The sequence below is a fragment of the Erpetoichthys calabaricus genome, chromosome 2 (assembly GCF_900747795.2).
Source record: "Erpetoichthys calabaricus chromosome 2, fErpCal1.3, whole genome shotgun sequence".
NCBI lineage: Eukaryota > Metazoa > Chordata > Cladistia > Polypteriformes > Polypteridae > Erpetoichthys > Erpetoichthys calabaricus.
In genome coordinates this window covers 278413294-278692126 of record NC_041395.2, presented here as the reverse complement: position 1 = coordinate 278692126, position 278833 = coordinate 278413294, and the positions used below count along the sequence as shown (strand labels likewise).

At 37.1% G+C, this 278833-nt stretch overlaps 3 protein-coding genes, 2 long non-coding RNA genes and 1 pseudogene across 5 annotated transcripts; 4 read left to right on the top strand and 2 right to left on the bottom strand.

The window, feature by feature from the left end:
* Positions 1-55707: 55707 nt before the first annotated feature.
* fuom (fucose mutarotase) lies at positions 55708-76652 on the top strand. The gene is made up of 4 exons (XM_051923863.1): positions 55708-55823; positions 69644-69711; positions 72739-72810; positions 76452-76652. Exons 1-4 carry the CDS (start codon positions 55742-55744, stop codon positions 76560-76562), a joined length of 333 nt encoding a protein of 110 aa, XP_051779823.1. The 5' UTR covers positions 55708-55741; the 3' UTR covers positions 76563-76652.
* Positions 76653-81491: 4839 nt separating this feature from the next.
* LOC127526842 (uncharacterized) lies at positions 81492-85189 on the top strand. Its single transcript, XR_007934282.1, has 2 exons — positions 81492-82046; positions 85100-85189. It is a non-coding gene; the product is annotated as an uncharacterized LOC127526842 (long non-coding RNA).
* Positions 85190-86077: 888 nt separating this feature from the next.
* On the bottom strand, positions 86078-114690 carry si:ch211-217g15.3 (uncharacterized protein LOC368914 homolog). Its single transcript, XM_028793434.2, has 2 exons — positions 114630-114690; positions 86078-86952 (listed from the first exon to the last, which is right to left on the bottom strand). The coding sequence occupies exons 1-2, from the start codon at positions 114632-114634 to the stop codon at positions 86409-86411; spliced, it is 549 nt and encodes a 182-aa protein (XP_028649267.2). The 5' UTR covers positions 114635-114690; the 3' UTR covers positions 86078-86408.
* A 1325-nt stretch (positions 114691-116015) lies between these two features.
* LOC127526843 (uncharacterized) lies at positions 116016-121720 on the bottom strand. The gene is made up of 2 exons (XR_007934283.1): positions 121623-121720; positions 116016-116082 (listed from the first exon to the last, which is right to left on the bottom strand). It is a non-coding gene; the product is annotated as an uncharacterized LOC127526843 (long non-coding RNA).
* A 26281-nt stretch (positions 121721-148001) lies between these two features.
* Positions 148002-268327, top strand: caly (calcyon neuron-specific vesicular protein). Its single transcript, XM_028795600.2, has 5 exons — positions 148002-148119; positions 221339-221482; positions 224559-224675; positions 224912-225025; positions 268033-268327. Exons 2-5 carry the CDS (start codon positions 221354-221356, stop codon positions 268231-268233), a joined length of 561 nt encoding a protein of 186 aa, XP_028651433.2. The 5' UTR covers positions 148002-148119; positions 221339-221353; the 3' UTR covers positions 268234-268327.
* LOC114645599 (sodium/potassium-transporting ATPase subunit beta-2-like) lies at positions 199454-200342 on the top strand (annotated as a pseudogene).
* Positions 268328-278833: the final 10506 nt, after the last annotated feature.

Genomic DNA, 278833 nt, shown 5'->3' with positions numbered 1-278833 from the left:
TTGACCCAATAAAAAAGAAAAAATCCTGCACAAATACTGAGTTTTTCTGGAAAAATTCACCCTATAGCTGTAATGGGAACATAATAACTTTCAAAAGAGTAAGCAACTAGCAGTGTTGATTAATTTGTTAAACTGTTTAATTATAGCAAATATATATTAATATGATATAAAGGTAATCTTACATTGGATTATGTTCCTGAAAAAAAAGCTGTTCTGGTATTTACAATCTTTTACTTTTTCAACTGCTGTTTATATGAAGATTTAATTATTTTGCTCAAACGATCCAGGATGAACTGAATTTACAGGACTCTGTGGCATTGCAAGCATCCTCTAATATTGTACTAATAATTTATGCATTTGTTCCAGTCGGTTTCCTTTTCAATCACTTTATTACCTAGGAATGGGAAATAAGTACATACCACAGAACCTGGTTTAATTAATTTATAACCCTGTGACCAAATGGATGCCGTAGGACCCTGACTTACCGAATCAGTTTATAGCATGGGGAAGGAGGGAGTATGGAGGAAGGTACTTAAATGATCAAATACTTTGATCAGAGTCATTCGTAATTGGGACAAGTTAGCCAATCAAACGTGTGTAATGTCACATGTCCTGAAACCCCATGTGTGCATTTCAACTTGAATATACTGTAGCTTGTCAGATGAATAAAAAGGGAGAAGAGGAGGAAAAACAGTGACAGAAGGGCAATACGGGAGATCAAAAGACATGGATGAAAAATGCAGATCCCTAAATCAAAAGCCACCAGAACATCCACTCCTTGACATTTCTGATTTTCAGTAAGAGTGATATCCAGACTTAGCCATCTATTTTATTTTCTTCTGTTTGGTATTGTTCTACATTAATAAATACCATGTTGCTTTTATAATTTCCAAACTTTGTCGTTTATGTAGAGTGATTGAAATAATAAATGCGTACCAAGTGTGAGTCTGATGACTGCTGTCATATTCACGGCGTTTATCAAGGCTGTTGAGGTCGCTCCTCAATAAATAGAACAACTATGGTAAAAGCAAAGCATAGTTTAGTTAAGTTAATAAGTAGCATATAAACAAAAGAGTTGCACTTTTCTATGTGTTGCAGTGAAACCCTTGTGTTTATTGAAGCTTTACATTTCAGCCAACTCTTTAAATGCTTTGTTAACTGAACATAGAAATGTAGTAAGTAATACTAAATAACTTTGATGATGAAATGCTTCATTTGTCGCAAAGGTAAGTATATCTAGAATCTGCCCCTTCATAGATCTTGTCCACATGTCTTGTTTGACTGGTGCCATTTTTGGAAAGACTTTACATTACATCACCTGGCTGCCATCTCCCTTGAGTGTCTAATGCTGGAATACCACGCACCGTCTGCTGCTAACCTGCTGTAGATTACTGCCTTCTCAGACAAACTGATAAACAGTGGTGGGTTGGATATGTCACAGGTCTCAATTTGGCACCTATGAAATGTTTCTGAAACTACTCAAAGGCACCTGCCACCCAAATTTTATACTACATGTCTCTAAATTGCCCAATCCTCTGACAACTTGCTCAGTTCCCCATTCTGTTAAAACTCACACCATAATGTCCTCACCACCACCTCTGTAATCTTCAAATAATGTGCACTTCCGTCTGTCCTATAACAAATCCATAGCATAAATCCAATCCAAATCTTATTCTGACTCTGGTAATAAGAGTGCCCAGTCCTTGGTCATTTCCATTCTATTCCATAAAACCATATCATACAATCACTCGTCCTCTGATTTTTCTCAAATCTTGCATCCCAGTTTAGCATTTACCACACCCACAGAGTCATCCCCACCCTAATTATATTCTGCACTTGCTGCCAGTCTGCCCAGTCCTAGGCAAATAAGATCCACAGACCCCCACATCTTAGAACATTACTCGCCCCCCCCAACTTGTCTTGTACTACACCCACAAGACAAGTCTAACCTAAATCTTATTCTGCCTTCACGGACACCTATATTTCCTTGAACATAAATTTTCCCCTCCTTTCCTTTAGGCCTGAAAATTTCTCAATTACTTTCTGATTGAGTCATTTCACTAAGCATGATGAAAAAATTTAGCCTCAGGCCATTGTCAGTGTTTCCCAACCTTTTTTCTTTGGTGGCACACTTTTTGTAACCATAAACATCCCAAGACACACCACTGTCTTACCAACCACAAACACACTATTATCTTGTAGATGTGCTCAACCGCTCAAAGGGGCAGGACCACCGGAGAAGCCGGTAACAAAAAGAGGTCTGAGATCAGCGTTCACAGACATGGCACGTAGTGAGCACTTTGCTGGCATTTCCTAGCTGCGTTGTCAATTTGCCTGCCCTCTGAACCTCAGAGGAAACTCGTATGCCCACTATCCACCAGTCCTGTGAGGTTCGCTGGTGACCACACACCCAGGGCAGATAGGCTCTAGCAGCCAGGAGACACATCCAAAGTGCTCTAAGTGCTAAGTCTGTAATATGTTGATCACAAGTTGCTTTTAGGCCAACTTCTCCAGGTGGTCCTGTCCACCTCAGACAGGTCCTGGCCACCCGAGGAGGTTTTCCCTCTCAGATTCAGACCCAAGTGCCCTACACTTATTATTTCCTCGGTGCACCACTGTGCCGCGGCACACTGCTTGAAACACACTGGTCTAGATAACTGCAGCTACTTTCATGTTGCTTGAATTTTTCAGAAATATTTTTTAGGTCCCATATCCCCATCGTTGTCTACAATGCTAACAGTATTGACACTTTGAAACCATGAACAGGGAAATTATTGTAAAAAAAAGGCATCATCAAGTTAGCCAGCTCTGTTTGTCATAACAAGTGGTTAAAAGTCTGTGTGTAAGCTCATCCTCGCCCACTTGTCTGCGGTTGAATTCTTAAGTCTGGTTGGTCCACTCCAAGCTCCTTCGTCTTCTTTTTTTTTTTTTCTTTTCTTCAACTGACCGATTTGTGAAGGGGTGTTTAATTAAAGAAATAACTACATTTTCTTTGATTTCTGAAGTTCCACTTGAAGTTGAATCCCTAAAATTGCACTCCCTCAGCTGTAGTTATGTTAATGGCACTGTGTAAACTGTGAATCATTGACATGAACATGAAACAGTGTGTCGATGATTGTCCAATCACATTAAATTAAAAAAACCTAAAACAATACGAATTCGCTGCCAATAAATGTGGAAGTGTCCAGGGTGTGGAGAGAGCTTCGTCCCTGGATAAATCTGAAAGCTACCAATGAAAGGGCAGCCTCGCGTCACCTACTTGCCAAAAGATCAGTGACTTACATACACTTTCTTTTGGCAGGTGCCCTTCACTCAGGAAATAAACAGATAGATACTTGAATTTCCCTTGCAATCAATAAAGTAACAATAGCTAAGAATTAATTATACCAAGTTAAATACAATCATTTAATTACACTAACTATACAAATAACAAATACTCTACAAATAATGCAAACACAGTAGACTAGATGGCACATACAATAATGCCAGTGCAATGAGAATTGTCCAAATAATTTTACTACCAAAGTGACAGATACTTAGGTGACTTAATGTCAAAGTAAAATAAAATTAAGTGACATAGTTTATGCTGATAGGATAATAATGAACAAAAAAAAGGGTTATATGGTAATGACCAATGAGAATGCAGATGTATATAGTGCATAACTAACACAGCTTATGAACAGAAAAGGAGTATCACGTGCAAAGCTCAACCAACCGCCATCCCTCTTGTAGAGAGTTGAAGAGTCTAAGAGCTCTAGAGACAAAAGATCTCTTGTATCTGTCCGTATTACAGTTCTGTGATAGCAGCCCACCACTAAACCAACACTTCTGCCTAATTACAGTCATGTACAGTCCTGCTGCTAGGTTATTTTGTACCATAGGCCAAGTTTATTAAGGTGCCAACTGACTGCTGGTAGCTAACCCATGCATCTGGGTCCTCCAAACCCCCCAACACCTTATGATCTGCACCCTAGGTGAATGCCTGATGGTGTATGGTGGGTGATGCTCATTGTCCATAATAGATAGTCGCTTGCATAGTGTCCTCCTCTCTGCCACTGACTCTAGTCGCTTGCATAGTGTCCTCCTCTCTGCCACTGTCACCACAGAGTCCATTTCCATTCCAACCACAGATCCTGCTTGCCTGATCATCCTGTTAGTACACTCAGCATCTCTCTTCTTCAAGCTACAACCCACCCCCCAGCACACCACAGCATAGTAGAGTACAGGCAACCATGGACTGATATAACATCTGCAGGAGTTTCTTGCATATGTTAAAGGAACCCAGCCTCCTCTGAAAACAGAGCCGGCTTTGGCCCAACCTAAATAGAGCCATTGCGTTCTCTAACCAATCCAGCCTTTCATCCAACTGCACGCCAAGGTATTTATAGGTCTTAACTCACTTGACATTAACCCTGAGCTCTAGACCTACGGTAGTCCATGACCATCACATTGGTTTTGGAAGTGTTCAACAGCAGTTGGTTTGACTAACACCATCCCACAAGGTCATTCACCAGACACCTGTACACCTCCTGACACACCCTATAATACCAGTGTCATCTGAGAACTTCTGCATGTGCCTTTCCCTGAGTTGTAGCTAAAGTCTGATGTGTGTAGGGTAAAGAGGAAAGAAGAGTCCCCTGTGGAGCTCCTGTGCTACTGATTACAGTCTGTGATGTGCAAGTCCCCAGTCTGACAAACTGAGGTCTACCAGTGAGGTCATCTGTAATCCACTTCACCAGGTGCGAGTTCACACCCATCCTGGACAGCTTGTCCCTCATAGAAGGGGCTGGATGGTGTTGAAGGCACAGGAAAAGTCAAAGAACATGATCCTCATAGCACTACAGCCTTTGTCCAGATACGACCGTGTCTGGTGGAGAAGGTAGAGAATGGCATCATCTGCACCCACCTTCTGTCGACAGGCAAACTGCAGGCGATCTAGTGGGTGATTCACCTGTGTCCTGAGGAGATGAACAAGTAGGTATTTACATATACAGTAGATATTTATACAGAAATTGAACAAATACAAGTCAGAACCAAATTTTAATGAATGCTGACATGTGCTGACACCAGGCTCCTTGTGCAAATAAATACAATTATTTCATAATTATTTTGCATTACCTAATTAATTTAAGTAGAGTTTTAAAATATTTGGGGGCGGTGGTCGACCCAGCGCCCCGCATTACAGACTGCCACTTATAAAGAAATATTTTGGGTGAAGTATTCTTTTAAAATTGAAAATCACAAAATATGTATTAAAACAATATAGATGTGTAAATTCTTCGCTGCTTCTCTTGTCCCCATATATATATATATATATATATATATATATATATATATATATATATATATATATATATATATATATATATATATGAAGCTGGAGATCCACAAAGAGAGGAAATGAATCACGTATCATGAAGTAGTTTTTATTCCTGAGCTTTCAGCTCCTGTCAGGGACCTTCAACAGATAATAATGCTTAGACTTACAAGAATCAAAAGGTAAAATATTGAAAAAATTACGGGTAAGTCAGTGTGATCAGTTAGCTATTCTTTTTATTGAGTTTTGCAATTGTGAAACTGAAAGCTAATTCCAACTCGGTTGTTCCACTTACCATGCATACTTCTCTAAATGAACTGACACTTTCAAGAACTACTGCAACCACGTTTGCTCTTTCTAAACACACACACTGCAAACTTACGAGACCTTTATCAGACATTATACATATGACTGACACCTTAACAGCATTCCAGAAATTAACAAAATGATAATCAATATACTGCGGTGGGCTGGCGCCCTGCCCGGGGATTTGTTCCTGCCTTGCGCCCTGTGCTGGCAGGGATTGGCTCCAGCAGACCCCCGTGACCTTGTGTTAGGATATAGTGGGATGGAAAATGACTGACTGACTGATAATCAATATGCAAACAAACGATAAGTGAAAAAGCAGGAAAATGAATGCCAATATCCGTTACTCACTGTAGCTTCGAAATTCGCATTTGCCGTTTAGATGCTTGGACGAATCCAGCGCGGCGACGCAGTGCGAATTAAAGTTCGGAGATAATAGTAACTAAAAAAAAGGTTTTTAAAAAATCTGTTTATACATTAGAAACTTAGTATGTTTTGTTACCCTTACATGACCAAAACTGTAATTTTTTGTATTATTATTTTGTAATGTAAAAAATCCTTCTCTATGAAAATGCCCCCCTGACCAAAGTGCTGCCTGCGGCGATCGCCTTGTTGTCTTACTCCAGGTAGAGTAATTTAAAAAGTATAATCAAAGTGTTAATAAAACCGTTGATTTCAACAGTAAAACATTTAAAAACACAAATATGAGTTACTCCACTAATTCAATATTTCGTTCCAGTCTGCGCAGTTTAACTAAATAAAGAAAACGTTTGATTTGAATCAATTTTTTCTATTCCAGTTAAACATTTTCTTGTTGCATTACCCAAGACAAAATTTATATCTTTCGCCATATTTTACCTATAGTAATAGTTTTAAAGCTACAATATAAAAACGAAGTGTTTCACGCTTTGCATTTAAGACGCATTTCAGAATGGCACAAAATATGTTTGGACTGAAGGCGGAGTTGATGCTATTTTTTTTTTATATTATGGTATGATATTTAATCATTTACATCGAGTGTTTTATTATTAACTGATAATTCCTAGATGTAAATTTTTATATTGTCCAGAAGATGGCAGTATTATCTTCTAAAACCGTGTGAATCTGGTAAAGACTGTCGTGCATTGAACATGCATGGAAAGGAAGAGCCAACTTGAATTTGATGATTTAATTACTTCTATATTTTATATGTATTCATATGCATATTTCTGATTAGAAGCAAACTCGAAGGAAATTTAAAAGCTTTGCAGTTTGCTAGTTAAATTAACGTATTGAGATATATCCATCTAGCTCGGGCACGCAAGTTCTGGACCATATCCGGACATTCAGGGCTGTTTCTGGGCAAAGGCGGTCTAGGCAAGCGCCTATGCTGCCCTCTAGTGTTCAGGGCGCATTACTGCAGCCCAATGTAACAATTCTCATCTTTATATTGTTTAGAAAAATTTGTCCGGACCGGACCGAAGCACAAAGAAATGTTCATGTTGTGCGCCTAAGCAGCGCAAGCACTGCCTGCACTCTGCACAGCACAATCTGTTGCCCAGAAACGGCCCTGGGCGACGCGACATTTTCTTAAACAATTCAGACCTACGAACACTCGGACTCAAAGCGGATATCCGATTATATTGTTTTGTTTATTTTAAAATAATAAAATAATTAGTAAATAGCGATGTTCGGTCTTAACGTCTGAGGACCTACACAGTCCAACAATAACACAATAACAACGATGATGCTGCCAATAATAATAACCCTCAAACTCGTCCTCACAGGAGGCGCAGTGGTAGTGCTGCTGCTTTGCAGTAAGGAGACTGTGGAAGATTGTGGGTTCGCTTCCCAGTTCCCCCCTGTGTGGATAGCGCTTTGAGTACTGAGAAAAGCGCTATATAAATGTAATGAATTATTAAACTGTAGACACACTTGGCGAGATAAAATTAAACGATCAAAACGGCAACATGTTTAATTCAGATATCTGGAAAAAAAAAACTTTGAATTCTGTGCAAATTCAAACAGTTCCATTCTATTTTCATGTTAGAGTGTCAACTAAATTAAGAAAGTAAAGATATAAAGGTACAACACTATTCATTTTCAAAATATATTCTTATATAACAATGGACGATGACATTAATCATCTCTTAAAAATGCATATTTGTCGTGGTTAAATTCCCTTACTTACTTTGATGGGTACGTCTTCATTAATGGACACTTCAGTAGTTTCCTTCTACTTCCAGGACGTTAGTGACCAACAGTCTTTTCTGCTTTGCTTTAGTAATGGTGTGTCTTGCTTTTTAACTACCACACACTGGCGTAGCAATGGATTGTGCAGATTGTGCCATGCACAAGGGCCTACGAGTTTAGATTAAAAAAAATAATATTAACTTAACTAAAACAGCGGTTTCACAGTCTCGATGCTGTGGCTTCAACGTTCAATGTCTTGTTACCATCTACTCTGACCTAGATGGCTGACGACGAATTGTATGCTGCTGCCGATCTTCTCGTTGAAAGCTATAGTACCGACATTTCACCGCCGTTTTGCGCTCAATTGTTGTCGTTTCGTGCATGTTCTCAGTCCTTCCTGTCAACCAAGTCGACTGTTTTCGAAGTAGCTGAACTGTTGCTGATAGATCGCTCTGCACCGTTGTCTACTTTCAATGACGTTTGCACGGCTTACATGTTATTGGCACAAATTATGCCCATACCAGTGACTGTTGCTGCGAGTGAACGATCGTTCTCCAAGTTAAAACCCATTAAAAATTACCTCAGAAGCACCACTTGGCAAGACAGACTTAATGGCTTGGCTGCACACGCAATCGAAAACGAGCGTGTTGGACAACCTGATGTGTCAAAACATTGTTGAGACTTTTGCGTAACAGGAGGCACGCAAGCGAGTTTCTTAAGGTGCTAGTGATATTAGAGGTAATATGATTTGTGACTTGTCAGTCAGTTCCACTTTTGTAAGCTTTAACGGTTTAACAAATCTGTAATCTGTTTTATTGTCTACCTTAGTATGGCTTACTGTGCATTAGTGTCACTACTGTGAGGATTTGTGAGCTGTGACCACTTTATGATGTCCATTTTCTCAGAACTGGTGTAAAACAGGCCGATTATGTAGTAATATCCTGTCAGCCGGTGTTGTCATTTTAATTTGTTACAAATTGAAATTGCTTGATTATATAGCACAGAACTGATTCTGCCTTGTACCGTACATTATATTTTAATCATCTTCTTTCACAAAGTTGTCTTGGAAAAGTAAGCGGGTTCACATTTTACACAGATGTATGTACTAGTGTCTTTTTGCATGATTTTTGGAGGTCAAAGTGCATGGTCAGCCATTGCACAGCAACCAAGTTTTGAGAATGACTGCGTCCTGCCAATAAGTATGCAAAATGGCGGCAATCCTGAAGCATACAAAAAAAATCTACTGTACCACTTTTAAAGTAGACAGGGAAATAAAAAAATGGGAGTCAGAATTGACTTTTACAAAAAAATGAGTACCAGAGCAGCAATTAAATTTCAATAATATGTCTATTTATGCTTCCATGTATAAATTACAGGTATGAAGTCGTACCCTCATTTTTGTACAGTAAAGAGCAAGGTGAGACCAAGGTGTGAAATGAAGGGGACACTGGATCCACAAAAGCCTAAAAATCAAAATTGTGAGCAGCCATTGGAAATACATTATGATGTTATAAATCACAAATTATTGGATTTGTGAAAGAACGTTGAAGCAGCCATCAGACTTCTGTTCTCACACAAGGTGGGAAGGCAGCAGTCTGCAAGCTCTTCACAGGCTGCTCTGATCAAAGTAACCCATCCAGCAGGCAAGAGGAGCACATCCTGGGATGAGATAAGGAGGGTATGAGAAAGAGTTTGGGATCTTTCATAGGAATTGAATCAATTTAGAAACCCCAAGGAGCCATTTGTCCTTTCCTTTGTCTCAGTGATTCTTAAGAATGTGACAAGGGACAGCAGAAAGTGACATTGATTACTTGGTACCCTGAAACTGTTGGTCTTCACATTTCAGGGAACACTTCTTTACCTTGAAAATAACCACCACCTGCCTTCCTTACTCTTAACTAACTTGAGCTGCAGCCACCACTGGGGTATTTTACACACTGCTATGGGTTCAAAAGTGGGTGAATAGATAAAGTTAGCACGCTTAAATGGCCAAACGTAGCCTAGAAATTCTGGACGTATTCATTTTTATTAGGCTTATGGCAACAAGGAAACATGGGGGCCAGAGTCTGTCCTAGCAGCTGTGAACCCAATGGTGAGCTCCAGCCTATTGCGAGGAGTGTATAGGGATGGCACACACACACACACACACTGGGAGAATTTGGAATTGCCAACTAACCTAACCTGAACATCTTTGGGGATATGAGAGTAAAACCCCTAGAGGCTGGGGGCTAACATACAAATTCCACACAGGAAACCTTCAGCTGCAGGGTTCAAATCTAGGATGCTGGATCTGTGAGGTGGCAGTACTATCCACTACACTGCCATGTCACTAGTGCTGTGGTGGTAATCTAAATGATGATGTTCTTCAATCTGAGAGAAATAGCAATGTATCGTTTTAGAATATTCTAACGCCAAATTGGATAGATTAATGTGCAGTAAAGTGCAATACAATATTAAACGTGATGTTGTGTAATGCAATATTGAAATAATAAAACAGAAAAAGGCATATGTACTGTTTTAAATGTTAATACATGTAGTATTTCTGTTAACGTTTATTAATACTGATATGCTGACATTATAAAAAGATATAGATATTTTTTGTGACAAATGTAAATGTCCTTATTTCAGAAAATAATTAACTGTATTGAGCAGCACGGTGGCGCAGTGGTAGCGCTGCTGCCTCGCAGTAAGAGAGACCCGGGTCCTCCCTGCGTGGAGTTTGCATGTTCTCCCCGGGTCTGCGTGGGTTTCCTCCCACAGTCCAAAGACATGCAGGTTAGGTGCATTGGCGATCTGAAATTGTGCTTGGTGTGTGTGGGCCGGGGTTTGTTCGTGTGTTGGCTGCGATTGGCTCCAGCAGACCCCCGTTGGATAATGGATGGATTAACTGTATTGATGTTCAAATTTTTAAATCTGTAAATCGCGTAATTTTTAATAATAATAATAGCATCAGAATCATAACAGATTTTGTATTCTCCATGACTAGGTAAACATTCAATGTTTTAGCTGCATTTTTTAAGTTCCTCAGAGCGATGTCGTAGAGGAAACCTTTTGGGTTCTCAAAAGACCCGCCCAGGAAGGTTCAATGTATTTACATCCTTAAGAAGCTCCATGCTGTATATAATAATAATAATAATAATAATAATAATAATAATAATAATAATAATAATACATTTTATTTATATAGCGCCATAAACAAGTGATAACAGGTTTGTGATATCCCAGTGAGTCCAGGCATATAATAACGCAGGCTAGGTTCAGGTTTTCCTGCTAGGTAGCCTATATACTACACATTAGAAATTTCTAATTTTTTCACATATTGGGAACCTTTTCAAAGCTCAAAGAACCAACTCCATGTGCTAAAAACGCGCCCCGGAATGAAGAGGTTCTTTGTCAAGCAAAAGCATTGTTAAGTGCCATAGTTAAGTGCCTTGTTAGAACCATTATTTTTAAGAGTGTATGTTTTGACATACTCAATGCATTTTTAATAATGTATTTAGTTCCTCGAATATATTGAATCCTACCATAAATTGTCTTTGAAATAAACGTTGCGGCGCGTGTTCTCCCAAGTCCGCATGACTATTTCGGTCACTAGATGGCGATGTTACAGAGAAAATGAACAGATGAACAAGGTTGTCCTTTTGGAGTGATCAAGTTGTGTAAATAAATAAATATGAGAAGCGTTTCTTAACTTTTTATCCCAGAAACCGGAACATGAAAAATCATTTTGAATGTGAACGCAATGCCCTTCTGTTTGATCGGGACAAACTTAATTCCATTCGTATTGGTAAACCCGAATAATATTGGGAGCTTCTGGTGATAACGGACGCTGTATTCTCATCTGTTAAATTAGACTAGCTTTTGATTTGTTTGTTTATTTCTTTAAGATAATTTACATATGGCTTCTTCACATCTCGGTTGTTAAGATTACTGATACTCATAGAAACAACACATCTGCACTTTAATATTATATACATTTATGGCGTCATTATTACGAGTGTTCTTCAGGTGTAAAAATGGTGAAGTGTCCAGCCAGACTGCAGATCGAGAGGGTCTCAGTACTGTAATCAGTACAAAAGAACAATCGCACGAGATCACTATTGTCCATACCTTTACAGTAAGAACGTGCATTAGACAATATCACTTTTAATGAAAATAAAACTCGGCACGCATAGGTATTTCTTTTGTAGAAATGAATGAAGTGGAAGTCTGAACTGCTTGTGCTATTTTATTCGATGGACAGGCAAGTTACCGACTTCGCGTCAACTGTGTTCGTCTTATAGATACTCTTCAAGAACAAACAAATAAACAAATAATTAAATACACAAAGGGACTGGTATCACTAAATCTCTGTAAAACTGCGAAATCACCAATCATTAAAAGAAATCCGAATAGCTCAGCTTATTTCAAGTTCATTGACAGACTGCAGTTTGAGACTCTTTAAAACTGCCGTAAATCAAATCAGATTAATAATTGCATTGCACGATTTGAAAGTTCGAGCCTGAAATGGATGTCGATATCCTGGTCAGATGTACAGTATAAAGCACGTATAAAAATCATTTATAGCGATGGCATTTTTAGCATTATATAAATTAATTCCTATTTATGTTCGCTTTAATTTCAGACGTATACACTCTTATAAATAAAGATGCCACAAGAGAACTATTTTGGTTGCAAAACGGCCCATCCACAAGAAGGTTGCAGAAAGAGTCCTTATTACTTAGATCCATAACATACTACATACAGTTATGAGTAAGATGGCAACAGATGTGTGAAATGCCAATGGATTTCTGATTTTAAAGACTCCCGCTGCATACTTTACCACTGGCTAAGTCCGGGTTTTTGTAACTGTTGGTGCCCTGCTAAGTAGTCTATCATACATTAAAGATTTCAGATTTTTTTTTAATTAGAAAGTTTATCAAAGCACAAAGAATCATCATCATATTCAAAGAACTCAAAATGGAATGGTGCTTATCAAGCAATAGTTCTATGAGGAACCACACAGCCCAATAAAGCGCCATTAAATTCCATTATAGAAACAATATTTTAAAGAATGTAGGCTAGTTGTTTCTCTTCTCCATACAGTCATAATAATTATATCAACGCATTCTAAATGCATTCACATTCCGTTTTTTTTTTTTTTTTATTGTGCACGATTTTCTTAAACACCAAACCGCTTTCTTTTCTAGCTTACTAATAACAGTTTATTGTGTCACGGCACCATTTTAAACGGAATCCGCTTAATTCCATGTAGGGGTCGCGTGATGCAGAAGCCCCTCGCAGCAGAAGTTCGAACGAACTCTGGCCGGGATGCCAGCCCCTCGCAGGGCTCAGTGAGGCACACAGCAATTTAAAGTTTCCTATTAACATAACATAGGCATTCAGGAACTCTCTTGAACGGTGAGACAAAAATGCCACCCATTTTTCTATATTAAAGATTTGCAGCATATTGCTTTAATGAGTCAGTTATTTTATATGTTATACTGAATATGGACAGTACACGTTTATAAACCAGTTATTCCACACGTGTTTGCAGGAATAAATATCCATATAATAACTCTGCATAAAGATGTTCTGACAAAAATGCGTTTATTGCCAGTGGCGTTTTGTAGTCTATGGGTCGTTCTTTTTAGTTGATTAAACTTCTATCGTCTGTTTTAAATTTCATGATTGATATACACGCTGTTTTATTCTAATGCTGTTTTATTTCAGATCTTATCACATTTAAAAATATGACTTTAAAATCTTGATAGAGGTGCTCTCCCAGCTTTGTTTACTTCTCTCATGTATAAATCACACATAGAACTGAAATGGACCGATTTTTAAAAATAAAGTTTATCCACAAGACTCGTCAAATGTGTCCGCAGTCCTAATCTACAGCGATGGTGTCGAGAGTGTCTTCATCGAAGCGTTTGAAACTCGCTCCCGTCCTGAAGGTGGTGCTTGTTCTTTGTAAGTCGGCTTCTCACAGAGTGAGTGGGGATCTTTGAGGCGCCGCTCAGATTTGAACTCGGGTTCACTTTAGGGTGAAAGGATACATGGCCGCTATCGGTTCATCATCCGACACACGAATCCAAATATTATTACGTATAATTGCAACAAGAGTCCATAGGGGGTACGGCAAGCGAACCGTCGGGGGTCGTTTTTCATTTACTCGCGAGGTTTTGTTCAGACACGGCTTTCCTAGCAATTAACTTCACAACAACAAAGTAACCTTGCACAGCAGACACAAAAGCACAACATCTAACCCGCACAAGCGCTTTACATGTATTAGCCGCAATTAAACTCGTGGAGAGAAAATGATATTGGTTATTGTCTTCCATATTTTAATACAGAGTAAGTTTCGGGAGATTATTTTTAAACGATCTTATAAATTTATTGGCGATTGTAAGCATTTTTGACTGAACGCAGCGGACTCCCTCAGAGCTAAATGTCAACTTTTGTTAACGTATTGTGATGATTGCTCAGTAGAAGTCCAAACCCCCGCTAGTGAGTATTTCACATTTAAATAAACACACTATAAATGTTGTTTTTGGTGTCGCTGATCATCTACCGTTTACCATTGGCTGTTGGTACACATTCAAGTTAACTAGCGCATTGAATATGATCATAAAAAAACGGCGTATAATATGCAGATATAATATGTGAGTTTTTCTTGTTCACTACCAGAATTTCTAGTACTAAACTCGATTTTATATTTCGAGCTCCAATATAAATAGTGTTATTTAGTGCAATTCACACAAACGAAGAGCAAAGCTACAAATTATGCCGCGCCTGAAGAATCCAAAAGTCAGATTAACAATACCTGCTGTTTTCACAAAAAAGGTTTGTTTCTTTGGAAGCTGAAATTTTCACTTTTTAAGTGTACCATAACAGATTTAATTATGGGAGGAGAAGGGGGAAAAAAACCCTTTTTCCCCCTAAAACTCTAAAGACAGTTTTTTTTTTCTTCTGTGATCTCAATGTTTTTTGTCACACTGCTTCAGCCTATCTTCACAAACCCATAGACTAATTGATTTTTATTTTCATTCAATATTCCCCCAGAGTTCGCTTTCTTCTCAGCTCCTGGAACAAAACTTCTTAAAGAAGAGGAAAAAAAAATCCTTCTCTCACACAAAGGTTTCTCTTAAAGGGAAAACCCCAAAGGTTCCACTTTGAAGTCTCTCCCCTGCTAACTAAAGGTCAAAATAATAAATGTAGACCCAAATTGAAGCGTTCAAGGGGGACAAAGGAGGCAAAACGTTACATTTTGGCAGAGGCCGTCCTTCATAGCACGATAAACTCATTTAAAAAAAGCAGAACCAAAGGGAGATCAGCATGGGTCCCCGAAAAAGAATAGAGCTTTCAGCCGATGAGACAGGACTTGGCTCCGCCGGCCCTCTCCTCTTTTCGCCCCCATCTTTCCCTCTCACTTTTTTGCATTTCTTCATATTCTGCAGCTGCAGCGCCTCCACACTTCAATTGAATACAGCAAAAGAAAAATTTCCTCTAAATTACAACCTCATCAAGAAGAGAAAAAGTCCGTTTGCATTAGCAGCAGCTGCACGTTTTCGGGTATTATTCTATGGCTAAAGCGCAAGCTTTATTTATGTAACTCGATTTGGTTTCCTGAACCTTTTTCATGCAGATCCAGCGCTTGCTGAATAAAAAGAAGTCCCACAGGTTTTAATGTTGTTGGATATATCAGGAACCTCTTGACTTTTTTTTTTCTTTAGAGCTATTGCTGAGTTTCAAATGAAAAATTAAGACATGGAATTGTGCTTGAACGCCCTTTTTTCACTGAAACACAACCTAGCCGTCCGGATTCGCGTTTTGCTTGACAATATGCCAGTTCCTGGGGTTACATGCGCACTTTTTACCTGCGCCACTAAAGCGGGTAGCTCTTAACTAACGGGATATTAAATTGGAGCGGCCGCCGTTTATACCTCACTTAACAGGTGGGGACTAAAGCGCCGAAGCGCACGCGATGATTTTCTTGCACATATCGACATTTTCTTCCCTCTTTTTTAATTTTATGCTTCATTGTTAAATCTGAATTTCATACCAACAGACAAATGGCAACTGAACGGAAATCTTGATTGGAATAAGAAACTAAACCCAGCGCGTCATTCGCTAAAATCAAAGTAAAGTGTGAATCAATTTTCCTTTGTCCGTCTTTTCAGTCGAGCAAGTCAGGCGTGTGATTGCAAAACGAAAATGTCACATCTGCCAGACAAAGTTTTGAAAAACACGCTATTGATTGATAACCAAGAATTTAACCTCTCTTTATCAATTATTGACTTCAAAGAAATAATGAAGAAGAAAAAAAAATCAAAAAACAAAACTAAGCCTTCATGCGCTCTGAACCTTCTTCCCGACAGAAGGATCCCGTGGTATAGGAGAAAGGGTACTTTTAATAACAAATTGGGCGGATAATTGTTGAAATAATTTTCAAGCAGAGGCATTAAACGGCGAGCGGCTTTAAAGATGCCGCTCTATACTTTGAGAAAGCGACGTCTACCTAAATTACCAATCAACGTACACCGCTGAGAAGAAGCGCAGCCGACACTTATTAACTCTTTGAAGTGTTGGGAGCCTGGATACTGGGGTAGGGCGCTATAAAACACTATTTAGCGAAGTGATTACGAATTGGATCTTGAAATGCTCTTTTCATAACTGGAAAGTGTCACAGCAATGCAGATGTGAATGTCACATCTCTAAGATTTGTATTGTTAAATGAATCCTCAGCGAGAAGAAATTAAGCATGCACGTTTCCGGTAACATTTGACCCTGTCTTATAAGGTTTTAACAGAATTAGCAATGTTCCTTATCTAGCGTGATTTTTATTTACCTTTCTATCATATTTTTGAACTATACATAAACAGTTTAATGCACAAATCACTACAGAATTGGAAGGCTGAGTATAATACACGCACATCACTGATTTCATTTTTGTTGATTTACTTTCGATTGTCAATATATGTCTGCTTTTTTCTGCAAAGGTAAATTAACTCCTCAAATATCACAATAATAATATTAACTCTTTGAGAATGCTGTGTTTCTAGTAATTTATTTATGTGAAATACATATAATAACTCATTTATTAATCCAAGCATGTTTGATACCACTTTTTACATCACAGGTTCTCTGGGATTAGTATACATAAATCGGTTTATTTACGTTGTGTTTTAAAATACAGGCTATTTTATTAATGTTACTGCGTATGAAGAGTAATTGTCACTTAGCTAAAGTTAAAGTTCTCGAACGCTTACTCTAATTGAAGGTCGCGTGGGTCCAGGGATGCCTATCCCAGCACTGGGTTCCATTTCATCGTACACTTTAAAAAATAAATTTGCCAAAGTGGTTCTTCAAAGCAATTCCATTTTTTGGTTCACAAAAGAACAATCCACACAAAGGTTCCCACCTTTATTTATTCAGATCCACAAATAGCTTCCATAAATAACCATTGTTGATAAAATATTTGTGAAATACCAATGGATTCGCATGATTTAGAAAGGATTTGTATAGAATCATATAGGCTAAATTCAGAGTTCCTTTATCTTCCAGTTTTCTGCCAGGTAGCCCACTTTGTATTTGTCCACATAACAGGAACCTTTTCAAAGCCCAAATAATCCATTTCATATGCAAGTTACCCTTCCCAGAATGAAATGGTCCTGAGTGGAACCACACAACCCAGTAAAGTGCCATTTTAGAAGCGTTATTTTTTGAGAGTGCAGCGACCTTACACGGACATATATAAATAACTCATCGCATGCAATTAATGTCTTCGCTATCCTTCAGTTCCCAGAAGGTATGATTACACACAAAGGGCACCTTTTGGTTCTCGTTTATGTTCCTTTCATATGAAAATAAAAACACGTCTGAAAATACAAGGTTGTTGCTGGCAATATGACACTTACTAACTAGATAGCATTTTGGGCCCTATCAGCTAATGAAACATTCAATATTTTATATAAGAAGATCACAGCTGGATAAGTCAACGAAATCTGTCTGCAACGTTTGTCTGAATTCATCACAAAATACTAGAGATTTAATTGCAGATATAAGTCATTACTCCATGGATCGTGGATAATAGCTGCATCGCATGCAAGACATGAAACAGACTAATCTAATTTAGTATTATTGGGGACAAATTAATCCAACAAAACAAGAAGAGACGTTTTAAATGTCTTGGAGTCTGTAGAAAACAGTTCCCTCTGATCCTACCCCTGCAAGTTATTTGAGCGACATTTGCAGGGAACAAGACACCGGCCTAATTTGGAACGAAAATGTATACGATATCTGCAAAACGAACTGTCATTTCAGCAATACGAAACATGTGAAACTAATTACTGGCGTCGTCTTTTGGTTTAATGGAAACCTGCGGACGCCTTTTCGCGCAATATACGTTGGGGGGCAGAAATAAATTACTTTAAGAAGCGTACTAAATATTTGATCTTGTAGACATCGAGACAACATGAGAAATAGTGCTGGATTACTCGGAAGAACCGTGAGCCATTATATTTTAGGAAAACAGTCTGAAATGTTTTGAGTAGGATTAGTAACCGAATTATACCATTTTTATTCAACGAAAAATAGCCTCAAACACTGAATTTGGACGGTGATACAATACAGCCACTAAAATGTAGCAGTTTAATACGAATATGCTGTACAGCAACATTGATGCCTAATTACACGTTTAATACAAATTATTACAGCGATGTAACTTTTAGAACTCTTATATTTCCAATGATTGATAAAATGAGGATTTTCGTTTAAAATACGTAATAAACTACTTCGGGTTCTTAGCTAACTGTGCTCTCCGTGAGACGAGTTCCATAATAAACGCGGATTGATGCGAGTTGTCTTGACGCGTTTTTGGACTTTGGCCACTCCGCTGGTTACCTGCGCCCAGCGCGTCTCCGAACTCCGAGCCCCCGGCCTTCATCCGTAAGCGGGGGTCCATATGGCTCGATTCTGAGGGAAAACATTTTTTAAATCTGGATAAAATTGTACACCCATTTTAGTTTTACTGCCATATTTCACGAAGATGTTCATAGTATATCATTCTATATTAGTAATTAGGGAAAACAAGAAATCGGCAATTATTTGTTCACTTTAATACTGCTATGATGTTTGACAAACAGTATTTTTAGGAATTGGTTTGCCAGTCACTGAACTGTACAGTAAAGGTAATATCAATTTATTGAAAGCGGCTTTTTAGAACAAAGGCGCTACATATAAAAACTTTTGACCCTGTACTTAATTATAATTGTGTTTTCTTTCTTGACGATCGCGCTTCAACTGCTAATAGCAACACTCTGACCAGGAAAGGCAGCGATCGCCTTTTGTCTCAGACCTTCCCCGAGGAGAGCCATTTGACACACTGACATTTGAAGTGTTTGAATTATAGAAAGGCTGTAGGCGCGAGAATGTACATAAATAAATAAAATTCCACACTGAGAAAAAAAATGTCTCGAAAGTGTTTTCATTGGTGCTGTTTCTTGTTACTACTTCGACACATTTTAGTCTAAAGTAAAGCCTAAAAAAGCTAAAAAGCAGTGTCTGTGGAAGTTGTCAAGAGAATTAAAACCGGTCAGTACTCTTTGAGATTTACAACATGAACATGGTAATCAAATGTGCTACTGTCGAAACAGCGCCACCAAAATAAAACTTGAAGAGAGAGCAAACCGCGTAAAAGTAGCTCATCCTACTGTTGCAGCCCACAAGAGAAGTGGGGCGTCGGGTCACGCCTGCGCACACAAGTCCATCGCGCGTTTGATTCTGTTGGCTTAAAAAAATAAATAAATAAATAACGCGGAGACACTTGGAACACCGGAGCCCTCGATTTAATTGGTTGCATTTACGAGGAGACTGGAATCAGAATTTACTGAATCTTAATGAACGTTTGGGTTTATACCTTAAATGTCAAATTAAGGGCCGGTTTATCGGATGAGATGACTTGCGAGAATCTCCCTGGCTTTCTCGAAAAGGGTGACACACGGGGTCAGTACGTGAGAATCGGTGTACCTTGGTGGTGAGAAGCTTTCGGGTACACTTTGAGCAACATTATTTGTATGATAATGTGCTATATAAATAAATGTTGTTGCTGTTACAGGAATCTATACGGTTCTCCTTGAGCCGGCACTCCAAAAATTGCAGTTTTAAGAAGTACTGAAAATAAGTAAGGATAAGATAATAAAGCGTATTCTTAAAAAAAAAAGGATGTTTACATCTCAACATACCTGTAAAGGGCAAAGAAGTTCGCAGTGCGCCCCGACCTCAGAAGTACAAGTCTCCAACATGCCAGCAGTTCCTTCTGCAGTATTAGGGAAGGTGAATAAGGACTTCTCAGTAAGCACTTCAATTATAATTTACACTGCCCTGCCAGAAATTGCACCATAGTGCAGAGTTATATTTTATAGATAAATTGTTCATTTTAATAATTTTTCAGTTATTACAAACTATCAGTTGTTTTTTGAGTTTGCACTTAGATTACCTTAACATTGGAGTTTTTAATATGGTGATTGGCTGAATAAGGTGTGCGGAAGAATAAAGGAGAAGGGAAAGGAAAAAAGAGCCTTTGGTGGCGTAGTAAGCAGGACTGAAGGCTGTTTTATGTCCCTCTAACCAGAATGTAACGATTCCAACTTTCTACAAAAGTATATACGGCGCTGCAGAAGTCAAGGAAGGTTGTAGGTTTCCAAATACATTAGTTTTATTGACGGCACACCTATTAAGATGAAATCTCCCACCGACTAGGCTCGAATTTATGTTTGTAGAAAGGATTTCCTTCCTTGAATGTGCAAATCATCTATGACAGCAAGCTTATAATATGCAACGTTGTTGGGTGGTGGCCAGGGGCTACACAAGAAGTATTAGAGCTTTGCGTCAGTCAAATGAGTCCTACTGTTTGCGAAAAGATGCTGTATTCTGACTTTTTTTATTTTTGCCTGATGCCAAACTAATCGGTCTACCAATTCGTTTTTAACCCCTGCTGCCGTCTTTTATATTGCTTTAATTCCTTCGCCACACATCAAGGTATATCGGGGCTTTTTTGACTTCTCTCTCTAGCACCAGCATTGTACATTTCATGTACAGATACCTTTGCAACATCTTTCTTCTCTGGCACCGTCATTTATTTATACAATAAAAAAACTGTTGCAAAAGCCAACAATTTAGATTTCATGTTTATTTTTCATTTATTAGTTTTTTTTCTATATTTATTATATTTCAAATGCCCTCGATATCTTCCATTACTTTCATCCAAACTTTACACCGCCACGCCTATTAAAGGGAGGGTTTTGGGGGCGTGGCTTCGTTTCACCGGTGTGAAGTTTGACTTTTCACCAACCTTGCAAGCCGTCGAGAAGCCGATGAGAGAGCTCGGTGGAAAACTCGTGAGAATGGCGCGAGGGAAACTCTCACTGTTCGGGATTATTATTTTACATATTTCAGCACTGCGGTTGTGCTATGCTCGTCTCGAGCAGTGAATACTGATATAAGTAAATACTTTTCCGATGTGCATTACTCCTTCAAACTAATCTGATAATGGCCGATCTGTAAACCTTTAATTTATCGTGCGCCGTGCATTAAAATCTGGATACATATACATGCTCAGTTTAATACTTCTGTTACAGTTCAAAAACAGCACTTCTAGGAGTACTATTTTGATGTCAATACCAAATTCTTTGATAGCGCTTTTGAATTAGCACGTCGCTACACATGAAATTGTTAAGACTTTTTTTTCGTCATCATGGGCATTTCCACTATTGTGTGTGTATTAATCTAACGGTTTATCAATCATCACCCAGGTCATTTTTATTTCCTCACCTTGTAATTTCAAGTCATTTCGCTTAATCTGATCACGCGATGCGAATATTTACTTTCAGGTGAAGATATTTGTGTAGCTATCTTCAGAATTAAAGACAACAGACGCAAAGGCCATCAGAGATGCTTACATAAAAAGATAATTTCTTTTTACAAAATATGTTACTAAATGTTTTTCTGTAAATAATAATATCAAACTACATCTTTTATGACCATTTGCTTTGCTATTGAAGCAAGTATAGCATTTTTAATTGTAATTCTTGGATTTTGTTAAATTTAGTGCAATATTTTGCCATAAATTTTTTATTTGATATTCTTGATCCACTTTCCGTGTTAAATCACCTAAATCTTGAACAAATTCCATGCAGCGTAAAGTCCTTTAATTTTTCATATTTGTATGTATTAATAATTATCCATCCATCCATTTCCCAACCCGCTGAATCCGAACACAGGGTCACGGGGGTCTGCTGGAGCCAATCCCAGCCAACACAGGGCACAAGGCAGGGAACCAATCCCGGGCAGGGTGCCAACCCACCGCAGGTATTAATAATTATTATCTCTTTATTTATCCTTAAGCGCTTGAAAATGTATATGGATAATAACTGTTTACATACACTGTATGCACACATTTTGGGGCTCAGGCAGGTTAGGTGACTCTCTCTGGGACACACAGTAAGTTAGAGGCAGGAAGAAGAGACCATCTTGAGGTTAGCTGCTTGTCCACTTCACTACTTGTCAACTCTATCTATCTATCTATCTATCTATCTATCTATCTATCTATCTATCTATCTATCTATCTATCTATCTATCTATCTATCTATCTAAATACACATGTAGCGATTCCAGGTTTATAGGATCATTATTATGACATGTGCAGAGTACAGTGAGATTAACAGCCATAATCAAGAACAGTTTTATAACATTACATTCACAAATCCATCCAAGTCAGGCCTGCATCAGGCTGGGAAACACCATCAGCACCAGCCCATAAGGATTTCATGAGAACAAATTACAGCAGCAGTTTTAAGCATATACAGTATGCACATCTTTATATATAATACATACTGTGGCTGTTCGTTTGTCTGTCCAGGATTTTAAATCACCTGTCGCTCGCAAACCGTTTCACTAATTGACCTGAAATTTGGTACACACATACTATGTGATGTCTACTATCCGCTTTCGAGGTAATGATTGACCTCCAAGGTTATTGTTTCTTTTATTTTTTATTTTATTTTATTATAGAAGCAACTCTCGGCAGCGGCCAGCAGGGCTGCCATGCTGTGTACGGGTGCCGTTCTCATTCCCTACCACCTTCGCCATCATTTTCCCTGCCTCTTCATATCTTAAATCATTCTTGAAGCAGATTGAAGACTTAAGTGCCAAGTGAAACATTAAGGAAAACATACTAAGTAATTGCAACACAAACACTGACTTAATCAGTTTTAAAACGAAAAGATGCCAACGAAAGAAGAGAAGAAGCAGGCTGCTAGGGTGGAGAAAAGCAGAGCTGCTCAGGAAGCAGCAATCACATCAACCTCTGAGCAAATGAATGCTAAACGTACAGAGAAAGAGGATGAAAACCATGAATGCTCAAGTAAAGTGTATTCACTGCATGTTATCGTGCTGTGCCCTGTTACTGGTAACAAATAAATTATAATTTCTGCAGTCTTTAGAATTTTAACAATTTGTAGGCTTTACATTTAATATTTCGTTGTTCTTTGAGCATAATATCAAGAGAGTTTCATTGGTTGTTTTTGAATAACAGTCTCTACAAATATCATAATTAATTTCTTGCCAATAAAGTGTTTTGCCAGTTGACAAGAATTAAAATAGCAATAGCATGTAATCATCTGTTCTAATTTATAAACCTTTTAATTAAGTAGGCTAATTAGAAACTAGCTTGTTGAATTATATAAGGAACCAAGTGGAGACTTGACAGTAGTCTACAAAAAGGGCACCCTAGCACAATTTTGTGATGGGGCAGAAATGAAAGTACCAGGAAACCCACATGCATATGGGGAGAATGTACAAACTCCAAACAGGCAGGGACTTGGCAGCAATTTGAATCCAGTTTGTAGAGCTCTGATGCAGCACTGCTAACCACTGTGCCATAATGATGCTCTGTAATAGTATCATCTTCACTATATTACTCTTATTCTACAATTCTACAGATGCCTTTTTGTTTGTTGCACTGTACAGAATCATGGGATGAAACAGTCTATTAAAAAGAAAGCATATATTATACAGCCTTTAACATGAAAAAATATGAGTTCTGTTTTACATCTGAATAGAAAAGTAAAATTATATTTTTCAAAACAATATGCATAAGAGAGATGACATCTAAACATTTTTCAGAGATTATCTTTGTTGCCCAGTAATTGAAATCAATTAGCACTTCATGTTTTCATGCCAGAAAAGTGCAAGTTAAAAGTTTGCTTATGTGAAGCAGGCTGATTCTACATCAAAGCATATTGAAGTAATTAACAGTTATGAAGCAGTGCACAAATCTCAAAACCAAGTACACATTCAACAAATCCAAACTGTTAAGGCAGAAAATGATTTAAGCCAGCAGCCAAATAAATAAATAACAACATCTGTGGGGGCTGATCAGGTGCTGTTCTCTCTTCATCTCTCTTGTCTGCTCTTCTACTGTTCCCTGTATTTCAACACGGTACGGTAGATATCCACTCCTGTTTGTCCAGTTTTCAGTCGTATCTAGTCTAGTTCACTACACTCTTCTAAAGGTCTATATTATAGCGCTTACCTTGAAAGACAAACTTGAAAACAGATTGAGTCACGTTAAACCCACTCTGACACAATCTAAACTGAGTAAAGCTACAGTTACATGAAGTGGGGCTGAGTAATCACCCACCAAATTAGACCAAACCAAGATGGTGTGATAGCTCAAATGTCCTACTGCTCCAGATGTAATCTCAAGGTTAAATAAGAGTCAGTTAGTCCAAGGTAGTAGTAGTGATGCTGTTCTTATCTCAAATACTGTAGCGGCAATGTTTAGTAAATTTGACTAGTGACGTGTGATAGGTGTGTCATGAAGTTGTGCAGCCATTGTGAGGTAGCAAGGCTCAAGTGAAGAAAGCACTCACAGGACAGAGACTGAATAACCACTTGAGCTGTAAGAATGTTCTTTCAACACAACTAGAGGAAGGAGAGGTCTGGAGTTCAAATCCCTCACGAAAGCTGGAGTCTCATACACTGCAATACATTGCACTCAAGTTAGATACTTTGTAAAGTACTATTGAGAGCTTGTATTCAGTATTGCATGGTGTTTGTTTTATAATACTACCATTGCTGAGAGACCTTTACAAATAGAATACGTCAGAAAAAAGGTTTGAAAAATATCTAAATATTAAAATGGTGTGATAAGCTTTTGAGAATGTGAGACATGAGTTTTGTAAGAAGCATTAACATGCTAGCGAAAGAGAAAAAGACTGCTGCAGAAGGCTTGGTGCTACACTGGACAGAAAGGAGTATAAGTGCAAGTTTATCCAGATGCAAAAGAGGCCATTCAGGAGAAATAACATGTTCATTTTTCCTAGCAGAAAATTGAGAGTGGAGACAAGATTTTCCCACTGTTTTACTTCATCTCACATCTCCCAATATTGTGTAACCCTAAATTTGCTATAGGGCGACATTGTGGTGCAATGGCCTGGGTTCACATCCTATGTCCTTCCTGCATGGGTGTTCTCCAGGTGTTTAGGTTTCCTCCAACAGTCCAAAGAAATGCAGTTTAGGTGGACTGGTGATGCTAAATTGTCCCTTGTGTATGTATGTTTGTATGTATGTGTGTGTGTGTACATGTTTGTGTTCACCCTGCGATGGCTGGTGCCCTGTCCATGGATTGTTTCTGTCTTGCCCTACGCTTGGTGGGATAAGCTCCAGGTTTCCCATGACTCTATTAAGGATAAAATATTTGCAAGATGGATGGATAGTTAGTATGCAGAGCTACAATCATTTTTCCAGGTAAGAACTAAGAAGAGAACTCTTGATGGTCTTGTGAAATACACAATAGCCTGCTGATCCTATACTTAAGAATACTAGTAATGGCTTGAATTAATTCATATCAAATGTGCAGTTTCTGTGTAAATGAATTCCTATTTTATAATTAACATCTACTGATACATCACAGTGGATCTACAGCCTAATTGCTTGCCACACTGCAGAGAGAGATTTTACCAAATGATATTAGATGCAGCAAAAAATGCTATACTTTAATCATTATTCAAGGTAAAATACAAGGTGATGGTCAAAAGAAAGAAATGATTTTGAATTGTTAGTGGAACTGTTTGTATTTTGTATTTTTCTTAATTCAACTCCATTTGATGATCTCCTGTGAGGTTACTTGAAGAATTCAGCGTAGAAAACCAGACCAGCAGCATGCCCAGAAGTAGGGCATATACTAAACAGACATTTGTGGCTGTGACATTGGATACCTCAGCTGTTCACCACCATCAGCAGGCTCTTGAAATTCATGGTGGTCATCAATAAAGGCTCACTGTGTGTCCCAAATGGTTTCCTCTGCTCACACTACACTCTGGGTATCTTTTATTATTAAATTGGTACTCCATTATTTCAGTATTACTCTGGGTAAATCAGTCAAGATCGATTCTTTTTGCAACTTACAGTTTACACTGCCTCACATTTTCCATTTTTACTTTATTTGCCATACTTCTTGCTATCATAACTAAGTGTTTAAGGTCAGCAATAAGCCACGTGGTTATCCTTCATTCTTATCTCTGCTAAAATTAGGCTGTATTATGTAGAACTGAGCCAAGTATTATTGTGTGTATGAAGAGTAGAATGACCAGTTTTGGATCCTGAGAAAGGACTGCATGTCAATAAAAAAAAATGGAACATTGCATTAGTGTGAATAACCAGCCAGACTTGGACATGTGCCCTGCAACAGCCAGAACAACTGCAGAGCAATCTTCCCTTTTCCACGATTTAGTGGTTTGGCAAATTTTGCAGCTTAGGCTTGCCAATGGCCAGCAGTGCACTTAGAGGACAGGCACAAGCTATCTGTATTACTGGCATGGAAGTTAGAGGCAGCAACACATTTTAAATAATCTGTTTTATGGTGTATTTTAATTTGGCTAAAGACGTATTAGCTATGACATTTTGCTTAGTTTTATTGGTATTTGTTAATGTTTTTTTAAATGCAGTAAGCACTAACATGGGCACTTCAGGTAATCCTGTATGAATCTGAGATCCTGCCAACAACAATAATTCCATTATCCTTTATGAACAGCTTGGACAGAAGCCTGAAATCTGAATCTCAGTGTGGCTGCACTGAAAACTTCAATCTGATCCCAATGCTTCATCATGGATTATGAAGTCTTCGATCTTTTTTTTGGATGTATTGCAGCATTTTTCAAAAATCTTACTTCACGGAGAATTAGCCAGCTGCGAGTAGATCAAAATGCTACTGCTAAAACACTGACTTTGAATAAATTCAGTCCACCAGTCAATCATTTGTTGGTTGCAGGTTTAGTCCATAGTTTTAATTTATCCTAATCTATTTGAACTTCATTTGCAAATAATAGGTGCAAGCAATTACGCTATAGCTCCCAAAGCACTTTACTTACAAATACTTTTAAAAATTAATGGGTAGGTAAGCACAGTGGTAGAGCTGCTGGCTCGCAGTAAGGAGACTTGGATTCACTTCCCGGGCCCTCCATACGTGGAGTTTGCATGTTCTCCCTGTGTCTGCGTGGGTTTCCTCCGGGTGCTCCGGTTTCCTCCCACAGTCCAAAGACATGCAGGTTAGGTGCATTGGCGATCCGAAATTGTCCCTAGTGTGTACTTTGTGTGTGGGTGTGTGCCCTGCCCGGGGTTTGTTTCCTGCCTTGCGCCCTGTGTTGGCTGGGATTGGCTCCAGCAGACCCCCGTGACCCGTAGGATATAGCGGGTTGGATAATGGATGGATGGATGGGTAGGTAATGGATTTGTTGAAGAAAGCAAAGTAATTCTGAAGCGGGTAATCCAGCAGCTTGGTCACACTGCCAGGCTATTTATTACGTGTGTTGATTTAGCTTGTATTGTAAATTCTTTAATTTTTTTGCAGTGGTGCTCATTAGGCAAAGGCCATGTCACATTCTATGACTTTTCCAACGATTTTCAGTTGTAGACCATATTTACAGAACCTCAATGAGTCAGAAGCAGCCTGTGGCACACTCCAATGAAGCCAGTCATGTAATGTGACGTGCCCAGCGATTCACTCCAACTAGTCCATGACTTGCATAGGTGCGGGCTCTATGTGCATGGCAGCTGATATCCAATGAATGCTCATCCAGAATAACAATGCATGTGACGTGCTCCCTTGAACTCAGTTGTGTAATGTGACATGCCTAGTGACTCGCTCCAACTAGTCTGTGACTTGCTCCGATAAAGTCAAACTGGTTTGATTTTCACTATAGTCGTAGGCTTTGTGTACATGAGAGCTGACAACCAACAAATGCTCAGCAGGAAGTACAATGCATATAAGGCAGCAATGTGGAATAAGGAACTCTGGTATTTTGGACCTTACACAAAATGTAGAAGCTCATCTGTCCAATGTCTCATGGTTTATGTAACAACATAATTAAAAAAGTGTAAAATAAAAAAGGTTAGAGACTGTGGCTGAACTCATTGCACCTGTCAACCCTTCGAACAGCACTGTGTCCTGCCTTGGCAAGAAACACGTAGCTAGTTATTTGAGTCAAACCAGGAGATGCGTGCAAAAGGTAAAACAAAACAAAATGTAAACAAAGTGACTAAAATCCTGATGAGAGGCAAGAGACGCAGTCAGCAATCAGGCAAGAAGTCAAAAATAGGCAAAACAAAAATATCAGTAACAAAGACAGAGTTTGTTTTAAAGTTTAAAGCATTTATCCGCAGATCAGATAAAGCCTGGTGCAAATACTGACCTTTTATCCCGTCGTGCTGAGGTCACAAACTTGGAGACCATACACCTAGAAACACTGGATGCGACCCTAATGATGTTTTACGCAAAATTCTCTCTAATAGAGAAAAAGGCCCTAAAATTCAGCCCTGATCATGATACACTGACACTGTCAGGCAGCACGTTATTGGCCGTCAGGAGAAGGGGCGAGTACAAATGTGCTGAAAAGTCAGCACGCAAGCGCTAAATGTGACATGCCCAATGATTTTCAGTCATTTCAAAGTAACATGGTCAGCAAATGCAGTTGGCAAGTCTGGCATACCCCATGGCTAGAAGTTCCATAATGTGACATCCACTTAAGGTGTATACCTAAAAAAAAAAACAATAGTAATTGATAGTCTTATTTTATTAAATTAAAAAATCAATAAAAATGTTTGTGATAATCAAATGGTTTGAATTGCCATGTGTACTCCTTGTGGTTGAGTCACAAATCATTATATGTTAAACAAAAATCTTTCTTGATGTTTACGTTTACAGCAAAAAAGAAAGCATAACCCAAGTCTAACATCTGCAGATCTTTTTAACAACTTGAAGTCACAGAGACTGAAGCTAACCTTGTCAGCATCTGGTGCAACTTAGGAATGGGCCTGGACAAGGACACCTGTCCATTGCAGACTTACAACAGCCAAACAACCTGTCTGCAAAAAGCAAGGATGAAATGAATGTTACCCAGTGACGGAATGCTTTTAATTTACAAACACTTCCAAGTGTTACTTTTAAACTATTTTGACCGTTCAAAATGAATAATACAATATATTGTTCTATACATCTGGAGATATATATTTTTTATATAAAGTGAACAATTTGTTGTTGGACTTTCATCACCACCATGTAATGTTGCACTGATGTTTTATCCAGGGTTTGCTCCTGCCTGGCACCCAGTAATGGTAGAATAGGCTTTAAAATTTATGTAGCAATGAATAGGACCAAGAGGAATTAAGAATTAATTGATTTTCATTTGTATTGCTCATTTTTTTTAATAATTTTGTTTTGTTTTTTTTTCCCCATATACGTTTACTGTAGCACTTCCTCAGGGAGCTGCCTGCCTGCCCACTGTTAACATTTTATTCCATTTCTCCAATACACCTTTTGTTTTCCACCCAGTGTACATTAAGACATCACATCCTAACTAATCTACTTTTTCTGCACATGGATATTATTTAAGAAGTGGAGGCAAGCCTGTCATTCTCTACATACTTTATAATGTGATTTGGACCTCAGTGGAGATTTGTTATGAAGCGATCACCTGCTATTACCAACTTTTGCCAAATGAGGGCGGTATAAACACCTTTTATAAAAATTCTTGCAAGAATTCCAAACTTCCTATCCTTTCATTTAACAATTACGTTCAATAGAAGGACAATAAAAATCTACGGAATCAGTGTCTGTATCAGTATTTTAAATTGTGAATGCTCTTCCATGAAATGCAATAACTTTCCTTGAAAAAATCTTTCATGTGGTGTCTTTCTGGACATTATTCAGACTCACCTAACCCTTTTAAAAACAACTTAAAACTCATCTATTTAGGAAGGCTTTTAACTTAACTTAACATTCTGCCCTTTCTTTCAGTTTAACTCTCTGTCCAGGTGCTCAGGATAATTTATGTGTCTGTTATATCACAAATTAGGTTATTTGTTAGGTTTTTCTTTTAGTATTGAATTTAGTATTTTACTCTGGTTTATTGTCCTTTATTCTATTTAATGCTTTGTTATCTGTTTCATTGTTCTGTTCAGGAAAACATTTGTATCCAATGTTACATATACCTTGCTGTTTTTTTCGAAGACTGTGAAGCGCCTTGAGCATGGGAAAGGCGCTATATAAATAAAATGTATTATTATTATTATGAATTATGAATAGTGGAAAATTCACAGTTTTATCCTTTCAGCTTAAATTATTTACTTTTTAATTTTATTTAATTTTAATTTATTTTTTTATTTACTTTTTAGTGTTAATTATGTATTCTAAACATTATTCCATTAGGCATTTTAAGTAAATGACTGGATGGATGCTTTCCATTTCACATCTGTATTTTCTGAAATTCTTTTTTCTTTAATTACCCAGCCACTCTGCACTTGAAAATCACATTCAGAAAAACAGAAAATGGATCTGTTTAATTTCCATGAATAGTAAAATGCATTTCTGACATGCAGGTGAATCTGTGTTTTTTATTATTTCTAATGCAAGGTATTGGTTGTAAAAATTTCCTTTTTTAATGTAGTTACTTTCAATGAAAATTGTATTAACGTCTTAATTGAAATGTAATAACCCATTCTTTTGATATATTTAAGCAAACTGCTATATGTTTCTGTAAATGCCTACAAATGGTAAGTAAACAGAAGTATAACATTTTCTAACTCTTTTAAATAATTGGTGACCAGAGCTCATCCTGGCAGGACTGGACAAAAGGCAGAAAAGTACCTCTGCTAATGGTGCCAACCTTTTTTTGCAGGGCACAAACATGGTGCAGAGCTAACCACTGAGCCATCCTGAAAAAAAAGCAAATTTAATGAAATGTATGATAGTAACAGGTAAAGAGACTGGCATACTACTAATTTTTTTCATCCTTCCATCTGTCGTTTCTTTGGTTTTTATAAGTGAAAAAGGATTTAAAAATGGATGGTCCTGTCACTGTAGTTTATTTGTGCTTGAAACATTTTTGATGGTAATCTTCAAGAATTCTGTGCTGATCAGAATCCTCCTATGTATTTGACAGTGCGCTTTTATAAGTTATATGCAGGAGAAATTCCTTTAATGCTTAAATTTACTTTGTTACTTTTGGGCTTGTACTAAGGGCATTCATGCTGCACTGAAAGACAGCATGACCTGACTTTGCAAAAACTGATCTTCAGCATCTCTACATTGATATACTGTAGTTTGTATGTATGTCCCAGTACAGACTATTTTCTCTTGCCTTTGACCAGTTGCTCCATGAGCAACCCAAAATTCTAAAATGAAAAATGCTGAGCTAGGAATTGTATGGTCCTGTTATACTTGTCCAGTTTATTTGTGTTTGAAACATTTACAGTAGTGCATCTGAAGATCTGCTTTACATTTATAGTTTGATATATTTCTGCATATATATGTTTAGCAAGAAACCAAATACAGTATGCTTAGTGTTAATTTGTCATGAAAGGTCACATTAATACAAGTTATCTTAGATATTACATTTCCAGGTATAGTCTTGAAGTACTTTAGATGCTGGTCCTTCCATTATATGTAATCGTTTATCCTGTCTGAGTGTTAAGGATGGTTTTGGTAAGACTGAGTGCCAGGTAAGAGCCTCAGTGGGTTACCAGTGCATTGCAGGGTGCAGTGAACAGGACAGCTAATCTAACATGCAAGTCTTTGTGTGTACATGTAGGAGGAAAACCAGAGTACCTGCAGCTAAGGGAGAATGTGACAGGGTTTAAACTATATTCACTTGGAACAAACCACATTTTCTAATATGTCCTCCTACTGAAAGACTACAATAGAATAATTGTCTAATTTTCATATTGTAGACACCATAGAATCATAATGTGAAAAAAGAACATGTAAACAACTTTATAATATTGTGCCATTGATGCCATTGATTGATGCCATTGATTCCCATACTCTCATTTATTCTGATCTTGTGCTATGGGCAGACAGAGCTGGTTCGTAAAGATGGCCACCTCTGTTGTTGCATTTGTAGGTGTGTATTTGGCTTCTTTTCTTTTTGACTTTTTAAATGAAAAAGATTATGCAAATCATTTCAATTGAATTTCACATTGTAAAACACCACTTGATAAAAAAAACAACCTTATTGAATTACCAGCCACACTGATATCCTTGACAATAGCTAGCAATGATGACAACAGTGTGTCTGGCTTCAGTTCATAAAGATCTATTTCATTCTATTGATTTGTATTTTCATCTAGTCCCCCTAACAAAATGTATTATTTGTAATCTTTAAAGTATCCTGCTTTTTCAGAATTATTCAGAACAATAGATGCATTGAAGTTAGCACCTTCATTATTTTCTGTTTCAGCAGAACAGCCAGCATAAGGCAAGATGCAGCCCTAGAAGAATGCCAGTCTGCTGCAAGGCACGCATCTATGCCAGCTCAGTTTACAGCTGCCACTTAACCTAAAAACATTTCTGTGGTCTGTGAAAGAAATCCTAAGTTTCTAGAAGAAACATTCATTAACATAAGTCATAAAAATGCTCCTGCCTTGCTCCCATCACCATGACTTTAAATTGGATTAAGAACGTTTTATGATGGTTGGATGGAAGGATTAAGACACCTTTCCCATTCTGGTTCTGTTTCTACTATAAGCTGTGAACCTCAGCCGCAGTTCTTTTAAATGGGGTAAATACTAAGTCCCAGATACCCCTAATATAGTTTCATGGAAAGTGAAAAATATTGTATAATGTAAAGTTGAACTCTTTAATATTATTTTAAAGTGTTTTATAAGCATGTTCTCATAGATAATGGTTTATTGGAACTAAGTTTATAATCTAGTGATGTGCAAAACAATTATTTGCAAAATGTAATTCATAGTGAAACTCAGTGTTTTATTTAAATAAAAAATGACATAACAAATTTCATTTAATTGACACAATAAGTAAAGTGATTAGTTCCTGTTTGGAAGTGTTTTGATGGGTTAATTCCTGATGTGTCTTCCTGTCATGTAATATTTATATAAAGATCTCTAGTAGAGGGAAAAAAAATCACCAAAATCATTTTCATTCACATGCAGACATCTTGGTGTGTGATGTGTTTGTTCTGTTGAGGTGATGCCTACTTTGCCAATTCAGATAAAAATCTAGGCGACTGCAATCCCAAAGATGCATCATGCAGAGTCAGACATGAAAGTTGGGGCAACACACCACATGAGGCATGCCAAGCTGCAAAATAAGAAAGATGATTACTTCGTAAAGGGTCAAGGTGAGTATTCCTATAAAGAAAACATACAAATGTAAACTAGAGTGGATTTTGCTCTGTCATGTTCCAGAAAACATGTTGCATGTGACATTTTGTACAAAATGCACCGCATCTCCACAAAAATGGATTGGTTTTACTAGTGTACATGTGGATTAACTTAATTACACAGTTGTCGTAAAAACACAGGTAAACATGGAAGAATCTTTTAGTATTTAATATACCTTACTTTATAAAAACTCTTTTTAGTGATCCAGTGAAACTAATTTTAATGTCAATTTCTTGAGATTCGGTGCAAATCGAAATTTCCTAATTACGCTCATCAGTATCAAGATTTAATTCCGATTAATCACATAGGTTATTTAGCACAAATAATACAATTAATAGTTTGACTGCCACTTTGGCAGTGTGGTAAATATATATTATTTGATTTTTTACAAATTATTGAATGGCCATTATTGATTACAGTGATCCCTCGCTATATCGCGCTTTGCCTTTCGCGGCTTCACTCTATCGCGGATTTTATATGTAAGCATATTTAAATATATATCGCGGATTTTTTGCTGGTTCGCGGATTTCTGCGGACAATGGGTCTTTTAATTTCTGGTACATGCTTCCTCAGTTGGTTTGCCCAGTTGATTTCATACAAGGGACGCTATTGGCAGATGGCTGAGAAGCTACCCAGCTTACTTTTCTCTCTCTCTCTCTCTCTCTCTCTTGCGCTGACTTTTTCTGATCCTGACGTAGGGGGATTGAGCAGGGGGGCTGTTCGCACACCTAGACGATAAGGACGCTCGTCTAAAAATGCTGAAAGATTATCTTCACGTTGGCTATCTTCTGTGCAGCTGCTTCGTGAAGGACATGCTGCACGGAGCTTCGCATACTTAAAAGCACGAAGGGCACGTATTGATTTTTTTATCTGTCTCTCTCTCTGTCTGCTCCTGACGGAGGGGGTGTGAGCTGCCACCTTCAACAGCTTTGTGCCGCGGTGCTTCGCATACTTAAAAAGCCAAACAGCCCTATTGATTTGTTTGCTCCTTTGAAGAGGAAGATATGTTTGCATTCTTTTAATTGTGAGACTGAACTGTCATCTCTGTCTTGTCATGGAGCACAGTTTAAACTTTTGAAAAAGAGACAAATGTTTGTTTGCAGTGTTTGAATAACATTCCTGTCTCTCTACAACCTCCTGTGTTTCTGCGCAAATCTGTGACCCAAGCATGACAATATAAAAATAACCATATAAACATATGGTTTCTACTTCGCGGATTTTCTTATTTCGCGGGTGGCTCTGGAACGCAACCCCCGTGATGGAGGAGGGATTACTGTAGTTAGGTTGTGAGAAGAAATGCTATACAAATACAGTGATGATGATTTTTGACTTACACTGTTTTTCCTCATTAAGACCATCAGAAAATAAAAGAATTGACAGTAAAGAGGAGTCCATTCAGGCCATCAAGCTCATTTGATTAATATATCATCCTGACACTTTTTAAAAGTTTTCAAGGCTTCCACTCCACTCCATCCACTCCATAGTTTATTCCAAACTCCCATAAGCCTTTTGCTTCCATTTTAAATGTGTAGTTGTGTATTTAACTGTTGAACTGAGTGAATATTGCTGGATTAATTTTATCAATGCGTTTGAGAATTTTGAAGCTCTGAATTTGGTCCCCACACAGATCTCTCTGCTCAGAGTTAAAGACATTTATTTCCCCTAGCTCATCAAAGGTGGGCATGCTTTTTATTCATAGGGTGTACTTGATTGAATGCATCTGCACTGCTTCTAGTGCTGATACTGTATATTTTTTAGTATGGTGGCCAGAACTGTACACAGTCTCTTTTAGCATATTATGCAGTCTAAGCAGAGTGCTCATTCACCGATATTTAACAATTATTACATTACAACCCAACATTTCATGTACCTGCGAAATTGTTTGTGCCCACTGCTGAGACAATAACAGTATTGTAAAAACCTAAACCTTTGCCAGTTTTGGGTCTGCAGCTCTACTCTAGCTCAGCATTACCGACCTCATATATTTAACTAATGCTCCTGTCTGACCAGCATGTCAACTAATTCCACCCATCCAGTTAAACTGGGTGTAGTTATTTAACAAGATTAGGTAAAAATAATTTAAGCAGCAGTGTTTGAGCTAGTCTAAAGATGTTTTAAAAACCAGTGCATTCATATATAAAACTGTTTTTGGTTGACAAATATTTCTGTCTGTCATTGACTGAATGGCAATCACTTCTTTCTATCTCAAAGGCATGGCTTGTACACTCTTAAAAATAACAGTTCTTTAATTGCATGTTAGCGTTCTTTACTGAGTTGTCTGGTTCATCATAGAGCTATTGCTTGACAAAGAACCATTTCATTCTTAGAAGGGTTCTTTGCATATGAAACATGTTCTTTGTGCTTTGAAAAACATTCTAATATGTAGAAAAAATCCTGAAATCTTTAATGTCTGGTAGGCTACCTTGCAGGACACAAACAATTTAAGAAAAGCTTCACTTAAACCGTATTATTGTATGCAGCAAGAGTCTTTTTAAAATCTTTACTCACTGATATTTCACAGATTTGTTATCATCTAGTCATGGTTATTTACTGTATAGAGCCTGTGACAGATCTAAATAAATAACAGTTCTTTGTGGACGGCTCATGTGGACATGTCTTTTGGGAACCAAAAATGGTTCCCTAATGGCATTGCTCAGAAGAACCACTGTGGCATCTTTATTTTTAAGAGTGTAGTTTCTGACCATATTGCTTTATAGTAATATCAGAAGTCTTATGGTTAATGGCATCTCAGCCGAACTCCTGTAAGCCTTTTACCTTTATTTATAGTTATAAAAAAATCAAAGAGCCCTATATCAGAATATCTCAAGTCCTTTGACAGTTAAAGAAAGAAGTATTGTTCAGAGGGTCTTCATGTTTGCCTCTACTTCAACTTTTGTCATGGTTTCTGTTTGCACAGAGTTTGTCTGCTCTCCCCATGTCTGCAGGGGTTTTTCTCTGGGTAGTCCCATTTCCCTTATTAGTCAAAGTTTTATGTGTCGGATTGATTGGTGACTTTGTGTGGTGTGACCGAGAGTGGCTCTGTGAATGAGTGTGCCCTGTGATGGAATGGCAAACAAACCATTTAACATTTTTGAAAGTACAAATATAGTATTGCATCAGATGGTGGTGGAGACAATATAGCAATCAATCTACATCTCTGTCCTCACATACAGTATTAGTTATAAACTTTGGGTAGAAACAATGCACTTGTGGATGCAAGTATTTAAAAAGGGGCCTCTTCACAGATGTATTGGATTCCACAACACCCAAAACAACCAGTACTAAATAACACTCTGAGAGCAAGAGCAACGCATCTATGTTTTGCTCTACTTTATATTTAAAAGACCCTATCTCCAATATGATTTCCCCATTACTGCTGAGAATGAGGCCCACCTGGGAAAGGACTAGTGCTATAGGTCTAAGGCTGCATTCATGTGCTCTCAGACAAATTTCCGAGTCAGAAATTCCATGTGAACACACTACAAATTTGGAGCAACAAATTGGACAAAAGCCCATCTACATGGATTGCCTGAGTTGTGATGTAGCACTGATCTTTCACTTTAGTCAATTGTTTAAAATGAAACAAATAACCTGTTCAAAAACAAATGCAATTTTTGTTTGAATTACATTTGGAGTGAAGAGATATACATTTAATACTTTTATTTTGCTCTTTATTTCCAATAAAAAATGTTGTTTATCTTTTATTGCTTTTTTGCAGAAAAAGTAACAAATAAACAGTGACCTTGTTTTTCTCTGAATAGTCCGACAAGAAACCCACATGAATGCACTGAAGTGGGAATGTGAAACATCCTTCACATCTACTACAACTCTATGATGGCCAGGGCAATTTTCTACTCTATGGTCTGCTGGAATTGATAACATCACTTCACCAGAGGCCCACCAAATCAACAACCGAATTAAAAGGGCAGGTTCAGTTATGGGACACACTCTGGAGCCAATGGAGGTAGTAGGAAAGGTGAGAATGAAAACAAAACTTAGTGCTATTAAGAGCACTGCTGCATGTCCTCTCTCTGACACACTAATACTGAGGATTTTCAGCCAACGAATTAGTCAGCAGAAGTACAGTACAGTTTATTTTTGTATAGCCCAAAATCACACAGGAAGTGCCGCAATGGGCTTTAACAGGCCCTGCCTCTTGACAGCCCCCCAGCCTTGACTCTCTAAGAAGACAAGGAAAAACTCCCAAAAAAAACCTAGTAGGGAAAAAATGGAAGAAACCTTGGGAAAGGCAGTTCAAAGAGAGACCCCTTTCCAGGTAGGTTGGGCGTGCAGTGGGTGTCAAAAGAAGGGGGTCAGTACAATACAATGCAGTACACAGAACAGAACAATTCCTCAATATAGTAAGAAATAAAAAATATAAATTTTAGAAGTACAAAGTAGAATTTAACAGTAGATGATATATCCCATAATAAGATTTGGATTTGTGTAGAGTCCTGGAGACCTCATCCTTCAAGCTGCCTCCCCCATTTGGCCATTCCACGGCTGAAACTGTGCTGGGCCAGCCAATCTGATGAAAGGACCCCTCTTTCCCACGATTCCTGCGATCCTCCATCTGGGATGACTTTTCCTGAGGCAGGCAAAACAACTTGGCAGGTGGACTGTGGCACCTAGTGCCACATTTGAGTACCAAGAAGAAAAACAGAATAAGTGAGGGTTCGTATACAATTATAACTGTCATGTTACTTATGTTTAAGTGCTAATGACTAACAACAGAGATGCAGTCTGTACAGTTAATCAGCAGCTCTAGACAGGATATGCTAAACTGAAGTAGTGAGTCTTCAGCCGGGATTTAAAAGCTGAGACCGAAAGGGCATCTCTTATAGATAGATGGATAGATAGATAGATAGATAGATAGATAGATAGATAGATAGATAGATAGATAGATAGATAGATAGATAGATAGATAGATAGATAGATAGATACTTTATTAATCCCAATGGGAAATTCACATTCTTCAGCAGCAGCATACTGATACAATAAATAATATTAAAGAATGATAATAATGCAGGTGAAAAACAGACAATAACTATGTATAATGTTAAATGTTAACGTTTACCCCCCCGGATGGAATTAAACAGTCGCATAGTTTGGGGGAGGAACGATCTCCTCAATCTGTCAGTGGAGCATATAGATATATATATATATATATATATATATATATATATATATATATATATATATATATATATATATATATATATATATATATATATACTGTATATATATATATATATATAGAGAGAGAGAGAGAGAGAGAGAGAGAGAGAGAGCTTATAGTAGCAGGCAGACCATTCCACAGTTTAGGGGCCCTGTAACTAAAAGCTCGACCTCCCACTGTTATCTTATTAATCTTTGGAATCATAAGCAGACCGGCATCTTGAGATCTTAATGTGCGCTCAGGTTTGTAAGTCATGATAAGTTCAGACAAGTAAGCCGGACCTCGACCATTTAATGCTTTATATGTTAAAAGAAGGATTTTGAAATCTGCCCTAAACTTAACCGGGAGCCAGTGTAAGGATTTCAGAACTGGAGTTATGTGTTCGTATTTTCTTGTTCTTGTAAAGAAGTGTGTCAAGAAATGCCACGGGGGGTTCCTGTATACCAGGGATGCCCACAATTTTTCAGTTTGTGAGCTACTTTTAAAATGACCAGGTCGAAATGATCTACCTACATTAAAAATGATATATATATATATACTGAGTATACTTTATACATAAAATATATGTTGCCGTACCTTGCTTAACTGAATAATCTTTATGGCACAATAAAAATTCAATACATTTATGGTCACTACAGTATTTGGATTTAATAATCTTCATGTGGGAAAAGGCTGACTCGCATAAATAAGTAGAGCCGAATAATGCAGTCAAGGAGGTAGCACATTTCCTCATGTTTGGGTACTTTTCCTCTGTGAGTAAGTTCCAAAGCTGTCCAAGAGCCCCAGACTTCAGCTGAATGTCATCCTGTAGTGTCAAAATCTCATCCTCCACTGTAGAGGAGTTTTAGGTGAAACAGTGTTGCAATTTTTGATGCAGGTGAATCACCCTCAACATCTTCCCTAAATGGATAGCACTTAAATGTAGTGATTGGCTCAAGTAAAGCTGAGTCTTGAAACCGTCTGTCAGAGTCTGACAGGCAATTTTCAATCTGCTCTGTGTAGCGTATGCTGTCAAGTTGTGTACATGCCTTCCATTGTGTCTCCAGCTCTGACGCGAGGCTTTGGATGTTCCCCAAATCAAGGTGCTGCAGCTTTGAGTACAGATGTTGCATTTTTCATTGTAAAGCATTAACTGAGCTAATCATATTGACCATGGAGTTCTCTTTTCCTTGCAGCTGTAAATTAAGCTCATTCAACATGTTGGTCAGATCGAAAAAAAATGCCAAGTCTAGCAGCCATTGATTGTTTTTAAGTTGCTTGTATTCTGTATGTTTAATGACAAGGAGAAACTACTTTTTCTCCGGCCAGGGGTCTTGAAATCTCAGCAGGAATTTCTCCCTAGCCATCTGTCTCAACGAAGGCCTCTTTTTATCATCTCTCCATCTTGGAAGGACTTTTTATGCTTAATGATCGAGTGACTCACCCGGAACAAAGCTTCGGTGTGTCTGCCTTTGCTTTTGAATTCAGCTGAGTGAAAAATGACGGCTGTCCGATTAACTGCGATTTTAGTTCCCTCTCCTTTCTCTTTCTCAGATCGCTTTTCGGAAGGAAGTCAGTTTCGTAGTTTTTATGAACAGTTCGAAAGTGCCTTTCCACATTTTCCTTGTTTGGAATAGCAATGATAGATTGACAGATCAGACAAACGCACTTTGATTGTGACATTGTGAGAAAAGAAATCCTCTTCCAATTCCACATCCAGCCCATACCCTCTCCAAATAAATTTTTTTTTAAATCCCTTCTTTAGTTGATATAAATTGGAAGGCTAACTAGATTACAGCCAGAGTTTTGCAGTAGCTCACGCATTTGATCATGCGTGCGGGATGACCAGTGTGTTAGAAGAAAAAAAAAAAAAGAAAAGACTGGCCGTCCTGTATGTCAATCAAGTGGTAAATGCCATAGGGAGGATATATAGACTAACGTTTAAAAAAAAATTTTTTTGAATGTAACACGATCTACCTGCACTACCTTTGCGATCTACCAGTCGATTGCGATCGACGCATTGGGCACCCCCACTACACTGGGGTAAAGTGATTACCAATAGCAATACACCTGCACAATACCTCACTGTGACTGTGACTTTTTAGTCATTCTGCCATATGTTTAGACTACAGTCTATGTAAATACCTATACATCCATCTTTTTAAAGTGGTTCCGTAATAAGCCAAATTTCCCACTGGAGACAAATAAAATTCTATCAAACTCAGAGTTCTGAATAGTCCGAGAGCAAATGAACAAAGCATACTGTAATTATCACTAAAAGTCTTGATCCAAATAATTTAATTACAGTGACCAGGGCAGATCCCCAGATAATTACTAATCAAAAGCAGGTGATGGAAAATCAAATAAAGAGCATTTGACCTCAGACCAAACAGCAATAGTGCCAGGATAACAGCCTAGAAGTAGAGCTGCAGCTGCTGCTCTGAATCAAAAGAACCTGAATAACAAACATAGATGACAGGCCCCCTGGTTTGTGGCAGCACCACGGTTTCCACAGGGCACTATGGGCATTGGAGTTCTTTGACTCAGCCCTGTTAGGTGCTGTGGGTGCCACCAGGTGGTGCTATAGGGACTGGGGAGCCCAACTTCGTGGGGCGCCAGCTTTACCTGAGGATGCTCCTAGGTGAAGCATACGGGACACCGGAAATACTTCCAGGGATTACTTAAAAGGAGCTGCCTTCCAGTGCTCAGGAGGAACAGGGAACAGTGCTCAGGAGGAAGTCAGGAGGAACAGGGATGAAGCTTGCTGGAGGAAGAGTGGAGGCAGAAGGAGAGACAGAGACAGAGAGAAGAGGAAGAAGAAAAAGCATTGTTGTGTGCTATATTGGTGCTTTATACTGTGCTTAATGTGTCAGAAATGAATGGGAAGAGTTTCCCATAAGAAATAAAAGCCTGTGTGTTGTGTCTGTATCTGCTTGTGTCATGTTGGTGAGCTGGAGTGTCCCCTACAGGCCACTATATGTTAATATACTCACACACAAGGACACATGCGGTATTTCTTATGACTAGTTGCTAGGTAACATTATGACCTGTTGAAACTATTCCTGGTGTGAATAGGAAAGATGCTCTAGAAGGAATGAGTGAGAAAAATGAATGTGAAGGATGGGTAAGGTCTTTAATAATTCTGTTTACCTTCCTAAGACAGCATGTGTTATGTACACTCACCGGTCACTTTATTAAATACACCTGTTCAACTTCTTATTAACACAAGCATCTAATCAGCCCATCTCATGGCAAGAACTCAATGCATTTAGGCATGTAGACATTGTCAAGATGACCTGCTGTAGTTCAAACCGAGCATCAGAATGGGGAAGAAAGGTGATTTAAGTGACTTTGAATGTGGCATGGTTGTTGGTGCCAGACGGCCTGGTCTGAATATTTCAGAAACAGTTGATCTACTAGGATTTTCAGGCACAACCATCTCTAGGGTTTACAGAGAATGGTCCAAAAAGGGAAAATATTTAGTGAACAGCAGTTCTATGGGCAAAAGTGCCTGTTTGATGCCAAGGGTCAGAGGAGAATAGCCAGATTTGTTTGAGAATATAAGAAGGCAATAATAACTAAAATAACCACTTCTTACAACTGAGGTATGCAGAAGAGCATCGCTGAATGCACAACATGTTGAACCTTGAAGCAGATGGGCTACAGCAGCAGTAGATCACTCCTGTCAGCTAAGAACAAGCAACTGAGGCTACAATTCGCATGGGATCACCAAAATTGGACAATAGAAAATTGAAAAATGTTGTCTGGTCTGATGAGTCTTGACTTCTGCTGTAGCATTCTGATGGTAGGGTCAGAATTTGGTGTCAACAACATGAAAACATGGATCTATCCTGCCTTGTATCAACAGTTCAGGCTGCTGGTGTTGATGTAATGGTATAGTGGATAATATTTTTGCACATTTTGTGCCCCTTAGTGCCAACTGAGCATCGTTTAAATGCCACAGCTCACCTGAGTATTGTTGCTGACCATGTCCATCCCTTCATGACTGCAGTGTACCCATCTTCTGTTGGCTACTTCCAACCATGTTATAATGCTCAAATCATCTGAAACTGGTTTCTTGAACATGACAATTAGTTCACAGTACTCAAATAGCCTCCACAGTCACCAGATCTAAATCCAATAGAGCACCTTTGGGATGTGGTCGAACGGGAGATTTGTATCATGATTTCAAGATTTGAATGCTGTGAGGGAGCCTGTTGTACACATTTAAGGGAGAGTAAAATGAGAATTTAAAGGTGAGTGCTGAGAATTACTCAACCATGAGTTTAGAAACCTCTTATGCTTGATTTACTGTATTTATACTGTAGGAAAAGGGAGGTTGAGAGGTTTACTTACCTTGTCAGTGACATTCATGTCTCTGGTTACTCTTCCTGTGAAGTCAGTAGATGGATTGGGAGAACACTGGGGGTCATGAGGTCACTGGAAAGGGGTGTGTGGCACTCCCAATATCTATGCAAAAGGACGAAGGTCCAAGTCTTTAGATTCCTGGTGCTTCCTGTTTTAATATATGGTTGTGATACATGTTAGCTATCCAGAGACCTGAGATGAAGACTGGACTCCTTTGGTACTGTGTCTCTCTAGAAAATCCTTGGGTACCATTGGTTTGACTTTGTGTTGCTCATGGAGTCCCGAATGAGGCACATTACCTGCATTGTGAGGGAGCGTCAGTTACGGCACTTTTCTCTGAGGGTGATCCAGCTCATAAGATCCTCATTGTTGGGGACCCAAGTGGCTGGACCAGGCTAAGGGGTTGCCCATGTAACACCTGGCTGTGGCAGATAGAGGGTCATTTTCAGAGGGTAGGACTGGACCGCGTGTCTGCCTGAGGGGCTGCCAAATGGGATCCCGAGCTGTTTTGACATGTAGTGGGTGCGGCAATGCACTGTACCAGTGCATGCTCCCCAACTTGACTTGACTTGACTTGTAGAAAAAGGGGAATAATTATTACATTAGTACAGAAGTACAGCTTTGTAAGAGTTTTGAAGATGGCTTATTTATTGTATTGTAATGTATGACTGAGGAATTCACAGCAGGTATACTGTATGAAATAAACCTGTTAAAAAAAAAATATATGTGATTCCTCTTAAACCTGGAAGAGAGGTTATACTGGTCATGGGCTCTCAGGAATTCATTAATTTTTTATGTTTTCTGAACAGATTACTAGTACCTAGTACTCAGTGGTCTGGGACTTGAGTGGTCATTCCTGGACAAAGCTGTATGACCCAGATGACCCCCCGTTGCCTTTATTTCTTACATTCTAATTATTTAACAGTGTTTCAGTTCAAGAGCTGTCAATACATCCTCTCTAAGTAATGGAAGCCCATTGAAAGTATAACTTCTTAACTTACTCGAGTACTATTGTGACAGATCTCTAGTGTTGGAGGCTAATGTTTCAGTGATGCTTAGTTTAATTAGATGAAGTTGCCTTTGCACCAGATTCAATAAATGATTAAGCAATTAATGGGAGATGGGCTTCTTCATGCGTTCAAAGTGAAAACTGAACACGACAAAATATAAGATCTACGGAAATACAAGAAGAGAAAGAAGTCCATCTAGACTTGTCAAGAGTAAAATGTGTACAGTTAATATGTATGTGCAACACATCAATCTTACATAGATGTTGGAAAAGATGAAGAAGAAGAAGAAGAGTGACAAAAAATTTGGAAACAGTGGGCAATTTAGCTGAACAAATATTTTATAGAACAGTTGCCTCTTGAGTAAAAATTATTCCCAAATCAGAGCTAAGGAATGTTTGTTAGTTCTCAGTGGAACTTTGCATGGGATCATTGGTATCTGGTGGAACATCCCGAGTGGGAAGTATAGATAGATACACATTATTGCATGTGAATCATACAGCTGCCACATGAACTAAAACATCATTTAGCTACTACTCCAGGGAGCTAATAAATGGTGAAGGGCACAGAGCAGACTGTAATAAATGTCCCAGAATATCTTACACTTGCACTGATGTAATTTAACCAATTATGTGTGGTATGAGATTGCACAAAAAAACATAGTGTGAGATCCCTTTGAAGGATTATGTCAAGGTCAAACATTTTATGACAAATACTTTAAATGGCCTTATATAAAAGGCAATAGACCTCACAACAAGACACACTTTGGTTCTGGATTGTGCTATTAAAATAATTGTACAGATAGTGTTTTTATTCATGTGGCTACTACAAGGACAGGGAGAAATGAGGTTTGTTTTCAAGGATCTGATGAGTATCCATTGCAGTTTGGGATGCTCACGTCTGATGTCAGTCCAGCATTAACTGATTATGGTAAACCATCGATAGCTGACTTCATTGAACACACCAAGAAAGGAGGGCATCCTCTGCAAGTTAGTGGCCCATGGTTATAAGCATTATTTTGTGAATTGGAGTGGAGGGCATTACATCTTTGTGAATAGTGGAAAGTGTTGGAATAGGTTCTGTAATTGCCTCTTATACACTGAAGGAATACTCCACATAAAAATGATATTGTTTTTTATATGTTATTTACCCCATGTACTTTGTAGTGGTGACTGAGAAACAAATTTAGCCTCATGGGGAGAAAAAGTAAATAACTTACAGTAGAAGCATAAGTGATCAATGTTGTATAATGACAAAGTGAATAATATTCATGAAAAAAAGAAAAAAAAATCTCATGTTACTCACGTCACATAATCCACATATCTGTTATTGAGCCATATGCTCAAAATGTGCAAAACACACCCTATTTTGCTAAAATATTGTTAAATAATTACTTCCAGAATAATCAACAACAGCAATATTTATTTATATAGCACATTTTCATACAAATAATGTAGCTCAAAGTGCTTTACATGATGAAGAAAAGAAAAATAAAAGACAAAGTAAGAATTAAAATAAAACAACATTAATTAACATAGAATAAGCGTAAGATCCGATGGCCAGGGTGGACAGAAAAACAAAAAAAAACTCCAGACGGCTGGAGAGAAAAAAATAAAATCTTCAGGGGTTCCAGACCACGAGACCGCCCAGTCCCCTCTGGGCATTCTACCTAACATAAATGAAACAGTCCTCTTTGTATTTAGGGTTCTCATGGAAGGACTTGATGATGATGGTCATGCAGACTTCTGGCTTTTAATCAGTGCACATCAAAAACACAAAACTAAAGCCTCATGGGATTGACCTTTTGAACTGAAGATATGAAGACAGTACAGTATTATACAGTATATACTGTATGTAGCGTCCTTTATTCCACATTAAGGCCAGTGTTTGAATAAAAGGCGCTCCTGATTTTTCTTTTGTTCATAACAAAATTAAATCAATATATTAAATATTTATTTCTGTTTACCTTGCCAAACAGATTTGCTGTTTATTTTGCTATCGTTGAGAATTTGTAAAAAAAAAAAAAAAGTAATGTACATGCATACAATCCATTAATGAGAATAATCATACACTTAATTAAACTAGGTAAAAACACTGAAATGCAAAACTTCTTACCCAGAGGAAAATGTTACTGCTTAAAGGTTGATCTGTTATGGCTCATGAGACTTAAAAGAGATTCTCATTTAGGTTTCATTTAGGAATCAACTCTGTCACAGAAGCTTCTCCTAAAATTCCTTCAGAGAAATAGCTTTAGAGAAAAAGGAGATATGAGATGCAACTGAGGTAAAAGGAGTGAAAATTGAGAATTTGCTTTGAAAGGCATCTTATATTTTATGAGATCTCTTACTGGTCTTGTTTTAATCTCTTTCACAACTTAATCTTTTTTCTTATTATTGGATAGATACCTTTATCTAAGGTGATTTACATCTGAGATACAATTGGTTACATTTGTTTTGTTTTTCTTATTGTAGCACAAGCAGATGAAATGACTTGCTCATCGTTACATGGTGTCAGCAGTGGGATTTAAACACTTAATTTTGGGGCGTGAAGTCTAATGTCATATTGCTTGCCTTTTTTCCAGAATGACTATTATCTAACTGGAGCACAGCAATATACATTAGACCAACTAATAGTATTATTCAGAAACAAGGACTAGAGTTTTGTAATCATAGTAACGTATTTTATTACCACAAACAGCTGTGTATACATTTTACCATATATTACTGCACATACGAGGCAAATACTTTCAAATTGCAAAAAATGTCAAGAAATTACTTGGAAAATCTGAGCTTCTTGTGTGACTTTGCTAAGATCTCTGCTGAAACTCAAGAGGAGTTACTTGTGAGATGTCTGGGGTAACTTTTACATGAAGAGAAAAATCTGAGAGTCATGAGACAAAAGAACATGTCTCCATGTTATTCCTTTCCGATCTCGTTGTTGTTTAGGAGAAATCAAAAAGATTTGATTTTTGATTCCTATGGATACTTACAGTCTGGAGCCCTATACTAAACTAGAGTCATCAATTTAAACAAGTTACCTGTTTACCATTGTGGGTTAAATCCTCCTAGGGAACATGATGGCAAAAATTAAAGGTTTCAGGCTTGTTGATTATTGGTGTTAAATGGTCCAAAAAGCTTTAAAATAATAAGCTGTATATTTCTATGTGTTTTCTCCTCTGAATTAGTATCTATAAAACAAAGATTTACTCTCACCTTTAGTTTTGCTTCCTTTTTAAGTTGGCCTTCACAGTGTATTTTTGCTGGTTTTTTTTTTCTTTGTTTCTCCCATAGTTTGGGATCCCGACTATGCCTTTCAGCTCTGAGCATCAATTTCTCTCTCACCTGTGTTGTCTTCTATACATTCAGCAGTATAATCCCGCACTTATTTAATGAAGAAATAAGATATTTTTTTTTTGCTCATGACGCTTTACTGGCTCCATACTTTGGCTATATGTACTGTTTTTAAGGAATAAAACGTACTATAATGGCACTGACAAATTGCATCAGCCTGATGGTAACATCAGAGCTGAGTCAGCAGCAGTATGAACTGGTATGAAACATTTTTAAGAATAGCTTCAGTGCCAGCTACAGGGGAGATTATAAAAATGGCGAGCCTGCCCCAGTCACACAATCTCCATTCTAGTGTGGTTAAGTGAACAGTCTTTCTAAGCATAGCAAGCTACCTATAAGAAATAAAATGAACAATAATCTATTGTTTCAGTGTTGGTAAGCCCTGCACATTGGTATAAAACTTTCTGAAGCTCCTTCGCTTTCTAGAGAAACAAATGAGTCTGCGGATCTTCCATCTAAATAAATATAAACCAGAATTGCTTTTTAGCAGTTGAAATGTTAACAGGGAAAGAGCAAATGGCAAGAAGCAACATAATAACAGCCTAAGGTTAATAGAAGAGCAAACTTAACTGCCATGTGAATGGTGCAGATGCTGCTGTTTTACAAGAAATATGAGCTTTTCTTTACTAACTTGTGCTGCGACAGGTTAAGGGTATTACTTATTATGCTAATTAATTGTTTATTAATTAATTGCTTATTAATGCTTTGAAATCACTTTGGTATACTGTTCGACACTTCTTAATATCTAGTTATGCAAGACATCAATCTTTTTGAGAATTCTCACTATATTTGGCCCTGTAGACCCTTAAACCTTCATTTATAGACCATATTTGGCACAGGAAATTTCACCCTTATGATAAAGAATAAATGAATAGGTATCTTCAGCAAATAAGCAAAAGGAGTTAAAGTAGTACATCAACTGACACCAGGGGCCTCATGTATAAACGGTGTGTACACACAAAAATGTTGTGCCAACTCAATCCCAGACGTACACAACCTTTATTAGCTTAAGGCATCTGATTGTAATTAACCCATAACAATATACGGAATGGCCAAACTATTCCAAATATAATAGCTGCTTTAGCATTATTACTCTTAGTGCACCACTATTTTTCCCACTGTATTTTAACATATAATGATGTTAAAACTTTATCTGTATAATGTAAAAAACATATTTTGCTGCATTTCATTTTAAAAATGATATTGTCATCATATGTAAATACTGCTTTATAAAGTGTCTCAGGTTGTGTAATATTATAACTGTATCACAAGTTTACAGTGAGTACAAACAGTTCTACCAGGAGCACTTGCTGGACTGATTGAGTGTGTTTATAGTTCTTGGGATGAAACTGTTTCTGAACTGCAAGGTCCCTACAGGAAAGGCTTTGAAGCATTTGCTGTATGAGAGCAGTTCAAACAGACTGTGCACATGGCTGAGGTAGCGTGTGCTTGATGCTGTATACTGATAATTCTCTTTCTGATCTGCTGCTGTAGAGCTGTGATTCCACACTCAGATACAGTGAGATAAATACTCTGAGTAGTACAGTGAGAGTAACAACACTAAAGCAGCTGTAGTATTTGAAATAGTTTGGTCATTCCGTGGACTATTATATTGTTACAGGTTAATTACAATCAGATGCCTTAGAATAATAAACGATATGTGGTTAATTTCAGTGTATATGATAAAGTCGCGTCAGGGATGTGGCTCTAAAAAAGAAAGTGAAACCACACTGGAACAGTAGTACTGCTTTGACACTGGGTGCTGACAGTTTGCAAAACCGAGTGGAGAACTTGCGTACGCAAGGGATTGAGCTGGCGTGAAAATGTGTTTAGTTTTTATACATTGCGATGTGAGTATGGAAACAGGTGTACGCAACATTTTTGTACCTACACACCATTTATACATGAGGCCCCTGGCCATCTCACAGTAACTAATGGGTGTCTCTATGTATCCTTAACAGTTATTAGTACTACAAGATGAAGTACATGCTCTAAAAAATGCACTAGTATTAGATGACTAAAAAATGAAAAGTACTATGGAAAAAACCAAAAAGAACTGTCTGGGACAGGTCAAGGTTCATTTGCCAAATAAGATCATAAAAAAATGATCACCAAAATTTCAAATCACATGACCAAAAATCAAATATCAGAAAAAACAAGGTATTTTTCCTTTTTCTTTTGTTGTAATGTGATTTTTAATGTTTCAGTATAAAAACTGGCTCATGTTCTAAATAATATGATCAATGACCAAAGTTTTCAAGTTAATATAGGCAAAACGATGAACAAGTAAACAAAGAAGTTAAAGAATGGGCTCTATCAATGCTCAGTACTCACCCCAGTCCTTTTTAATTTATATACAGCTGACTTAACAGCAACAACATCTAAAAATGTTTGTGTAGATGATTTAACAACTGCAGCCAGATGCAAACCTGAAAATACCACAGATGAAAGTTTAGAACCAGATCTGCAAATGGAAGTTGATTCCAGGCATTAGCAAAACTGACTGTCCATGTTTTCACCTAAACAACAACATGGCTAGTTGAGAACTTATATTTGATTGGACTTTGTCTTATAAAAGCATTTAAACAACAATGCTGCTAAAATTCATTCATTGAACAACATAATAGAAAAGCTATGCAGTGCTACGTTGGATGTGTCTGGCTCAACATTCTGCTACTCAGAAATTGTTCTTGTTTTTAGTGCAGCAGAACGCGGAACACCAGTAAGGCTGAATAGTCACCTTGTTACTTACATTGACATCCAGCTGAACACAACCATGTGCATTATTAGTGGGTGCATTAAATTCCTTTTTCCTTACCATATAATAAATGTCAGTGTTGATGTGAAAGGCTGAATTTACCATATACATTTGTTTTAATCATTGAATGTTCTGAATTTTCTGTTCAGTATTTAGTAAGGAATTTAGTTTAATTCAGTAAGTAGTTTGTTCTTGTTAATTTTCTGGTCAATAATACCTGCCTAATTATACAATATGCAAATATTAAAAGGCAATATAATGCTAGTAATACAATATTACATCATATCAATGATCAAGAAACAGCAGTGTTGTAATTCACTCCGCTCTTTTCTCTATCTACTTATGCTATCATGTATTATAAGAAAGCCAGGGCATATCACGATGGCAACAGAATGGCACCCTTTTCAATTTTTGCCTTGCTAGTCACACATTATTTTTATCCAGTGTACTTACTTGAAGTTATATGCTATCCTAGGGAAAAAAAAGAGCTGAACTTCCATTTTTGGAACCAAGCAATAAATATGCTGCTTTGTCAGCAAGTACAGCTGCACTTTCAGAATATTTCCAATTTCAGGAGTAGGGATGTCACCTCATTCACTTGACATTATCAGTTCTTTTATTTAACTCTTTGAATACTTCAAATAAACAATATCTATTCAGTTCTTTCATTCATTCTTTTTCAACATGTATTCAACCAGAGCATTAGAAAATGTTTGCAAGTCGTACTCTCCACCATACTACTCCGGAATTTATTCCATGTGTCTATGGTTCTTTATATGAGGGAAAACAATCTAGCATTTGTGCAAAATTCACCCTTGTTCTTCTTGAACTCATTTCAAAGTAACAGCTTTTGTCCACTGCATTAATTCCTTTCATAATTTCAAAAATTTCAATCTTGTCACCTCAAAATCTCAACCACCATTTCCTTAAAGTAAGTAATGAATGATACAAGAACTTGAATTACAGATAACCAGTAATACTGAATCTGCAGTACAAAATGTGTAGTAATACATGTGCCATTATAATGGCGTTATTGGCAGAGATCAAGGTAGGGATTGTATGATAGTTAAGAGTTTAATGGCCAGGGAGAAAAACTGTTTGTGAGTTAATAGGTGCAACATTGAATGCTATGATATCATTTGCTGGATGGCAAGTAGGCAAAAAGATTTACTTCCAGATGATGTTTCTGGGGTTTGTGTGGTGTGAGGCAAAAGAATGTGCTTTTTTCAAACATATCTTGTCATACTATCTATATATATATGTATGTATATATTGTGGCATGCAGCTGGGGTGGTACCCAGCCAGGACGCCCAGGAGGACCGGAGGAGGGCTTGTGCCTCCGCCAGACCACGAGGGGGCGATCGCCCTGGTTGCTTTGGGGACCACGGGTAGAGAGCTTTGAAGCTCAGCCCTGTAGGGGCCAATGGTCACCACCAGGGGGCGCCCCGATGCCTACAGAGCCCTGGACCTCAGCACTTCCGCCACACCCGGAAGTGCTGGGGGGAAGAGGATTGGCGACACCCGGAGTGCTTCCGGGTATGCAGTCGGCACTTCCACCACACTGGGGAGTGCCGGCGGAAGATTGTCGGGAGGCACCTGGAGCACATCTGGGTGGCTATAAAAGGGGCCACCTCCCTCCATTCGATGGCTGGAGTTGGGAGAGGAGCAAGACTAGGTCTTGAGGAGAGGCAAGGAGGAGGCCTGAAGAGAGTGAGGCAGAGTGAGAGAGGCCTGGACTTAGGGGGAGTCTGTGGGTTTGTGTGCACTTATTCCTGTAAATATAGTTGTAAATAAACGTGTGGTGGTGCTTAAACATGTCTACCTGTCTGTGTCCGGGGCTCGTTCCACAATATGTAAACATATCTTGTAATATTGTATTTGTGGATGTAAAGGTCTGTAATGTGGTTTGCATATTTGTAGCTAGTAATCCGAAAAGGGAGAAAATTAATCACGTATCTTAAAAAAGTTTTCAATTCCTAAGCTTTCGACAACCTCCCAGGTGTCATCATTGGAGGAAAATGATTAGAGGATTTGATTATACAGGAATCAAAGGCAATATATAGCAAATGACAGGTGGTGGTGCAAAGGGGTGGATCAATAAAGTGTGGTTGGGAGTATGCTGGTCATAAAGTCTTTTTATTATTTAGATGTCCTTCTTTTTAAGCCTGCAAAGCTAGGTTCATGTCCAAATGTTTGTTAATAGCGTTTTCATTTTATAGCCGCGATTCAGCCACCTCTGGCACTTTTAGTATTAGCCTTGAATTTTACTTGCACCATGTCCCAGTTAAGCATGTGCCTGTTCAAACTTGTATGTGTATATCAAAGGTCCTGGGTCCATTGTGATGTTATTGCGTGTTGCGACCATTTTAGATGTTTCTCCTACACATACAGCTGGGCATGCACTGCATGGTATACTCTGTACTGCATTCTGTGTCTCTGATGCAGATTTCTTGCTTTTGGCATATAAAAGAATAGTCCACAGAGTGTTAGCAGATTTATGGGATGTTTTGATGCCTGATTTGGAGAGGATGTACGCTGTACTGGCGGAGTGGTGGCTCTGAGGCTAGGGATCTGCACTGGCAATCGGAAGGTTGCCGGTTCGAATCCCGTAAATGCCAATATGGACTCTGCTCTGTTGGGCCCTTAAGCAAGGCCCTTAACCTGCAATTGCTAAGCGCTTTGAGTAGTGAGAAAAGCGCTATATAAATGCAAAAAATTATTATTATTATTATTATTACTTTCCAATATACCACTGTGTGATAGGGAAGGGTGTGCCAAGTAGGACGTGAAATTAGGTTAGAGTCAATTGTTTGCTGAGGTCTGTCCGTGTATCCATCGCTGATGATGAAATCATGATCTCGCTTGATGTTATGTTGCTATATACTATAATTCCAATTTATCTGGTGTGAGGGATGGCCGGCCATTTACCCCGGCCAATACCCCCAGGCCGCTAGATGGAGCCCTCCCTGTAGCATGGAAGTGCCCCGAAGACCAGCAGGGAATTATGGCCAATGGAGTTTTTATTCCCAACCCTGCTGGACACCGTGGGGCCCACTAGAGGACGCTGCAGGGAGGCTCAAGGACTTATACGTGCCCTATAACCCGGAAGCACGTCATAATCATATGACCAGAGGGAACGTCGTGTTTCCGGGTTGAAAAGAAGGACTTTTTATCTGACCCGGAAGTAAGATGGGAAACACTTCCGGGTCAGGGAATATAAAAGGACGATGGGAAATCCCAGACGTTGAGCTGAGCTGGGTGGAAGGGTGGCAACGCATCTGGGAGTGGAGGATTGGTTATTGTTTATTGGAATTATTATTATTATTTGAGTATTGTGGAGTGGAGGGTGCTTTGTGCACATTTATTATTATTATTATTAATAATAAACTATTATTTAGACTTTTATCTGGTGTCTGACGTCTAGTCTGAGGGTTCAAGGGGTCACGGAGTCCTTAATCTGTCACACTGGCCACAGAGACTTTACTTTAAAAACTAAATAACAACCGCACCATAACGACAAGAATGAAGCTGACCACAAAGGACACTCACTTCTATTTTAATGGAAAATGCTACAAGCAGAAAGAAGGCATACCAATGGGATCTCGATTATCAGGACTCCTAGTTGAACTGGTTTTGCAACGATACCTATGTATTTTATGTTAACAGGACAATCCAGTTCTTTAATAATTATACATTGATTTGCATCATTAAAACTGATCAATAATTTTAAAAAGAAATATTCCACATTTTGGTTGCATGTGTGTTTTACCCAGCCGGTCCCAGTACACTTATCAAATTCACTGACGCCTTGACAATAAATTTGACTGACATATCTGCATTGGGATGAGAAAAATTCACAAGCAATTCAACACTGGTGTGCCTGTCAGGATAAAAGTGTTCCAACATGAATTATCTCTTGTAGAAGATTACTCCAGCTACAGACAGACACACAGACCAACAATGTTCAGAACACACACGTTTATTGTTCTTTGGCACAGCACAATGCACAAACCCCAATAAAGCTCTGTCCTTTATTCTTTTCTCCGACCGCCTCTACTCCTCTCCCACAAGCTCTGCCTTCTTCCTCCCGACTCTGGCTTGCTTGCTGGAGTGAGGCAGCCTCTTTTACACCGCATCCATAAGTGCTCCAGGTGCTCCTCGATCAAGTTCTGGCAGCACTTCCGGGTGTGGCGGAAGTGCTGCATGGGAATACGGTTTCTCTTCTGGCAGCACTTCTGGAACTGTCCAAGCACCCCGTGGTGGTGGCCACGGGCCCACGCAGGGTTGAGCTTCTAAGCTCCAGTCCCGTGGCCTAAACCAATTGGGCTGCCCTCTTGTGTCCCGGGGCGGTACTGCTGGTGATATGTCCATTCCCCCAGTCTTCTCCTCAAAAGGGTGTCCCGGCCAGGCAAAGTCCCGGGCCGTCTGTCACACTCTTTACAATATCACTTAAAGCATGATTGCTCTTTCCATCCTCTGCTTCAGATGTGGGTGTGTGCCATGGCTGCCAGTGAATTTTATTAGATGGAAATTTTGCCAGGTCCAATACTGGAACACTAAGTAAATTCATTGTCAGGTTTGGCACACCTTCATGTCTTCAGCACAAAGCAAATTATGATGTTTAATAGGCACACTAAAAGGATTAAATTGCTAAGGGTTGCTTTATGTGTCTCAGGTGCAAGAAGAACAATTTCTGTGCTAATTTGCAATTGAGTCTTGTGAAATGGTCAGGTTCTTTGGTAAACTCAACAGCACTGGACTATGGAAAGTAATGAGCACTCTAAAGGGTTAAATTGTGCATGGACACTTTACTTTTCGCAGTTTCGTTATAAAAAAGATTAATTTATAACACTTTAGTTCAGTTTGCTCAGCCCAGTATACTCACTGGCAAACCTGGCACACCCACATATCTAATACATTGGACTAAAAATGATATTTGATTGAAACTTTAAAGGCTTAAATAGCTTGGGGCCTCCTTAATTTTCAGTTTTGTAACAGGACAGGTTCATTTTTTAACTTTCAGTTTAAATTGTACCCAATCTGTCAAATTCACTGCCAAACTTGGCACACTCCCATATCTAAAGAACTGAACTTTTATTTCATGGAGCACAGTTCACAACTACTAAAGTTTGTTCCTACCTCTGCTGCAGATGTGGGGTTCTGCCAAATTGTCAGTGAATCTGATTAGTGTACGAAGATCCACATGCAACATTTTAAAATATCGTACCTTTAAATTAATATTAATATAGGTAGCTGAATTGCATAAGCTCTGGAAATAAATGAAGATTCAAATAATTTGCTTCCTTAAGCCTTTAAATAAATTATTAGATTAACAAATATTGATATCTGTCATTTGTATGTTGATACTCGGGAAACTAAAACCGAAAGTAAATGCTGGTAAACGGGGATTTGGTTAATTTAATTCGGATATATTCATGTATGCATTTGTAAGACTTCTTGATAGGCTGAAATGTGGGGCAGGACGCTCCATGGTGCATCATCATCATCAAGAGGAAAGTTAGCAGCTAATCAGGAAGAAGGCGCAGTTTCCTATACTGGGCCATTTTAGAGAAAACAATTTGGAAGATGGTTGTTCTAAAGGGTATTCCTGCCATTATTTCCCCAGAATTGTATACTTTGGCGAAGATGGGTCACGGAGACGAGCTGAGTAAGGCAGCACACTGATCACCAACTGTGGTAAAGCTAATCGACCGTTAGTTTCATTAACATTTAGTTTTTTTAATAAAAGCACTACATTTATAGTGTAAAACTCCGATGATGCATGTATGTTCAGCACAACCGAATTTGTTAATGCAGTGTGGGCGGCTTGACAACAGTATCGGTTGAGATGTTTTGACTGTAAATTAAAACAACTGCTAAGTACTGCGTGGTGTAGACATGCTTCCCAGTGTATAAGCTAAGGCAGCGTTAGGTTACAGTGATCAGCAGGGCGCTGCATCTGGGGGAAGCAAAATCTTTTAGCTTGAGGCCTATCAGAAGGTTCATTGGATGATCCGTATTTGTACAAAGAATCTACTGTAATTCATTGCTATCACTGGACTGCTTTGTCATTGCTCAACTTAAAGACCTTCGCAGAGGAGTAGTATGTACAGTACCCACTCAATCCATGCGTATTCAGTTTACCCATCCAACCAAGCACTGGCTGAACTTACTGTGTAGTACAGAGGTCAGCACTTCATGGGGAGACAATCCCAAGGAGATTAGAGAGCTATGTGCAGACCTACAGCCACTAATATAATATTACTTTACATCTATGCAGAGCCGGTTCTAGGATTTTTGCTGCTCTACGCAAAATTGTAAATGGCGCCCCGCCACCCTCTTTGCTTTGAGAGGAATCATCGTTGCCAGACCTGAACATTGAGACTTGGAGACAGGAGTGGGAACGTCGAAGTATTTAGGACCTCAAATTCACGATTTGAGAACGTCGAGTTATAGCAACGGCTATTTACCACACTCACTCTCTGCTATTGAGGGGTGTCATTTCAGAAAATTAGTAGGTATTGACCTGTAGTAGTTTTTATTTATTGCTTTTAACATTATTCTAAAGAAAGTTAAGAAAAATACTCTTTAAATATTGCTATAACCGTGTATTAATTACTATAGTTATTTATTTAAATTTCCATTTAAATGTGTGCCTTCTGATGATGGTGACATTCTACATATATATATATATATGTATATATATATATATATTGTAGCGACTAGGGAGGGTGAGACACAAAACAAGTGCTGGAAAACGTGGTGCTCCAAAAATGCTGAGTTTATTAAACAAGACTGGACAGAACAGCCATAAAAAACCTTCCGCTCCTTTCTTTTTTTTTTTTAGGGTCCTACACACACCCCCACCACACCCCCTCCTTCCTGTCTCCACCTTCCCCCTGCGCATGCACCTTCTATCTTTCTATGTAGTTATAAAAAAACACGAAGCCTTCCCTAAACAGAGTAAACAGAAAACATTAATTACAGTACGTCACAATATATATATATATATATATATATATATATATATATATATATATATATATATATGTATGTGTGTGTGTGTGTGTGTGTGTGTGTGTGTATTAAGACATTACCGTAATATTACATATCATTACATTCAGTGAAATTGAGAAAAAAACGATTATCTTTAAATAGGAATTTTTACCCACAATTCCTATTTACCGTATGCTCGCGTATGCAAATAATGCAATCTGTTGGATTTATGTATGCATTATATCGATTACTTGTGAGTCTTTATGCGGAGGCTGTACCGGTCCGTGCCAACTATTTTGGTTGTTCACGTGATCTTCAGTGGCAATGGGAGGGAGGGGCATGAAAAAGGAACTCAAGGCAGGTAGTCATTTCAAGAGCGTGAAGAGGATTTCAGCATTTTCTTTTCTCATAAAAATAAATTTATGAAATAGCGTGGATGTAATTTTTACTGTTTAATAGCATTTGCCCTTAACTCTGAAATGAACATGAATCTGAAGGTAGGTGCGTATTCGGCAGGCACCTTATTCGTGTCTATTCACTTGCAGCCAGCTACTTACTCGGAAAGGTTTTGCAAACCAGTTACTTATTCAACATTCACAACAAAGCAAATATATTACAAAATGTGTATTAATTATTATCATTACAAACCGATCCATTATTTGAAAAAATTAATATTCCACGAGTGAGTCACATCATATTGGACCACCTTAATATTCGTGGTTTTGTTGCAAGACAGATTTCTTTGTTAACTTAACGTTGAGATAACACGCAGGTGTATATGTCATATTAAACATGTTATACTAATAGATGGTATGTACTGTGACGTAAAAACATTAGTACATGCTTTTTCAGTTGTATATTTTTATTTTAAAAAAAAGACACAATTGACTAGTCTTCATCAGTTTTGGTAAACTATTGGTAGGTTACTTGCCTGAATCACCATATGTTTTAACATGCAGAAACTTTATGTGAAAAAAGAAGTTTATATTAATTAAGAAGCTAATTAAAGCCAAATTCCTCCAATCAAGTTTGTTAAATGCTGCCACATCTACAGCTTAGAATCTTTAACTGTTGAGTTTAAAATATTTTAAAATATATATTAAAATAGGATGGAGTGGTGTCTCTGAGGCTAGGGATATGCACTGGCTATCGGAAGGTTGCCTGTTTGAATCCCGTAAATACCAAAAGCGACTCTGCTCTGTTGGGCCCTTCAGCAAGGCCCTTAACCAGCAATTGCTGAGCGCTTTGAGTAGTGAGAAAAGTGCTATATAAATGCAAAGAATTATTATTATTTAGGATTGTACAATTTTACATAGGCATCTGCTATGTTCTTTGAGACGTAAATTTAGTTACTTATCAGGGAAGCAAGGATTTATAAGCATTATTCTAAAATGAGTATTATTTACAAAGAGAACATATTCAGGACAGAAGTGTGCCCAGTAATGTCACTGAAATTGCAGCCATGGTGGTTGTCAGTGATAATGTAAAGTCCCTAAAAGTATGTCCATTGCATGTTAATTCACACAGTCATGTGCCAAGTGTTCCAGTAAATTTGACCCATGCACCCCATGTTAAACCAGGGAAAAACTCAGCTTTAATTTAAAAAAGAAGTATGTCTTGTCAGGGCGGCACGGTGGCGCAGTGGGTAGCGCTGCTACCTCGCAGTTGGGAGATCTGGGGACCTGGGTTCGCTTCCCAGGTCCGCCCTGCGTGGAGTTTGCATGTTCTCCCCGTGTCTGCGTGGGTTTCCTCCGGGCGCTCTGGTTTCCTCCCACAGTCCAAAGACATGCAGGTTAGGTGGATTGGCGATTCTAAATTGGCCCTAGTGTGTGCTTGGTGTGTGGGTGTGTTTGTGTGTGTCCTGCGGTGGGTTGGCACCCTGCCCAGGATTGGTTCCCTGCCTTGTGCCCTGTGTTGGCTGGGATTGGCTCCAGCAGACCCCCGTGACCCTGTGTTCGGATTCAGCGGGTTGGAAAATGGATGGATGGATGTCTTGTCAAGAAACTGTTAAAATTAAAATTGCCTAAACTTGATTTTACCCATTACATTACCCATTGAACATCACAGTAAATCCCATCCATTAGATACTGGAGTGTGAATACTTTGTCAGTCTGACCCAGATAACCACATTGGGCTAGGAAAAACAGCACTGCATTTTAACAAAGGCATCAATCTTGTAACAAAAGTGAAAATTAAGGTGACCCAATTATGATGTAACTCACCTTTGCAGGTGCAAAATGTGGAGCATTTAATTCTTCAAATTATAGACCATTTTGTAATGATGGTAATTTATATACATATTATAGAATATTTTGCCTTTTTGTTAACATAGAATAAGTAACTGGTTTGCAGAAAGCTGTGTGAGTACCTGGCTACATCCAAATATGTAGCCAGGAGCAAATAAGGTGCCAGCTGAATATATGCCTAACCTTCTGCCTCGTGTTCATATCAGACTTAGGGGTAAATGCTGTTAAACAGTAATGATTACCACCAAGCCCCTTCACAAACAATATTTTTACAAAGCAAATAAAAAGTATTTCTGTGTGATATTTTTTTAAACTACACAAAACCCACAAACAGTGTTCCTTGCTGATGGAAAAAGTTCCAAAATGTCTGAAATGAACCTCTTTCCATCAAATTAGTATTTTGTAAATATGAGACATTAATCTAATGATCACTAAATTTTATGAAGCTGGGTAGTGTGTATCTCTTTTGACTGATCTGGTATACAGGATCTTTGCCCATAGTTGCTTCAGTCAGAAATCATTCAGGTGTCGATAGCTTAAAATGCAAGATACACAATACTGAAAGTACAAGCATCACATAAAATATGCATTATTGCAGACATGTGGCACTAAAAACTTGTTAATCTTGGCATGTATTAAGCATTGTAGGAAATATTTTGCTGCATTGAAATTAAACAGATTCAGCAAATGCAAAGCCAACATGGTTCCTTTGGAATTATCCACTTACTTTTGATAATACCAAACACTCTTTAATCAGAAATTGTTTAATTTCAGTATGTTAGACATATACTGGTCATACCATACAACATACGTAGACCTCTCTGACTTGGCATTGAGTTATTGTTTATCACCATGGTAAGAAGTAGACATACTCTAACATCTTCCTTTTTTGTTAAAAATGCTGATATGCAGTCAGGTCTATTTGGACAGTAACACAATTTTCATAATTTTGACTCTGAACACCACCACAATGGATTTGAAATAAAGCAATCAAGATGCATATATAAATTATAGATAAAGACTGTAAAATATGACTAAACAAAATAACAAGCTTAGCTCATATTGTTTTTGTCTGTCTTATTTCAGACATTAGTGATCCTCCATTTTAGTGTAACTAAAGTTTATACAGTATATGGTATTAAGAGCCAAATATTACTTTGGAAAAAATGTAAAAACAAATAAATACATAAATAAAAAATAAACAAAATTCAGAAATAGAAAAAGAGGGTACTTCAGTTACAGTGCATGGCCCTGAAAAAACATTCATCCTGTATTCTCGATTTCCCAAAAGGTTAGTTGTATTATGCTAGTTTCTGTATTGTTTATGCATTTTGTGTAAGTTGTTGTTTTTAATGTCTTTAAATGTTCAAGTGCTGACAGTATGTGAGCAACTTCCTGTTTGATCATACATGTTCATTTATTATGAAATTAGAAATTGGGAGATTTGCAGGTCATTTTTGCCTTTCTTTGTTATTTTTCCAAAAATTTTAATAATGTTATGGTGTTTACTGTTGTAACCAAAGTGGGAAATGGTGCCTCAAGTGAGAAATGATATAATAATTAAATAATAGGCACTGAAGAGCCTTTAAGGGGAAATCAAGTGAACACGAGTCAAAAGCCTAAGAAACTGACAATGGCAAAAAAGCAAACAAAAATGCGTTCCAAAATTTTAAGTCAAAAATGTATACCAGGCAGCCCTAACAAACCAGAAGTCATTTTACTAAAAAAGGCTAATAAAGGTCATAGTTTTATTTATCTATTTTGAAATCCAAACAAGTGTGGGTGATGTGAACCACCATTTTAATTAGGCTTTGCAGGATGACATCACAATGAACATATAAATATAGAATTGGACAGTACAGAAAGAAAGTAAATGTTCTCACAACATATTCAGAACATTTACAAAGTCATCAATTTCCATGTCACTTTTATAGAATCATATCACATCTACATTAACACTGATGTGATTTTTATGTATTTTATGGAAACTAACTGTGCTACTTCGCTTTGCCCAGAAAATGTTCTATGTTAATGTATGTTTTTTTTTTTTTTTTTTTACTGGGGTTTATATTATTAGTTCTTTGTAGCAGCTTACTGTTGAACATGCTACATACAGTCCTTGGCGGTCTTGGTATGTAAGAGATTGCAGTAGAATCATGTATTAAAGGACGTATCTAAATTGGAGCATTCAGTAATGTTGCAACAGTGATTTAAAGTTGATTTATTAAAGCTGGAAACTGCTAAAAATATCAAATCTCTATTAGCACCAATGCCTAATATTAGTACTGCCTCAGTATATAGTATGTGTAAATGAATGTCAACCAACAAAAAAGCAGAAGTTATGACTTTTACTCAGTCAGAATCACTACCTTGTTCTCTTCTTCTCATATTCCGAAAAGCAGCATCAGATATAGAAAAAAATTGAGCTTCATTCTGTTCAATCGTGACTTGGCTGCATTGGTTATTTTCTTTGTTTTTTGTGTTTTTTTTTTCTTTTATTTATTTATTTACTTATTTAACTTCAAAATGCTCTGATCCTTAATTGGTATTTTGGAATTGGAAACTTAATGATGGTCAGCATGTGAACAACAGTGTTGTCTTTTCCAAAAATGCAAAGCACACATCACAATATGTAACATTACAAAATGTAATTATCAAAACAGCTGAATTTCCTTTGATTTCATTATATTTCAAGTGCAAGTTTGCAATAGTGAAACTTACTTAAAGTTTTTTGGGGGCATGTAGGTTTAGAAAGAAAGATGTTTAAGAGTTTGGTAAAACTGCATACACTGGTTTTGGCAACACAATTTTTAGTAAAGGGTTTAGGGTTTGGATCAAAATAAACGGGACAAACAGATATACTCCAAGGTAAACACTGTAATCCAACAAGACATTAAAATTGTTATTCCAAAGTGCAGTTGCTACATTTGATGACATGTTACTTTTATCAGTGCTCTTATTTAAACTTTGTGAGTGCTGATGAAATTGTCTGGAGCAGTACACTGGCTAATGGGAATTATAGTCCCCACGTTGGCATTTTCCACAGGGTTGCAGATAAGATGAAAGGTGGGTAAATATATATTAAATTCCTTTCTTACTGAATCAGCTGTGCAAAATTGACTATGTTCACTGCCACAGCACCTGGCATGCACTAGAGCTTTATAGTGCCTACTAAATGCGTCTTATTTAAGCTTCCCTGAACTTTGCCCCTTTCACTTCACTTCTGCAGACAGCCTTCATTTAAATAGATTGACACAACACATTTCTCTGTGTGATCGCTGTCAGTTCTGGGGCGAAATGAGGGATATGGTGCATTAATAATGCTCTAGCAAATGAGACATTCCACCGATAAATACCAACAAATGAAAACCACATATGGGGTACCTTTCTGTTTTCAGATATGTCACTACATTTCAATCAAATCTGTCAAGGTATGTTTGAGATTTTGGGATTTTTATTTTTTCTATAGTACAGAAGTTCATCCATTACCCAACCCTCTATATCCTAACTACAGGGTCACGGGGGTCTGCTGGAGCCAATCCCAGCCAACACAGGGCACAAGGCAGGAAACAAACCCCAGGCAGGGTGCCAGCCCACCGCAGGGTGCGCACACGCACAGGCACACACACCCACTCACCAAGCACACACTAGGGACAATTTAGAATCAGCAATGTACCTAACCTGCATGTCTTTGGACTGTGGGAGGAAACTGGAGCACCCAGAGGAAACCCACACAGACACTTGGAGAACATGCAAACTCCACACAGGGAGGACCCGGGAAGCAAACCCAGGTCTCCTAACTGCGAGGCAGCAGTGCCACCCACTGAGTACAGAAGTTTTCACTGTTAAATACTGATATATCAAAATGTCCTTTCTTAGTGGATACCTACTGCCCTAGATGTACTATCCTGTCAAATTTCAGCTTTTACCTAAACAAGAAGAGTTTTTGTTGATGAGTGAGTGAGTGAGTGAGTGAGTGAGTGAGTGAGTGAGTGAGTGAGTGAGTGAGTGAGTCAGTCAGTCAGTCAGTCAGTCAGTCAGTCAGTCAGTCAGCTTTGCATTATGTATATATATTTCAGTCATCTTTATGTATGTATTGTATGAATAACAGTCATTTATTTATCTATTTCTTACTTTTTCTTCAAAATATTGTGTGAAAAAATTATTTAAACATGACCCAAGATTTAAAGGACAATGTACATGCTAACATATATTGTGCAATGTTTACTCTTAACTCATCACATTTTCAGTATAAAGAAGCAATGGTGCTTCTCTTAGTCTGGTAGAATAATTTCATCATAGTAGTTGTCTCCTTGAGAACCTGGCTAAAATAAAACATAAAAATCATTGTTATATTTCCAGAAATTAAATTTTAGTCCAATGATGTATAAACGTATTTACAGTATGTATCACTACTTGATTAGGTTGATTAAACACAGTAAGTCAGGAAAGGTCAGCTAAGCACTGTGATGCACTAAATAATTAAGAAAAGTACTCTATATTTTTAAACCTCAAATATTTTTCTTGGAATTTTTTTCTTTTTCTTTTCAAGGGTTCACTTTCAGAGTGTAACACACATTCAATTTATACTTAAAATCATAGTGACGTTCTCATTGTAATTTCATTGTAATTCTCATTGTAATTTTTGAATTATGAAGTTTGCATTGATATACTGTATACTTTAAGAAGCATTTGATATATAGTGTGTAGTATGGCTTTAATAAAAATACTTTATAATCTAAATGTTGTAATCAGCTTTTCAGATTCTATTTATACAATTCTGTTGAATTCCTCAACTTTTAAAGCCTGTTGCAAGAATTTTCATTTAGATAGCAACTACAGTAAAAGGATTTTTGATAGTTCATTGATATGCACAGTTTAAATTTAAAGCTCTGTGGGAGACAGGGGTTTACTCCAGATGTGTCCACATTCTCCCCGTGTTTATATTTTTCTCCTGATGCTTAAAGTTTCATTATATTTCATGTTTGCTATGGTAATTGTTTCTCCTACGTTTAATTATGTGCTATGATGAAGTGGTACCCTGTGTAGGGTTGATATCTACCTTGTACCTGATGCTTAAGGGATTGATGGTGTTTGACAATAGACAGATAAATGTATGACAGATAAAATACATTGGCATCATGTTTGGGGTTGGTTCCTGCCTTCCACTCTCAGGAAAGAAAGTAGCCTTCCTGCCCATTCATTGCAATTAGTGTTTTCAGAAAATGAATATATGTGTGAATGAATACAATGGTTTGAATGAAGTATGGTGCTGCTGGGATTTGTTCTGGTGACCCATGACCCTGTAATGAAAAGCATGTTCAGCAAATTTTATGGAGTGCTTGGATAATAATACATTGAAATGATAATATTGACATAAAATCAAGCAGAATCAATTAACCCACTTACTAAATTTGTGATTCAGAATGACAATGAGCAATTTAAATCTATTGACTTTTTAATTTAACCAATACTCCCATGGATTCACTTATTTGAAACTTTAACATTTGCATATTGTTGATATAGAATTATCTGAGACTGAAATTTTTATCATTTTACTGGGGTATAATATTTATAAATGAAATATATCAAAATCAAGATAGCAGCTTAAACAATAAATGTATATTTTACTAGATGTTAGCTGATACATTAAACAGTAAAATCCTCGTAAGGCTAGAAACATTGTTGGATCAATAAGATTATTGCAGTGCTAACCTCAATTCTGCTTTGACTATAATTTTTCTAGGTGATTTTTTTTGTTTATTTTTTCAAAATGAAGCTTCATGAGTTGATCTTTCCTGAACAGAAAATGGCATGTGCATGATTACACCCAGAGATACCATGGGATGGCCGTCTTTCATATTAGTATTTTCTTTTAGGTTATATTATATATACTTTATAAATAAATTGGGGTTGTGTTAAATTCACTGTCTGCCTAAGGCGTTTCAACAAGAATAGCTGCAATATGACCACTAAATTTGGCCTGTTTGGTCTTTGGGCTCACAATGCCAATCACACATCCTGAAGTCATTTCTGGCTGCACAGAGTTCCACTCAGTCACCCAATGCTTCTCCATCTTGACAACAACAACATTTGTATTTCTATAGCATGTTTTCATACAAAGAATATAGCTCAAACTGTTTTACAAGAAAACAAAGAAAAAAAACTTTCTAAGCTTTTGAATTACTATTTTTTTACATTTGTATGTATTTTCTGTTATGGTTATAATTATGTACTGTCTTTTTGAATGTGATTCCATTCTATGAGCTTTGTGTGTGGTTCCCCAAGACTTAAACTTTGTTATTTCCTTTCTGCAAGAAAACATGCAATTAAAGATTTTTTTGGCCATCACTACAAACCACATGGGGTAAATAGCATAAAAAATATAATGGATTGAGTATTCCTTTAAGCCCATAATAAAGAAGATCAGGCAGCTTTTCACTGAAGTTTATTTGGAGTTATCTTGTGAGTATTACCTTTGCTTTTTTTTTTTTTTTACTGTTTTCTGTATTAGTATTTTGGGATTTGTCTGCTTTAGGATGGTCTTTTTAGACAACAACTTTTTTTTGCTCTTTTCAGCTTTTCTTGTTATTTCTTTTTATTTAATATAAGTAAGGGGTATTCATTTATAACTTATTCTTGTTGCCTTTCAGATCACAAGCAGGAGTTTTTGCTTGATTTGCCTCTCTTGTGAGGCATTTTAGAATATTAAGTTTATTTTTTTAACTTTTCTCCAGTTTTCCCTTTTTGGGGCCTAGTCAGGCCAAAGCCTTCTGGTGGTAGTTGGGAGTAAGCTGGACTGCCTCTTCTGGGCTGGCAAGTTAAGGTCCTGGTCTGTCTTTATGATATGTTTGGTAGGCCTAATTTCCCTTGTTGTTGTGTATGAGATTCCATTTTATAACATACACATGCACACTTGAATGTATTGGTAACTTGCAGGGTGGAGGGCATGCAATATCAAAGCTGACTCAAGAATCTTGGGAAAGTCAATCCTAGCAATTTTAAAAGTGAACTGATTGTATTATCTCTGGTGAAGGTTGGTATATGTGTGAACAAAGCAAAAAGTACTGGGTAAAACATCAGGGTATGCAAAGTGCTGATGTTAACTCAAGTTAAGAAACCACAAGTGATTCAGATGATAAAAAATTTAAATCTAACTTGTTTGTATAATGCAAGTTGTAAGTCTTTTCTAAGGTTAGCAATAGGAAAGTGCGTGAAAATTGGAGAGATTTTGAAATGAGGAAGCTAGCCAAATTGGCCAAGGGGTGTTTTGTTAAGTCCAAGATCCCAGCAGATGCAGCCATATGCCGTCTGTTTCACAGACAGCATTATCTACCAGCAAATAGATTGCCACACTCTTGCAGGACTTGACACAACAGTGAAGCTTGTGGAGGCATAAGGTTGAAACTGAGCCTGTACTTTTTTATTACAGAATAAGGCAATAACGTGCTCTTGGGACCTTCCTACTTTATGCAGTATTTGTCCCTTTTTCTACTCCCCATGCATAGTGATGTTTGACGTGTCTTTGATGTGATGTGTCTTTGTTCAATTTAGGTTTGTTTACAATACAATTGTATTCTTATCTGCATGTCTCCTTGGGACAGTGGTTCAATACCAAAATGAGACTTGCACACACAAAAAAAGTATATAGCATGCAGGAAATTTTATAATGTAAAAAAGAACAGAAACAAATACAGGATTGGAGTACCACTGATAACTCTGTTTATTGTCCACTGTAGAAAAAAAAAATGAAAAAGTATAGATGATGTAGCCACTAGTGACATGGTGTCTCTTTGTTTGGGTATTTTTTAGACGTTCTTCTTAAAAAGCTCTGCTCTAGTTGGAGGTCTGGTCACAAAAGACAGAGTTCTTCCAGTGGCACCAGTATTGGAAATGGAGGAAGGCAGAAGAGATGGAGTTGTAGTTGAGAGGCAGGAAGTGATGTCAATTATCCTTTGGTGAGACAACCTCCACTCAAGGAAAAATGGAAATTGTGTTACCATCCTTTTTGGATGTAACATACCCCAAGCTCATGTGTCATACAGTATATTTGTTAGCATTGTTTAAATATATTCTGGAAAACATTTACACATATTGAAATTAGCAAAAAAATAAAATAAATCTGTCTTTTCAGACAGAAGTCCATCCATCAGACTGGTTGTTTCAGGAAATGGTGCCAACTATATGTGTTCTACCCCAAAAGGGGAAGTGTTTGGGTGAAAGTGGGCTTCAGTCTTCAGTTATCCTCAACTCTTTGATTCTCTGGTCTGCTGATGAAAAAGGAGATGTATATATCAATGTCAATGTCAACTTTATTTATATAGCACATTTAAAACAACATCGGAACACTGTATATGTTGTGGTGGATTGCCGGCATTTTACTCCGGCCCTCACCCCCAGGCCGCCAGGAGGAGCTCTCATGGCCTCATGGACTTTGTAGTTTCTACACACAGCCCTGCTGGATACCTTGGTGGCCACCAGGCATCGCTGTAGGAGGGCTCGTGGGCTCTTATGTGCCCTATAACCCGGGAGTACGTCATGGTCACGTGACAGGAAGAAACGATGTGCTCCCGGGTTGAAGAAAAGGACTGTTTACCCTGACCCGGAAGGAATAAGGAACTGTGGACTGTTGGACAGGAACACCTCTGGGTCAGGGTGTATAAAAGGACTCTGGGAAGCCCAGTACATTGAGCTGAGCTGGGAGGTAGGAGGGCGAAGTGTCTGGGCGAGGAGGAGAGAATTGTATTGGTGATTTATTGTTTATGAATAGTGTGGAGTGGAGGGTGCTTGGTGCACTGGGTTATAACAAAATAAATAGTCTTGTGCTTTTACTTCATGTTTGGAGTGGTACCTGAGGGTCCGAGAGGTGGATCAAGGGCATATCTGCTACAATGTATATACACACAATCACTGGCAACTTTATTAGATACACCTGTTCTACTGGTTGTTAACACAAATATCTTATCAGTCAATCACAAAACAGCAACTCTATGCATTTAGCCATGTAGACATTGTCTAGACAACCTTTCTGAAGTTCAAACTGAGCATGAGAATGCGGAAAAAGGTGTTTCAAGTGACTTTGAACGTGGCATGGATGTTGGTGCCAGACGGGCTGGCTTGAGTATTTCAGAAACTGCTGATCTGCTGGCATTTTCATGCACAAACATCACTAAGGTTTACAGAGAATGGTCTGATAAAGGGAAAATATACAGTAGTGGCAGTTGTCTGGGTGAATATTCCAGACTGGTTTGAGCTGATAGAAAGGAAACAGTAACCCAAATAACCATTCATTACAGCCAAGGTGTGCAGAAGAGCATCTCTAAATGCACAACACATTGAATCTTGAAGCAGATGGATTACAACAGCCGTAGACCTCACAGGGTGCCAATCCTGTCAGCTAAGAACAGGCAACCAAGGCTACATTTATCACAGGCTCACCAAAATGTTGCCTGGTCTGATGAGACTTTTTCTGCTGCAACATTCAGATGGTAGGGTCAGAATTTGGTGTCAACAATATGAAAGCATGGATCCATTTTGCCTTGTACCAACAGTTCAAGCTGGTGGTGGTGGTGTAATGGCACACTTTGGGCCCCTTAGTACCCTTTAGCATTGTTTAAATGCAATAGCCTACCTGAGTATTGTTGCTGATCATGTCTGTCCCTATATGACCACAGTGTACCCATCTTCTGATGGCTACTTCCAGTAAGATAATGCGCCATGTCAAAAAGTTCAAATCATTTCAAACTGGTTTGTTGAACATGACAATAAGTTCTCTGTACTCAAATGGCCTCCACAGTGCCAATGTTCCTGTACTGTTTGCCAAACTAAAAAGTGTTAAGTAGGACTTTTAGCACACCTAATCCTACACCCTTACCTAGGATAACACTTGATGAATGCTATTGGCCAAGGAAGTTATGAAGTCACACAATGTTATTTTTGAAGAAGCAAATCCCAGTAAATTCTTGAGATAGCTAACTGGGGAATTTCCTAATTTGTAATGTTGAACAAGGTTATTGTTTTCTACTTGCCAAGACATCTAAATTAAATCTGAGTCTAAATATCAAAAAGAATGAGCTTGTCCTTTGATTTTTCACAACCATGACTGTCGGAAGGCAGGAGCAGAGTTGGTCTTTCTTGGGCTGTTCAATGCATGCTGCAGCTAATATCATGTATGGATTAATCATTCTAATTTATATGTGAAATGATGCTAGGCTGAACATTAATTTGGCCTTCCTTTTGTCTCTAGTTCTTGCTGATGTAAACTTTCCAGTTTCTTCAATTTGCCGATTTGGTCCAACTGAAATAAGAGCAGATGGTAAGTGAAATACAATATTAAATCAGTTCTGTCCTAGATGAGCTTCTGTATATGTTGGTTTCAACAATTAAGAAACTTTAGTTATGATTTTTGCAAAGTACTTAACAAGAGTTTTTTCTCTTGTATTGGTTTCTTTACTATTGATAGTTGAATTTAAAGCTTATACTCCACCAATTAACAATTTACAGTTATATACTAATATTTCACACTTCTCATTCCTCAAACACCAGTGAAGTTTGTATTCCTGTAGTAACACAAAGAAATCCACACAAGATGAGGTTCTCATGTTGCTACAACTGACAAACTACAGTAATTATATTGTGGCAACAAGGAGATGAAGTGTAACTCAGTGTTGTGCCTTCCATTAAAAAAGACAAACAGAATAAAAGAAAATGATCAGGAGAGAAAATATTAAACAAGCCAAATAGCCAAATCTAAGAGTCAAGCTTGTCTTACATCTAATCAAAATCATAAGGCAAGAATCAAAACAAGAAACAGAAATCCAGAGTCAGGAACCAGGAAATCTAAATAACACCAGTACTTACATGTGCACATGATAGATTTTTTATTTAGTCTTAAGTAGAGGCAGAGAATTGCTGCTGTTGTTATTTAAATTCTGCAAGCTCAGATAGAGATTAATCTGTTATTCTGGTGTATTTCAAGCATCGACTTTGGGCATAAGCTGCCTAGCAATCCAATGTCTGGTCTAGGCAACAAAGTCTCAGGATGGTGGTGATGTCCAGGGAAAAGACATAAAACAAAATCAACATACTTAACTGTTATTTGAATAAAATTAAGATGGACAGAAACTAATTCTACATAAAACAAAACTCACAAAACCAGGAGTAAAGAACATAAAAGAAGAAAACTAAAGACAGGAAAAATTTATAACGCAAGTAAATCATAACAAGGGTGAGATCTTACCATGCTTTGGTTTAATGAATGGGTTTTCATGTCACCTTTTGAAGTACTGGTGTGCCAGAGTAGTGACTCTCTGAGAATCTGTTCAGTGGTTACAAATGAACTGAAAAATATTGACTTGAATCCCTGAACAACTTCAAGAGACAGGTTGAAAGGAAGGTTGGACTTTACATGGAAATATTAAAATAAAAGACTCTGAGCAGAAGACTTTACCAAGTGAACAATATCAAGATTACACGTTCATCATATCTAATATGCAGATTCTAGAATAGTTCATTTTATTTTCAGCATTTCACATATGATGCTTGAGATATGCACAAAAGATTGCAGAGAAATCTTTCAATCTCTCCTCCTAGGTCATGTCTCTAGTCGCCCTTCCCTGAACTTTCTCTAGTACTGCTGGCATTCTTAATGGGCAAAGAATCTTAAACTATTTTGAGTGATCTTTACATATTTTGTGAGGTTCCTCCAAAGGTGAATGTATATTCATGAGTGAGTATGTCTTGTGATGTACAGACTCCATGTCATGCTGTTGTTTTTGAAGAGATCTTTTTTTAATTATTGATCAAAAAATGTTTTTAGCAAGAACTATGTCACTTTTATGTTACTTTAAAAACTATGTCTCTTATACTGGCCATTTTTGCAGCTTGCTAGATGTCAGTTTTTTCTCCTTTAAAAAATTGAAGTGCAGCAGTATTTTGTTGCTATTTTGACTTTTGCTGTCATTTCACATATAGGTATTCTTACAACCTTTATTATGTTTCACAATAAGGACTTATAAAATTTCCAGCTTATTTTCATCCTTGGCTGAAAATGATAAAACAGGTCACAGTGGGTCTCCTGCCCCATCATCGAGTGAAGGATAATTGAAGTAAATGACTTGAACATGCAGTAGTGATACTGGGTACACCACGCATATTCCACAAAATACACCTGTCTGAGTTTTTACTTCATCACAAGCAATTCAGAAGTGAGAGTGAAACATTCATTTTTACATATCCTATTTTCCATGTAATGGAGGTCAATTTGTGAGCTCTGTGAAAAATAGACTATGTGTGACAAATGTTGTGTCAGAAGCTAATGCTGTTTCCTTCTGGTGTGGAGGACAGTGACGTTTCTGCAGTCAGGAATGTCACATTATGAACACTGGCACATTGTCACTTCTGGATAGAAGAAGATGTATAAGCCTGAGTGGAATAAAAACTCAAGATTTTAAGAAAACAGTAGGCGTGATGTAGTGAGTACGTGAAAATTGCATAGTTAAAAGGTGCATTCTTCTTTCCAAATCATAGTATGAAAGAAAAACGGATTCTTCCTGTTTAGCAAATAAAGTATTCTTTGACTTACAGACATGGATATTTTACTGAATTACTCTTTACACACTTACATTATAAACCCTTTGCTTAGACCATAAGGAAAAACCTGCAAATTTGTGGTTTTTCTGCAGAATAATCATTTAGCTCCATATTGCTTCATAATTTGTATAAACATGAAAGGAATGGCCAATTACTACATAAATGCTTACAATTCGCCTCTTTGCTTGCAGTGAATTAGCAGCAGCTGCACTATGTACCAAAAGAAAGATGGCAGGTTAAAGTTCCTCATGTGCTTACTATTATTAGAGGAAAAGCAATACAGACTGTTCATGTAGAATGAGAAAGGAGTCAGCTTGACTTTATTGCACAAACAAAGAAGCATAATGAGATCATATATGAACAGCACTACATTTAATTAAGTTAAAACATTTCAACAATTCTCTACTTAGTTTAAACTGTTAATAATAAAGGGAACATAACAGTGTTTTACTGTATCCATCCATCCATTATCCAACCCGCTATATCCTAACTACAGGGTCACGGGGGGTCTGCTGGAGCCAATCCCAACCAACACAGGGCGCAAGGCAGGAAACAAACCCTGGGCATGGTGCCAGCCCACCACTGGTTTTACTGTATGTGTGTTGTATTTTTAAAAGAGTATTAGAAAGTGAAATAATGCTTAAACTGAATATCTTAATCAGCATTTTAAAGCTGATTTGACTCTCTTTCTCATCTAATGGTCATGAATGTTACACTGCAGAAATTACACTGTGGTTTCTTTCTATTTCGGGGTTAGGTGGTCCACAGCTCTTGGAGGCCATTTTAAAGTTGTTTCCAATTGATACATATGTCACTAATGCAGTAAGTACTGTTGAATAATATTCCCGATAATAAAAATGTTTTCAGTTTTAAATTATTACAGATATATGTTACTTTCTAATTAATGCTCATGAAACAATTATAGACATGTTTTGTTGTATACAGGTCTATTTTTGGCTTTTATTTCCTACATATTCATATACTTTCTAACATAAACATTGCCTTACTTATCCATCTCTTTAGCTAATGACTAGTGAAATAAGTTAGTCCACGCATCTTTCATGTCATAAAAACAATTAATCAAACAATACAATGTTGGTCCCTGGTCTGTCTTCACTGGCATCAGATCATTGTGTTACTCTTTATCATCATCTTCATCAGACAAAATACAGCCATATAGATTTAAAAGCTAAGTAAACTGAAAGCTTTGCAACCACTCATTGCTCAGGAAAATAGATTGGCTATGAACTGTGTAAATTAAAACGTCAGTGCCTCATGTTTAGAATCAAATGGCTTAGAGCTGGAAAAGTTCAAGCCACAATAATATGGAACGCTCTTTCAGACTCTGCATGTTGCATGATTTGAAATGCACCATTCCATATTCAGTAGCAGCACTAACTACAATGAGAAAAGTGCTTGCTGGTCAGGGTGAGTCCAACAAACAATAAACAAAAAAACATTTTCTACATAGATACCTGTTCTTTCAACACCAAGATTTTACAATTTCATTTTGCTGTTAGGATCTCTGACTTTTACAAATTTATTGTAAATTTCCTACTTACATAGTGGCACAGTGGTAGCACTGCTGCTTCATAGTAAAGAGTTAAAGTTTCACATCCCAAGTCCTCCTTGCGTGCAGTTTGCATTTTCTCTGTGTCTGCATGGGTTTCCTCCAAGTGCTTTAGTTTCCTCACACAGTCCAAAGATATGCAGGTTAGGTGGATTAGCTGTGCTAATTTAGCCCTAGTATGTGTGTCTGTGCGTGTGTTCAACCTGTTATGGACTGGTGCACTGTCCAGGGATTGTCCCTGCCTTGCACTCTACACACCCCACAACCCTGTTCAGGATTAAGTGGGGTTTGAAAATGCTATGGTATTTCCTTGTTACAATCGTTACCAACCATACTGCTCTGTCTAGAAGACATTTAGGGTTTTTTTGATGTAAAGGACCAGGAGAAAGCTGAAAATCAGAGACCTTCAAGAATCAAAAACCAGGAATCAAACCAATCTTTTGTTAGAACAATGGTGAAACAAGAATCAAAGTTGAGAGTTCAGAAAAAATACACCTTAAACCAGAAAAGCATTAAAACATGATTGCAAGTATTTTTCAAAAGTTTATCCAATTTCCGATACAGCATAAAGGCCACCCTGGTATTTACATTGATGTGTCAATGAACTCACATGTACCACAATCTGGAGGATTCTGGGACCCATCACCCTGGCAACCCTTGCCGTGTGATATCCACAAGAAAACCAAAATGGCATTGCAACATAGTGTATTAATTTCCTATGTGAATCTGATTTTATGGACTACAATATGTACAGTATATACTGTAGTATTAGATATACTTGCATGCTGCTGGTCAGTTGTAGAATTACAAGCTACAAGACTGTTGAACCTGACCATAATGGTGAAGGAGGCACTAAGACAAATAACTGTCAATTTATTGGTCAGTTTACATCCCCATCCTTATTGCCATGAACCCCTGGCTAGAAACAAAATGAATTAAGCTACAATTTCATGAAAATTAGAAGGGTAACTAGAATAGGGTAGGAGAAGCTTGGCCATAAGGGAGGACCTCAGTGTAGAACATCTGCTTCTTCAGTTTGCAAGGAGACAGTTGAGGAGGTGCCCCAGGCACAGTTCACTGGGTGAAGGCTTTTGGGTAAAACCAGAACACGCTGGAGAAATTATCTCTCAATTGGCTTGGAAGCATCTGAGTGTCCCCTTGGAACATCTGCAGTAAGTTGCTGGGAATAGAATGACTGTGTCGCCCCAGGACAGTTTGTTGTTTCTGCAGTTCTCACCAGGATAAGCATAAAGCAAATGATGAAGGTGACAATCATGATGGCATTAAACATTTCATCTTCAGTCCGGCATTTCATCTTCAGTCTGTAGACAAATGTGGGTAACTTCTTAAAATGTTCTCAATTAAAAATATTGCCTGCTTTCAGATGTGTTTTATTATTGATTTGTTCCTTAACAATTTAGTGGTGCTTCCATGCCTCCACATTTTTACTTGCGCATGGACAGCAGAAAACGAGTGCATGAGATTGTTATTATGGCTTTTCAAATTTCTGGAATGCTATAACTTTAAAGACATACAGTTTTTTTTTAATTTTCATTGTAATGTGAAATTGCTACTTCTTTTTATTGTTGCTGTCAGATCTGCAGGCATAGAGTTAATCCTTAAACACAATTTTACTGTAAATGAACTGCCTAATGACACAAATGTCATTTTGACCTACTACATTTCTCTGTGGAGAGAATTAAAATCAGAAAATGTTTGCCATTCCCTGATGAAACACTGCTCTAGCATTTACAAAGTAAATCTTTTTGTTTTCTTTTAATTTTGAGTAATGTGGTACTATTCAAAAAAAGTAACTCAATTTAAAAACATTTTAATTTTACTTAATTTTACAAAGAAGGATGGTTTCATAAGCATGATGCAGCACTCTCCTTCTGCCTTGCTTAAAACCTGGGTGTTTGGATCTGTTATGTTGACTAGTGCAGTTCTCTGCTGGCAGGAGTACCGTCATGTGTGACCCAGCCCCTGCAGATGATTCAAAGTGCCGTGGCACTTCTGGTGCTCAACTAATCGAGGCTGGCATGTGTCACTCCTCTTTTCAAATCACTACATAGACTTTAGACGTATTCCGTTCAAATCCTTGATGCTTGCTTATTGAGCAGTCAATGGGCTGACACCTGTATATATGGAGACACTTGTGAGCTGGTAACTTGTGGCTTGTGGCTTGAGGGTGGTAAGTAAGGCTGTGAAAGGTTGGCAGGGAAATACAAATCCTCCTGACTGACAAAGAGGTGAGACCATGCTACTCTTATGGAGTAGAGGACAGTTGTTCTACTCCACCATATGGTCCTTTGAAGTAATAAACAAAGGTATATATAGGAAATCGGGCCTTTAACTACTCCACAAGGCTGAAGGAGTTGTCACATGCAGTGATCTTATGGGGAATACTCAAAAAACAGAGCTAGATCTAAAGCAAAAATGCTTTTGACTATAATTTGCAGTGTATCAAGTTGGAGCTGTTTGAAGACCAGTAAAGTAAGCCTCACAGAAGTTTTTTTTCTTGTTTTTTTTACTCTTCACCTCTCTCTTTACGCTTTATTTATCATTCTAAGTGATTTATTCTAAGTGCAGAGGCCTGCCACTAAGGCCCATCATATCAAAACGTGATATTTTGCTTTATGCTGAAATATAATAATTACTAGAGGCATTTTGAAAAGTGGTTTACTGAGAAGGATATCTTAAAAATGGGCCCATTGATGAGTTAATTGGATAAATGTCATTGTTTTTAGACAGATTCATGATGTCTGTGGGAAGATTTTAAGGAGTGGTAAGGACTATTTCCTTGTGTCTGATAGGAAATGACTAAAGATATATGAACTAATGCCTGTGCTGATACAATGTGTCATAAATACAACTTTCAAATCTTTCACTTCAGGCTGCTGTGATGAATTTGGATGAAGCTGACCAAAGAAGACAACTTTCTATACCCGTGTGGTATAAATATGAGAATTTACTGAAGAGAGCTGGATTAGATGTATGTTTTTAAGCTATTGTAAGCATTGCTTTTCTATGTAAAATAATAGAAATGACCATTGATATGCACTTATTTTCTTCATAAAACATACCTTTTTAGTAATCCACCATTTCAGTGCAATCAAATTATTTTAATCAATTCATCTGAATGAATTCACACTTACTTTATATACCACCATTTAATTGTGAGCACTATCTTGAAAGCAATAAAACAAGCAATAATCTATTATATTATATTAAAAAATTATAATTATAATGTGAAACAGACAATCACCATAGGACAAAGGCATGAATTATAATGTCATTAGTAGTAAACAGAGCTTATGGGGTTTCAAAATGGCCCTTTAGAAGCATGTACTGTATCTATGCCTGGAAGCACAGGAGTCTCAGTACTCGAACAACCTCAAGTGTTGTATGGTTGCTGCATTTAGTTTGGAGCTGATTGAAAGGGGATCTTGACAACATTAACAAAATATATGCAGTAGCTCTTTCTTTGCACTGCCATATCTTGAGTAATTTACACAATCACTCATGTAATTATTAGCCATATTTTTAGGGCTCACAGTAGTTTTCATTTATCAATTCACTAGATTCAATTTTGGAGCCTAATCTGGCAGAGTTATTTACAAGTCTGGAACCAGTCCCAGATGTGGCACCTGTCCATTGCTGAGCGTAGTCAAGCATTTACTCTTTCAGTGATACAGGCCCAATAGGTTTTCATATACAATTGGGTTTGAAGTAACTTTAGCAATATTTGAGAAAAGCTTGTCATGAATTTGTCTTTCTTGGAAAACATGTAAATTCCCCTTCTGCGCAAAAGATATCTGTGAGGTCTGTATCTTTAAAAATCTCAGTCCATCTTCAATTACTCCTGTTTCCTGAAAATATGTCAGGTGACATAGTGGCACATTGGTTTGTGCTGCTACTTCATAGATACAGAGTTTGCTCAATGTGTGGGATTGTGTGTTCCCCTGTGTCTGCATGAGTTTTCCTACCACACCCCAAAATCAACATATTACATTAATTAGTGCTTTTAAACTGGCTTTATGTAAGTGTGGGTGGGGGGTGCATCTGAGTGGCCCCTTTCCAGATTTGGATCCTATCACGTGTCCAACGCTGTAGGATAGATTCTGGCCCTTCACAACCCTGAACTGAGGCAAGAGATTTGGGAATATTTTGTTATGTTAAGGAAAGATATCCTGATCATTTTACACTTTCCCCTCTAGCAGTTGTTGCATATTTGAGCCCTCAATATACAGTACGTGACTGAAATGTGTTTAAATGCATCACTGAAATTGCCGAGGGGATGAAAAATATTAAAACATATAAATCTGGTGACACTTGTACTCATTACTCAGGATTGAGAACTATTAAATGATTAATGCAAAGAATCCAATCAGCACATTTACATCTGAGACAGTGAAATTGTAGACTTACAGTATTTTCTATTACATATGCATTTTTATTTAGTTCCAATGACTACTTTATAACAAAAATCATTGTGCAAGAAGACTGTTGTCTTTTTCCAGTTTCTTAACAGAAACAGCACAGAAGTAAATATGCTAATGATTTGGCACATCCTGCTATGTGAAAGCTTGAATAAAATAGCAAGTTTGTAACTAGCATGCATGATGGAAGTACTATTACTTCATTGTAAATTGTGGCGGAAGGCGGCCGGTGCCATTACCAGACAGGGTCACCTCCATAACGGAAGGACAGGGGGAGATGACTTATAAAAGGCGCCATCTCCCCAAAACTGCTATTTGGCAGTCCCCCTGGGGTGTAACGGCCCCTCTGAGTCCCACAGGGCTATATGTGACTTGGTATTGGTCGGTTCAGTCCTGTTGGGGTTCCAGGGGGAGCTGCAGAGCCCTATTTTGGGCTTCTGCCACACCTGGGAGTAATTCCAGACCTCCCTAACGAGCCACATGGAGTTCTCCCGGGTGCAGCTTAAAAGGAGCCAACTACCTCACAGAAGAGAGCCTGAATTGGGAGGCGGTGGATGAAGCTCACCTATGAGGTGTGGAGAAAGAAGGGGGCTACAAGGCTCTGGAAGAAAGGGACAGTGTTATTATAGCATTTGTAACTGTGGGTATCAATTCTTGGAGACTGCTCTGGATTCTTTTCCCTAAATTAAAAACCTTTGGTTGAATGGAACTGGTGTCTCTGCCTGTTTGTGTCAGGACAGGTGAGCTCTTAATTACCACAAGATATATACAGTAATGACCAGCAATCTTTCCAGAATATTTAGAAAAAATGAGGAATGAGCACGTACAGATCACCAGTCCATTTAATGGCATCTAGTATAATTACATTTTTATATTCCATTAAACTGTTTGGATCTCTGGTCAAAGTTGCAGTTTTCTGATTGGATAGGTTTTCAATTTGACTAAATAAAAATCAGTTTAATAAATGAGAAGATGTATTTTTCATTTAAAATTACAATTACCTTCAAGGTTAGTTATTAAGAGCAGGCTGTATTCTGAATTCTTTTGACTTGATAAATATGAATATTAAAATTGTTTCAGGTATTCTCAGATACTTTCAGGTGTGATGACCAATGCAGGCCATTAAGCAGACAACTTGGTGTATTGCAGGAGTGGCCTTTAAACAATTCAATTCCCACCTTTGAATCACTGCATACATACAAATATGTTTTTCCATTTTTTTAGTTTGCTTTTTATTTGTGTTGTTTTCCTTATATTTTGGGATCCAGGAAGGCAACAATGATTTTTTTTAAGCACAAGCACAGGGAGCAAAGCCATTTGTGTCATCTTGTGATGGCATTGTGATCACTTATGACCTATAAAGGGTGTGAATTAATTGGAATTCATCATGCAGAGTTTTTTGTGAATTTGCCATGCCGTTTTTTATATTCAACACTCTGAAATTTTGAGGTCTTTTTTTCCTTCTAGGCTTGTGTATTGCATCCATTTTGCTTCTTGTTCCTGAGCACTTTTATGGGCTCTGGTTTGTTCTCTTTACGTCTTTTTTTACTTTATCTTGGTCTTTTTTATTTCTTTCACAATTAATTTGTAGTTTATTGACTAGCTTACTGAATGAAACAGGGAGATATGCATTCAAATCTGTCCTTATAAGCACTGTAGAGCGGCTTTTGAAATAAGCTCCTTTTTTCAGGCCATCAATAGTGATTTTCATTCTCTCCACTTCGCTGCTTAAACTAGCTTTGTGCAGGTCACAGTAATGTAAGACTGTAGCCTATCCAAGCAGCACTTGACGCAAAACAAGAAGCAGCCTTGGGGCAGATTTCCAGTCCATCGTAGGGCCTACTCACATACACAGTCATGCTCACATGGGGCCAGTTTGGAACTGCTAGTTAATCTAACCAGCGTGTCTTTGGACATATATGAGGAGATCTAGAGAACCTGCAGGAAAACCAATCTGACATGGGGAGAACCTACAAGCTCACCACAACATCAACCAGGTGGAGAATTCAAACCTAAAATGCTAAATCTGTGAGGTGCCAGCATTATTCATTTAGCCCACCACTATGTTATTTATTCTATTTTTCGATGACAAAAGCCAGGAAAATATTTAAAGGAGAACCAAGAAATGAAAAAGAGGCCAAAGGCCAAAAGAAACAGAATGGCTGTTATGCAGGCTTGGGTTCTGAATACCAAAAACGGCAGGCAATACCAATTTAAAAAAACAAAACCCTAAGCCAAAATTTGTAGAAATAAAATGAGAAGCAAATACTGACACTGATCTAACTGCACTCAAAAATCTTTTTGTAATAACAAAAATACTAAATTTGGATGTCTGTGATTGTGCTATGCTATCTTTAATGGTGGTGCCACTAATTGTTATATGGTGGTGACATGACATTGTCACTAATAACCACATGACCACTTGAAAAAGAACAAAGTGGCAACATAAAATAGTGCTGCAATGACGTCACTAAAACCTAGCTGTAAAAATTAAAAACAAGTTAAAAAACATACGTAACAAAACCACATGTGATGGGCAAGTAAACACAAAAATCATAACACTGTAACAATGACAGAGTAAAATACAGCTTAATCATATATAGCAGTGCTTGTTTAAATACAAAACTTAATTGTCACAAATTAAGTCTGTAAAACATCCTTAAATTACTGGTTCTTATTGTTATGACAGTTTTGTTCTTTCTACACAAGCAAGACAGTCAACATGGTTTTAAGCTGTAAGTGGTAGAGATTACTTGTAAAGGAAAAAAGACATTAAGAGAATTCTAGAGTGGGTTCATTAGAATGACAGAATAAGTATGATTAAATGGTCAATCCAAACTTAGTTAGAAAAATTGTATGAAAGATTAAAACCAGTAACTTCCTTAAAAATAGAAGAGTAAATAGATATTGTTTTGGCTATGAATAAGTAAGTGTAAGTTTAGACAGCCTTCTTTCAAGGTATCTCTCTGTTATACAGATGGCTGACGTGTCATCAAAAGCTTCATTGCATACACATGTGGATCTGGAAATAACTCTGTATCATTGCAATGGTAACACTAAAAAGAGAAAACCGTGATGATGAATGTATGTAACATTTAATTACAAAATGTAAATAAATCGCATTAGAATTTTTCTATTCAAAAAAATTCAGATCTTTCTGTTTATAACACCCATATTATTTGTGAAGAGGGGGGCTGAATGCACCCCTAGAATACACGGTCGCTCCTCCAAAACCCCCTTTTAAATGGTGATACAATGGGAACAAATACAGTTTTTTACCTCCTCTTTGCTCCATTAGCTGCTGGCTTGTTGCTGTTGCTGTGTCACGTAATCTGCATCTTGCGCAGTGCTTTGAACATTTAAAAGCCTGTACAGCAGCTGTCCTTTTATCTTACTGCCTTGTCTCCCTTCTCCCCCAGACATCCTCTGCTCTTGTTGGGGGTCCCGCTCCCAAGGTGCACCCCAATTAAGAGGAAGATTTTCTGTTCTTTAATTGAGGGACGGAACGGTCCCCTCCGACTACACATGGAGTTCAAATTACTCCTGAAAGAGATTTACGTTTGTTTGAAGTATTTGAATAAAGTTCCTGTCTCTACAATCTCCTGTGTGTTTCTGTGCAACTCTGTGACCCAAGCGTGACAATTTATTAATTATGTTTGCTCCTCCCAATGACTTGCATATCAAATTAAATTGGCAATTCTAACGATTCCATATTGGTCTAGTGTGTATACATGCGTGCACCATGTGACTGATTTTCCAAGGCCAGTTGCTGATGTTCATTTCTTGTTCTTGTTCCTGAAAAAGGTTTTGGCTCCCTATGACCCTCTTCATGGTCAGTTCAAACAATTAATAAATGGGTAGATGAGTAACACTGTAATGTGAACTTTTTGAGTAGCTAAAATATATCTTTAAAAGAAAAATCACATAGCTAGATGTTTATAACAATGTCAAAAATGTTTTCTCTTCATTTTTTAGGGAAATATGGATTATATAAAAAGGTCTGCATTTTACGAGCGAGCAAAAAAAGCAGCTGCTGTTGTAGCCACTGGGTAAGCTGACTGTTACACTACATAATTACAGAATTTCCATGTTGGCAGTATTTGTAACTTATTTTTTAATAGTATGTAATACACTTTGAACAGTGTTTTTTTTTCTTAGAATACCTTTGCCCTGCCAAAGAGAACATAGAGTTTGAGCTCTATTTTGGCCAGATGAAGACTGGTACAGGCCCCTGGGTGACTTAACAGAGAGCTGATCATACTTTTTACAATGAAGCACATAAACATTGTGTTGTTCAATGCAGCATGATATTTCTCACTTTTGATTTTGGTGCAAGACTTGATCACTTCATTGCACCTAGGGGAGGTGGGGGCCCCCCATTTTGACTCCAAGATACTCCATCATTTCATTGAGCGTCTTGGTGAAAAGGCCCCTTGCCGTCATGGCCTCTGGGCATGTACTTGGAATGCCCTAATGGCAGATCCGTTGCTGCTGCTGGATTACCTGTTTTCTGTATTCCGTGTTGTCTTCCACTGGTCATGTAGCCTTTTTGCCACAGTCCAGATTTATGCTGATGGATTGATTGGGTACTGTAATTGCATGATGTGATTATAAGTGTGTGGTTGAGTGTGTGCTGTGTAGTGACAGTTACCACTTTGAGGGATAGGTCCTCCTCACAATCACCAATTGCCATCAGTATAGTCCTAGCTCCCTATAACATCTCTCTTAGTAATTTCTCAAGAAAATAACAACAAAACCAAAGAGTACTTTACCTAAAACAGACATTTCATTACAGAAAATTACAAGTGTGGAGAAAAACAAATTTTGTAGGGCACAAATCATTAAATAGAGTATTGAATATTTTATCTCTATATTCTAAAAATCAATTAAACAATGACAAATATGTGGCAGGAGTGTGATCAAATGAAACCACTCTGTAGGTAATGCTCAAAAGATGTGAGTCCCTGGTTGAGAAGCTTTATTGCATGATGATAGAAGTGCTCCCTGAGCCTCTCTGTTTTTGCCTTTGCCCGATTTCAGCAGGTTGATCAGTCAGTTACTGGAATGAGTCCTAGATGATTTTGGTTGATGTAAGCAAGCTGCAGAGAGAGGAAAAGCAGTTCTTATGGTGCCCTTTGCTGCTTGCACCACCCTTTGCAGGACTTTTCAGCCTTGGGCAGAGAAGTTGCCAAACTAGGAAGTGATTTTCATTGTTAGGATAGTTTCTAAAGTGCCTATGTGGAAAGTTTTTAGAATCACTTGGGACACTCTAAAATTCCCCAGTTGTCTCAGATGGTACTGCCTTGCCTATTTGACCTGCGCTTGTATTTATTAAGTCCATGCAAGGTCCTCAGAGATATGAACTCGAAGGCACTCACCCTTTCCACTGTAGCCCTTTTAATGTTGGCTGGTGAGAAGGACTGATGCTGCTTGCCGCTTAAATCCACAACCTCATCCTTAGTTTTGTTGACATTCATTTGAAGTCTATTTACCTACCACAGTTACACCATGTTCTCCACCTCATCCACATAGGCCATCTCATCACTGTTGGAGATGAAACCAAACACTATTGTTTCATCAGCAAATGTACAGTAACAATGAAGTTGGAGTTATGTGTGGCCGTGCCACTCATAGGTGTAAAGAGAATGCATCAGGAGGCACAGAACACATCCTTGAGGGACTCCTGGGATCTGCCTGTAAGAAAATTTAACACCCACTCACAGAGATGTGTTTTCAGCCCCAAACGAGTTTGGTGAACAGTCTGTGGGGAACTCTTGCACTGAAAGCTGAGTTAAAGTATAATCTCTGATAAATAATATTACACAGTTCCCGTTGATGCTGTCCACATGGGTGAAGGTGCTGTGTACAATGTGGGAGACTGTATCTTCAGTTGACCTATTAGGGCAGAAGGCAAACTGCAGCTGGTTGATGGTGATGAAGATGGAGGAGCAAATAGAGTTTTTACCTCAACCTTTCAAACACCTTCGTGTCTAAAGATGTTAGAGCAATAGTTATTCAGGCAGAGGGGTTTGTTATTCTTTGGTATCTGGACCATAATAGATTTTTAAAAATATGTTGGGGCCATGGACTGAGCCAGGGTCGATTAAGGATTGCAATAAAAACCCTAGTCAGCTGATTAGCACATCAGTGAAGCATGCACCCACAGATGTCATCTGGACCAGCTGCTTTCATGATGGTCATGCGTAGAGTACACACATGCTGATACTACACTGCCAAAGTCACATTCAAACCCAATTAAATCTTCACTCTTCCCTATGCTCCCTATGAAATGTACTCACCCCTGCATGTTGGCTTCCAGTATCAGTCTCTGCATATATGATGTTGTTGCTGGTTCATGAGTCAGTTGTATGGGAAAGGTAAGTATACAGTAGGTAACAGGATAACCACAAAATACATTATATCGTATACATTGAAATGTTTTCTCCATTAATGGAATAACTATACTGTGTCACTTACTACAATTAGAAAGAAGAATACCTGTTCTCGGTTCAGCTTTTCAATAGGGTGAATGATTAAAGAAATGTAGAAATTCACCAGAGACAGCAAAGAGGATATGCTTCCTGCCATGAATACTGCTAAAATGTGTTGATGTCTTGAAAAACAGCAGTTTTATTTATTAAGAATGTCTTTCTACTTGATGCGCATGCATGCTCTGTTTTGCATAATATAGGTAGCATTTTCAGCCCTGCATAATCAATTTCAGTGCTGTGGGGGGTTGTAGGCTATCTTAGTAGCAGATTAGTGCAAGGGAGGAAATAGCCTTGGATAGGCAACAATCCATAGCAGGGCCCAGTCACCTACACTCTCCACACACACATTCACACATTTTTGGGAAAGTTGCAAAAAAAAAAAACCCACACAGACATGGTGAGAATGAACAAAGTCTACAGGTTTGGGACTCATCTTCTGCACCAGCCTGCTGCCTGAGTTCTGTATTGCTGATGTGTTCTTTTTAATAAAATAAAATTCAGGTAGTTTTTACTTACTCTTTTATATGACCTTCTGTTTTCAGATACTCCTATTAAAAGCTCTTGACAAGTTGTTTTGTTTATTTTTTAACATTGCACTTTTTTATTTTTAGAGAGATGTCGCTGTACGGCAGCCTGATTATAAGGAAAGGTGTGATTGCTGTTGAAGACCAGAAGTGATAAAGAGGCAAAGGAATTCTAATGGCTGCAAGTTTAAAAAAAAATCTTCTTTCAAGAATAAATATGCATTTAAAAAACATTATAAGGTGTATGTTTGTTAACTGTATGTGCCATTCTAAAACCAGTGAAGATGCAGTTTCAAATATAAATACTCACATTAAACAAGTGTCCAATCCAGGACATCTCAGATTAATAAAGGCTTTACATGTGGAAACTGTTGAGCAGTACTTGCAAAGATGAATCTCTGCTTCCTGTTACTATCTACCAATAGAACAGACAACCAAGAACATATAAACAAATATATATTTAATGACAATGTCCTGAAACCAATCTCACTTTTTTATTATTTTATTTATTCTAGAGCTGATTTAGCTCTGAACTAGCAAGAACAGCTTCAATCAGTGTACCCAATTAAACAGTAAACTGTTCAAATTGTGCAATTTATAGAACTGATCGAGTACTTGGTCATTAATAAGAGGGCTTTTTATCCCAATAGCTGTGCTTACATTATAGATATATTAAGTGGGTTTTAAAAATTGATGGCTGGTTATAACATATATAATTTTCACTTTTTTGATAAAGTGAACATTACAAAATCTTGTCTTTAATTGTATAATTTGCAGAATACTAGTAGCAAGAATATGGTCTGCCAACGAATGACACTAGTGAAGGTTCATGCTTCTATTCTATGAAATTGAGTTATTTAATGATAAATTGCCTTCAATACATCTGTCCACTAATGTGTGGAAGCCATACAAATTCACTTACTGTAGTTTCTTTTGTAATCAGTTTGAATACTTTATTAATGCAAAATTTGATTATAAGCCATCTCTTTAGTCATATCCATGTATAATATAACAACATTTATCAAACCAGGGTTTTTGGATTTCCTATTATAATATTAATTTCATTATTTATAATTTTTCTTTTTCTCCTGCAATTGTGGACAGTAAATTTTTTGTTATATAGCTATAGTATGTTTCCACAAGAAGTAATTCTTCATTTCAGGTTGCAAAATGCAACATACATTTGAAAATAAGATCAGTATTTTTTCTATACATTTTTTTAAAAATATAATTAAAGAAATCATTCAGCAAAAACGAAATTAAAATTCTTGAAATGTGTATGTCTGTGGGGAAATATTATTGTGTACCCATTGGGTGAAAACCTGGGAAATAATGACTTTTTCATATGCTAAGTTATTTTTTTTTGTTCTAAGAAAATAATAACTATCAAGTCATTTTAGAACTGATGGTAAATATGATCCCTGTCTTCCTCTGGGCCCTCCATAATTTCATACTGGGGTTCTACCATCCGGGAAGGAGGATTCATTTTGGCATCGTCAATGGATGAGTGGTACAAATAATCCTGGTCCTCCTCTGGTTCCATCATTGCCTTGGCAAACAGTCTTTCAAATTGCTGTGGAATCAAGCGTTCAGACTGCTCAGAGATGATGGCAGAGATCACTTGAATTGCTTTAGGGCTATTGGGAAAGGAGTGATATATCTGGTCTTGGTCTTCCTCTGCCTTGGTATCTCTCATTTGGTTTCTGTTTTTAGTGATGATGAATTCTTCAGTAATTTGCAGTTCTTCCTCTTGCTGTTCGTTGGGAAAATTATGAAAAATACCATCTCTGTCCATTTCGGCAGCCTGATACTTTCTTGGTTTTGATATTTTAGAAGGGCCCCAGTTTCTCAGGTCAGAGTCAATGCTGTTTCTGTCTGTTTCTTCTGGTGGTTCGATTTCAATTGACTCTAGAGGGGTTTTTGCATTAAATCCATGTAATCTATGAAAATATAAAACAAAAGTAAAAAATACAGATTGCATTCATAGAATTTATATTCTGGCAGAAGTTGTTGTTATTATAGCAAAACTTCTTCTAGATTTCTACACGGGATTCTCAATGGCTTCATCTATTTAAGAAATTAACTGAAACAATTGCTGGGCAGTAATAGTGAGGTTCCTAATTTAAGCAAAAGGGTTCACTAAATTTTGTTGTTAACTCCTGATACTACAGTGGTTATCATTGCTAAGTCACAGCCCTAGGCACTTCGATTTGATTCCCAGAACAGCCAGCCAGTGGCTGTTAATCATGTCTGGGTGCTCTGGTAATTTCCCGCATCCCAAAGACATTTGTCATATTCTGAACATCAGTAGTATTGTTTTGGTATTATTTTTGTCTTTTTTGTTTGGAAGATATTGATTTTGTTTTGATTATTACATTCATTTTTCTTTTGGTCAAAAATTCTTACATCTCATTCTTTCGGATTTTTTTTTTTTTTTTTAATATTTTTATTTTATTAATTTTCATTGTAATCATTTCATACAAACAGATCAATTTATAACCCAACAAATTTGAAAACAAATCAAACCCCACCCCTGAGAAGGAGAGCTTAGCTAAAGGAAAATTTCTTTAAGCTTTTTAATAAGGCAACATTAGACAAAAGAAGGGGAGAAGTAAATATCTATATAAATAAGAGATGGAGAAGGGAGTTAAATGCAATAATAGTTAATTCTCTTATTCTAAAATAATATTGATTAAATCCTGCCAAGTTTTGAAAAAATTTTGTACAGATCCTCTAACTGAAAATTTGATTTTTTCCAATTTCAAATAATATAAAACATCAGTTTCCCACTGACTTATAAGAGGAGAATTAGGATTCTTCCAATTTAACAAAATAAGTCTGCATGCCAAGAGTGTAGATAATGCAATCACCGTTTGTTTGTCCTTCTCCAATTCAAGTCCATCTGGAAGGACACCAAACACAGCTGTTAGTGGGTTAGGAGGGATTGTGATACTAAGGCTGTCTGAGAAGCACTTAAAAATTTTTGTCCAAAATGATGTTAGTTTGGTGCAGGCCCAGAACATGTGACCCAGTGAGGCAGGAGCTTGGTTGCAGCGCTCGCAGGTTGGATTCTGGCCTGGAAACATTTTGGACAGTTTTAAGCGAGACAGATGAGCTCGATATATAATTTTTAGTTGAATAAGTCTATGCTTTGCGCATATAGAACTCGAGTGAATTCTCTGCTTTGCTACCTTCCACTCCTTTTCTGATATATTGATTAAGAGATCTTCTTCCCAATGTCCTCTTGGATCTTTGAAAGGTAGGGACTCTAATAAGATTTTATATATTGCGGAAATAGTGTTTGTTTCCTCGGAATCGAACAGTATTTTTTCCAGCATTGTGGAGGGTGCAAGGTGGGGGAAATCGGGCAATTTCTGTTTAACAAAATTTCTAATTTGAAGATAGTAAAAGAAATGTGTAGCTGGGAGGTTAAATTTTGAACATAATTGTTCAAAAGATGTAAATATGTTGTCTATATAAAGATCTCTGAGCATTTTAATCCCAAAACTTTTCCAGGTATTAAAAACTGGATATACTTGCGAAGGTTGAAAGAGGTGGTTCCCTTGCAGAGGTGCCACTGATAAAAGATTTTCCATCTTAAAATGCTTCCTAATTTGGTTCCATATTCTGAGTGAGTAAAGCACAATTGGGTTATTAGTATATTTGCGATAACTTTCATTTATTGGAGAGCAGAGCAGGGAATATAAAGAAGTACTACAGGATTTTACTTCTATTGCAGACCAAGCCTGTGTATGTGCATTTATTTGTGTCCAGGTTTTTATGGCTTGTATGTTTGCTGCCCAGTAATAAAACTGAAAATTAGGTAAAGCCATGCCACCTTCTGCCTGAGGTCTTTGTAGGGTCGCTCTTCGGATACATGGGTGTTTTGAGTTCCAAATGAATGAGGTTATTATTGAATCTAACTGTTTAAAAAACGATTTATTGATATATATTGAAATATTTTGAAATAAAAAGAGAAGTTTAGGAAGGATATTCATCTTAACAATGTTAATTCTTCCGGCTAGAGTGAGATGAAGGGTTGACCATCTATGCAAGTCTTGCTTAATTTTTTCCATACAGACGCCAAAATTTTGTTGATAAAGAGCTTTATGTTTACTTGTGATATTTACCCCTAGGTATTTAAACTGATCTGCTATGGTAAAAGGTAGGGTGTCTAATTTAATATTATATGCTTGTGAGTTCACTGGAAAGAGTATACTTTTATTCAGATTAATTCTAAGACCAGATATCTTTTGAAATTCTGTTAGTGCTGTTAAAACAGCAGGGACAGTGTTTTCTGGGTCCGATATATATAAGACCATATCATCTGCATATAGAGAAATTTTCTGTTCCAGGCCTTCTCTGACAATCCCCTTTATCTGATGAGAATTTCGGCAGTGAACCGCCAGTGGTTCAATAGCGATTGCAAACAACAGTGGCGACAAGGGACATCCTTGTCTGGTACCACGTTCTAGTTTAAAGTAGTATGAGCAAATTTTATTAATACAAACTGAAGCTTCTGGACTGGTATACAGTAGTTTAATCCAAGCACAAATATTCGGGCCAAACCCAAATTTCTCCAATGCAGTGAAAAGGTAATTCCATTCGATCATGTCAAATGCCTTTTCTGCGTCTAATGATAGTAATATCTCTGGGGTGTTTGATTTTGCTGGTGAATATATAACATTAAACAAGCGTCGGAGATTTGAAGATAGATGTCGGCCTTTAATAAATCCAGTTTGATCTTGTGATATTACCGAGGGCAGCACTTTCTCCATCCTTCTAGCTAGGATTTTTGAGAGTATCTTAACATCATTATTCAGGAGTGAAATTGGTCTATATGATGCACATTGTAACAAGTCCTTATTTTGTTTAGGAAAGACGGTGATTAATGCTTGTCGAAATGTTTGAGGTAGTATTTGGTGGTCTTTAGCTTCTGTAAATGTTACCAATAAGAGTGGAGCTAGCTGAGTGGAGAATTTCTTATAAAAACTCTACGGGGTAACCATCAGGGCCTGATGATTTCCCGCTTTGTAGTGACTTTATAGCGTCTAGTAATTCTGTTAGCGTTAGAGGTTTATCTAGTTCCTCAGCACTTAAAGCATCTATTTGTGGTATTTGTGAATTATCCAGAAATGCATTAGATTGCGTGTTGTCTTCTTTGGGCTCAGTGGAATATAAAGACTTATAGTAATCTCTAAATGTGTGCATTATTTTATTATGGTCGATGATTTCTTCTCCATTCTTGTTGATGATTACTGGTATTGCATTGTGAACTTCTTGTTTATGAATTTGTTGAGCTAAAAGCTTATTAGCTTTTTCTCCGTGTTCATAGTAATGCTGTCTAGACTTATAAATAAGTTGTTCAGTTTCTTTAGTTGTTAAGATGTTAAGTTCTGTATGCAGGGCCTGCCTTTTCCTGTGAAGAGCTTCACTTGGACGCCTGGCTTGTTCTTCATCTATTCTAGTAATTTCATTTTTTAGCTCTGACACTTTCTTGGTTTCTAATTTATTTCTATGGGAAAGATATGAAATAATCTGGCCTCTTAAGAAGGCCTTTAGAGTTTCCCAGAGTGTTCCTGCAGAAACCTCTGTAGACGTGTTTGTCTCTAGGAAGAAGCTGATTTGTTTGGATATAAATTCTGTGCAGTTCTCGTCTGCCAATAAAAGAGGGTTAAGACGCCATCTGCGAGGTGAGTACGAGGGGCTTATTGATTTTAGCTCCAAGACTAGAGGGGCATGGTCAGAGATAACAATTGTGTCATATTTGCATGATTTAATTGTAGGCAGGAAATTATTATCTATAAAAAAATAATCAATTCTTGAGTAGCTATAATGCACTGGTGAGTAGAACGAATATGTTCTTGAGTTTGGGTTAAGAAACCTCCAGGGGTCTGATAAGTTGTGATCATTTAAAAACTGTGTAATTATCTTTGCAGTATTAGATGTCGTCCCCCCCTGTCACAGGAGTCCTATCTAAGAGTGGATTTAAAACACAATTAAAGTCCCCAGCCATTATAATTTTATGAGTGTTCACATTGGGAATGGATGCAAATAGATTTTGCATGAATTACTTATCATCAACATTGGGTGCATAAACATTTATCAAAATCATTTTACTGTTATATAAGTTGCCCATGACCATCACATATCTCCCTTCAGGGTCCGACACTACCTCTGATGCTACAAATGGAACTGTTCTATGTATAAGAATTCCCACCCCTCTAGTTTTCTTTATAAAGCTAGAATGGAACATTTGGCCAGTCCAGTCTTTTTGTAATCTGAACTGATCCTTGGTTAGTAAGTGGGTCTCCTGTAAAAATACTATTTTAGCGTTTAAGCCTGTTAGGTGAGAGCATACTTTCTTTCTCTTTAATTCATGATTCACGCCTTTAACATTCCAGCTCACAAAGTTAACTGTCCCATCATGGAGACATTGATTCTGAGTTTTTAATGTCATTTTATAGTTTTAATTGGTAATATGGCAGTTTTAATCTTAGTTTCAAGATTCCCCAGGAGTTGTTGCATGTTAGCCTGTTGCTGCATTGATATTTATAATTATAAGGATTATAAGAATAGATTAGATATAACCTGCTCTCCTTCTCTTCCCCCTTTATCCCCCCACCCCCCCATTTTTCCTCCCCACATGAGGCTAGACCCCACTTCGCGATGTTCCAGTCCTCTGACATACGAAGAGACAGAGCACGTCCAAAACAAAACAAACCCCACCCTGCAGCGGCGTTACAGAATTAAAACAGAGATATCTTTTACAGTTAAATCCTTAATACTATCTGCCGAAAATGTTCTCATTAACAATATTTAAGCTTGAAATAATCTTCAGCGCTTTTAAGTTAAGATATTAAGATTAAAAAAAAAAAAAAAAAAAACAACCCTGGGAGTGATTTTAAAAACTAGTCTAGGATAAACCTGGTAATTCATACTGTAATAGTATAATGGTAATTGTATAAATAGTAGAACAAGCATTAAACCAAGGGTATGAAGTTAAACAGTCTACTTTAAGGTATAGTAAAATAAAAAAAATAAATAAATAAATTAAAAAAAAAAAAGAAAGAAAGAAATAAAAAAATAAATAAATAAAACGAATCCTACTTTAATCACTTCCACATTTTCACACTCACGTCTATAACTCTATAACTCTGATTAAAACGTAAACATATAACATATAAAGTCCAGATAAAAACAAAAAAAAAAAAAACAAAAAAAAAAAAAAAAAGAAAATAAGAGATGTATAATTATAATACCAGTCTCTTTAAACATGGATCCAGCGATCAGATCATAGGTCTTTCCCGTGCCTTGATAGAATACGGCTCTTTAATTTTAATTAACTTTCAAAAAAGTGTCGGAAACAGCTTCTTTAATTTTTTTTCAGCTTCTTCTTTGCTGAAGAAAATATAATGTCCATCTTGAACTTCCACTTTCAGTTTGGCAGGATACAAGAGGCTGTATTTGATATCGGCTTCCCGTAGCATCCTTTTAATGTCGTTGTAGGATCTGCGTTTTGCAGCTGTTGATGGTGAGAAGTCGGGAAAAATACGAATAAGATTATTTTCGAATATAATCTCTTGCTTGTGTCTGAGAAGTGCCATCACATCAAGCTTACATCTTAGTCGTTCGAAGCGGACAATAAAAGACCTAGATTTAAAGGCGCTTGGTATCTTTGTGCGATAAGCCGTGGCTATCTCATTGTCGAGTTTAAAGTCATCTCCAATTATTTTAGACAGTAATTCTACTGCAAATTTCACTGGGCTTGAGCTTTCTCGTTTCTCAGGTATACCCTCAATTCTTATATTATTTCTTCTGCACCCATCCTCCAGGGCTGCAAGTCTGTCTCCAAGTTTTTTGTATTCCGAGTTCGCAGCTGTGGCTTTTTCATCGGCATTAGATGCCATTTGTTCAGCTGTTTCCACTCGAGCCGTGAGTCCCTGCTTAACGTCTTCCAGCTGATCTGAAACGTCATTAATATGATCATCAAGCCTTTTCAGTTTGGAGTTAGTTTCTTCAATGTGTTCCACTAATTTCTCCAACATGCCTTTAAAGTTCACGTCGAAACGTTCAAATAGACGCGTTTCCTTATCTTTGTTATCCTTCTTGAGCTCAGTGGCCACCTTCTTAAGATCATTTGTGTTATCTTTCTTAAGCTCATTCATGGCCGTAACCATGGCAGTGGCCAGTGTAGTGTTCATCTCTTTCTGTGTAGCTATCTGTGTAGCGATCATCTCTTTCAGTTCGGACAGTTCGCTTCTGCTTTCGTGCTCTGCAAGTGAAAATGCAGCTCCTGTTACAGGCTCGCGATGAGTAGATGAGAGCACGTCCTGCAGAGCCCTTTCTAGTCTCGAATGATCCTCAGAAATCGGCGATCCCTCGCGACCTGTATCACTTGCGCCTTCGCTCCCATTTTCACTCTCGACTGGAGACGATACAATGGAGCGGGGCCCCAGGAATTCTGCGCACTCTTCTGCCTGTTCCAGGTCAGTCTCCGTGATGCCATACCTTACACTTGCACTCAGGCCGGAAGTCTGACCGGACTTCGATGCAGCTTTAAGTTTCTTTTCCGGTTCTTTCTGACTTTTCTTCTTGTTACTCATGCTTGCATATTGTAGTGGAAGTTCCTTGGTCGGGTTAAATACAGGATACCTCTAAATAATATGAAATACGTGGGAAAATAAAGCCGCTGCTAGCGGAGCTCTGCTTCAGACGTCCATCTCCTATAAACGGACGAAACCAATTCTCATTCTTTCGGATTTTGTACTGGTTATTATGATTGCTATTGTCATTGCTTAGGGATGCTGCACATGTGATAGCTTGTTATGATGTCTTATAAAATAATAGGGCTGATTTATGAACTTACCTGCACTATGATATAAAAAAAGATAGACCTTTCACTTCATTTCTAGTTTTTAAAAATTATTCCAGCTTTATCTGCTTTGCAAATTTGAGTTTTGCTTTGACCCTTTTCATAATTTACATAAATGCCTATCGCTTGACCATTGCCTGCTTTCTCTATTTTAGCCCTGTCCACACTACTACATTTTTATTTTAAAAAAGCATTCATTTATCCATTTTTGCATTTTTTGTCCACACAACCCCATTGTTTTAGACCTCTGAAAATGAAGATTTTTAAAAAGGCTGTCCAAAGCCGGATACTTTCTTAAACACATCATCAGCATTGCGGTATGGACAAGCAAAAACAGAGTTTTCAGAAAACAAGGCTCTAATCATGGTTCATACTTACTTCATGACCCTTCCCTAATTGAATTCTGTGCCTTTCAACATCTCATGCACTGATAGGTAACCCTTCACAGAAGAAAACATTTTCCAGCATAGCAGGCATAGAAGAGTTGCTTTCCATGGCCCTTGTTATGCTGTTTACCTGTGTGGATCTAAAATACGCTCCGTACAGTTTGAATTCTGAAAGGCAAATTATTTATGTAAATCCCATGGCTGGCAGCGTTACTTTTATAGTGAAAAAATTCAGAGTCCTATGAAAATCATATTGTAAATAACTTAGTTGACAGCCTCTAGTCAGCGTTTATTACTTAAACCTAATCTGTTCAGTAAGGAAAAGCACATGTCATATCAAAAGTAATAACAAGGCAATGCAGCCGAGCTCACAAAATTACAGAACAGAGACAGACACGAAAGCACAATGGAATAAAGCAGCAATATAGACACATGCACACATTCATTTGTGTATTTTCTCAGTTGAGTTTGTTTTACTAATGTTTGGTACAAGATGCACTCCAATTGCTAATAACTGCTGATAATCCAACCTCTCTCGATTGAACATAGAGGTAAACGCATTTTTTTAAGTGCCACTTTAGCATTTGCTATGTTATTATTTAATGACAAAATGACCATCACTAATCCTGAAGACTGGTACTTTCAACTGTAATCAGCACATGATTGTGACATGGGGTAATTCAATGTGTCTCCTTAAGGAATTTTTTTTGTTTTTCCCTTGCTGTGAATGTTCTATCAGAATTTTGCTTGCTCTGATAGTTGTGAAAGCACACAAAGCACATGGGAATATGACTTTTACGGGTCTCTGAATTTTTCACTACCCAGTCCCTTCATGGAGTTTGCTGCTGATGCATACATGCACAATGTAGGTGAAGGTCAACATGATATGAATTTTCCGGTGTTTCAGTATGGACAGGGATACTTTTGTAAAAAACTCCAGTGTATCCAGAGATTGTTTTTAAATGAAAATGTGGTAGTGTGCACATAGCGTTTGATTCATATCTCATCTAAGGTAAGATAAGACAAGAAAACTTTATGTCAATGTATCACTGAAGGACAGCAAACAACAATATTACAATGGTATTCCCAGAGATTTCCATAAATATTGGTGCAGCATTAGTAGTTTAATAGCTCTCTGATAGAAGCTGTTTTTCAGTCTGGTACTGTGTTCATGGATAGTCCTGTATCATAACCCAGAGGAAACAGTTTAAAGAAATGATGTGCAGGATGGGAAATTTCTCCAGTGATGTTGGAGGACTTTCTTTGACACTTGGACAAGTAAATGTCCTTGACTGCCAGCAACTGTGTGATAATGATGCTTTGTGCAGCCCAGTTGACCCATTTCAGGGACTTCTGTTTTTCCCTCATGCAATAGGGAATTGCATACTATGAGGTGATGCAGTACATCAAAACACTTTCCACTCTGCAGTGATAGGAGTTCAAAAGAAGGTCTTGGAGCAGACACATTCTTTTCCGTCTTCTCAGGACGAAGAAGCGTTGTTCTGCATTCTTGGTGATATCTGAGGCATGGGTGGCCCAAAAGAAGTCTCCTTTCATTTTCACCCCTAAGAGTTTGAAACTGAAATACACTCTCCACAGGTTCAACATTTACAATCAATGGACTAAGGAAGGCTTTCCATTTCTGCTTGAAGTCCACCACAATCTCTCTGGATTTCCCTAGTGTTAAGACACTAAGTATTAGGATTTACCTTCACCACACGGATTACTTCTTTTTTTTTTTTACCAAACATAACTTAAATGATAGATGTATTTTGTGAATACAATATGCATGTCAGGTTAATCTTCAGCCCTGAATTGATCCAGAAATAATGAGTGTGAGTATGTGTTTGATCTTATGCTGTGATCAACTTCCATCCTATCTATGGTTGACTCCTGCCTTGCTCTGCTAACAAAAAAAGGTTTTAAGCAAATTTAAAGGAATTCTTTACTGAAAAAGTATATTTTAAATATGAAACTTACCCAAGTAATTTGTAGTGATAACCAAGATAAAAGTAAAATGTCATGTTTTCATGCAGAAAAGAGGTAACAAAGTTTTAGATATACAGTAGTAACCATCTATTGTCACCAACTTCAGGCAACTTCAAACAGCCTATGAAAAAATTTTCTCATTACTGGCATCACATAATCCACACATCAAGTTGTACACAACAACATTGTTAACTAGAGTGTTTTCCTGAAGTGGCTTATTTAGCAATGTTTTAGTGAAAATACATGTGTTTGGTGCATTGTGACGACTTAACAGTGGAGTATTCCTTAGAAACAGCACAAAATCAAGTAATATTTTTAAAACAGATCCTTGTTGATCTTTGCTCTTGTAATTTGTACTTTACAGTCCCTCCTCCCATTTGACTCTTTTGAATGAATTCTTCAGTAATAAAAACAGTGTATGTAATGCTGAGGATATAGGTATTTCTTCGTAGTGGGTCAGAAAGCTGTGCTGCTTCTTTTTTGCCATTTTCCCTCAGTCCCCTTCTTGTCCATCCCTAGCTAATGTCTGCATAAGCTAAACTTTACCATTTTTTCCTTCTTACTCAGCTAAACATTTTTTTAAATTTGACTGGTCAACATTATTTTTGTCTGTGTTATGGACTGACAACCAAAGAAACTGTAACCTGCTAAAAATGCTTTTAAATATGGAAACTATTTCTTTAGAAATCAGATCAAAAGCATACATTTTTTTAAATAAAACTTTCTTTTGCTAGAGGCATTTTATAGCTTTTACAGTATGTCAGTATAATCCTAAAATTTAAAATTTTCAAAGAATATACCTCCCTGACTTATAATATATTCCCATAATTAAGTCAGTAATTTCAAAGTTCGAAACAAAAGAATTCAATTCATTTTTTGTGGTAAGTAGTCTTGGGTTACTGCTTAATACCAAATACGGAATTGCTTTATTGTTTCAGTGCAAAGAGAGAGATCATGACGCAAACATGTGTAATTGCTGTCTGTAAAACCATATATTCTTAGACCATGTGATGGATGGCCGGGGCCCATGCCAGGCCAGGACGCCCGTACAGCATATGTACCAGGGGAGCATGCATGGGAAACACAACATCTCCCCCTGGACGTTAGATGGCAGCCTCCCTGGGTTGCAGCAGTGCCTCGGACTCTCCCAGGGCTTCATGGGGGTTGGAGTTTTGTGCAGCCCTGTTGGGTTCCACAGGAACCGCCAGGGGGTGCTGTAGCAGGAGCTGCTGGACCCTTCTGGGCACTAGTTTCACCACACCCGGAAGTGCAGCCGGATGTCGGCAATCAAACACCTGGAGCACTTCCGGGTGCCCAATAAAAGGGGCCAGCAACCACCACTCAGCGGCCAGAGTTGGGTGGAGGAGGACGAGGTTGCCTGGGAGGAGTGGTGGTGCAGGAGAAGAAAGTGTGTTGTGTGTTGGTGTTTTGGGACTGTGTTGTAGCTGGGGGACATGGGGAAGATGTGCCCTCCAGCTGAAGAAAAATAAAAGTCTTTTTAATTTTATATGTGCCTCCGTGTCCATCTGTGCCAGGTCAGGCGCCTATATAGCGCCTTTTGTTACAATCAACAGGGGTTAAATTGTGATTATGCTGAAATCTCAATACAGTCTATAAGTATAATATATTTTACCATCTGCTCCTAATAATTCGAAGTAGAAACAATTAGTGAGCACTACTTTGGACTAGCTTTATATTTCTGCTGGACCGACCTGTTGACTAATAATTTTTTAAATGTTTAGACCATATTAATTACTTTATATGAAAGTCACTTCCTTGACATGGTTAAACAAATTTTAGGTCAGGATTTGATTTTTGTTTTTGAGTACATGTTCTGCATGTCTCATATTTGAAAAGTTTACACAGTTGTGTATGCATATATATACAGTATATATGCATAAGCTAAAAAAAGTGTAGTAATATGCTGTTTATTTTGTGACATTATGGTAGTATAAAGTTTCAATCTATTTATTTTCATGTAATTACTTGCATAAAATCAATATTTTTTTTTTATGGGAATACCTTTTCTATCCAAGAATTGTAACAAAGATGGGCTTCTCACGCTTGAAGAAGCAGCTGCTTCTATAAGTGAATTGGTACTTCTGCTTAATCAGGCAAATTTACAACAACCGAAGCAATGTCTTTAATCATAATGTCCATAAATTTAATAGATCAAAATTTAACGTTAAATGCTCAATATCTAAACCAATTTTATGGACACAAAACAGAATCAAAAAGTTGCGAGAGATAAAAAAGTTTCCACAAATAAGAACCTATATTAAGAGCGCATATTATATGACACACCAATACACTTCTCTCTTTCACATGAAGACCTTTTGAGGTTTGTGAGGCACTTGGACTTTTTCATTGTCCCTTTGAAAAGTGTATAGGTCAACTGGCACCATTTTATGAATTCATGATATGTCGAGTATGCATAGATACTTATAGATGCACTATTTCCGTGTTAAATTCTTGTACCTTGTTTCAGTACATCCACATTCAAAACATTATGCAGTTTGAAGAAAGCAGTTATTAATCACATATCACTCATCTAAGAAATGCCTTAATATTGTATTATTATGTATTATTATGTGTTATGTACTGTATTAAATTTATGATCTTCTCTGAAATATAAACAGCATAACATTTTCTAATTACAAGTATTAAGGTAATCATATTAGCAAAAAGGAGACAAGTAAAAGAACTTCAGTACTTACAGTATGTTGATCTAATGTTGTGAAAATCTCAATAATGCCTAGCAATGTTTATGCCTTCTTTCTTCACGTTCTCATCTAATAGTTGGACTAGGACTAATACAATATATACTGTATGTGCCTACAGATCAGGGTTTTGCCAGAATGGCTGCCCTACTAACTATGAGTTTATGTGAGTTTCATTTTGTTAGTGTTAACTGTCTAGAACAAAAATTTGATTGTGCTTAGATCTGCCATCAGAATACATGATTGACTGTCAAATAATTCACCAGTCATTTACATTTTACATTTGGTACAGTATGATGAATATATATGTTGTCCTTTACCATGGCTGAGTCACCTGGATTGCCCAGAATGGCTAAGAATCAAAGATATTTATGGTTAAAATCTTTTGATGTCCAGTTATCTAGATAGCAATTATTCAAACTTGGGATGTCTGGAAAGCTCATAGGTGAATTCTTTCATAGTTGAGTTTAAAGTGACCCAATTACTTTTTCTTATGCCCACTCCTCGCAACTGCTATTTGTTTAGAAATAAGGCTATCCAAAAAAATCTCATATTAAACATAAGTATATATTAAAATGTATTCAAATATAGGTTAAATGGATTTGTTTCATTATTATTGTTGATATTTTCCTTTTTTGATTAAAAGTGTACCAGCAGAGAGTGAAGTTTATATGACTCATGCACAGCTGCATATATAAGGTGGATAAAAACTCAACTGCAGCTTTTCAAATGAGTGTGACACTTAGAAAACACAGCATTTCACAAAAAACAGAATCCTCTGGATGCGCAAAATGACATGATAAAAATGCAGAATGAGGTATTGTTATGATTTGTATTTTTTATTCATTCGTTCAGGTGTTTCCTGAAAATATTTATACATAGTTGAGGTTTTTTTAACTTAAGGATTCTGAATTTAACCTTAGTTCGCATTTGCAAGGTGTTGTTTGAAATTTTACTGATTTTATCATCCTTTCCAAAATGCTGTTTTGCTTATTGCAAAAAATTACACTACTATTTTGTGGAGTTGTTGTTGTCGTGTTGCTAGGGAGATGCTCTGGCATCACAAGGTTGTGGGGATAAAGGTCACAACAAGTGCTTCCTGTTTATCTGAGTTTGTGAAGGAAAAACAAAGAATGTGTGAATTTATTTTGTGAGAGCTTTCATGGTCAACAAATTCTGTGCTATGACTTTTTGACTTTGAATAGCATTTTGTTTTGGTTTTGATGATTGTTTTGCTGATTTCCTCAATAGGAATCTCATCTGTCTCTCAGTTTACATCTTATCTCCCAGTCATTTTGTAAAACAATAGCTGCCTTTCTTGTTAAAAAAAAAAAAAAAAAACGAAAAATGCAAACCAGAACAGGGATGTCCTGGACTGCAGCCCATTAATGAAAATAAAAAAGCAGATAAAATCTCTGTTGATAGCTCAAACACATTAAACACAATCATTTTTTTATTTTTAATAGCTATTTTAAAAACATGCAGCCAGTGGACAATCCTTAAAGTGCTCAGTGACTGACTTCATTTTTGGCAGCATAGGATTAAATATACCATTATAAGACTTAACATTTTTTTTAATCCCTGCTGTCTGTCCCTAGGGTTTTTGAACATACTTTTCATTGGTGGTGCAGCTTACTTTCTTCATTTTCTTCTAGTATTGTTGTCTTTCATGAGAACTTTGTATCTGTATTTGATTTCTCATTTGCACTTGAGGCTGTCTGGTTAGACTCTGGTTAGACAATTTAAATAATGAACGAGTAAATGAATGAATGAATGGATGGATGGATGGATGGATGGAAAACATAATTTGTAAAAATTAAAGCAAAAATAATTTGTTTCTGACTGGAAATCCATTTTGCAAGTCCAGAATGTGATGAGGCAGGCAGTTCTGCTTTTGGACACAGATGCCCATGCAAAGTTGTAACTTTTAACAATCCTGAATCAACTTTAAATTAATTAGTAATAATTTATTTTATGCAATGCGCTATTTATATAAAGTTACCCATGCATTTTTTAAACCATGAACAACATACACCATATCTCTTCACCTTCATGAAGGAATTAATTCATTCATTCATTATTTGCATAGTTATGTAAACATATCCTTAATATGTTACAATAAAAAAATATAAAAATAATATATTTGTTAAAGTGTTTTCTGTAATTCAAAAAATTACGAGATATGAAGAGGTACGTAGTTATGTTGCATGATATTAAGTAGTTCTCACAGTAATGTATTTGAAAATTTTTGCTCATGTCAACCTGATCCACAGAGGAAAGGTTGCCAACAGTTTTTTATGCCAGTCTCATCTGCCAGCTCCCTGTCCTCATCAAAAGTATCTGTAAAGGCCACTCAGAATCAACTTTTCTAGAGGTGCCTCTGGATCTGACACAGCCCTGGAAGGCTGGTTGACATCTTAGCCTAACTATGATGTTTATTATTATAGAAGGAAGAACATCTCCGGATTTGGAATCTTTTGGTCTTTCTCCCCAAGTTGATTCCTTTTGTTATCAGTTAGCTCTACATTATGGATTTGACTTTTTAAAATGGAGTGATCTGCAAAGGGCAACAGCCACATTTATTTGGGTGTACATTGTGTAGGTAAGATGGGCAGCCTGTGGACAAGATATACACAGTCAGTTGAGCTGAGGAAAATATGCTTTCCTGTCAAAAAAATGGAAACAAGAGAGCAGGAAAACACATGTGAGGGCTTAACAAAGTGAAAATGAACAGCCTGTATAGTAAGTGGCTCAAACATGATATCATTTGAATGTTTTTTTGTTTTGATTGTATTAGTTTATCTTTATTTAGTGGTCTGTTTGTGTTATAATCATAGCTTTGATTACTATGACACCACCCCTGACTAGGGTATATGTCCAAGACCTTTCTGCTTAGCTCGAGAAAGTTAGTTTGTTTGAGAGCTTTGAATTTTGCTTCTGACTCTTTATTTGTTTTGACCATATATGTAGTAGTGCAAATATATATGTCAATAAATTAATTGAATGATATGTTGCAAGTCACTGTGCAAAATACCTCAGAAAAGGTTCTAGATTATATTGACAATTATGTATTCATCTTTTTCCATTCATTTGGTGAGTGATTTCTAAGATTACTGTGCATGGACCTGAGGTGTTGCCCTTTTGGTTCTTCACCTCGCTTAAATTATACACATCTTCCTTAGATTTATACTTCTTTTGAATAATTAAAATGATCACAACTGGAATGTGGTATATAAACCAAATAAAGCACAAGGTACACAAGAACTTTGTGACATCTAAATAGCCAAATGAAATAGGTTGGCTAAATAAAATGAATGGTAAAATAATGTATTCCTTCAGGGAACAGTAAACAAGAGGTGTGATCAGAAACAAAAATGACATTAAAAGGGAAATTAAGGAAAGGTGATGGGTTAACACCATTTGGAGAGCTTACCCAAAAGCACACAGCCACTAAATAGCCTGTATGTCATCAGAGAGAAGCAGATACCAAGGAAGGATGGATGAGAGAGAACAAAGAAATTCTACAATAGTGCAAAACTTAAATTGAAAGAGAGATGCATTAGATATTTTAGGACTGAAGCACAACTATATTCATTTAAATAAAAGTAGACTCACCAAAATGAAAAGTAAAGGTGCTGTGATGTCTGGACTAACTTGTCTATCATCTCCCTTGTGGTCACATTTGTACAGTATATGTATATGTATATGTATATTTAAGCTTAGAAAGTTTTGATTTGATCCAGTCCATCGAAAAGAGCACCATGGGTGATTACACTAAATCATATATGTGTATGTGGGTGAGAATGAGCTACCTTAGTTTTTAAAATCACATCTTAATGATTGTCAGTAATCTATTTTTATCTGTACCTGACTTGCACAAAAATGCCTTAAAAATTTTTATAAGAAAATAAAGGAAATTTCATGCAGTTATGAATCTTAACCAAAGAAAAACAGTGTTAAGAGAAAATCCCACAAATATAACAGTGCAAAAATATGTCAGTAAATCAATTAAATGAGATGTTATAAGTTACTGTGCAAAATACCTCAGATAATGTTACAGACTTTGTTGACAATAATGTCCCTTTTCTTCTGACATTTCCACTTTCAATTTAAATAACTGAGAAAAAAAATTTGAGGGCAATGACTGAAACACTAAGATGACTCTTATTTATTTTGTCATATATTTGACTCTGAATCATAGGTCTAATTATATAAAGTATGAATGAAACATTAAATATGCCCAATCTACCTGTATACAGTACATAAAGTTAAGAAGGTCTGTGTGGGCATCACTCACTTCATAAGCACCCAGAGAAAGTAGTGTGCTGGGGCCCCTGTTTTGATAGCAAAACAGAAACATACATAGGCATCAGAAACAACGTGGGCCCCTATGCTCCTGGGGCCCCTGACCAGTGCCCATACGTTAAGACAGCCTTGGGCTCAACCGATTTACATGAAATTCAGTATGTATATTCGTCTTGGTCCCTGTAACAGTATAGGCTACTTTTGCCTGCCCCCAGTCTACTGGGGGTTGGCCTGAGGGCAAAAAATGAGAAAACTTGCTACGTGACACATTATTTTTTTACACTTTCAGGCTCAAGTTAAGGATGTATGTACACAGATTATCTTGAAAGTTTAGAGATAAATTAAAGGTAGACCTGCAGTTCACACATTACCTTGGTGCTGTGGAATAGTCAGTGTGTTCTTCTACTTCTATTTCCTCTTTTAATATTATTTTTCAAATAATATGGCTTCTAGAATGAGAATGATTTAAATACAAGATCTGCCAATGCCAATAAGAAAGTGTCTGACATGAGATTCTCAAAGCCAAGAATAGCAAAACAACCATTTGAAACACTGAAAGTTATAGTAGCTATTCACAGCCACATAATACAGACTGAAATATTGACAGGTGACAGAGCATGTTAAATTATTTTCATCCCAAGAATTCCTGCGATTCCCAATTATTTTTTGTTTTCTTTTAAACATCTATAACTTCCTATCTGTACCTGCTTTGCTATGACGGTAAACGAATCCCAAGGTCTGGAACTGAAAATTGCAGGCATAGATTTAAGATCAGATTGTTTCTCTGTGCATCTTTATGTTGTTTGCTCATGAGTGGCTCCAGCCAGGCCTTTGCTTACAGTATATACAGTACATTCCATGAAATACACAAGAAAAAATGTTATTTCTAAAAAACCAATCGCTTGATATCTGACTTTTATTCACATATAACTTTTACGTAAGTAACAGTATATTTGTTATTTCAATTTAACTGCAATATTTATGTAAATATAATATTGATTTTCCATATAAAATCTAGTATTTATTTATTTATTTAACATAATAAAATCAAATTCTGTTTATTTGTCTACAGTTTTGAAGTAAACTCAGCTAGTATTAAAATATATTTAATGATTTTATCCAAAGCAATTTATGAATTATGCAAACATTAATAAAGTCATTTTGATATTTCTACAGTGGGAGTACTAACAGCATAAATGAATCAAGCTCTCAAACCAAGAAGACTGTGGTTGAGGTCTGGTGTCTTAAGCACTAGGCCATACATTCTGTCATTTATTTATTTTTTGATCCTGCTTTCTCCATTTCAATGGGCCAGCAGAAATAAACCTCAGAACTAATGTCAGTGATCAATTCAGAGTACTTGAAGAAAGACCATATGAATTCATGAAGAATATGCCACAATCTCAGTTTCTTTTAGTTGTGAAGTACGTATAAAGTCACACCATAACAAAAATAACTATGGTAATATGTTAGCTGTATCGGAATAAATTCTGGAACAGCTGAGCATTCCTTATAAGAACAAGGTTTCTCCAAATCACCTTACTTTAAGATGTTTATATGCCATTAGTGTAATTTGCAGTAAACTGATTAATTAAGAAGCTGGCGCAGCATATGCAGTACATTTATAAGGCTGAATGTTAAGTGTCTAGAAGACTTAAAAGATGGAGGTCACAAAAATGTAAACTGTATAGAAGAGAGCTCAGCTTGTCTATGGACTGTTGGCTTGGAGTTTAGTTAACCTGTTGTGCCAGCTGCAGATGTTAGCAGAGTTGAGATATTAATAAGCCCCACAGGAGATGCAGAGAGCTCCTGTTCCATCAAAGACGTGTCTCACGTTCTGTGTCTCATTCTGTTGCTTTGTATATTTTAGTAAGTCTTTGAAGCATTAAAAGAATGGCAGTTAATTTTTAAATTACTTTAATAATATAAAGTTTGGTTCTCAGATTAAATTTAAAATTAGAACTTTATTTGATTACAAGTAACCATTTTTTAAATTACTAGTATATTCCCCACATTGAAGTGCAATTTCTCAAAATTTTCTTGAAAATGTTTAAGTGAATAATCTGAATTGAAGATTTATTTATTTCTTAATTTTTCAAGTCTTCCAGGTCCAATACTGGAACATGGAGAACTAGAGCCTATATTGGCAGTATTGCTGAGAGCATCATGAATTGATCACAAAGCACACTCACTATCTCAATCACACATCAGTTGCCAGTGTGTCCAAACAAACCCTCTTTGGAATGTTAGAGGAAACGCGAAAACCAAGAAAAAGCTGAAGAAAATACTGGGAGATTCTGCTATTTCATAGGGACCTTTCCAGAATTTGAACCCAGTGTTCTGGAAATGTCAGGCAGTATTATTGACTACTGCCTCACAGTACCTGCCTCAATATGAATGACTAGCTGTGTAAGCCCGGCTCCTCGAAACTATTGAAATCATCAGAAAAAAAATTGAAATGCAGAGTTGGCAGTTACATTTTGCGGACATGCTTGTCTATCAGTGGCTGAGCGAGTTTCTCTCTCTACTGATGTTTCATTTTGCCAATGTGCTCGCCTCGCTTGTGTATTAGTAGCTAAGCGAGTTTGTCTTTCTTCGGCGGTTTCACTTTGGCGATGGAGTCGCTTTCTTTCAGCTTAATGCTGTAGCCTCATACTTCTTTCTTCTTCTGACTTGTTAACTTGGGGCTGCTTTGCCAGCTCTTTGAGCTTCATGCCGTAGCCTCGCACTTCCGGGCCAGACAGGCAGTTTATAGACATAGACATTTATATATAAGATTCTATATAAAATAGAACTTTATGGACTGGACCAAATACAGTTTAAAAAATAAACGGCTTCATACACATTCAGCAAAAATATACCTGAGAATTCATGAAGTGGGTTAATATTTTGGAACTACAAAGGCAGACCAAAAACAGAGAGAAAACAGTTTGCAAGCCAAAGAAGGGATGTTGGAGACTGGCACATGGCCGAAGGTCAGTAGCCTTTTAATATATTGTGAAACTGCAGTAGACACTTTAAAATTGAAAATTACAAGGACTTTGATCCTATATTTAATAGAAGAGGATGCCCTTATAATCATGCAATTGGTCGGGTCCATTTGTAAGCATACTGATAAGCAGTAAGACTGTCAGGAGGTTTTTTACCCCTGAAAAAGGTGGAAAAGTGTTTATGTCATGCTTCTTGACAAAAGGGAGCCTGTTATGATATCTGTATAAAATGAAGGGCGGCCTGGAAGTCTCTTTGGATGTCTGTGTGTTAGTGTAAATTTTGAACAGTGGGGGATGTACTCAAGGTGGAGATGACAGTTATGGCAGTTTAGAGATGACATATGACCACAGATATTATTCTGGCCTTGTCTAAGATGTGACTCATGAGTGAGGTTTACAGTAAATGATTCTTTAAATACTGCAGTTTCCTGCCGCATCCCAAATATGTGCATGTTAGGTTAATTTACAACTAAATTTATCCACTATGGGTGTGTGCATGAGGGTATTTTACAGCAGACTAACATCTCATTCAGGGTAAATTTCAAGTTATTCCTTTTACTGATAGGAAAGGCTCTGGCTTAAAACCCTGTAATGGTAAAAGCATGTTTTGAAAAATGCCTAGGCAGCACTTATAGCACCATTAGCAACAATGGTTTCCTATTTCTTCTATTATATTCTTTCCTTTATTGAGCACTGTAGTGCCCTTGTCCCCTTGTGTCCTTCTGAGGGCCATATATAGATAGACACACATACTGTACACACAGGGCTTATGCCAAAATAGTATAACATTTTGGAGTTACTATGAAATGCCTTGAAATGCTGAAATGCCAGTAACTAGTAGTTACATTTATATCCTCATCCCTTCATGAAAGCTTATGTCTCTAGTCTTATTTATGTATTTATAGTTCAGTGCAATAAGATGTCTCATAATTGAATTTTATTTCGGAATTGTGCAATGAGTGAATTCTTTGTGATGAAGTAAATTGCAGTTGTAAACATTCATGCACTTAGACTTTATCAAATTTCCCTCATATTGGTCACTTACAATCTGCCCCTACTGTGAAGAGCACAGTAAAAAATCATTGAGCTAATAGGAATAATCAACTTGCAAAAATCATAGAAGTTCGATTGACCGGGTAGCAGTGTGCCGGTGTTTATGCTTGGCTGGAACAGTGTTCCACCAGAAGAGGATCTTTGGAATTCTGTAATAGTGACAAAAATGTATAGATTGGAATGGTTATTTTGTAGAGAAGTACAGAACAATGCGCAAATTTGTTTGGGAAATGATATTTGTTTTATATCATTTAAAAATAACAAGTTATTAGTTTTGAAAGGCCATTGTCTTTGTGTACACATTTATATTTTTTACAGTTAGTTAATATCCCCTGATTGACAGGCTGTAGAAAGATTAGATACTTAGAAATGCAGAAAACCTAGATCCTAAATTCCAGGTCAGATTTGCAGGACACAAATAAGGAGAAATCAGAATAGGTCAAGGAACCTCTTTCTTATTAACACTCTACTGAACTGACAAAAGTCTATAGCTGATAAAATGACAGGTGGCTGAGAGGAAGTAAGAGGAGTCTCAGTTCCTAAGCATGAGAAACATTAACATTCTCTGAATCTGTCACCATGGTTGTGCTATTTTTTCCTCACAATAAAGGTCAATTTATATTTGTTTATTATGATACTAACATTACACAAGAGAACATGGAATGTGGAAAGAACCTCCAGAAAGAAGGCATGGTGGTTCCAGAGAGGTTTGGTGGGTTGTGTGTGACTTGGCTCCATTGCATTATTTCCACTTTTTTGTTTAATTTTCCTCATCATCCATACACACACAACACAATACGTCCCAAAATTCATTAACACCAACTGCTGATTTACCTTGCAAAACTTAGTATCCATATGCAGGTGGACAATAGCATTGGCATTCAAAAATAAAGGGGTTTCCTTTGATAAAAAAAGTAACCAGTTCATTGTCACGTGTACACAATTTAATAACATTCCTTTTTGCAGGCTTGACCAACATGCAATGCATTCCCCCTGTCCTTGTCTGACAGCCTGAATCTCAGTCTACAGGTTATATAAAATCTGGCATCAAATTCGGCAAAATTGAATTGGTAGTGATGAGGGAAACAGTTTCCTTTGGCATACAGTTTCACAATAGCTAAACTCACTAAAATGATTTTTTTTTTTCATTTTTCTGAGCTGTTTTGGTTATTCTTCAAGGGTTTGGTAACACATTTCCTTTCTTTTGGACTGGCAACAAAAATATTCAGATGAAAATAAATGGAAAATTGGTCTCTTATAGAAATACATGGCTAAACATAACCCATACATGAGACAAAAAAATATACTCTTCGACAAGAACTGTAATCCAGTGATGTAATGAAAGTATTATTCAAAGTGGCAGAGAAAAAACACACTGTAGTTGCAGTCATCCATATTACTAACCGAGAATGCTAAACCGGATGATGGACGCAGGCACATCCGGCAATGGGCCGTAGCTGCAAAAAGACGTACTGTGCAGGCGCAAAAAGAGTCCGCGAGAGTCGGCTGAGGAGCCGAGAAAGGCGGACAAAAGAGGGCGAGAGAGGCGGATGGGACAAAAGAGGGCGAGAGAGGCGGATGAGGAGAAAGGCGGACAAAAGAGGGCGAGAGAGGCGGTTGAGGGTCCGCGAGAGGCGCAGGCGCAAAAAGAGTCCACGAGAGTCGGAGAAAGGCGGACAAAAGAGGGCGACAAAGGCAGATGAGGGGCCGCGAGAGGCGGACAAGACCACAGAAAAAAGGAGTGAGCACATACAAAAAGGAGTCACAGAAATGAGGCGCAACAAGCACCGAAAAAAGGAAAAGGCACATAAAAAAGTAGTCAAACGCGGGCAAAGCACGAAACACATTGCACACGAAACTAAACACACCAAAAAAAAAAGAACAGACGAGCGCCCAACAGCAAGGCACGACCACACCCCCCCCCCCCCACCCTACAGGCACGGGACGGGACGGGACGGGACACACACCAAGAGGGGGATTCAACAAGCCCATGGAAGACAAAAAAAAAGAACACAAAACCGCCCCACAGACCCTACAAGCAAGGGACGGGACACACACAAAGAGGGGGATTCAAACAAGACAGAGGAACACAAAAGAAAGAAGACGCTCGCGCAACAACAATCCCCCCCACACATCCATAAGAAGTGACACCCAAAGCCACATATTCTAAAGTGAACGTCGACACCTTCACACTAGGCAGCATAGGTGTCGGCATAGGTGTCAGCATAGGTGGATGTCCTTTCAATAAAGCACTATTAACCGTTCAACTGCAGAAAAGGATACATATTAACAGTGAGTGCGATCCTCCTTATTACTTATCCATATTTCGCATGGTAAGAAAGAAACAAGTCATGAATACACGGTCACGGGTACAAAACGATTCGGAAAGGATAACGGGAACAAACACACGAACACGAAAGAAACAAGAAAATAGACGGCGGCGCATAAAACGCGCTTCTGAAACACCGGGAGAAAAAATGTCTCGGATCAAAAAACGCAAAGCACAAGTGACACCGTTACAGAGACGTGCCCAAATGGACAGACACAATGAATGTTGACGCATTCAGCGCGCGTGTCAAAGTGCTGCATCGAAAGAAGCACGATTTCAAACCGAAAGAGCTCGCGTATCAGACATACAAAAAAGGGAGCGAAGAGACAGAATAAATGAACGGAGACGTGAACAACGCGCAAATGAACTGACAGAAAAAAAAAAAGCAAGACGCGAAAAGCACGAAGCTCAAATGACCGACATACAAAAACGGACAAGGCTCGATACAAACAATGCACGGCGTAGACTGAAACGGACTTTGCGCAAAGCGGAGGCGAATAAAAAAAAAGAAAAAAATAGCGCGTCACAAATAATGGACATGCAACAAAAAAGCAATCAAACGCAAAAAGCGAAACATGCCCGTCGCGGACATCAACGCCACACACCTGTTAAACGCTTACGCAAAATGGCTGAAAACGCCTTCAATAAGGAATCCACTATTGAGGAAAATTCATTGGGATTACTGAATGTCATTTGCAATCATTGTCATTCACTTAACTTCACAGAAGAAACAACTGGCAATACAAATAATGAATTTACACGTTGTTGTCAAAAAGGTCAGATTAGACTGCCTCCTTTACATTCATATCCTGAATATCTAAAGAAGCTTCTAACTAACGATGTGCCTGAAAGTAAAAACTTTATGAACTGCATTAGATCCTACAATAGTTCATTTGCTTTTGCATCTACCGGAGTACATATCAGGCCACCAAAAGGCAATGGCCCATACTGCTTTCGCATATGTGGACAAATATTGCATCACATTGGAACAGTGCACCCTGAAACAAATCAACAACGCAAATATGCACAAATCTACATCTTAGATCCAGATGAGGCAATCTATCAACGCATGAACCTTCCTGAAAACAAACAATGCACAGAGCTTATAATGAGAAACGTCACTCATGTCATAAACAATCACCCATTAGCTAAGTCTATAAAAATGCTACATGAAGTTGAAAAGGAGGCAAATACAAAAGCAAATGCAGAAGGTATAGCGGCAACTACAATTGCTTTGGTCTTGATAAAGGACAAAGAACAAGATCCAAGACGATACAATCTGCCCGTGGTTAATGAAGTGGCAATTGTCTTTCAAAGTAAAGATGGTGAGCCTCCATTTCACAGAGATATTTTTCTACATTTACGTCCTGATAAAAACAACACACCTACATTCCAACGCATAGACATTTGCTTTCCGCTTCTTGATACTTTATTTGTTATTTCTATGCGCATCATCCAAAGCTGCACACTATTCTATATCTAATTCATACATCTCACTCTTTGTCATGTCCCAACGCCAGGGGTTGGCGAGCGAAGCGAGCAGGGGGCGGAGCCCCCTAGTAGATGAGATCCTGCTATTTAAACTTTGTGCGTGTTAATGAAGGCATCGCTCCATCAGCCACAGCAAACTTCTTCAGGCCTGATAGGAATTGTAGTCCCTGCACTGGCATTGTTGCAGGGTTTCAGATGAGATGAAAGTATGGCAGTAAAAATTTATGGGAGGCATGGGAGGCAGCTACAAGGATCAAAAGAAGGTAATTCCACGCCAGGCCAGGGGGTGGCAGGGTGCAATAAACCTTTCTCTTCTATCTTTGTAGACCAGACACGGGAAATTCTGCCTGATTCAAATGGTGTCACTTGTGGTTCCAAGAACATCTCTTGCAGTTCTGGCTCCAAGAACGTTAGTTCCAGTTCCTGCTCCAGATGATGTCGCTTCCAGTTACTTGTTTTAAAAGCCAGTCATCTTCCATTGTTACTCAGTTTCTGTTTGGAACTGTATTATTACAGCCTTAGTATAGAGGTGGCTGCCCCAAACCTCTTTTTGGTGTCAAGGTCTATGCATTTTACAATATATATATATACAGTCATATGAAAAAGTATGGGAACCCCTCTCAGCCTGCATAATAATTTACTCTACTTTCAACAAAAAAGATAACAGTGGTATGTCTTTCATTTCCTAGGAACATCTGAGTACTGGGGTGTTTTCTGAACAAAGATTTTTAGTGAAGCAGTATCTAGTTGTATGAAATTAAATCAAATGTGAAAAACTGGCTGTGCAAAAATTTGGGTACCCTTGTAATTTTGCTGATTTGAATGCATGTATCTGCTCAATACTGATTACTGTACTTGCAACACCAAATTGGTTGGATTAGCTCGTTAAGCCTTGAACTTCATAGACAGGTGTGTCCAATCATGAGAAAAGGTATTTAAGATGGTCAATTGCAAGTTGTGCTTCCCTTTGATTCTCCTCTGAAGAATGATGGCATGGGATCCTCAAAGCAACTCTCAAAAGATCTGAAAACAAAGATTGTTCAGTATCATGGTTTAGGGGAAGGCTACAAAAAGCTATCTCAGAGGTTTAAACTGTCAGTTTCAACTGTAAGGAATGTAATTTAGGAAATGGTAGGCCACAGGCACAGTTGCTGTTAAACCCAGCAGGTCTGGCAGTCCAAGAAAAATACAGGAGCGGCATATGCGCAGGATTGTGAGAATGGTTACAGACAACCCACAGATCACCTCCAAAGACCTGCAAGAACATCTTGCTGCAGATGCCATATCTGTACATCGTTCTACAATTCAGCGCAATTTGCACAAAGAACGTCTGTATGGCAGGGTGATGAGAAAGAAGCCCTTTCTGCACTCACACCAGAAACAGAGTCGCTTGTTGTATGTAAATGCTCATTTAGACAAGCCAGATTCATTTTTGAACAAAGTGGTTTGGACTGATTGGACAAAAATTGAGTTATTTGCTCATAACAAAAAGTGCTTTACATGGCGGAAGAAGAACACCGCATTCCAAGAAAAACACCTGCTATCTACTGTCAAATTTGGTGGAGGTTCCATCATGCTGTGGGGCTGTGTGGCTAGTTCAGGGACTGGGGCCCTTGTTAAAGTCGAGGGTCAGATGAATTCAACCCAATATCAACAAATTCTTCAGGATAATGTTCAAGCATCAGTCACAAAGTTGAAGTTACGCAGGGGTTGGATATTCCAACAAGACAATGACCAAAACACAGTTCGAAATCTACAAAGGCATTCATGCAGAGGGAGAAGTACAATGTTCTGGAATGGCCGTCACAGTTCCCCGACTTGAATATCATTGAAAATCTATGGGATGATTTGAAGCAGGCTGTCCATGCTCGGCAGCCATCAAATTTAACTGAACTGGAGAGATTTTGTATGGAAGAATGGTCAAAAATACCTCCATCCAGAATCTATACACTCATCAAAGGCTATAGGAGGCGTCTAGAGGCTGTTATAATTGCAAAAGGAGGCTCAACTAAGTATTGATGTAAAATCTCTGTTGGGGTGCCCAAATTTATGCACCTGTCTAATTTTGTTATGATGCATATTGCATATTTTCTGTTAATCCAATAAACTTAATGTCACTGCTGAAATACTACTGTTTCCATAAGGCATGTCATATATTAAAAGGAAGTTGCTACTTTGAAATCTAAGTCAATGATAAACAAAAATCCAAAGAATTAAAAGGAGTTCCCAAACTTTTTCATATGACTGTGTATATATATATATTTTTATATATATATTGTGAGAGATGGCCAGCAGTTTTTCCCGGCCAGCACCCCCAGACTGCTAGATGGAGTCCTCCCTGCAGCATGGCGGTGCCCTGGATTCCCGCAGGGCATCGTGGGAGATGGAGTTCTACTTCACAGCCCTCCTGCGTGCCGTGGGTGCCATCGGGTGACGCTGCAGGAAGACACAGGGATTTCTATTTTCCCAATAGCCCGGAAGTACTCCCAAGTCACAGGGATGGAATAACCGAAGTAATTCCGGGCTGAAGAAAAAATAAAAGTTTTCATCTGACCCGAAAGTGCTATGGAATCACATGGACAGAAGGACAGAAGCACTTCCGGGTCACGGACTATATAAAGGACTATGGGAAACCCAGCAAGCTGAGCCAGAGTTGGGAGGTAGTGTGATGGAGCTGCTGGGAGTGGAGGATTGATTTATTGTATTATTATTACTGAATTATTGTTTATTGAGTGGTTTATGGTGGTGATTGTGGTGTCTACTGTGGCACAATATCAGGAAGAAGAAATTAAAATTATTTCTGCTACTTTTACCTGGTGTCTGGACCTGTTGTCTGTGGGTTACACGGGGCAACAGCGACCCCTAGTGTCACTATATATATATATATATATATCCATCCATCCATCCATTTTCCAACCCGCTGAATCCGAACACAGGGTTACGGGGGTCCGCTGGAGCCAATCCCAGCCAACACAGGGCACAAGGCAGGGAACCAATCCTGGGCAGGGTGCCAACCCACCACAGGACACACACAAACACACCCACACACCAAGCACACACTAGGGCCAATTTAGAATCACCAATCCACCTAACCTGCATGTCTTTGGACTGTGGGAGGAAACCGGAGCACCCGGAGGAAACCCACGCAGACACGGGGAGAACATGCAAACTCCACGCAGGGTGGACCCGGGAAGCGAACCCGGGTCTCCTAACTGCGAGGCAGCAGCGCTACCACTGCGTCACCGTGCCGCCATATATATATATATATATATATATATATAAAACACCTTTCTTTTTGTGTCAAAGGAGCAAATGTCACCAGTCATGAAACTGCATAGTTTCCCAATTCTTTCTGCAAAGCAGGACTCTAAGTTTTGCTGCAAATTCAATTTCACAAATGATAGGCTAAATGTAGCCATAGCCTTGGTGGCCTCCACAATTTAGTAATCTATGTATGAGATATAAATTTCAATACTTACTTCATCACTTCTTGCTCTAAATAAAGCTGCACATCTTTGATGGATGAGACTTTATTGTTTTTTCTAGTCAACAAAAAAAAAAGATTCATGGTTATTCACACATGTTGTATTATTCGTTAACAAAAACCAGAACTTTTTTTGTGGCTATCACATAAGCAGACAAGTTCTTTTGTGCAAAAAACAGTAATAATGATTCAATGAATTGGATTATTCTTTGCACCTGTCCTTCTATCCATTTATGAATCTGTTAAGTCTATAAATTGGGTTTTAACTCCAACCTTCATTTTTGAATCCATTTAATTCATACGTTGGACTAATGTATTTATATTCATTTACATATATGTAAATCAAACTTTCAGAAAGTTAGCCAAATTTTAATATATCACATAACTTTCTGTTTTGGGGGTTTCACAGCTTTCTTCATTTTCTGTTTATTTGAAATTCAATTAATCTTTGATGCAGAGCTCACTATGCTGCATGTCATATAAATTAAAATCTCACTGGTGAATTCACAATATTCTCTAACAGAGACCACTATGCCTTTTTCTGCATTTTCTCTTGCTCAAATCTGACTGTCCAATGTAACCACCAAACACCAGTGTGTTTTCTATGTTTTCCTGTACTGCATACTTATATGTTGGCTTTATTTGAAACCACCCAATCTCTTTCTACACTTAAAACTCATCTTTTAAATACATTTCCTTATTTTCTTATCATTTTACTCTAAATGTGGGACATTTGTGGCTAATCCTGTCTGAACAGCAAAAAAGCACAAAATGGGGCAGCAGTGTGCAGTGAGGCTAACTAGTAGGCAGGTATGCACAAACACTTAACCATGTTCACACAAAAAACCTTTATTTTATATATTAATTTTGTACTGTAAGCACAATCTGAAGTTTTACAATTGGTACACTGGCAGATGAAGCAACTTGCTCAGGGCCATCCAGTGTGTCATTGGCAATCTTGAGTTTTCAGGTACAAGGTCTTAGCTACCAGACCACACTGAATGAAAACTAATGTTCTGTGTCAATGATTCAGAATTGACATTTTTATTGCCATTGCTAATCAGCCATGGTAGTCACTGCAAGGTGTGAAGAAACACCAGTCCAGGATTTAAATTCAGGAGCCAGAGGACATCTACCTCCCAATCCTGCCCTACACTAGTCATATTATCCTTTAAAATGTTATCTATAACTAATAAAATGAATTATTTTCATTAATTTACATATATCTTAGGGCACAAAATTTACAAATTGTATCATTATTTGTTTTAAATTCCTCTTAAAAGGTCACCAGGGGCCAGAAGCTATTCCTGTGGAATTGGGCATTAGACATTTTATAACTTTAATTACTAATTCTTAATTATGTTATCAGCATTCTACATACCCAAGGGATGAAAGGCTTCCCATTTGTGTCCTTAATCAGAATTATAGCAGCCACAAAGACCAAGAACCTGAAAAGCATGTAAAAGTGCATTCATTCACATATCATATACTGTATATTTGGAATCAGAAACACACCACCAGACTGCTTTTTTGCTTTATATTCTGTAATTTTGTATAAGCTGCTAAAGTAATTAAACTAAGAAATATGTTGCTTATTTTACAATCAAAAATATTCCAAAAATTTATTCAGTGGCTTCTGTGTGAATAATATATTAGCAGCTGTCGTAAGTGTAATAGATATAAATGAGCTCACACAGAGGAGGTGAAAACCATTTGTGTCAGCTTTTAAAAGCCTTGCATAAAGGAGATGTTTAGGCACTACTGATATCTATTTAAAGTAATCACCTACTGTACACACCAAATCAATTTTTGGGGGTGATATCATTGTTCTGTTTCTCCAGTAAAAAAATGTGTTTAGAAGACATGATAAACAACATTTAGATTATCTAAGTGAATAGCCTACTGAAAAAAATAGGAAAATAAAAAGTGTTGCAGATGTGCACACTATTCAGCCCATCAAGCTCATTGAGTTAGGTGGAAGATAGGTTGTCTCAGTATCTCACCAAGATACTTTTTAAAAGATGCCAAGGTTTTTGATTCAACTAAATGGCTAGTAAGTCTGTTTCTAAGACTTTGTGTAAAGAAGTACTTCATAGCTTCTTAAATACATTTATCCTTAATTTCATCAAGTGTGTAATTTATTATTTGACTAAAAAAATTCTGCCGGATCAACTTTATTGATGCTTTTGAGAATTATGATGCCCTGGATTAAGTCCTGCAAGCAGCCTTCTCCTAATTCCCCTAGTCTATTGAGTAGACGGTACCCTTTGGTTAGGGAATATACTTGGTTGCTCTTTTCTGCACAGCTTCAAGTGCTGCTTTGTCTTTCTTCTATCATGGGGACCAGAACTGCACACAGTACTCCAGATGTGGTCTCACTAGGGCATAATATATTTTGAGAATAATGTCTCTTGATTTATGTTCAACAGTTTTTACAATAAAACCTAACATTTTATTTGTCTTTTATTAATTGCTTCTGCATATTGCCTAGGCAATGGGAATATTGCATCAATATAGATCCATTTCAGAAGTTGCTGTATAGTTCAGTGTTGTCCCTGTTTTACAATTAATATTCTTTTTGCCTGCATGTATCACCTCAGGATCCCAAATTAGGACCAGCTGGTGCACCTCAGAAGTGACTCTACTGCTTTGGGCCCTTGAGCAATGTCCTGAACCTGCAATTGCTTCGTCCCAGGTATGACGTTAATCTGCATCCAGTCCTGCAAGCAGCCACCATAAAAACAAAACCTTACACCATTCCATGGTGGTGCTGAGGTGTCACCCATTGCACTTGGGTCTCAATCTGGGTGGTTCGTTGTGCTGCAACCCACTGTATCAGCGCATGCTCCCAACCTCCTCCTCCTGCATGTAGTATGCTGCACTTGTCATAATTATACTGAATTTTTCAAGAGTTTGCTCAGTTTTGGAGATTGCCACCTAAGTATTTGATATCACTCCAATTTTTTAGTCATCTAAGAATTTTACAAGTTTACTAACTATAGAAGAATCTGTGCTACTAATGTAAATTACAAAAATTAATAGTCTATGCACTTATTCTAGAGGAACTTCATTGATGACCTTCCCCATGTGGTGCATTGTCCTTTTTTCTGTAGGTTTTCTCCAGCCAATTACCTAAATTGAAATCCAGGGTTGTAAGGTACTTCTGATGCCAGTGGCTTTTAGATTCAAAATTAGTTTGAACAGACAAGAAAGGAGCAGGCAGACTTCTAAAGATGGCACCCTAAATCAGGGATACTCAGTTGCAATCCTGGAGTCCGTAGTGGGAGCAGCTTTTACTTCCAACCATTAGAAGTTAGGTCTAACAGATAACGAAACTTGGTATTTAATCATATGGCTTGTTAGTGCTTTCATTCTTCCAAGACAAAAAATATATATTTTTTGTTTTCTGAGAACTTTATTCATATGTTTTCTGGTCCTCTTCTCTCTCATTTATTTCAGAACATTGCATTAACACATATACTTCATGATGCATGTACACAGGGTTAAATGGAAGCATGTTAGCTGGAGAGCAGGGGCCTTATGCATAACGCCATGTGTAGAATTCACACTGTAACATGACGTAAGCACAAAAGCGGAAATGTGCTTACGCACAAAAAAATCCAGATGCATAAATCTGTGTGAACAAAAGCTTCCACGTTCTTCTGCTACATAAATCCCGGTCAGCGTGAAAAGTAACGCACGTGCATGCACCTGCTGCCCCACCCCAACTCTTCCCAGAATTACGCTTCTTTAAATATGCAAATCAATATCAATATAAATAGTGTGTTGAAGAAACTCAAAGCTCAAGTTCACAAAGTCGCACAGTGCCCGAAATAAAAAGAAGTTGTCAGATATCAAAGTCGCCGTGAAAAGGCGAGTTGTAGCCCACCGTCTGAGTGTCATATGAAAGCCTATTAGGGTACAGAGAAAAAAAAGGCACACAGTGGGAAAAAAGCACGAAATGTCAACTTTAATCTCAAAATTTCCACTTTAATCACTTAGTTTATTTTGTCATTAAAGTAGAACATCATAAACTTCATCTTAAAATCGTTTCATTTACTAGTTTCTTAAATCCCATCGTAACTAAAGTAGCACATTAAATGCTTTGTTTTGTATTTGATCTTCTATGTGCTCTATGTGTGTGAAGCACTACGTGCTTCCGGGCTTTCTCTTCCTCCGACAGGACACAGAATCCATTGCATTCGTAATATTACAGCTCTCTGAATAATTAAAATACTGACATGTATATGTGATATCATTTTTATGATGATAGGAGTTAAAGCATGTTATTAAACTTGGGAACACGGTGGTACAGTGATTGTTCATGTCTCACGCAAGATGCTTGCTGCGCCATGCATGACCTTCGATGAAATACTTTATTGTAGCAGTACTGTCTCTTTCAAATGTACTAACCTCCAATTCCTGTCCTTACTTTTCTTTCTCCAAATACCCTATCGCCATACAATCAGCTCTGTAATAGACGTTAAGCCATCTGTAAGCTTAGTATGCCGATTCTTCAAAAATTTAAGGAACATTGAAATATCTTCGTGTACGTGTTTAATTATTCTATCCATCTATCCTTCCAGTGTCATGTCAGCACCAGCAAGAATACAGCGTGAGGCAGGAACAATCCATGAACGGAGCGCCAGCGGCTTGCTAGCGCTGCAGCACCGTGTCCTCACATGTTTAATTATTATTAAAAGTTAAAGTTTTATCTGTATAATATAATACACATATTTTGCTGCATTTCATCTTAAAAATGATATTGTCATCATATGTAAATACGCGCTTTATACAGTGGCTCAGGTTATGCAATATTATAACTGTAGTGCAGTTTACAGTGAGGTAATTGTACTTATAAGTACAAACAGTTCTACAAGGAGCACTTGATGGACTGATTGAGTGCGTTTAGAGTTCTTGGGATGAAATTGTTTCTGAAAGGCAAGTAAAGGCTCTGAAGCATTTGCCATATGAGAGCAGTTCAATAGACCGCATGGCTGAGGCAGCGTGTGCTTGATGCTGTATTATTCATTACTTCACTCCACAGCAGTGCCACTGACAATATGGCGGCGACGTTGACGTACGATTCTGCTAGTCATGAGGCGTCTAGTTATTCTATGTCTATGTTTAAATATATCACCATGGCAACTTGTTGGCGTGCACGCTTTACCTCAAGTTTAGTTTACAGGTTGTGTTGTGTTGTTTGGGCGCCACTTACTGACTTTGGGAAGCCGCTGGGTTTGACTCTTGGGTGCTGTGCGAGTGCACGTGCGCTTTTGGCACGGGTTGCGTCTGGCATCCGTGTATATATACAATCTTCGTAAACATTAGTAAACGAAGGTTTTATATGCGGTGGTTTGCGCGTTCGGGCGGTGGTTGTATTGTGACCTGAAGTTTAGATTACAGGTTGTGTTGTGCTGTTTGGGCACTACCTACTGAGTCTGGGAAGCTGCTGGGTTTGACTCTGAGGCGTTGAGTCGCAGTGCGCGTGCGCTTTGGTGCATCTGGCGTCTGGCATCCGGCGTCCTGTATCCGTGCATATATACAACCTTTGTTTAGTAATATAGATTATTTAGGCATTGTAGCAACACAGCATGTCACATAAGTACTTGCTTACACTTGAGCCAAATTTGATTTCTGACTGGAATTTGGTGTGTGTCACCAAGGACTATAGAATCTCCTAGCAGTTCATAATTATACTGTTAGGTTGATTTACTTTCATATTTTCTTAGTATAAATGATAGTCTTTGTTTTTCTTTTTGCCATGACATGAAATGACATCCCATCAAAGGCTAATAACGGTAATGCCTGCTTAGTTTGTTATGATTGCAATGACATCCAGAAATCAATAAGCTGTCATGAAAGCATGGAGTGGACTGAGGAAATATGAAGTAAAATGTAGAATGCTTGTAAGACTCAGTTTCACTAATACCTTTCTTTTAACTGTCAGACAATGTGCGTTATTATTCATGTTCAGATTACCTTCTTTTATTTTATTAAGAAAAAAAAAAACTGAACACTTTTAGGTGCCTACAGTCAGGATTTTGGACAATAATCCTGACTTGACTTGAGCTTTTTTCTTTCACGATAAACTTGTCCACGTACAGATACTGTATGACAGTAGCGGCCTACTCAAAAGCAATACGTTGACAAAATGTTTAGGGTTTATATTGAGACGAATTATGCAGAGACAGAAGGTGAGAAGAAAAACAACTTTATGGGATCACACATTTCATGAAGCAGTCTACTGTAACAAGCTCCTCTGGCAGATGTCCAGCCTTCTTATACAGAAGACACCATAATGGTATTTCAGAGCTATTTCAGTATATTTTTACATGGCAGCTTCCCAAGAAATGGGGGATGTGTAGCAGAGTAGAATGGAAGTAACAAGTGCACACATTGAAATGTAAGAAACAAGACAGAATGCCAGTGATGTGCCTTTCTACCTGCACTACTACATAATCAAGTCACATGACTGAGTGTGGTCAAAGAACTCACTGACTCATTGTATGGCTTATCTGCATTTCACAATGATCAGATTTTGTTTACAAGTAGAGCTCACATCCCCCAAGCTCACATTTTGTTACTAGGCTGAGATTTTTTCTTCTTCCCCCCTCCAAAATGAACCCTAAATACCTCAATTGGAGTTTAATGTTTGTCAAGGATATTGCCTCTTTCATACATCTTCTGACTTTAGAGCTCTCAAAGTGATCTTTGTTTAGACTAATTTTATTTTTTTTATATACTACATAGACTGACAAGCAAAAGGCTGACTTTCAGATTTGTATATATGAATATATTTTATCATCATTCATTCGTTCATTCATTATTCACCATAATTCAAATCAGTATTTTAGCAACAAATAAAATCAATTTTCTAATCTACAATCTTCTATCATAAAGGAATTTTTTAACTCTACTAAACAAGAAGTAAACAATCAAAAATCATCACATTTCATGGAAAAGTATGTTTCTAATACAATCTTACCTGTTCATGGTTCTTTTGTAGATTATTTAAATCACCAGTGACGGCAGGGTGGACTAATTGTGAAGTAGCTGTCTTGTGGCATAAGTGTTATAAATAAGAGTAAAGTTCATATGCAATATAACTTCTGGGACTTTAACACCTGATAACCCAGATGTACCGCCTACCATTTTATGGATTTAACAGGGAAGTTGTACTTCAAATTACTTTTAAAGTTTCCACCCTAGAATGTTTTTGAGAGGTCTAACTGTATGAGAATAACAATTACCAGTTTTATTTCAGCGAGTGTTTGGTTGTGTTTCTGTATTACATGTGATGAATTGGAGATTCCTACCTTGAGTTTGTTGCTAATGGATTTGGATTTAATTTCCCATGACACGTAATTGAATTGCATGGGCAGTAAGTGCTTGCTGGTATCAATCTATCCAAAACACTGATATATGTCCTTTGATGAAACTTGGTTAATATTTTACTGAATATTTTTAGTACAGTGACATGATGGCATAAAAAGTAGCATTACTGCTTTCCTATTCACGGATTGACTGCATTTGTGAGTGAATTACCCTAGTCTACTGTATGTAGAGGATGCTTTTTCTTCCCATATTCGTATGGATGTCCTCTAGAGAATTTGTTGTTCACCTGACACATGCTGATGGATTCATTCATTATCCTGTACAGGCTTTGTGTCAGTAAATTTCATGTGACTGTGGTTTAAGAGAGACTTGTAGTTTGTCCAGAGTTTATTTCCGCCAGGTCCTATTGTGTTGAAAAAGGATTGAGGTCCTCACTGACGTTTCTATAAACTTAAGAAAATTTAAACACCAAAGCATTTTACTAAGCAAGATATGAGATCTTGAGAAATTGTGGTGGACACCCACATTAATCTATTCAATTTAACTGAAGGAAATTTTTCTTGAACATATAAAAGAAAAATGTAAAATGCAAACAAGATCAGACTGGAGTATTTGATGATTAATAAACTCTGAGTAAGGAAAGTCTGCTATTTTCCACATGTAAGCCTTTTTTGGGATTGTTTCAGACATCCTTTGAGCATGAAATTTGGCAAAACCTCTCTTGGAAGGAAAAAGGTAAAAAAGAGAACAAATGGAGAATTTACATTCTTCTGAACTTCTTTCCATTCCTCAACCTCATCCAATAGGTTTGGTACTGTAGACATGACTATTATTTCAAAATAGTTAAAACTGCTAATGTAGTGTTGTCTTACTTCTGAACCTTTCTTTAAAACAAAATGATTGTATTCTGCATCATGATCCGAGGAAAGAAACATTTCCCTGTGCTATTTGTTCAAGAAAAGTAGTCAGAAGTATAAAAGTCAGTGATAATATGCTTAGTCCAAATATCTAAAAATAGGGAAAGAGTTGTATGGCGATAGAAAGCTTTCTGGCAGTATCAGGTGCTTGCAGCTCATCTTAGAGTACATTACAATATTAGTGCCCAACGAATCAGACACTGGCTTTATTCCCACATCCTTAACATATGGATGTTAAGTTAACTGACAGTTCAAAATTGTTTCACTCATACGCACACACCATTCCTATTCAGAATTAATAATTAACCTAACACCTACATATTTGTGATGTGAAAGAAAAACTAAAGTACATGAATTAAAGCTCACACAGACACTGGGAGACTGAGAATGATGGAACCAGGATTTAAACCCAGGGTCCTGAAACTGTCAATCAGTAGCCCTACCTAAGGTGGTATTACTTTACCTTGGATAGATTGCCAAGTTGCCAAAGAAAGAACAGGTTGGTGACAAGTAATGGACCCAGAAACGTTCATACTTCAAATAGAGTAGCTCACACTCTTTCCAGGAGACCCTTTCCAACTGCCAGTTTGGCTAAACAGCCAGTGGGGTAGATGTCATACTTGTTTAAGTGGGACAGCAAATATACATGAAAGACTGTGAACAGCTGTATTACAGAAGAACTCCCTCAGAACATTAAAAAGGCAACAGAGGATTCCTACATGGAACAGATAAGTTCATGCTTTTATATTAGGTTGAGCAGGTAGTATTTGAGCCACTAAAGTCTTGCATTTTAATTGTGTTTTGGGTTTAGGGAATGCAGGGATACCTGTGCGTCATCAGGAGATAATCAAGCAAAAACAATCATTGGTTGCCATTTCAAAATGAAAGTTTATCAGAAGGGCGGAGCTCCAATCTCTTCAAAGACAGGTGGAGTCTGAATGCTAACTTCGGGTTGTCGTTTGGTTTAAATATTTCCACTACAGGAACAGGTGGGGCTTAGTGGGTAACAGATGTGTTCTCAGTAGTCCACTGGGCTTTTCTCTTCCTTCAATTTAAGGAAACAGATGGAACAGACTTATAGATGAAAAGTAATTTTTTCTTGTATTTGTCCAGCACAAACCCATAAAATGCTCCTGATGCTAACATGTCTGACATTGGGTTTTAAAGGTTTTTGAATCTTATTTTAATTACAGGATTTACCAAAAACGTTATTCAAAGACATTCAGTATTGGCTTTCCATGAAGCCATTTTGTTTTTCATGGGATCCACCATTTTAGGCTTAATTTGTGTACTGTTTCAAGCCATGTTGCTATGCATGACAAGCAGAGGTCAAGACTTTTGATGTCATGGGTTAGGTGGCATATAGGTCAGCTCAAAGACTTCCTGGTATCCTTGTTTGTGGACTTAAACCTTGACTGTTACAAGTGCATTTATTGGTCCCTGTGCTTTGGTCATGACATTGATTTTTGGAATTACTTTTAGGATTGAAAACAGATTGGTTCTGATTTTTGGTTAACATACTTTGCATGACTTTTGACAATGTTTCCTCTTCTTCTTTTCATAAAAATCTATCTTAATTCTCTTTGTGGCAGAACAGTAATCTACTATTGTAATGATTTACAGTTCCAAACATGGCAAAAGGAAGTGGATGGCCTGCAAAAGACCCATAAAGCTGTCCAGGATTCTCACTGGTATTCCCCGGATGAGCCTTATCTTAAACCAGCTAAGCCCTAAATGCTACCTGCTGGTTTCAACTAGAGCAGGCCCAACAATGGGGAGTTTGGGAGTTTTACAAAAAACAGCAAAATCCCCACAAGAGAAAGGGTTAATGTCAACCCTCGGATTGAATTAATACGGCAAACAAAGAATCTTTATAATTTTAAGATTTATTTTGCAAAAATTTGCAAAAAACAAAGAAAGGCTCAAAAGAGCAAGCAGTAGCACACAGGAACTGCCAAAAAGGCAATCCTACACAAAGAAAGTCTCAAAACAAAATTAGAAATCAGAATTATTAACACAAAACAAAAAATAATCATAAAACCAATAAATTCAAACTGTAAAAATACTTGCAAACTCCAACAATAAAACAAATGCTCGACTTCTGAATCCTTTTTCTGGCTGGAATATAAAGCCAGATGGAAAACCCAACAGCTGTGACTTCAGGGTGGCCTCACCTCCTGTGGCTCCACTCACAAAGAACAAGGAACATAAGCACATTTAAAAGGACAATATATAATAATAGACATAATAGAAAATACATCAAAATATGACACATAATAACTCAAACATAACAATAACATACATTCATTTAGACAGATACATAATAACTAAACAGTTAAAGATGAGAATCTTTTTTAGTCAGACATGGTGGGGAAAATATGGTTTGCTTTCTGTTTATTATTGTTTTTGTAATCTTCTTCCTGTGACCACCACTCCCTTGTGGTTTACTTGGTGTAATAAATGATTTTTAATATACCTTTGTGTTTTGTTTGATAGGGGTTTGGGTGGTACACAGAGGTGCTACCCATCACATGCTGAAATTTCATTTCTATTATTTCTATTTATAGTGAGTCCAGTTTAGTTCAATCTGTTGTAAATATACTTGAGTAGAGTATAATGAAATGTTTTTGTTTTGATACAAAAACATTACACATGTCTTAACAATACAAATGCACCAAAACAGACACAAATCAGTAAATATAAGAATAGCAAAAAAGTACAAAAATCAATCTATCCATTTTCCAACCTGTTGAAACCGAACACAGGGTCACGGTGGTCTGCTGGAGCCAATCCCAGCCAACACAGGGCGCAAGGCAGGAACCAGTCCCGGGCAGGGCGCCAGCCCACTGCAAGGCACACACACCCACATACCAAGCACACACTTGGGACAATTTAGGATCATCAATGCACCTAACCTGCATGTCTTTGGACTGTGGGAGGAAACCAGAGCTCCCGAAGGAAACCCACGCAGACCCGGGTCTCTTTACTGTGAGGTAGCAGCACTACCACTGTGCCACCGTGCCGCCCAAGTACACACAAAAAAAAAAATCCAACAATAAATATCCTATTACCGAATATATTTGAACCAAACACTTCAAGCAACTTAGCTACAGAATGATGAATCAGAGCAGGCAACTACGCTGGAAACTGAAACTTTATGAAAAAATTTAAATAAAATAATAAAAATAAATTAATGTTGTAATATAAAAATACTAGTGGGAACTAGAGTTTCTCACCATAACCATCTCTTCACTATCACAATGCCAAACCACAGCTGGTGTTTGGTTTGTTGCAATGCAATTCTGCGCATTACATTCTGTTTTTAATAATCTGTTGCTTATGCACCCCTCAGGCATATTTGTTGTGAATCAAAAATAATGTGGGCATTGTATACAGTATATTGTAATAATGTATCTGCCCTTCCCCTACATGAAAATCCAGAGCCTCCATGCTAACTTTGTCCTGGTATGCACCTTGCCCTTATTTAACTGTCAAGTTTTTTAAATATTTGTAATTTTCACATTCACCTATAGATGGAGTGTGGATATCAAAAGAGTCCTGTTTTTTATTTTATTAATTAACTAAATGATGTTAACCTAATTCAAATTTTTATACTTTTCTGCATGATTTTAGAAAAAAAAGGTTTTTAAAATAACATAGTATCTTGAACCCTGATTGAGTATAAGTAGGCAAACTAAACATTGAAATTACACTCCTTATCATTTTCATATATAGATAAAAATTCTGTACTGAACAAGAGGAGAGTGCTTGGTGCATCCTGCTACCACTAAAACACAACAGGGCCTCTGCTTGAACTTCATCATTTTCATATTCATTGTTTTTCAATTCATTCAGTTGGTATTAAACCCATCTAATCTATTTCAGGCAGGGTTGTGGGCAGGTGACATCTATCTCAGCAGCACTGGGCACAAGGCCAGAAACAACCCTGGGCAGGGCAAGCAGACTGAACACATGCATACTCTCTTACACGCCTCTTTTTCCTTAGATGGACTGCAGTGGATCGGGTGTGTTTTCAGACATGATTGATCTATTTGCAGATGCCTTCTATCCAAATTAAACTGTTGCAATTTGCCTTCAGAATTATCCTTTTAAGAATGTGGTTGACCTAAGACAGAAATTGATCTCAAAAACCTTGTGTGTATTATGTGTATCTTTGAATATGTTGCATGATGTACCTGTGCTTATATTTCAGCATTATATTTTGTGTTTATGTTTGTCTTTTTAATTAAAATTCTAATATAGCATGCACTGCTCACAAGTGGAACTGAGTCTAATAAGAATGAACTGAATTGACTGGAATGCTCATTCGTCCAGGACCAATTTAGAGTTGCTAATTAACTTCATCAACGTTCACCTCTGTCATCAAAAACTTGAGTCATTTGAATAGTTCATTATGGTATGCAAATCTTTGACATTCAAGTAAGTGGACATATTTAAACAAATAGCACCAAACTATCATTTTTACTGTACCTGTGGATAGAAAACACCACACAATAGCATGATACACAACAGTTAAATCCCTGATACTATTTATTGTACAGTAGGAGTAATGGCAGGTGAGGTGACTCATTAGGATTCATTTAGTGAATTAGATGTCGGGATTGAACCTGCAACTTTGGGATTTATAGTTAGTCACTGCCTGTCACTGAGACAAGCAGGGCAAGCTGTCTAGCATGTTAAACGACAATTGTTGTGAATGACTTGGGCACAACATGGCCACTGTATAGGGTATAACGCTGTGGCTATAGCTATGGACATTGTGTGTTTGATGAACTCTGACTTATACTATGTCTCTTTGTGGCATTTTGCCTTTTTTTCTTCCTTTAAGGCAGTATTTTTTCCACCCACCACTTGAATTAAATAAATCCCATGCCTCTGGGGCTTATTTCTCAAGTGTCTGCAGCTGGCAGTTTAAAAGCAGTCTTAACCACTTTCATTTGTTCAATTGTACTGTTCAGTGTCATTCTTTAGTGCACTTCTCAAATGGGTCATCCTGTATTTTATGGCAGGTGTCATTGTGACCAGTGGTTTATAATATTCACAACTGCTTCAGAATGACATTGAAATCTGTAGAAAATAATATGCTGTCTTCATTTTTGTTTTCATCCTCTCTTAGTCTATAACGTGAAAACTTTTAATATTATCTCTATCTGATCGTTCTCAAAACCTCCCTGGTATATGATTTAAATCCCAACTATTTAATGTTGCAGTTTTACCTGATGCACAAAATCTAATCTTCATAAATCCTAAGGATATATCTGCAAAAATCTGTTTTATTTTTTTTACATTTGGGAGCAATGGTTGTTAGTAGTGCTGTTGGTAAGGCACTGGGTTCAATTGCCAGGTAAGTCACTTTCTCTATACAGTTAGCATGTTCTCCTCATGTCATGTAAATTTTCTTGGGTTAGTCTATTTTAGACCTATATGACAAAGACATGCATTTTCATGGATTCTGGAAATTACAGACCAATAAATCCTATTTCTATCCCAGGCAAAATTAATGAAACTATAATAAGAAATCAACCAAAAAAGCATCTATAAGAAAAATATATATACAATTACAGCCAGTATGGCTTTATGGGAGGAAGATCTTGCCAAAGCAATCTTTCATATTTTTTGAGCAGGCGACTGCAATCGTTAAGAAAAGCAAAGCATACAACATAATTTACTTTCAAAAGACCCACACCAAAGATTAATTCTAAAAGTAGAAGTTGCATGGATCAGAGGTAACCTAAAAAACTGTATCTGAAATTGGTTAACTGGCAGGAGACAAAGTGTATAGATAAGAGGAGAACGCTCTGTGTGGAGTAAGGTCATCGGTGTTTGTTTTGGGTCCATTACTTTTTCTGATTTAAATCAATGATATACACTTCAGGAAAATTAGAAAACCATAAAAAGCACACAGTAGTTTCTTTTCTTTTCTTTTCCTTTCTTTTTTTTCTCTTTCTTCATCCACTCCTCCCCTCCTTCACTATCAAGCTTCATCTCTCTTCCTCTCAACTCTGGCTCTCTGAGTGAAGTGAAGCAGCTCCCTTTATGCTAAACCTGGGAGAACTTCAGGTGGCTCATCAGCGTTATGTGGAAGTACTCCCAGTTGTGATGGAAACCCAAAGTAGAGCTCTGCAGCGGCCACCACGGAACCCAACAGGCTGTAGCGAACTCCAACTCCCAGCATGCCCTGCAAGCCTCTGTGGAGCCACAGAAACCCAGGAGGATGCACTCTAGTACTCCGGGGAGACAGTGTCCTGTGCACATCTGCTCCCCCAGCCCTTCTTTGCCATATATTGGCCTCCTAGCTGGGAAATTTCTGTGGCCTTCCGTCACAATATAATTATATACATACTGTATGATGGTGCACTCATCAGCTTGAGTGTGGAGAGGATACGGACGTAACTTCCTGTACATATAGAAACACTATCTTCCATTGTCCTCTTTAAACTGGTCCCCATAAAAGTATCTGACTGATCATGTTTTATATACATAAATATAAAAATAATGACACTATAAAGAGTTGCATTAATAGCAACTAATCCTGTTTATTATCCAAGGTGAAATTTTCAAATAGACAAGAAGGAATATGTCAATATTGCCATGCTTGCAAAAATTGATAGAGCTCTTCAGAAAACCAAATTCCTTGAAGGCTAGGTTCAGAATGACCAGGTCTATCTGTAGTTAGAGGCTTTAATTAGGGGAGTGAATATTGAATATGGAAGGGTCAGATTGAAATGGTAGAACTATTGTGAGTGATACTCCCGATTGCCTTCCTCCACTCTAGGGCTAACGGTGACCAGTAGGGAGCATTGCAGCACCGCAAAACCCAGATGCAACCACACAGACACAAGTCCCAGGTGCAAATGCAAGGTTTATTATTATAAATTACCTTACAAAAGGCTTCTTCAATTAACACAACCATCCAATCCAAATTATTTTCTCTCTCTCTCTCTCTTTCACTCTCTTTTTCTTCTTCACTGCTCCCAGGCGAGCATTGTCCATCATCCACTCCTGACTCCAACTCGCCTGGATGTGGGTGAGTGGGTCCTTTTATGTTAAACCCAGGAGTACTTCCGGTGCCAGGGCATAGCCTGTTGGAAGAACTTCCAAGTCAAAAGTTCTGGAAAATATGCATTATGTGTCCCTGCAGCACCCCCCATAGCACCCATGGAACCCGAAAAGGTTGCCCTATCAGACTCCAGTTCCCAGCATGCCTTGCAGGCATCCACATAGGTAGCATTTCCCAGGTAGACAGCCACTTAGCTTGTTGGCTGAGTAAGTACCCTTGCAAGGCCGTCTCCCCCTGTCCTTCCAGCCTACTAGCTTCCTGGCCAAGTAAGGGTCTTCAGTCCATCCCTGCCTGGAAGCCAATATGCCCACATGCAAATTGGCAAGCTTTATCAGTCTTCTGGCTAGGGCAGGAAACATCTTGCCCTGCTTTAAGCCCACTCAATGCCACAGCCTCGTGGCCATGTAAGGGATTGGAACCCATTCAAGCAGGGTTGCCAACACATACATGCTCCTCATCATATATAACCTTCCAGTGATCCCTGTATAATTGAAAACAAAAAAACAAAATGATTTACTGAAAAAAAAACACAATAATGTCTTTCCAGACATGAGTCCTAAGCTAGACTAACTCGATGATAGAGGCAGCTCCAGTTATGATCCAGGTGCGTGGTTAATGGAAGTGACATTACTTAGCAGCACATCACCAATTGCTGGATCTGCAATTAAAAGTAGAGGAGAGGAATTAGGTGATAGCGCCAACCCTCAACATGGAGCGGTATTAGCAGTTGACAAACCCTGAAGTTGTCTCCCAAATGTACTTGTGTGACAATGTACAGTATACTTTATATAGGACTAGCCATGTGTGCCCAACTACGTTGCGCGTGTTAAAGTTGTCTGTGAAGGGCTCCCTGTTTAAACGCGGCTGCCAGTCGTGAACTGGGCCCTTCGTCGCACAGCATTATGATTTTTTATAAGGGAAACAAAATTACAAAACAAAACCCTTGGACATTGATTCGATAGGAACGGCCTACTCAGACTCACTGTCTGAATAGTAATTATTTGGTGGTGGAGGAGCATTTCTGCTTCTCTCCGTTCACAGTCCGTCTCGTTTTCATGATGCTGTCGTTTCCTGTCACAATCTCTTCTCAACTTTTCTCCAATTTTGCAGGTTGCTTTGTGGCAATCCAAAGAGTAAGGAAGAACCAATGCTTCTTTCTTGAACTCCAAACGCCGACTGATGGAAAATCACAGAAGTGTGCCTGACTTACATACTCTAACTGCCGACTCCAAGAAGTGGGTGAACATTCGATTTGGACGAAGTGCTGCCAACGACGATCGATAGAAACACAAAAAACCACAGTCTCGACAACGAAGCAGGTGTCGACGCCAGATCTAAACACAAAGCACGGTGTCGACGCCAGATCTAAACACAAAGAGTGCTAACGACAGTGTTTGTAAACAAAAGTAACAACCAAGGTGTGTATTCAGCCAGTACAGACAGCACGTAGTCTCCTTTAGTTCAATCCTCTTTAATCACCACACTCCAACCTCATCCAACGATCCTCCCCCTCACTTCCTCTCCTCCTCCATCTCTACTGCCCTCTACTGAACACAGCAGGAACACCACACAAGGTAGTGAATTCGCGGACAAACAAAGATCAAGATCCAAATGAAGATTATATATAAAGATGATAGGTTGAAGGTCATTCTGACAACTGTATATCATAAGGTAAAGTATATTGCAATCACAGGAATATAACTGTATTTAAACACAGAGGTGTTATCTATGTAAAAGCCACAGTTGAACTGCCCAGGACTGTTGGTCACTTTCTTTTAAATTTGTGTTCCCAGAAGAGGTGGATGGAGAGAGGCAGAGTACTCTCTGAAAAATCCGGAAATTCATATGAAAAATATTGTGTATGACTTCTAGTGTCACAGCCAACTAAATCACTTCAAAATCTGCTGCTGTCAGCTCTTCACAAAGGCCACACTTAGGACCACACATATGCATTAGTTTAGTAGCCAAAGTCTTCACACCTTGGTGTTCTAATCAATTAATCAGCACTTATAGCAACATGTATAGTGAGCACCACATCAAGGTGCTTCATAAATCATAGATGTCAGTACACGATAACAACATAAATTACCAAATCTTTTAAATATTTCAGATTTATTTCCATGTCTTTGTCTTTTTTTGCTGTTTAATTGCTGAAGGATTTAATTACTACACTTTGCCAGCATTTACACTTTCTCTTCTTGTGCAGTTCCCTTCCTCCCCTACTGCATCAGTTTCATTCCATTTAAAAATGTTATTAGCACACTCTGCTGCTATTACAGAGCCAGCCGTCTCCTTTTTTAATATTCAGTTGAGTAATGAATGTTTTCATTATAAGATGGATGAAGGAACATTCTGTTTCCTGGATGAACCTTTCATCTGCAGTACAAATGCAATGTGTGTGACATTTCCTTGTTGGTTGTGTTCAAGGTCTCTAAGAAATAATGATCAAGTATATTTATTTTTAAATGGAAGACAGTGACAGAAAGTGGTCGGGGGGAGGGGTGGGGGGAATATAGAACATGTCTTTTCCCCTAAACTCTCTAAAATGGACTCTGCAATGCTTTACAGTCTTGTTATTGGTTTTATTCAGTCACAGTACATCTTAATTTTCAAACGATTTCTCTTTTCCATGGTGCGGAGTGTTCATTAATGCAATTTTTTTTCAAGTTCTAGTAAAAATATTTAAAAATTGTGTCCCACTTAAGAGAGTCAGTCTGAAATTGTAGGCTAATCTGTAAAGTACCTTGTATTGGTATATGTTAATTCCTCATAAAGGAGAAAGATAAAGAATTCTCATCAACAGATGAAGAACTCTTCTGCAGTTAACAAGATTCATAAATTTTTCCCATTATTTTTTTTTGCTTGTATCCACATTGCAGCCGTACATTTCCAGGGACTTATTTTGACTCTTGAGCCTGGAACTGCAGGCACATCTTCTCAGTATTAGCACTGTGCTTTCTCCTGATGCTTTGAGTTCAGGTGTGAAGGTTAGGTTAGCTGACAACTGTGAATCAGCCCAGTGTGAGTGTGCCCTGTGATTAGGGTTGCCAGATTAGAAAATTAGAAATACGGCACACTCTTCAAATCTTTCTCTATATTACTATATATATAAATTTATACATGCCCCCTACACACCCAGACCAATATATTATATAAAAGTAGAGACATAAGTTAAAAACATAAAGCAAGGATTTTAATGGATTATGAGGAACACAAAGTAAAATCATTTGAAAATTATTTAATACAAGCTAAAAAAAAATTCTGTAAAAGTGAAATCATTTGAAAATATTTATTTAATACAGACAACAGAGAAATATTATTATTATTTAATACAGGCAGTTAAAGTAGTAACAACACACTTTGTTGACACTGTATGTTTCAATGCTGATACAGAACTGCACAACAGAACGCCTGGAGAGCAAAACGGTAACAGTGTCGCTGCCTTCAGCCAACCATAGCAACTAAACAAGTTGCAAACAGGCAACAAAAATTAATTTCCTCGTTGCATTTGGGTTATTTTCATCAAGAGAATCTGAGAAAAGAAAGTATAATTACTTATAAAGTTACAACTAAGTACCGTAAGAAGATAGTAAAAATATATTTTTATTACAAAATTTGAAAATGAACTAAATACGGGACATTTGGGTGTCCCTGAAAGGTCAGTACGGGACAGGCGACAAAATTATCAAATATGGGACATGTCCCGTATATAAGGGACGTCTGGCAACCCTACCTGTGACTGACACCCTATCTACTACTGCTTAATGACTTGAACCCAGTGTTGGGTCATGTTCTGGTTTCTTACAACCCAGTTATGGTTCTTATAATGGATAAATTGATTCTTTGTTTAGTGAATACATAATCAATAAGGAAAAAGAGCAGAGCTAATAAAGATCTGCTCGATTTATTTTATTAGATTGAAATAGTTACATTGAAATGGAACAAATGGGTTCGGTTCAGGTATGATCTCCAATGACAATTCAAAGAAAGATTCAAAAATCAATCCAACAGAAATTATTATTTCAAAATGTGGCTATTATAAGGAAATTCTAGAACAGTATGATCTAGGCGTGTCCTACAAAAGTGGATTCCAGACACATTAACAAGTTCTTTTTAACCACCTTCATGTCCATCTGACTGTTCTTAAGAACATACATGTGTTTAATGCTGTCTTTAATGCGGTCTTCCCTGTTCCACCCTGTGCACTTTTGCCATTTTGCTTTACAGCCTTGGCAGTACACAATAAACGGTCACAACACATTAAATTTTTTAATGATGTGTGAGATCATTCATAATAGATCTTTGCTTTGCATTTTTTTCAAGAGGACAATTTACAAGAACACTGACCACTGCCTGACACCTTGCTTAGTGTTATATAAATCCAGCCTGTCCTGATTTTTTCCAGTTGCCTAACAGTTGAATTTACAGCTTCTGCAATCCTGGGTAAGCTACTGTGAGATGAGTGCATTCATTTCACTCCCCGTATTGATGTGAGCTCCTAACAGATTGCAGCCTGGTGCAGGCAGCCATGACATATCAATATGCAAAGCACAACATGCACTGGCGGTAATCCCACTCTAGGATCAAGAAAGCTCTTTATGTTTTGCTCAAAACTGTTGCATAAAATTCAGCGTATGTTGCACCATGCGAGGACTAAGCTAAATAATCATTCTGGCTAAAATCTGCTGTAAATACAGAGCTGCAGAAAATTCAAAATGAAAAGGCAATTGGGTGCTGGAGTCATTTGGTTTGGATTCACCAAGTACCCAGCAGGAAATGTGAAAACAATCCCAGCCTGAAGGTCAATAAGGATTTAAACTCTTTAGTTAAAGGATTTAGATCAAGGTTGGGCTAGTAAATCTGACAAAAATTCTTATTAACTTTTCAAAAGCAAAATCTTTGTCATATAGATAAAAACTATTTTTCTAATTGCTTTCTTTGAAACGTATCAGGAGTTACAGCTTGACTTTCCTTAACATCCCTTATTGCATCCCTGTATCTCATTATGAACACCTCCACCGCCATCCTTACATCCCTTACTTAGATTTATGCGAGTTAAATGTTTTACACACCCTTTCCAGAGTTGGCTCCTGGCCTCAGTCTCATTATTGTTACAATGTTTTGTTAGGTTTGCCTGTACTTACTACCATTTCTACTTTTGGTAATTAATTTAGTTTGATTTTTCTTTGGTCTTCTCACATAATCACAGTCTGATAGTGTTGTCTCTCAATGGGTGGTTAGGGTTGCCTTTTCATAAACTAGAGGATGTGGCACACATGTCAATTTGTGACATAGATGGGATTTATTTTATTTAATGGTGACTGATTCCCATTCTTTTTAACCCAAACTGTACACTAAATAAAGGAAATAATATTTTACTCTTGGTACATAATTATTGGTCCATTTTTATTGTTATTTTTTAATTTTCTTGTAATAACTCTGTTTTGTTTTACCGTTAAAGACAGAGTACTCTAGTATATTTTTGCTTATGATTTTATGATTCTTGGTTTACTGTCCCTTAACCATTTGCCCACAGAATCTTTCTTCAATTTATGGACAGATGTTTTTTCTGGTTATATAATTAGAATTTCTAGAAGACTGAGAATTATTTATTATTACTCTTGTGAAAATATAACCTCATGAAAAACTCTTACATGTCTATGACGACCATCACAAATAAACAGCTGTCCAGCTTGCTCCTCTGGGACATTCACTTCTTGTCTTTATTTGAACAATAATGGCTTATGTGGCATGAAAGAAGGAAGGCATCATAGATTTTGATATATTAAAAAGTGATATTTGTGGAATCCCGCAGTCAACAACATTACAGAGAAAAATTGAGTGCAGAAAATGTTGAAGAACACAGAGACATGATCAATTGGCAAAATATCAGTACATCCATCATAGGAAGTAGTTGAAGAAGACATACTATATATAAGGCAAAAGTAAAAATGTGGCCAAAAGAACACAATGGAATTGTCATGAAAAAATCTGAATCACAAAGTCTAAACCTCGACAAGGTTTCAGGGAGAGAAGGAACTATAGATTTTGACAATAAGAAAGGCAAAATATGCTCAACACAGAAAGGAGTATATACTCTACATCACGAACATTTCAAAGCACAAATGGGCAAAAACTGAAAGAAAACAATCTGTTAAAATTATTGTTGAAAATCAAAAATCAAAAACCATGAGGAAAAAATGCAAAATATCCAGAAGACAAATAATTGCAGATTTTAACATAAAAACTGATTACAAAGTACCTGATAAAATATATTAGTGATTAACACTTAGATAGGCCTCAGGTGACAGCAAAAGTATTATGAATAAATAAATGGATCAGAACAAATATAAGAAATAACAATCTGCCTCTTACCACTTATTCAGTTGAGGGTGAGTGTCTGCCTATTCCAGCACCATTGGGCACAAGTCAGGAAGCAACTCTAGATGGGACATCAACCCATTGTGGAGTCCTGAGACACACAATTTAGTAGACCATTAACATACTCAGCAAGTCTTTTGAATGTCTGAGAAAAACAGAATACTGGGAGGAAAACCATCACAGACACTGGGAGAACGTTGCATTATTGCAATTTATTTCTATCGTTTTCTGTAATATCTGTTTTTCATTGTATAGCATCATAACTCTCTTTCTTCAGCATAACTAATCTAACCATCACATCCTGATCATTTTTTCTTTCCGTGATTGTACATACTTCATGAAAAATATTTTTCCTGCGAAAGAAATGCCTGAATTAGACACCATGCTTTATGTAATGTTCTCCCTTAATTTGATCTTACACTCCACCATAAAAACATCTAAAACATTAAGTGTAATTTATATTAGTGAGGAAATCTTTTTCAGTGAAGAAGAACTTTTATCTGATACCGGGTGTCATAAATTTAATATGTTTCTCTTTCTTTCAAACTGCAAAATGTGCCAAATTAAAAACCAGGTAGTAATATAGTGTACAGGCAATTAAAGAAATCATGGCTGAGAAATGGAAGCTATCAGTACCATCAGCTGCAGGCATGAAATAGCCACAGACAGAGCACCAGTGTCCTCATTTAATTCAGTCTGCTTTGTTTCCTCAGAATCAATATACTTCTACAAGATCTCTCTGGATAAACTCAGATGATTCCTTAAATTCCTTTATCTCAGTTTATTCCCTTGACCTTGACTTACTTCGTGCTTATTCTGTTCACCTCTTTAATAACATGCCTCCCTTTCCTGTCCATGTAATTCTTACACTGCAGGGTGTGGATGGGTTAGGAGGCTCAGAAGTGTTGAACAAGTAGGCCTAAAACCCAAAGGGGTGAGTAGTACCAAAACTATTATGCTATTTTATAACAGAACTAGAACATTTTTCCAAAAAAAACAATAATAACAATCTTTAGAAAGCTGTCACTACTAAGCATATTCAAAAATTATAACGCAGTGTCACACACGTGCAAGTAGGAGGCAGCTAAAGGGCTCAAGTAATTGTAATACCACATCAGACCAGGGGGCGGTAGGGTGCACTGACTGTCTTTCTCAGTTCTTTGTATACCATTCCTGGGAAATCCTGCCGAATTCCGGCGCCTTTGATGACTTCACTGCCGGTCCCGATGACGTCACTTCCGGTTCCGGCATAATAGATAATGTCACATCCGGTTCCGGCGCATTAGATGACGTCACTTCTGGTTCCGAAGACATAACTTCTGGTTCTGACCCTATGATGATGTCACTTCTGGTCCCAGCCCCCAGGATGATATCACTTCCTATACGGGACTTTAAAGCTGCCATCTTGCCTTTGTTTAATCAGTTCTGTTTTGGACTCAGTCTTGTAAACAACTCTCTTTGAGAATTCATCCTGTTTGCAGTCAGGACATATTATACAGATGGTTGCCCAAAACCTTTATTATGTCTGGTGTCTTATTGTGTCACAGTAGTTATTAGTTTTTCAAACCCATTTTTTAAATACAGGGTCAAAGAGGTGAACGCTAACCCAGCAACATCAGGGTCCAAGCAGGTACCCCCCTTTAACAGAGCACAGTTCATTATATGGCACACTCCTACATCTACACTCAGGTAAAATATAACGAGACAGGCAAGACCCAAAACCACAAGACTGCTGGTTCAGTGTGTGCCTCCAACCCACCGTGTGACATTAAGAGTTTCATTTAACCTGTCCTCATTCAAACCAGAAAAAGATTATTTGTAAAGTGCAGAATGATATAGTGTATGTATACATTGGGATTAATAAAGTATCTATCTATCTATCTATCTATCTATCTATCTATCTATCTATCTATCTATCTATCTATCTATCTATCTATCTATCTATCTATCTATCTATCTATCTATCTATCTATCTATCTATCTATAAATACACATATATGTGTGTGTGTGTGTGATATAGTACCTGCCAAACAATAAAAAGAGTACACAACACACGTTTTCCCTTAATGGGGGCTTATCAGGTGTACACCTCTTTGCTTCCCCTTATGGGGATCGAACCTCAGATGTCAGTGCCTGAGGCGTAGCCTCTTACATTACGCCACACCAGTTGGCTCGCTTACTTAACAGGGTGCATTACCTGGTAGGTAACCATCCAAATAATCAGATTGCGATTCAGACAAATGAATGTAATACTCTGATCTTCCCCCTGTTAATTAAGTGAACCAGCTGCCATGGGGCAACATCAGAAACTTCGTTCAATGATCCCCAATTAATGTGAAACATGTCTTGTGCAGTCTTTGTATTCTTTTGCAGGTACTATATCACATATCTATGATCTGCTTCTCACCAGCCACTTTATAAAGTACACCTTGCTAGTACCAGGTTGAACCCCCTTTTGCCTTCAGAACTGGCATAGATTCAACAAGGTGCTGGAAACATTCCTCAGGGATTTTAGTCCATATTGACATGATAGCATCACACACTTGTTGCACATCCGTGATGCAAATCTCCCATTCCACCAGATCCCAAAGGTGCTCTTTTGGATTGAGATCTGGTGACTGTGGAGGTCATCTGAGTACAGTGAACTGATTGTCATCTTCAAGAAACCAGTTTGAGATGATCTGAGCTTTGTGACATGGTGTGTTATCCTGTTGGAAGTAGCCCTCAGTCATTAAGGGCTGGACATTGTCAGCAACAATACTCAGGTAGGCTGTGGCATGTTCAATTGGTAGTAAGGGGCCCAAAATGTGCCAAGAAAATATCCCCCACACCATTACACCACCAGCCTAAACCATTGATACAAGGCAGGATTGATCCATGCTTTCATGTTATTGATGCCAAATTCTGACCCTACCATCCGAATGTCGCAGCAGAAATCGAGACTCATCAGACCAGGTAACGATTTTCCAATCTTCTGTTGTCCAAATTAGGAGAGCCTGTGTGAATTGTAGCCTCAGCTGCTTGCTCTTAGCTGGCAGGAGTGGTATCCGGTATGGTGTCCATCTGCTTCAAGGTTCGACATTGTCTGCATTCAGAGATGCTCTTCTGCATACTTTGGTTGTAATGAGTGGTTATATGACTTACTGTTGCCTTTCTATAAGCTCAAACCAGTCTGGCTATTCTCCTCTGACTTCTGGCATCAACGAGGCATTTTCACCCAAAGAACTGCCCCTTACAGGGTATTTTCCCTTTTTTGGACCATTCTCTGAAAACCCTAGCGATTGTTGTGTGTGAAAATCCTAGTAGATCAACAGCTTGGGTACCAACAACCATGCCACATTCAAAATCACTTAAAATCACCTTTATTGCCTATTATGATGCTCAGTTTGAACTTCAGCAGGTCATCTTGACAATGTCTACATGTCTAAATGCATTGAGTTGCTGCCATGTGATTAGCTGATTAGACATTTGCAATAACAGTTGAACAGGTGTACCTAATAAAGTGGACGTTGGTTTATATATAAGAAGAGTAAAAGATTGAAAGCATCTTACAGCAGTTTAATGCATTGCTAGCTGAGCCAAAAAAAGCAAATAAATAAATAAAACAATGTTAATGAATTAAAAATAAAGGTTGCTGGTGTTTAGTGCTTCTGATGAGAAACTCCCAGGCACGGGTCCAAGTCTGAATGCTGGCTACCAGTTCTGTTGGATGTTGTGTAATGTGTGAAGCAGAAGTGACATCAGTTTCCTTGCCAAACGTTCTCATTTCTATGGTCAAAAGAGGAAAAAAAATTTACCGAAAGCACACCCTCACATATCGAGTTGTATAGAATCATCCCTAAGAAACCTTACTATTCTCATGTGTCTGATATTCCACGTGCCCTGAGCTGCTTCATCCCTGTGCCTGTGGATAAATGTCACCAGCCTCATCTTGCTCACCTGGCATCATAGGCAACCCATATGTCACACTTTCCTCCACCCCTGTGTGCTAACCAAAGGTCAAGGTGTGCACCTCAGGCTCTCTGGCAGACATGCACTTAGGCTGATGGGCTTTAGCAGCAAGGACATGTGGTTAAAGTGCTTTCTAAGTGGAGTGTCTTTGCCCATCATCTGTGCCACTCACAAAGCTGCTTTTATGACTTGCTTCTCCAGGTAGTCCTGCCCCTTCTAGTCCTTCACAAGTCTAGACCCAAGGTGCTAGCAACAGCATTAAAACACACCTACCTAATACTGTATAGGTCCATCTCATGCTGCCAAAACTGGTCTGAGGCATAAACTTCACAAGACCTCTGAAAGGGTATATGCGAGTATAGAGGTGTAACTGGGGAGGAATTTGGGTTTGACCCCCTTCACCATTTCAAAATATATTTTATGACAGTTTCAACTGATCGATCATAGACAGAATCATGATTCGTGTACTTTCATGTACCTGGAATTAATTCCTAACTATGCCATAAATCTTCCCTGCCCACCCAGACTACAAAAGATGCAAGCATTCATTGTTGGGTAGCAACTCACAGATATTGGAGTGATTCAGGGATTAGCAGAGGTTCAATATGCTTAATTATATATAAGCAACATTGATAAAACCTGCTATATTCAGAGGAGGTTTTAGTTCCTCATAAGGGAATTCAATTTTTTTAAATTTTAGGTAAAATTAGATATCCTTTTTTCACTGATATATTGTTACTCTTAAATGTGCTGTGCACAGAGCTGTAACTGAATAAATAAGCCCTTAGGCTAAGATCTGCTACAAATAAACAGCTGCAGAAGGCTTAAAATAATAATTGCAATTGGGTGCTGGAGCCAGTCCATTTGGATTCACCAAGTTCTGGGCAGCAAATCAGAAAGCTATACCAGCCTGAAGGTCAAGAGCATTTGTAATAGGATTTCTGCTCTGTAGCTAAAGGATTTGAATGAAGGTCAGACTTGCAAGTTTGACAACTAAAGTCCTATTAACACCTCTAAAACAGTTATATTAATTTTAAAATACCTTGTGGAATGCTAAAATAAAATTGTATTTTGAAGAGGGCACATACTCCCCACAAAATTGGTTCTTATACAGTATCTCAAGCCTAATGCTAGTTCAAAAATACTCATGCACATCTCACAACAGCCAACAGAGTACAAAATACTGTAATGTTCAAGAAAACTAGTTACCTTAGCTTTTAATGCCACTTTAACTTTAAAACACAATCAGCCATAAGGGTACCACATCAGCTTCATTAAACAAGAGTGTCAATACTGTAGGAAGAAACTCAGGTTTTATCCCTCCAGTTTGGTTCAAGGAAAATGTTCAGAGGCTAAAAGGTGCTATATTGCGCCCGACCCGACACAGATTCACACTAAGGCATGTGTAAAACACAAGAAAGACGTTATTTTTCTTCAGCTGGAGGGCATGTCTTCCCTGTGAACCTCCCAGCCACAACACAGTCCAAATAAGCACACAACACAGTCCTTTTCTCCTGGCACCACCATTCCTCCAGTCTAACTTCGTCCTCTCCTTCCAACTCTGGCCACTGAGTGGTGGTGGCTGGTCCTTTTTATAGCCCACATGGAAGTGCCTCTATTGTTGAGGCAGCTGACCGGAGCTGTGGCCGTAAGGTGGTCGGTGCCTGTCGTGGCGGCAATCCCCGAACCCGTTGGTGGACACCGGCGGTGAAGGATGCCGTCAAGCTGAAGAAGGAGTCCTACAGGACCCTTTTGTCCTGTGGGACCCCGGAGGCAGCTGATAGGTACCAGCAGGCCAAGCGGAATGACGGCTTTGGTGGTTGCTGAGGCAAAAACCCGGGCATGGGAGGAGTTTGGGGAGGCCATGGAGAACGACTTTCGGACAGCTTCGAGGAGATTCTGGTCCACCATCCAGTGTCTCAGGAAGGGGAAGCAGTGCAGTGTCAACATTGTATATGGTGGGGATGGTGCGCTGCTGACCTCGACTCGGGACGTTGTGGGTCGGTGGGGGGAATACTTCGAAGACCTCCTCAATCCCATTAACATGCCTTCCAATGAGGAAGCAGGGCCTGGGGACTCAGAGGTGGGCTCCCCCATCTCTGGGACTGAGGTCACCGAGGTGGTCAAAAAACTCCTTGGTGGCAGGGCCCCGGGGGTGGATGAGATACGCCCGGAGTTCCTCAAGGCTCTGGATGTTGTAGGACTGTCTTGGCTGACACGCCTCTGCAACATCGCATGGACATCAGGGACAGTGCCTCTGGATTGGCAGACCGGGGTGGTGGTCCCCCTCTTTAAGAAGGGGGATCGGAGGGTGTGTTCCAACTACAGAGGGATCACACTCCTCAGCCTCCCTGGAAAAGTCTATTCAGGGGTCCTGGAGAGGAGGTTCCGTCGGATAGTCGAGCCTCGGATTCAGGAGGAACAGTGTGGTTTTCGTCCTGGTCGCGGAACAGTGGACCAGCTCTATACCCTTAGCAGGGTCCTGGAGGGAGCATGGGAGTTTGCCCAACCAGTCTACATGTGTTTTGTGGACTTGGAAAAGGCATTCGACCGTGTCCCTCGGGGAATCCTGTGGGGGGTACTCCGAGAGTATGGGGTACCGGCCCCCCTGATAAGGGCTGTTCAGTCCCTGTACGATCGGTGCCAGAGCATGGTCCACATTGCCGGCAGTAAGTCGAACCCGTTTCCAGTGAGAGTTGGACTCCGCCAGGGCTGCCCTTTGTCACCGATTCTGTTCATAACTTTTATGGACAGAATTTCTAGGCGTAGCCAGGGCGTTGAGGGGGTCCGGTTTGGTGGGCTCAGGATTGGGTCACTGCTTTTTGCAGATGATGTTGTCCTGTTTGCTTCATCAGGCCGTGATCTTCAGCTCTCTCTGGATCGGTTCGCAGCCGAGTGTGAAGCGGCTGGGATGAGAATCAGCACCTCCAAATCCGAGACCATGGTCCTCAGCTGGAAAAGGGTGGAGTGCCCTCTCAGGGTTGGTAGCGAGATCCTGCCCCAAGTGGAGGAGTTCAAGTATCTCGGGGTCTTGTTCACGAGTGAGGGAAGAATGGAGCGTGAGATCGACAGGCGGATCAGTGCGGCATCCGCAGTAATGCGGGCGCTGCATCGGTCTGTCGTGGTGAAAAAGGAGCTGAGCCACAAGGCGAAGCTCTCAATTTACCAGTCGATCTATGTTCCTACAATCACCTATGGTCATGAGCTATGGGTAGTGACCGAAAGAACGAGATCGCGAATACAAGCGGCTGAAATGAGTTTCCTCCGCAGGGTGTCTGGGCTTTCCCTTAAAGATAGGGTGAAAAGCTCAGTCATCCGGGAGGGGCTCAGAGTACAGCCGCTGCTCCTCCGCATCGAGAGGAGTCAGATGAGGCGGCTCGGGCATCTGATCAGGATGCTCCCTGGACGCCTCCCTGGTGAGGTGTTCCGGGCACGTCTAACCGGGAGGAGGCCCCGGGGAAGACCCAGGACACGCTAGAGGGACTATGTCTCTCGACTGGCCTGGGAACGCCTTGGGATTCTTCCGGAAGAGCTAGAAGAAGTGGCCGGGGAGAGGGAAGTCTGGGCATCTCTGCTCAAGCTGCTGCCCCCGCGACCCGACCTCGGATAAGCGGGAGACAATGGATGGATGGATGGATGGAAGTGCTCCAGGTGTTTGATCACCTGTTTCTGATTGCAATTCCAGTCGGGGCTGTATAGTTGTCCAGGCTGGCTCAGGGACCCATGCACCACCCCCTGGCGGCCACCCCAGATCCCAATAGGGCTGTGGAGAACTCCATCTCCCATGGAGCCCTGCGGAAAACTGAGGCACCATTGTCAGCCAGGGAGGCTGCCACCAAGCGTCCTGGGGGAGGTACTGAGACGCCCATGGTTGCTCCTCCAGAACATATGTAGAAGGGGCGTCCTGGCCCTCCACAATGGAAATAATGACTTTCCAACAGGACAGAACACAGATGTCACATGATGAGAAATTTTAAAAAAATCAATAGCATACATTAAATGATCCAATTATTATCTTATTCAATTATGATTTCTAACATTTTTCCAAAAAGTAATAAAATTTAAAAAATGTCTCTTCTTCTCACCATAACCACTTTCTAGGTATGCAGTTGTAATCTTGTTTTCAACAGTAGTTACTTCTTGGATGTTTATATGTCAAAAGAGACCTTGTCCTGCAGGCCATATGATATCTGATATTCTCACTTTAAGTTTAAATGCTTTTATAAGTGCATTTTACTGCAAGTCAAATCAATTAGTGAAACATGGAAATATGGCACTTATGTCTGTCTGTGATTTAAAGCATAAATTAAAGTGATGTACTTATTATTGATTACATTTTCTGCATGCCAAATAATACTCGTTGAATATGCTTGGTTAAAATCTTGTCACTGAGTAGTACTTACAGCTCTACATTCCTTTAACATCCCACGTCACCTTAATATATCTAATTTTAATCCATGATTTGAATTTTGGCATAGAATTGCAGGTATCCCATCTACTCAGGGCCGTCTTAATGCATGGGCATGCTGGGCAGTTGCCTCGGGGCCCCACAAGCATAGGGGCCCCATGCTAATCTATAAATGTTGTGACTTGCTGAGTGGTTGGGTAGGTAGGGGTCCAAGTACACTGCTTTGCCCGGAGGCCTATAATGCTGTTAAGACGGCCCTGCATCTACTTTTTAAAAATTCTTAATAAAGTGGGAAAATACTGCTGTGCTTTAAGCTGTCAGTTGAGTGAGTTAAAAGAGTAGCAAGACTATTTCCTTTTTAATACAGCAACACACACAGCTGCAATAAAGTGAACAAAGTTTTGCATTTATCTATGGGTTGTTATGAACATGGCTACAGCTGTTCATCCAACAATCCATTTTTTGACATGTGTCCAGTTCAGAATTGCTGGGAGTTGGTGCCTATACTGGGTATCCTGAGCGGGCACTTCACAGGATCCAACCTGTAATGGAGTGCCAACCTTCCAAATATTTGACTTAACATAATTCTAAAGTAAACTGTATTAAGTTAGTGTTTCGAATCTTCCACATTGGCTAGACATTCATTAATGATTTGAAGAACAAGGCAAATCTCACTAATCATAGAAAAGGGAAATGAACAATCTCAAAGACACGCATACTTACTTCCTTAAATGAATCAGCAAACACTAACTTTGAATAGTTTGTTGGTTTATTAACATATCAACTAAAATTAGACTAAAGCACATACAACTTATTTGAATGGTAGCAGAGTGAATGCAAGTCCAGGTCAATGACTAATTCTGCATTAATACACAGGCATTAGTAACAGCAAAGTCTCACATTTGTGATTTACCATAAAACAACAGTACACAGGCTGTTTTTTAGGAATTCTCAATTAATAATCTTAAATTGACAAGTTTAAATTTCACAACGTTAGCCTTGAAGTCTTGACAAATCTAAAAAAAAAGGTGTGAAATGTTTGGAAAATTAAACATCAAGTAGGTGACGTTTGAAATTTAAATTAATTTAAATTAATTTTGACTATTAAATATTGCTCTTTATAAGTGTTACTAACTAGCTAATGTCTTCTTCATAAACAAATATATGCATAAACCACACAACTGCAAATGTCACAAACCTGACAGTGATTTTTCTGACAGGCCTGGTTTAATAGTGTATTATAACAAAGTATATTGTATAAAGGAATTATTTTGTCATTCAGTACATCATATGACAATGATATAATTTTTGAAGTTTTATTTTAAGTATTGGCTTTAAACAGTATTTATTTTTTGAATAGATCTAGTATGTGCACATTTTCAGATAACTCATGTATTCCATGACAATTATATCATTCTTTACAAACCCTACGCTGAATTCCCCCCAATCCAGTAAAATATTTCCCAAAGCAACAGAACCACATCATTTGTTGTTACATTGTTAAATTCAAGTCCTATTAATCATATCTTCCCTGACAACATTCCTGTACCAAGCTTTCTGAAAAATGCATTTTCATTTTTTGATGTCATTTACAGAATGACAGAATGCAAGATCCTGAAATGCTGATGTCCATTTCCATGTTTTTTCCTAATGGAAATAGCTCTAATATGCCATTTCTAGGAAGTTTATATCCTGGAAGCATTAGGTGAAAAACAGGAAATAATTTTGAATGGTATGGTATTCAATTGCTGGGCAAACACATATAGACCACACACTCTTGCTCACAATGGGCAAGTTTACAGCTGACACTCAGGGCCGGATTTATATGAAAAGAGGCCCTAGGCTATTCCACTTATGAGGCCCTTTCACCTTCCATTTTTAAGTTTGTAAATTACATGAGAGATAATAAAATTTTGCTAACAATTTGAATGTAGGCCCCTCTTGATCTTGAGGCCCTAGGCTGAAGCCTAGTTAGCCTATAGGAAAATCCGGCCCTGCTGATACTTAATCCATCTTGCATTTCTTTGGCCTAGGGCACAAAGTAACCTGGCACTATTTCTAGAGGGTCCAGAGTACATCCCATAACTGAGCTTGTCCTTTTAATTAGCTTGTTGATTCAGTGGGCCACTCTTGAAGTGATGTTACCAGCCCAGCACACCATAGCTTAGAAACTCACCCTGGCCATCACAGAGTTATAGAAGATGTGAAGGATGTCACTTTCCACATTAAAGGAATACAGTCTCCGAAGAAAACAGAGCCTGCTCTGTCCCATCTTATACTGTAGTTCCTCAGTATTCTGAGATCAGTCCAACCTGTCATTAATGTGGACCACCAAGTAGTTGTATGAATACACCTCTGCATTCACTCCTTGAATAGTAACTGGATATAGAGGCTCTCTGGTGTGGCAAAAGGCAATCACCAATTTCTTGGTTTTGTTGATGTTAAGATGCAGACAATTCTCTTTGCACCTGACTACTATACTCTGTCTCATCCCCTTTACCAATACACCCAATAAGTGCAGAATCATCATAGACGTTCTGTAAGTGACATGACCTGGTGTTACATTTATATAACAGAAATACCACTTTCTTCAATGAGTTTAAAAGATTAATGCTGAACCCCACTGGCCAGACTCACACTAACTATATATAATTTGGTCCTTCCCAATATTAATTCTTTTTTATACCTTTTGCTGAATTGTGCACCATTTTCTAGAAATCAAAACCTTGACTGTAAATATACATGTATATTTAGATTAATAACCAAAACTGCATTATAAATTAACCAAACCAGCACTTGGATTTAGTAGGTCCCTGCCTACTAGACTTTCCATATGGGAACTGTCCATATGGGAATGACAGAAACAGAATGTTTACATAGCAGTAAGGTCTACTTGCACATTGAAAGTACTGGCAGTGTAAGTGACTTAAGTTCTATTTGGTCTTCTATCTCTGAGAACACTCAGCAGTCACAAGTAATTGTATCACAGCTTCCCACTGGAAATATTTTACTCTCAAAAAGTATGGATTTTGCAATGTGCTCTGGTAGTGAAGATGAGGCTAATTGCTGCGAGTGTAGTCTCATGCTGTCTCTGCACCTCTGGTTTATTGGCACCCCCCACTATGTCCCGGTGGATGTAGATGGGCCTGTTGAGTGCAAGCAGCAGGCAGTGCACGAAGGTAACAGCTTGCGGAAGGATGTAGCAGAATCCCTGTGCCACTGTACACTTTATTCATAGCAGAGAGAGAGAGAGAGAGAGAGAGAGAGAGAGAGAGAGAGAGAGAGAGAGAGAGAGGGAAAGGGGGGGTCCTAAGCGCGCCAGTGCAAAAGACCGCGTCACCTCGGCAACCAGTCGCGCGCAGCATCCGAGCCGCATCTCCTCACCTCTCATCATCAGCAAGCAGCGCTAGTAAGTTTGTTTCTGTTATTCCTTCTTATTTGTACGATGTGGATGTCACTGCTTTTTGTTTTTATTATTTTTAATCTTATATTTAGTGTTCACGGTATATTTAAAGCCCAGAATGTAATATGCTATGTGATTTTATAAATGGTTTGTCAGGACGTCGGGCTGCTAGACCGCACTCTAATATTTCTATTTGGAATGAGATAAAAAATATGTGCGACACAAAGTACTCTGCACAGCGATTATGTGACCAGCATGTTGTGATTTGAAGAGGGTTCGCCGTTTAGCAAAAATAGTTGGTGTAATTGCAATTTTGCTAGTGTTATTGCTGGAATTTTGTTTTAACACCATTGTTACTATATCTTTATTATTATTTCAAAATCCTGCTCTGGAGTTTTACGGGGTTTGGGGGACTCACACTGGGAAACGTATTTTACTAACCAGCCATTCAGGCGTAACAAGGGACAGGAGAAACCTGGTACTGTGTTGTAGCCTCCGCCCATGCGGATCTCTCGGAGACAAAGAGCTGTAGAGCCACCGGGGGTGAAATACGGAATCTTACACAGTAGATGAAACCTCGGACATTGTCAATAGTGACTCCAGTTCAATACGACATTTCGTATTCGCTGTAAGATTCGCAGTCCATGTATGCACAGTTACAGTCATCGCATTCGGACTGCGGCTGGAGAGCTTCATCTGCAGACAACCAGTGCGGAATTCTGGCTTTCTGTACCAAAATGATTTCTCTTCCAGTTTAAACACAACATCGAAGCGAACCATGGAGCCAGCTGCGCGTGTTTCGCTTCAACACTCGTAGTGTGCATGGTATTTGTACATTTAACTTTTAGTGTAATATAAAATATTGGACATCCGTTTGTTTTGAATATTGGCCCATTCAGTTGTAATTATATGATATTTTACTGAACAGTTATTTAAAATATCATTTGAACTGCAAAATATTTGAGGACTTAAGGCAAGTGTTATTTTTTATTTTTTCACAAATTGCTCATTAAATGTCTTATTATATATACATACTGTATATATGTGTGTGTGTGTGTAAAACTGCATATAAGTGTATGTAGACATATATGTATACAATTTTGTATATGTTTATATGTATCATACAGTATATGTATACATATTCTATGTGTATTTAAATTTTTTTTAAGTGAACAAGTTCATAGCATCTTTTATAAAATGTAGTGTAGTACTATAGTATGTTCTACCAAGGAATGAGACCATAAAATATACAGCACCCCTTAGAAAGTATGTGTACTTCTAAAAACATTACATCAGAGAATATGAAAAACTGCATTAAAAGATACCTGCAGCCATAATACTTATGATCTTTAAAGGATTGGTGTCCATTTTTTGTCTGCATATCAAACAAAACCAATTGGTTCCAGAATGATGGGATTTCATGGTTCATAGAGTAGCCAATCAAAGGAAACTGGAAAACAGAAACAATTAGCATTGTCTTTTAACAAGGGTGCAACTCTTTATTTCCAAAGTTTAAAATAGGCCAGTGCCTAATTTCCTTTTGGTTCTCCATGCTTTTTTTAATACATTACAATACATGAGTTACATTTTTGAAAGTGGTGTTCAAGTATGTCAGGTAATCAATAAATCATTTTTGTCCATAGATCCTTTAACATCATACAAGCGAGATAGCTTATGATATTAAATTGACAAATTAAAATTTAAAAAACAGGGTTTCTGTGTTTTTAGATATTATACACATACTATTTTAATAATGATCACAACATGACTCTTTTTAATAGTGGTATTAAATATTAATAGTGATACTGATGTTTTGATTAGCACAGCGTCGACTTTGTACTGTTCTGTTCTGATTTTGCTGTATAGATTTTAAACAGATCTGGAGTGGGAAATAGAACAAAATGGTGCAAAATCACAGTGATTTTTGCCCCACAAAGTGAAATCACTTTCTAACTTGCATTCGCTATATTTTTTTCTTGACTTCCTGCTATAGGCAATTTGTATTTGTATGATCTATTCTTGTACTCTATACATTCTCTATTGTCTTAATTTCTACTCATCAAAACTATCCATCTTTTATAAGGATTTAAAGAGGAAGAGGGGTGACCACATCACTTAATTCACACTCCATGTTTAGTTAAAAATATTTCAAATTTTCTGGAGTGATCATTTCCACAATGTAGTTAAAAATAGGCAAATGTGAAAAATCACTTTTCAGGTTTACTATTTTTTATACACACATATGGCAGTCTTTATCTTACTGATGTTTAGATCAATATAGTCAACATGCTCTTTTATCCATAACAGTAAAATATTTGGCAAACTGTATTAATTTATAACTTAATAACACACTTTTTCCATCCATCCATTTTCCAACCCGCTGAATCCGAACACAGGGTCACGGGGGTCTGCTGGAGCCAATCCCAGCCAACACAGGGCACAAGGCAGAAACCAATCCCGGGCAGGGTGCCAACCCACCGCAGGACACACACAAACACACCCACACACCAGGCACACACTAGGGCCAATTTAGAATTGCCAATCCACCTAACCTGTATGTCTTTGGACTGTGGGAGGAAACCGGAGCGCCCGGAGGAAACCCACGCAGACATGGGGAGAACATGCAAACTCCACGCAGGGAGGACCCGGGAAGCGAACCCAGGTCCCCAAGTCTCCCAACTGCGAGGCAGCAGTGCTACCCACTGTGCCACCGTGCCGCCATAACACACTTTTTTGTAAATTAAAATTTTTGTGTGTTAAATATGGTTTCAGAATGCATGAGTATATCATGTGACGTACTGGTGGAGGAACATGCACCGGCTGAAATCCTGGGCTACATAAGCAGGATTGAACATGGATAGGGAGGTGGACATATTAGTGTTTTATTACTGTGTAAAGTGTTGGAGCAGAATATGTTAACATGAACTTTACATCTGTAGTGCATACATATTTATTTTAGCAGATTCATATAAAATGAAAAATTCATCCATCCATCCATCCATCTATATTGCTAACCACCGTGTATCTGGAGCCTACCCCAGCAATCACTGGGCATAAGAGAGGAACAACACATGAACAGGTCATCAACCCATTTGCAAAGCTTGAAAAAATTGACAAATTAATAAGCATTTGAGAGAAACAGTTCTCCAGTATCCACATTTCCAATGTTTATGGGTAATAAAATCAGATTTTTATTGATAAACCTAAGTAACTATTTAACAAGATTTTTTAAATATTAAATGGCATCACTAAAGATCTTTTTTTTCTCTATATTTTATCCCACTATGCTTTTGTACTTGGCTTAATTCAGTTTTTTTATCCTATATTTGATTATTTATCTTTATTTGAGTTGAAAATTAAGCAAGTTAAAGCACTGCTATACAAATCTATATAAATGTAATGAATTATTATTATTATTATCAATCTACTGTATTAAAGTGAAACAACCTGAATGTGCATGCCCCTGTGGTTGTGTTGTTACCATTACATGATTATTCCCTAGTATTAGGGTGTTGTACCGTGTTAGCCATTATGGATGTAGTGAGAAGTCAAGCAAAGTGACACCTTTTTGACACCAAGATTACTTCTTGCCTGAAGAAGGGCCTGAGTTGCCTCGAAAGCTTGCATATTGTAATCTTTTTAGTTAGTCAATAATAGGTGTCATTTTGCTTGACTTCTCACTATGATTATTTCCCAAAATATTTGGAAAGGAAAAAGGAAGTAGAGTCTTCATAGTTGGTCAAAAAGAGTATATTATTATATTTCCAAAACACATGACACATACACATACCACTGTACATTTCAGAAATTGATATACTGGAGAAAGAAACAGAAAACTAAGGTGGTGAACAACACAAGTGATAATGATCCTGGGCAGAAACTAACCTCCAATTGAGAACTAATTGAAACTAAATCAGTAGCCACACTGTATCTTGGGCTCAGCTTTATGTAGCACTGTTGAAAATATACTTTACAACATAAATTACATTTAATTTTTTGATTAAATGTATTCATTTTTAATGTACTTTTGAAGTAATATATAAAACTTGTAATTAATCAATCCATCTTTGCTTTCTAATGGAAGCCCTTAGGAAACAATTTACTTAATGTGTTAAACTTAAAAATTATGATAAAATTGAACCATAACTTTTATAACCTTTACAAGTATTTATACATTTTTCCATACCTTTACTATTGAATATGGATATAAAAACTAAGAAGATTTGCAATGGAATAAAGCCGTACAGCTTGGGTTATATTTGTAACAGGAGATTTTGTGAGGACAGAATAGAGAGTGAAAACACCTAACCTACTATAGCATTTACTCAGGCAACTCAGGTAAAAAAAAATGTCTAAAGTGTTCAGTGTAGACGCTACAGTAGGGGTACTCAAACGGCGGACCGCGGTCCACAATCCGGACCGCCAAGACGTTTTTGGCGGACCGCGACTGTCTTCTGCGTAAGTCAAAAGTCCGAATATAAAAGCACCAAAATTATTGTTGTTTTATTATTTACTCTGTAGTAGGGTTGCCAACTGGTATTTTTTATGCCAAATAACTGAAATCTGGCATTTTTGAAAACTGTTTGGCATATAAAATTTGCGTTTGGTCATCTGGCATTTTTTTGGTCTTTTTTACAATGCGAACTATCCACCAAAGTCAGAGCTCCGTTCGCATAAGATCGACGTCCTTAAGTCGTCGTTGGTAGCGAGTTCATCGCTGATGACGAAAGCGACCACCACACAATCAAATGTTACAGAAGCTTCGCTACGCATCGTTTGGGTTCTTGGCAGACATAAGAAAGCATTTACTGATGCAGAGGTTGTTAAAGAATGCATGATGTCTGCTTCTTCGGTTCTGTTTAGCGACAAAAAGTGTGTTGAACTGATTCAGCAGATACCATTATCAGACAATACTGCTAGTCGTCGTGCAGATGACCTTTCTGACAATAGATAGATAGATAGATAGATAGATAGATAGATAGATAGATAGATAGATAGATAGATAGATAGATAGATAGATAGATAGATAGATAGATAGATAGATAGATACTTTATTAATCCTAATGGGAAATTCACATATGGTCGGTGGTCAGTTAATATCAGATCTTAAACAGGCTAAATTGTTTGCTCTCGCGTGCGATGAATCCACTGATAAAACTGACATGTCTCAACTCTGTATGTTCACAAGATTTTTTGATGGCCATAATTTTGTTGAAGACTTTCTGACATTACTACCGCTAGCAAAACAGACCCGCGGTGAGGACGTGTTTTCAGCATTATCGCAGTTTATGCACGCAGCTGGATTGGATGTAACAAAAATGGTTTCCCTTACAACAGACGGGGCACCAGCAATGACTGGTAAAGATAGAGGACTTGTCACTCGTATGAAGGCACTTCAGCCCAACCTTGTTGCTTATCACTGCATCATTCATCAGTCTGCCCCCTATTCAAAACTTTGTGACGAACTGGCGGAAGTGATGTCTACTCTTGTGAAATTAGTGAATTTTTTACGATGTAATTCGTCTCTGCAGCATCGTCTGTTTCGTTCTTTTCTTGAAGAGATGTCTGCAGAATTTGGAGATTTGCTGCTTCACAATGACGTCAGATGGTTAAGCAAGGGCCGTGTGTTGGAAAGGTTCTGGAATCTCCGTGAAGATGTAGCTGACTTCCTGCAGTCCTTGAATACAAAGAAGCTGCAGAATTTTTAACATTTATTCAAGACAGTGACAAGGTCGCACTGCTGGCATTTCTTGTTGATATTATGGGACATATAAATACACTGAATTTGTCACTTCAGGGTGCAGACAAAACCGTTGTCGAATTGCAAGAAAAATGTTGTGCCTTTGAAACAAAACTGAGCATTTTCATCAATGACTTGGAAGGTGGCAAGATTCTGCATTTCCCAAACCTGAAGAGCTGCATGACAGCTGATCAACAGGCATGTTTTCAGTTGATTTCCACATTTCTACATCATTTGAAGGTCGAGTTTGATGAACGTTTTAAGGATTTCAGAAAACTGAAGCCTGTGTTTTTGTTTGTTGCTGATCCTTTCATTGTCCAGCCTGACGGTGAATGGACTCAAACCCGTCACTGTTGCAAATGGAAGCAGCTGATTTGCAAGCTTCTCACGTTTTGAAAGCAAAATTGAACGAAGTCGGCATAACAATTTTTTGGTCAAAGTTTGTTCCAGATTCTCAGTATCCTGCTGCAAAGAAACTGGCGATTTCCGTGCTCACTATGTTTGGTTCAACATATTCTTGTGAGTGTGCGTTCTCCACTATGAACACTATCAAGACGAAACATCGAAGTGTATTTACCGACCAGAACCTCAGGAATGCAATAAGAATTGCACTGACTGGTTACTCACCGAACTATGCTGCCATTATGAAATCGAAACAACAGTTTCACACTTCACACTGAGTGACAATCATTTACATACTAACTGTTGTAATTGGTGTGTTAATTGCAAGTAGTCATGTGACTTTTTGAATTGTTTTCCATGTTTTGTGCATGTCTTGGTCTTCTGTAAAAATTTTATCATTTGTGTTGAATCTATTACTAGCCTCCTACAGACCTACACCTACAGTCCTACAGACCTATACGGTAAACCTAGCTATAGCGGACCCCGATGGTTGGTGGCGAACTGAATGTGGACCGGCATTCAAAAACTTTGAGTACCCCTGCGCTACAGTACTGTGTCAAATCTGTTTGAATGAGCTAGTAAGACCACTACTGAAAAGCACATAATAGGTTTAACATCACTTCAGACCTCTCTGTAAACACTTATACACTCATTGTTTTACATGTAAAGTAGCTACCTTTGACTCTGTTAACATAATGACTTTAATTGAATAATGTAAGCAGTCATTTATCTCTTATTGTTTACCTATTTTTGTTAGGTGTGATTTATTGATTTTTTGTTTTGAGCAACTATTAACTATAGTATACTGTGCACTATATCTGTTATTATAAGAATGTACTTAAATCAGCTTAGTTTACATGTGGAGTGAACCGATACTAATGGCCCAAAGCATCACACAGTTTTATATGTTTTTATGTTTTTGTTCTTTAAAAATGTTTGATATGACTATTGGCTTTGAAATATGATACAAAGAGAAGCAAATGGTAAATGACACAAACTGTTTCTAATCTGCTTAGCATTTTGGCAAAACTAATACTGCTTAGGGGATTTCTTTTATTTATATTTTCTCCTCAGTGACAGATCTAGAGAATTTTACATGGCAAGAGGGTGGCAGGAAGATTTTTAAGAAGGTTGCAACACAAAAACATTATTCTTTCTGATGCACATATATGGCATACATGTTTGAGGTAGGTGTACTTGTGAGGTAAATAAAATCAGTAATTACAAATATAAGGCCAGCCTCGGTGTAGCAATCAGCAGTTTACTGTTTGATTAGCATATTTTACAGTTCTCACCCAAAAAGAAAATACAGGCAAATATGTTCTACAATGTTGATGTACATTTGTAAAATAAAGTGTCATTTTGTTTTTGAAATTATTCAGATATAAAGTATCAGCAGCAAAGGACCTGTCCCAAAAACAGTTTTCCTTTTCATATGACAATTACAACTACAGAAAATTCAACTCTAAAACAAAAACATTTACTATGTTGTCCAGCAAATCTTTTCACAAAGTCATCCAAAGTCATTGGTATATATATACCAATGTACTGTATATAAATATAGTTGTGCCTCTAGGTGCAGACCTGACAAAGACACACTTCTCAGGTAGCCACATACAGAGGATGGCCATAATTGCAGTTCCTTTCAGCATGAAAGGAGTGATGCAGATACAGCACTTAAAGAGCCTGGGTGCATGGCAACCAGTGAGTCTCAAATGTGAACCCTGGCCTTGGGTCATCTCATAGAGCTTGGAGAAAGTGTAATATATGGGTTGACATCCCGGGTGAACAGAGGGAGGTGATACAGGTGGTATATATAGGCATGGAATTGGGACAAAGCAGTTGGAAGTGCATAGAGCCATTGAATTGAGGAGGATTGGCCAAGTAAGGCAGTGGTGGATTTCATCTGGTGAAGAAACCAATGGCTCTTTTCAGGACTAACTAACGCCAGCTTTCCACAGAGTTGTAAATCCATTCCTCCATCTCCCACATGCCTGTTTCATTACAATATCCATACTGTATATGTACGTGTGTGTGTGTGTTTGTTCTAAATTCACACTGAACAGATCAAATTTTATATTTTGGTATTGTTGAGTTATTCACATTTCAAAACTGAACATTCAGCTTCAATTAGTATGTAATGGATTGAAAGATCCCTGATAATTATTGTACAAACTGTTTTTCAATTCATGGGCAAGCTGTGTTACTATAGATAGCTTTATTTCACAATCTTAATGTATTAAGAAATTATACAGTATGTAACTTGTTTAAATTAGGGTGGCACAGTGCTGCTGCTTCACAGCTCCAGGATCCTGCTTTCTGTGCAGATTATGCATGTTCAGACTCTGTAATTTTCCTCCTACCTCCCAAACACATGAATATCTCCTCGAGATATATGGCAATAGGCAGGACTAATTACTGTTCCACTGCACTGGCCTTGATGCAATTTACCTCTTTGTAATTTTTATAAATTTTTAAAATGTTTCTATGAGCTGCTTTACTTGAATGACCCAATCATTTGACAATGTAGGCTTTTGTTTGCATTAACCTCATTAAAATTATGTTGTGATTGTTTATTGTAAGTGTCAAATGTTTTGCAAAGGCTGTCACTGTGAGGTTCACACAGGGAAATTAAGATTGATTGATTTGTGTTCATAGTAAATGTCACAGAGATTAGTAAGCAGGAATCTATGTGGAGTGATTTAAATTAATTGAAAGCACATACTTAAATGACAGGGTTCAAATTTGAAGGGCATCTCCAATGCCCAGTGACATTATAAGCTGAAAGTTGTTAGTTTTTTTGTTGTAGTGTAAAACAAGCAAAAAAGAGCTGTTCCACTTTTATCAAACCTTTAATTTTTAATAAGATCAGAAATAATAGAAAAAATAAATACCAACTAAAGTTATAATGGACAGAGTGTGGTAATGACAGTAATTTCATTTTGCATTTCTAATTGTTATTATGTAAATAAACCATTAGCTGTAGCTTGGATTAAAGAGTGTGCTGCTGTTATACTGTAAGATGATTAAAAACATAAACAGGGAAAGTAGCATTTTCTGCTTTTGGTTCACATTCTTCAATCATTTATTCATTGATGGAAAATGCACAGATGCTTAATGCTTGAGGCCCAGCTGCACTGAGAGCAAGTTGCTGTAAAGTCCCAGCCTTGTGTGCAGATTCATTTTTATTATTAGAATTAATAATTAACATAATTAAAGTTAATTCATGCATGAACATTGAACAGCTGGTTTAATGTGGTTTTCAGTTCCAGAGGCTAATCTTTGGATATCTATACAGTATGCTTAGAATATCCATTTAGTAATTTTGTCCTACCCACTGAATTCTGTTTTTCTCAACAAAAATAATTTGTACATTATAATAAACTGGCTGTAATGAAAGTGACTTTAAAAATAAAATAGAGCAGGATAAAGAGAAAACAAGCATACTGTCATTACGTGGGCATATTTTTGAACGAGCTTATTCATTTGTCAAAGTTTTTTCTCCTTTCATTTCATGCCCAGACAACAATGGGAAACAACTGCTTTTGAGCTGCTTCACAATAGTGCATTGTCAAGAAAATTATTTTCAGAAGTTGAAAACACTGTATTTTTCTTTTTTGCAGCACTAGACATCTTTTAGCATCATCTTACATGAGAAGTTCTGACTGAAATATTTTGTTTTTCTGGAAATGCCTGATCTTTTCTGAAACATTAAGGACCTGTTCCAAGACGGATCAGTATTCTTACAAACCTGCTTCTGATATGCCATATTCACACTGGCACGTGAACTGAGGCACTTTATTTTAATTATAGCAAAAGCTATATACATCCATATATTGGACCGAGTAAGTTAAAACATGCAAGCATAATGCACCTTGGCACACATAGTACTATGTCCACCCGATTATAGATGAAACTAAGTTTCATTATTTGTTGGGTTTGTAGAAGGTGACTTGGTAAGTACTGGAGTGTAGGCAGCAGGGGCCACTATGGTAGAGCAACAGGATCTGGCAAGATCTTGACCTTAACAAAATGTCTACTTTGAATAATGAATATCACTTTTTCAGAGCATTGAAAAAGAACAGCCAGGAAGTGGTAAAATACATAGGTTTTGAAAAGACCCAGTAAATATTTATTCTGGGAATCCCCATAGAACAGTTGTAGCAATATATGACAGAGTACACTTTAGTTCACCAGTCCAATAGGTGGCTGAAGAAGTACTCTATATTTTATGGACCCCTACAAAACCTAATGGTGGACAAGGCATTCTGGGGGTGGCCTAACACTTAGAGGGAAAGCTGGATGTAAGAACACCTATGCTTCATACCGTGAGCTCTAACAAGGAATGTTCCAGGATGGAATTTCAGACCCTAGAATTAGTTGGGAATTTTACTTGTAAGTGATCTCTGGCTGGAGTTTAAAAGTCCTTGTTTGATAAGTGATGTAGTGAGATGAGAGTCGTGAGGGGAGTTTTTGGCAAGAGTTCAGATGACACGAAGAGAGGCTAGAGATCTGAATAAGAAGTATGGGAGGTAAGAAAAAGCAGTATTGTGAAAAAGCTATCCCACTGTCACTTAGGGGAACAGTGTTTGAGGATATAGGTGTTTGGTACTTTTCAGCTTTATTTTGTACTTTTTCTTAATCTTTGTGTTTATTCTTACCTGGATCTACGTTTGTTATACAATGCCTATTTCGTGGCTTTGGTCACTTGGAATTTGTTCATGGTGTGTTGACAACTAAAGTTCATTAATCACCGTTTGTTTGCAAGGATTTATATATGCATATTATTGATGCATATATTCTATTCATCCATGTACTCATCCATCTATCCATCCAACATGGGGTCCAACACCGGAGTCAAGCATGGATGGTATCTTAATACTTAATACATTCATTATTATATATTGTATTTCCTATTCATCTGTCAGTTTTTTTAAGTTTCTTTAAATAGTCCAGTTTAAATCATAAACTTACTTCACACCCAGATTGTTTCTGTATAACTCTCATTTACTAAATGGAAACACGAATAATAATACTGCAAAGTAATCTGCAATATGCAGTATACTGCATATCACAATCAAGATATAACATATAAGAAAATGATGCCATTGATTGTTTACACCAAAATAAGTGCTTTGTAAAAGAATTAAATACTGTATGATAAAGCACTTGAATATTTCCAGTTTACATTCTTAATTCCTTCTAGCAGTATTGGTTTACAAGTAGGCCTGTTATATTTTGCAAGCTCCAGATTTTCACATGAATTATATAAATGTTCAAGGATAAAGACTTTCAAGGATAAAGATAAGAAAAAATACATTTACAATTTTAGCATAAACAGTTTTACAGAGCTCATAGTGGATTTTTCACTTACCAGCACTTTATGTAAAATGTTTGTAGAAAGGAGGATAAATAATATAATATTTGACATTCTAATTTAGATGATTAAACAATGCAGTTTGATGAGAGGTTTTGAATAGTGCCTTACATCTCCAGGAGAAAGCAATTGATTCATTGTTGGTTTCTGTGTGGTGTTTACATATTTGCCCATTGTCTATGTGGAATTTTACCAAATGCATGTGCTTTACTCACACAAGTTAAAGGCATTCAGGTTATGTTGATAAGTAACTCTAAACAGATGTGGTGTGAGTGAGTGTGGATGTGGATGACACAAATCGACTTTATTTGTAATGTGCTTGCATCTTATGTATCTCATTCACATAAGTCTACAGACCCGTTCCTGTTTTTTACACTCCGTCTGATCATATCAGATGAAACCAATGGCATTTAAAATAGGAAGTTTAAACCAGTTAGCTACAGTAACAAAAATGCCACAGTACTTGAACTCACTTCAAATCGCCATGAGATGTGACTGTTCTTTCAATTTAAAAAGCAATTGAATATTACTCGTTATATGGAGGCTGAGCAGTTTTGAATCCTTTCCATCTTACTTTTATCCTCAATCCATATATTCACCTTTTCCATCCTCAGAAGAGCTACTCCACTGATTAGGTATGAGATAGCTTGGTTGGCAGTAGTGATCGCAGTGCTATCAGCTGACTACAGGAATATTTAATATATCCCAGTTTGTGCACCCCAGAGTCTCTTACATATTAAGATGTTGTAGATGTAAAGTGCCCTTCAATCCACTAAGCTCACCCTGTAACATCTCTCAAGTTTGCAGCTCATCAGAAAAGGCAGTTGAGACATGCTGAAACTTGGGCCTGCAATGACAGCAGCATATCTTAAATTAAATGAAAAAATCCTTTTAAAAAATTATAGTAACAAATAACAAACCAGTGGCCAAATCTTAACATTATTAATTAATAACATTAATTAAAAAAGAAATCTAAGGAAAAAAGAATGAGGAGAAAGAGCTTCTGTAGACTTCTGCATAACACAGCACCCAGAAGCCCAAAAGTAATATATATAATATTATATATATCTTCAAAAACAAGCAGAATACCTACTGAATTGCTGTTATTGTACATATGATGAGGTCAAAAGTTTTATGTTTATTATGCTGATGTCTAAAGTGTAACTGAAAATTAATTTTAAACAAAACTAAATAATAATTTAAATGCACATTTTTTTGTTTCTTTGAATAAGATTAAGTATTCTGGGTTTGAATTCCTTAAAAGATTACTGTTTGTAGAATCTGCATGTTTCGTCCTTAATTGGCCCTATGAAAGTGTGGGTGTGTTAGTGAGTGGGTCTTTGTGACAGACTGGCACAGACTAGTGCTCAGAGCTCCAGGTCCCATGACTCAAGTTTCAGAATGTTTTGGTATACATTTTTGGTATAGCAAAATGGAGAAATAAAACTAGAATAAAACTAGATATATACTGTATTAGGTATATTGATAAATTAAAAATCACAGGAATTGTTCCCAAGGACTGGCAACAAAAATAAACTGTAAGTTTAGGGTTTTGCTATAACCCATTCATACTCAAACTGATTCCATGTTCAGTCTTGGAATAGTTTCAGAATTCTCTTGTTAATCTTTTGAATTTGGTAATTCAAAGTAGCATGCAAAAGATTTTGTCTCAAAAACTCAATGGAGGAATTAACATACAGTCAGGTATATAAATATTTGGACAGTGATACAGTTTACATAATTTAGACTCTTTACTCCATCACAGTGGATTTGAAATAAAGCAATCATTAAATGATTGAAATGTAGACTTTTAGTTTTAATTTTAGGGGTTTACCCAAAATATCGTATATATAGAAACTGAGTCACTGTCCTAATATATATGGATTTGACTGTATTGTATTTATCTTCCAAGATAAAGGGGAAAAGGGTACATGGTAAAACTTATCATATTTCATAGGCTCGACCCCATGACACTATATTGTAATTAACTTGTTAATATTTTGAAATATCTAATTTTTTTCAATAATAAAGTAAGAGGAACCAAAGAACTAGCGTTTTTAATCACTTATTCAAAAAGTTGTTTAGTACAATTTGGTCTATTGCATATTTTGTAAGTGTGCCATATTGAAAAATGTTAGTAATAATAGAATGTAATTATGTGTATTAGTAGTGTACATAATGCAAGTTTTTTAATATCATTTTACAATATCATCTATCTGAATTTGCCTTCCTAGAATTCCAACTCAAAAAAAATTAAAACATTCATGTGCCATTTCAAGTTGTTAGCTACTGATCCTTCAAATCCAACTGTAGTTCCATTTTTTTTAACACATTAAATGCAGAGATGAGCACAGGATGGGGTGGAGGCAGAAATCAGACTGTTAGCATATAATGAAAGCTCCCCTTGCATTCATGCAGTAAAGGAGGGCAGTTACCTTGTACTGTGATGAACAAATAAATAATAATGTTTCTACCATATTGAATAAATAAAGAATATCATTACAAAGGATTTGAATATATAAATCACACCTTTCTTATACAGTAACACCTGTTAACCCCAATTGCATCCTGTCCCCAAACCCAGCCCCACCCTCCATCTCATGTTCTGCTGCAAGGTGTGCTTGCTTCAGCTTCAGTGTGTTAAACTGCAGATGAATCACTGCTTTGCCATCGGGGCCAGCTGTCAAACAAGTGAAAGAAAAAAAAATATTTAAACTGAAGTAACTACTTTCAGACTAAAATTGAAATAGTAAATTAATTCATAGCTGTAGCTGAATTTTTCTCTGTTTTAAAATAGATGAGTTGGCAAATTCACTAATGCTTTTCAGTGGGAGATTTTGAAACTTTAAAAATGTGTACAGTGCACTGTATTCCAGATGTCTCAACAAAAATGTAACTGTCATAGCAAATTATCTTATAGTCTATGTGCCAAATTTCAACAAAATGTGGAAGTTGTGTCATGCAGCCAGACAGGCAGACAGATATGGCTGTTGCAGTGGGTGCTTTTGCATTATATGAAAACACATTTTAAAAAGCTGTTACTGTAAGAAAGCCAAGATGACAGTAATATGTATTTAGGTTTTAAATATAGCACAGGTGTGAAAAAGTTACAGTGTTAGTTATGTGAACTGGCCCATTAAACAAATATAGCATAGAAAGGACAACATTGATTTAATCGGTAGCGTTTTTGTCTAAAATCAGTCTGCATCTTTGTAAGTCTACTTAGCAGTTTGTTGCAGTTTTCAGAACAGTAGTGCTAATGGAATACAAAATGTGCTTTCCATCTAGAATAAATTGTATTGCTAACAATTCAAAAAGAGAAAGTAAGGTAAAAAAAAACATTTTTTCCTATGCAATCACCCAGATAAAGTGAACATTTATAAAATGTCTTCTTTTTCCATTTTTATGCTTTTTGCAAATGTTACAGTGCATATTTGCTGAAATTGCATGTAACAGTCAGTAGAAAGGTGATATGTGGTTAGTGCAATGTAAGCTAACTGATGACAAGCACAGCAGCAGCTGAAGAGATTAGGCACAATACTGTCAGATTTTAAACAGTTTTGCAGTCGTCTTGAAATACAGTGAAATGGATAGATTATCAATGAATTCAAATAAGCGAGTCGAAGTACTTTAACCCCCATGTCTGAGCAAACATTAATGCGTTTCAGAATTATTATAAATGTAAATACATATGTATTTGTCATATAATAGTTCAATCTGTATTGTTTATTGATTAATAACAGGTACCTTTTATTATACTAATCTGTGTATTTTCCCAACAATTCATTATCTAATCACTTTAATCAAGTCCAGCATTGTTAGAGCTATAGCCTTATGTTACATTTTAACACAATTAGGGCATGTTTTAAAAATATTAGTTGCCATTTTTTAATGCTATGGTTGATATGGTATACAGCACACATAAAAAAGTTTTGATTTCACACCCCAGTTTAAATATTATGGAATTAGAAATGAACAGGAAGTAAAAAGTTTACAACATTAACATTTTTTGAAAACACAGACTGCTTTGAAAAGCTTACAATGATCTTACTATAATTCCTTCATTCCAAAAACTGCTATTCCATGATTTCCTTTCCTAGTTATTCTTAATTTAATTCCTGCGGTTTTAAATTTTGGTAATTGATGTTTTGAAATGCAGTCTTGGTGCCCCTGGGTATTTTCAAAAACCGTAGGACCTCTGAAGGAGTTCTCAATCATGGACAAAATTAAAAGTCATCATCGACCCTGTGGCTTCATGAAAGGAATCTAATATCCAGAAAACAGTGTGTGGCCAAGAAAAAAAAAAATTAAAAGAATTTTTAAAGTTGCAGAAATTTGAGATTTTCTGTGCTATTTCTGAAATCCATTCAAAGTTATCTCTGATGGGTAGCATGATGGTAAGTGATGCCTTGCAAATCCAGTGTCCTGGGTTTGAATCCCTGGGTGGATTTTATATGCATTCCCTTTCTCCATGTGGGTTTTTCATTATGTATATTGCTTTCCCTCCAACATGTACAGAAATGTGTGTATTAGGTTAATTGGTGATTCTAAATTGGCATTGAGGTGGGCATACGTGTGAGCTTTGAGATAAACTGGCCTCAGTACAAGTTTAGCTGCTGCCTTGTGCCCTATGCTACTAGGATATGTTCTGGACTTTAGCAACCCTGGAAAGGAATATGACAGTGTGAAAATATTATGTTGCTAATGTTTTATGATATTTACTCAATTTTCACACACTTATTATGATGAGATGACAATTCTGTTTCTGTCTGAATTTAATGGACTGTAAACCATATACTGGGTCATTTCCTGGAAATAAAAATTGGCCTAATTTATAAAGGTACAAAACACTAAATTTGCTATGTAGTTACCCTTAGGTAAGAGCCATTCATTCTTCTCCTTTTTAAAAGAAGATTTTTTATGATGATTTACTATAATAGCTTAACAAATTGACCTATTTGTTGAAGGATTTGGCTAGTGAAAATTTCATATATCTTATCAAATTTACAATGAATCCCATTAATTCTCTGTTCAACCCAATGACATACTCCTCCTCAAATAGTATGTTTCCAATTTCTTTCACAAATCTTTTAATAAGGTCTTTTAAAGTTGTGAAAACCTTCTGAAGAAAAGAAAAGAATCAACACTAGCCTCATTATCAGAGATGTGATAATGTAAATAATCATCTCCTCAGGACATGTTAAACATAAAGAGGCTTTTAGCAAACTACTGTTCTTGTTATTGTCATGGCAAATCATCAGTATACCACACTGTAAATGGACAACTGTTACCAAAGGAAATTATCTGGTATAAAAGCCAAATATTATATGCTAGCCATTCTTGCTTTTATTCATGCACCCTTCGTTGCTCTTGTATCTGATACTTACCTAATAACATGTCCTATAAAAGCCTGACTGTTGTTTTGTTCCTTCCTTAATCCAGCGTCCCTTAATCTCTTTACACTTGCATACTTTATACAATCATGCACTTTACAGTATACTACTTCCCATTTCTTATCCTTTCAAACTACTGTATTATTTTTTTAATAAATTAGTATAGTAACGGTACTGTATTTTGAAGGTCACACTATGATTGAATACAATAAATAAAATCATATACTGTGTATATGAGCAGGGTTGTCAGAGTGGTTCAGTAGTTACCTTTTGGCTCAGAACTTCATGACCCTGGGTTCAAATATCTCACCAGCATTGTTTCACACACAAGTATGTTACTCCAGGAAGCTTGTGTGAACAAAGGCGATTCAGGATCCTTGGCAAACTAGATTTCCTGGGTCAAGGCCAAGTATAATGTTTTAATGTGTTTAGGTTTACATATGTGTGAACAAAGCTGACAAAATGCCAGAATAAGTATGCAAAATATCATGTTGGGCATACTTAAGAGACACTGATGTTAATATGAGAGAACCAATCATAAGAGCTGATCACAAGTGACAGTCTGTGTTTACCTCAACTATTTCCTATTCATTTATTTTCTTTTTAAGGTTTTTTTTAAATCTTTCTCTAATAAAGTAACTATTGTTCATCCAAGCTTAGCAGGAAGTCACTAAGGCCAATTACCACCAGACGTAGTCATGCAGAGTCACTGTCTTTCTCACCATTTCCCACCTACTGTATAATATTATTCATGTTTCAGATAAGACTTTGTTTAATACAAGAGCTAAGTAAATAGCTTGGAGTAACACAGCCCTCAGCCTTTGCTGCACACCTTAGTGAAACATTTGTACATTTTACTGGATAGCAAACACTTACCTGGAATGAATGTATGCATTCTTTCATTTATGGGAAAATGTTAAAACATCCTGACATGTGTAATGAGAATATCACACAAAAAAAGTTTACATATTCTTTTGATGTCTGTGTAGATTTTCTTTAGGTACTGAAGTTTTGTTCAACATCCCAGAGTTGTAAACATTAGGGGAATTGGTGAGTATTTACTGGCCTGGTGTGGGTAAGACTGTAGTAGAATAATATATAGTACCAGTCAAAAAGTTAGGACAAATCAGGTTGAATGCAAAATGTTGAAAGCTTATGCTTTAATGCTTCAAATTTGTTTGTAAGACACAAATAAACTGTGTATTTATTTTTTTTCAAAAAAACAATTTAATTAGTCCTCAATTTGTTTACAAGTAAAATTTAGAGTTGGTAAATGTTGAACTACGATCATTTCATTCTAGTTACTTTAAGTACATGTTAAGAAGATAATTTGTGGAATTTCATTCCTTATTAAAGGTTAATTCTCACATATTGTGTTGTGTTTTGCAAAGGTAATGTAGGTATACAGTAAATGTCCATATTTAATAGAAGTCTATTATTTCTGGTTCTAGAAGTCCATGATATGGCAAAAACATCTCAACAGCAAGGAGAAATGACAATCCATCATTATTTAAAAAATGCAGATAAGTTAGACTGGAAAATTTCAAAAACTTTGAAAGTTTCTTTACATGCATTGGTAAAAACCTTCTAACGCTTTGGTGAAATTGGTACTTGTGTAGACCACTACAGGAAAGGCAGACAAAGAGTTACCTCTTCTGCAAAGCTAGATTTATTAGAATCCCTTGCCTCAGAAATTTCCAGTTACCTGAACCTCAGAGTACAGCCTAACTAAATGCTTAACAGAGTTCACGCAGCAGACACATCTCAGCATCAACTGTTCAGAGTTGGCAGAAAACTTGGTACAAGCAAAAGAAAAAAACTCTTGGTAATTTATTTAGAATTGACAGCACACTGAGTGAACATGGCTACCACAGCATTCTGCAGTGACACACCATCCCATCTGTTTTGCATTTAGTTTGGCCGTCATTTGTTTTTCAACTGGAGTATGACCCAAATACACCTCTGGGCTGTGTAAGAACTATTTGGCAAAGAAAGAAAGTGATGGAGTGCTGCAGCATCTACAGTCACACAACCTAAACCCAAAAGAAATTGTTTGGAATAAATTGGGCCAGAGAAGAAAAAGCATCTCACAAGTGCTCAGCCTGTGTGGGAACGTCTTCAAGACTAGGGAAAATCATCCCAGGGTTACAACATGAACTTGGCTAGGTGAAAATCAGATCATCAAACCAAATGGTGATTTCATTGAACAATGTGAAATATAATTTAGTTTTGATTTGTTTTATATTTTTTGGGGAACTGCATAATTCCATGTGTCATTTAATAATTTTGATGCTTTAAATATTATTATATAGAATAGTAAAAACAAGGAAAAAATCTCAAGCTGGTAGGTCCATATATTTGACTGGTACTGTATATGTAATGGCCGAAAAAGTACAATCATCTTGATAAATGGATAGAAAAAACATTTAAAAGTAGTCTACTTTATTGGTTAGTCACTATGCTAACATTCTGTCAAAATCAAAGTTATGTATCAAAATGCTGGACTATCCTTAATAACAATACTTAATACGCCTACTTAATTAGAAATTGGGGCAGCTCAATAATTTTGCAAAATTGGGGACACATTTGTAAAAAAGTTCAGTGCCAAATATACCTCATTTTTCTCATATTTTACATGAACCAGCATCCAAGCTGGTTCCTTGGAATTCAGAATTAAAGACTGCATGAGTAAAGGGTAGTTGTGATTAGAAGATCCCTGAGTTGCAAATGTGTGGTCTTTCAAGAACTCCACTGAGAAAGGTATCAATCAGCGTTTGAGTACCAGACACAAAGCACACCTTAAACCTATAAATACTAGCTAGTGAAAACAATGGAGAAAAGAGTACAGGTCGTGAATTACCAAGAACAAAATAGATTTAATACAGTTCATGCTGCTCACAAACAGATTAATCTAAATCTATCTAAATACTTGTATCTAATAGTGGAGAATTTTGGGAGTTAAGCAGACATGTTGAAATAGTCATGCCAATTGTCATCCCAGTCTATTCCCTTTTATCTGGTCCCACATGATCTGATGCACGTCCTGATATGCTATGGTTTCTGTTACCCACCCCCTCTTCTCTGCTTTTAAAGACCTTCCTAGCAGGACACATCACATCCATTCACTTCTGGTCATTTCCTGAAGGAAAGCAGAACACACTTTGAGGCATCCAGAGTTCCCCGTTGCTTTTCATAAGGTATTAGTGTGTTGTAACAATATTTTTATGGATTAGCTGATATAGTGCTAAACCACCCCTTAAACTGATGTTTCCATTGTTTTCATACACACACTTCAGATGTTACTTTTGCATATTTTGCTCTGTCTACATATATGCACACTCACAAGCAAAGTTTTAGGAACTACTGCTTATCTGTGAAATTCTCTAATGAGCCAAGCAAGTGGCAGCACCGTAATGCATAAAATCATGCAGATACAGGTCTGAGGCTTCAGTTAATTTTCAGATGAAACACAAGAATGGAAAAAAATGACCTCTCAGTGTTTTCGTCTATGGCATGATTTTTGGTACTAGATGAGCTACTTGGAGTATTTCTGTAATTTGTGATCACCTGGTTTTTTCACCAACAACAGTCTCTAGAGTTTACTTGGGATAGTATGAAAAACAAAAAACATCCAGTGAGCAGCAGTTCTGTGGACAGAAACTCTTTGTTAATGAGAGATGTCAGAGGAGAATGGCCAGACTGGATCAAGCTGACAGACAGGCTATAGTACTCAGATAACCGCTCTGTACAACTGTGATGAGCTGAAAAGCGTCTCAGAATGCAAAATATTTTAGACCTGGAGGAAGATAAGCTACCACAGAAGACGACAACCATGTTGGGCTCCACTCCAGTCAGTCAAAAACAGAAATCTGTGGCTTCATTGAGCACAGGCTCATCAAATCTGGAATGTTGAAGCCTGTTCTGATGGGTCTCAATTTTTGCAGAGGTACACAGATAATAGGGTCAGGATTTGGCACTGACAGTATGAATCCAAGCACCCAACCTGCCTTGTGTCAGCAATCCAGGCTGGTTGTGGTGGTGTAATGTTCTGGGGACCATTTTCTTTATCTAATTTGGTCCTGTTAATACTAATCAATCAATCATTGATTGAATGCTTTAACCTATTTGAGTATTGCTGCTGACCATGTGCATTCCTTCATGGCCATAACTTTCCCATCTCCTAATGGCCATTACCAGCATGGTTATGCACCATGTCACAAAACAAAAGTCATCTCAAATAATAATTCATTACATTTATACGGTATAGCACCTTTCTCACTATTCAAAGCATTACCAAACAGGGATGACCCGGGACACAAACCCATAATCTCTTTACAGTACAGGCAGTAGCGCTACCACTGCATGTGGTTTCATGAGCATGACAAGGTGTTCAGTCACCTTCCCAGTCAGCAGGAATACAACAGAAACTGAATCTGAACACAATAGAACACCTTTGGCATGTGGTAGAAAGAGAGATTCACATCATGAATTTGCAGCTGACAAATCTACAGAAACTGTGTGATGCAACCATATCAACATGGAATAGAATTTCGAAGCAATGTTTTCAACATCTTGTGGAATTGATGCTATGAAGAATTGATGCTGTTTCTGAAAGGAAAAGGAGGCCCTGACCAGTATCAGTATAGTGTTGTGTGGGAATGTGTGTACATATGTATATTTCACCTGTAGCACTGATTAACTTTCATATGAAACACTACCTATGGACTTTCTGTTTGGTGGAGTGTCTTGCCTGCTTGATTACCATACAGAAAAACTATACTTCTTAACTCATGTATCTTCTATCTTCTTTTTCTTGAACCTGACTTTTCTATTTCCTCACACTGGAGCCTGTGTTACCAATTCTCTTCTCAACTTCAGACTCATTTTATTGACTGTGTGGCAACTTTAAAACATTTCCCAAGGTAATTTTGAGCCAAGCTTGAGAATCATTTCTAGAGTTAATGGCAATCCTGCATTTACTTCAGGGATTCCAGATTCCTGATGTCTCTGCAACCCTGACACTCCTGTTACCCTTAAAGTGTAGGATTTCTAAGGAAGCTTCTCAGTTGCACAGTAATTTCAAAACATATTCACTTTAGCATGAGCAGAACAGAATGGACCTCTTGCCAAGTGTTCATGAGCCCATCCAGAGAGAGCAGGCTGGCCCCATTTTTTCTATCCCGTGACCACTTTCTCACACCTGTAAAACTCTTACCAGCCACTCATACTCTCAGAATATATGTACAGTATTTGCACAGCATAGTTTTTACTTTCATTTGCCATTTTCCTTCCAATAAGTTAACTTAAGCAATTAAACATTTTCTTTTTCTCTCTGTTCATAAAAAATGAGCATGGGAATACTTTTATCAAATACCATCTGCATATTTAGCAACTATACTGTGAGATTTACACTTTCTGTGTTAGCAATGATAATTATCCTTGAGTTTTATATACATGTATGTCTCACCATTGTTTACATACACATTATTGTCTCTTTGTATTTTATAGTGCCCCAGTTTTGATGAAAGCTTTCTTCTCATTTCTGTAATATACATTACACTTTTCATACTGACTGTAGAGACAGTCACCACCCTTCCAGTACTTTGCATTGATCTCAACATTCAAAAAAACTGTTGCTGAAGTACTATTTTAAAAGGATTAGGAAGTAAAAAAATCCATATGCTTTTTGTTAAATAAAAGCACTGTTGTAAGTCGCTCTGGATAAGAGCGTCTGCTAAATGATATAAATGTAAAATGTAAATGTAAAAGAAGATTAAAAAATGTATACGTCTACATTAGGAAGCTCCACACTAAGTATCAGTCTGCACAGTTCAGGTACTAAGCATTAATTAAACACTCTTACCTTTCTGCAGAAGAACAATTAGCATGAAGTATGGTGATATATTTTACTTAATTCAGTATTTTGGCCCAAAGTCTGTTCTGTGGATATAAGTACCGACTTCAGGTCTGCATAGGAGTCATACAAAGTATCAGAGGATTCTAAAAAACAGTACAGGATTATACTAATTTTTCATACAATTCAGATGTTTCACTCAATTGATTTTTTAATGTTAGAAGTCATCAACTTTGTTGTGACCTCTCATTTATACCTGGTGAATAGAAGAATTAAAAAACATTAAAGATGCATAATGAAAAGACAGCATATATAGATATTATAGCTGTTCACATTATTACAGGTTGCTATTATTAAAAATATATAAATGAAAACCATTTAACACTCCATTATATATGGATAGACCAGCTGATGTGCTAATCGTGACCTATACATTTGAGCGCCTATAAATGCATGTCTTCAGAAATAAGAACTATCTTCTCAGTATTATAAGCTTCCAGAGTTTTGCATTGCCCACAAGACCTAGAGAATGTTGTATCAGACTATCATCTTCTTTTCCCAATGTTAACACCGGATGAAAAAACCTAGACGTTTAGAAAAGGAAATCAAATTATTGCATAACATCCAGAAGTTTGCTGTACTCTTGGCAACAAACTTCTTTTTAGGAATATCAGAAAATCAAAGTGAAAAAAGTTTTAAAAAGTAGTTGTAGTAGTAGAATAGACAGCTTAAGGACAAGGAAACACTCCAACCCTATATACATGCTGTTTCTTGGCTTGTGTCTAGTTGTTTACATCTTTTAAAGTGTTCAGTTCTTTTTCACATCTGTCTTTAGTCACTTGGTTACTTTAAATTGCCAAGCAATGACATTCATTTGCTGTTCTAGACCAAGGAAAATGCCTTTCAAAAATGGCAAGATTTCGTTAGTGCAAGAATATTTCAGTAGCAAGTGAAGTATCATTAACTGAGCGATACAGATGTTGTTATTTGTGTAAACCATTTGGTCAACAGTGGAAAGGAGCCATAATAAAGGCAGAGTATTGCAATAAAAAAATGCAAAGATAAAGATTTTATTTACCTCAAAGGAATACCATAGTCAAGGGCAGGCAGCAAAGTACGAAACACAGGCATACTGGCAATAAGTAAAAATTTCTGATAAAACCTTTTATCAAATTTCATTACTTTCATTAATAAACATTTGAAAACATGTTGAATGAACACTTTCAACTTTAAAATAGGTACTAAACACATCTGCTGTATTTAATAAATGATTTGTAAAAGTGTATTCTTCCTTTTCTTCTTCCTCTTCATCTTTTCTCACTTTTATGTGGGGTCAATTTGCTTGATCAACCTTCTCTAAACAGCTTGTTCCTACACCTCCTCACCAATGAAGCCCTTTTTCTTCAGATCTTTTACTTTTTCCATCCACCTCTGCTTTGGCCTCCCTCTTTTCTCTTCCCCTGTCCTTCCATTTTCCTTTATTATAAAGTCCGTCCAATATATGAATTATCATTTAATAACATTTTCAACTATTTTAATGTACATGAACTATACATTTGTTCAGCATGTACTGTATATATTATGTGAAATGCAAAACTCAAAAAACACCCTATTTTACCTCAATTTATTTCTCTGCCTTCTCCTTTAATATGAATGCTGAATTATAATAATAATAATAATAATAATAATGCATTTTATTTATAGGGGCACTTTACATTAGCAGTGAATTACAGTTGATTAGAAGCAAAACGGCTTAGAGGGCAGCAGTATGTGAGAAGGTGAACTGGCATTGAGCTCAAAACATTTTCTTTAACTGTAAATTTTAAGTTGCTTGTGTCATTTGGCACTGTGAAAATTTTTAACATAGCTCTTTTTTATTTGACTATTAAGAGGTGTTTTCAAGAAGGATATAAAGTCACCGTAACTTAAGCCATGTTAAATTAATAAACCTGATAGATCTCTTTCATTTTCTATGATCCCCCTCCAGCTCCATTCCAGCCTCCATCCCTTTGTCTTATATGTTTGCCTTCTATGACATAAAACCATCTTGTGAAAAAGGAAAGGCTTAGCTGAAAGCCAGGCTGTTGTACCATTGGCCAAGAGGGATTTTGGCCAAAGAAGGAAATCTATAAGCATTCATTTGTTGAAATATGTCTAACAAATATGAACATTATCTGAACCTATGTAATATTAGATTCACTTATTTTTGTAATGTGGTTAGGCTTTTTGGAATGCCATCTGGGGTGAGTTTATGACTCAGACCCATTACTATACAGCAAACTTGAATGGGATAAGGGGAATGAAAAAAGGAATGAATAGCATCTAATACTTTTATTAAAGATATATTTTGAATGCTACTCAGTAGTGGTTCTGCAAATATGCTTTTATCACATAAGAGTGAGGCAGCAATTACGGCAACTGACAATGGATTTGTTAAAGACACACGTTTAAAATGGCTCCTGTTTGACAAGCATATTTCCTCAACCATCATACTAATGGAGAGGAACCCATTAGCATTTTGCTTTGTTATGAAAGAATATTAAAAGCTATGCTAGAAAGTCTGCATTTAGGTAATGAATATGTAACATATCCAAAGAATGTAACAATAGTGCAATGGTAGCTTGCAAAAAACATCTGCATTGCAGTTCTCAAAATTAACGAAGTAATAAATTTTGCATTATCATAATTATTACATTTGCCTTACAAATGTAACAGCAGGAGATTGTCATGACCATTTCAAAATGCAAACACTAGAAAGTGTTATTTGAACCTATGGTGAAATATATAGTACTTACAAGTATAGGACACATAATATTATAATTATTGTAACCTCTGCTTCTAAATTATTTAATCCTCACATGATTAACCCGCTTAACAGATTATATTGGCACTGTTAATTTTTTTCCTCTATCTGTAGTGTTGGACCCAGTGCAGGGTTGCAGACAAAATTAACATATTTATAAAAAACTAACTGATTTTTAAATGTTATTACTATTCAAATCATTGAGAAAAATAAATGGAACATCACTATAATTGATGACAATTATTACAGTTTTTTTCTTTATAATCTTAAGTGCATTACAAAATTATGAAGCAGAATTGACTTGTAGCACCTCTGACTAGTATGTGCCACATACTATACATTCAATTTTTCCAAATAATAATTTGGCTGAATAATATATTTCCTATAAAATGTCATTTTCATAAATGGGGAGTACTGGTGTCAGGAAAGACATCCATCGATAAAAATCATGCCTACCTCTACTTCAGAAATCTAATAAAAAAAATAGTGTCACCACATAAAAAATGGGAATAGCTATGTAAGAAAAAAAAGACTCCATATTAATTTTCTGATGATGGTAAAACACTTCACAAGAATGATGACCATTATATTTTAAAAAAGCATCTATGGTATTTACTTTAAAAGAAGCCTCTTTCAGAATGATTTCTTTCAGAAGTACATTTTCCAGAACATACTGTGCTTCTTCTGTGTTAAAAACAATGAATGCTTACAGATAACAGAAAACAAAAAAGACACGGTCAGGGAGTTTTGTCTCTCATCTATATTTATGGTCCATGCTTTTTCCAAGTACCTTTGCAAATCATTTGGATTCAACAGTGGAGAACTGAAATAACTAGCAGTAAGACGATAATGCTTAATGCACTTGAGCTCTACCCACTATCACCTTTTAGCTGTAGTTAGGTTTTAAATAACATTGAGGATTTAAGAATTACTTACACGTACTGTAACACCATTTTCTGCATTTTATCCTTTGTCATGCTAGAAACTGAAGCAGGTGTTTCTCGTTGCATTCGGCCTTCATATTATGGTTCATACTGTTTTGCTGGATATAGTCAAGTGGAAATATTTAAAGCCTTTGGGCTATGATATTCAAAGAAGTGTCATTTAATTTGTTGACATACATTTGTAATTGATTATCTTCTTTTGGTGCAATTTAGATAGTGCTGGGATTTGCATTGACTTAATAGGATGGTAGGGCAATTGTTGAAATGGATTAGAAAGGGAATTAAAATGTCTCAATTGAATTAACTTCAGATGGTGGCAACCTCTCCTTTTAAGTACAATTCAAATAGAAGGAAGGCCTACAACAATGTAAAGCCATTGTTTTACAGTACAAGTAAAATGGTCAGCATTGTGGCACAGTGGATAGCGCTGCTGCCTCACAGGAATAGGTTTAAATCTTGGCCCAGTTTCTTTGAAGTTTGCAAATTCTCCTTCTTTTATTATGGAATTCCATCCGGTTACACCAGGGATCTTTGCACTTCCCAAAGACATGGAAATTACTGTAGGCTAGTTTGTGATTTTACTGTACAATTTTTACTTCTGGGCACTATGCAAGCAGCAGCCTTTTTAAAGAAGCTTTGTATTTCTCAGTGTTTTTCTTTTTTTCTGAACTTAATACTACTTACTAGTCTTGTTAAAAATTAGAATTGATCTGGCTTCTGGCTTGTCACTGATAGTAGCCACTAGAAATCGGATAAATTGATTTTAAATCCATTTACTGACAAACTGCAATGCACACAAACCCAGGCACTGGCTTGTCATGACCGCACTTCAAAGGGGCTGCAAACCTGGATGGAGTTGCGAAGAGGACCTGAAGGCTGCCTTATGTCTGCAACATCTGAAACAGTAAGATACATTGAGAAAACCAAAGTTGGGTGTATTAAATACTGACATAATCCGCTACTTGAACTGCAGTCACGAGCGCCTGAGAAGCTCAGTTACACTTTACTGCAGGAGCTATTTGTCCATAGACGGACAGGGTGACATGCCAGCGCAAGAATAAAAGTAAGCCAAAAAGGTTTTAGAATTGGTCTGCCATCTATTGTAATGGGAAATATTTGATCGCTATCAAATAAGATGGATGAACCATCTGTGGTTTCAGCGAGCCATTGAGCATACAAGTACAGTGGCATTTTGTGCTTTATGGAGACCTGGCTTAAATCTGGTACACCTGACCCTGCTGTGTGGAATAAAGATAGGAGTGGGATGGTCATTTATGTGAATGAAGAATGGTTTGAAAGGGAGCATATTACAGTTAAAACTACAGTTTGTAATTCAGAAATTAAAACCCTGGCTGTCAGAAGTCATACACGTTATTTGCCCAGGGAGATAAATTGAATTCTTCTTATTAATGTTTATATTCCTCTCTCCACAAATGGGAACTTAGCAATAGAATTGATTCATTTTGTCACAAACACTTTAATGATGGCCCACTTTGACCCTGCAGCTATTATATGTGATGACTTCAACCATGTGACTTTAGAACAAACAATGACAGATTTCCATCAGTTTGTGACCAGCTCCATTTGGGAAAATAACAAGCTGGACCTGCTGTATTCAATTGTTAAAGATGCCTTTAAGTGTAATCCACTGGCTCCTTTGGGCAAATCTGACCTCAACTTGATTCATCTTATTCCCAGCTACAAGCCTGTCATTATATGGTAGCCTGTTACCTCCAGAATAATGAAGAAATTGAGCCTGGAGACTGAAATGGCTCTGAATGATTGATTCCAAATGACAGAGTAGATAAATGATGTATGAGTCACATGGGAACAATATCGAGGGACTTTGTCACTGCATCACAGACTATATTAACTTCTGTGTCAACACAGTGGTACCCACAAAGACAGAGTGTTGCTTTCCAAACAGCAAGCCTTACATTACTAAGGAGCTAGTTTTTAGGGATTTTAAAGCAAGCTTCAAGAAATTTTAGCCCACAATGTAGTCTTACAATTCACTGTACTTAAGTAGACTAATTTATACTTTTAGCACTTGCAAAGACAGCAATTACAATATTAATCTGACTTTTTGGTTTTAAAATCCTGGTTTTAAAAAGGATTTATACATAATTGCAACCTGCAAGAGGATGTGTTCGCTCAGTTTATATACCCCAGAATGGTTTATTCTTGAGAGGTCTACTGTATAGCTATGGAGGCATAAATTCTAATTAGCTCGTATTTCTCCTTTTTTTAAGTAAATGAAAGTTCCTTGTGGGGAATAATTAACATGCAGAGTGTCATTATTTAATTAAACATAGCAGAACTTAAATTTAATTTAGTCTCAGTTTGTTTACATACAGGACATATATTTTTAATTTTCCTAAATAAGTATCTTGTCTTGTAAAGTGAACATCATTGTGCCTCTTCTTCTGTGTATGGTTAGTTTTCAGTAAAAATGCTTTTGCTATGCTTTCTGAAAGCAATGACATCGATGTATGCAGTTTTGGTTTAACTGAGCGTTAATTTTGAAGGACATTTCTGAATATAAGTACAGTACATGAATGTGATTGTATCATGTGACAAATACCTCTTGCCATGTCCTAGATTTGAGAATGCATATTTGGAATGCTGGAAAACAGTACTGCATTTAAATTTCTGTCTGTTTGTCCAAATTGCTGAATCAGTTTTCCTAGAACCCAGCAAAAAAGCCAACATTACACCTATCTCTCTTTGAAACATTCCCATTGCAATAGAAAAAAATATAAATGAATGGTAGACAGTTTTGGGAAAGGCATAGATTGAGATGGTATGGCAACTGAAAGAGTCTGAAAAAGGCCTGTCACAGGGAAAAGGTCAAGGGGGAGATGAAGGCTAAGGTGGGGAGGACTGTGTAAAGAGAGAAAATGAGGGAGAGGGGATTGAGGGAGGAAGATGTGGAGGATTGACAAATATAGATGACATCTGCCCACTCCTAGCTAAGGTTATAGCACACAGTTATAGCAGCATCAGCAACAAGATAAAAACCAATCAGAACATATGCATCACTCTATTATTATGCACTACTCTTGGCTGCCTTACATAACATGCATTTTTTCCAGGGCCGGATTTTCCTATAGGCTAACTAGGCTTCAGCCTAGGGCCTCAAGATCAAGAGGGGCCTACATTCAAATTGTTAGCAAAATTTTATTATCTCTCATGTAATTTACAAACTTAAAAATGGAAGGTGAAAGGGCCTCATAAGTGGAATAGCCTAGGGCCTCTTTTCATATAAATCTGGCCCTGATTATTTCCCAGCACTGTTATTTCCAATGGTCCAAAGACATGCTGTTAATTGGTGATGCATAACTGACCTACTCTATGTGTGAAAATGTGCCATTCTAATAAGACTAGTATCAGATCCAGGGCTGATTCCTTCCTTGTATCTGAGCTGTCATGGTAGGCCCCAATTATCCACATCAAGCTAAGAAAGAAGATTTTCTCTTATGACTTAAATTGAATTCCATTCATGCTGTTTAACACAGAAATTGTGAGAAAACATTAAGTTTATTATATACAGTAGTAGCACAAAGTATCTTAAAACAACAAAATAGACTGGCAGAATGTAAAGGAGAATACAGTACACCAATCTTTTAGTAATCAAACAATTAAAAAATTCATTACAAATTAATTTGGGATTCTAGAAGTCAATGCTAAGCATCTTACTGAACATATAGTTTCACACTTGCAACTTTTTACATTTGCCATTATGTTAAGTCACTTTTCTATTAACTGTTGTTACTGTTGTTACTTTGCCATGCACTGTACACTGCATTTTATCCTTTGAGGCTTCTTCATTATTAGTATGCATTATAAATAATTATGTCTGGTATAATTATTTCACACACCATGTCTTTTATTGGGTAACATTCATTCATTTATTACATGTAGCATTCTTTGCTGGGCATGACGTCTTTTCAGTGGCATAACAAAAAATTTGTTCCCTCCACCACAATAACAGAGGTGGGACCCCTCACTGAAAAATAACTTTTACAAGAAAAACCATATTTAATGTTCTCATATTTAGCATTTTCAAAGATTTAATATTTTTTTGGATACTGCTGTTGACATAAATAGCTCTTATATGAAGAAGCACAAGTCTTTTAAGACTATGTTTACACTGTAACCAAAAGTGACTCTGTCCAGATTCTGTCTATTCTGATTTTTGCCTTGCATGGTTTTTTTTTGTTTTGTTTTTTCTGAATGCTCAGAAAAAATTTCAACTGATACCAATCTGTCTATCCTGAATGTGCTACACATGCATAAAATGAATAAAATAATTTTGTGAAAAAGATACTTCACATCATTTCTGTAAAGGACACACGTAAATCTGTCAGCTCATGATGGCAACGAAAAGAATGAGGTAACGAAAGGTCAGAGCTGTTGGTTTATCCACACTGGTATTCTGCACATTGAAGCAAGTGGCAAAAGCACAGTTTGGATGCGAAACACACTTTCCGAGAGTAGTGTAGATACTTCATAAAAGTTTTTGATTGTGTGCCTTTTCTCGAATTGTGCTTTTCTAACATATCGGATCTTTGTCACATATGAGTGAAAAAAAAATGGCAATTGAGCTGCAGCGTGAATGAAACCTTTATCTTTCAATTGTAAAATGCAAGGTTATATTATACATGGTAGTTTAGATAGATAGATAGATAGATAGATAGATAGATAGATAGATAGATAGATAGATAGATAGATAGATAGATAGATAGATAGATAGATAGATAGATAGATAGATAGATAGATAGATAGATAGATAGATAGATAGATAGATAGATAGATAGATAGATAGATAGATAGATAGATAGATAGATAGATACTTTATTAATCCCGATGTTTATAACAACAGCACAGTCGCTTTCAACAACATGGCAGCATTTATGAAAAAAAAACTGTCAGAAACAACAAAATGACAATAATAATACAACAGAATAAAAGGCCAAGTTAGGGCACTTCAGGCTGGATGATAACTATAAATCCTAAAAATGACTGCATTAAAAATGTATAAAAAATACAATGAACACAGTAAACCTAGACCTTTACCAACTGGATCCTAAGAATGCCTTGACCATCTCTTGCATTTAACACTTTTGTTTTACCGTCAATCCCTGAAAAAACACTACCTGGGTGTTAAACTTGTTTGCCCCTCTGCTGAAGTGAGAAACTAAATGTTTAAAAAGTAATTATGCCTGGCCAATTTGTTGCAGTTCAGAGACTAAATCCTGTGGCATTAACATATAAAAATAAAATACTTTCAGGCCCCAATGCCATTATTTTTGTTATTTCTTTTCAAATTCTGCATATCACTATTTCTGCCTAGAGTCTTGGGCAGTCAGGTAGTTCAGCACATTGTTATAATTAAGGTTGTGGTTGTCTACAATGGCAAGAGATGAGCAAGGAGGACAAGCAGAAGAAGCATTTCCTGGCACACTGATACTGCAATGCTCGATTGTGCTATCTACTCCGTTTATGACATGGGCAGCAATTCGCCAGTTTCCTCTTCCACTGATGCTCTAATGATAGATATTGTCTTTGGTAGTTTGGCAATGTCATGTTGTACCAGTTGTTTGATTTGAGTTGTGCTTAGCCATTTTCTTTTTCTTATTAATATCTACAAGCTAACTTATGCAGATTTTCTTGCGTTCTCCTGGCTATTGCACGACTTGACACACCAGTTTTTCACTCTTTTATTTACCCTAAAAATACACAAACTGTTGTTCTTCTCTTTGCAAAAACTAAATATGTTTTTGTGACTGTTATTTGTGGAGGTTTGTTGAGGGGGCCCCTTGACTCTAGAGGCCACACCTAGCCTTGCAAGGGCCATAGGGGCATACACTATGCCACTGGTCTTGTTGGCAAGATGGTTAGTGCACATATGGCTGTTTCTCATTCTTTTTGTCCCAATTACAAGATCTTTTATCTTTTTTATCTTTTAATGGAGCTTTTCTTCTCTCTATTGTGTGTATTTTATTTTTTATAAGCTGCATAGACAGAAACGGAGGCACTAGAAAGTTATTTATCGTTAGTGCTGTTTTGAATTTTTACAAGCAAAGACAGCATTTACCTACAGTAAGATAGAAGTATTCTAATGATCTGCTGCATAATAAAAACATACCCCATTATCTGCTCACAGAGAACTTGATCCTCGTTCAGTGTTGATAGGTCTTTTAAGACAGCTATAAACTGATTCAAATTCTCATAATTTTTTCCTTCTCAGATTCTACATTTTTGAGCCTGAACAACCTTGTTCAATATAAATTTAATGACACACTTGCCATATATGTACATCTAGCATCCAATAAACTAGAAAACCTGCACTTATGGCACTTGCAGAAAAAATTACACATTTTCTGCTGTCTGGCCACTTCAGTCATGTAGTATAAATGATAAGAAAATTATTATCAAGTGTTTGTTTCCAAGTAGGAAACTCAAAAGCAGGTTCATTTTGTAAAGTAGTACAAGGTGCTGATAACTGAACTGAAAGTGACAGCCTTTGTGTTGTTCATTCAGCACATTTATTTCTTATGAAAATGCAAATAAAATCAGTGAACATCAGGTGTATAGGTGTTCCTCTTTTACTTCTGCTTCTCTCCCAACTGATAAATATCCTATAACAGATTAAACCCTTCCTGAACTAATAATAATAACCAGTGTACTATGTCAAACTCACGGAAAAATAACATAATATTAAGACACATATTAATATTATTTTATTATATTACACCACACAGAATATGTAACATCTTTGCTCTGATAAAAAATATATTGTGGTTATACATTTTATTTTTATTCCTTTCTTCCTTTATTCAAAAGTTTTAAAGCATTATATGTAAGCTGTGGGAACATACAATTCTACATGCATTACTCTGAATTAAAACATTATCATTTTTAAAGTTCCTGCATGGTTCATATACCTATTAATGTGTTATTGATAACCTGTATTCCTGTCTTGGAATCAGAACAACACAAAGCAACCATATGGTGATCATAAAATTACTGGTTGCTTGCACCTACAGCCTATCCTGGCAGCATTGTGTGCAAGGCAAAACTTAACTCTGGAGGAAATAGCAGTCTACTCCAGGGCATAATGAGGCACACATATACTCAAACATGCGGGGACAGTTTTCAACAGCAGTTTTAGTGCAACAAGCATTTCTTTGCAGTGCTTAATATGCAAACTCTGAAGAGTGGGACTGAGTTTGGATTTCAACCCTGGTCTCTGAAAATGTGGAGGCACTAGTGTCAGCTATGTTTGATTTATATAGTTTGCAAATACCAAATATATATAGATATCTAATAAGATGGACAAGGAATTGTAAATCTGATTCTGCAATTACAACCACTTTAAGCAGCCTGTACTGTGTAGATGATCTGTAATACAAGAAAGAACAAGAGGGAGATGGTAAAGGGTTGGTGACCAACCAGTATTCTGCTTAATACATGTAAACTGAACAAAAATAAAGTTTAAATAACAGAACATATTCAGGGATGTTGCTCATCTGATGGTGTCTCTCTTGGGAATTTTACTCAGGATTTCTCTGAGCTCCAGGCTCTTTGGAATCAGGTTTGTCAATAAATGCCAATTTGTGTGACTGATCTTAAATAGCACACATGGAGGAAGAGGCAGGACCTTTCGGGCTGAACTGGAAGTGACATCATTTCAGCTGTGGGTGAAAGAGAAAAGGTTGTTAGTGACTGCACGTCCCTAGACACTGGTGTGCGAGTCCTTATCTTAGAACTGTCATCTGGATGTTCCCTATCGGCATGTGTACAACATGTACTATAATACTACATCTGCCATGTTCCCTCACACTGTGTAAGTTATTTAATGTGATACCCTGATAAAAAGAACACACAACCTACTCATTAAGTATGCTTTTCGTTAACAGTAAATTAAATAAGTAATGTCACCCATTTCTTGTACAATATAAAATTCTTTCATAGTTTAAAATATTTTCAAAATGTAATCAAAGCCTGTTATTTTCTAGAATATGTCCTTGTCACTAGTAAATGTAGACTTTGTACTCAGTTATTAGAGAAATTTAAAATAGTATTTTCATGTGATACAGAATAAACTTGTCCTGTTGAATATTATAGGGGTTTAAGGACCACACTTAATGTCTATAGCAGTCCTTTTCAAATAGAATCATAAAAGGCTGATTATAAATAACACACTGCAGGATTGCGATAGTTTCGCTGATAAACTGAAGTTTAAGCTTTATTCTGTCAGAGTTCATCTGATTGTTGTTTTCTTCTTCTGCCTCCTACGTTATAACAGCAAGTATTCTTCGTATTGGGTATTTCAAAGTTTTAAGGAAAAAAATGGCATTTCACATTGGAAAGTTACCAGATGTAGTACTTGTTTATTGATATAAGTATATTCAGTAGTTTAGATGAAGCATTTTACTAGCAGACGTAGTAACTCATAAGTATCACCAAAGTCTACTTTTTGCATTTTGTGACTGTTGACGTCTGTTTCATATTATGAGCCAAAAAAAAATCATTTTTGTTTAACCTATTGTTACTATTATTGTAAATGTAGCTTTCCCCATTTTCAATGATATTATGGTATTGTGGTTAGCTATGCTGCTTCAGTTCCAGTTCTTGAGCACTGGATCTGATTACCAGCCAGGCCACCTTGTTTGTGTGATGTTTGTGTAAAGTTAATCAATAAGATATAACATTACACTGTAAGATTTTTTTTAAGTTAAATCAGTAAGCTTGTATCTGACATTGCATTCCTGCTCAATTTGCTTTCTTTATCAGACTCACATCGCATAGCATGCCAGATATGATAAAATATAAACAAGTATGAAAAAGAGTAAAAAGGACATAATATGGAAACCTTTCATTTATCTGTTATTGAATGTAATTCAATTTTGGGTCTAGCAGTTTAAAGTCAATCCTGCCACCATCAGGACAGGGTACCAGGATTGGTTTAGTATTGCTGGTTACACTCATGTGGACACTCACCATTACTAGAAGAATTTAGGGTTGCAAGTTTACCTCACACACATATCTTTGGGATGTGGGAAGAAAACCTGAGTACCTAAAGAAAATCTTTGCAATCATTGTGTTAATAAAGACACCGTAACATACTCTCATTGTTGGCTATTTGGAACATGTGTGAAAATTGAGATATTCTTTAGATCTATTTTTTCCAGTTCCAGTTCCAAAGTATGGTTTGATTTGTGCTACAGCTCCAGAATCACATGATGAACTGAAGTCACAATTGGTAAGCTTTGGATAAATACTTTGATGGGCAGATCAGGCTGAGAAGAGTAATAACTTGATATAGACAAGGACTAAATCCTTACATCATATATGTAGTCAAGAAATTTCCTTCTGGTAACTGGCAATATTCCACACCCAAGCTGTATTAATCAATAAGTAAAATCAGAATCACTTACATTTTACTTTGGGTAGTATCAAATCTTTTATCAACCAGTTTTTGGGGCATGAGAGAGGGCTATTATGTGAGCTAAACTGCAGGTTGGCTCTGTTTGTAAAGACAAGCTTAAAGTACTTAATCTGAATGGCAACTGAAATCATTTTTAAATAGGATTGGTAGTGAATAAGAAATATCTCTCTATTATAAAAAGAAATCCTGTCCCCTGTCCTGATAGTCTACGATACGTGATTTTTCTCGGAAGATAATTTAAAGACCCGTGAGACGAAAGAGACCTGCCACGGTGCGTCTCACGGGAACATAGAACGAGAGTCTTGCATGACACACCCTACTTACAAGCAATATAAAAAAAAAACAAATCAGTAGTGTAAAGGCAGTCATGCAGCACACACAGCTCCAGGGCTCAGTGCATATGAAGTGTATAAGGTCAATACGGTAGAAATGAAATGAATAGGGTAGAAATGAAACATCGACGATTAAACGAAGAAGAAAGAAAAGCGCTGAGAAAAGAGACTCAAATGTGTTGGACAGAAAAAAGAGCAAAAAAGAATAATCGAGGTGCAAATTCAGAAAATAAGGAAAGTAATTATCAGCCCGGAACAAGAGGAATTGAAAAAAAAAGCATGTCCAATCCGGCTCTTAAATAAATGACAGTGAGTAAAATGACAAAGTAGAACGTCATAGAGATGTTTACAAATGTTGGCGCTAAACACATGCAGAGCAGGTTAGAGATTATGAAACCAGGGAAATTAGAAAGGCTCAAAAAAAAAAAACGCTGGCGCTATACACATGTAGAGAAAGTTAAAGGATATGAAAGTAGGAAAATCAGAAAATATAAAAAAGTAAAGATCGCAGTAGCGCAAACAAACAAACTGCCTCATTTAACTATGCACCAGTCTAACTTTGGTTTTGCACAATAATTACTACACTATTGCACCTTAACACTTAATTCTACTTTATTCATATAATTTTACTTATTTATTATGTTCTACTATACTGTTATCTTTCGATCTATGACTTTTTGTTAATCTAACTGATGTTCTTCTAACTTTGCACAGTTTTTGATAAGCGGATCAGGATGCATTTCACTGCGTGTTGTCCTGTATAACTATGCATGTGACAAATAAAGAATCTTGAGAATTTCAAAAACGGAGTTTACCGCACATGTATTTATTGGTTACTTTGTTAATATATATATATATATATATATATATATATATATTTATCTGTCTGCTTATTTAAAAACATAAATTTACCCCAGGAGTCAAAAACGTTCTTTCTAACCCTTGTACAAAAACCTAGACAAAAGCTGGGGTATCACCTTGGTAAACCCATGTACTTTTGGAACTGTGAGAGGAAAATAGCACGACTTTACAGACAGGAGTCCAATGCAGAACTCTGCTTACTTTGTTACTTTGTAAAAAAAAATAATTAAATGCTGATGATGTAGATCGTTTTGTCTATGCTGAAATTCCAAACAGAGAAATCTATCCTGACCTCATTAAAAAGATTCAGCATATTAGGACTCGCAAGATTACAAATATTGTTTTTACAGAAGTTCTGAAATAAAAGTGAAACTAATGAAATAGCAACAATTCAAAGAAAAAACAATCTTAAAAGTGTGTATCCGGAAAACCAAATACGGGGGTTGGCGAGCGAAGCGAGTACAGATAAAAAATGAAAATCATGATCAATAAAAAGTCAGACACAGTATAGTGCTGCAGGGCTTGAAACTGAAAAAACAAAATACATATAAAGAGAAAGAAAACCTGCACTGGCACCAAAGCGGAATATAAAAATTGCAGCACAGGCAAGTGGAAAAACAAATTAGTCAGCTTGAGAGAGTAAAAAGTGTGAAACTGGAACAGCCATGCATCACTCTTTCTGGTTGAAAAGATTGAAGACTGCTAGAACATAAACTGAACAGAGAGGTCATTGATTTAAAACACAAGAAAAAACAGGCTCTCACATGGAGAGGCTGAGACATTTTTTACAAAAGGTGTATGTTCTTCTGCTTCTTCAGATCCACACCAAATATACTTCTTTTTTGTCTAGAAATCTCTTTACTGGGTTTCCAGTAATATATTATATTATTAATATAACTTTTGCCACATGCAACTTCCATCAAATTCTTCTAATTAAATAAAGTAAACAAATTAACAATTATTATAAAAATCAATACGCTGAAAAAGAGGTCTAAAATAAAAGTTTGCTCAGCAGATTAAAAACAAAATTGTGCTATATCCTAAACAAAGCACTGGAAATGCTCTTAACAAAGGATATATCTTAATAATCTACTGACCTGTGCAAGCAAAATGACTTTAAATTTGCGTAACCCAGCCGACAGTAAAATGGGGATTAAGCCAATTTCAGCAGCGCTGTGCCAGTCCAATACAGGAAACAGCCCTGGTCAGAGTACCAGTCTATTGCAGGGCCATCTCACACATAGGGGCAGTTTAGAATCGCAAATTAACCTAACCTGTGAATTACCTGTCTTTGTGGATATAGGAAACACACTTGGGCAGACACTAGGGAATGTGCAAACTTTAAACAGACAACAACCAGTGACTCATGATGCTGGACTTGTGTGGCAGCAGCACTAACCACTGCATCACTTACTTTAAATTATATAAATAATAAATGAGAATCTGTCATTTCAGGTGTTTATAACTATATTTAGATATGGAGTATAAACAGATATGGAGTTTATCCTCACAGATATGATGTGATATCAACTTTCTTTAAACAACACTGGCTGTCTCATTCATGGTGTACTGTATAATGGGATATGATTACAGTAAGACACTCACATATCTTGAGTCTTCTTGATCCCATGTTTCTCATTAGTTCAACATGTAAAGTAAAAGATACTTTCGATTCTAGTTACCATTGCTTGTCATTGCACTACAGTAGAGCAATTTTGGGGCCCACTATTATGACCTTTTGGCATACTGCCTACATATGTTTCAGTTTGCACACCTTCAGGACCACTCCACAAATATAAAAACAACAGGCCCTACATTGATTCAGCAGATATGGCAGTTGCATTGTTATATATAAGCATAATGTATCTTCAGAAAATCTGAAGATTTTCTATGTTTCTTTGTTTGGGTTTGAGGATCAGTGGTGAAGCACGAAAAAGAGATAAAACAGTAAATGCACCATATAAAAATAAATAATTAAAATCAAGTGTAAATTTTCTCATTTGTCCTCAGTGCTCAATGTGATGTTGCTTAAGTGTCCAGTTTGTGAGATAGCCTTCAGACCCAAAGGTGTAGGCTATAAAATGATCTGTATTAGTACCTAATTCTTGGCAATTGGTAGCCAAGGATTCTTGTAGAAAGACAGTCAGCGTGTACAAAACAAAGAGAAAGTTAGCTTGGAAGACAGTCCGAGTCTGCTAGCCACTTATATAAAAAACATACTGTAATGTGTGCTTTGTGGAAACATCTGCATGTGAAATCTTATGCAAAGACACACCTTTTCTCACTGTTGTGCATTTTGTATATTTTAATTTTTTCTCTACATTATTTTAGATTGTACTGTATATTAAGTCAGATGCTGCACTATCGATTTCCCATAAAGATCACATTGTCTTGCTGACTATGTTTGGACCTTTCACTTTTGTTGACTGGAACAAAATTAATTTCCAGTTGTGAACAATAAAGGTAATCAATAAATTAATCATTCCTATCCAACTCTAAACCCAAAGAACATTCCCACAGTTTTGCATTGTCAAGCACTTTTATTTTTTACTAGCCATGTTACCTAAAAATAAACTTACCTTATTTGTACCCTGTGTACATCCTCTCTCATTTATATTTTTGTGAAAACTTCCGATGTTTAAAGGGAACTTTTCTTGGTATCCTCATATGTGTTCACCTGCCATTCCTGGTGTTTCCTGTCTGCATTTGACTGAGCAACCACAATGAAACTGACCGATCAGACTGCTCAGAGGGAGCAGACACACAAACACACACACACACACACATAGACATTAATGTTTTATTATATGCAGTAGTCTATTTTTTCTGAAAGATGTTCACATTTTCCTCTGAAAAACACACTTGGAATATTTATCCGCCTGCAAACTGTAAATCCTGAAACCAAGTAAGTCACCAATTAAACAGGACCCATGGAGCACATCTTATACCCATGTTATATTTAGTGAGTAATACAACAAATGTTTTTATTCATTATTCTATGTCTCTAATGTTGTTGACTAAAAAACTTAATTCCATCATCTTTATTATAACCTGGAATGCAAACAAAATGAAAAATAATGTGTGAACTGTCACTGGGATCTCACATTTCAGCAAAGCAGACAGTCTGCCTATTCACTAGTGGGCAGCCAGCCACTATGCAGTAAATGGCAGGTACTGTATCCCCCAGTGGCTATATGTAGCCAGCACAGCAATTCAATTTTATTTTAAATGTTTTTGCAGCAACTGCCTTTCTTCACTTGCTTGGAATCTACTTTATATAGCTATCTTCACTGAGTATAGGCTTAGTGTGCTTCCATAGATATCTATGTATAGGCATAGTATGCTTCCATATCTATCTATCTATCTATCTATCTATCTATCTATCTATCTATCTATCTATCTATCTATCTATCTATCTATCTATCTATCTATCTATCTATCTATCTATCTATCTATCTATCTATAAAATCCAAAGACTGTCTGTCTGCCTGTATGTCTGTCCGCTTTTCACGAGAGAACTACTTAACGGATTTAGATAGTTTTTTTTCTATAATTTGCTTGAATATTCCGATTGATTTTGCAACTTATCTCATTACGCTAAGTATCATAGTTTACTCATGGTATCGATTTATTTGCGTGAATCGGAGAGAGTGGCTGCGGGCTGAAGGGAGGGGGTTCCCTCCTCACTCACATGCCAGCCTCTGTTCAAGTCGGTCTACCTTTCTCCATGTGTTGGAGCGTAGCTGTTGATTGCCAGAGATATCACGTACACATGCTTTTCTACCCATGCAGGGGATGCTCTCCCATCAGAGCTGAACACAATCAGATACAGTGCCAATGTTTGACATTAGAGCGTACCTACCTTCTGCTTGGTCAGAATTACTTTTTTTTTTATTATTGATTTTTTAAGTTTGTCGTGTTTCACTACTACATGGGCAGAGCCACATGGGAGAGCTAGTAATGTATAAACAGTAAAATTACAAACCAAACAATGTTTATTTTGTAATGGATAGATAGATAGAATTCTTTATTGTCATTATGCATACACATAATGACATTTTTGTTGGTAGGACTCGGCTTCAAGGCAGAATACTTCCATCCATCCATCCATTTTCCAACCCGCTGAATCCGAACACAGGGTCACTGGGGTCTGCTGGAGCCAAACCCAGCCAACACAGGGCACAAGGCAGGAACCAATCCTGGGCAGGGTGCCAACCCACCGCAGAACACACACAAACACACCCACACACCAAGCACGCACTAGGGCCAATTTAGAATCGCCAATCCACCTAACCTGCATGTCTTTGGACTGTGGGAGAAAACCGGAGCGCCCGGAGGAAACCCACGCAGCCACGGGGAGAACATGCAAACTCCACGCAGGGAGGACCCGGGAAGCGAACCCGGGTCCCCAGGTCTCCCAACTGCGAGGCAGCAGCGCTACCCACTGCGCCACCGTGCCGCCCCCAGCAGAATACTTAAAATACACAATACACTATAATAATTAATAAAATAAATATAATAAATATAAAGGACAGCAGCAATAAGACATCATCAAGTCCAGACTTTTCCTGAGGTAGTACACCTGCAGAGACCAGTGATCTGTGTGCGTGTGTCTGCAGGGGAGGAATACGAGTGTGTGTGTTTAATTATAAGGGAAAGTGCGTGTGCATGTCTATAGTGGGGCAGGTTGGGGGTAGATGTATGTGTATGTGTATCAGCAAGGGCAGATGAACTTCACAGCTCTGGGGAAAAAGCTGTCTTTCAGTCTGCTGGTACGTGTTTTTATGTTTCTGTACCGCTTTTCTGAAGTAGTGGTACAAACAGTCCATTTCCCGGATGGGTGAGATCTGCAGCTATACATTTGGGCCACTTCTGCACCCTTCCAGCATAAACAGAGTCCAGGTCTAGGAGAGGACTTCCCATGATCCACTGTGCTGTTCTCACCACTCGTGCCAAGTCCTTCCTGACCTGTGCTGTGCAGCTGCCGTACCACACTGTCATATTGTGACAGAGAATGCTTTCTGTAGCGGATCTGTAGAAGTTTGTGAGCAGCCGAGAGGAGAATCCAGTACGTCTCATCTTCCTGAGGAAGAAGAGTTTTTGTTGGGCCTTCTTTACCAGATGAGATGTGTTCAAAGACCAGGTCAGATCCGATGTGTTGTGGATACCCAAGAACTTGATATTGTCCACACAAATTACAGCCTCCTCATGTATGAATACAGGAACATGTTCTGTTCTTCTGGAACTCCTATAGTCCACAATGATCTCTTTGGTCTTGCTGGTGTTCAAGATGAGGTTGTTAGCTGAGCACCATAGTGCTAGGTGTTGTATGTCCTCTATGTAGTGAGTCTTATCATTGTCTGATATAAGACCCACCACGGTCGTATCATCCGCAAACTTCACAACCATATTTGTGGCATGGATGGCAGAGCAATCATGCGTGAATAACGTGAAGAGTGCTGGGCTGAGCACACAACCCTGTGGCTTGCCTGTGTTCAGAACCAGTGTGGATGATGTACGATCTCCAATTCTAACCACCTGAGGCCTGTTGGTAAGAAAGTCCGTAATCCAGAGACACAACGATGTTGACAGACCCAGATTATTAAGCATTTTTACCATCTTGTCTGGGATTACGATGTTAAATGCTGAACTAAAATAAACAAATAGCATTCTAACATAAGTGTTAGGGCACTGCAGATGAGTCAGGGCTGTGTGAAGTGCTATTGAGACAAAAACCTCTGTAGATCTGTTCCTCCTGTTGGCGAACTGATGGTTGTCAAATCCAGCAGGGATAGCATCCTTGATGTACTTTAGGAGGATTCTCTCAAAGCACTTCATTATTACTGGGGTCAGAGCCACAGGACGGTAATCATTAAGGCAGGTGACCGCTGATTTTTTTAGGCACTGGCACAATAGTGGAGGATTTGAGGCAGACAGGGACAATTGCAAGTGGCAGAGAAAGATTGAAAATGTCCAGAAAGACTCCTGCCAATTGATCAGCACATAGTTTCAGTGTCTTGCGACACCTTATCTGGTCCTGCAGCTCTGTTGGTATTGATCCTCCTCAGGGTGGACCTCACTTGGTGTAGTTGCAGGACTAGAGGTGCTGCTCCTCCAGCCAAGGGAAATGTACAGTCTCCCTGCTGCTAGATGCATCAAAGTGTACAAAGAAACTGTTCAAGGTGTCAGGGAGACTAGGGTCATCGCTCACCTGCTGATCGCTGTACTTATAATCCGTTATGGTCTTTATGCCTCTCCACATGTTATGTCAGAAAGGTAACATTGTTCAGAATAGGCAGCCTAGTGAGTTGTGCACTAAAAATAACATTACCATCAGTAGCTAAGTTTCCATCCAGTTTTTTGCGACGTTTTGTTATCGACAAACAGAATATACATAAAAAAAATGTGCGAAATTTGCTGTCTCCAGCCTGTTTCCATCCAACTGGCTTTTTATCAATAAAATGGTGTGCGTGATGACGTCATCCCCCCCAAAACGAACTGTTGCATAAGTTTTGTTGTATCGCGAAAAAAATCTGCCCTTGAGCCGTTTCCATACATAATTTTGTGTATGTCGCAGATTATCTACCTTTTGTTTTCCACATTACACCCCCTCCACTAAACAAAGAAACAAAGAAATGGAGAGATTATTCAGACAGTTTTTTGAAATTTGTCAGCTTACTGTTACTTCAGTTTCACAAATAATTGGAATTGTACATAATATCCGAAGACGACAGCAGAATGAAGCAGTTGCTTGTCTGATAGCCCTAGAGCTCGAAGAAAGTACCCCAGTGCGACGAAACTCACGGGTATGGGAGAGACGACGGAATAAGACCTTCTGGGAGGAGGTGGTGGAGAGACACTTCACAGATAATCTCTGGCTGCAACATTTTAGAATGACACGGCCGACGTTTGAGATGTTGTGTGGATTCATCAGTCCTGATGTTGCGCCCATCACAGGTTGCCACCGACCACCGGTTCCAACCCAAAAGCGGATTGCCATCGCCCTTTACAAGCTGGCAACCTGCGCCGAGTATAGAGTAGTTGGAGAAACTTTTGGGGTTAGTAAAACTACCGTCCATCGATGTGTATATGCTGTGTGCACCGCTATTAAAAAAAAATTAATGCAGCGTTATATCAGACTTCCGACTGTAGCGGAGGCCAATGAAATTGCATACCGCAATTCCTTGGTGCATCTTGTGCCACAGATTTACAGTGCGCTGGATGGCACGCATGTGCCTATTCTTCCCCCGACGGAAGGCTACCGCGATTACATTAATCGCAAAGGGTGGCCATCTATTGTTCTCCAGGCCCTTGTTGATGACAGGTGCATGATAAGAGACATTTGCGTTGGCACTCCTGGAAGTGCCCATGATGCAGCTGTGTTTGCAGCATCGGATCTGTACAGGTGAGCCTACCTTTCAACATCCCTTCTCAGTGCGATAACAACTGAATTAGTACTGTAATCTGCTTCCCTTAAGGTTTTTAATTAAAACTGAAATTTGAATTAATACAAAATAACGACGTTTAATCAAAAAAAAAACTCTTTTCATCAGACCATGCGAACCGCTCCGCCATTCTCGTTTTGATTGCACGTGATGAAAATGTGACACATTTATTTGCGTTAAAGCCCTTTTTTCCGACAAAAAGTGTTTCCAATGTAGTTTTTGCGACATCTGAAGTATCGATATGGAATTTATGCGCTAAAGTTAAACGGAAAAATATTATGTCGACATGTACAACATTTTATCGATAATTAGCATTTCCATCAGCTATATCGGTAAAAAAATTTGAAGCGCTAAATATTTTTTTGCAAAAACTCCTTGGATGGAAACCTGGCTAGTGACAATAGTACTAGGGTGTTTTACCGTGTTAGCCATTATGAATGAAGTGAAAAGTCAAGCAAAATAACACCTTTTATTGGCTAACTAAAAAGATTACAATATGCAAGCTTTCGAGGTAACTCAGGCCCCTTCTTCAGGCAAGATGTAATCAGTGACAACAAAATCCTACCAAATGGGCTACCTATGCTCCGTATAATGAATGGTGTCTGGAAGTTAAGGTCCATGGTTTGTTAGAACAAACAAAGCCACAATAAAATTAGACAAAGTTAAAGATCAGATGACTTTGGACAGTTGTTCTCCCTCACTCTACAGGCCTTTCTTTGTAAGTGTGTGCTGGTCAGAAGCAGATTAATGATGAATAACCAAAATTCTTGATATCTGTTATCACATTCTATAGGCAGGTGTAGTAGCTTGGCAATCTGTTTGTGCAAGATAACAAACAGTACGATATTAGGAATAAAAAATAGCAGAGTTGGGTCACTAACAGTTAAGAATATTTTCACTGTGCATATGTGTAAATTAGGTACATACTTCAAGCTATTGAATTTTTGAGTATCCTGTAAGCATTATTAATAAAGGATAATGATGGACTCCATATACAGTACTACCTATTAAAATGTTAGAGCTGTCTTTACTACAGGAATGTGAGATGTCTATGACTCAAGTAAGAGCTGGAGGTGAGTTACAGTTCTGTATAGTTCCCTTAGTTCTGCAACATGCAATTTATTTGTGCAAAAGGAGGTGCTATTAGTTCTGTAAGTGCCAAGTCTTAATTGCACTTCACCCGTGATAAATGCGTCATTAAAGCCTGGCATGCTGTCAGCAGATTAGGCTTTTTCTCTTTTTATGCACTCTACAAAAATATCATTTTAAAATTTGAAGAACAGACTTACCTAAAGTGCAAAATGAAATAATGAATGGGTATGCTGTAAGCAAACTTGACTTGTTTTTTCTTTTTGCTGTTGTTGCAAGATAACTTCTGTTTCTGGCTATGAATGAGACCAGTCATTTTAAAGGCTTGTGATAGGTCAGTAGAAACTGTCATCTAAAGCTTTGTACAAAACATCTACAAACTGCAAAATGTATAAAATTATTGACAAAAGATAATCGAATGTTGGATTTTAAGTGCTTGTTTGTTGTAACTCAAAGCAATAACCAAAAAGATTTTATTTTTTGAAAGAAAGACTTGGTAATAATTTGTGCTGCTCACAATTAATGAATTAATTTGTTGGATGGAGTTGGTTGACCTTGAATTTTGGGGTGGGCTGAATATCAGCACACAAAGTATTATTTGGGTGGTGCCCTTCAATATTCTTCAGAGAAAGTGTCTGTTACATTTTATGCTACTCTGCACTCTGGTTTTAAAAAAGACAACTGCCCTTGAAGACCTTCTGAGAAAAGTGGGATCCATGGTTGCATTTTGTATATTATCCAGAGAGGGTTGACCCATGTAGCACAATGAAATTCACCACAATAACTGCTAAAACCTGAACAAATTCACCACAGATTGAAGGCTACTTAAATCCAGTGGAAAACTTTTAATCAATTTAATTCATTTTTTTAAATACGGTTTTGGACAATGTTAAACAGATTAGTGAGAATTAAAATAGTTATCTATAACAGGCTGCCAGGAAAGGCTTATCTGTCACATGATGAACATTGCTTTGCAAGTAGCTCTAAGGAAATCCTATTCCCAAAAGCCTAACTACATCTGCTAACTGCAAATAGAACACCTGTTCTAAGGCTCTCCCTGTGGGTATGAAGCAAATTTGCAAAAGATTACAGATTGATGGACATCTCATCTTATGAAATTATGCTTTGGGGCACTGTCTACATCTTTCACAGCATTGTTCATGATGTACAGCAACAGTTAATGTAACAAAGATGGAATCAAAAATGACAATAAGCTTCTGCTTAAATTAAATGTATTAATAAATCTGTCAAAAAGTGCCCAGTCTCCTATCTCTCAGTGAAGCAAAATATCTCGACATACTGTGTCAACTCCTGGAAACTAGCTTTGAATAGAATTAGCAAAGAAAGGAGACTTAAATCCACATGACATTCATTTATCTAGCATCCACTGATCACATCCATTCTTTGATAAGGTGCCAGTTCCCCCCATGTCACACTAATCACGAAAACAAATTTTTAATGAGCGTTATACTCTATTCGTATAGCACACTGTAACCAAATCTTGATTTTAGGCATCCCTTTACTTGGAAAATAAAATATCACAAACAGTGGCATGGTCTGATTTAATGAAACACGATGGGTGGCTATCAGATGACTTCCAGTTCTGGCTGTTGGCTACAGTTGATTGCTCAATCCTAGAGGTATATTATAACAAATATTACCTGTCAGTTTATAAATGTTTTATGTTGAGCTTATTGGACAGTATTAGTATTGACTAGAGGATTTCTATAATTTTAAAAAATACAATTTTAAAAGCTGATCCTTATTAATCCAAATATTTAACAGCAGGTGTGAGAAATTTTCAGAAGGTGATTGATCACACCAATAATTCAGCTTTGTGCTTTAATATTGGTAAAAGGTCATAAAAAAGAAGTACTGGATGAAAAGACATTTTAAAATATTATCAAGTATGTTACTTGGCTGTATATTGAAACAAATTCCGATGCTATCAATATTTTAAAAATAATATTCTTTAAAGCTAAAACAAAGCAGTATCTTATTATCACAAGTCATTGTTTACAGGGAAACAATGCAAATTAATTACACAATGATAATGATCAATAATTACTCTTGTACTTACTGAGCATGTATGTTTATTGCAGAACTGTTCAAACAATTCTGCTGTACTTGTAAAGTGATTCTCCTTATGAAAGGTCCTTATGCTTTATAAAGTACTTTATTGTTTAAGGGATAGCATTGTGACTCATTTGTTACCACTTCTACCTCATAGATCCAGGTGTTCTGGTGTTCTAATTCTAGTCTAGTCACTATCTGTATGCAGTACGTCTCCCCATGCTTCTGTGGGTTTTTCTCTGGGTTCTCATATTTTCTCCCACATGGAAAAGAAATGCAGCTGTCTCTTAACTGACCTAATATTACACAGTGTGCCCTGTAATGGACTGGCACCCTGTACAGGGTTCATTACCTGAAGCTGACAGGTTGGACTCTAGCTTTCTGAAAAAGCAAAATTCAAATAACTGAGCTTTTGAATGGGTATCACATTACGGCATTGTGGTGGCTCAGTGTTACTACCTCACTCCACTTGTAGCTGTATCACTTGGCCTTACTAAGCACTTGTTTTTCCCTGTTTTTCTAGTGTAATGACCTGTTCATATGTTCAGTGTTGTACGTTAAAGACTTTTTTCTATTTCCAAAACATTTTACTACACTTAGCTTACATTATATTGCCATCTTTCCTTTTTCACTTCAGCTAGTGCTTGCTATGAATAATTATTCAAAAGGTATGGAGTGTATAGCAGCAAAATTTTATTTAGCATATTATAGTTTTTTGCTAATTTATAAACTCAAAAAAATCTTTGGATTTATTAATTTTTTATGTCAAATCTTTCCACCTAAATATATTAATTATTTTTGATTTGTATGTCATCAGTTTACAATGCTAGTTTTAGGAATCCAACTGTAATCCCACTTCTTTTTCTTTAAACAGAAAAATAATAGCACAAAAAACAAGTTATTCCCTTTCCCTTGGCAGTCCTATCTGCTGTGACTTTAAATGCTCTCTGCCTTGCTTAATTTTCATCAGAATGTTCTTGCTCTATGGAATGTAGCAGTGGAGCAGAACAGAAGATAATGTCAGAACAATTACATTTCAAAGACAAGCATGCAATTTATACCCCATATATTTCAACAGTCCATCATTTAATGCTGCAAGAAGTTTAGATTTTGTTTTCTGAGCCTGAGCCAACTACACTTGACTCTGTTAACCTGCTATTTCCTATTACGTGTTCTTGGCCTCTTTATGAAAGTACTCCTCCCAGGTGCTCCTTCATATATATGCATGCATTCTATATTAGGAATTTAAAAGATTTAAAGATAAGATATTCAAAATTAAAGGCAAACTTACAGTTGTGCACAAATTATTAATAAATATGTGCCATGTTAACTAGTTTATACAGTGGGAATATACTAAGCCAAGGAAGTAAAGTACTTTTTTTTTGCTGTATCTGGTCAACAATGGCCTTCACCTTCTATTATCAAATAAAATACACCACTCTGATTAATAAATCAATCAGTAACTCTCCTTATATACTGTACTTGTATACAGTCATGTATTTAAAGTACAAGACTTTGTTATTTTTATAGATTTAATTAGAAGAAGATAACATTCCATACAATCAAGTCAAACTTAACAAAGCAAAGCAAAATTCAGCCCCTCTCCCAAGAGAAAGAGAGGAGAACCAATAACCAAATCTATTCTATAAAGCAACAAAAAAGAAAGAGTATCCTTTTCCCTGAAATGGAAGCTTACTTTAAAATGTTATTGATTAGATCCTGCCATATTTTTAAAAAGTTTTGAACAAATCCAGTAAGTAAGCATTTGATTTTTTCCAATTTCAAATAGTATAAAACATCAGTTACCCACTAACTTAAAAGTGATGGGGTGGGATTCTTCCAGTTGAGTAAGATAAGTCTACATGCTGGTAGTGAGGTAAAGGCAATACAGTTTGTTTGTCCTTCTCCACTTTAAGCCTGTCTGGGAGTACACCAAACACAGCTGTTAATGAATTAGGAGTGACTGTGACACCAAGGCTGTCTGAGAGGCATTCAAAGATTTTTATCCAAAATTATGTTAATTTGGTGCACACCACACAATATGTAGCCCAGTGAGGCTTGAGCTAGATTACAACATTCACAAGTTGAACCTTGCCCTGGAAACATTTTAGACAATTTTAAACGAGATAAGTGTGCTCGATAAAAGATTTTAAGTTGAATGATTGAATGCTTTGCGCATATGGAGCTAGAATGTATTCTGTGCATGGCTGCCTTCCACTCTTTTTCTGAAATATTAAGTGACAGATCCTTTCCCCGATGTACTCTGGGGTCTTATAAAGGAAGGGACTTTAACATATTTTTATAAATTGTAGAAATGCTATCTGAGTCTTCAATATTTCTTCTGGAATAGAACTAGGTGGGAGGTGAGGAAAATTGGGCAGGTTCTGTTTAGTAAAGTTTGTAGCTTGAAAGTAGTGGAAGAATTGTATTGATGAGAAGTTAAATTTGAAGCATAATTGTTTGTAGGATGCAAAGACATTATCTATATACAAGTCTTGTTTTAATCCTGGACATTTTCCAAACATTAAGTACTGTATATGTTTGAGAAGGTGGAAAAAGGTGTTTGGCATGTAGAGGTGCAACAGATAAAAGCTTCTCTTTCTTAAAGTGCATTCTACATTTGTTCCATGTTCTGAGAGAATGAAGGGCAATTTGATTATTAGTGTATTGATATTAATTTGCATTAACTGTGGCACAGAGCAGAGAATATAAGGAAGTACTGCAAGCTTTTGTTTCTATTACAGACAAGGCTTGTGTATATTCATTGATTTGTGTCAATGTCCAGGTCTTTATAGCTTGTATATTTACCGCCCAGTACAAAAAATTCTGCTTAGGTTATGATTGAGTCTAATTTCCTAAAAAATTATTTGTTAATGTATATGGGGATGCTTTGAAATAGGAAGAGAAGCTTGGGATACATGGTCATCTTAGCAATGTTGATTCTCTCTGCTAATGTAAGATGGAGGGTAGGCCATCTGTTTACATCATGTTTAATATTTTCCACGCAGACAGCAAAATTTTGTTGAAAAAGAGCTTCATATTTACTTGTGATATTTACTTCTAGATATTCAAATTTATCTGCTAAGATAAATGGAAAGGTGTCCAGTCCGATATTTCACTGGAAAAAGCACACTTTTATTCAAATTGATTTTTAGGCCAGATATCCCTTGAAAATCTGTTAATCCCTTTAAGACTGCTGGCACCGAACTTTGTGGGTCAGATATATACAGTACCATATCATCTGCATATAGTGATATTTTCTATTCAAGTCCCTTTCTGAAAATCCCCTTTATCTGTAATGCATTTTGAAAGTATACAACCAATGGTCACCTGTGCGCGCACCTCTTCCTGCCTGGAGCACCACAGAGCCATAGCTACCACCCTGAGCAGCTGCCAAATCATAAGAGGAGACGATCAGCATAAGGAGAGGTGTTCCAAATTTTTTAAAATTTAACATTAGACCTGCCAAATTATATTTATAGAAAGAATTCTTCCACATCAAAACCTCTCCTCATTTTCAGCGCCTGTCATTTTAAACACAGCTTTTCCATGGTTGAATGTTTCCATATCCATATAAAGCAAAATGTCAGGCATCAAGGAGAAGAAATCCTGCAGCCATCTTATGGATGAATGGAAAACATTTATGTGGAATCCTACCACCCATGAATTTATGGGCATGACAGCAACTAGCTGAACCTTGATCTTGCTCTTCTGCATTTTCTTCTACAGTTTCCTGACTGGTCTCTTCAGTCTTGCAATGTGTGCCATGTTACAGACATTAGATCCATACGAACCTACATATCAGGACAGATTGTCCATTCCAGGAATAATGATCTGCCCACAATCAGATTCCCTCTGCACCATCTTCACAACCACCAACACCCAGAGCTGGGATGGCCACACCAACGCATTGGATACACTCTTAGGACCTTACAGTGACTCCATACATCTCGCCAACAATGACAACTGTACACCCAATCAGTACTTCTTGCAGGACAACAATGGTGATGTACGAAACAACCCCAAGGAGTCATGCCAAATTAAACAGACAATTCTGGAAAACTGCTCAGGGACAGCGGACTGCACCTACTTGTATGCAGAAGACAATCCGTGTGTCATCATCAAAATGAACTGGATCATTGAATTTAAACCAGGAATTGATACCAATCCTGCATATTTATCCTGCACAGGAATGAATGATGACTCGAAAAAAGTTGGAAGCATTGCTTACTACCCTGCTGGTGGCATCTTCAATAAGATATACTTCCCCTACTATGGAAAGATTACACAAGTAATCTACTCCCAGCTCCTGGTTGTCATCAAATTTTTGAAACCGACACTAAACACTATGATGAACGTGGAATGCAAAGTTGTGGCCTCAGATGTTGCAACCTATGATGACCAAGACAAGTTTGTTGGTCGTTCCTTCTTCTCATTGCAAGTAAGCATGAGTCAATAAAAGCAGCTCTAACCTCACCAGTACCATCACCCTTCCTTCCCTTTCTTTTTAACTGTCCACTCACCTGTTCATCCCCTTCCCCTTCTCCAAGGAAATTGCTTGTCCACACTCATATATTTTGCACTGGACTTGCTGCTGTTTGGCAAGTGAAGAAATAGTACCAACAGCTAATAAGACAGCTGGCAGCATGCTGGGGGATGGGGGGAGGGGAAGGAGGAATGGTTGATGGTTTGCCACTAGTTAAACTCACAGCCTAGTGGTAATTTACAGGATATTATGGGAGAGCATGTTCCCATATTAAAATAAGAAGTATACCGTGTGAAAGATGAAGACTTGAATCACTGAAAAGGAAACACTACTTCTGACAACCTCGCTTATCACAATCTCTACACCAATTTCAGTCTCCCGAGCTGGTTAAAAAACCACTTGTTGGCTCAAAGTGGTGGTGACTATTAAGGTGACAATGTTCTTCAATGGCTTGTAAACCATTGCAATGCTTAGACCCCAAGTTCACATTCTCTCTTTCCTTCTGTATCTTTCTCCCTAATATTTCTTTGTCTTGTCTTCTGCTCATAAGCGGCCACCCCCATTTGCCCAGGCCCCACCATTTCTTCCCACTGTCCTTCCTTGACTATATGTCCCTTTTTGGCCTTCTCTCTACAGTGCACCTCTTCTTCAGTAAGAGCCTAGATTCAGAATTCAGTAGGGTGTGATCCAAGGAAGAAATTTGCGCTACTTTCAGGCTGTGACACATTACTCTTGGAGACCACTTGGGTGCTCAGCACTTTTAAAAATAAGTTGAAATGGGAAATGTAGGAAGTGAGGATCCTGAGTGCTTACCGGCTAAAGATTTGTATAAATGGGAACAATCCATCTCTTGAGGTTATGAGCCAAAGGTTAAGTTCTTTTATGAAGAATGCTCTACAGTATTTTGTTTTTTGGGACCAGAATTTCCAGAAAGTGCACTACACAGATGATATTTGGCCCAACAGAGATTTTAAGAAGCCCCCACCCATTATTTACCCCACCCATCATAAAAACAGTGAATCAGGCTCTTCTCAAGATAGAATGTCTTTTGAACTTCTAATAATTTGATGGAACCCTTTCAATTTGGTTTCAGAGAGCAGCTCAGCTGTGAAACTGCTCTGCTTTGGGTAACTAATGATTTAGTTATGGCAGGAGACTCTGGACATACCAGCATATTAATTTTGTTAGGTCTTAGTGCAGCATTTGACACCGTTAGACATGACATTCTACTGTCTAGAATGGAGAACATGCTGGGTATCTCTGCTACTGCCCTCCAGTGGTTTAAGTCCTATCTAATTGATGGGCAAGAGTGGCAACAGCAGGTCCAGGTCAGAGCCAGTCACACGAGGGGTTTTTCAGGCCTATGTTCTCGGCCCTTTGCTCTTCCGTATCTATATACTTCCCCTTGGCCATATTATTTGTAGCTTTGGACTGGATTTTCATTTTTATGCAGATGACGCTCAACTCTATTTCAGTGTTAAAAAATAAACTTCATCAGAGTTTTCTGAGCTCACAACTTGCCTCAGTGAAATTAAAACCTGGATGATGTGGAACTCTTAAAATTAAAGTGCAACAAAACTGAACTCCTGCAAATTGGCACTAAAGCGCAACTTAAGAAAACAAGCTCCTTTTTAGTAACTCTTGATGGTGATCTCATCGGACCTTCTTCTAATGCATGAAATCTTGGTTTCATTTTTGATTACTCCCTTTCTAATTTCACTCACGTAAACCACATTAAGAAAGTTTCCTACTTTCACCTCCATAACATATCCAGTGTTCGCACATTCCTTTCTTTTTCAAATGCTGAGAAATCTGCCCATGCTTTTGTCACATCCCACATCAATTATTGTAACTCCCTGCTTGCAGGTGTCCCTTCTAATCTTACATCACAGCTCCAGTCGATTAAAAACTCTGCTGCAAGATTCCTAACACAAACCAGCAACAGACAGCACATAACATCCATCCTGCTTCGCCTTGACTGACTTCCTGTGTCTTACAGAATTTAATATAAAATTATATTTTTAACCTACAAACCTTTGATTAACCTTGCACCAGACTACATCAATGACCTTCACCACTGCTATGCTCCTGTTTGCCCACTAAAGTCCTCTGATTCTGGCAATCTTGTTGTGCCCCACACTAACCTGGACTCTATGGATGACAGGGCCTTTAGCTGTATAGCACCCAGACTTTGGAATGACCTCCCTAAATTAATTAGATCAGCTGACACAATGTATTCCTTTAAAAAGCAACATAAAACTCATCTGTTGAGGAAGGCTTTTAACTTAACCTTCTGCCCCTTCTTTCAGTTTACCCCTTTCTCCAGATGATCAGGATAATTTGTGTGTGTGTGTGTGTGTGTGTGTGTGTATTATATTACAAATGATGTTATTTGTTCAGGCTTTATTTTTAGTGTTGAATTTAGTATTTCTACTCTGGTGTATTGTCTTTTATTCTATTTAATGCTTTATATCATCTGTATTTATCTGTTTAGTGTTCTATGCAGAAATATTTATACCCAATGTTACATATACCCTGCTGTTTAAATAACTGCCTTGAGCATGGGATAAATAAAACATATTATTATTATTATTATTATTATTATTAATAGTGATTGCAAAGAGCGAAGGTGATAAGGGCATCCTTGTCGAGTACCATGTTCTAGTTTGAAGTAGCCTGAAATAATGTCTTTAATACAAACTGAGGCATCTGGACTAGTATAAAGTAGTTTAAACCCAAATTTGTGCAGTGTGGTGAATAGGTAGTTCCATTCAACCATATCAAATGCTTTTTCTGCATCTAAAGATAATAAGATCTCTGGGGTGTTATATTTAATTGATTAATATATTATACAGTATTAAACAAAAGTCAAAGATTAGAAGCTAAGTGTATGTCTTTAATAAGTTTGGTCTTGTGATATTGCAGAAGGGATCACTTTCTCAGTCCCTCTTGCTAGAGCTTTGGAGAGTATCTTAAAGTCATTATTCAGAAGGGAAGTTGGTCTGTATGATACACATTGTAGTAAGTCCTGATTTTTCTTAGGAAAGATGGTAACTAAAGCTTGGCGAAAAGTTTGAGGTAGAATTTTGTTGTCTTTAGCTTATGTAAATGTTGCTATAGTCAAGCTAACATACTTGAACATTTTTTATAAAATTCCATTGGGTAGCCATCAGAATTGGCAGCTTTCCCATTTTGAAATGATTTTATAGCATCTAGTAGTTCTGAAAGTGTCAGAGGTTTATCCAGGTCCACAACACATAGTATTTACAGTAGCTGTGGTATCTGCAAATAATCAAAAAATGAATTAGTCTTATTTTTTTTAACTGAGTGGAATATAAAGACTTATAGTATTCTCTAAATTTGTAAGTTTATTTTTTATGGTCAGTAATTTTATCTCCGCCTGTTGGTAATTGCTTTTATTGCATTGTGGACTTCCTGCTTATGGATTTGTTGGGCTAAGATCTTTTTGGCCTTCTGTCCATGTTCATAATAATGATGTCACAATTTAAAGATGAGCTGTTCCGTTTCTTTAGTAGTCAAGAGATCCTGTAAAGTGCCTCATTTGGAGAGCTGGGGTATTCTAGATCTGTTCTGGTAATTTCTCTGATTAACTCAGATGCCGTCTTGGTTTCCACTTTGTTTTTGTGAGAAAGATATGAAATAATCTGTCCTGTTAAAAGTGCCTTCAGAGTTTCCCAGAATATACCTGCTAAGACCTCTAATGCATTTGTCTCAAAAAAATAATTAATTTGCTTGGATGTGAATTCTGCATAGTTCTCATCAGCTAATGACAGGGGGTTAAGCTGCCAGCTACGAGATGAGTGTGTAGGATGCAGTAATTTAAGCTCCATGATCAGAAGGGCATGGTCAGAGATAACAATAGCGTTGTACTTGCAAGATTTGATAGTGAGAAAAAAAATATTGCCTATGAGGAAATGATCAATTCTTTAGTAACAATGATGTACAAGTGAGAAGAAGAACCTCGATGGGTCTAATAAAGATCTGTTACAAACTGTGGAATTATCTTTGCAGAATTAGATGTTATTGCTGCTGTAGCTGAGGATCTATCCAGGTCTGGCTTTAAATAATAATAATTTTGTGAATGTTTGCATTAGGGATAGATGCAAATACATTTTGGAAGAAATTTCCATCATCCACATTGAATGAAAAATGTGAATGAAGTTTCACATTGTGTGAAAAATTTGGCTGGACCCCTCTTTTTGCAACCAAAACTGATCCTTGCTTAATAAGTGAGTCTCCTGTAAAAATACTATCTTGGAATTCAGACATGTTAAGTGAGAGATTACTTTCTTTCTCTTTAATTCATGATTGAGTCTCTTGACATTCCAGCTCACAAAGTTCACTATTTGGTCATAGAAATATTGCATCTGAACTTTTGTTGGCATTTTGTAGTCTTAGGTTAAGGTAATACATTGTTACATATGATAGCTTTGACACTGATTTCACATTATTGCCAGGTGTTATAGCTATGGAGCCTATTGTTATATTGTCAATTACAGTTAATTGGGTAGAAGGGATAAAAAAGAAATAGCATTTCTGTCTTTCTTTGATAACTTTTAATAGGCATATAAATTAGCTAACAAAACAAACCTGAAGGAGAGAATGATTTTCTCTCCTGTATGAAACATCTTGTCCTCTAAGATAAACTCATATACAGTGTTTGCCTAGTAATAATAAATGCATCACACCATTTACTGCTGTACATAACTGGAAAGAATTTAATTTCTTCAAAGATATGTATGCAGGATAAAACTTAACTTGTGTTCAAGTAGTCAGTTAAAATAGCTGACAAATTATTTCCATGTAAATGGTTTTATAAAGTACTGCTACTTGTGATATAATACTGTAAATGTAAAATAACAGGTTCTCTGTAGAGTTCTAATGAGCAGGCAGAATAAATGGATTTCTATAAGCATTTGGTCATTGAATAAACATTAGAATAAATCTTGTTTGAAACTTAATCCTCAAGAGAAAATTAACATTACAAAAAGAAAACAATTTGAAATAACAAAGATAAAGAGCTCTGTATAAAAGCAAATCCTGTCTAGGAAACAGGCTGCTAAGCAGACATGTGTTTTAACCATGGTTTTCAGTCATTATGAAGACATCGTTGTGGACTGAAAGAAAGTGCCTTCCTCACAGATCATAGTTCCTCGGGTAGGACCATAATGTGGTTAACATGTTTTCATCAGATGTGACTTTTAAAAACTCTCTTGCAGGATGCAACATTAAGAGAACAGTAAAAAGCACTGCTGAATCAACAGTGATGATCCATGAAATGCATCAGTTTTTTTTAAGTTTTAACATTTGTATTAACAGATAAATCTGCAGTTACATTAATTGGTAAAAGGGTTGATTTATATATGTGAATTCATTCCACTTTAAAAATAATTTAAAATACTCATAATTTAAAATAATAAAAACTCACAGGAAGAGAATTAACTGACAAAGGGCATGACTGTATGATTTATAAATGGACATAAACTTAACATCTTTTGTCTCATCTCTTTTAAGTACTTGTGAAATTTTCTTTGAGCTACTAAAGCCCTGGTAAAGTCTCCATCATTGTGACCTTTTCAAGTTCACACATTTGTTTTATCTTGCCACAGAAGCCCAAATGCATTTGAATTCAGTTTATTTCAAGTAAGTAATAATCATGGGCCATATGTCAAGTCAGGTCAAGTCAACTTATTTTTGTATAATGTTCTTGATTGAGTGCACATTTATAGTTAAAATACAAATTAATTTAATTTGTGAAATTGGTGAAAGCTTTCTGTCCATTTCTTCCTTACTGCATATATGAGAGTTGCAATGTAATTGTAATGAATTGCAAATGAATAAAAGTAGCACAGGATGGTAGAGTGATGTTCCTGAATATAAAGCAGTTAATTTAATTTATAAATAATGTGATAAGTTACTTGTTTTACTTAGGGCAAACGTTTTTGTCAGTCTGGTAAAAAAAAATCTGAACAATCATTGAATTCCTTTAAAGCAACTTAAGATCTTAAGCATTTGAATACACTTTTGATAATTGATTACATAAAGCAGTAGAAAAACAAGCTGTGAGAAAGAATGTGTTAATTTCACTTATTAGCTTTTATAGTTTCAGTTTTATGATACACTTTCACTCAAATGCAGCACGGGTTTCAGTTGCAATTAAAAAGAACATAGACAAATGTACAGTAGAATAACATAAAAATCCCAAACCCTCAGTTCAGGGTGGGTCACAGAGGGCTACAGCCTTTTAAATAAAGCTAATACTTGATTAGAAGGTGTTATACCAGATTTAAAAAAATGTTTATAGTTGTGCAACACAAACTCAAATCATAACTTTAAAACATAGTAAAGTATATATGAAAATGTGCATATATCACCTCCAGGGGTTTGGGGAGGTACTGAGCTGATTAAATCATAAGTTTCTAAATGCCTTCTTATGGCCGATCAAATGATATCTTGTAATTTTTAGATCAGATTGTTTGATAGTGTGTTTACAACAACTGGTAGTTATACTCTTCTTGCCCACTCTCTATTTTCATTTAATAACAGGGCAAAAATAATAGCAAAAAAACAAAGGCACAACACTTTTAAACAATGAGAGCACAAAACACAGTCCTATGAACATCTGAAACATGACTGCCTGTGGTATGCTTTTCATTCTCTTTCTTTGGTGGTGCATGCACACTTCTCAGTTTTTTTGGATGTAGATTCAGTATATGGGGTTTCGATGCTGCTAGTGAGCTTTGGTTACAAATATTCAGTTTTCATACAGAGAGATTAAAAACAGTAAAGGATCGATTAAGTAGTAAAGGCAGGCCAGCAGTGCAACTCCAATCCAAATCCTTTAACAGAAAGACAGAAATACTAAAAAAATATAACTTGGCTTTCTGGTGAAGGGGTCCCAAGAAAGACTGGGAGGTAGATCCAGAGTTTGGAAGCTCTAACACTAAAGGCTCTGCTCCCTACACACTAATAAGTTCAGCAATTTAATGGGGGACTAAACTATTTATAACTATCACTATCAGGGTGAGGATTTTAAAGTTGTCTCCAGATTTGACTGGAAGTCTTCAGTGAAGTAATAGAAGAATTAAACTTACATGGTCATATTTCTTAGTTCTAATTATTCTAATTGCTGCAATGTTTTGAATCATCTGTTAAGTAGTAAGTGAATGTTTCAAACAGCCTGAAAATAAAGCTTTATCATAGTCAGTTCTGCTTGAAACAAATTAATCAACAAGCATTTCAAACTTCTGCTGCTTAAGAACTTGTCCTAATTTTATTTTACTTCTGTTGTAGAAAGCAGGTTTTAGAAAGTGGATAAATATGTTTTGCAAGAATAAATCTATGTTAAAGATAATACCTATATGAAGTAAACCAACTATGAACATGTAATAGTCCAACAAAATTCTCAAGAATATGGTAATGGAATTATATGATCGGTAATATCAAAATCAGCACAACTCTTTCATTTTTAACATACACAAATTTAATGTGTCAGCTGTGTACTTTTTAGTGCCAACTAAAATTTAAAAAATTTTTGGTTTTATAATCTATTGTTAAGTCAATTAATTTTATATACAGTACTGCCTTTCGTAGTGGTCTCCATTCCAAAACACCTATTAGAAATGTAATGCAATGAAATGAAAAGGATGCGTTTTAAATAACCATTTAAATGTGATATCAAAAATTTTGTGATTTAAAACAAACTTCATCAACTTCACTGTGGCTCAGTGATAGCATTGCTGCCTCACAACTAAGGGAACCAGGGTTCACATCACAGGTCCTCCCTGCATGGAGTTTGCATGTGTGCCCTTTGTCTACGTGGGTTTCCTCCCACAGTCCTAACGCATGTAGGTTAGGTGAATTTTTGGTCCTAAATTGCCAATAATGTGTGATTGGATTGTGTGTGTTTGTTTGCACTGCGATGGACTCACACTTTACTAGAGACTTATTTTGGTTTTAGTGCTACTCAAAGAAAATGTATGTTGCACATATGCGATATGACATTGATTTGACCTTCTTACTGAAATATGACATGACAAAAAGTAGAGAGTGTAATTTTTACCTTTGCTACTTTTCTTTACTATTGCTCCAGGACTACTATAAACCCCGCTTCTTTTCCCTCGCCTGCACCTATGTCGGTATGTATAAATCAAGGAAATGAATACCAGTACCATGTACTGACATGTGGCAAGACATTGTGAAAAGTGCAATTTGAAACTTTTAACTAAAATTTTATTTCTCAAAATGTTTAAAGGTAGTTTATAAATATGGTACTTGATGTGTATGTAATTCTTTAGGTTCACACTTAACTTACTTGTCTTATTATTTCGTAATGGAAAAAAAAAAATGACATGAAAATGCTGTCCTGACCAAAGCACTGCCTGACACGATAACCTCATTGCTGGTCCAGGATGCAACAATATTTTTTAATACATTAAACAGGCCACATTAATTACAAAAATTAATGTGTTAATTTTCCCAGGCCTAATATATATGTACTGTATATATTGTCACAAAAAGCACAATAAGACATGAAAAGGTTTGGGGCAGCCACCAGTATATTATATCCTGGCCTCAAAGAAGTACATTTTTCAAGAGTTGTTTACTCATGCGAGTCCAAAACAGAACTGAATAGCTGCATCAAGATGGTGGCTTTTAAAGACAAGTGGAGGAATTGATGACATCAGGGCTGGAACCAGAAGTGACGTCATCAGCAGCACCGGGACTGGAAGTGACGTCATTGGACCGTCATCGGAACTGGGTGGGATTTCCCGAAAATGGTCTATAAGGGATTGAGAGAGACAATTAGTGCACCTTGCCGCCCCCTGGACAGACATGGAATTACTATTATTCAGGCCCTTTAGTTGTCTCCTAATCGCACGTGTGTGACGAGATATATAAAATAAATAAAAAGAACAGAAAACAAGAGAAGGGTCGAGTCACTTTTCATTTTTAATGAAAAAAAAGATGCAGAAAATTGTGAATTTAGCAAGTTACTGTATATGTCAATTTTGACATTGTGACAGTGTTGACTTTTTAGACTGTAGGGAGCTTTGTTATGGAGATTTGTTTCATTGGAAAGCTAGATCCTAAATGATGAGGATGTTGTGCGTCATGTGGCTTATACAGTGCAGAAAGCAGAAGGGGCGGAGTTGCGACTGTTTGGAGAGGAAGTTACATCAATAGTCCTCCTTCACTTTACAAAAAATGTAAATTGCATTAGTGGCAGTGTCACATCAGACATACTCACACCTGAAGAGCTAATTTAGAATCATCAGTTAAGTTAATGTGCAAGTCTTTGAACTGTATGAGGAAACAGGAATTCAGGCCTCACTAACTACACACAAAGTCTAATTAGGAACTATAAAATATAATGGGCTCCATGCCATTCCTACCTCCTAGCATCCTACTTCCTCATTTACCTGCCTCCTCTTCCTTCTCATCAGGTGTGCCATTGCCTCTGCTTCTTACCCAACTTCAAGCTTGGCTGACTAAGAAAGTAATGGTTCTTAAAAGGTTATATATAAATATATATATATATATGTGCTTGAAGCTGTTGTCTTCTGTTTAGATTGTGACTTTGGGTCTACCAGATGTCTTCATATTAGCCTTTCTTCCAGCTTCCAATTGCCTTTAGATTGTGTAGGACACAGTACTCACTTACACTTTGATTTTTTTATGCAATTTCTTTAAATGAAAGGCATACACATCTAAGGGTAATAATAATTTAATTCCAGTCTCATTTTGTAATAATATTCTCATTTTGTTTGTTGTCATTTTCTTGCCATTATCACTGGAATATTGTTAAAGTAGTACTTCAAAGGGTGTAATAACACAAATTTCAAGTAATTCACGGAAGTTGGGACACCTGTGCAAACTGTTTGCTTCAACTTGCAAGGCTTAACTTACTTTAATTGCTGCAGAACATCTGCAGGTTATAATGTATTAGTTGTTTCCTGAAGAAGGCACATTTGTAATATTCTGATATTTCTTTTTTTCATTTGTTGCTACTATAACCTTTAAATTTAAAAATGTGACAGTTTATTGCTTACCTTTTCATCATTTTAGGTCATTCATTGCATTTCATTGCGACTGATTACATTTGAAGAAAAACTTGAAAAACAGAGGTGTTCTAAAACTTTGACCAGTAGTGTACAGTGCATCCGGAAAGTATTCACAGCGCATCACTTTTTCCACATTTTGTTATGTTACAGCCTTATTCCAAAATGGATTAAATTCATTTTTTTCCTCATAATTCTACACACAACACCCCATAATGACAACGTGAAAAAAGTTTATTTGAGGTTTTTGCAAATTTATTAAAAATAAAAAAATTGAGAAAGCACATGTACATAAGTGTTCACAGCCTTTGCCGTGAAGCTCGAAATTGAGCTCCGGTGCGTCCTGTTTCCCCTGATCATCCTTGAGATGTTTCTGCAGCTTAATTGGAGTCCACCTGTGGTAAATTCATTTGATTGGACATGATTTGGAAAGGCACACACCTGTCTATATAAGGTCTCACAGTTGACAGTTCATGTCAGAGCACAAACCAAGCATGAAGTCAAAGCAATTGTCTGTAGACCTCCGAGACAGGATTGTCTCGAGACACAAATCTGGGGAAGGTTACAGAAAAATTTCTGCTGCTTTGAAGGTCCCAATGAGCACAGTGGCCTCCATCATCCGTAAGTGGAAGAAGGACTCTTCCTAGAGCTGGCCGGCCATCTAAACTGAGCGATCGGGGGAGAAAGGCCTTAGTCAGGGAGGTGACCAAGAACCCGATGGTCACTCTGTCAGAACTCCAGAGGTCCTCTGTGGATAGAGGAGAACCTTCCAGAAGGACAACCATCTCTGCAGCAATCCACCAATCAGGCCTGTATGGTAGAGTGGCCAGACGGAAGCCACTCCTTAGTAAAAGGCACATGGCAGCCCGCCTGGAGTTTGCCAAAAGGCACCTGAAGGACTCTCAGACCATGAGAAAGAAAATTCTCTGGTCTGATGAGACAAAGATTGAACTCTTTGGTGTGAATGCCAGGCATCACGTTTGGAGGAAACCTGGCACCATCCCTACAGTGAAGCATGGTGGTGGCAGCATCATGCTGTGCGGATGTTTTTCAGCGGCAAGAACTGGGAGACTAGTCAGGATAAAGGGAAAGATGACTGCAGCAATGTACAGAGACATCCTGGATGAAAACCTGCTCCAGAGCGCTCTTGACCTCAGATTGGGGCGACAGTTCATCTTTCAGCAGGACAACGACCCTAAGCACACAGCCAAGATATCAAAGGAGTGGCTTCAGGACAACTCTGTGAATGTCCTTGAGTGGCCCAGCCAGAGCCCAGACTTGAATCCGATTGAACATCTCTGGAGAGATCTTAAAATGGCTGTGCACTGACGCTTCCCATCCAACCTGATGGAGCTTGAGAGGTGCTGCAAAGAGGAATGGGCGAAACTGGCCAAGGATAGGTGTGCCAAGCTTGTGGCATCTTATTCAACAAGACTTGAGGCTGTAATTGCTGCCAAAGGTGCATCGACAAAGTATTTAGCAAAGGCTGTTAATGCTTATGTACATGTGATTTCTCAGTTTTTTTTATTTTTAATAAATTTGCAAAAACCTCAAGTAAACTTTTTTCATGTTGTCATTATCTGGTGTTGTGTGCAGAATTCTGAGGAAAAAAATGAATTTAATCCATTTTGGAATAAGGCTGTAACATAACAAAAGGTGGAAAAAGTGATGTGCTGTGAATACTTTCTGGATGCACTGTATATATATTAAACATGACATGGCTTATAATATTTTGACCTCTTTACAGTATATTGCTTTTAGCAAGCCTATGTAAATTACCACTTGCCAAGTACTGATATACAAGTTGAAAAATTGCCACCATCATTTTTTCACTATGATTATGATGTAACTGTTTGTATGTAATCGAAGCTTAAATTGTACAGTATTTGTCTGTTTAACCCCTTCTCTGCTTATTTGAGTAGGCTTTTAATAAAGACATGTTAATGTATTAACAAGGCCCATGTGTGGTAATGTATGATATTTAGTGTCCTCCTTCACATTTTGATTATCTCCCCGAAAATTTGCTTGACATTTATCATTTTTTTTATCAAATACAGTATCTATTCAAAATCTCAGAATATACAGGTGCTGGTCATAAAATTAGAATATCATGACAAAGTTGATTTATTTCAGTAATTCCATTCAAAAAGTGAAACTTGTATATTAGATTAATTCATTACACACAGACTGATGTATTTCAAATGTTTATTTCTTTTAATGTTGATTAATTATAACTGACAACTAATGAAAGTCCCAAATTCAGTATCTCGGAAAATTAGAATATCAATTAAGACCAATGCACAAAAAGGATTTTTAGAAATGTTGGCCAACTGAAAGGTATGAACATGAAAAGTATGAACATGTACAGAACTCAATATTTAGTTGGGGCTCCTTTGGCCTGGATTACTGCAGCAATGTGGCGTGGCATGGAGTCGATCAGTCTGTGGCACTGCTCAGGTGTTATGAGAGCCCATGTTGCTCTGATAGTGGCCTTCAGCTCTTCTGAATTGTTGGGTCTGGCGTATTGCATCTTCCTCTTCACAATACCCCATAGATTTTCTATGGGGTTAAGGTAAGGCGAGTTTGCTGGCCAATCAAGAACAGGGATACCATGGTCCTTAAACCAGGTACTGGTAGCTTTGGCACTGTGTGCAGGTGCCAGGTCCTGTTGGAAAATGAAATCTGCATCTCCATAAAGTTCGTCAGCAGCAGGAAGCATGAAGTGCTCTAAAACATCCTGGTAGACGGCTGCGTTGACCTTGGACCTCAGAAAACACAATGGACCAACACCAGCAGATGACATGGCACCCCAAACCGTCACTGACTGTGTAAACTTTACACTGGACCTCAAGCAACGTGAATTCTGTGACTCCTTTCTTCCTCCAGACTCTGGGACCTTGATTTCCAAAGGAAATGCAAAATTTACTTTCATCAGAGAACATAACTTTGGACCACTCAGCAGCAGTCCAAAGGCGAGACGCTTCTGACGCTGTTGTTCAAGAGTGGCTTGACACAAGGAATGCGACAGCTGAGACCCATGTCTTACATACGTCTGTGCGTGGTGGTTCTTGAAGCACTGACTCCAGCTGCAGTCCACTCTTTGTGAATCTCCCCCACATTTTTGAATGGGTTTTGTTTTACAATCCTCTCCAGGGTGCGGTTATCCCTATTGCTTGTACACTTTTTTCTACCACATCTTGTCCTTCCCTTCGCCTCTCTATTAATGTGCTTGGACACAGAGCTCTGTGAACAGTCAGCCTCTTTAGCAATGACCTTTTGTGTCTTGCCCTCCTTGTGCAAGGTGTCAATGGTCGTCTTTTGGACAACTGTCAAGTCAGCAGTCTTCCCCATGATTGTGTAGCCTACAGAACTAGACTGAGAGACCATTTAAAGGCTTTTGCAGGTGTTTTGAGTTAATTAGCTGATTAGAGTGTAGCACCAGGTGTCTTCAATATTGAACCTTTTCACAATATTCTAATTTTCCGAGATACTGAATTTGGGACTTTCATTAGTTGTCAGTTATAATCATCAACATTAAAAGAAATAAACATTTGAAATACATCAGTCTGTGTGTAATGAATGAATCTAATATACAAGTTTCACTTTTTGAATGGAATTACTGAAATAAATCAACTTTGTCATGATATTCTAATTTTATGACCAGCACCTGTATCAGTAACAGAATCAAAGAATGCAAACACTCCTGTCTCAAACTGTCCTTAGCACTATTATTTATTTTATAAGTTAGCTGAAAGCTTTATTTCTCTGGAATGAATACCTATTTTATTTTGTATAACATTTCTCTTAGCTGCTTCCATTTTACTGGTTTCTAAAAACCCACAAAGCAATTGAGGAATTCCTTATTGAACACTATCCCAAACAAAATCACTTAGGTTATTGTTCTCTCATGTGCTAATTTTGTTAAGTCCAAATTTATGTTTGCCATTGAAACACTGTGTTTGCATTCCTATTCTTTAACATTTGCAGCAGCAGCTTGTGCTTTATCTTCAAAATATTTTAAATCAGGGCCACACAGGGTGAGGCAACAAGGCAACCACCACAGGTGGAACTATAGTCAGTGTGGCATTTTCATGTAACTTTTTAATTTTTCTTAACTGTATGAAATAGCAATACTTTGAAGCCACATGATAGACTGATAGTATTGGTGTTCATCTTCCTGATGTATTCCATGGATCTATAAAATGAATAAAAATTAATTCATCAGATAGATGGTGTCCTACACCATACACATGCACACCACAGCACAGAGTCAGTTCTTATTAATAAGTGACACTGGGGATACTGCAGAATATGATATAGTTGATCATGACATCCTTATCGCTCATCTTGAGCAATATGTGGGCATCCAAGATATTGATTTGGAATGATTCAGGTCACACCTAACAGGCAGAAGTTTTTCAGTCAATCTGGGAAATTTCTCCTCTTCCTTGGCTACTCTCAACTGTGGGATCCTTCAAGGATCTATCATCGGGTCTATTCTTATTTCACTGTACATGTTGCCCTTAGGACCCATTTTTAAAAACATAACATTTCTTTTCATTGCTACGCAGATGATATAAAGATACATCTTTGACTGAAGGAAAGCAAAACAAATTCTCTTAAACCCTTACTGGAATGTCTGATAAACATTAAAATATGGATGTCACTAAATTTTCTGAGTACAGATGACAAAAAAAGAGATTGTGTCTTTTGGACCTTCTGATCTTACCTGTACTCCAGCAAGTAAACTTGGCCCTTTTACAAACTACTGAAAACCTTTTGGAAAAATAGTGGCATTATTTTTGATAATGCCCTCAGATTAGACAAACAAATTAACTCCATTGTTAAAGCCTGTTTCTATCAGCTCAGGGTATTAGCTAAAGTCAAGCCTTTTCTGTCTGTAAATGATTTTCAAAAACGAATTTTTGCTTTTTTATCTTCTCAGTTTGACTATTGCAACTCACTATAGACTGTAATTAATCAGTCATTCCTTGATCATCTTTAACTAGTCCAGAATGGTGCAGCCAGGTTCGTAACAGGCACACAAAAACATAATAACATCACACCAATTTTAGCTTCTCTTCACTGACTTATTTTTAAGTCTCTGAATGGTTTAGCCCCTCTTGCACTCCCTTGCAATCCCTTAGGTCCTCTGACCAGCAGTTACCTGTCATGCTGAGATCTAGACTTAAGCTTAGAGTGGACTGTGCCTTTGCAATAGCTGCCCCTAAGCTTTGAAATAGTCTAAATGTCTAAACTGCTCAAGAAAATTAAAGGAACACTTTGAAAACACATCAGATCTCAATGGGAAAAAAATCATGCTGGATATCTATACTGATATGGACTGGGTAATGTAATGGAACGAAAGGATACCACATGGTTTGATGGAAATAAAAATGATCAACCTACAGAGAGCTGAATTCAAAGACACCCCAAAAATCAAAGTGAAAAAATGATGCGGCAGGCTAGTCCTTTTTGCCGAAATTTCATTGCAGAAACTCAAAATTGTAATCAGCAGTTTGCATGGCCCCCACGTGCTTGTATGCATGCCTGACAACATTAGGGCATGCTCCTAATGAGATGACGGATGGTGCCCAGGGGATCTCCTCCCTGATCTGGACCAGAGCATCATTGAGCTCCTGGACAGTCTGAGGATCAACCTGGTGGCGTCAGATGAACCAAAACATAATGTCCCAGAGGTGTTCTATTGGATTTAGGTCAGGCGAGTGTGGAATTAAGGAATTGTATCAATTCCTTCATTCTCCAGGAACTGCCTGCATACTCTCACCACATGAGGCTGGGCATTGTCGTGCGCCAGGAGAAACCCAGGACCCACTGCACCAGCATAGGGTCTGACAATGGGTCCAAGGATTTCATCCCGATACCGAATGGCAGTCAAGGTGCTGTTGTCTAGCCTGTAGATATGGATATGCTTCCCCAGACCATCACAGACCCACCACCAAACCGATCATGTTAAACAATGTTACAGGCAGCATAATATTCTCCGCAGCTTCTCCAGACCCTTTCACGTCTGTCACATGTGCTCAGAGTGAACCTGCTCTCATCTGTGAAAAGCACAGGGCACCAGAGGTGGACCTTCCAATTCTGGTATTCTATGGCAAATGCCAATTGAGTTCCATGGTGCCGGGCAGTGAGCACAGGGCCCACTAGAGGACGTCGGGCCCTCAGGCCACCCTCATGGAGTCTGTTTCTGATTGCTTGGTCAGAGACATTCACGCCAGTGGCCTGCTGGAGGTCATTTTGTAGGGCTCTTTCAGTGCTCATCCTGTTCCTCTTTGCCTAAAGGGGCAGATACCGGTACTGCTTATGGGTTAAGGACCTTCTGCGGCCTTGTCCAGCTCTCCTAGAATAACTTCTAGAATCTCCTCCATGCCATTGAGACTGTGCTGGGAGACACAGCAAACCTTCTGGGAATGGCACAATTTTATGTGCCATCCTGGAGAAGTTGGAATACCTGTGCAACCTCTGTAGGGTCCAGATATCGCCTCATGCTACCAGTAGTGACACTGACCGTAGCCAAATGCAGAACTAGTGAAAAAACAGTCAGAAAAGATGAGGAGGGAAAAATGTCAATGGCCTTCACCTGTTAAACCATTCCTGTTTTGGGGGTCGTCTCATTGTTGCCCCTCTAGTGCACCTGTTGTTAATTTCATTGACACCAAAGCAACTGAAACTGATTAACAACCACCTCTGCTACTTAACTGACCAGATCAATATCCCAGAAGTTTCATTGACTTGATACTATACTCTGATTAAAATGTTTTTGAGCAGTATATATTACATCAGTAGTTAGCATCTAATTTGGTCACTTTTAAATCCAATCTGAAAACCTTAGCATTTTAAACTTGCATGAGAGTAATGTTTTTAATTTTATATATATTTTGGTGTATTTATTTATCTCTATATTTATTGGTGTATTTATGGAAACTGTACAGCACTTTGGTCAAATGCTGTTGTTTTAAATTTGCTCTATAAATAAAATTGACTTGACTTGACTTGACCTTATAAACATGAATAGCAACAACATACTGGCTTCAGATTCTTTATAGCCCAGGACATCTGCAAATTGGTCAGCAAATGATGGCCTGTGCTCAAAGATGTTTTCAATGGAACCATCACTGCCGAATGTGTCTCTCAGAAAATAACACATTTGAAGCGTGACACTTTAGAAAACACATAGAAAATAGTTTTATTTGGCATTTGCATTTCACATTTCTGTAAAAATAATCGAATTTATCTCATTAATAAAAAAAATTACATCAAAGCTAATTAGCAATACATGTACTGGTAACTCAGTCTGCAAGGTGGCTTACAACATCAGTCACAGTAACCATTGTAATTTAATTTTTTTTAACTTTGCAGACCAATAAATTGTAACCATGTGAATTATATTTAGGCACTTTAACTACACTGTCTAGCTTAACATCATCAAAAAAATTCAGTGATATTGAAGCATAATGATTATCTGTAACATTTACCCATGATTTCGCTTTACTCAGTCATTGATATTGTATGCAAATAAGGCAATATTATTATTTAATAAATGAACAGCATCAGGTTTCCTAGCTATGGAGCTATTTTTTCATGAGGCAGGAGAAGGAGTAGAATCATCAAGTCATCGAAGGTGCTGAACAACAGAAGATTTTTGGAGTTTTAACATTTAATAATATTTAAAGTACGTTCATCTGAGAGATGGTTATACTTTAATTAAATCAAACCTAACCCTACAGTTGCAGTTCTCTCATATTCTATGCCAGTTTAAGGATTATTATTTTATTATTATTGCTGAATTATTATCTACATGCTGTAGCCTATAATTTTGGCTCCCCCCCCCCAGTGTTTATGACAGGTTGGAGCATATATACATCATATTAAATATATTCTGATTATGCCATTTTGTAAAATTTTGCTAATTTCTGGGATCAGTTTAAGGTGTCAGTCACAACCAATGTCTGTTAAAAGTCGGAAAAACTTGCAAAGTGCCTTTCAGCATGGAGGATGGAGCTTGAAACCAACAAATGTGTTTAGAGAAGTGTACAAGACGAGTTTCAAATGAAATATTAGAGTTGTTTTTAATGCCTATTTTGGATTTTATTTTTTAAAGCTAATCTTCTTTAATTGTAAAATTAAATTTACATGTTGCAAAGTTTTTTCCAAAAGTTAAATATTTACTTTTTGTCTGTTGTTCAGAGAATGCACTGTATAGTGAAGCCTGTATACTAATACATAATGTATGTGAACTAAGAGTATCATTCTCATGCCTAGTAAGAATAAATCTCGGGGTTTGTCAGATGTTGGGGTTGGATGGCGTGACAAGTGTTAGCGGTTAATGGGTGGCAAAAATGAACTTTGCCTCAGGCAGCATTATTCCACACACCGGCACTGTGTTAAATAAAGGTGACTGTCCAATTATCAGCACATTGCATCAAATTGATTTTCTTTTCATTTGTTTTTTTTTGCTGGCTTGGTTAAGTTTATGTGTCAGACCCCTTTAAGCCTATTGGTCTGTGTATACTTACCAGCTCCTTTCAACATTTTGCTCTAGTCAAGTTGATGAATTCTGTCAGAACACCACCTGTACCTCCCAGCATATTCATCTTTAACTTAATTTATTTTGACACTGTTTTTGCTTCTAGTGTATCTCTTCATGTATCTTTCAATTTTAGTATTTGCTTGTTTTTCCGACCGCTACAGTATGTATTCTGTCTTCCTTTAATCCTAGTTGTTTTGTCATATCCATTTTCAACTCCATATTTGCTGTTATTTTTGCTTCTAGTGTGTTTCTTTCAATTCTAGCATTTCCTTTTCCAATTACCATTCCAGGTTTATACCCAAAGTCTCCAGTGTATTCCTTCTACTTCCTTTAATATTGCCCAGGTGCCTTTTCAGACAGTTTGCTCTTTACTTTTGTTTTACTGTACCTGACATGTCTTGGTTCATGAAATTTACTGAAGTTGTAACATATAAGAAAAAACTAATCGAAATAAGGAAAAATTACATTTCTAATTCTTCTGCTAAGCAGAGCATTTTAATTTGTAATTGAGAATAATGCATTCAGGATAAGAATTAACACCTCCAAGTCTGAGGTCATAACCATCTCCTGGAAAAGAGTGGTTTGTTCCTAGCAGGCAAGGGGTGAGCAGCTTTCCCAAGTGGCAGAGTTCAGTTACCATGGAGTCTTATTCATGAGTGTGAGACTGACTAAAGACAGCTGCAGCAGTTTTATATAGTAGAGAAGCTTTCGATTTCCTGCTAAGTCTACATACCCATCTTCACTTATGCTTACAATTACAGTAATTAAAGAGATAGATAGATAGATAGATAGATAGATAGATAGATAGATAGATAGATAGATAGATAGATAGATAGATAGATAGATAGATAGATAGATTATTGATCCCAATGAAAATTTAAGAAAGAAAGAAATTGTAAGTACAAGTGGCCCAAAATGAGGCTTATGCACAGGGTTTCAATGACAGAGTTGAGGAATTTGGAAATATGAAAGGAATAAGTTGACATCGCTTTAATTTGTAATTAGGATACTTCCTGAACACCTCCCTTTGGGCAGAGGAGCAAAGGAAGAATTACATCTAATAACTATCATGGGAGCATCTGAGTATTCACCAGGAGGGTTGAAAATTGTTACTGGGGCTAGGAAACCCTGATCCAGCAATGCCAATGTTTCAGCATAAGCTCCTATCTTACCTTCTCTTTCTTGACTCCTGCTTGTTTTTTCAGTTAGGCGTTTTAATTTTTGTCAGTTATTTGAGCTTGCTTAAGGGGTCAGAAACGTAAATTACTGATAACTATTCATGTGGTACTACTTCTTCCAGTGTAATCACCTGTTTGAGCTATTTGGCACTAGTGAGACTGTTGTCAGAGTCTTTTTGAAACCTCTTTTTTGTATGTGGTTTTTGGCAGTCTTTTGGATTTAGGATTTGATAATTAGAAATTAGTTTGATTCCACTGTGTGCTCTGGTTTCCTCCAAAGGCATGCAGGTTAGGTGAAGTGGCATTGCTAAATTAGCCCTAGTGTGCAATAGTGTGTTTTCCCTGTGATGGACTGATGCACCATCCAGGGATTGTTCCTGTTTTGCACCCAATTCAGAGGCTCCAGCGACCCTTCTCAGGATAAGTGGGTTTGGAAAACGGATGGGATGATATAAGGCTCTCTAAAATGAATAACGTCCATCTATTCATTTGTTTCAACTAATTTAAACAGTTCAGCCCATGGGCTGTCCATCAATATGTAAAAAACAAAAGAAAAGTAACCAATTGTATCTCAAATGTTGTAAGTCACCATGTGTAAAGGTGTCAACCAAATAATAATAAAGTCAGTTCAAGGTTGCAGGGAGGTTGTGTTATTGAACCTAGTAATCTTAAGCTTTGAGGCAGCAATGCAAATAACTGCACCACCATTCCATTCAAAAGAAAAACTGCATATATACTGAATAAAATATTTTAGCTTTTATATAGATCTTTTCAAACTTCTGATTCAATTATTATGTGTTGTTTTCACAATTTACAACCATGAAGGCAGGTATAAGAGCTGTGTGGTTTTATATTTCTTGCCAAGCCTTATTTTAAATCAATGTTCTTCTCTGCTAGAACCATAATAAACACCAATCAGACTTCATGTTTAGCATGCTCAACATGCAAAATTATCTATCAACGAAAATGGACCCTGCTGCCAAATTAAGGTTTACCACTTTAAATGCCACCTCCAGCCTAGTCACCACAACGAATGATAATATAAAGCTGCAGGCAGCTGTAGATAATTACAGGGTTTTCAAATTGTCAAGAGCTTTCCGGAACTTGCAGAAGAACTAAACACAGCCTATTATTTTCCCTTTCATTTTTCTATAGACTTGCCAGTCAGAGATGGTAAAGTTGGGAAGCAATCTCGTGGAGAAAGCAGAAAAGGAGCAAGCAGGGGAAGATGGCTTTGATAATATTCCACTGATAACTCCCCTGGATGTGAATCAACTACAGCAGCCATTTCCTGACAAGGTAATATATACGCTTGTGAGAAAAAGATTGTGAATATGATTAAATAAATACTGTAGCACATACAGAAGTGTACCCTGTAATAGCTATATTTAATATATTGGTTAGAGGCATGAGGGAGAGTGGAAAATGTGCACCTGTAGGTAATGAAGGACACAGTCAGAAGGCAGTAAGCTCCTTAAGGGTAGCAGGTGTCTCAATAGGGTAACAGGCAGGAAAACCCACAGGAGAAAGAGACAGACTAGTGGCCATGTTACTTCAGAACACTAGAGAGCAGCCTACCCAACAGATATTTGAGGTGCATGATTTCAAGGAGAGAGTGAAACCATGGAGGACTGAAAGGAGACCAGAACTACTTCTGCCAACAGAGGGTAGTACATAGTTCTAACTGAAAGGTAGAATTTATTTACTTCTTTTAAAAATGGAGGCAGAGATGACATGAATCATTTCCAGACATTGAAGTCATCTTAGAGTGAAATATAGAGTGCCTTAAAAAAGTTTTCAGCCCCCATTCCATTTTTTTCACACAAATGTTTAGCAAACCTGCAATTTGGATCAGTCTGGCTGGAAATATTATTTGTAAATCAAATGGTTTTAATTATAAACCATTAAAAATGTTATTCCAAAAACTGAAATGTCATAAATTTGTAAGTATTGATCCTTCCATGCAGCACTTGGTTATATGAACTCTTGCCACTATTATAGCAAGTAGTCATTTTGGATAAGTCTCTATTAATTTTACACAATATGGTGGAGCAAGATTTGCCCATTGCTCAAACTGTGCCACATTAGTTGCTGTGTAGAAGTAGACAGTAATTTTTAGGTCCCGTTAAAGATGTTCGGTGGGATTAAGTTCAGGACTCTGACTTGTCCACTCAAGGACATCTGGGCACTGACAGTGTGCTTTGGGACATTTTTCTTTTAAAAGACAAACCTTCTCCCAAGTTTAATCTTTCTGCCAGAGGGAAGCAGGTTTTCCTTCAGGATTTGTCTGGGCAGCCTTCATCTTCCTCTCAGTAGTGATCAGATCTATAGTCCCTGTTGGTGAGAAGTACCTACACAACATGATGTGGCCTCCAGCAAATTTTACAATGGGGTTGGTGTTACCTGGCTAATATGCAGTTTTAGACTGACGTCACACATACAGCGTAGAGTTCAAGCCAATACATTCTGCTTTAGTATGATCAGACCACAAAATTTTTTTTTGATCAGACCCTTACAGTCAAGGATATGTTTTTTAGCTGGGTCTTCTTCACTCCCACTGTTCCAAACGCCCATTTTTGTGCAATTCCTTGCTCCTCTCCAACTTCAGGTACTGACTTCTGAATGACAATTGGCATCACAGTAGCCTCTGTGTCAAGTACTATTCAGTTTAGATGGACAGCCTGACCTAGGCAGTGTGGGTGTAGTTTAGTATTTTTCCCTCTTCTGTATGATGGACTGCACTGAGCTCTGAGGTGTTTCCAGTGTCTTATACCCTTCCCCAGATTGTTCGTTTTTTATTTCTATAATTATATCTCTGACTTGTTATCAACACCTTTTGTCTTCATATTGGCTTGCTGTGTGAACCTCGCCAAAATACAGGGGGATTTATCTTCCTAAATTAATTGAGAATAGTTTGTCAACCAGGTGGAGACATTCAACAAATTTGGTAAGTTAATACATTTACAAAGAATAGCAATACCTTTTAAATATCAAATTTTTGATTTCTAATTTTTACCACATTGTTGAAAGTTTTTGTTTTGATTGGTCATGAGTTACCACTGTAAACAGTAAAATATACTATAATAGCTGGTTGACCTTTTGACATCTGTCCATACACAGAATAACAACATGGATGGAAGAAAGTAAGAAAACATGCCACCTTTAATACAAAGTAATACAGAAAAGATTTAAGTACAGGGAAAAAATTATCTAACAAATTAAAGAGAAAAGAAACAAACCCTACTGCCATTCTGAGCCTCAATGCATAGATCTTAAAACTACTGCCTGCCTGGTAAAATTGCTTACCTGAAGTCCTGAGCAAAGCGGTCTCTTTCTAACCCTATTATTCCTTATTTCCTGCTTTTGCTTCAGGGATACCTGTTTAGAAATCAGTCTTGCAAGTCTCTCCTGGTCCTCTAACTTTAATGGAAAAAAGTACAATGATGAGCAAAAAGTACAATCATTTCCATCTGGGACTATACACCCTGTAGCAGCTATGGGGTCTCTCAGCTTCAGGTACTTCCTTTCTGGCCTAACTTTTTAAGATGTCCTCCTGCAGCAAGCTAAGGAAATACTACATATTTCCATCTTGTCCACAACTCTCACTATTTCTGCTGTTTTTGGATATTGCCCTTCAGGGCACCAGGCACAATAAAAGGGTATATTGCTTCCTATAGGTCTCTGCATGTGCAGGGTCTCTAATGTTGCCAGGGTGTTTCTCTTTTTGTCCTTTTGATCTGGCTGTCCTTGCTGCTGAGCATCCATTTGACAAAAGCATAACAAATCTCAAACTGTGAAGTATTTTTTACTTACATTTAGTTCATAGGCATTTTAAAATGTGAGTTGCTTATTTTCCTTTTCATTTTTTCTGTCAAATGAGATTATGCAGCACATTTACTTACTTTTTATACTCTTGCTTGCTTCTTAACATCAGTTCAGCTATTGTGGAAAGAAAATAAATACATCAAAAAAACAAGAAACTTTGTGTGCCTTTGTCTTGTAAAGGTTGCTTTTTAAATTCTACATATCAACAACCCTAATTGTCAACTTCCTTAATCTTATTAGAATGACGCAAGGGAAATAAACCTGTCAGCATTGTGTTCCACTTTGGATTCCAGTAGTCCAAATACTTTATCTTTATTAATTATGAGTTCATATGTACAGAGACAATTTACACTGGTCTTCAAGGAAAATTTATGTGTTATTTTAGAATCAGTAGTATTATTGCATTTGCATCCTGACATACTGTATCTTTGGTGACATAGCCTTTATCTAAAGGACTCATATTGACTTTAAAAGAAATCATATAAAATTGATTTTCTCGCCTTTGGCAATCCTTGCAAGTTCTAAAATAAACTGAATTTCCTCTTCCTAGGTAATTGTAAAGACCACAACAGAATATCAGCTCCAGCAAAAGAAAAGAAAGCTGCATGTTCCTGGGATTAAAAAACTGAACATAAACCTATATGATGAACTTTCAGAGAAAGTCAAGGTAAAGTAACTTGATAAATGCATGAAGATGCAAACTGGGTCATTAAAAACAGGTTCATAATTCAAATAAACATACAAAAAATATTATTCCAGTACAAAGTGATTGCTTAGCTTTAACAAGTCAAAGGGCCAGGAAGTGATTGAAAGCTTTGCACTAAAGCTGTTTCTTTTTATGTAAGACCTTGCCTGCTGAGTGGGTTGTTTGCTTTAAGTGACTGTTTTTTTCTGCTTTTTTAGCTTACTGGACTGATCCTCATTATTATGATATTCTTGGCCTGCCTTCTGATGCTGGTCATGTACAAGGCTCTGTGGTATGACCAGCTTAGCTGCCCAGAGGGTTTTGTGTTTAAGGTAAGATGAAAGCTGACACTCCATAGCACTTATTAGCACAATAAAATTATGCAAAATGTAATTGAAATTCAGTACCAGATTTGAGAAGAGCACTTCAAAAAGCACTACATATATTGAGGCTTTTATACAGTGTATTTTGTGTACCTGTCAAAAAAGTATAGGTAATAATTTATCCATCTCTCCATTTCCTAAACCTTCAAAATCCAGATTAATGGGATGATAGTATCAGATGTAAGTCAAGAACTAATCCTGGATAAGATTGCAATGCATCAGTCGGCACACTTATCTACTGTACATACCCACACACTTTGGGCCAATTAAGTTAATATATCTTTTCTTTGGGACTGGGGGCTGGGTTTGGGGGGTCCATTTACAGGGAAAATATGCAGGCTCCGTACAGACCAGAATTTAAACCCATCTCCTGAAGAGCAATGCAAAAAAGAACAAAAATACACAGATATTAAATCTCAATATTATTTGTATATTGTTGTACCATGGAACTTGCTGAAATAACTAAAAATACTCAATCTCTTAGCAGCAAAAAAATGTACCTAGAGCCACTATAATATTGGACCAAATACAAATTTGAAAGATGTACAAAAGAATACAAAGCAATTTTGTGATTTTTTTAAGCCACCAAATTTAATTTATGTTGAAAGATTACTGGAATATTTAATAATTGTCTAATGCTTTCTCCTTTTTTGATCTGATACATGACAGTTGATATACAATTAGTCAATATGTCTAGAATACTGGAGAATATGTCAAATATGTATGCCACGGGCTAAAGGCAAAAGCATTTGCTCAGTTTCCTTTTAAGAAAATTTTAAGGGACTTTATGCAGTTCAAAGAATTTTAATTGCTTCTGTATCACTTTTTTTCTACACACTTAAATAAGCTAAGTAATCCATGTAATTAAGTAGGGACCTAGAGTAAATATCATTATGAGTGAGGTTCTTCGGGATCTGCTTCTTTCTTTAGATGTGCTTGATCAAAAGAGATAGAAAAGTTATTTAAGCTAGTCTTACAAATTGATGACTTGGCTGTAGTTTAAATCATATGCTGCACATTTTTGAGACAGATAAAAGCTAAAACTATGATAAATTCAATCAGCTTAAGTAAGTTCTTTTTCTCAATACCATTTATTTGTGGCCTCTATTACAGAGAATATTATATGTTTTAATTCCACTCAGGCTATGGTGTAATTATTTCAGTTTAAAGATTTATTGTGTAATTTTGCATTTCCTGTACAGTCATGTAACTAAGCAGACTAAATTATCATTTGAAACCACTTATTTTATGTTTCTCGGAAATACAACCCTTTTATATTACAAGCTATTTAAGAATATAATTGCACGTTTGAATTAATGCACATACGTAATTGCTATCTGTTCATGTTTAACATTTTCATTTGTAATTAGTTCAACAAGTTATATTATGTTCAAACACTTCACTAGAATGGATATCTTCAGTTCATCTTCAGTATTTCAGCCTATCAGCAAGAAGTTAACTGGAGACTGACTTGAAACTTAAACCACTTTAACAGCTAAAGTGTGACCTCAATAAATAGAATGATGAAATAAATGTATGAGAATATTAGAGTTAAAGATGCTAAGATTTGCATTGGGTGTGACGAGGATGGACAGGATTAGAAACGAGAACATTAGAGGGTCAGCTCAGGTTGGACAGTTGGGAGACAAAGTCAGAGAGGCGAGATTGCGTTGGTCTGGACAAGTGCAGAGGAGAGATGATGAGTATATTGGGAGAAGGATGCTAAGGATAGAGCTGACAGGCAGGAGAAAAAGAGGAAGGCCTAAGAGAAGATTTATGGATGTGTTGAGAGAGGACGTGCAGGTGATGGGTGTAACAGAACAAGATGCAGAGGACAAAAAGATATGGAAGAAGATGATCTGCTGTGGCAACCCCTAATGGGAGCAGCCGAAAGAAGATGAAATAAATGTATGAGAAATGAATATATCACTTTTTTGAGTTTCTGTGCAAACCAAAATGCATAGAAAGCGGTCCAGTGGAAATTTTAGTTATGGGGGTGCATATCAATTAAATAAATAGAATCATACCAAACTTAAATTTGAAAAATGCTGCATTAGATGAGAAGAGTGTTGGAAAGATTTACTGATTAAAGATAGTTGAAAGGGCTGTTCTGGGATGGTGTTCTCTATGAAAACGCTATATATATATATATATATATATATATATATATATATATATATATATATATATATATATACACAGTATATATATCCATCCATTTTCCAACCCGCTGAATCGGAACACAGGGTCACGGGGGTACAGTATATATATATATATATATATATATATATATATATATATATATATATATATATATATATATATATATATATTGCAAAGTTGATTATCTGATTTACTCACTCATCAACAAAACACTTTCCTTTTCAGTTACAAAGCTGAAATCTGGCAGAATGGCATATCTAGGACAGTAGGTATCCACTAAGAAAGGACATTTCCATATATAAATATTTAGAGGTTAAACCCCTCCCACAATGCAAAAACTAAATACTCCAAAATGTCAAAAATACATTGATGGATTTGATTGAAACTTGGTTACATTATTGAAGTAAGAAAATTAACGTACATTTTTTATTTGTTGATGTTTATTAATATTATTCTAACTTGCATGCTCTGCACTGCTCTGAGACTGTGGTTTATGCAAATGAAGGATGGAGCAGAGCAGACTGAAATGCCAAACAGCAGCACTAACTAATAGAAAAAGTGTTGTGATTTGGAGATACTGACATGGTGAATAAGGGATATTAGGCCACCAAAATGCTTCATTAGAGGCTTTACTGGCTAGGTCAGGCCACCTTTGCTTGCCTGGAAAAGGCCTCAACCCAATCTCATTTTCTTCAACGGTCAATGGATAGCAAGTATGTTTTAATTCTCAAGTGCTGGTGCCAGGTGCTGTGGCTGTGAATACGTGTTGCTTCTCTAGATGCACAAAGGGACTGAGAGAGAAGTAGTGTCCTCTGATCCAATATCAGCCAGATGTTATATAGTAGCATTTGGGGGCATAGGAGTTTCAGAGGCTTAAGCCCTTGATCTATTGTGACCCCATTCCCAATCTCCAAAATCATTTACATTTACATGCTCATCTGCTCATTTTGAACAGGGATGTACCATTCCCCTAGTTGTCTGAAAATTTTTGTATCTTTTGATTGAATTGATCCGGTACCATTTATATGAAAATTACACCCTAAAACAACATTAAATGTAATTTTTTGTCCACATCCTCAAATAAAGAAGGCAGCCATAACAGTTGTTTGTTGCAGCTTATGCTAGCTTTAATATCTATTGTTAGACAATAAAATATCTTTGTATATCACTGGCTCCAAATGTATGTTTCAATTTGTATAAATATGTATCAATCCGTTGTTGAACATGTTTAAGCCACTTTCAATAATCTAATATACACATCTTTTGAGAAAACCTTTGCAGACATGGTTTTAAACACAGAACGTTAGAAATATAAGGTTGTAAGGCTAAACATTAGACCACTATCCTTCCACTCATGTGGTTATTTAAGTGTAAAAAAGGAAAACTTGAATATTTCCTTATTTCTGTATTAAACATTTGTTAAAGTTAAATTCTATCATGTTTTATTTCTCTCTCAAGAAATTATTTAATTTTTTAAGCAATTAATATTTATATTTTAAGAAGTGCATAATCAGCCCTGCAAGTTCTGTTTGTAATGTTTCCTTTAATAAACCCATACTAAGCAGGCATTGATAAATATCCTATGTACATGGCCACTTGTACACTTTTCCAGAACTGCTGACATGTTACTTAGTTACTTAGTTACTTACTCAGTACATTTAATTTGGAGTGCAGACATAGGGCAGAATATGGACATATTTGTTGCAGTCATTCACTCATTTATCATAACCATACAGAACGTTTTCAGTCACTTCACCAACGATATACTGTACAGAAAACCTTACTGAAGCTGTTCTCTGTGGTTAATAATTCTCCTTAAATTTTGTAAAAAATGTGATATTAAGCTTGTTAATATGTTTAATGTTTTAATATGTTTTAAATTATCTTTTATCATAAAGAAGACAAACATTTTGACCTTACAACATATTATTGACAAACACATAGCTAATAGTCTATAGCAAATCCATCCATCCATTTTTAAAAACCTGCTGTTTTTTGTTTTAGGTTATGCACATTTATTGTTTCCCTCAGTATTAACCCATGCAACCCTTGAATACAACCATGTATAGTATGCTAGTACCCAGAGAGAGAACACCTGAAAAATGTATAAACACCTTGCAGACAGTAACCTGACCATCACCTAAATCCTGCTCCCTGAGGCAGAGCCAGCAGCGTAAACCACTGCATCACAGTGCTGCCTTGTACAGATAATGCTCTACATTTAAAAAATATATATTCCAACGGGAGGAGCTTGATGCAGATTGTAGGCAAAAAGAGGTTTCCAGGTGAATTTCTGTTTGTGACTAATTATGTGTGAGTGAAGTCACTTAGCCAACCTATCTGTTTTCTAAATATATATGCAAACAATTGTACAAAATTTCTTTAATTGTGTAGTATCCTAGAATGTTCATTATGGGAAAATGTTATACAAATAAATGTTCAAGTTTTTTGTTTGTTTTTATCTAGAGACTTATTCCTTGCTCAGTAGCATTAGAATCATAATAGTAATGTAAGCGAGAGGCCCAGAATTGTCACAAATACTGTATATACTGTATATTTGTATAAAAAGTTTCACCCATATTCATAAATAAAAATCTGTTTAAACACACTTTTAAAGCCCGCTATAGATAGCAAGGCCTTAAGAATCAGAGTGATTGATATTCAGAGATCGGCGACACCAATATTTTTTCATTCCAATTTGAAACTAACTGGTACTTTTCTGAAACAAAGTATGCAGATAACTATACTGTATATGAAACCTATGAATTTCTCCACTGTCACTTTAATTATCAAAAAGGACAGTCAGCTGGGTTTATACATAGAAATTTGATTTAGTAGATTTCAGAAAAATATTCATAAGTTTTTTTCTGAGGACTTTAATATATAGTCTTCAAAGGCCTTGACTGTCTACCACTGGAGTTTTTTCATCTTACTTCAGGTAAGATTTATCATTAGTTAGATTTTAAATCTAATCCCTGTAGTATGTTTTTCAACTTCTTCTTGGAGAAACACATTACTATTCGAATGTTATCTTTATGTATTTTTGTGGGTTTGTTTTCTTTTTCGGGAGGTTTAATTTATGCCAAATATTAACAGTGTTCCTATTCATTGGCTAACCAATACAAAGCATATTATTTCATGATTCTGTCAGATCCTTTGACAAATACATGTATTAATATGATAACTTTTTTTTTTTTTTTTCTCTGAATGTTTATGCCATGATTATATTTCTTGGACTTGAGGATCTCAGACCTTTTTTGGCTAGGCTTCAGAAACAGTGTTTAAATACTGTTTTATCTAAAACACTGAAGTTCATTACATGCTCCCCATGTATATTTCCACTGTGTATCTTATGAAACTTCAAAAAAACTGGAACATTAAAGTATGTGTCCAAGAAGATCTTGTTTCCTAAAGGCTTTTCCTTAACACAATAATTGCCCTAGGAAAGAAATCCACTGTCCCTTGAAAGTGTTCCAGCTAATGTGATTTAACCTGGAAAACTATCCACTGTTTTGTTTCCCTCTGGGTAAGAAAGTACTCTACTTAACATTCTTTTTGCAACCTCTCATCCTATTCTTCATGCCTAACTGAAAGCAGTGGTCAGGAATATTTCCTATACAGTTTAAGAATCAGGATGTTCGGGTATGTTAGATTCAGTTTTGTTCCCCTCTCATTTCCGCATCAAGTGTAAAAGCTGAGATTATTTTTGCTTTGTCTTTCATCTACAACTCACCGTACCCTTAGAAACCTCTATATCCTATTTCCATTACTGGATGTGGCAAACCATGAAAGGGGCATTCTAAAAAATATAAGCTTTTGAAGCACAGAAAGGTGGCAAATGTCATAGTTAAGACTGTGTACCATCTTCCTTTCAAGGAACCAAGGATCATAATGTTTAGTTTATTGTAAAGAAAATCTTACTAAATGAACTTTAGTAAGTTATTTCTGCACTCTGTGAAGCAGTGAAATCAAATCAGTTAATTAGTACTGGCATTTTTGCTCAGTGTTGATTATAAAACAACAGATAGACAGATTCCTAATGCATGATAGTAAAATTCACAGAAATCACAGTACTTTAAGACTTTACCCCATTACCAGTTTAATGGACGAGAAAACTGCAATGAAAATTTCATAAACAAGATGAATAATCTTACTCTTATTAAAGTGGCAGTCTGATTGTTGTTGCAGGCTCGCAGATCAAGTGTCCTGTATCTCAATCCCACAGCCAGTCATTGTCATGTCAGATGGATTTTTCTCTACATATTTTAGATTCCTAACCACATCCTGAAGACATAGCCTGTTAGGTTAATTGTACCTATGGGTGTCTGCATGAGTAGGTACTGTGATACACTGGCATACCAGCCAGAGTTAGCTCAAGCATGAAGCTTAATTCTGCCTGAAGGGTTCTACCACACCCAGTACCCTAATAAGTGAGTCTGTGAATGTTAGTTTTATAAATCAATGTATCATATTTTGATTAAATATATGAAGATAATCCCCTCTGGAGAAGAAATATATCAAGTGAGAAATCACACATTTAAGGTGATTGAACCTTATTACTATTTATTTACTAAAACATTCACATTTAAAATTAAAATGATTGTAACAACTCTCAGATGACTTAGATCCCTGTATGATATGTTTACTCCCACGTATTTTATTATTATTTTTCAGCTTAAATTCTAAAGTACATTTTTGTATAATATATGGTTTTCTTAAAGTTTTACACACTAAATGCGACATAATACATGAGACATTATTTTAAATACTATGTTTCTTTCAATATTAACATGGTCTCTGTCCAAAACATTGTGTTCTATGGTATCAACTACAGATCAAGTCAGGAGCATACCTGCATTAGTTGATTTTTTTCCCTAAGAAGATTGTCATAATACATTAAGGAAATACAACATACTGCAATTAGATATCTCTATCATTCTTCAACAATAAATGTATTGTAGTGTGGCATGAATGTGGTTATGGGCCCAATGATAGAGTTTTATCTCATTTACAGCTGAAGTGTTCACTGCTTTGCCTACTCACAGCTCTATAAAAGAATTCATTGCTTCAGAGAGTAGATGGCAGGATGAAGGGTGCGTGGGGTTATCACTGCTATGCTAAGAAGGCTCATGAATATACCACTTAGGTGTAGTTATAAAATTAATTACATAGAGTCCTGGTTAAACAGTGTATATTTGTAAAAAGTACTGATTTGTCATCGTTAGGCATTTAGGCAATGTGATAGTTACGATCATATCAGGCAGCTGACATGGGCATATTCTTCTTTATAAAATCTCAAGAAGACAAAAAAATAAAATAAAATCAACCAGAAACACTATTTCACCCTGTTGTCAGCAAATTCTGGTCAACATAATGATGCATCATTTAATAAATCTTTTAAAAAGAAGAGATGCTGCTTGGCCCTCTAAGAGCAACATGGGGTTTGGCAGTGCATATGACACCAGGCACTTGAAGCCTGAGATCTAACTTAGTCTCCCTGCAGTAAAATAAGAACCAGCTCAATTTCAGCAATGGTTTTGGGAACTTACCTGAAAGTGACCCCAGGAAGGAGTATAAATTCACCTTTTGCACTGAAGCACATTGTGTCTAGAGTCTGAGTGTTTGCTGGGGTCAAGGCCCAGGTGGAGGGTGGAAAAGGACAGAGAGAGAGAGGAGAGGTGAGAGATAATAAATGGAGTTACTTAAGTGTACTTTGTAGATTAGCAGACATCAGACAGATAGGAAACCATTTGTGTAAAGGAAGGCTTGAAGTAGCTGAAGTATTATTGTATTATGTTCTATTTTTTCTTTGTATATTGTATTCTCCCTCGGTTCATCCTGCCTTCAGTTGATTTTGTTAGTAAAGGCATCATTTTTGATTATTTTTGGCCTCAAAATTTCTTCTGGTTACAGAGGCCAGCACAAGGGCCGATTAATTTCACAATATGTAGATTACTACTTTCCATGAAATAAACTATAAATATATGATTATATGCAGGCACAGTGGTTAGTGCTACTGTGCACAACTCCAAAAATCCTGGCTTGGTTTCCAGCCCAGCTACTTTTTTGTATATATTAGGACATTCTCCCCGTGTTTGCCTCTTTCGTCTCTGGCAGTTTGGTTTCCTGCCACATCCCAAAAATATGCATACTGTGTTGATTGGCAACTCTGATTTGGCCTGACATAAGTGAGTGTGAATGTATGCGCAAGTGTTTTTGGGGATGGACAGGATAGGGTCTGACTCCTCATTAACTGGATAAGTGGACTCAGAAAATGAAGGGTTTATATTATTATAAATTATTCTTAAACTACAGAAACTTAACCTTCAACATGAATAAGTTATTGTAAAAGAATATAATTTAGCTATGTAAAAGGTAAATTTAAATGGTTAAAATGTAATATTTTAATAGCAATATCATATTCATATTGGAGTTTTTTCATGTAAGTAATAGTTTCTCATTTTGTTTTCACTTAAAGCATGGATTAATGTCAATTAATTCTAAATGACCTCTTTCAAAGGTATAATGAATGCATTTTTCTTTAATGTGTTATACACTAAAACACATTGTTTCAGATTTTACCTCTTGAGCACTCTTTTTGGAGGTTTAGAACTGTTATCATTATCTTAGTAAACTGCATCTTAAGAAATGTTCATTTGTTTTAAGAAGGGAATCTTCATTTTTATTTAGCAAGCATAAAAAGTAAGTACAATGTATTCTAAGAGTAGCATTGTGTTAGTGCTACTGATCTTGATATTATTCATGGGCCATGTATTCAGTGTGTATAGTTTGCACATACTTCTTTTTCTTCATGGCTTTTCATGTGTTTTCTCTTCAAATCCATACGTGTTATTTTAAATATGAGTTGAAATTATATGAGTGACTGAGTGATGATTGTATCCTGTAATGTTTTTGTCTACCCTCAGTACCCCCACACGAGAGAAAGAGCGGATAGCCAACAGCAAGGGCAAAAATTTAAAAACAACAAAGAAGAGAGAATTTCCTTTTCCCTGATATGAATGCTTACTCAAAAATTTTCTTAATTAGATCTTGCCATATTTTTAAAAAGTTGTGAATGAATCCTCTGAGTGTAAATTAGATTTTTTCTAATTTCCAATAGTATATTACATCAGTTACCCACTGACCTATAAAAGGTGGGTTGGATTCTTCCAGTTGAGCAAGACAAGCCTACGTGCTAATAGTGTGGTGAAGGCAATTACAATCAATTTTTCCTACTCCACTTTATGTCCATCTGGGATTACACCAAACATAGCTGTTAATGGGTTTGATGTTAATTTGACACAAAGGCTGCTTGACAGGCATTCAAAGATTTTTGTCTAGCATGATGTTAATTTGATGCACTTCTAAATCATGTGGCCCAGTGTGGCTAGAGACAGATTGCAACATTTGCAGGTTATATCTTGCCCTGGATACGTCTTGAACAATTTTAAACAAATAAATGTGATTGTTGAAAGATTTTAAATTGAATGATTGAATGCTTTGTGTATATGGAGCTAGAGTGTGTTCTATGCATTGCTGCCTTCCACTCCTTTTCTGAGATGTTAGGTGAAAGATCCTTTCTCCCCCATACCCTAGGATCTTTGAAAGAGAGGTACTTTAAAATGTTTTTATATATTACAGAAATGCTGTCTGAGTCCTCAAGACTGATCAATATTTTTTCCACAATAGAAGTAGATGGGAGGTGAGGAAAATTGGGCAGGTTTTGTGAAAGAAATGTGCTAGAAAGAAATAAGTGAAAGAAATGTTAAAGAGACTTTAATATGTTTTTTATAAATTGTTGAGATGCTCTCTGTGTCTTCAAGACTGATCAGCATTTCTTTTGAAATAGAAATAGGTTTGAAGGTGTGGAAATTTGGGTAGGTTCCCTTTAGCAAAGTTTCTTATTTGATTGTAGGGAAAAATTGTGTACTGGGAACTAAAAAGCATTATGGCTCATAAGATGCAAAGATATTATATATGTACGGTTCACAAAGTGTTTTAATTCCAGACATTTTCCAAATATTAAATATTGAGAAGGTAGCAAAAGGTGATTGTCATGTACAGGTGCAACAGATAAAAGCTTCTTTGCCTTAAAGTGCACCTGCATTGTTTCCATACTCTGAGTGATTGATGGATAATTGAATTATTAGTTTCTGTGATTGATTGATTGATGATAATTTGGGGAGCAAAACATGCAGGACTTATAGAGAAGTACAGCAAGATTTTATTTCTATTGCACACAAGGCTTGTGTATATTCATCAATCTGTGTCAATGCCTAGGTCTTTAAAGTTTGTATGTTTACTAACCAGTAATAAAATTGAAAGTTAGGTAATGCCATGTCACCGTCTGCTTTAGACCTTTATAGAGTTGCCTTTTGAGTATGTGGATGTTTTGAATTCAAAATAAATTAGATTACAATTGAGTCTAATTTCTTAAAGAAACATTTGTTAATATATACAGTATAGAAATAGAAAAAGAAGCTTGGGAATGATGTCCATCTTGACACTATTGATTCTCTCTGCTAATGTGAGATGGAGGGTAAATCATCTGTTCTCATCTTGTCTAATTTTCTCCATGTTGATATAAAAATTGTATTGAAAAAAAAGATTTTTATATTTGCTTGTGATGTTTACACCAAGGTATTTGAACTATTCTGATAAAATAAACAGAGAGATGTCCAGTCTAGTGTTGTATGCTAGAGAGCTAACTGGAAAAGTTTTACTCAAATTGATTTTGAGTCCAGATTTCTTTTGAAATCCTGCTAGTGCATTAAGTACTACTGGTGAGAAAGTTTGTGAGTCTGATATGTATAGTGCCGTATCATCTAAGAATAGTGGTATTTTCTGTTCAAGTCCTTCTCTGATAATCCCCTTTATTTCTAATGCATTTTGAAAGAAAATTTCCAAAGTTTCAATGGTGTTTGCAACAGGCAATGGTAATAATAATAATATATTTTATTTATATAGCGCCTTTACCATGCTCAAGGCACTTCACAGAGTTTAAGAAAGAACGGCAGGGTATACAGTATATAGCATTGTACCAAACCAGATAAATAAATAAAGAAGAGTAAGATAGTAAATTCAGAGAAAAAAGCCTAACAGACAATATAATTGATGGTCTAGCACACACACACAGGTTACATGAGCATCTTGACATAGAGGTAAACTGAAAGAAGGGTAATAAAGTCAGGTCGAGCTAAAAGCCTTCCTGAACAGATGAGTTTTGAGTTGTTTTTTAAAAGAATTCATGGAGTCAGCTGATCTAATTAATTTCGGTAGGTCATTCCAGTGTCTGGGCGCTATACAGCTGAAGGCCCTGTCACCCATGGCGTGTAGATTAGAGTGGGGTACAACAAGATTACCAGAATCAGAGGACCTTAGTGGGCGGAAAGGCACATAGTGATGGAGAAGGTCACTGATGTAGTTTGGCGCAAGGTCGTTTAAGGCTTTGTAGGTTATTAGTAGAATTTTATATTCAATTCTGTAAGACACAGGGAGCCAGTGAAGGTGAAGCAGGATGGGTGTGATGTGCTCACTGTTGCTGGTTCGAGTAAGAACTCTTGCAGCCGAGTTTTGAATAAGCTGGAGCTGTGATATAAGATTAGAAGAGGCACCTGCCAGTAGGGAATTACAATAATCGATGTGGGATGTGATGAAAGCATGGACAAATTTCTCAGTGTTAGAAAAGGAGAGGAAGGAGCGAACATGTGATATGTTACAGAGGTGAAAGTAAGAAAGTTTCTTAATGTGATTTATGTGGGCGGAATAAGAAAGGAAGGAATCAAAAATGACACCAAGATTCTTTGCAGTAGAGGCAGGTCTGATGAGATCACCACCAAGATTGACTGGGAAGGCGGCTCATTTTATTAAGTTGCACTTTAGCCCCAATTTGCAGGAGTTCCGTTTTGTTGCAATTTAATTTTAAACAGTTCCGCTTCATCCAGGTTTTAATTTCACTGAGGCAAGTTGTGAGCTGAGAAAGCTCTGATGAAGTTCCACTTTTAACATTGAAATAGAGTTGAGTATCATCTGCATAAAAATGATAACCCAGTCCAAAGCTACAAATAATATTGCCAAGGGGAAGCATATATATATAGAAAAGTAGAGGACCGAGGACAGAGCCCTGAGGAACTCCTTGTATGACTGGCGCTGTGCTGGACCTGCTGTTGCCAAGACTAACAACCTCTTGCCTATCAGTCAGATAGGACTTGAACCACTTTAGGGCAGTGCCAGAGATACCCAGCATGTTCTCCATTCTGGACAGTAGAATGTCATGTCTGACAGTGTCAAATGCTGCACTGAGGTCTAACAGAATTAATATGCTGGTTTGTCCAGAGTCTGCTGCCATAAGCAAATCATTGGTTTCCCGTAGCAGAGCAATTTCACAGCTGTGCTGTGCTCTGAAACCAGACTGAAAGGGTTCCATCAAATTATTAGAAGTTAAGTAGTTGGTGAGTTGGGAAGCTACAACATGCTCAAGAACTTTTGACAGAAAACGTAAGTGGGAAATAGGCCGGAAATTGAGAAAAGCGCTATATAAATGTAATGAATTATTATTCTTATTGTTTTATTATTAAGATTGTCAGCATCAAGACGAGACTTTTTTAACATTGGGGTTACAGAAGCGGTTTTAAAAGTGAGTGGCTGGGATGAGTCAAGGGATGAGTTTATTATTGTAATCGTCGGGATTATGGCATGAAGGCAGGATTTAAGTAGTGTTCTGGGGCAGGTAATTCACAAAAGCAGATGTGACTGTTGTTAACTTAGAGAAGGAGCTGAATGAAGTGGGAAAACAGGGAAAGATATAAACAGATGATGTATTTATGTTAGTTGAATTATTTAGATCTTTAATTTTGTTACGGAAAGAGTATAGGAATTTCTCACAGACTTCAGTAGAAGAGGTAGTTGGGCCAGATTCAGGTTGGAGTAGTTTATTAACTATAGAGAACAAAACCCTTGGGTTATCGTGGCCACTTTCTATTATTCTGCCATAATGGGTGTTCTTGGCAGCAATTAGTGCTTCTCTGTAGGCTCTTTGGTGGTCAGAGAAAGCCTGGATGTGAACAGTGAGGCCAGTCTTACGTGACATTCTCTCAAGGCGTTGGCCAGCTGCTTTCATAGATCGCAATTCTGAATTATACCAAGGAGTTGAACGCTTAAAGGAAACCTCCTTATGTTTTAAAGGAGCTGTTTTATCTAATACTGAATGAAGGGCTGTGTTATAATGGTCAACAAGACAATCTAGTGTTGATGGAATAAGTGAAGACAGTAAAAGATCAGAAATGGATCCAGAAAAGATAGTGGGACAGATATTTTTAAGGTTTCTGTAAGAAATTTCTCGTTTACAGGTAAGAGGAGGGAGAGGTAATGAGACAGTGAAAAGCACTGCTTTATGGTCAGAGAGTCCCAAATCAGTGCTGTAAGTGTTGGCAACAGATAGTCCAAATGTGCAGATCAGATCTAATATATGACCACCAGAGTGGGTTTGAAAATCAACATGTTGTGTCAAGTCAAAACAGTCCAGTAAGGATAGGAATTCATTTCTCAGTTTAGATGTGGGGATGTCAGTATGGATGTTGAAATCACCAAGAAGAATGACTCTCTGGGAAAAGGAACTTAAGTGGCTTAATAGTTCCGTCAGATCAGATAAGAAGGATGCATTGTATTTTGGAGGACGATAAAGAACAATGAGTAAGACAGGACCTGATTCCGTTATTAGTTTAAGAGCCAGACACTCGAAAGACAATGGGCAGTCAATTGGGATTCTTTTGATGTTTAACTCGACTCTGACAATTAAGTCCTCCGCCTTGTCTTGAGCAACGAGGCTCTGTGAGGAAAGTGTAGCCAGGTAGTGTTGCCTCCATGAGAGACGTAAATTCATTCGGTTTTTGCCAAGTCCCCATTAAACACAGCATATCAAGTTTGGTGTTAATGATGAATTCTGACAGCACCAATGCTTTGCTATTAAGAGATCTCGAATGAAACAATGCAGTATTAGTTGATGAGGCTTCTTTTTGCCCACATTTTCACATATTGTAAATTTGGCACACAGACTCTTCTATTTCCAGGGCCATGAGTAGGACGGAGTATGCCTGAGCAAATGCTCCTGTGATCTTTTCATTTGCAGCCCGGCGGTGGCGGTGACCTAACCCTCAATGTACATATTTCGAGCGCCGCAAAATACCGTTGTCTTTTAGGATATTCCAGTCAGACCATTTGCTCTGGACAAACTGTTTAATATGAAGGAGTTTGTCGCAAGAGTATTTTAGCATGATACTGAGTAATACTTATCTGATAGCAGTGGAGAAGCAGCACAGCACAGCGGAGCCGGTGAGACAGGCGGGTGTGGTGGAGCAGATAAGCGGCAATAGTAAAGCAGCAGAAAGCATAGCAGGAGGAAGTAGCAGGATTTGGAGGTTCCAACATATAGCCACAAACAAGTAACGCTGGGTATTACAGGCGTGGTTACCCCAGAGCCACAAGCCAGATGGTGTGAACATCAGATCAGTTCTTAGTCATAAAGCACAATAAAATGAATCGAGAGCAGACCAGCATAGCAACTATAATCAAGGAGACAGATCATCCCAGGCTCCTAGATTGCCAGTTACAAAGAAATGTTCATAGGCTTCATCCTGTGATTCACAGATTCAGTTGTTCCCAGGCAGGGTAGAGTCCATAAAGTCCATAAAAATTAATCCAAATTCATACAATTTGAGTCAGCTGTATCCATGAACTATATGTACAATAAAGAAATAAAACAAGCGTAAAAAAATGCAGGATTAAGGCAAATTTTACAAAAAGTGTTGTTAACAGGGTGGAGCGACAACATCATGCGTGCGCCACCATTCCCTCCTCTGTTCCACTGTTGATAGAGGACATCCTTGTCGAGTACCGTATTCTAGTTTGAAGTAATTTGAGAGAATGTTGTTAATAGATAGATAGATGATAACAGAGGCTTCTGAAATGGTATAAAGTAGTTTTATCCATAAACATTGCTTATAACAGTGGAGCTACGTTATTTGAATTTTTTTAAACAAAATTCCACTGCATAACCATCAGGCCTGCTGCTTTCCAACATTGCAGTGAGTTTATACTATCCAATAATTCTGGGTGTCAGAGGTTTGTCCAGTTCCACTGCAGTAAGAGTATCTAGCTGTGATATTTTTATTGCATCAAAAATCTCATTAGATAATGTCTTGTCTTCTTTAAACTGAGTAGAGTATAAGGACTTATAGTACTCCCTAAATGTGTTGGTCATACAGTATGTTTATCGTCCATAATTTAACTGTGTTGGTAATTTCTGTTATTGAGAACTTCCTGCTTGTGGATCATATTATCTTTCTCTCCATGTTCATAGTGATGATGTCGCTATTTAAACATAAGCTGTTCTGTTTCTTTTGTTATCAAGAAGATAAATTCTGATTGAAGAACCTGTCCTGGGGCCTCATGTATAAATGGTGCATACGCACTAAAATGTTGCATACTCCCATTTCCATGCTCACATCGCGAGGTATAAAAACTAAACTTTCCATAAAGCCACGCACATTTTCACGCCAGCTCAATCCCTGGCATACGCAAGTACTGCTTTCGGTTTTGCAAACTGCCAGCACCCAGCATCAAAGCAGTGCTTTTGTTCCAGTGTGGTTTCCCTTTCTTTTTTTGATCCACATCCCTGATGTGGCTTTATCAAATACACTGAAATTAACTGCATGTTGTTTATTAGTTTAAGGTATCTGATTGCAATTAACCTCTAACAATATAATGGTCCATGCTTCAAAGCCTTTCCTGTAGGGACCTCGCGGTTTAGAAACAGTTTAATCCTAAGAGCTCTAAATTCACTCAATCAGTCTATCAAGTGCTCCTTATAGAACTGTTTGTACAATTACCTCACTGTAAACTTGTGATACAGTTATAATATTGCACAACCTGAGCCACTTTATAAAGCATGTATTTACATATGATGATATAATTTTTAAGATGAAATGCAGCAAAATGTGTTTTTGACATTATACAGATAATATTTTAACATAATTTAAATAATCTATATTGTTAATAATTAAACATGTGAGGACACGGTGTCACAGCGCTAGCGATGAGCTGGCGCCCCGTTCCGAGATTGTTATTGCCTCTCGCTGTATTCTTTCCGGGACTGGCGCAACACTGGATGGATAGAATAATTAAACATGTACTATGAAGATATTTCAATGTTCCTTAAAAGTTTTTGAAGAATTGACGTTCTAAGCTTACAGATGGCTTGACATCTATAGAGCTGATTGTGTGGCGATTGGGTACTTGGAGAAAGAAAGGAAGGACAGGAATAGGATGTTAGTACGTTTGAAAGAGACAGTACTGCTGCGGAAAATTATTTCATCGAAGGTTGCGCACGCTGCAGCAAGCATCTTGCGTGAGGCATGAACAATCTCTGGACGGGGTGCCAGTTCGTCACTATCACTGCACCACCATGTTCCCATGTTTAATAATAACATGCTTTAATTCTTATCATCATGAAAATTATATCAAGTATACATCTCAGTATTTAATTTATTCAGAGAGCTGTAGTATCATAAATGTAATGAATTCTGTGTCCTGTCGGAGGAAGAGAAAGCCCGTTTAAGAAGCACGTAGTGATTCACACACATAGCGCACATAGAAGAATACATACAATACAAATCATTTAACGTGCTACTTTAGTTACAATGGTATTTGAGAAACTAGTCAATTAAACAATTTTAAGATGAAGTTTATGATGTTCTACTTTAATGACGAAATAAACTACGTGATTAAAGTGGAAATTCCGAGATTAAAGTTGTAGAGTGTTGTACCGTGTTAGCCATAGATTGATACAGGAGAAAGTAAGGTGAAATGACACCTTTTATTGGCTAACTAAATAGATTACAAATGCAAGCTTTCGAGGCAGCTAAGGCCCTTTCATCAGGCAAGGTGTCCTTTCAAGGGGCTTAGTTAGCCAGTAAAAGGTGTCATTTCACCCTACTTTCTCCAAGATTAAAGTTGACATTTTGAGCTTTTTTTGCCATTGTGTGCCTATTTTTTGTCTTTTATCTGTACCCTAATAAGCTTCCATATGACTCTCAGATGGTGGGCTATGACTCGCCTTTTCACGGTGACTTTGATATCTGACAAATTCTTTTTTATTTCGGGCACTGTGCGACTTTGTGAAATTGAACTTTTGAGTTTCTCTGACACTCTAAGTCACTCGATCAACTTCCTTTTGTTGTTTATACCACTGTTTAAACCAACAAATAGTATGTCTTTCCTTGCCTCAACTTGGTATTTGCTGTGTGAGGGACGGCTGGCAGCTCAACCCAGACGAAACCCCCGGGACCCTAGATGGCGACTTCCCTGCAGCTTAGCGGTGCCCCAGATTCCTGCAGGGCACTATGGGAGATGGAGTTTGGCTTCACAGGCCTGCTGGGTACCGTGGGTGCCACCAGGGGACGCTGCAGGAAGACAAGGGGATTTCAGTTTCCAATATAGCCCGGACGTACTCCCAAGTCATGGGGACGGAAGGACAGAAGTACTTCCGGGCTGAAGAAAAATGTAATTCTCCATCTGACCCGGAAGTGCTGACAAGTCACATGAACAGAAGTGGAGAAGCACTTCAGGGTCAAGGACTGGTGGAGACCCAGTAAGCGAGCTGGAGTTGGGAGGGAGTGTGACAGAGCTGCTGGGAGGAGAGGAGGAGAATTATTGTATTGATTTGTGTTGTGTTTGGTGGGTGTGGTGTTTTGGGGGCACAATATTGAAAAAAAGATTAAAAATCTGCTTAGTGCTTTTAAACTTGTGTTCGGAGCATCTGTCTGTTGGGTTTCACAGGGCAATAGCACTCTCTATCTTCCACAGCTGAAATTCTTCTATTTTCCCCTGTGATTTTGCCATTGTCTTTTCACAGAACGCTGAGCTTAAGGGCTAATTATATTGATTTGTATATTTAAAGAGGAGGAGTTGGGGAGTGGCAGCAGGCGCGTGCATGTGCATTACTTTTCACGCTGACCGGGATTTATGTAGCGGAAGAGTGCTTACGCACATTTCTGCTTTTGTCCTTATGCCATGTTTTAGTGTGAATTCTACACACGCCATTATGTTTGAGGCCCATGGTGTATTCTTGATCAATTCTGGTAATTTTGCTAATGACTCCTTCTTGGTCTTCATTTTTTTATTGAATTTATTAAAAGCAAGTAACATTCCATACAAGCAAGTCAAATTTTACAGAACTATGTTCAAGTCAAATCAACCCCCACCCATCAGAAAGACAGCTAGGCCAACAGAGTAAAACTTTAATAGTAGGATAAATAAATAAATAAATAAATAAAAAAAGGAAAAAGAATCCACTTCCTCAATTTAAATGCTTATTCTAAAATGTTATTAATTAGATCCTGCCAGGTTTTTAAAAAGTTTTGCACAATTTTTTCCAATTTCAAATAATATATAAGACAGACACTTGGTGGCAATAAAGAGTTACCAGACAGCTGGACAACTAGAGCAGAAGTAGTAATGGTGACAGCAAGAAAGGTGCCTGGCGTGACATCTGGACAGGGGAAGGAGGAAAAGAAAACCTGGTGGTAGAATGGAGAAGTACAGGAGAGTATACAGAGGAAGAGGATGGTGAAGAAGAAGTGGGATAGTCGGAGAGATCCAGAAAGTAGACAAGAGCACATGGAGATAAGGCACAAGGTGAAGAGAGAGATATCGAAGGCTAAAGAAAAGGCGTATGATGAGTTGTATGAGAGGTTAGACCTGTACCGATTGGCTAGACAGAGGGACCGAGCTGGGAAAGATGTGCAGTAGGTTAGATGGATAAAGGAAAAGATGGAAACATACTTACAAGTGAGGAGTGTGTGTTGAGAGGATGGAAAGAGTACTTTGAAAGGCTGATGAATGAAGAGAATAAGAGAGAGAGAGAGAGAGAAGGTTGGATGATATGGAGATAGTGAATCAGGAAGTGCAACGGATTAGCAAGGAGGAAGTAAGGACAGCTATGAAGAAGATGAAGAATGGAAAGACTGTTGGTCCAGATGACATACCTGTGGAAGCATGGAGGTGTTTAGGAGAGATGGCAGTGGAGATTTTAAGCAGATTGTTTAATGAAGTCTTGAAAAGTGAGAGGATGTCTGAGGAGTGGAGAAGAAGTGTACTGGTACCGATTTTTAAGAATAAGGGGGTATGCAGAGCTGTAGTAATTACTGGGGGATAAAATTGATGAGCCACAGCATGAAGTTATGGGAAAGAGTAGTGGAAGCTCAGTTAAGAAGGGAGGTGATGATTAGTGAGCATCAGTATGGTTTCATGCCAAGAAAGAGTACAACAGATGCAATGTTTGCTCTGAGGGTATTGATGGAGAAGTATAGAGAAGGCCAGAAGAAACTGTATTGTGCCTTTGTGGACATGGAGAAAGCATATGACAATGCCTCAAGAGAAGTTGTGGTATTGTATGAGGAAGATGGGAGTGGCAGAGAAGTATGTAAGAGTTGTACAGGATATGTACGAGGGATGTGTGACAGTGGTGAGGAGTGACAGAATAATTCAATGTGGAGGTGGGATTACATCAGGGATTGGCTCTGAGCCCTTTCTTATTTGCAATGGTGATGGACAGGTTGACAGATGAGATTAGACAGAAGTCCCTTTGAACTATGATGTTTACTGATTACATTGTGATCTGTATCGAGAGTAGGGAGCAGGTTGAAGAGACCCTGGAGAGGTGGAGATATGCTCTAGAGGGGAGAGGAATGAAGGTCAGTAGAAACAAGACACAATACATGTGTGTGAATGAGAGGAAGGTCAGTGGAATGATGCGGATGCAGGGAGTAGAGTTGGCGAAGGTGGATAAGTTTAAATACTTGTGATCAACAGTACAGAGTAACAGGGATTGTGGAAGAGCAGGGTGGAATGGGTGGAAAAGAGTGTCAGGAGTAATTTGTGACAGACTGTTATCAGCAAGAGTGAAACGGAAGATCTACAGGGTAGTAGTGAGACCAGCTTTGTTATATGGGTTGGAGACGGTGGCACTGACCAGAAAGCAGGATACAGAGCTGGAGGTGACAGACTTAAAAATGCTAAGATTTGCATTGGGTGTGACAAGGATGGACAGGATTAGAAATGAGTACATTATTGGGTCGGTTCAGGTTGGACGGTTGGGAGACAAAGTCATAGAGGTGAGATTGCGTTGTTTGGACATGTGCAGAGGAAAGATGCTGGGTATATTGGGAAAAGGATATTAAAGATAGAGCTGACAGGCAAGAGGAAAAGAAGAAGGCCTAAGAGAAGGTTTTTGGATGTGGTGAGAGAGGACATGCAGGTGATGGGTGTGACAGAGCAAAATGTAGAGGACAGGAAGATATGGAACAAGATGATCCACTGTGGCAAAACCTAACGGGAACAGCCGAAAGAAGAAGAAGATATAACATCAGTTACTCACTGACTTAAAAGAGGTGAGTTAGGATTCTTCCAGTTGAGCAAGATAAGTCTCCGTGCCAATAGTGAAGTAAAGGCAATTACAGTTTGTTTGTCCTTCTCCAACTTAAGCCCATCTGGAAGAACACCAAACACAGCTGTTAATGGTTTAGAAGAGATTGTGACACCAAGGCATTTAAAGATTTTGTCCAAAAAGAAGTTAATTTGTTTCACGCCCAAAACATATGGCCCAATGAGGCTGGAATATGATTGCAATATTTGCAGGCTGGGTCTTGCCCTGGAGACATTTTGGACAATTTTAAACGCGACAGGTGTGCTGGATTGATGATTTTATGTTGAATTAATTGTATGCTTTGCGTATATGGAGTTAGAGTGACTTCTGTGCATTGCTGCCTTCCACTCCTTTTCTGAAATGTTGAGTGAGAGATCCTTTTCCCACTGTACTGTGGGATCTTTGAAAGGGAGGAACTTTAAAATGTTTTTATATATTACAGAAATGCTATCCGAGTCCTCAACAACAACAACAACGATGAAAAAGGGGGTTATCATGCAGAGGTGCCACAGATAAAAGCTTCTCTATCTTGAAGTACTTCCTACATTGGTTCCATATTCTGAGTGAATAAAGCACAATTGAGTTGTTAGTATATTCGCGATAACTTGTATTTACTGGGGTACAAAGGAAGGAATATAAAGAAGTACTGCAGGATTTTATTTCTCTTGCAGACCAAGCCTGTACATGTTCTATTTGTGTCAATGTCAAGGTTTTTATAAGCTTGTACATTTGCTGCCCAGTAATAAAATTGAAAGTTAGGTAGAACCATGCCACCTTCTGCCTTAGGTCTTTGTAGGGTCGCCCTTTGGATACATGGATGTTTTCAATTCCAAATAAATTAGGTTATGATTGAATCTGACTTCTTAAAAAAGTATTGATGTATATTGGATTGATTTGAAATAGGAAAAGAAGCTTAGTTAGGATATTCATCTTGACAGTGTTAATTCTTCCAGCTAAAAGTGAAATGAAGGGTAGACCATTTATGCAAGTCTTGCTTAAGTTTTTCCATACAGACAGCAAAATTTTGTTGATAAAGAGCTTTATGTTTACTTGTGATGTTTACCTCTAGGTATTTAAACTGATCTGTGATGATTAAAGGGAATGTGTCCAATCTAATATTCGTGTGCAAGAGAGTTCACTGGAATGAGCACACTTTCATTCAAATTAATTCTGAGACCAGTAATCTTTTGATATTCTGTTAGTGCTGTTAGGACTGCAGGCACAGTAATTTGTGGATCTGATACACTATATATATATATATAGTGTATCTGCATATAGTGAAATTTTCTTTTCTAGTCCTTCTCTGATAATCCCCTTTATCTCATAAGCATTTCAGCAGTGAACTGCCAGTGGCTCAATGGCGATTGCAAAAAGCAGTGGTGACAAGGGGCATCCTTGTCTAGTACCACATTCTATTTTAAAGTAGTCTGAAATGATGTTAATACAAGCTGAAGCTTCTAGACTAGTAATCCATGCACATACTGTATATTCGGGCCAAACCCAAATTTCTCCAATGGAGTGAAGAGGTAGTTCCATTCAACCATATCAAATGCTTTTTCTGCATCCAACAGTAATAATATCTCTGTTGTGTTAGATTTTGTGGGTGAATACATTACATTAAACAGGCACCGAAGATTGGAAGCTAAGTGTCTGCCTTTAATAAATCCAGTTTAGTCTTGTGATATTACCAAAGGAAGCAGTTTCTCAATTCTTCTAGCTAGGACTTTGGAGAGTATCTTAACATCATTATTCAGAGGTGAGATTGGTCTGTATGATGAACATTGTAATAAGTCCTTATTTTGCTTAGGAAAAAAGGTAATTAATGCTTGGTGAAAAGTATGATGTAGAATTTTATTGTCTCTGACTTCTGTAAATGTTGCAAATAAAAGGGGAGCTAACTTATTTGAGAATCTTTTATAAAATTCGACACATTTCTCATCTGCTAATAAAAGTGATTTAAGATGCCAGGTGTGAGATTAATATGTATGGCATAGTGATTTGAGCTGATCAAAAGGGCATGGTTGAAGATAACAATAATGTCATACTTACAAGATTTAATAGTAGGCAAGAAATTTTTATCTATAAAGAAATAATCAATTCTTGAGTAACAGTGATGCAGTGGTGAGTAGAAGGAATATGCTCTTGAGTTTGGGCTTAGAAATCTCCAGGGGTCTGATAAGTTGTGATCGGTTACAAACTGTGTAATTGTTTTTGCAGTGTTAATTGTCATCGCCCCTGTAGCAGGAGACCTACAGTATCTCACAAAAGTGAGTACACCCCTCACATTTTTGTAAATATTTTATCATATCTTTTCATGGGACAACACTGAAGATATGACACATTGATACAATGTAAAGTAATCAGTGTACAGCTTGTATAACAGTGTAGATTTGCTGTCCCCTCAAAATAACACACAGCCATTAATGTCTAAACCGCAGGCAACAAAAGTGAGTACACCCCTAAGTGAAAAACATATCAAACCAGAGCAGCTGAGGTGCTGCGACATTGTCAGCTTATTGTCTGGGATGAATGCACTATGGCACACAGAGGCAATAGCACTCTCTATCTTCCACAGCTGAAATTCTTCTATTTTCGCCCATGATTTTGCCATTGTCTTTTCACAGAACGCTGAGCTTAAGGGCTAATTATATTGATTTGTATATTTAAAGAGGAGGAGTTGGGGAGTGGCAGCAGGCGCGTGCATGTGCGTTACTTTTCACGATGACCGGGATTTATATAGCGGAAGAGTGCATACGCACATTTCTGCTTTTGTTCTGAACTTTGTTAGCAGCGGTGTTATTTTTGTGCTTTTTTTTAATCATTCCGAGGTATCTTTTATTTACTCAACCCGAGGGGGTTCAATTACAATATATACAAGTATATATAAACATATATATATAAATATTTTTCCTCGTACTTTTGCCATTGCCTTTTCACATTCATTTTTAATAAATCTGCAAAAATCTAAAGTAAACTTTTTCACATTGACATTATGGGGTGTTGTGTGTAGAATTCTGAGGAAAAAAATGAATTTAATCCATTTTGGAATAAGGCTGTAACATGACAAAATGTGGAAAAAGTGATGCGCTGTGAATACTTTCCGGATGCACTGTATATACATACATGCATATAATTGTAATTAAAACATAAACAAAAAGTGGCCGAGAAGGAAATAGGATGTATAATTACGGTACCAGTATCATTGCGAGTGGGTGAAATTGCAGGTAAGATCTTCTTTTCCATGCCAGGACCCAATGCAACTCAAGCTCGTATTTCAAAAAGTGTCGGGATCAGTTTTCTTAGCTCTTGTTCTGCTTCTTCTGTAGAAGTAAAAATGTATAACTTGCCAAGAATGACCACTTTCAGTTTAGCAGGACACAAGAGGCTGTATCTGATCTCAGCTTTCCATAAGCACTGTTTGATACTGTAAAATGTGTCTCGTTTAGCAGCTGTTGAAGGTGAGAAATCAGGGAAAATATGAATGTGGTTATTTTCAAATATAATTTCTTGTTTCTGTCTGAGAAGTAACATTAAATGTAATTTAAATAGTAATTGTTCAAAGCGCACAATGACATTCCTGGGTTTTGAGATATTCGAGCCACGTATGTGGTAAGCTGCTGCCAACACAGTGTCTGATTTGAAGTCCTCTCCAATTATTTTAGAGAATAGTTTAGCTACGAATTTCACTAGGTTCGAAACTTCATGATTTTCAGGAGCAGCTAGTCTGTCTCCAAACACTTTGCATTTGGAATTTGCAGCCGTTGCTTTTCCATCAGCGGTAGATGCCAGTTGTTCAGCTATTTCAATATGAGTCATGAACATTTGCTTAACATCTTCAAACTGAGCACCAAGTGCTCTAAGTTTATTCTCACACTTAGATGCATTTTCCTGTATTTTTTCCTCAATTTTTTCTAGCATACCTTTATACTGTAAGTTCGCTCAAAGCAATTACTTAAACGTTTTTCCTGGAATTTAATATCCTGAAGCAGCTTTTCGTTTGTCTTGTGTATGTCGTTTATTTCTTTCCTTATAAGTAAACTTTTTTCACGTTGTCATTATGGGGTGTTGTGTGTAGAATTCTGAGGAAAAAACTGAATTTAATTCATTTTGGAATAAGGCTGTAACATAACAAAATGTGGAAAAAGTGATGCGCTGTGAATGCTTTCTGGATGCACTGTATGTTTATATATACTTGTATATATTGTAATTGAACCCCCTCGGGTTGAGTAAATAAAAGATACCTCGGAATGATTAAAAAAAAGTGAAAAAATAACACCGCTGTTAACAAAGTTCCGCCTGAGACATCCATCTCCTGCAACAGATGAGACCAATATATATATATATATACTAGCAAAATACCCGTGCTTCGCAGCGGTGAAATACTGCCTTAAAATTTTTATTAAGAAGAAAAGAAAACCTTTTTAGACTGAGGGAATATATATTGGGGTAAACATTTTGAAGAAGGCTTCGTAAGGTATTCACAAGGAGACAGAGATTTGTAGGAATATTTATTTTACAATTTTCTTGAATGAAGGTGCCATCACCTATACTCATCAGAAGAGCAGAAAAATCCCTTTTTTGTCGCCTTTCAAATGAACCCTCATGTTTATTCTTAAGGTAACAACATTGATTTGTGGCCAGAGGTGTGAAGACTTCAGACATGCTTTAACTTCGTCAGCGTGTGTTCTCCTGGGCCCTCATGTATAAACGGTGCGTACGCACAGAAATGTTGCGTACGAACATTTCCACGCTCAAATCGCGATGTATAAAACCTAAACTTGGCGTAAAGCCACGCACATTTCCACAGTAACTCATACCTTGGCGTACGCAATTTATCCGCCCGGTTTTGCAGACTGGCGGCACCCAGCGTCAAAGCAGTGCTACTGTTCCTGTGTGATCACCCTTTCTTTCTTAGATCCACATTCCTGGCGCGGCTTTATAAATACACTGAAATTAACTGCATATTGTTTATTAGTGTAATGCATCTGATTGTAATTAACCTGTAGCAATATAATGGTCCAGGGAATAGCCATAGTATTCCAAATACCATAACTGCTTTAGCGTTGTAACTCTCACTGCATCTTCTTCTTCTTTCAGCTGCTCCCGTTAAGGGTTGCCACAGCAGATCATCTTTATCGTATTACTCTCACTGCACCACTCAGAGTATTTATATCACTGTATCTGAGTGGGAAATCACAGCAGCAGCTGATCGGAAAGAGAATTATTGGTACACAGCATGAAGCAGACGCTGCTTGAGCCACAGCAAAACGCTTTAGAGACTTCCCTGTATGGACTTCGCGGTTTAGAAACAGTTTCATCCCAAGAACTATACACGCACTAAATCAGTCCATCAAGTGCTCCTTGTAGAACTGTTTACTTATAAGTACAATCACCTCACTGTAAACATGGGATACAGTTATAATATTGCACAACCTGCGCCACTTTATAAAGCGCATATTTACATATGATGACGGTATTCATTTTTAAGATGAAATGCAGCAAAATATGTTGATTATATTATACAGATAAAACTTTAACTTCATTTAAATAATCTGTATTGTTAATAATTAAACATGTGAGGACACGGTGCCGCAGTGCTACCTAGTTCAGTAATTGTTCCTGCATTGCATTGTATTCTTGCTGGTGCTGACGCGACACTGGAAAGACAGACGGATATAATAATTAAACATGTATTACGAATATATTTCAATGTTCCTTAAAAGTTTTGAAGAATCGGTGTTCTAAGCTTACAGATGGCTTCACGTCTATTACATAGCTGATTGTGTGGCGATTGGATTTTTGGAGAAAGAAAAGTAAGGACAGGAATTGGAGGTTAGTACGTTTGAAAGAGACAGTACTGCTGTGATAAATTATTTCATTGAAGGTCGCGCATGGCGCAGCAAGCCTCTTGCGTGAGACATGAACAAGCACTGCGCCACCGTGTTCCCATGTTTAATAACATGCTTTCATTCCTATCATCATGAAAAAGATATCACATATACATCTCAGTATTTTAATTATTCAGAGAGCTGTAATTTCACGAATGTAATGGATTATGTGTCCTGTCAGAGAAAGAGAAAGCCCGTTTAAAAAGCAGGTAGTGATTCACACACATAGAGCACATAGAAGATCAAATACAGAACAAAGCATTTAATGTGCCACTTTAGTTACAATGGGATTTGAGAAACTAGTAAATTAAACGATTTTAAGATGAAGTTAATAATGTTCTACTTTAATGGCAAAATAAACTACGTGATTAAAGTTGAAATTTCGAGGTTAAAGTTGACATTTCGTTCTTTTTTCCCACTATGTGCCTATTTTTTTTGTCTGTACCCTAATAAGCTTTCATATGACACTCAGACGGTGGGCTACGACTTGCCTTTTCACGGCGACTTTGATATGTGATTTCTTTTTTATTTCGGGCACTGTGCGACTTTGTGAACTCGATCTTTCGAGTTTCTCTGACACTCTGTCACTCGATCAACTTTCTTTTGTTGATTATACCACTGTTTAAACCAACAAATAATTCGTTTTTCCTTTGCCTCCACTTGGTATTCGCTGAAATTCTTATATTTTCCCCTGTGCTTTTCCCATTGTCTTTTCACAGAAGGCTATTTATATTGATTTGCATATTCAAAGAGGCGTAATTCTGGGAGGAGTTGGGGCGGGACAGAAGGCGCGTGCACGTGCGTTACTTTTCACGCTGATCGGGATTTATGTAGTGGAAGAACGTGAAAGTTTGCGTGCGCACAGATTCCTGCATCTGGATTTTTCTGTGCGTACGCACAATCCCGCTTTTGTGCTTACGCCATGTTATAGTGTGAGTTCTACGCACGGCGTTATACATGAGGCCCCTGGGCACGACTGGTAGGGTTTGCCAGAAGTCTCCAGCCAGCAACACTGTCAAGCCTCCCATAAGTTTGTTGGTCTTTCGGATGTCTTGGAGGGTCCTGTCTAAAGCCTCAACACCTCCTCTGTGTGCCATAGTGCATTCATCCCAGACAATAAGCTGACAATGTTGCAGCACTTCAGCCATGTTGCTCTGGTTTGATATGTTACACATGGGGGATTCAGTATGGCTGAGGTTCAGAGGCAGCTTGAAAGCTGAATGAGCAGTTCTGCCACCCTCAAGAAGAGTTGCAGCAATGCCAGAAGAAGCCACAGCTATGGCAATGTTACCTTCCGCTCGGATTTTTGCAAGGAGAAGGTTTATGAGGAATGCCTTACCAGTTCCTCCTGGAGCATCAAGGAAAAACAACGTGCCAGTGGCCGAGACAACACTCCTCATGACTTGCTCATAAACTGTCTTTTGGTCACTATTTAGCAACAGCTTGTTATTTGTGACTATATTCACCAATTGCGAGGTGTTGTAAGATGTCTCTTTCAAGTACTCGGGATTTGACGTAACTTCTGCCAGTTCTCTGAAAGGTGAAGGCAAACCGTAATGATCAAGAGATTGACCTCCAATAGCAATCACGCAACTTTCAAGCAACTGTAGACACTTGTTATAGATCAAACGTAACCACTGGTGGACTTCTATCCGTATGTGATCTCTTTCAGTCTGTCTCCTAACATCTTCTGCTATGCTGTCTTTATGTTTTTCCCATAGGTTTAAGGGGTTTTCCATTTGGCAGAACACCAGCATGACAGCAAAGAGTTCACGGATCTTTTGAAGTGACTGAGACAGAGCAGCTTCTTGTAGACTCTCGTCCCTGTTGATATCGTCGTGTAAAAAACCAAGTGCCCTGCAGGCCGACTTATAGGTTGGATGTAGGACACAATCAACTGTTCTGAGAGATTTGAAAGGCGTGGTACCTGTGATTTTGTTGAGCAGCAGTCGAAGATGGTAGCATTCAGAGTTATTCGGGTGCACAGTGTAGACCGTCCCAGCACATTAGCTTTTTTCACTCCCGAATGTCCTGGTACAGTGTTCCCCTGTTTCCTCCGACGAAACATGTTGTTTGCCCACATATAATATGATGGAATTTCATTATAATGAAGTTGTTTTGCAAAATCATCGTGGTTGCAAAGGTCAAAGAATGCTAAAAGGGTCGTCTGTGGTGGATTGTGTACTGTATCGGCAACATTGCCTTCTGTGAAATAAATTCTTTGTCCGTTCTCAAGATGCACAGCAAGATGAACGACCGGAGGGTAACGTTCGTGAATGGGAAAACAGAAAATGTGCCAGGCTGCTTCAGAGCTACTAATGTAATGCCCAGCTTCGTATCGAGATAATTCGTCATTTTGATTTTGTATTGTAAATACTGCCTGGTCACTTCCCTTGTTAACATACTTGCAGATGTATTTGATCAATTTTCATCGATCATCCTCACTTTGAGGATGTTCGCCATTTAACAGGCCCTCAAGAAGGTCAGGAAGCTTATGTAAAGGAGTGAGAGAGACTTTACCACCGTTACAGCACAAACCAGGAGACTCACATTTCCACCTATGAGCTTGACAATACTCACAGTCAACATCCATGGATCCAATGTGTACTGTTTTGTTGTTTTCGTATGAGCCGGTTTCATCATTGGAATCGTACCTAGAAACAGAAGCTCTATTAACTTGTGGATTTGCCTGTGAGTATTTAGCGACAGTGTCTCTATGAACTTGTGGATTTGCCTGCGAGTATTTAGCAACAGCGTGTCTATGAACTTGTGGATTTTTCTGCGAGTATTTGGCGGCAGCGTCACATTAAAAGAAATAAACATTTGAAATACATCAGTCTGTGTGTAATGAATGAATCTAATATACAAGTTTCACTTTTTAAATGGAATTACTGAAATAAATCAACTTTGTCATGATATTCTAATTTTATGACCAGCACCTGTATATATATATATTTTTTTAATGGGAAGGATATGAAATAGTCTGTCCTCTTAAAAATAAATTCAGAGACATCTGAGGATGCATTTCTCTTTAAAAAAATCATTTTGTTTGGATGTGAATTCTGTAAAGTTCAGATCTGCTAACAATAGGGTGTTAAGATGCCAACTGCAAAATGAGTGTGTAGTACATGGTGATTCAAGTTCCAAAATCAGATGGGCCTCATCAAAGATAACAATAGTGTTGTATTTGCAAAATTTAATAGTGGGCAATAAGTTATTATTGATAAAGAACTAATCAATTCTTGAGTAACTATGATGTACTGGTAAGAAGAAGGATTATTGTCTTGAGTTTGGATTTAAGAATCACCATGGGTCTGATAAGCTATGATCCATTACACACTTTGTGATTCTTTTTGTGGTATTACATGTTATTGTCACTGTACAGGTCTGGATTTAAAACATAAAGTCTCCACCCATTATAATTTGATGCAAAATCATTTTGGATAAAATCTCTATCATCCACATTAGTAGCATATATGTTTATCAAAATTACTTTGGATAAATTACCCATCACTATGAAGTGAACAATTTGGTCAATTCAATCACTTGGCAATTGAAATCGGTCCTTACTTGTTAAGCGAGTCTCCTGTAAAACTACTATCTTTGCATTTAGGCCTGTTAGGTGGGAGAATAGTTTTTTCTCTTTAGATCGTGATTTAGACCTTTGACATTCCAGCTTACAAATTTCATTATTTGGTCAGAGAGACACTGCTTCTGAGTTTTTGAGGACAATTTGTAATCTTCAGTAAAAGTAGTGTGTTGCTTCATAAATTAGAGTTAACACTGATTTCATATTATTACCAGGTATTATGACTAAGGAGCTTACAGTATTGCTATTTTGGCACTTATAGTTGCAGGGGTCAAAAAGATAAGTAAAATCTTGCTCTCTTTCTCCTCTCCCCAACCCCCTAACCCTACCCCAAGTGAGGTTAAACCACACTTCACAGAGTCCCGGTCCTCTGACATGCCAAGAGACAAGGCAACTCCAAAACAAACCAAACCCTCAACAGCAGTGTGGTAAGGATTAAAACAAGATATGTTATGATTACCAGGACACAATGTGACTCATGTTCGTATTTTAAATGATGTCAGGGTCAGTGTTTTTAGCTCTTTGTCTGCTCTTTAGGAGAACTAAAATTATGGCATTGGTCATCAACAATCACTTTTAGTTTAGCTGGAAACAAGAGGCTATATCTGATTGCAGCTTTGCATAAGCATTGTTTAATGTCGTAGAATGCAGCTCATTTGGCAGCTGTAGAAGGAGGGAAATCTGGGAAAATACAAATAGTTATTTTAAATGTAATCTCTTTCTTTCTGAGAATCAACATCAAATTTTGTTTAAGCTATAGTTTGTTGAATCAGGCAATCAGACTTCTCGGGTTTGAGGCATTCAATCCATGTATGCAATAAGCTGCTGAAATATTACTGTGCAATCTAAAGTCCTTTCCAGTTATTTTAGAAAATAGTTCAGCTATGAATTTGACACTGTTTGAACTTTCACAGTTTTCAGGAAATCCTTTGATTCTGATGTTATTCCTTCGATATCTATTCCTTCGATATCTATCTGCAAATGCTGAAAATCTATCACCAAGCATTTTGCATTCGGATTCTGCAGCAGTTGGTTTTTTATCGATGGCAGATGTCAATTGTTCAACTTTTGTTCTTCATTATCGGTAATAATGTTTGCTTAGCTTCTTCCAGGTGAGCACCAAGTACTCTGATTTTATTCTCGGTTTTGCTCATATTTTCCTGTATCCTAGATTTTTTTAAGATTTGATTCACAGTTATTGCTTAAACGTAACTCTCGGTCTTTTATATCCAGAAGCATCTTGTCTATTCTGTTGTGTATTCGTGCTATATCCTTCTTTATGTCCTCCTTAATATCCTCCTTTGCATCATTTATATTTACCCTGAGTGAGGTAATCAATACCTTCAACTCAGACAGCTTGTTTCCATCTTTTCCGTGCTCCAAAGGTGGAGTTTCGTATCCTGTTGGAGTTTTTCAAAGCTGGTCCCAAAATCAATGATGATGTCTGACAGTGGTATGCTTTAAATACTGAATAAGCTGGGTCTTGTGGGGGAATGACAAAAGTGGTGACACGCATCCCATGGGCTTCCTCCTCCACTTTAAAGGTAGAAATGGAAAAAGTTACTGACTGTATAACTCTTACTACTTCCTTGTAATGTACCCGACAAGATCCAGTTAAACCCTTTCTGTTGAAGAATTAAGAATTTTGATTACTTTTCAAGATTTAGTTGAATCTTGACTTATGCATCTTAAAATTATGGGAATTTGACACAATGTTTGTAAGCTTTTTGGCAGAAATGAGCTCTGGTAAATGTGCTGCTGTTTAGAATGAAATAATTTGATATACAGCCATTAGTACCTAATATTATACAATAAAATCATATTTTAATTGCCATAATTAAAATCTTAATAATTGCATAAAAATGTTTAGTTCATCCATTGTATAATGTAGTTTTACTTTAGGTACAAACAATACTTAATTTTAGAGTCTTCTTAAGAGCAATTCAAGAGGAAAAACAACCCACAATCAATTAGACGACCAATTAAACCTGAACTATTTAAGCCTGGCAAAAACACTTCACGTATGTTTGTATTTCCTACAATCAGTTCCCCAGTCCAATCATCATCTCTAAAGCAGAAGCCTTGGACGAGGTTTAGAGGATGAATAGTGGTGCTCTTTGCCTGGTGTGTTCCCTCTTATCCAGGAGTGTTTTCTGCCAGACATTAAGTACTTCTTCCACATGAGTAGTGCAGCTTTCCAAATTAGGAAATATGTGTTATCCAGCAACCAAAAGTTAAGTCATAAATTACTTTGTGGCATGTATTGGGCCATACTGGAAAGTACTAAATGAAGACATTCCACACTGATAGCATTAATGTATAATTATTATATATATTTTTTTGTTTTTATGATCTGGATCTTTTTTTATTAATTGAGTTGCTATGGCACATTTGCATTCTAATGTTGTTTAGTTTTTTCATATGATATATTATGAAAAATTAACTGTCTCCTTATGAATTATATAGGGATCAGTAAAACAAAACAGTGTTCCATATAGTTCACTTTCCGGTGACAGAATTTCACCAACTGACAGAGGTGGGTAGAGTAGCCAAAAATTGTACTCAAGTAAGAGCAGCGTTACTTCAAAATAATATTACTCAAGTAGAAGTAAAAAGTAGTCATCCAAAAAATTACTCAAGTAAGAGTAAAAAAGTATTTGGTGAAAAGACTACTCAAATACTGAGTAACTGTTTGATCATAATAAATTATTTATTTTTTAGAAATGTTGTAATAAGACAGACAAAAATATAAAATAATGTGCAAATTCTACTATTTCCAAATAATACAAATAAAAAATGAGTAAAAATAAATAACATTTTTACAAAATAAAGATGCACAAATAACACAAAGTTCCAAATCTCAGTTTTTCACAACAAAGCTTTTGAAGCCAATACCTACAGTAGGTAATATGTATATTTGAACAGTGCAAACTACTTACAGTGACAAGATATACTGTACACTGACAGTATAATACTGCATATTCACTTGCCCTCCAAATAGCACAGCTGATAGAAAATAACATTAGAACAATGCTGCTTTTGCACGTATAAGAAGTCTCACTTTACCTTGACTGTCTGTGTCTGTGCATGTTTGGTTAAAACATGTTTGTTCTTCACTCAGTGAAGTGATGGTTAAGCTTCAGCAGGAGTTGGCTCTCATTTTTCATGTATTCTTTCTTTCCCTGTCCGCTGTCTGTGAGGAGTTTGTGCCGCTATGCCATCATAGTTTGTGTGTGGTCATGTGACTGCATGGCTACGTCTGATTGGTGAAACAGAGTCTTGTGATTATTGTTGCTACGTCTGATAGGTGAAACAGTCATGCAGTAGATCCACTGGCGGCTTCTCTCTGGCAAAATATAGCGTATATAATGGGAAAAAAGTAACGATTTGAGTGTTGCCCAATGTAGCGGAGTAAAAAAAGTTACTCAAGTAAATGTAACGGAGTAAATGTAACTTGTTACTACCCACCTCTGCCTACTGAGGTGTCTATTTTAAAAACCGATATAGCAGAGATATTGACTTTTTTATTGAAAGTCAAATGTGTCATAAATTGTACCACATATTTTCAGTTTTGTAGTATAGGCGTGAGAATTTTAATCCATATCCATAGGGGAACCAGGGAGATTCTATCCTGACAGTGTCCTTTAACAACATCCGAGGACCCCAACAGGGTTGCATTTCTGGACTCCAATTCCCAAGTACCACGGTGGGTGTCCAAACTGGTACTCCACAGGAGAACCACTGCCTCCTGTCATATGGGGGACAGAACTGCTCCCGTCCACCAGTTTCCAATAGTCTATCATTTATATTAACTTCAGCCGGGCCAGAAGCCATTTCCTCGTCCAGCCAGCATGCTCGTTTGTCTTTCCAAAGATCGATCGATCTATCTATCTATCTATCTATCTATCTATCTATCTATCTATCTATCTATCTATCTATCTATCTATCTATCTATCTATCTATCTATCTATCTATCTATCTATCTATCTATCTATCCTTACAGTCATGGAATCCATCTGTCTTGACTGCTCTGTACTCCAAGAACTAGTATTGCCATTTTGAGGCCCACTAATTAAATCTCTTAAACGCATTCACATTTTGGCTGCTCAGTCCTGCCATGATAACATGCCTTGATATTTCTGTTGGCTTAGATAGTTCCACCACGATAATTTTCTTTCTGTGGAAAATGCAGTAAATGGCCTGACTTCCATCCATCCATTTACCAACCCGCTGAATCCGAACACAGGGTCACGGGGGTCTGCTGGAGCCAATCCCAGCCAACACAGGGCACGAACCAATCCCGGGCAGGGTGCCAACCCACCGCAGGACACACACAAACACACCCACACACCAAGCACATACTAGGGCCAATTTAGAATCGCCAATCCACCTAACCTGCATGTCTTTGGACTATGGGAGGAAACCAGAGTGCCCGGAGGAAACCCACGCAGACACGGGGAAAACATGCAAACTCCACACAGGGAGGACCCGGGAAGCCAAACCCAGGTCCCCAGATCTCCCAACTGCAAGGCAGCAGCGCTACCCACTGCACCACCATGCCACCCGGCCTGACTTGTACTATCACAAATTTATTTTCTCTTTTTGGATATTTGGATAATACATTATTACACAGTGCTTAGATAAAACAGCCATGTTAATAAATCAATGTTCACTTCTTTTAAGGGCTTTGGACACTCAACCACACCAATCTTCTTCTGATGTTGACAAAACGTTTTCAATTTTCTGGGTTGCCTTGCTGCTTACTACTCTTCTTTTTACATGACACCAAAACCTTGTGACCTGTGTTTTAGTGTCTAAATTACACACCATTCTTACAACGAACGATTGAATCTCTAGTGTTCTAGAAATTTAAAAGCTTGAAATGAGAATTCGATCCATTTCAGTTGTTACTGTCCAGTTGTAGGTTCACTCCCATGTTGAATTAATCCTTTTGCACAAAGAACCTATTCATTATCAGTAAGGCTTGCTCCATTTTAGTAGAAGCTGATGTTACACCCCAAGTGAGGTCTCCCCATTTGTCTTTCATGATACCTTATTTAAATCTCATCATGCATCTCTCCAGTAGTATATGTTGCTTGTCCATCAAAAATTTAAAGTGCTCTTCTTATATTTAATGTTGCATTTAATGGATAACTTTCCTTCATCATTGCCAAGACATTTAACTCATTTTTTTGCTGTATTTTCAATAACTGTATCCACATCTTCATTTAAACTAATTCAATAATCAAACCTGCCCTCTGCCTGGTCTTGTAAACATAATCTGTGGAGGATGTTACAAGACAGCTGTTTCAAACTGAGCTCACTTACATTTCTTCGCTGATTCTTTTTCACATATTTCATTGTTTATTAAGTATTTATTCTAGTATTTTTTAAGCATTTTGAATTTCCATAATCCTTTTGGATTTGTTTCTCATTATGGTGGGACTTGTTGCTACCAACTTTGACTGAGTGACCTGGCAAGCCCTCTTTGCATCTATGATTCTAATCTCTCCCTTCAATAAGAGTGATGAGCACATCTAGAATTTGTGTGCAGGGGCCAGTTTAATTAATCATATTCATGAAAAGCAAGTGAAAAAACTGGAATTCATTAACCTGTTGTTCATAGGATTTCATATTTTTTATCTATAGAGCTGTCAATTTTGTCTTGATATGGTACCTCTTAACACTCAACCAATCCTTTGATTCAAGAATGATGATCTAGGAAGCTACTGTTATTTCTTGCAGTGTTCAGTTACACTAAAGTATCTGAAACATTGTATATTAGTTTCTGTTTGTATTCTGATTAGACATTTACTTTATGGAATAACAATGATGGATATTTGGACATTAGAGACAAAAGACAGTAGTAACATTAGACAAGTACTCAGTTTCAAACATAGAATTAAATGAGCTGAATGTTTTTAATAACAGAGTTAAAAGTGGGGGAACTTATCATTGCAGCTTTTTTAAAAATGATTTTTAAAGACTTAACAAACAAATTACCTTGTTGCTACTTGAAAATGCAGAATTTCATCAACTCGTCCATTTAATGTTGATGAGAGCAATGTTTTGATTCATAGGAAAATAAGTCTTCAGCTTCTGTTTCAAGTATTTAGATCACTTTGTCAAAGAGTTGTCAGAAGAATCCATGCAAATTGGTCTCAATTGTTTATCTAGTCAAAGAAAAAACATTCAATTGAAGCATTTACATTAAAATGGCTCTACTATGTTAGAACAGATGATTTTAATTTGGAAAATTTAAACAAGCTAAGCAAGAGGCAAGTCTAATCTGTGTTTCCATATTGTGTCTCCTTAGTAAATTTCAGGTGTAAACCTTAGTTTCTTTCAATTTATCCAAATGCAAGGAAACCTGATTTAATAGCAGCTTAGATAAAATATTAAACATGGGCTTGACATGAAAACTCAGAATTTTTGACAACTTGTAACTAATATTTATCGGATCATGTTTGCTTACCCCAAGGCTTGTTTATTTTCTTTGCTGGAATTGTTAGTAATTTGCATATTTCTCTACAAAATGGTCATATTCAAAGTGATCTGAAAGCTGCCAAAATCTTTATCATATACCAAGTTATTAATAATGGATCCAATGTCGAAATTTGCATACAAGTTTTTCAAAATGTCAAGCAAAATCTTTTTCTTGTCTATGCTATGCACGCCTGTTATATTTTAAATTATTTTTCTTTTATACTGTAAGAGGTAGCATGATGTACCATCTTTTACTATTGTACATCAAGATGGAAAATAAGGAGAAGATCACTAGAAGACATCACAGCAGGTTTTATATCAGAACTAGTACATTAACATTTCAATATATATAACATAGAAAACGTGCTATTTTGAACTTTTAAGATAATACATAGTGAAAAAATCTTATCAACATTTATCTTTCTGCACAACAAGAGTTACTAAAATAATTTGAAATACTCATTTTTGTGTGCAGTGAGTGTTATACTGAGCAGAACTGGAGAAAAGGCAAACATACCCTTTTATTCCTGATTGAATGTTTGTTGCCAAATCAGACATTTTTAGGCAGCTAAATTGTGCTTGTTTCTTGCAAAATCAGCTACTTTTCCTAAATCCATATATTTGCTTTTGGAAATATTCCCTGCTTATCCGAGGACTTTACTTTCATATTGAGATTATCATATTGCTTTGTTTTGTATTGATTGACTGGGCGGCATGGTGGTGCAGTGGTAGCGCTGCTGCCTCGCAGTAAGGAGAACTGGGTTTGCTTCCTGGGTCCTCCCTGCGTGCAGTTTGCATGTCTGTGTGGGTTTCCTCCGGGTGCTCCAGTTTCCTCCCACAGTCCAAAGACATACAGGTTAGGTAGATTGGTGATTCTAAATTGTCCCTAGTGTGTGCTTGGTGTGTGGGTGTGTGTGTATGTGTGCTCTGTGGTGGGTTGGCACCTTGCCCGGGATTTGTTCCTGCCTTGTGCTCTGTGCTGGCTGGGATTGGCTCCTGCAGACCCCCGTGACCCTGTGTTCGGATTCAGCAGGTTGGAAAATGGATGGATGGATGTTTGTTTCTGAGAATATAACTATGAGAAATACATTGAGGATATAATCTAAACAATAGCTTATTAGGTGTTTAACTTTGGCAATTAGGGCTGTTTTTACTTTAAACAAAGAATTGTTCTTTACTTAATTTCTTTGATTACACACACAAATAATACATGAAGAATTATAAACTTTCCTTTACTATGATCACATTGGAACAAGTGTATCAATTATTATTTTGTCTATTCTTCACAGTGATTTGGCATGTCCATAAATTGTTATAGATGTGTCATTCTCTAATGCGTATACTATGATTTTATGCATGTGAAATGCTTTTCTAAAGCATGATGGTTTATGCCACTGAGAAGAACAACCCTCCCTTTTAGGATTAGCTGAAAAGTTTTTCTTAACATAGTTTGTCATCTGTGTTACAAGTCAATAATTGTTTAATAGCTTTGAAAATTATTTATTCTAAAGATAGTAATTCTGTTTCTCTCTACTGTAGCATTTTCCTTAACTGGATGCCCAACTGAAAGATTTAAGATGACAATAAAAATTACTGTGGTGTACATTTTGACATTGGTAGAATGTTTCATAATTCACTCTTTTGAAATCTCTTTATTTAAAATTTAAATGAATTTAAACTTTAGTAAACTTCAGTTTCTCATAAGAAAGATATTTGCAGTTTGTGGTTAGTCCAATACTGACAAAAGAAATTACAGGAAATTTGTGGATGGAAAACTTATTTTTTATACTTCATTAAAAAGTTTGGCTATCCACCAAAAGTATAAGCGGAAAATTGCCACCTAAATTTAGTGAACCATTCAGTACTACTTCCAATACCCGTGTCCCCAATTATTTAGAGGTTATCTCAAGATTATACCTTTGCTTCATTTTTTTACTGCATACATCAATAACTAATTGTTTATTTTTAACAAAACAATCAGCTGCTCCTCCAGGATCATATTCAACATAAATATGAGTTTGAGATGACTATTGATTTAAAATAATCTGTTCTTTTTCTGGCCAAGCCACGATCATAAAAATCATTTCCAGTTTCTGTTGTTGTTTTTATTATTATGCATAGTTTCAATCAAAATTTTTTTGTCAAAACCTAATGTGCTTGTTTAAGAATAGTCTTACAATTAAAGTGTTTTATAGGTATTTTTGTCCTCTCCTAATTTGTATTACCATGACTATTCTCAGATATTTTAAAGACTTAATTGATATATCAGTGAATTTGTGTTGTCCTTTAGACATTTAAGAAAAAATCACATTTAATAGATTTAATATGTATCTGGGGTTAGCTGTCTAACTGATTATTACTAAACCAAGCCCTTATTATCTGTACAGCTCTATATTTTGTGACAGAGGCTTTGATTATATTCTTGTGTGAATAAAATACTTTCCATACATGTAATGTAATTTAAACAGTTTTCTCTAGAGACCTCTTTCACTGCAACTCAGATATGCCTGTTTTTTATTTTTGATGTCATGCTAGGTAATATTAGTAATACTGAAAGCTGAATAAATGCTGAAGGAATTAACAGAGATCATAGATTGGTTTAACTGACATTTTATTTAAAATGTACATTACACCAAACTGTAGTTTAATCTGCAAAATTGATTTAATGATATATACTTTAAACAGCTGTTGTGGACAGTTGGTAAACACAATTGTATATGTATTGTATATTGTATTGTATAGAATTTTCAGAATTTAATCCTTCATTCAAAAGTGCTGGTATAAATGTTAAATAAATAGAAACAAAAAACTAATTTAGTAGTTCTACGTGTTTACTAAATAAAATTGAAATTATTTTTGCTTTGGGCCACTTTCTTCATATTACTCCAAGAAATACCTTTTTCTCTACAAGAACTTCCCTTGTTTCTTTTGAAGATATGGATTGAAATTCTCTCTCTGAAAAGCAGGGCTTCTTATTCCCAATATATTTTCAGTAAAGACCCATAAAACTCTACATTTTCAAAATTCTTGAATAAAATTAACAATTTATTGGCATTTCAGTCTTGTTCATTGTATGCCTTTTGATCTCGTCACATCTCAGTAAAGATGTTGTTCGTGTATTCAAGTAGAAAGACAGCTTTATCCCTACAGCAATAGAAGATTGTCTCCAAGTTTTCTCAGGAGAGTCAAATTTTTCTTACAAAAAAATCTACGGCATGTAAATATGGCCAAGGGTGCCTTTAATTAGACTCACTGTGACTAAACTGTAATTAAAGCCCTGCAGGTTTACTTAGGCCTTTGATGTTGGTGGCAGCAATGGTGATTAGCATATTCTGACATTCGGGTTTCAAACATGAAAAGGAAAAAACTCATTCTCATTATTAACAATTGACATTATCTGTATTATTGCAAACAGAATTGCTAAGTACTTACTTTCAGTTATCTGCATGACCTTCAGTTTATTTGCTTTTTCATGAGAGATGCCAATCTTTTAGTGGAGCTAAGTTAGCTTGCACACATTTATTACAGCTTTTGTACTTTTGGGAATGTTTGGAATTTATGTGGATTTCATTTTAAACTTGAAGACTTTAATCTATAATAATCCTGTATTAAAATGGTTTTTAATTAGGTGCATTTTTGTTTCTTAGTGTGTGAAACTAAACTGTAAAAAAGTTTTGACACCATGAATGGTTATATAGCAAACAGTTGTTTTTTATTAACCTGAAATTGCTTTTATTAAAACATTGTATAATTTATAATTTGCTATTTGCATTAATGTGGGAGGCAAAAGTAGTTTTTTAGTTATCTCAGAAACCTGCATTTGCTAGCAGTTCAAAATTGTCAGGTTGCTTTTTTGACTGACATTGTATAATTTATAATTTGCTATTTGCATTAATGTGGGAGGCAAAAGTAGTTTTTAGTTATCTCAGAAAACTGCATTTGCTAGCAGTTCAAAATTGTCAGGTTGCTTTTTTGACTGTACTAAATATTTTTTTCTATAGTACAAATAGGCAGCACGGTGGCGCAGTGGGTAGCTCTGCTGCCTCGCAGTTAGGAGACCCGGGTTCACTTCCCGGGTCCGCCCTGCGTGGAGTTTGCATGTTCTCCCCATGTCTGCGTGGGTTTCCTCTGGGTACTCCGGTTTCCACCCACAGTCCAAAGACATGCAGGTTGGGTGCATTGGCAATTCTAAATTGTCCCTAGTGTGTGCTTGGTGTGTGTGTGTGCCCTGCGGTGGGCTGGCGCCATGCCCGGGGTTTGTTTCCTGCCTTGCACCCTGTGTTGGCTGGGATTGGCTCCAGCAGACCCCCGTGACCCTGTGGTTAGGATATCGCGGGTTGGATAATGGATGGATAGTACAAATATGGACACATGATGAGAATAAAATTATATTCTTCATTTCATTGTACCCATGTTCATAAATTAAAGAAGTTTAAAATAACATATCTTTGGCCAATGTAGGATTGATTTCTACCTTGCTCCCTGTGCTGCAAGGAAAAACCTCTGTAACCATGAATTCAATTAGGCAGGCTCAAAAACATATTAATGAATTAACAGAATGCTGTTACATTATTTTTTATTATTGTGTGGTTACAATGACAACATAACAATGTCCTGCAACATCTAAAATTAATTTGCTGTTGACTTGTTGTCATGTCTACTAGCATATATTTTTCTAAATTCCTGTAGGAATTCGGTCTTGAAACCAGTTCATACTTGAAAGCAATCAAAAGAGGTGGATATTAATTTATTGATTAACGTAAATGCTATCACTCAAAGCTGGCAGTGGCATCGATTTTTTTTTTTTTAATTTCTTGCGTCACCTGTAGATATGAAGTGTTTGTTTGACAGTGCAATATAAACATACCAGTTTCACCATTTAGCAAAACCTTTATCAGGCGGGTATTTTTCAAAGTGATCATTAGCACAAAATGCATTATAATACAAAGAATGCTGTGTAACAAGATAACAAAAAAACATTTTTCTCCATCCAACCAGCCATTACTAAACCCACACAATCCAGTTCAGGACTACAGAGCCAGAGCCTACAAAACAGATAAATATAATAAAATACACATTCAAAATAATTGAAATACAAAGTAAGCTAAAAGGCAAAAGTCCTTGGCTTAGTTTGGAAATTCTAATGTTTAAAAGAGTTTTCATACAATTCAACCGATGGTAATTGAAAGCTGCTGTAGAAATTCTAGTATCACTACCAAACAGAATAGAAAAGTTAAGAACTGATATAGTCTTAGATCCAATGAGACAGCTCCACTAAGTAGTATCCACAAAGGTAAATTAATTTTTGTTTAGCATACTTATAATGAAGATGTACTGTAAGTTAATGTCATCAACAGGTATCCTGAGCAGTGAGATTTTGGAGCTTTGTATGAGGGACGTTCAAAAAGTTTCCACACTTTTTTTTAACTCTATTTATTAAGAATTTCAAAAACAAATTGCATCACTTTTGTACATAGTCACCTTCGTTTGCAATGCAATTTTCCCAACATCGTACCAACTTTTTAATGCCCAATTACTACTCCTCCTGCCTTCACATTTTCCAACGAAAATATGAAAGTGTGGAAACTTTTTAAACATCCCTTGTATGATAGTCACAAGCTCATTTTTTAGTTGAAAGAATAGCATAATTGCTTTGATCATGACCACTTTCTGCACATTTCAAAAGGTGATGATTAATTATAGTTTGAATAATGTGAACATTTGCATGTTTTTCACTTTACAATTTGATATTATGTTCAAGATCTTATTATTATGAGTAAATGTGGATGGTATGAACATGTGTCCTTTCCAGTCTAACTCCAGCTTTGATACTTTTGGGATTGACTCCTTGTGATCCTCATGTGAGATAAGAGGGTTAAGAAAATGGATGGATGGGAGGACTGGATAGATGGAGAATATGATGAATATCATACTTTAGATAATAACTATACGCCTTACAAACAGTGTTTTTCTACCTTTTTGGTGTTGTGACTCACCTTTTCCATGTACAGTAAGTGCCTTTGTGACCCAAACAGGATGGGATTGTCCCTTGGTGAGTTGAGCTTGAATCATTGGATGGGTGTGTTAATCCCCACCATGGTGAATCAAGCATGATTATCAAAGATGAGTTTGAGTGTGATCGCAAGCCACTCATGACCCACTGCGACCCACTACAATTAGAAACAATAGCAACTCGTGACCAAATGGCAGTAGCAGTTGTTAACCCAAGAGTTAAGAAATGCTGCCTTACAATATAATATATTTTACAGTATAATATTTTTTGTTGCTCAGAATGTTATGCATTGAATAATGCGTGATTCTTAATAAATTGCACTTTCTTTTTCCACAGCACAAGCACTGCACTCCTGCTGCCTTGGAGATGTATTACTCTGAACAGGAGACAGGCCCACGTGGAAGCCTGTATACAGCCATCAGTCACTTGAACCAGGCAAAGAAAACTCTGCCAGAGCTGCCATCACCATGGCTTCCTGTAATCAATGCTTTGAAAGAGGCAGAAAAAGCAAAAGAAGAATCAAGCCGAGTCCAGTAAAAAGGAACAATGGATGCTACTGTATTATATCCAACAAATGTATTGTACTTTTAATTAACATTTAAAGGAAAATAAAATTAAACTGTTGAAGGAATTTAGCTAATCCAGGGCACGTTTGTCTGAATGAAATATGTTAAGCCCTTGGCTTTTTAGTCAAAAGGTGCCACCAATTTTAAGAGTTCTGTACTGTCAATTTATTGATTCAAAATTAAATGAGAGGAACCAAAATTCTGTGATAAATTAAAAGTATAAATATCTGTCTTAATGCTGGTAAAAAGTCTGTTTAGTCGGGGTTCCACACAGTATGAAAACAGGAAAAGATTTGTAAATAAATACTGTCTCTCAGCGCAACTGTAAGGGGCCTATCATTCATTTTCTGTGCTAATTTCAGAAACCTTATACATGCTCATGCGAAAAATTTTACTTTAAAACAACAAACAAAAATCAATTGAAGAGTAATATAACTTAGCCAGTCTATTTGCTTTCTATTAGGAAAATGTACAAGTATTGTGTTAACTTTGCTTAGCCTTGTGTTAAGAAAACAAGTAGAAATATTACATATTTTTCCTCATATTCCAGAAATAACCACTTACCACTGGATTGTTTTCAGTCTTGTTGACAAAATAAAAAGAATGTTTTTGTCAATGCAAATGGTGCTTCATATGATATTAGTCATTGTACAGTAACCTCACAATACCAGTAAACTTAATTAAACCAATGTGTAGAATGTAAAAAATGAGTGAATTGATCATTTGTCTTATTGTTGAGTGAGACTAAGAGTTGCAAACATAAATCATAAACTGTAGTCCTGTAAAGAACTGGAAGATAAAATGAGGTGTGAGTACTACAGAGAGGAAAATAAACCAGTTGTTCAATGTTGCTACTAGCAAGCAGAGCTTTATGTCTGTCTCAAATATACTGTACATACCAGTGGCATACTTTTCTTGGAAATGCTAAGACTATAGTTAGTAATATTGGAATATCAGTTGAAACTCTGACTTGCACCAGTATAAAGAGGTACAGAAGATAAGACTATTCAGCTGTATAAATTCCATTATATATATATATATATATATATATATATATATATATATATATATATATATATATATATATATATATATATATTTATTTATTTATTTATTTATATATATATATATATATATATATACAGTATATATATATATATATATATATAAATAAATAAATAAATAAATATATATATATATATATATATATTTACGACTGTGACACTTTCAATGAAGTAAACATGTTTAGTAAGGAGGATCCAAATTTAAGATAACTATTCATAATTGTGAAAAAAGGATGCTTTACATAGTATACTGAGTCAAGCAGACAGAAAGTTTTTTTGTTTTCAGAACAGAATTAACAAATGCACGAGTTCAACTAATGGCAAGTAATATTTGAGGACACGATACCAGCAATGAAGAAGTGCTTTGACGTTTTGTGGTAAGCATTAATAATATATGTATATAAATATTCTTAATATTATCAAGTAATGTTAGCACATTTAAACATAACATTACTAAAAGGATAAATTCATTTATGTTTTCAGTGTGAATTAACACATTTACTTTTTTAACATGTAGACAAATAAATATTGTACAAGATACAGCTGGTCAAGCTGTGCTGGTTTAATAGCAATCAATCAATACATTCATTCATCCATACATCCATCCATCTATCCAGAATTAATAAATATAACAGATTTCAATAACCTCTTACAATTAAATGCTAAGGTGTTCATAAGTCAAGAGCAGTACAAGGGAAAAAAATTTAAAATGGTAAATAATCGACTATAATGATGAAATTGAAACAAGAATTAGACCTGATTTCAGGACAACAGGAACATCGATAATAAATCAAAAATTCACTAATCTGAGTAATGAATATCAAAAAAAGAAGTTGAATTACATATTATGAATCAAAGATCTTTGGTGGATCATCCTTCTGATTTTTAAAAATGTAATATTTAAACACAAGACATTAAGCATTAATATGAAAGGAATGTGAATGTTTAAAAGGATTTTTTTATTATCAGTGAAAAATGTGGTCTCTTGGCAAGTGGTAGAAAGTTTGGTAATACTAAAGATGTTCAAATATTAATACTAGAATGCAGAGTTTTCCATTTGCGCTATGTTAACTGTTATTTGTTGGTCTTATTTGTTTGTTCTAAAACTAAAAAAACTTTGTTACATGCTTAAATCAGGGGAAATATATTTACATTTCAACATTTCATTTTGTATTAAACTGAAAAAGTTGCATTTGCTTCTGATTTGCTATGATAGGCTTTTACCCCTGACACTGTTAATAAAGTTAGTGAAAATATTTTAAACACACCTACTAAGTAAATGATGCTCCATATAATTTGTCCATATATGTTTGCTATTATCTTTCTCATTGTTAATCTGCAAAGTGTTTAATTCAAAGTTCCATGTTATCACCACCTACTTAGTGCTAGAGCTTGCAGGGCCTTCTTCTTTTTATTGTATTTATTGGAAGTTTCACAACAGTGTAGCCTATATTATATTTGTTAATGTGTTGCTTTTGAGCAGTGCCATAATATTAATTGGTGAGTATTTTCGTTCTGACTTCAGGCATACAATCTTAATTTATATCTTAGCAAAGACAAAAACGCAAATATTCCACTCTCACTCATTTCACTTTCATGGATGTCAAGCTTTCAAGCTGATGTTCATCTGAAAGCTGAAATCATTAAATATGCAACAGTGTATGTCCAGTTCATGTTAAGTTCAGTAGAATTATTTAAAAATATAAATAAATACGTTCTGTACTTGTTCTTTATTGTTTTCTAGGTCAAGTAAATTTATTTAAATTTTATTAATATAGGTGTACATTGTGATATTCATATCTTTAGTGTCCATTACTTCATCAGCTTTTTCTGGTCTGGCATATCTCTTCAGCCCTACCCATTTACCATTTAGCTTTCTAATACTTTTGCTTTAAATTGTAATTTTTTTTGTTGTAGTTTTAGGAATCTACCAGAATTTTCAAAATAGCAGAAAATGCATTATGAAATGATATAGGCCTAGTACTTACCAGAGACTTCAGACAGGAACACAAAATCAAAAGAAACTAGGACTGTGTAAAGAAGGAGCAAAATTATGGAAGAACCTGGCAACTGATGACAGTAACAGGCAGATTATCTATAAATTAACAGATTTTCTGATGCTGATGTAGGGTTTTAAAACTATTGAAAGATAAGCTTTTATTTAAGGCATAGCATGCAGTACTTCGTGAAATGCCAGGTAAAGTATGATAATATGTAATGTGTCCATTTTTTTTACATTGGTATAGTTTTTAAGTGAAGCAAATGACCTCATTAATCAATTTTGGCTTGCTCCAATAATACACAAATGAACTTACTCAGGAAAAGACATTTTGCTAATTTTGGAAAATTCATACCTGGCAGGGTGTTTGTTATTATACGAGATGGCACCTTAAATATGTCATAAGGCTGTAAAACAGAAACTTTCAGTTAGGGGCTGAAAAGGAATAAAACAAGGATATGAAATATATTTTCCTTAAACCAAATTTGAGAACATGAAAACTAATGGAAAAGAGAAAAATAGCCTGAATTGTTGATAAGAATCATTCTGTTGCAACATACATTTCAACAGATTTTCTGCAATAATAGAATATATACTATATCATCTCTCATCTATCTATCTATCTATCTATCTATCTATCTATCTATCTATCTATCTATCTATCTATCTATCTATCTATCTATCTATCTATCTATCTATCTATCTATCTATCTATCTATCTATCTATCTATCTATCTATCCATGATAGAGATAAAACATCAAAATATTAACTAGTAGGGAATGGCAATCGCTTTGAGGCAAGGTCATTCAGCATGGTTTGATACTAAGAGCTCTAGTATACTGTATTTTTTCATTCTCCCTGTGCTCTTTTATTCCAATTGTTTAGGTGTGTTTGTATAGTTTTTTCATGGCATATCCAATTTTGCAGTTTCAGGTGCTTTAGTAGATGCACTCTATCACTTGATAAATTGTTTGTTTGTATTAAACCAAAATGGCACTCTAGTTTTCACTATACTTAAGTCGCTCTTCACTGTCACAGTTTGGTGCACATGGTTTATGTTGATCAGCACTTACTCACTTTCATTTTGTTAAAGATGGCAATCTTTTCCCGATGCAGCAAACACTTTTTGTGTACAGTTCTAAGTGCCAAAATGAATGTTGTGACCATCTGCTTTCATAAAACAAATAAATGAATGTTTAACTTTGTCATCAAATAACTGTTGCCAAGTTGTTTTTATTAAAGGCAAGTTTTCTGCTGTTGAATGCTAGCCTCTTAACATGTCAACATTCTCAAACTAACATAATTATATTATATTTTTACTGTTTCTCCTTTTCAGCTTATTGTACCAGCCAAATCGATTGATCATCTACTAATTAGATCACTTAAGTGCAATCTAAAAATTTAAGTGCTATATTTTCCTATATTCTCCAAATAATAAAAAACTATGGTTTTTCTAGCATCTGTTTCAAAAAAATGTCATTGATTGGCTTGTAGGCAGTTGCATTCGTTCTGTCATATATCCTATACTAGCTGTCCCTCGTGGCTCTGCCCACGTAGTAGTGAAACAGGACAAACTTTAAAAATCAATAAAAAATGTAAAAAATGTAATTCTGTTGAAGCAGATGGTAGGTATGCTCCAACGTCAAACATTGGCAATGAATCTTATCGTGTTCAACTTTGACGGGAGAGCATCCCCCGTGTGGAGAGAAAAGCACGTGGCTGTGATAACTCTGGCAATTAGCAGCTACCCTCTGAAACACACATAGCTCTGATCTCTCTCTCAAAAATGTCAAACCTTACTCCTTAACAATCTGAAGATGATAATGTCTGTTGAACAAACAGGTATTGCTAGCTAAGCGGAGGCAAGGTACGCTCCAACACGTGGCGAGAGGTAGAGCAACTCGAACAGAGGCTGGTGCATTAGTGAGGAAGGCCTCACCCCCCTTCCCCTCAGCCTGCAGCCTCTCTCTGGGATTTGTGCAGATAAATTGGTACCACAAGCAAACTATGATACTTAGCACGATGAGAGAAGTCACAAAATCAACCAGAATGTTCAATCAAATTATAGAAAAAAACCTGCTCTAAATCCGTTAAGTAGTTCTCTCAAGAAAAGCGGACAGAAATACAGACAGACAGACAAACATTGAATTATACATATATATATATATATATATACTGTATATATATACTGTATATATACTGTATATATATATATATATATATATATATATATATATATATATATATATATATATATATATATATACAGTGTATAAAAGCTCAGGAATAAAACTATTTTATGATACGTGATTCGTTTTTTCTCCCTTTGTGGATCTTCAACTGCAAATATGCAAACCGTATCACAGACCTTCTCTTCCATATATATATATATATATATATTTTTATATATATATATATATATATATATTCTGTATATATAGATATAGACTGAACTTGTTTAATCCCATTCAGGGGCATAGCTAGAGCACAATCATACACTCATACACACTTACTCATATTGGGCCAATTTAAAGTCTTCACTTAATCTGTCCTTCAAATCTTTGCAGTGTACATGGGAAAACCAGAGATGCTGAAGAAATGTAAATGCAGATACTGTATGTAGAGGACATGAAACTCCAAACAGCCAGTCAGCAGGCCAGGATTCAAACCCAGCACCCTGAAGCTATGAATCAGGAGCACTACCTTTCAGGCTTTCATGCTATCCAGAGAAGAGAATGGCAGATTTTTTTTATGAGTGTGACAATTTTTTTTTTTAATTAAACACAGAATAACAATCTGAGATTAATAAAAAAAACACAATGATAAGGGCAAAAAAAAACCCCCAATGTAATGGTGACCACCATCTCCCCCAAAAATAGAAAATAATTACTTGGTGCCCATCCTAGGCATTTGTATTCTATTTCCATTTCATAAATTTATTTTACACATTTGCCCAAAATGCATCAACTAGAAATTAAAGAAATAAAATTTTTCAGAATCATCATAGGATATGAAAAACAGCTTCTGGGAAACAATACAATTGTTATAATTAATTTACAAACTAGGATGGCTTCTGTTTGTTCACCATATCCTTTTACAGGTTTTGTTTGGGGGCTGTGGCTTCCTATAAAGAAATACTGTCCTTGTACTGCGCATTGCTTTGATTGTGTATGTTCTTAATAAACCTTTGTCCATTCCATAGCTGACTCCTAGTCTGAACAGAAAACATGAATGTGAAAGTTAATGGGCGGATACCCCAATATGTACGGTACATATCTAGACCGTTCATATTTATTGCAATTTTTATGCAGAATGCAGTATGCATAACCAAACGCCTCATCTGCTTTGAATAAAATTATATACATTCCATATGTTTTTTCTTTATTAAGAAGTTATTGTACCTTTGAGAATGAACTGTGGCCAAGGTACAAAAGACCAAGAACAGCTTTTTCTAAGGTAATAGATATGTATCCAATATCTGATATGTTATGATTGCTCTGTATGTGCTATTCATGGACTTCAATGTTTTTTTCAGCAGGAAAGAAGCCAATTAATGCCGATATTTAGCTGTTTCAATGAAAAGATAAGAAAGATGCGTGCCTCTAGTTTGTTGTTTTTAGTACAAGCCGTATGGTAATTTAAAGCAACAGCTTTAGATAAATAAAAACAGCAAGAGTCTCAAGGGGCGCTTTCACTAACATCAAACCCGTGGTGTAAAGGAATTACAATAGAATATTTGTTTTGCACCTAAATGAAATTCATCTTTATACTCTGAATCAGGCTTCTCCATTTCAAAACCAGCCTCCATGTTTCACAGCACGTGGTAATTAAATCAGCATTGATGTAAGTGGTGAGTTTTGGCAGGAGTCACTGACTGACAGATTTTACAAAGAATTGGCCTTGGGCATGGAATTTCAAGAAGTGTTAAAAAGTATTTATTAGATTCTTCGTAGCCTGCCAACCTGCTTAATTCAGTTGTCTCATTCTGTTTTGTGCCAGTAACAGTAAAAATTGTTTAGTAAAGATATAACTTAATTGCAATTAAATAATAATAATCTGGTTGTGTTAGTGTGACAGCCAGCTCATACTGAATTGTGAAGTGTTGTCTTTATTGTGTCCTTGCTTTATTAAATAAGTGCTCAAGAATCTTTTGATGTGCATGAAGTATTGGATGTCTTTTTGGTTAAAGTGTTTATAAATTTATTAATTAGCTTTTTCATATGGCATTGAGTCGTATCATGAAAACTAAAAGGCAAACAGTGATCTTATTTCGTAAACTCTTGCTTTAAATGAATACCTAAACCTGATACCGTATGTTTTTCTAAATCAGAGACATGGAAAGATTTTTTTAAGGAGGGGATGGTACCATAAAGGTATTTTCTGACACAACTGCATGTTGTTATTAAGAGCAGGCATGTTTTGTAGAAATAAAATTCGGTATTACGAACACTGATTATGTAACAAACATGACACACTCAAAGCATGTGCAATGAAATATTAACAGTTTAATGATGTATACAAATTTGTAAGGGAAAGAATTTGCAAAAATTCCCACTGCACTACAATATCAAATAAAAAGAAATATTCAATTTATAAAACAAGTTAGGGTACAATTTTTGTTTACATGTTTATTTTTGGGAAGAGCTAGAAATCACAAGGGACAAAGTCAGGCGAACAGGATAAATGGTTCATGGCTTGAGGCATTGTCATGATGGATGATCCACTTCTGGTGTCATTGCTCACACCTTCTCATCTGTCCGTAAACCTCTTGTGCCACTCAAAGACACTTGACTTTTTAATAGCTTCCTCCCCATAAGCCACACTCAACAGCTCCCACTTGTCAGTAGCACTTTATAACATGGGCGACACTACATAGCATTTGGGGAATTAAATTGTCACACCTTGTATATTAGTTCCAATTTTGTCCACAAAATAAAATTGTAGAAAAATGTATTTGATGGCTGCACTTGCAGAAAAATCATTGCGGAAAACAACATAATGAAACTAAAATTAAACTGATGCCTAATTTTATCATGTAATGGTTATATATATATATTTTGGGACTTTTAACTGGTTGAGCCACAATTTTGTGTGCCCTGTAGTGGTTTTGGCAACTGGAATTTAAATTCTGTATTGAGTTTTGTAATTCTGTATTTTTTTTTTAAAGTTAAATAAGTATTTTAGTCTTAACTATTTTGCTTCACCCTTTCAAAGCATTTGTTTCATTGATGCGTGGGAAACGAGTCAGAAGAGAATGGTACATGATGTCATCGTAGTGACAAGTGAAAAGGTCCCCATTCGAGATTACTGATAAAACTTTCGCTTTGTGTGTGATTGTTAATTGAAAAACTCCCATTAAAAGACCTCTAATTTGTTTTTTCTTTTTACTACAATTTCTGATTACGATTTAATTTCTTGGTTTCATTTTCTAATTTTATGTTGTCAAATGGCCACTGCTTCCCGTTTAGTGTTAGGTCTTTTACTTAGCACAACAAATATGAATTAGCTTCTAGTGACACAGAATCACTAACATTTAGCTATCTCCACAAAGTGTAAGACATGGTGATTCTTGTTCTGTCACTGGATTCTGCACAAGTGTCTTGTGGTCAGTGATGCTAAAGTTATGATTTAGTATTTTTATTGTTTTTTGAGTTTTTTTTTTAAATCAAATTTAATTTGTGCTCAGGACAAATTCATACTTGATACCCAAGGCTGCCAGGATTGATTTACCTCAACCATGGTGTTATGACCACCACAGTGACTGGTAGTAAGACACTATGGAAGTGGCCTGGAGGAGAAATGTCTAAATACTGAGAAGATAAACTGTAACATTGCATCTACAAGAAGTTTTGTCTCCTTTTTCTGAAAATGTGTTTGATCAGAATGTGCCAGACGCTGACCATTATATCATTGAGTTTATGATATCAGCACTGCACACGTCGGAAGATTTCCCTAGTGATGCTGTAGCAAACACCCCTCAAAATTGTAGCACCCTGAAAAAATAACTATAGTAAAACAGAATCCTAGCTGAAAAATAGATGCAAGAATTGCATCCAGCAATTGAGAAGCCTGTAACAAGGAGCTCGCAAGAAAAATTTTAAATATTACAAAATTAAATTTAGTTTACAACATCAAGATTAAGAAAGTTTAGTAATATTCTGTAACAATGCATACAATAATATTTAAAACAATCTGAAACATTTTTCTGGCCAATAGTTATTTTTGGCACATTTCATCTTGTATGTTTTCAGGCCTGTGCTTTGTCTCACCCTTCATTTAGTTCTTCTTTGTGTGTTTGTTTTCCCACACTCCATTTTCATTGCTTTGTTTCAACTTTTTGCTTGTATTTGTAATTTTGTCTCAGTCCCCTGTACTGAATGACATGCTTTGCGTGAAGAAATTAAAACTAATTGTTGATTAAGGTTCTCAGGTGCTGTATGCAATTGGGCTACAGATACTTGTGAGCCCTGTATGCTACATCTGCGGTCGCTGCTTTTTAGGATTTTGGCCTAGTATGTTATGATCAGCACTTTTTATTAATATTTTGTGTGTTGTTCTGACTGAATATTTGCAACGTATTAAGAATTTCATATTTTTTGGTTTAATGACGAAATAACAAAGCTAACTATTTTCAGTTTTATGATGCAATGTCATGTTTGTGCTCTTATTCCAAAACAAATGCATTTTCTACTTCCATAACAATCTTACCAGGAATTCACGACACAGGTGACGTTATTCCAGCAGCTATATAAAGGTTGGTACTTCCATTTCAGGCCTATTCAAGATTGTGAATAACTCTTAACGTTGGATGCAAAGTAAAAACTTTTTGTTTTTGATATCCTGGCTTAAGAATTCTAGCTCTGCTAGTCACACTAGAATATAGCTAGACACGCTATAGCTCACCCAAGGAGCGCCTTTCCTACATTTACGACATGTGTACTTGTGTTGCATTGTACACACCCCTCTGTGCTATGGTTCCTATTACACTGAACAAGCACCTGTAATTTGCAGCTCTATTCATTATCTCAAAACAAATATATGTGACGTTTTGAAGAAATCATTTTATGACGCGAATAGTACCAATCAGAAAACATCGTCGAAGTAATGCAATATTATTTGAAAACGAACAGCGTCAGATTGGGTGTGATTTATACTGGCGCTGTTACTTAGAGTCAGATCAGAAGCTGAATAAGCTCCTGTTCTGACTCTAAGTAAAAAAGCATGAATTAATCAACAGAAATAACTGCGATCGACATTTTAAACTTAACGATTTACAGTGCATACCAATTTATAAATTTTATGTCTGTTTGAGGCTACAAAGAAAAAAAAACACTTCCTCCCCAGCGGGGAATCAAACTTGGGTCTTTATGGCGCAGCAGAGTTGCCGTGCTCTGAGTCAGCAAATCTCAGCGTTACGCCACAGAAGGTGTTGTTACAGCCTTGAACCTTTTGTGAAAGTGTTTATTTGATGTTTGGCCGTCAGGCTTCACGCATTCTATAGTTTATG

What these genes read in the sequence shown, in the direction of transcription:
- caly (XM_028795600.2), top strand. Translation starts at nt 221,354, where the DNA reads ATGGTAAAGTTGGGAAGCAATCTCGTGGAGAAAGCAGAAAAGGAGCAA. An exon ending in AGCAGCCATTTCCTGACAAG is followed by an intron (nt 221,483 to 224,558) that starts GTAATATATACG and finishes TCCTCTTCCTAG; the next exon opens with GTAATTGTAAAGACCACAAC. An exon ending in CAGAGGGTTTTGTGTTTAAG is followed by an intron (nt 225,026 to 268,032) that starts GTAAGATGAAAG and finishes CTTTTTCCACAG; the next exon opens with CACAAGCACTGCACTCCTGC.
- fuom (XM_051923863.1), top strand. Translation starts at nt 55,742, where the DNA reads ATGGTTGTTCTAAAGGGTATTCCTGCCATTATTTCCCCAGAATTGTAT. An exon ending in CAACTGAAATAAGAGCAGAT is followed by an intron (nt 69,712 to 72,738) that starts GGTAAGTGAAAT and finishes CTTTCTATTTCG; the next exon opens with GGGTTAGGTGGTCCACAGCT. An exon ending in ATACATATGTCACTAATGCA is followed by an intron (nt 72,811 to 76,451) that starts GTAAGTACTGTT and finishes CTTTCACTTCAG; the next exon opens with GCTGCTGTGATGAATTTGGA.